This window comes from Myxocyprinus asiaticus, chromosome 29 (assembly GCF_019703515.2).
Source record: "Myxocyprinus asiaticus isolate MX2 ecotype Aquarium Trade chromosome 29, UBuf_Myxa_2, whole genome shotgun sequence".
NCBI classification, from domain to species: Eukaryota; Metazoa; Chordata; class Actinopteri; order Cypriniformes; family Catostomidae; genus Myxocyprinus; species Myxocyprinus asiaticus.
Genome location: NC_059372.1, coordinates 24,876,195 through 25,164,552, shown reverse-complemented (window position 1 = coordinate 25,164,552; position 288,358 = coordinate 24,876,195). Strand labels below are relative to the sequence as shown.

Below are 288,358 nucleotides of genomic sequence, written 5' to 3'. Positions count from 1 at the left end.
CTAAAGTGCCAACTAATTTGTGATATATCGAATGGTGTTGCAGTGGCGAGACAATAAATTAAGTGCAAAAATGTGAAACAGGAATTCCTTATATCTTCTGTGTGCATTGTATGATTTTGATGAAAATTCAGCTGTATGTTTGGTAATGGGAGATGATCACATTTATGTGGCTATTATGGGTCACGGCCATAGCGCCACCAATTGGCAGCAGGAAGAAAGGCAATTTTATCCGACTTTGAAGTAGCCCTCTTGTGCTTCGTGAATTGCTTCAAAATTCTTTCGAATAATGTCAAGACACTGCTGATGTAAAATTGTAAAGGGATATTTGATAGCTTAAATACTGTTGCCATGGTAGTTTATTGTGCAAGTGAAAGCAGTTTTTAAAGTGAAAAAAAAAAAGTTATAGAAGTTTAAGTTTATTGTAATTAAAATGTACTGCACAAACATTTTATTTTTTATATAAATAAAATATTATAAAAATATCAACCAAAATGTAAAAATAATAGAAAATCAAAGCCATATATCTAACCTAGTTCTGAGTGGCAGTTAACTTGTTCAGATGCAGTAACCAGCCAAGCTCCATTGTTGAATGATTTCCAAAATACCACATCTAAGTCCCTCCAGAATTTTGCAGATCGTGTCTAGAAGGGATCCCTGTTTCGTATGTTATGTATAGTCTAAGTATGTGTAACTACATTCTTCAGTTAACTATGTTTATCAAAAGAACGACAGATAAAGTTAAAGATCCATTTAAGATGGCTAGCAAAATAACAACGCCATGCTCATGAACTGCTTTTAATTTTAAACAATGTAAGCGTTAATTATACAGTATTAAAAAGATAGCAACATATGTGCCGCAGTGATGTACTTGAGGAATCGAGAATGGACAGCGAGAGCTCCTTGTTGTTTGCGCTCTTTTCCAGTCAAATCCCGTAGAAAAATGCAAACAAGTGTGTCCCCACTCAAGATATACATCCACTGAGGTGCGGATGCAATCTTTGTTAATTAAAATATGTAGTTTCATAGGGCATTAGAACCCTAAACCTCTTATGCACGGGGTGAATTAATTACTACTAGACCACCCAGTCAGATTCCTTTTATCAGAGCTGATTGATGTACTTTTCCACTGACTTACAATCTCATGACCAACGATAACACAAATAGAGATGAAGTTATCAATTTTATTATGTTAAATATTTATTTTAGAGCTTGGATTGATAATCAAGAATTACTTTTTATTAAAGCAGACCATTAAAAATAATCTTTTACTAGCGCTCATCGTTTCTGTGTGACTTCAAACGGCATGTATCATGAGCATGCCGTTGTTATTTTGCTAGCCATATTAAACTGATCTTTAATTTTATATGTCATTCTTTTGATAAACACAGTTAACTGATGAACACAGTTAAACATACTTAGACTATACATAACAGACTGTGCATGTGCAAGAAGTTGACGAAAGAGTGATCCTTTCTAGACATGACCAATTTTGCAATCTTGCAAATTCAACCAATCTCTGCATTATTTGTGGTAGCTTGCCATGTTTTATAATTCCCACAAAGTTTCTGGAAAAAAAAACGAAATCCGAGGGAATCCCGTTGCTTTCTTTCATGTTTGACATGCTTCAAAAGCCTGAAGCAGTCACAACATATCCAGATGCGCAGCTGCTGTTTGTATCATCTCCACAGTAACAGTGTAAGCGTCTCCTCCACATTGTGCATTCACTATTAAAATCCTTCTAAACTTTCGTGGGACCGTAGACAGCACACATACATCACAGCTAGCGTTTAATCTTCACCCTGCATGCTGCGAATGAGACACAAAAACCCGCGTTTATACAAAGAATCCCTAAAATTCACTTAAAATCCCCATTAGATGTGTAATAAAATGTGATTAGAATTTGAAGTGCTATTAATACAGGCTACGAATCTGAAAATGGCAATATATGCTGCACACTTGAATGCTGAAAGTAAATGTTCATAAATGTTTTTACTGATATAAAAGGGTCAATTATATAGATATATGCAATATAAAGTATATGACAATATGACAAAAATAAAAATGTTCATATTTGTAACATATTTTTTTAAACACTTGTGTAATTTAAATGTGTACATAAACGCTCAAATATATGAACCCTAATTGTATTTGTTTGTATATGGCCATATACTAGATTTAAATATCAGACAATGTAATAATGGCAACAGGCCTAATTATTGAATCCTCATTTGTGTTTTTAGTTTACAGATTTATTGTGTCTATTTTAAACTTAGATATGTGTTTTTGCATTGTCTGAGGCAGAACATTTTAATAGAAAAAATAACTAAGGGTATTCCAATACCCACAGGTTTCACCTAAATATATGTTTTTTTTTTTGTTTTTTTTTTGGTTGCTAACTGCATATTCAGTTATTATACACTAAAATATTTACATGTAATTGCATTTACAATATAATTAACACAATTACAGAGGTATATAATGATGATTTGTGAGTTTTCACTGCAAAACAACAGCAAAAAATTTGAGAAAATCCACAGAAAATTCAGCCATTTTGTAATCCCAGTTAGCCAAATTACATGGCCATTTCCAAACTGCACCATAATTTGATGACCAAAATGTCTTCATGGCAACGTAACTGATTACATTGTCACAACCGGAAAAATTAATTTCCTGGATTCATTGCCTCAACGTAACTTTGGAACGGTGCCAGTCCGTCATGACGACGTTGTTGCAGTGTCATGGATCAACAGATGTTTGTTGGTAACCAGTTAGTAATTTTTGCTTTTAATAATTATTCTATGGGTGGACATGCAGTATTCTAATCTATTTTATGTCCTCATTTGTACAACATTAATTTAAAGGCTATAAACAGTTGTGCGTATGAATAAAGAATGCAGACACGAAGTTAATGTACTTAATTTATTTTGACAGTGAGCAGAGTAAAAATGCAACAATAAAAGAAATTGAAACCTATTGCCACAGAATTTCAACGAAATTACAAGCCAAAATGACTTCTGTGCTCATATTAAAATCTACTTTACACCTATTGCCTTGAATTACATTTGTTATTTTAATTTAAAGCCATTTTAAGGATAAATAAAAATGGTAAATGACTTCATCTTTAGATCTGCATATTTTTCAATAAATAATTATATTAAATTATAGCAAAAATTTTAAATTAACTAGTTAGCAAAAAAAATAAAAAAAATTAGAAATGAATATAGATAGATAGATAGATAGATAGATAGATAGATAAATAGATAGATTCTTTGAATTCTCTGAACTTTTAAATACTCGTCCTAGGTGATTCATGAGACTGTCACCACATTTAGACAACATTATGCCAAGACACTGAAGATGCTAAATTGCGAACAGATTTTGAAATATCGATTGGTGTTGCAATGGCGAGGCATTAAATTAATGGTGAAAAACGGGAAACAGGAAGTGTCTCATATCTTCAGTGTGCAATATGAGATTTAGATCAAAATTGAGATGTATGTTTAGTCTTGGGGTCTAAACACATGAATGTGACTAGCAGGAAGTGTGGCTCTTACAACAGACTTTAAAATAGTCCTCTTATATTTACCCAAAATGTCAAATGCCAAATGCATGTGTCCACCTTGCATTGTTTTCCGAAAGCTAACGGGTGGAAATGGACTCATGGTGCTTGGGCCCGTCATCGCTGCTTGCAGCTACTATATATTTACTATTGCTATTTATACTGAAGGAGGGACTCAAGCTTTAATTGAGAGCCAGTAAGAACCACATAAAGCTCACCCAGAACACCAATGTGTGTTTGTATCTGCTTGTATATTCACATACTATGGTAATACTGTGAGTTTGTGTTTGTGTACATTCCCACCATCCTGGGTGCTTTAATCTAATGAGTGACGCTTAAGGCAAAACAATGCACTAATTGGTCCATTGAGAATGTTAATTACATCTTTGTTGTAAAACAAACAGTCGTTCAGTGTTATAGACAAGCTTGTGGAAAATAAAGCTAGGTTTTGTGTAATAATGTGTAGAAGACTCCCTTTTGAAGACTTTAACTACACAAAATTGTCTTTTTCCCAAAAAAAAATAAATAAATTGAACACTAGTTTATAAATGTAAAAATAGTGTGTTTTCTATGGAGTATTTTATTATTGCCATATAGCGGAGATGTGTGAGTAAAATTGCATATGTGATTTTGCCTTCTGCAAACTGTGTTATTGAGATACCAGTGGTGTATTCTTTTATGCTGAACCACCTGTAGCAGGCCTCAAGACACAGACATAAGGCTTCTGTGACATGAGGCACCAGGGTTTTACTGAGGTTCCCATGCGTTGTGTGTGAGAGGCTTGTCTTCCTTTCCCACAGTCTGTTCATTGACTGGCCACAGTGAGGAAACAAAAGAAGTGTGTCTTGTTACACATCACATTAGTCATGGTGTTTGATCCCTCTTTATTAGAAGGAGACCCTAGACATAGCAAGACCATCTGGACATGGAGAGTTTAGACACTATATAAACACTTTAGGATGTTCCCAAGATTCAGCAAGATAGAACCTCCTTCTAATTGAATTGGTTGAAAACTAAACTAGAAAATCAAAATGAGTAGTGTTAGGTGTTAATCTTCTTGTAGTGGTCTGATTAAAAAATTAATTTGTTTCTTTGTCTGAAGGGATAAAAATACTTTATGTAAGGTTTTACCATAGCATTACACAAACTCATTTTGAAAGCAATTTTGTTCATTTGTCTAATTTTAGTGAAAATCAATCTAGTCTACCCCTATTCTCGTATAGGGGTCTTATTGATCTAGGATTGTTGTTTATGTTAAAGGAAAATTCCGTATTAAATACAAGTGAAGTTAAATTGAAAGCATTTGTGGCATAATGTTGATTACTATAAAAATTATTTTCTACTTGTCCCTTCTTTTTTTTGGCTATACTTTTGAAACGGTGGGTATTCTAATGTAAGTGCCTCACAGTAAAGGTGCAGTCATATTTACCTTTTGAACAGTGAAATTCCGTGGACGAAATACAGTCATCTCAATGGGAATCCGCGTGATCAACTTCCGTTGGGGAATAATTTCCCCTCATGGATTTTGTGTAGAGTTCAAGTTTGGTGAACTTTGACAGGCGAATTCACCTCGTTGACCATTAGGAAGTTGCTTAGTTTGGCAATGTGGGCGGTATACAGCTACAATGAACATTTACCATGGAAAATGATACCATTTTAGCAGCAAATTTCTTTTTAACTTGAGCATTAAAAAGAGGTGTAGCATTAAAAAGAAGCTGCTAGGAAGTTCGTTTGTTTTTTTTCTGGTTTCACACACGTTCAATATCTGCCCACGCTTTCTTCGCCCGCTGAATTTCGCCGTGCAAAGGTAAATGTGACCAAGCCTTAACCCAGAGTTTTGCTTTTTTTAAATAAAGGAGGGACAAGTCAAAATTAATTTATGTGGTAATCAACATTATGCCACAAATGCTGTCAATTGAGCTTAACTTGTAGTGAGCTCTGGCATTTTACTTTAAACCTATAAGCACATTTTGCTTTAGCATGGAGAGTATGATGATGTATGATTGGTTAAGGCCATCAACATGCTCCAGTCGCTGATCACATCATTCAAATGTAATAAATAAAAGTGGGCTTGAGTTCATTTTACATTAGGCTCTTTAACCATCTTTACTCTCCTGTTTAAAGACGAACAGTGGCATACCTAATAAGCATAAATGTTTTGCATATTTTGTCTTATATCTTTTTATTTGATCTTAGACCATTTTAACGAGTTAACAATTTTATTTCTACAGTTGAATTTGTGAATCTTTAGAGGATGTGTACAGTTATGTAGACTGCACTTCTAAGGTAAAATGTGGGTCTGACCGTACCATCACTACTGCTGTGTTTCTACTGACAGGTATACCACTGTTTTTAATTGGCCTAGGTACAGTATGTTGCCAGGAGATAACAAAGCAAATATCGGTTTGTTATTATGTAACTGACAAAATAATCTGATGTCATTAAATAGTTAGTATCATTTTGAACTTGTTTTAGCTTAATGTTGAAAATAGCAAGTTGTTTATGTAAGAATGTACACTCAGGACCACAGCAAGAACATTCTATGTAAATAAATGTTTATTGTCTTTACAAATCCTGCTTTACAAATGTCTGCTAAATGAATATATGTAAATGATGTTCACACATCCAGCATCTTGATTCAATACTTTACAGTGTTATGTACCACCACTGTACTAGATTGTTCGATCACATCTCTCACTTGTTTAAAACACAATTACATAATAGTCTTTTATAAAAGAATCTGACAGTCAGAATTGATCATACAAAATCTACAACACCAACAAAAACATGTTCAAACAAGAACAAATTAATAGAAATTATGAGATCCATTGGATCTATTTGGAAACATAGAATATATTTATAAAATAATATTGCACCTCAGTATGAGATTTCTAATAACTGCAGTATTGCTAACATAGATTTTCAAAAGCTCTCTTTGGAGCTATAGAAGTATGATTTGCACATGGTGAAAATACAGGAAATTCCTAGAGAAGGAATACTAGTAATTGACCTCTCTTGCAAGAAGTAGGCCTAGACCTAGAATCTTTATGTACTCTAATAACGGGAGTCATGAAGAATGGCCCCTGTCTGGGACTGAGTCTGCACTTGACACTGAGACAGGAAGGTGACAGCCTCCTGCACACATCTGGAGTAGCCCTCATGAGCTGCAGTGGAGCAGGTGGAGGGATTCTACTGCTTTCGTCTCAAGAAATCAACCGTCATCTCCAGGATATCAACTTTCTCCTGTCTGGAGTCAGGCTGTTGTGTCAGGAACTCTTGGCCCAGACGAGACTTGAGCTTCCCAATGCAGCTGTTGATACGCTCTCTGCGGACCTTCTCCACGATTGGTTTTCTCAGCTGAGGAAAGATTAAAAACAAGTATTTAGAAACAGTTTTCAATCAATCATATTTTAAAATGTAAAACAACTGGACTAATGTATTCAACTATACAATTAAAAAAAAGTTTAATATTTACCTTTATTTGTCAATGAAAGGTTCTCTAGTGTAAATCAATGGTCCACTTAGGTGCCATGGCCGTGTGTCTTCTGTTAATTTCTCTTTGAGGATCAAATTTAAGCTGTGTAGAACTCACTCTCCCTCACTCCCTATTTATACTCCCAAATCTCCATTTGAATGTGTAAGTTTGGAGTTAGCTGGAGGTTCTCACAGCCTGCAGCCAATGGTTGTTCCTGAAAGACTCAAAGGACCAGAGGGTTGCCACATGCTCAGTGAGGCATTCATTGCACAAGAAACAATGAGCACATCTCTGGCAGGCAGGTGGAGAGGGATGGAGAGGAAGTTTGTGAGAAAGTTGAGATGCCATTTGAAGTCTCATCTGATGTTAAGAAACATGGGTTGAAATCAAATAAGAGAGCATGAACTATTCTTTATGAATGTACAGTAGTATTAAATGTTTAAATGAAAATAAATAAATAAATCCCAGATTTCCAATGTGATCTGTGAATTTTGAACCCCACTGTATACACTGACCAGCCACAACATTAAAACCACTGACAGGTGAAGTGAATAACATTTATTATCTCATTACAATGGCACCTGTCAAGGGGTGGGATATATTAGGCAGCAAGTGAACAGTCAGTTCTTGAATTTCATGAATTGGAAGCAGGAAAAATGGGCTAGAATAAGGAGTGAATTTGACAAGGGCCGAATTGTGATGGCTAGACGACTGGGTCAGAACATTTCCAAAATGGCAGGCATTGTGGGGTGATCCCGGTATGCAGTAGTTAGTACCTACCAAAAGTGGTCCAAAGGAGGACAACCGGTGAACTAGCAAAAGGGTCATGGGCGCCCTAGGCTCACTGATGCACGTGGGGAGCGAAGGCTAGCCCATCTGATGCACGTGGGGAGCGAAGGCTACCCCAATCCCACAGAAGAGCTACTGTACCACAAATTGCTGAAAAACTTAATGCTGGCCATGATAGAAAGGTGTCAGAACACACAGTGCATCACAGCTTGCTGCATATGGGGCTGCGTAACTGCAGACCGGTCAGAGTGCCCATGCTGACCCTTGTCCACCACTGAAAGTGCCAACAATGGGCATGTAAGCGTAAAAAAAAAAAAACATTTTATGGCTGATCTGTGTAATTTAGAGTGTTATTTTCATATACCATAAATTTCCACTTATACCTGACAAATCAGTTCAGTCTCTGTTGCAAAAGGCATATAGATTATGTTTAATTAATAGCTCCTAATAATTTTGATTTAATGAACAATATTTTAACAATTAAGATATTTATTTACAATTGAGTATTTATTTACCATAGCATATGGCTTAACATGCAGTATAAGATGTGTATTACATTGTATAAACACAAAATCCAAAATATGGCATGTAGAAGTATATAAGATTCAAAGTAGAAACTATAACGTGCAAATATGATGAGCAAGGCAATACACAAAATAGTTATAATGATCATATTTCGATAGCCAATTGCTTGATCAGTTTTAACGCAGATGGCGCTGCCTCCATGTAATTGTCCCAATTCCTCCGTTAGGATCGAAGATTACTTTCATTAGCAATGTGATAAATTGTTTGGTTTGGTGCACCACAGTCATACTTTGGAGAAGGTGTTTTTCTCCACTTATGTAGAGAATTTACAATGTAGAATACTGATTCTGTTGAGAGATACCCATATCTTTCAAGTCTTGGAGTTGGGATGTCTTCATGAATTGGAAGTTGGGGGTTGTTATGAATTTTATTATATTCTTGCAGTTAAGCCTAGGAGTCTCAACGTTTTGTGATTAAGAATACTAAGATTTATCCATCCATCTTCCATAGCCGCTTGTTCTATGTAGGGTCGCAGGTAGTGCTGGAGCCTATCCCAGCTGTCTCCGGCCAAAGGCAGGGAAACACCCTGGAGAGGTGGCCAGTCCATCACAGGGCAACACACAGAGACACACACATTCACACTCTCACACACATCTACTGGCAATTTGCTGTCTCCAATTAACTTAACCTGCGTGTCTTTGGACTGTGGGGAAAACTGGAGCACCCAGAGGAAACCCACATGAACACGGGGAGAACATACAAACTCCACACAGAAAGGCCCAGTTGAGCCGGGACTCTAACCAGGGACCTTCTTGCTGTGAGGCGACAAGAATACTAAGATGAGAATTTTTTCAGTTTTACTCTGGAGCTTATGTCTAGTGGCTATAGCTGTCTTCTGCTGCTTCTTGTGGTAGTCCTTTTATCCTATCCCAAGAGTACTTGAATGTGTATATTGCCAAGCATGTAGTTTACAAGTCTAGCAGTTGTTTGACAAGGAAATATTTTTAGCCATTTATAAATTATACCTTTCTTCCAGAATTTGTCATAGGCATTGATTAAATCAATGAAATCCACTGACGCTTTGAGTTTGTCTTGGTAGGCCGCTTCTATACAGTACACATGTAAGCACCAAAACTTGATCACAACAGCTTCTCTGAAGCATGCTTGTTCCACTGGTATATTCTGCTCGATGATGTCACTTTATACTATTATGAATTAATCTCTTTAAGACTTTGTATGTGCAGTTAAGAAGAGCTATCCCTGCTAACACACGACGTACCAGTTGCGTAATTTATTTGTCCTTTTTGGTAATTTCATGAATTACTAACAGGCAACGTAACTGCAACGTCACAGGCTCATAATTTCATTATCATTATATGACCAAAGCACAACGTCGTCCTAATGTTGCAACTTACCCATAATGGCCCAGTTACGTAATGTATTTGTAATTTTTTTTCAAATCACATTTATTGACAACATAACTGCAACATCATGGGCCCATAATTTCATTACCATTAAATAACCAATTCACAACTTCGTCTTTACATCCTCCTAATGTCCCAAGTTTACCCAGAATGGTCCAGTTACGTAATGTATTCGTAATATTTGGGTAATTCTGTGACATATTGGCAACGTAACTGCAACGTCATAGGTCTGTAATATAATTACCACTTCACCTTCCAATTCCAATTCCACTTTTTTCCATTCTCCTATGTAAAAAAACAACAACAAAAAAACAACAACAACCAAAAAACAAAAAACATAAAAAGTCTAGTCACTAAGTCTAGTCGCAACACAGGAAAATTGCATTTCTATGACAGATTTGTGTTGTAGCAGTTAAATAATTGCTATCATTCAAGTTTTGTACAACTGCATTAGGATGACTGAGAGGACAGGAATTAAATCTTACAAAATGTGTCATTATAAAACTAAATGTTTACATACTAATTAGGATTTCATGCATAATTTGTTTTGTATCTGTTTGCTTTACAATCTCAGATGATTCATTATTTGTACATTAAATATTCTGAATCCTCTACACAATGTAAGAGCCTGCATATCAAAAAAATACCAGTGATTTGATTTAGATCTGTTGGAAGCCATCCACAAACCCAAACTGGAGAAGACAGCAGCTGCACCTTCAGGTTGTAGGGCTTTACTGGTTGTTTAGATCAGTGTTACTATCAGAAATAATTAATAATTATTTCTTTAGTTATTAATTAATATTTAAATTAATTAATTTAATCTAACTCATTAAAACCTCATATGTGGCTCCAGTAAATGTAGTGTGCTACGTTTAGGAGCGGGTTTGGTTATTAGCAATAATTAATAATTATCAAAGATTATTAAAATCAATAGAACATTGATGAGAATCAATGTTAGCTTTTTTAATCCTTTAAATCAACAATTATCAAAGATAATCATTAATTGTTAACATTGATGAAACATTAATTAAAATTAACACTAGCTTACTGATCATTCAAATTCAACAATCATCAAAGATAATTAGCAATTATCAAAAATCAATAGAATATTAATAAGGACTAACATTGATGGGGCACCACCCTGAAATCAAGGACTAATAACCAGATAGTAAAACAGTCTCAATATTAGATTGTTTTATTAGGAAAATCAACATCCGAAGAATATCGATTTTCGGGAAAAAAACAATGAATGAAGGCTTGAATCCGAGCACTGACATCCCGTCAGCATGACACAGGTGTATGCAAAACAAACCAAAACACTTCTCTTTGTAATATAAACAAAGTTTATTTATGCAGTAATATCAATTAATAATTAATACAATGCAGTCAATAAACTTCTGACTTACAGCTACAAACTAAACAGTGATATGATTGATATGGAAATAAAAATAATCCTATAACACATGAGGGTGTGTGTGTGTGTGTGTGTGTGTGTGTGTGTGTGTGTGTGTGTGTGTGTGTGTGGTTAGTACGAGAGAGAGAGAGAGAATTAAGTGACGGCCATAAAGCCGATTTCGCGATCGTGGGAGAGAAAGCATCTGTTAGTTTATCACTCAGAGACGCAGTGGACGGCTCGTAAAATTCCCGCGTTCTTTGACGCGTTTTGCATCTACACACTGCAAACAAAGTTGCTGGAAGCAAATCCCGGAAGCATTTCAGAGGTATTTCAACTCCTGATGATGTCATGTTTGAGGGACGTTCTGTTGTGTGCCTCATCCAACAGGAGTTGAGAGTTCGATCCTTTAGTGAGCAAGGCTTCATGGGATTTGTAGTCTGTTTTGGACTCCCTTTGTTTGATTTTGGTGCGATTTTTATCAGTATAATTTACGACTTGGAATGTGGGGGCTTGAGTTAGGTTTTTACGACTGTGTTAGGCCTGCCTTTGTCTTCTATCTGAATACATGAGGCCCAACAAGGTCAAAGTTCAACAACCACATCAGATTGGTTAAGTAACATTATTACCTTCTAGTTGAAGTTTTGTTAATATTTTTGCATCTGTGATTATTTGGCAGCTCGTCCAAAATGTCCACTACCATTATGCCAAATGTTTATAATGGAAGTCACAGTGTATTATCCATCCAAGTCAGAAGTTTAAATTACTTAGGTTGAAGTTATTAAAACTCATTTTTTAACCACTCCACAGATTTTATATTAGCAAATTAGTTTTGGCAAGTCGTTGAGGACATCTACTTTGTGCATGACACAAGTAATTTTTCCAACAATTGTTTACAGACAGATTGTTTGACTTTTAATTGACTATATCACAATTCCAGTGGGTCAGAAGTTTACATACACTAACTTAACTGTGCCTTTAAGCAGCTTGGAAAATTCCTGAAAATTATGTCAAGCCTTTAGGCAATTAGACAATTAGCTTCTGACAGGCTAATTGGAGTCAACTGGAGGTGTACCTGTGGATGTATTTTCAGGCCTACATTCAAACTCAGTGCCTCTTTGCTTGACATCATGGGAAAATCAAAAGAAATCAGCCAAGACCCCAGGGAAAATAATGTGGACCTCCACAAGTCTGGTTCATCCTTGGGAGCAATTTCCAAACACCTGAAGGAACCATGTTCATCTGTACAAACAATAGTATGCAAGTATAAACACCATAGGATCACGCAGCCATCATACTGCTCAGGAAGGAGACGCATTCTGTCTCCTAGAGATGAACATAGTTTGGTGCGAAAAGTGCAAATCAATCCCAGAACAACAGCAAAGGACCTTGTGAAGATGCTGAAGGAAACAGGTAGACAAATATCTATATCCACAGTAAAGCGAGTCCTATATTGATATAACCTGAAAGGCTGCTCAGCAAGGAAGAAGCCACTGCTCCAAAACCACCATAAAAAAGCCAGACTACAGTTTGCAAGTGCACATGTGGACAAAGATCTTACTTTCCGGAGAAATGTCCTCTGGTCTGATGAAACAAAAATTGAACTATTTGGCCATAATGACCATCGTTATGTTTGGAGGAAAAGGGTGAGGCTTGCAGTCCGAAGAACACCATCCCAACCGTGAAGCATGGGGGTGGCAGTATCATGTTGTGAGGGTGCTTTGTTGCAGGAGGGACTGGTGCACTTCACAAAATAGATGGCATCATGAGGAAGGAAAATGTATTGGATATATTGAATGAGGTCTCAAAACATAGCCAGGAAGTTAAAGCTTGGTCACAAATGGGTCTTCCAAATGGACAATGAACCCAAGCATACATCCAAAGTTGTGGCAAAATGGCTTAAGGACAACAAAGTCAAGGTATTGGAGAGGCCTCACAAAGCTCTGACGTCAATCTGATAGAAAATTTGTGGGCAGAACTGAAAAAGCATGTGCGAGTGAGGAGGCCTACAAACCTGACTCAGTTACACCAGTTCTGTCTGGAGGAATGGGCCAAAATTTCAGCTACTTATTGTGAGAAGCTTGTGGAAGGCTACCAAAAATGTTTGACCCAAGTTAAACAATTTAAAGGCAATGCTACCAAATACTAACAAAGTGTATGCAAACTTCTGACACACTGGGAATGTGATGAAAGAAATAAAAGCTGAAAAAATCATTCTCTCTACTATTATTCTGACATTTCACATTCTTAAAATAAAGTAGTGATCCTAACTGACCTAAGACAGGTAATGTTTTCTACGATTAAATGTCAGGAATTGTGAAAAACTGAGTTTAAATGTATTTGGCTAAGGTGTATATAAACTTCTGACTTCAACTGTATATATATATATATATATATAAATATTGCTAACTGATTAATTTTAAGTTTTTTGCTATAATATAATATATAATTAATATAATTAAATATCATTATTTATTGAATAAATATGTAGATCTTCTGAAAATTATATTGTAATGAAGTCATTAACTATTTTTATATATCCTTAAAATTGCTTTAAATTAAATGAACAAATGTGTTTCAAAGCAGTAGGGATGCAATTAACGATTATTTTGATAATCGATTAATCTAACGATTATTAAAACGATGAATCATTAGCTCTTAACAGATTTTTCAGCTTGTGCCCTGATTTAAAAGGTTGTATTAAACATGCTTACTAACAATAAAGAGGACAAAATCATCTTTTAAAAATAACTCTAAATGACATTCACTGAATTAAAGGAAAAAATATATACTTTTCATTAAGTTTAATTCAGTAAAGAAATTCACTGCAAAAAAATCCTATTGTTATCAAGCATTTTTGTCTTGTTTTCCATTTAAAATTGTTTAAAAATCCTTAAAATAAGATACATTTACTTGAGAAGCAACATATAAGATATTTAGACTTGCTTTAAGAGAATGTATCTTAAATATAAGTGTATTTCGTATGTAAGTGTATTTTTTCACTTGGTTATACTTCTGTGAGCGCAGTAAATACATTATAAGTAAAGACTTATATTCAAGATCTATTCTCTAAAAGCAAGTCTAAATATATGTTATGCTGCTTCTCAGGTGAATGCATCTTTTTTAAAAGGATTTTAAGGTATTTTAAAATATTTGTATTTTTAATATTATGTTCAACATTCTCAGATAACAATTTTTTCTTCTGCAGTATAGCTGCTAAAGAAAATGCATGTTGTTTTAAAGGAGTTTTAGATATTTATAATGGAAAACAAGCCAAAACAAAAACAAACCAAAAACTTATTTTGTTGCAGTATATAATGGGGCGAAGACTACCCTCTCTCACCTTTCTGTTCACTTCAATTCATCTTTAACTCACAAAAAACAAACTCTCTCTCATTAATAAAGCAACGTATGGGCAATTTTCTCCACGATAAGAAATGCACAGTGACATATATTATGATTCAATAAGTCACGAGCCATCACGTTATAATCTAGCTGCATTAGGCATGCACGCTCGAGGGATGGGCGTCCCCGGGACAGAGTGTGCCTCAGCCGGGTGCAGTTTCAATCTCTCCCCCTTATATTGGGACATTCGCGCAACTCGTAGAAGAGGCGCTGACCGCACAGAGAAATGCCAGTTTCTGAGTTTGTAGTTATTTACATGATCTGCTTCTGTATTATTTAAACTTTAATAAAGCTATAACGCATTAATTATAACTGCATTAAAGATGTCAAGCCAGGGTGTTTCATTTAAAGACGCTCGACACACAAGTTTTGTTTCAGCGGAGCGGCAGCTCCAGTTCCACTTATTCCACAACGAGCGTGCTTCTGTATTTACTTATTTAGTATTTATACATTTGCGATCTACATAACCTGAAACTGTTTGGAAAGTTTAGAGTGCATCTGGACTGTAAACTGTGTAATTCTTCCTCTCCTCAGTCAGGCGCGAACTGCAGTGTTGCTCTTGCGCGTCATCGTTAGAGTTAAATGTGATCTCATGTTATGATATATAAGATCAAACGACTATTCGACAATTAACATTTTTGTCAAATTTTTTTTATTGTTGACGTTGTTGATAACGTCGAGTAATCGTTTCAGCCTTACAAAGCAGTAGGTGTTAAGCTTGTGTAAGTACTATTTAATATGAGCACAAAAGTCATTTAGGCTTGTAATTTCGTTGCAATTCTGTGGCCATAGGTCTTCATTTCTTTTATTGTTGCATTTTTCTCTGTTCTCTGTCAAAACAAATGAAGTACATTAACTTTGAGTCTGTGTTTGTTATTCATATACACAGCTGTTTAAATAGTCTTTAAATTAATGTTGGGAAAATGAGGACATAAATTAGGTTATACTACTGCATGTCCCTACATAGAATAATGATTAAAAGCAAAAATTACCAACTGGTTACCAACAAACAACTATTGATCATCATCATGGCACAGTTCCAAAGTTACGCTGTGGCAACGAATCCAGGAATTTCACTTTTCTGGTTGTCGCAACGTAATCAGTTACGCTGCCACAACGAATGTTTGGTCATATGATTACATTGCAGTTTACGTAATGGCCACGTAATTTGGCTAGCTAGGATTGGCCTTTAATTCTGAGGCTGATCAGCTGCTTTGCCAGGCTTTAATATGGCTGTTATTTTGGTCTTCTTAAATTCTTTTGGGAGAATATCAGTTGCCTGGACATTAGAAAGAAAATGGGCCATCAACTTCTACCCATATTTATGAGAAACTCAGGGTGGATTTGATCAAATCCTAGGGCTTTTCCAGATTTGGTGAGTTCTAGTGCTGAGTCGATTTCTTCATTAAATGTTCATGAGTACTCTAATTCTTGCAGGGGGTTTGCTTTTAAAATTTTATCTCGATTGTGCGACTCTTATCACGTGGGGATTTTGAAGTTCTGACTATCTAATTGGCAATCTGGTTGCGGAAAGATTAGCTTTTTCCCTGAGTTTGTTGTAGATCCTCTAAGCCTACTTAGCAGCCCCAAGCTTTCCTGCATTAAAGTCTACATTTTCAACAGTCTCTCCCCATCAGTGTCTTCTGGCTGCATCAAGACTGTGGGAATGGTTGTTAGCAATTTCCAGATCTCCACTTTCAAAAAACATGAAGACATTCACTTTCTTGACTCCATCATGGTATAGGCTTTTCTGAATCCCCTGGGAATGTGCTTTTTAGCTGTCGAGATTACAGCCTTCACAAAGTGGTCATAATTACTATGAATCAGGAATAAAGCAATAGTCTTAATATGATAGGCAGCAGATTTTTCTAAGCAAGCTATTTTGGAAATTCCACCTAGGTAAAGAGATGGATTTGACTAATGGTATTGTGATGCCAATCTACAATAAAAACAGGTCTATGTTGACAACGGGGAAAATCATAAATTACTCTTCTGAGTTGGAAGTGGTTTGCCATTGCTATTATAAATTACAGAGCAGAGGTTGGGATTATAATATCTTCTCCATTCAGCCGATTTAATTGTGCCTGTATCATTAGCATCAAATATTAGATATACTATAAGTTTTCTTGCTCTGCCCAGTCTACAAGTGCTTCACCACATTCATTATTTTCAGCATACTTCCACTGTACATTGTGACTGTTAAAATATATATGGATGGATAGATACATGGATGGACGGACACTGGTAAATGTTCTTATTGCCATAAGATGTTCGGTGGCTTGTGTAGGTTCACGCTACTGATTTCTCCCATTTTAACCAAACAGTATGGATGTTGTTAGCCATATTCAAAGAGTGAAGTGGCGCTTGCTCAATGTGATTGCGTACATATGTTGCAACTCTGTACACATGGTGAAAGTAGCTTCTATTAAGTCACCCATAGATTTTTCCTCTCTTTTGTAGATCTTCCTGCAACAGGGCATGAGTCTCCTGGAGAAGCACAATGTCAGTGTTATTGTCTAGCAGACATTTTGATAAGTAGTCACAATTTGACCTGCTTATTCCCTCAGTGTTCAGTTGGCACTGAACTCAAACTAAAGATCCAAATTCTTTAGTCATTTTGTTCTGAGAAGGACCATTGTTCTTGTGACTGCATGTTCAATTGTCAGGAGATCACTAAGGATAAAATGCAAATAGTTGGCAGTCAGTCTATCCTTAGTGATAGTAAATTGGTGATTGGTAAATTGGCCAAGCATAAAAGTAACTTAGTTTCTAATTGAAAGATTCACTGCAGATATGTTCATCATGGATAAACGGGGCCAGAGTTCGATAGTAAGGTGCCACAGGTTTTCTTACAGATGCTGTTAAGATGGCCTATTTTAGAATGAACTGCAGGCTGATTATATAGTCCCTGACTGGGATTTGATTTCCAGAGCTTTCCCACAGTCTGCCTATTCACACAGAGTAGAAGAGAAGTGTGCTTTACTGAAGGCAATTAGGCATGTGGTCAAGGGACTCTATAGAAACCTCACAGGGATGTTTATGGAAAGCTGTCCTTTATTGAGATGGGCATTTGTTTGTTCATTGGGCTCAGATTCACACTTTAACTCCAAATAAAAAAAAAAAAAAGCCTTTACTGTTGCCTGTTTCTTAATGGATTCTCCAGAGAATGCAGCTACTACTATATGAATACATTTCTGTTTGACATTTTTTAAAAACCACCATTAAGAAAAGTAATATTTGATACTTTTCTGCCTTATTTTAATAAAAATAATAAATGTATTTGTTATTATTATAATATTTATTTTCTTATATTATTTGAACATTTATTTCCTGTATATCTAATGAGAGATGATTTGATCTCATTAAGTCTTCTGTTTAAACAGCACGTGCTGTTATTAGTAATTAGTCCCGGTGGCAAGCAACAGGGCTGCACTGAATATAGGGTTTACACTTTCTCACACACTCTGTTTTTGTAATGCCCACCCCTCCATCTGCTCCCCAGAGATGTGCTCATTGTATTTAGAGCAATAAAGGCTTCACCAGCCATGTGGCAGCCAAACACTCCTATTGGCTGCAGACTGTGAGAACCTCCAGAAAACTCCAAACTCACACATTCATATGGAGATTTGGGGGTATAAATATAGGAGAGAGTGAAGAGAATCCAGCACAGATCAGATCTGATCCTCAAAGAGAACTGAACAGAAGAGGCACAGCCATGGTGCCTGTTATCAGTGGACCATTGATTTACATTAGAAAACAACTTCCATTTACAAATAAGGTAAATGGTTTATCTAACTTATATAAACTTTAGTCCAGATTTTATGAATTATAAAATATATGATTGATTGAAAATGTTTCTAAATATCTGTTTTTAATCTTTCCTCAGCTGAGAAAGCCAGTAGTGGAGATGGTCTGCAGAGAGCGTATCAACAGCAGCATTGAGAATCTCAAGTCTCCTCTGGGTCAAGAGTTCCTGATGCAACAGTCCTACTCCAGACAGGAGAAAGCTGATATCCTGGAGATGACGGTTGAATTCTTGAGATGAAAGCAACAGAATCCCTCCGCCTACTCCACTGCAGCTCATGAGGGCTACTCCAGATGTGTGCAGGAGACCGTCAACTTCCTGTCTCAGTGTCAAGTGCAGACTCAGTCCCATACAAGACTGCTGAAGCTTCTTCAACATGCAGCCATCCGCAGAGAAGAGCACAAGTGTCCTGCCTCAGCTCAATTCACCAGCCTGCCAGACCAGCAGCAAAGAGCAAACTCCAGTCTGCTGTGGACTCTGGAGACCCTGGTAGAGTCTCAAGGACACCTTATGATTTATGAAACAGAATTCAGCATGCCAGTCTGAGATTGGCATGGAGTGAAATTCTAATGTAGGAATTTATTTCCACTTCTGCTGCATTTGCAAAATGTTTTAACTACTTTCAGAGAAAGTATGTAATTTTTGGAAACTGTGCGACCTATAATATTTTGTCAGAATGTATAGAATAATTTGCCATCTCAAGTGATACAAAGTATTTGGTCATAGAAAAGTTAAAGTCTGATTTAGACATTTCAGCTCTTGCAAGTATTTCACCCATATTGGGTTTATCCTCTCTGCATCTAAAGGATGCTTAAACAGCTTTCATTTACTGAAAGAACATACATTTCTGTTGTTTGAAATACATCCAATCCCTCTCATATTATATGAGAAATATTTTTTTATATTGAAAATATGTTTTATTGTACATGAAAAGTGCAAATTGTTTTAATATTTGCATGCGTTTACATGAAATGGACATTTCCCCTGTAAAGGGCAGTTGTATAATACTCACTCATTGTTAGTGATTTGGATTTTGTTTGTAATAAGCAAAATCTTGCCTTCAGTGAAGGTACCTTTGTGTTTGAATTGCTTCTTAATTGAATGTTAAATGTTCGTGACATTCTTTATTCTTCGCAGTTTAAGGGAAGCACAAATATACTTGCATGATGGTAAAAACATGTATTTACATGTAGAATGTAAGCCATTATGTTACTGATGTTGCTGCTTTGTTACTCTGAGACACTTGAATGTTTGCTTGTGTTCATTATTAGATTCACTCATGTGTGAAGAACAGAAGTCATAGTACTACAAATAAATTGTACAATCAATGTCCGGGTTTATTGTGTTTTATTTATGATGTTTCTTATTACCATACACTAAATTTTTTTTTAACTATAAATGTATTTCATTTGGTAACAATAAAATTAATTAACTGGTTTGATTTATCAAAGTCAAAAATATTATTTAAAATGTATAAATCAGCTTGGATACATTAATGTACCCAAAAATAATTTTAAGGGTTAGGGCAGGTAGAAATAGCTCCCTAAGGCAACAAATGCAGATTACAACTAAAGTATCTCAGTCTCATCAAAAACTCGCTAGTAGCCTTTTAAATAACTCCCAAATGTCAGTAAGACTACCAAGAATGAGCCTGAAAACATAGTGAAAAGTGAAATCTGAGATTAGGTAAAAAAAGTAGATTTGTGGACAGAAGAGGTATGTTGTTAATTACAAACACAAGCTGAGAAATAGTAAAGTGATGTCATCATTTTCATGTGACAGTGGTTAAAAGGTAAAATTATCAGCATTTCTATGGTTGTTACAATTCAATAGTTTGCTTGATAATTAGATAAAAACATATTCTCTTCAGATATTTTAAACTTGAGATTTTGACAAGTACAGATGTTAAAATAAAATAGGTCTCACTGACTGTTTATACCGGGAATTAAGATCCTTCTTGGGTGATCCGATCACAAATGGATGCATGCGTTTCTGACTATTGTGGTTTGAATAATTGGATCACAAAACGTTTTGGACCGTGTTTACACTGGTATTTAGTGCTGTCCACTTGAAAACAGATGTTCCCACAGAATAGTCTTTTTCTGTGCATGTACTACTCCAGACTGATTACACTATGAATTCAGCAACAGTGGGTCGAAAGTTCTGCTGCTGAAATCATTCTGTGCTTACCAAAATTTAAGTTACTGCCATCAGTGGCCAAAGCCGGAAGCATTGTTGAACATATGGGCACATTTAAGCTCTAGATTCCAGATGAAATGTCCACAGAGTGGTGCCAAAAGCTAGCTGTATTTTAGTTGTAAATGAGGTCAACAGGAATGCATATTTTATTAAACCTACACCCCAACCCTAAACCTAAACGTTAGTGGAGTAAAAATTTAATTTTAGAGGGAAAATGTAACCTTCAGATTGCACTCATCATTGATTATTTGAACGCAATTTCTTCCTGGTTTCCATGGGACCAGAACCCATGTCTTATAGATTGTTCATGCCATGCGCTATCCGTAGCAGCAGAGGCTAGGTTATCACTTTTGAACAGATGCAAAAATGTTGAATGGGCAGTGGAGCTTTTCAGTAACTTGGCAGAATAGGGTCGATTTCATGGGACATGAACATTCAAAAGCAACATGTTGATTTCCCATGTAATCACATTGAAAACTCACATCTTCACATCCATCCATCCATTCATCCTCTATACCCGTTTATCCTATGTAGGTTTGCGGAGGGTCCTGGAGCCTAACCCAGCTAACTTGGGCCAAAAGCTCACATCTTCACAGTGAACAAATGTTCATGTTTATAAACAGAGATCACACAAAGTATAGTGCACAGCCCATTTTATACAAGACCTTGTCTTTGTAAGACAAAAAAATATCACATAGAAAAAAAATACTTTGGTGAAGGGACAGTAGAGTATTCTGTCTAAATAAAGCCCTGGCTGATAGAGTAGAGTTGTACTGAGACTCCATTCCCTGGAGCATTCCCACACTCTGCCTATTCATACAAAGAAAACTGAACTTCATTGTGCTTCATTAAGGGCAGTTCAGCACATGGTCCCAAGACTTCAGCAGAGCCCCCCCCCCCCCCCCCCCACAAAGAAAGATTTTAAAGGAATCTGTTGCATTATACTTAATTAAGATGTATTTAGAGTATTTGGAGATTACTGTTCAAAGGTGCACAACTAATGACAGTAGTCAACCAAACATCAAGTCTGCATAATGTATTGATACTGTCCTTAAAACTAACCAGCAAGTTATTTCATTTTTACATTTATGAAAAAAGTGACTTGATCTGTAAATCCATGCAGCAAAAAATTGAAACAGAATCGGTTAAGTGGAAACAGTCAAATACCCGTACAGTGACCAGTTTTATGGTTTAAAAATAGTGTTCAAATATATGACAAAATATTTACTATAGAAATTAATCCAAGAGGTTATCCTATGTAAAATTTAAAGTTATGGCAAAGAATAATATGATATGCTGGGATATGCATATTGCGGCCATGGGAAATTTCCAGTATGAAAGGCACGTGGTTTGTCAATAATTGACCCTAGTGTCAGACAACAAACAAAGCTTTAAATGAAGGGTCTCCACTTTCTCACACACTCTCGATCCCCAACACCCACCCCTCCACCTGCTCCCTAGAAATGTGCTCATTGTTTCCTGAGCAATAAGCATGTCATTTAGCATGTGGCGGGCCTCTGTTCCTTGTGTCTTTAGTCTTTTGCCATTGGCTGCAGACTGTGAGAACCTCCAGCAAATGCTAGACTCACACATTCATATGGAGATTTGGGAGTATAAATAGAGCAAAGAGTAAAGCGAGTCCAGCACAGCTAAAATCTGAACCTCAAAGAGAACTGAACAGAAGACACACAGCCATGGCACCTACAATCAGTGGACCATTGATTTTCACTAGAGAACAACTTTCATTGACAAATAAGGTAAATGTTTTATCTAATTTATATATACATTAATCCAGCTGTTATGAATTATCAAATATATGATTGATTGAAAAGTGTTTCTAAATATCTGTTTTCAATCTTTGTTCAGCTGAGAAAGCCAATCGTGGAGAAGATCCGCAGAGAGCGTATCAACAGCAGCATTGAGAAGCTCAAGTCTCTTCTGGGTCAAGAGTTCCTGATGCAACAGTCCTACTCCAGACAGGAGAAAGCTGATATCCTGGAGATGACGGTTGAATTCTTGAGACGAAAGCAGCAGAATCCCTCCGCCTGCTCCACTGCAGCTCATGAGGGCTACTCCAGATGTGTGCAGGAGGCCGTCAACTTCCTGTCTCAGTGTCAAGTGCAGACTCAGTCCCATACAAGACTGCTGAAGCACTTCTTCAACATGCAGCCTTCCGCGGAGAAGAGCACAATTGTCCTGCCTCAGCTCAATTCACCAGCCTGCCAGACCAGCAGCAAAGAGCAAACTCCAGTCTGCTGTGGACTCTGGAGACCCTGGTAGAGTCTCAAGGACACCTTATGATTTATGAAACAGAATTCAGCATGCCAGTCTGAGATTGGCATGGAGTGAAATTCTAATGTAGGAATTTATTTCCACTTCTGCTGCATTTGCAGAATGCTTTAATTACTTTCAGAGAAAGTATGTAATTTTTGGAAACTGTGCGACCTATAATATTTTGTCAGAATGTATAGAATAATTTGCCATCTCAAGTGATACAAAGTATTTGGTCATAGAAAAGTTAAAGTCTGATTTAAACATTTCAGCTCTTGCAAGTATTTCACCCATATTGGGTTTATCCTCTCTGCATCTAAAGGATGCTTACACAGCTTTCATTTACTGAAAGCACATACATTTCTGTTGTTTGAATGTATAGAATATTTTGCCATGCAAAATGATTATTACATTCATGAACAATATGGTACAACGTATTTGGTCATAGAAAAGTTAAAGTCTGATTCAGACATTTGAGCTCTTGTAGGCCTTTCACCCATACTGGGTTTTTACTCTCTGCATCTAAAGGATGTTTAATCTGCTTTCGTTTACTGAAAGCATTTGATACATATTTCTATTGTTTGAAATGTATCCAATGCTTGTCTTATCATATAAGAAATATTTCTTTATTTGAAAGATATTTTATTCTGTGTTAAAAAAACAAATGCTTCATTTTAGCGTTTGCATGTGTTTACATGAAATGTACTTTCTCCCTGTAAAGGGCAGTATATATACTCACTGAGTGATTTGAATTGTATCTTTTATTAGCAATGTTTGTTTATTTTGTTTGAAAAACATTATTTCTCTTATTATATAAGAAATATGTCTTCATTTGAAAGATTTTTTATTGTCTGTGAAAAGCAAAAATGTCTTTATTTTCTTTATTATGTTTGCATATATTTACATGCATGTATTGTACTTTACCCCTGTACAGGGAAGTTTTATACTCACAGTTAGTGATATAGATTTACCTGTCTGAAGGAGACTCAAGTTATCACCTTCTTTGAAGGTACACTCTATGCAATGCTTCATATTTGAAGCATAATATGAAAATAAATGTGAAAATATAAACTAAATACTGTCTTTGGATTTTTCATCAATCATATTAACATCATATTAACTCATATCATCATATATTGACAGTACTGTGCAAAAGTCTTAGGCACATAATATGCTTCACAAAAAAATGTCTTAAGATGGTTATTTATATCTTCAGCTTTAGTGTGTCAATAGGAAATATGAATTTTAGACTCCCAAATATTTCTTTTGCAAATAGAATAGAATAGAAGAACAGGGAGCCCTGTAACAGATAGCATGGCCCCCACAGAGCCCCCCAATGAACATCAAGTCAGTCTGGGATTACATGAAGAGACAGAAGCAGTTGAGACAGCCTAAACAGACAGAAGGACTGTGGTGAATTCTCCAAGAAGCTTGGAATGTCCTATCTGCCAACATCCAAAAAAAAAAAAAAACTGTGTCCAGGTGTACCTTGGAGAATTGGTGCTGTTTTGAAAGCGATGGATCTCACCATTAGACTATGAAAACACTATCACTGAAACTATATCAGACATATCTGCCTTATTACAAAGTGAAGACTTGTTGAGGGATTGGCCCAGTAGTGTTATACTGGACACTTGTTGACAGTCTTCTGTTCACATCTGGAATAACCAGATTTGCAGCAATTAAGAAGATATAGAGCAAAAGGATTCTGTAGCTGCTGCTCTCCAGGATATTTAACTTTTAGTAGCCATGAATAATTTAAGGGACTTTATTTATCCTCTGATGCATATCATTGATCCACTAGGTGCCGGATCTCTACTATTATTTGTGTGCTTGGTAAAGTACAGATCTGAGTGATGCTAGAGAGATTAATTGCTCAACAGATATTTTACATAAAATTAATAAATTAAGTCTTAATAAAAGGTCAATAATCAATTCTAATATGAATTAAGTGCAAATTAGACCTAAATACAGAGACTATAAACCTGATTATGAATCTGAATAGAAAAATGTATCTATAGGTATGTCTTCAAGTATTTGCACGCTAACAAAACTTACAACCAGTGCAAATATAAAGGTGTGAACCACATCATGATGTTCATACTGATAAAACAGCAATCAGGACGAATGCATTGTGATTTATTTTGTGAGTTCATTTGATTGATGAATTCAAAGATACTTTTCAGATTGAGTTCTTCACATTTATTTTCATGTTGTACTTCAATATGAAGTAATTAAACAGAGAAGGCACCTTCAAAAAAGGTAAGAACTTGACTGCTTATAAAACAGTGAGTGTACAACAAGCCTTTACAGGGGAAAAGTCTGAATTCATGTAAACACATGCAAACAGTAACATCAAGCATTTGTGCTTTCCACACAGAGTAAAATATCTTCAAAGAAGAAATATTTCTTATATAATAAGAGAAGCATTGGAAGTTTCAAACAATAGAAATATATATATCACATGCTTTCAGTAAACGGAAGCAGTTTAAACATCCTTCAGATGCTGAAAGTAAAAACCCAATATGGGTGAAAGGCCTGCAAGAGCTCAAACGTCTGAATCAGACTTTAACTTTTCTATGACCAAATATGTTGTACCATATTTTTCATGAATGTAATAATAATTTAACATGAAAAACTATTCTATATATTCTGACAAAATATTACCGGTCATACAGTTTAAAAAAAATTACATACTTTCTCTGAAAGTAATTAAAGCATTCTGTAAATGCAGCAGAAGTGGAAATAAATTCCTACATTACAATTTTACTCCATGCCAATCTCAGACTGGGATTTTGAATTCTGTTTCATAAATCATAAGGTGTCCTTGAGACTCTACCAGGGTCTCCAGAGTCCACAGCAGACTGGAGTTTGCTCTTTGCTGCTGGTCTGGCAGGCTGGTGAATTGAGCTGAGGCAGGACAATTGTGCTCGTCTCTGCAGAAGGCTGCATGTTGAAGAAGTGCTTCAGCAGTCTTGTATGGGACTGAGTCTGCACTTGACACTGAGACAGGAAGTTGACGGCCTCCTGCACACATCTGGAGTAGCCCTCATGAGCTGCAGTGGAGCAGGCGGAGGGATTCTGCTGCTTTCGTCTCAAGAAATCAACCGTCATCTCCAGGATATCAGCTTTCTCCTGTCTGGAGTTGGGCTGTTGCGTCAGGAACTCTTGACCCAGAAGAGACTTGAGCTTGGTACGCTCCCTGCGGATCTTCTCCACGATTGGCTTTCTCAGCTGAGGAAAGATTTAAAAATGGATATTTAGAAACACTTTTTAATCAATCAGATATGTTATATTTCATAACAGCTGGACTAATATTTATAAATTGGGTAAAAAAAAAAGTAGAATATTTACCTTATTTGTAAATGGAAGTTGTTCTCTAGTGTGAATCAGTGGTCCACTGATTACAGGCGCCATGGCTGTGTGTCTTCTGTTCAGTTCTCTGAGAGGATCAGATCTGAGCTGTGCTGGACTCACGTTACCCTTTCCTCTATTTATTCTCCCAAATCTCCATATGAATGTGTGAGTCAAGCGTTTGCAGAAGGTTCTCACAGTCTTCAACCTATGGTTGTTTGGGCTGCTACATGGCTGGTGAAGCCCTTATTGCTCTGAACACAATGGGAACATCTCTAGGGAGCAGGTGGAGGGGTGTTTTAAGAGGGATGAAAACTGATTCAGCTAGTGGCCTGTGAATGTGGGAAATTTGTGACCTCGTAAAATGATCTAAGTGACTACACAATGACAACCCACTTGAGTCTTTAAAGCATAGTTTATTGTTTTGTTTTTTCACACAAGGTCCAAAATTGTCCTGTTGTCTCTTGAGGGTTAGAAACTAGCCCCACGGTGTATACTATATGTTTTGCAAATTATTCTAATTAACAAGATGTTTTATTTGCACAAATTTATTTTTAAAATATTTTTGTTACTTAAAATGAAAGGTATTTAAGGTAACTGATGTCACATATAATTCATATAGTCGTCCTATTGGATGATACAATAAATATATAACAAAATTGTTAGTTCTTCTATACAAACTATGCTGATCAAAGAACTGCCCTGATAACAATCATCAAATCAAGTCATTTTTATTTATAAAGCATATTTAAAAACAATAGAAGTTGAGCCAAAGCACTTTACAGCTAAGATATAGGCAAATATATATAAACATAGAAAATAATACATAGAAAACATAACAGAACAATAAATAAATAATACAAATAATGGGGAAAAATCATGAAAGAAAAAACATGGATAAAAAGAAAAATGTAGCATTTATAATTCCATAATGTTTTGTTAATAATAATAATAATGATAATAATTATTATGTTCTTCAATAGTTGCTTATTAAACCATTTTATGAAGTGTAAGAGCAACACTACACTAAAAAAAAATGTAACCTAAAAAATGTGCTTCTTAACATCTACATTAACTGATTTTATTCAAGTAAAAAACATTAGTTAACATCACCGAATCAGTCGGAATACATTAGGTTATAACAACAAAACTCATTTTAAGGGAAATAGCTCTTAAAAGTAACAGCTGCAGGTTACCATTTTTTACAGTGTAGTATGTGCAGGCTCCTTGCCTTTCAGCTTTATGAGGTCTGAGCAGCACACTTTTCTCTTGGCACACATGTCATACACTCTCCTCACACACATACTTAAAATACACATAGCTGTCTTGCTTGCTGTCTGCTGGCCGGCTCTCAGTCACACGCTCCACTCTCAGCAGTGAGAACCTGGGAGCGCTGATGCGGCAAGGCTTCCCACACTTATTCATTAATGACACTGATCCAACAGATAAAAGAAGCGTGGCCCATTACACAAAGTCAAAGTGACCCTGCCTCCCATTTCCCAGCTCTCGCTGTTCTCACAGCAGCTCACAGGCAGCCAGGCCAGCCATCTGGAGGTTTCATTCAGTTACTACCCATCAACAACACCATCCCAGTTCTATTGTTGGCTACATAGGCCATATCAGATAACATGCTTTCCTGACATGTTTTTGACATAAAAACTTAAAACTTAAAGTCTTGGCAACAAAAAAGCTATTGAACATTTCCACTGTTATTGCTCAGGAAAGAAGATACGGTTCGAAGACCTGTTGAATTTGTGGCTACATGCCCCTAAAGTTAAAATCTACCTTCATTCCATAGTGTGGTTATATTGCGTTCACTTGTTTATCAAAGAAATACAGCAAAAATATGATGAAAATTTACTTTGAAGGTTAGAATTCACAAAAAATATTCTTATTTAAGAGGGTTTTGAAATAGGTGTTTCAAACCTAAATACAAAACCACTGCTAGAGAAATATAGATTTGTGTAATTGGACTTTTGGTTAAATACCTTATAATTACTAAGATATAGCATTTGTGACAACTTTACTCTGTGACAACTAGCCCCGGTCTCCTTTAAAAGACATATGAACATTTTGTGGCAAGATCAACACTTTGTCCAACATCTTATATTTGTGTTATCCAAAAGAAATTTGAATGCATTAATCTTTCAAACATTAATTTGGTTATTTCCTCCAGGTTATTATTTTGTCAACTTTTATGCAGAGTTTCTAGACCATCCTCTTGGAATGTTTTTGGACAGATGTTTAAGTGCACATTCCCACCATATATTATTGGCTGAGGACAACATGAATGAGGTCAAAGCCAGTTCAAATGCTCAATGATGTTCTTTCAGCAATGTCTCAATTCCTTCAATGACAGACAAAATAAAAACGTACTCCCTCCCACCTGCTCATTTGGTTCTCAGAGCCTTTGCATTATTTATTAAACAATCCACCCTTACACCATTGTCAAACTGTGGCTTCCTGATTGGCTAAAGAAAGTGTGAGAACTTACATCTCATGTGTATAAATTTAGAGAGGGCAGAGAAGAGTCAATGCATATCATCACTGCACACAGAGACACAACACAGTCCCTTACCATGAGAGATCTCCAGAAAACGTAAGTAAAACAGTGGCAAAAAGTTATTGTACATTCTTATAGTTTTACATTTTTCAAACATATTCTTAACATGATTCTCAAGTGAACATTCTCTTGTTTTTTAGGTGTAAAATTATGAGGTTGGACAGGAAATGCTTAGATGGTGTAGAGCAGCTTAAAGGTGTTCTGGAGCACCGGCTGCACAATGGTGTCTCTCCCACCGACCTTTGGGAAAAGACTGTCTCTTTCTTCACCCCAAGGAAAACCTTGATATTCCACAAGGGATACTCCAAGTATTCAAGGGATACCCTTCGTCTATTCCCAGCACCAGAGGAAGATGTGGCTCCTCTGTGTATTCAGCAATAATCTCTCAAAGAACCAGTGTCATTGAAGAGCTGCTGAATAGCAAAATTTGCCAAATCTAGATCTGCGAGATCTGTCTGAAGTGCTAAACTGAACTCACCCTGTGTGATTGAAATGGAGGTGTTATTCTCCTATTTTTATATTTTATTTCTTCCAGCCGCATTTTAATGTTGAAAGGTCTTTTGTAAAGACAGACTTTGAGCAGAAATTAATGGTACCCTAAGAGGAATTTTTTTGTCTGTCCAGAAATGGAAATTGTTGTAACAACAATTGCACGTAATTGCTTTAATGCAATACAGAGAAAAAAGATATTCAGCAGGTGAATGTGTGGACATGATGTTGAATGATACATTTTAAATTAAGACTAATTTCCTTTCTGAAAAGGAATATTGTGTATGCTGTTTATGCAATGCCTGTGTTAAAGTCAATGTTGATTACTTGGAATAGAGAGTGAAACACATTTATTAATCATATTGTTTTATTGTTTTATGTGAGTGAAAGAAAATAAAAAGCTTTCTTGATTTAAAGTATTTCCATTTCATGTTTATTATTTGCTTCTTGCTCATATTTTTATATTGTACACTGTAAAAAAAAAAATCCTGTTGTTAAAAAAAAAAAAAAATGGCAGCTGTGGTTGCCAGAATAATTATGTAAAAAATACAGTAAATATTGAAACAACTTTACAGAACAACCTGTAAATTTTACAGTTTAAAACTGTTGTAATTTGCATGACCACGATGGCACTGTAAAAAACAAACAACAACAAAAAAAAACATTCTGTTAAATTTACAGTAAAAAAAAGTCATAAACTTGATATTAGCCTTCTGAAACTGTAGTAATCTGCTTTTTACTTTATAAGGTATTTGTTAATCACCGTAGTAACTACAGAAGAGCACATGATGACATGAAGTTCATCAATAGTGGCCTTTCCAAGAATAATGACCAATAAACATGTAGAGACAGTGCTCAAAGTCACTCACACAAACACTATACACCATCTGGATAACACATGTAAAATTAAAATAATGCAGTAAACATTAACTAATCTACATCAAATATAAAACAGAACACCCCAATGTACGTAACTGATATTAAAAATAAGAAGAAACATAACTATTCCCATAAAATATAATTAAATATGATGGGTCACGCAGGGAATTGTGGGAACACCCGATTACTGTTTTGTACTGTAATTTTCACAATAATTTACTGTAAAAAGTACATGTTCTCTCTTGTTAAACATAATGTAAATTTTTACCATTAATTATACAGGAAAATTATACTTTTTCAATCTAAAAAATGTCATTTTTACATTTTATTGTAAAAAATACTTTATTGTCTTTTAAAATATATTAAAAAATGTTATTGTATATTTTACAGTTAATACTCGTTAATCAATTAACGTTTTATTTCTGTAGCATTTTTAGAGTCTTTTACTGTTAAAATTACAGAAATTTTTTACAGTGTATATTAGGCCTATTATACAACATAAATACAATATTAACTTCGTGGGACATAATCAACACAGACAAAACTTAATATCTCACTACCAAACACAACTTTATAGAGACCATTTTTAGCATACTTGTGGGAAAAAAAAAGTGAAAGACTCTGTTGGATATTTGCTGGCAATAATTAGTTGTGGCATGGCCATGCTGCTTGGATTTAATAATCTGCGTGTTCAGCCACAACATTAAAACCACCTGTCTAAAATCGTGTAGGTCCTCCTCGTGCTGCCAAAACAGCTCTGACCCGTCGAGGCATGGACTCCACAAGACCTCTGAAGGTGTCCTGTGGTATCTGGCACCAAGACGTTAGCAGCAGATCCTGTAAGTTGCGATGTGGGGCCTCCATGGATCATACTTGTTGGTCCAGCATATCCCATAGACAGGGTTGGGGAGTAACGAAATACATGTAATGGGAATACATTCAAAAAGTATTTTGATTACTGAAGAGATTACTTTGCATTTTATTGTCATTTGTTTCATTTAATATTTAGTCCTTTCAGATAGAAAACATTTATACATATAAATGATGCGATCCAAAGTGCATTTGAACAGCGGTGAAACACTTTCTTATGATGTGTTACATTCATACGAGCAGACAGAGAAGAACGTTTGAAGTAAGTTTGGAGCAGAAGAAATAGAAATAAACCTTGTGTAAATTGTCAGCTTTACGCTAAGCTAAAATTATATTTCTAGCCATTTTACATGCACGTTACCAGGCACGATCATATTTTTTAATCAAGAAAATTCACGTTGATCATAATTTCTTTTTTCTAGTAAGACCTTTGATATTAGGGCAAAAAATTTATTTTGTATTGTTTTCCTGTAAAAGTATCTGAAAATCCTTAAAACAAGATCAATTTGATTTGTCTTGTTTTAGAAATAACACTGCATAAGATATTTAGGTTTTTCAGAGAATGTATTTTTAACATGTGTATTTTGTCTTACTGTACTAGCAGAGTTTTTATAGTCAAAACAAGTGAAAAAATCTACTAGTGCTGAAGAAGTAATCCAAAGTATTTAGAATATGTTACTGACCTTGAGTAATCTAACAGAATATGTTACAAATTACATTTTACAGCATGTATTCTGTAATCTGTAGTGGAACACATTTCAAAAGTAACCCTCCCAACCCTGCCCATAGATGCTCAATCGGATTAAGATCTGGGGAATTTGGAGGCCAAGTCAACACCTTGAACTCTGTCATGTTCCTCAAACTATTTCTGACCAATTTTATGCAGTGTGGCAGGGCACATTATCCTGCTGAAAGATGCCACTGCCATCAGGGAATACCGTTGCTATGAAGGGGTGTACGTGGTCTGCAACAATCTTTAGGTAGGTGGTATGTGTCAAAGTAACATCCACATGAATGCCAGGACCCAAGGTTTCCCAGCAAAACATTTCCCATAGCATCATACTGCTTCTGCCGGCCTGCCTTCTTCCCATGGTGCATCCTGCTACCATCTCTTTCCCCAGTATATGACGCACACGCACCCGGCCAGCCACATGATCTAAAAGAAAACATGATTCATCAGACCAGACCACCTTCTTCCATTGCTTCATGGTCCAGTTCTGACGCTCACTTGCCCATTGTAGGCACTTTCGGTGGTGGGCAGGGGTCAGCATGGGCACTCTGACCAGTCTGCGGCTACGCAGCCCCATATGCAGCAAGCTGCGATGCACTGTGTGTTCTGACACCTTTCTATCATGGCCAGCATTAAATTTGTCAGAAATCTGTGCTACAGTAGCTCTTCTGTGGGATTGGGCCAGACGGGCTAGCCTTTGCTCTCCACATGCATCAGTGAACCTTGGGCACCCATGACCTTGTCGCCAGTTCACTGGTTGTCCTTCCTTGGACCACTTTTGGTAGGTACTAACCACTGCATACTGGGAACACCCCACAATACCTGCCGTTTTGGAGATGCTTTGACCCAGTCGTTTAGCCATCACAATTTGGCCCTTGTCAAAGTCACTCAGAGCCTTATGCTTGCCCATTTTTCCTGCTTCCAACACATGAAATTCAAGAACTGACTGTTCACTTGCTGCCTAATATATCCCACCCCTTGACAGGTGCCATTGTAACAAGATAATAAATGTTATTCACTTCACCTGTCTGTGGTTTTAATGTTGTGGCTGATCAGTGTGTGTGTATATATGTTTTAACACAAGCTGTTCTGTAGTGCCATCTAGAGGTCCCAAAAGTCAATACAATGACTTGCATCATTTGAACTGAGTTTGGGAGACCATTCATGTTATATCCAGTGGGGGGAAAAGAACTAATTTTCTACACTTAAGTAAAAGTACAGATATCACACCAATTTATAAAAGTAATCCATTAAAATACTACTTAAGTAAAAGTAACTGTTTTTAAAAATACTTAAGTATCAAGAGTAAAAGTAAATACTGCAAATTTCAATCCGTTCATCTTATAAAATGCTACCCATTCATGTTGTTATTTTTTAAAAGCCATTTAATTGAGTCTCACATAGGTAATATTTGATACAGTAAGTGATAGTTCAGTGCAATAAGTAAAGCTGGGTGCAGGTAGATAAGCACAAGACATTTTATACAGAAAATAATCTACAGTTCATGGAAATGAACATGAACAGAATATAATTAATTCAAACAATAATATCAAAAATGTATTATGTAAAAGTTTAGCATTTTTACTTATTCTCTCCCTGACCAATTCTGAGTTGATGCTACCCCCTTTTTTTTTTTAATTGTTAGATACACTACAAGCTATTCACAATAGGGTTTAACTAAAATATTAAATTATTACAAATATTTAACTATCAGTATTAAACAGCATTTGAACATACAGCAGTGTTAAAATAAATGTAAACATAACAATGTAAATAAGTGAACCAAAACAGTGGTGAACAGCAGCATTTAACTAAATATTCAGCAACAAATAAGAAGACGTGAAATAATGTGTATGGTATTCTGCGTTAAACTCAAATGAATCATCCTTTCATATGGTTTATGTACACGAATCCTCTGGGGGAGGGGACGATTTACTTAAATTATTCAAACTTCCCAATGTTTCATATGAGAGGGAGAGGACTGTTTTGCTTCATAAACATAAATCGACCAAACGAACAGATTCACTAAAATGATTCGGACTTTCTAATGATTCATATGAGAGAGTGGTTTAGGAGAGCACGTTTGATCAGTATCTTCTTCCTGAATAGTGTGCACATAAACAAATGCTCAAATGGTGAATGTGTCAGGAAAATGTTTGAATTCTGAGAAATTTTACAAATGGAATTTTATTTTTTTACAGAACAGACATCTAAAAATCGGGATGATCCTGGGAAATCATGGATGGGTGGCAACTTGACATGAGCACTCTTTACAGCACACACATATATATGCACACACGTGAGAGTTTGAAATCAGCCGACTGTAAGCCAAACAGTGCACAGGTCCCGAAATCTGACTCCCTGCCAGATTCGTACTCCCCACTACCTGATTGGTCCGTATTCCTAAAGGCTACCCTGACACCTATACGTATGAGGCACCCAGTTTTCCATTCATAATCATTCATTATTCTTGAATGAAGCAAAATCATGTGGTAAATAATTATTGTCTTATGGCCCCCAGTGATCAAGCCAAAGGTGAATGTGGCAAGGAACACAAAACTCCTTAAGATATTAGTATATGGAGAAAAATAACATTGGGACAAACCATTCTCAGCTGGGGGAGCCAGTTCCCCTCTAGCTACATATAGCATGAATATAATGCCAATTTTAGTTATTTATGTGTAGTACTGATTTATGTGAGTAAACTGAGAAGATGTTGATGGGCAATGTTTAAAACTAAAGAATACTGACTGAACTGTGAGATTAATGATTACGTGTCTTTAAAGTCCATTCCCACCGGTTGGCACAGCTGCAGTTATTAGTCATCGCTCAGTAACACACTGCGCTCTGTTCATAAGCTGCTCTCTTCTCTCTTTTAGCAAATAATAAAACAAACTTTTTGTAATTAGGGTAACGAGTAAGGTCTGCATCAGATTACAAAAGATACATTTGGCTAAAAAAATTAGCAAAGTATAAGTAAAATCTTTCAACAGTTTTAAATACTCGAGAAAGTATCAATTTTGAAAAGAAATTAAAAAAAATAAAAAAAATCCATGGATCATTCTTGTTGGTCCAGCATATCCCATAGACAGGGTTGGGGAGTAACGAAATACATGTAATGGGAATACATTCAAAAAGTATTTTGATTACTGAAGAGATTACTTTGCATTTTATGGTCATTTGTTTCATTTAATATTTAGTCCTTTCAGATGGAAAACATTTATACATATAAATGATGCGATCCAAAGTGCATTTGAACAGCGGTGAAACACTTTCTTATGATGTGTTACATTCATACGAGCAGACAGAGAAGTAAGTTTGAAGTAAGTCTGGAGCAGAAGAAATAGAAATAAACCTTTATTTCTTATTAGCTTTACGCTAAGTAAGAAAGTATCAATTAAAAATAAGAAAAAAATACTTAAATACAATAACAAAGCTTTTGTACTGAGTTACTTTACACTTTTGGTTATTTCACTTCTGTAGCCTGTGCAATAAAATGCATTGTGACTGACTGCATGAAAATTTGAAAACTTCCTGTCATAATAAAACACATAAATGACATCAGTGTTAGCTTTAACTGACTAGAAGTAAATCTCATTTTTACTTGAAATCCTTATAGTTTAATGTTCTAAGATTTGTACACTGCGACAAGCTCAACAAATCATTGTGTTCCAGGGTGTTTCAAACTTAAATTGGTACATCTCAGCAGTGTGTGATGCACTAACATTAAAAAACAGGAGAAGGACAGGGGGGTGGTTGGGAGCGGTTGATTTATTGCCTCCTTTTGTGGGGCAGCCCACCAGCATTCCCCAGGAGACATGGGCAACTAATTCCACTGCTGTTCCACTGGACCCCCAAAACCACCACCTCCACATTACTGCTGTCATCCACCAGTCACAATCTAAGCTTCTGGCCTGGTTTCTTGATGTGATCAAACCCCTGGGAGATGTACAGGGAATAAACCCCTCCCAGTTTAATCACACTTACAAGAACGCAACGGGTCAGAGCAGAACAGAAGTATGTAGTTCAGAACTATCTTGCAATGCATGGCTGCACAGTGACATTATTTGTCAGGGTCTTGCAGTGTTATAATTAACTTGCAGGAAATAAAACCTTTTGGGGGGACCGAGAGGACATAATGGCTACATTTAAACTTCACAGTTCAATGGAGAGCGTAATTTATATGTCATTATTAGACGTTTTCAATGTTAACGGTAACACTTTACCAGTGTCCACATTATTGTACTTTACTATAAATAATTAGGCCTTTTATAGGAATTTCAATCAATAATCGTAATATAGCAAGTAATGATAACACTTTAAAATAAGGTTCTATTTGTAAACATTAGTAAATGCATTTGGTATCATGAACTAACAACGAACAATTCTATTTTCATAAATTAACATTAACCAAGATTAATCAACAAGATTGTTTATTGTTAGTTCATGGTGCATTTAGTAATGTTAACGTATACAACAACATTTGATGTAATATATATATATATATATATATATATTATTAGGCTATTTGTTGAATTGACCGATATTAATAAGTGCTATAAACGTATTGTTCATTGTTAGTTCATGTTAACTATTGTAGCTGACTATCGTTAACAATTACAACCTTACTGTAACGTGTAAGTCTTCGCAAGTAATTAATACTTGTAAAATAAATGCATACAAAAATGAACAATTAATACTTGTAATGTAACACAAAATGTTTCCTAAAAATTGCAATCTAATTTCAAGCAGATAAACAAAATATATAGAGCCCATACATTCAATTTGCATACATGTAAATAATACCAGAGTGAATATTGTCTTTTTTTCCACTGGGGAAAAAATACTAAACATAAGCCAAACCATTTGACATTGTTCCTTTGAAAAGTGTCACACCTAGACCGTTCGCTCAGTGCGCTTCTTTTGTTCAGGTATGTAGGTTAGGTGACGCACGTGAGTCACAGTCATCACACTGAGCGCTCGAGACTGGTGCTGCACAGACGCGCGTGCTCTCCTCAATAACTCACACGCGCTCATTGTGGACTGCAACCAGAAAAAACGGCTCCTACAGCGAAGAATAGGTAATATACATTTACTAATTATTTTGCCATTAACTTTCGTTATGAAAGTATGTGAATGTTCTTAAGGCATTATTGAGGTGCTTCGAGAAACATGGCTATATTTGTAATAAATTTGCTGTGTTAAAACTATCAGATGAGTGTTGTTAATTCATGCTTCTTGTGTTGCTGTATTAAAGAGTTAGCTAGGCTATAATTATTATGCTTAACATAATGGTACATATTAGTGCAACAATCGTTCATATGTTTATGCAAACGAATTATATAAAATTATTTTCACATTACATCTATTAAAGTGAATAGTTTTTGTGATACATAAATAGACTATGGTCTCTTATGTAAGAAAGAACACAAGACCAGCTTCTCTGTTGAATTAATCATGTTGCTATTTATACAGAATAATGAGAGAAAAGGCTGAAGCTTGGATATTTTAAGCTACAGAGCAACAGCATTGGCGTGCACAGTATGGGGTCCTGAAATGAATGAAGATATACTAACACATGATCAGTTGCATTTGCAGAACTGGGATAATTTAGTGCGTAAAAAACGATGAGAAACTTTGGTGGATTCACTTTTATCGTAAATTAGGATTATGCTGTGTTGCATATAGATGTGTTATTGCTTTTATAACTTTTATATGCTTTTATATGCTTTGAAGCAATCAAATGTTCAGCTACTAAAGAAAAAGTGCTTATTTGTATGGTCTATTGTTTATATAAACTATTTCAACTATTTCTAATTGGCAACTTTAAAAGTGTTTCAATGCCTCTACAAGTTTGCAAAATGTAGATTGAAATCCATCAATTTCAAAAACATAAATAAATGCAATAATTTACGAAAATCTTGCATTCATGTTGGTTTTAAGCAAAAAGGCTACATCTGAAAAAGTTAAACTAAACTAAATCTCTTTCAAGACTTGTGTGTCCCATTTGCTTTATAGCATCTAAAGCATCCAACTCATAAGCTTAAATCTCCAAGTTTTGTATGGAAGTATATTAATGACAGATGTCTTTGAAACAAAAAAGCACACTGAATTGCACTAATTGCATTTTTTGTGGATGCAATTTCATACGGTTGTATATTTAATCTTTGAATATTTCAATTGAAAACATTTCACACAAAATTTCATCATTCAAAATTCAATAATAAATATTCACCTTCCAAAATTCAGTTCCAAAAAATTATGTTTTTTTTTAATATTTCATCTTTATTATTCAACAGGTAATATTCGGTTTATTATATTTCACTTTGCAAATTTTGCCTCTAATATTTCAGTGGTTAAAATTCGATTGCACCACCTCGTGGTGAAGCCTAGTAGCAGAGAGTGAAGATTGTGCATCTGCACTCTACTGCTTTTCCTGCAATGCCAGGATGTACAAGGTGGAATTTCCAAACGAATTTTAACCACAGAAAATTTAGAGACAAATTTACAAAAGGAAATATAATGGACAGAATATTACCTGTTGAATATTCAACAAAATCTGAATATTTTGAAACTGAATTTTGGAAGGTGAAAATTTATTATTGAATTTATAATGATGACTTTTTTGTGTGCAAAATGTTTTCAGTTGAAATATTCACAGCTTAAATATACAACCATATGAAATTGCATCCCCAAAAAATGCAAGCACTGTTAATGCAATGCATTTATTTTTCAATTAGTGCAATTCAACCTGTTTGTTATTTCAAAGACATTTGTCATTATATATATGTTCATGCAGCAGCGATCAGGGAATGCTGGATTTGTCACAACTTTAGTTTGTCTGTACATGAAAGCCAAGTCCACTTGATTAATTAGTCACAGTCATCTGCTCAGTGAGTGTGTAATCCATTTTATGTGAATAAAAGTCCCTTGGCTTATATCAGTTTGCTTCATCCTCATCTCTAAAGTGCTTACAAAAATTACAGCAAATGTCTGTGTCTGAATTTCTCATTGTAATAAGTCAAATACAGAATACAAAAATTCCAAATTCCCTCAAACATCATTGCTGATGCAGAAACATTGCCCAACATAGACAGACCAGTTCTATATTCAGTGCTGTCCAGTGGTGCCAAGATCAAAGACCAACTGTAGCACCTGGCACTACTCTCAAAGCTTGTTTTACAAATGTTTGCAGAAAGAAGAGCAACATAACTTGAAATGGTCTGTTAAGCTGCTTTACCTTTTTATTTCAAGAGATCATTTTTCCCTATTTGTTATGCACTACAAATAGTAGTGATGAGACCATGTAGTTTCTTAAAGATAAAGGGAAAACTCACCCAAAAATGTACATTTTGTCGTCATTTGCTCTCCCTCATGTTCCAAACCCATTAAGTACTAAATATGAAATATTTGAAAATGTGATGTAAAAATGTAGTTTAGGATTTTTTGATAGCATTTGATCTGTGGTGCTTTATTGCTTATTACTTGTATATTTTGTGTGTTTAATCTTTTCCACTCCCAGAATGACATCTTTATATTGGTATTTTTGCCCATTTCTCCTCATTGACTTGGTGACCATGACATTGAGCACTGAGACAGCGCAGAATGAAGCCAAGGAAATCTTCAGTGATAAAGCCATTATCCCTCCCAGGCCAGAGGCATCCATACATCAACACAGTCATCACAGGAAGCACAGAGGTCAAAAGGAGAGGATGGTAGCAGGTCAGCTTAGAAAGAGGCCTCACATTACTGTGATCCACACCCAAAATGAAGGGCCAGAGCTGGAGGGTCTCAGTCCCGTCCGCTTAGAGATGGAGCCAAAAGATAAAAGACGAGTGATGAGTCTGAGAAAGAGGACCTTCATGGGGTTTGATTCCTTAATTCCAGAGCAAATGAATATCTCCCCTGGTGCTGAGATCCCAGAGAAGGTAATGAGACATCCCACTGGTCACAAGAGTCTTCATAATAAAGGTAAAAAGAAACTTTTAATTTTCATAATTGAAACTCCCTTATAGCTGTCCTGCCGTTTTAATTATCTGCTTGGCAAAACTCCTTTGGGACTCCCACAGAGCCTGTATTCCTTGCAGGCACTATTGGCTCCTTCATATCCCCAGTAGCTGCTGCTGTCAGTGGGAAACCCTTCACACAGCCAACCCCCACCAGTAAACCACAGGTACAGATCATCTAGCTTCAGTCTTCAGTCCTTAGTCATGCTGATTAAAAAATATCACAGCTACTCATCTGTCAGTATCTAGAAACAGGTCTCGTAAAATGCAATTGTCACTATGCCATATTATCTGTGATAATAGGTTCATGACATCCATTCAGCTAGAAATCCTCATATAAAACAATTTCTTGTTTATTGGTTCAAAAGCTATACTGCAGATTACCACAGTTTTCCATTAAACAGCAAATTATTAACCTAACAGTTGCCAAATGTGATCTGAAGGGTTAGTTCACCCCAAAATAAAAATTCAGTCATCATTTATTCACCCTCATGTAATTCCAAACCTGTATAACTTTCTTTTGTGAAGAGAATACATGTGAAGAATGAGAGGTTTTCAGTTCCTAACTTTCTGCCAAACATCTTTTGTGTTCCAAAAGGAAAGAAGTCATATGGTTTACAACAAAATGTTTGCATTTATTATCCCACTTCACATGGAAAAATGCAACCTAGTCTCACAGAATGAACTTTACTATAAATTTGTGCAGACTGACATCTATGTGCTGCTTTTCACGTTTTGCTGCAGTTTCTTGGTGAAATGAACATTAGAGGCACTACAAAATCTTTATTTATTCACTTCTGACACAAAACACAGGTACTATCGCCGTTTATGACTTTATAAACACATATTTTTGCTCTTTTACTCACACCCTGGTATGCTATTATATCAAAACACTTTTACTGTAATGCATCATTAGAAAAACGATATATTTTAACCCTTGTATTACAGACCCACCTACATTTACACACTTATTCCTATGTGATTAACTTCCACGGTAGCTTATCTGATGGACCTGATGGAGTGTTTGAGTGTTGGACTTTGGACTCGGATGACCGAGCCTCAATCCCAGCCCAGCACACTCAAAAAACTAAAGAGAAAACTAAGCAAAATTGCCATAGCAGCAACAAAAAATAAAATGGTTGCTTCAGTAAATGTGCTTTTCATGTCGAATTTGCTTTTAAAACACTATCGGTTAAGTTTAGGTGTTGGTTAAGGGTAAGGATGTATGTTTTGTTCACCTCTCATTTATCTTTTAGGACACTACTAATTAGGTTCCGGTTCAAGTTGTAGGTTAGGGAGGTAAGTTTTACTCATTAAAACATCTATCTAAAATTCACCTTGTCTAATTACAACATAATTTCACTCGCATTTGGTGCCTTCCGCTGGACATTTCACTGTGAAAATGCAGCGAAAGTGTAATGAAGCATGTAATTTTGGTTTGCATATATATTGCCATTATCACGTTAATTTCATGAGATCAGTCTGGAAAAACGCATCATGCAAAAGCAACTTAAATTTGACTTTCAATACCACACATAATGATGAACACTAAAATTTACTGTTTTTTTACCCCAGGTCAGAAGTAATTCAGGTGGGGATGTGACATCCACTTTAAACATGGCATTCTTTGACTGGACTGATTATGGAGATATGAGGCATACACACAAACAGCAATCTTTTAAGAAGAGAGGTTGACCAATATTTCACATACAAATGTGTTTTTTAGTTTTCAACTTGCTTGTTGTTTTGAAATGGTGAACTTGTATGGGTTTTTTTTAGATATTCTGTAGAATGTGGTACATTGGTTATGAGAATGATGTTGTGTACATCTTTACATTCAGGACCACATTATCTTTTTACTTTGACAGAAGGCAAATTCCCCCTGGGTTTTCCCACAACTCAGCTATCTCATAGAAAATGTCAAATGCCCCTAAATGTGAAAATGAAATGTAGTCAAATCTACTCAAATTTGATATGTAGGTGACTGTGCATAAACAAATCGAATCAAATCAACACTGCAGTCCGGAAGTGACCGTTATGTTAGGTTTAGAGGAAGGGATTGGTGTAGGGTGTCTGTGGGACTCTAAATAAACACAATAAACACACTGCAATGATCAGAACATTTGACGCTATTTGCACTTATAGTGCAGAAAAGATGATTTTTGTTGCTATTTACACTTAGTGCAAATAGCCTCTGTCATTTATAATATACTCACTATTCAAAGTATTACACAATGTCCATATTATACACACATTATACACATATAACACAGTGTGCAAAATTACTACAAGTACTTGAACAGTCTGTTGGAGTGGCATTTGCAGGATGCTTTTCAATATACAAAGAACATATATACTGTACATATACGATATGTGCCTGGTGCAAGAAGAATCAGTGAAATAAATAAGTGACTGGTACAGTGTGAAGTACTGGAGAACGAAATCAGGCAATAAACATTCATATACTAGTGTACAATCAGACAATAAACATTCATAATATCAAAATATATATATCAGGCAATAAACATTCACATACTAGTCATAAACAGCTTTACTGTTAGTGAGTTACACTTTATTTATTAATTACACTCAAGCATCACTCTTTCTCCATTAAGCTAAGTGGAATCCATGCTCTGACATCCAGCCCACAAAGAGCACCAGCAGTGGAAATGTGACACTTTCACCAGATGAGAACTGCAAACATCACCTGGATTGTCTGCCAGGTCACTCTATCTCTTTTACTACAATGAGCACTGTATACTGTATTAGTACTCTAGTTAGCGCAAGAGTAGTTGTCAAATAAATGATCACACCATTTATTTCCTTAATTGTCTCAGGTTCCTGCTGCAATCTCAGAAATCATGTATGTGAGCTTCACAACCGTGGCCTCAATAACAAGTGCTACGACAACTGCATGTGTGAAGAAGGTGAGCGATAGTTTTCCCCCTGGGAATATTAAAGTCTGATCGTTACTCATGCTGAAAAAGTGGAAACCATCTTTTAAACTGTTCCATGCTCTTTCACAGGGCTTCGGTGTTATGCTAAATTACACAGGCATTACCGCATCACTCGCAAAAAAGGACAGTGTATTGATCCTGAGGGTGTAAAATTAAACCATGGCATGTTCATTATTGTATAATTATGGCAGAACAATTTGTTATATTTTACTCTGACAAGGCTTTCCAAAGGCATGTGATTGCATTTTGCATTATGTTTGCAAATTTTTATTTAAATTTGTATCCATGTGTTTGTTGCTTTCTTGTATATAATTGTTTCCTAAATTTGCAAATCGACAACAATAATTGGGGAATAAATAATACCGACTGCGTATTTGCAAGGGTTTTATGTAAACAGATGATGTAAACTTGCATGGCCAATGATTTCAGATGAATGAAGATTGAGCTACAGTGTTACTGTTATATGTGTGTTATGAAGGTTAAGTTACAGTGATGTGTCATTATGGACTTTCAAAATTTTTAACCAATGTATTGTAAAATTATTGCATGCAGTACCGATAATTACATTTAAGTCTTCCACTAATGTCTCTGTGTTTGTCACACTTATGTATTAAACATGTGCTGCATTGATCTATTGTTATTATCACAATGGAACATTAGCACTGTGTAAATAAGGGGACATGAGCATGCAAAGACAGTCATTTACTGAGAATGTTTTGGCTTAAACTATGTCCCCAACCTCCAAGCAGACGAGCAGCACTGGAGTGAACACACAAAGAAGAACACATGGAACATCTCCATCTCACATTATTAAACCATTAAATCTTGCTTTTGGCTCCAATCTGAAATGACTCAAAAGAGGTTTTGTGCTTAGCTGAAATAATGCTTTACATCATGCCCATTCAGAGCCATTGGTTTGTTATTATAGGAGAAATATTGTGCCACTGCATCAGTGCTCTGCTCATCTGACATTGGCAGAATGTTGTTTAGTGTTCTGCTTTGAATGAGACTCACCAGTTTACATCCCACATAATCCAGCTGTAGATTTTACAAACTGTAGATCCTACATTAAATTACAATGTCCAACCATTAATTTTTATAATCTTAATGCCTTATAAATTAATAATCAAAGTGCTTTTTGTCATATTTGTATGTAATCAGAGTATGTTAGCAATATGAGTTAGAAATGCATTTTTGAGGGAATACTAGTGGAATAATAATAATAATAAATATAGCTGCAAGCAGTGGCTTTCGGAAAACAATGCAAGGTGGACACATGCATTTGGTATTTGACATTATTCTGAACAATTTAGAAGCAATTTGGTTAAATATGAGAGGACTATTTTGAAGTCTACTGTAAGAGCCATACTTCCTGCTGCCAAGTGGATCCTATGACCGTGACCCAAAATAGTCACATCCATGTGATTAGCCCCCAAGACTAAACATACATCTAAATTTTGATCTAAATCACATATTGCACACAGAAGATATGAGACACTTCTCGTTTCCCATTTTTCACCATTAACTTAATTCCTCGCCATGGCAACACCATTCGAAGTATCAAAAATCTGTTCACAATTTAGCATCTTCAATGTCTTGGCATAATATTGTCTAAATATGGTGACAGTCTCATAAATCCCCTAGGAGGAGTATTTAAAAGTTCAGAGACTGCAATATTCAAAAAATCCAAAATGGCTGACTTCCTGTTGGGCAGAGCCAATAATTATAATTCTGAAAGTTGTCCAGCTTGATGAGAACTATATATGTACCAATTTTGGTGACTGTAGGTGAAAATGGGGGTGCTACAGAGGCTGTCTTACATGCTCATTTTAAACCTGCTAACTGTCACTTGCCAACATGTGGGCCGTTTGATTGTGGCTATAAAACAAATACTTTGTTTTATATCAAAAACTTCATCAATGTTCACAAACTTGGTATCAAATTAAAGCTTAAAAACTCAACTTTCATCTTCTGCAGTCTATTTTGCAATTAGAACATTACAGTGAAAACATTTTAAAATGTTAAAAGAGTGCATTTTTAAAACATGCAACATGTGAGCGACAGTACTTATATTTCATGTTCTCTGCTTATGATCCAATCCAATGACTGAAGAAAAAACAACATGCATTTCATTGTGAGGGTCCACTAATGAAAATGCAACAACCACATCAGATTGATTAAGTTACATTATTACCTTCTAGATGAAGTTCTGTTCATATTTTTGCATCTGTGATTATTTGGCAGCTTTGATCAGCTGAAATGTCCGCTAACATTATGCCAAATGTTTTTAATGGAAGTGTATTATACAGGATAAGCTTTTATGTAAATATGTTTGATGCTATTTGTTAAAATAAATTTATAAATAATATAAATGTGAATCTATCCATCTATCTATCTATCTATCTATATTGTTTTGATGTACACTGAAAACTGTGGCATTAAAGTCTTAAGTGGATTGTTCACCCGGCTCCCGCTTCCTCCTTCATAGGAAAGGCAGAGGTATGCCACACACACACACACACACACACACACGTGTGTGTGTGTGTGTGTGTGTGTGGAAGACCTCTGCCTTTGAATATATATATATATATATATATATATATATATATATATATATATATATATATATATATATATATATATATTCATTTTTAATTTTTAATTTTTAATTTTATTGCTGATTCATTTTACATTTTTGCTATGATTTAAAATGTTTATTGAAAAATATGTAGATCTGAAGATAACCAGTTTTATATATCCTTCAAATTGCTTTAATTTAAATTAACAAATGTAATTCAATGCATTAGGTGTTAAGTAGAGTAGGCAAGTAGAGTTTAATATGAGCACAGAAGTCATTAGCCTAGTAATTTCGATGCAATTATGTGGTAATAGGTCTCAATTTAAGAAAAGTTACATTCAAAACGACTGGCACAAAAGTAATCCCATAATGATACATGGTGTTTGAAGTTGCACAGCAATGATGAGCGCTAGTAAAAGGTTATTTTAAATGGTCTGCTTTGATAAAAAGTAATAATTTTTGATTATCAATTCAAGTTCTAAAATAAATATTTAACATAATACATTTGATAACTTCATCTCTATGTGTGCTATTTTCAGTCATGTGATACTGTAAATCAATGGAAAAGTACATCAATCAGCACTGGTAAAAAGAGTCTGACTAGGTGGTCTAATGGTAATTAATTTGCCCTGTGCTTAAGAGGTTTAGGGTTCTAATCCACCCATATGAAACTTTATATTTTAATTAACAAAGATTGCATCTGCACCTCAGTGGATGTATATCTTGAGTGGGGATACATTTGTTTGCATTTTTCTATGGGATTTGACTGGAAAAGAGCACAAACTGCAGAACTCGAAGCAACGAGGAGCGCTCACTGCCCATTCTCATTTCCTCAAGTACATCACTGTGGCACAAATGTTGCTATCTTCTTAATACTGTATAATTAATGCTTATGTTGTTTAAAATTAAAAGCAGTTCATGAGCATGCCCTTGTTATTTTGCTAGCCATCTTAAATGGATCTTTAACTTTTTGATAAACATAGTTAACTGATGAATGTAGTTACACAGACTATACATAACCTACGAAAGAGGGATCCCTTCTAGACACGACCCGCAAAATCCTGGAGGGAATGAGAAGTGGTATTTTGGGAATCATACAACAATTGAGCTTGGCCGTCCTCTTTTGGACATTTATGGTACTGCATCTGAACAAGTAAATTGCCACTCAGAACTGGGTTAGACATATGGCTTTGATTTTCTAGTATTTCTACATTTTAGTTAATATTTTTATTATATTTTATTTATATAAACAAATTAAATGTTTGTGCAGTACATTTTCATTACAATATACCTTTTTATTTAACTTTAAAAACTGCTTCACTTGCATGATAAATTGCCATGGCAACAGTATTTAAGATATCAAATATCCATTTACAATTTTACATCAGCAGTGTCTTGACATTATTCGAAAGAATTTTGAAGCAATTCATGTAAACACAAGCGGGCTATTTCAAAGTCTGATAAAATTGCCTTACTTCCTGGTGCCAGTTGGTGGCGCTATGACCATGACCCATAATAGCTGCATAAATGTGGTCAGCTCCCATTACCAAGCATAGAGCTGAATTTTTATCAAAATCATACAATGCACACAGAAGATATAAGGAACTTCCTGTTTCACATTTGTGCCCTTAATTTATTGCATTGCCATGACAACACCGTTCAATATATCAAAAATCCGTCTGCGATTTAGCATCTTCAATGTCTTGGAATAATATTGCCTAAGTTTGGTGCCAGTTACATGAATCCCCTAGGAGGAGTATTCAAAAGTTCAGGGCCTGCAATTAAAAAATAAATGCACATTCAATCCAAAATGGCTGACTTCCTGTTGGACGGAATTAATGACTGTAATTTTGAAAGTTGTCCGGCTTGATGAGAACAATATATGTAGCAAGTTTGGTGACCGTAGAAGAAACTGACCCCACCACTTTTGTCAAAAGGTGGTGCTACAGAGTTCCCCAGCCATGCCCATGTGTTAACTTTTGCCCAGGCCTAATGGCCGACAACTCTGATGTGTGTGCAAAATATCATGAAAATTCAAGCACGGCAAGTACCTCAAAAACATGTGAATATACATAAAAAGCAATAATGACATTTAATGCATTGCCATGGCAACACTGTGTAAGATATAAAATTTTTTAAATCTGCACTGTCTTGACATGCAGTTCAGGTAAATATAAGAGGGATATTTCAATGTCTGTTAAACGTGCCACACTTCCTTCCGCCAGTTGGTGGCACTACGACCGTGACCCATAATAGCCACATCAAGGTGATCAGCCCACAAGGCCAAACATACAGCTCAATTTTGATGTAAATCACACGATGCACGCAGAAGATATGAGACACTTCTTGTCTCCCATATTTTTATGTTACTTTATTGCATCACCATGGCAACAATGCTCGATATATCAGAAATCCGTTCGTGATTTAGCATCATCAATGTCTTGGCATGATGTCGCACACATTTGGTACATGTAACATGAATCCCCTAGGAGGAGTATTTCAAATTCTAGAGCATGCATTTTTCAAAAAATCAAAAATGGCCGACTTCTTGTTGGGGGAGCTTATGACTGTCAGCGTGAAAGTTGTCCAGCTTGATGAGATATATATATACACAAAGATTGGTAACTGTAACTCAAAAGGGATGTGCTACAGAGCCCCCCAAACATGCCCATCTTCTAGATGGTGCTACAGAGCCCCCTCTACACACCCATATATGAACTTTTGTCAAGCCCTAATGGCCGATATCTCTGATGCAAGTTTTTGAGCATGTTAAGTGCTCCAAAACCTTGAAAAGAGCCCCCGAAACCTTGAAAAATAATAATAAGGTCTTAAGGTACAGCACCCCCTAGCATAAAAATTAATTAAACTTGGCATGTTAACTCAGAATGTTTTCTTGTCCATGTGAACAAAGTTTTGTTAATTTTGAAAATTGCGATCACAAGATACAGGCTAATTAGTCATCACATGCCACGGCCCAAACATATTTGTTTATATCTTCAGAACGATTTGACATATCGAAATTCGAACAACTTTTTGTCAGGAGGGTCTGTAGATGATGTATAACAAGTTTCATGCGAATCGGTCAAACGGCCTAGGATGAGTTCGAAAAAGTAGGTTTTTCAAACAAATCGAAGTCATAGAAAACATTTGTTTTGGAAATGGAAATTCATGTGACCATATCATTTGGGGGCACTGATGGATTCAGAAAAGCTATCGAATTTTATTCTAGCCTATACCGTTCCAGAGATATTAGCAAAAATGCGAATTAGCTCATTATAGTGCCACCATGTGGCTAATTGTCACAATTTTTTTGTGATTTATTTTTTTTAGACCGATACCAATACTGATTTTAGAGAGGGAAATGCAGAAATATGGTGGCAGATATATTAAATTTTTGAGCTGGAATGAAAACAGACCTTTTCAATGTGGATTTTTCACCGATTTTGCAATATGACTATGCAAAGGTACTCAGAAGGCTGCTTTCTTAAACAATTATTTTTATCAAAGAATATTTGACATTATTATTATACATTGTCAACAAATTCTAGAAATGAACACTGAGAAGATAAAGAATAAATAAAAATACAATAAATAGCTTAATAAATATCAGTACTGTATGTTTAGTATAAGTCAATTGCTGACCATTAATATAAAGAAAAAATAAAATAAAATAAATAGCTAAATAAACCTCAGTACTGTATGTTTAGTATCAGTCAAATGCTGACCATTAAAATAAAGAATAAATAAAAATAAAACAAATACTTAAATAAACATCAGTGCTGTTTAGAATCAGTCAAATGCTGACCATTAAAATAAAGAATAAATAAAAATAAAATAAATAGCTAAATAAACATCAGTATTGTTTAGTATCAGTCAAATGCTGATTTTTAAATAAAGAATAAATAAAAATAAAACAAGTAGATAATTAAACATCAGTACTACTGTTTAGTATCCGTCAAATGCTGACCATTTAAATAAAGAATAAATAAAAATAAAATAAATAGTTAAATAAACATCAGTACTACTGTATATTATCAGTCAAATGCTGACCATTAAAATAAAGAATAAATAAAAATAAAATAAATTATTATTATATATTAATAATATATTATTATAATATATATATATATATATATATATATATATATATATATATATATATATATATATATATATAATATTAATAGACTATATTAATACTGCTGAGTCAAGATAAACAGCGGCAGCGGTGTTACACCATATTCTGCTATACAAGTTCAGGGGAAACTTTCAACGGTGGAAAACCAGACTTTGAAATATTACATTTTATAAATGACACGACTGGAATTGTTTGGTTGAAGGGGGTACCAAACTGTGAATCCTAAACAAAACAGTTTGGTGAATACATGTTTACACATCAGCTTCCACTCAGCTGACAACAATGAAAGTAGCTACTTGATTAGCTAGTTAGCTAGAAGCTCGTTGTCATGGAGAGTAAAAGACGGACGTTGTTTATTTTACTTGCCAGCATTGTGTCTCACCAACTAGGTAATAACATAGCATGAAATCAACATTCAACAGACACAATCCACCACCGCACCTTTGTCTGCTGAGCTGTAAAAAGATGCTCTGATGTTTATCTATCAATCTGCTACATTACTGACTGCACTGACAAACTATAGCTGGCTAACAGCAAACAGACATGAGTGACATGGTTGTCAGGGACAAGGTTAACATTATATTAGTTATATTGAAAAGGAAAAATGATGGGGTCATTGTTTATTATGTTTCCAGTATGTATTTAACAAACTAGTTAACAACTTACCGTGATGACACCGCTGAACTCCACCCTGTCTGCAGAGCCACCGTCAGCTCAGCTCTGTAAACAATGGAGTCGGAGTGCGCTCTGCTGGACAAACTACTCTATGACACTAATTCTAAAGCATTGTTTTCTGCATTATATGTTCTGAAAAAAAGTTTTCATTGCCCGACCGATATATTGGTATCGGCGTATATTTTACCGATATGCACCAATACCGATATATCGGTCGGGCACTATTCCCGATATGAGTTATAAGGTGCTGAAATTTGATTTATATTTTTTTATTTGTTGAATTGATTTTTTTAAAGAATATCTTCGCATTGAACCAAAGAAGATGCATATTTAATTTTAACTTTGTCAATCAAACGGCTGTAAAGTTACGACAGTTTTTTAGTTGTAGCGCCCCCTAGTGGCACAATTGTAAGAAACTTTGCATACATCTTCAAATTGTACTCCTGACTACTTAGACAAAGTTTGTATATTGATCAATTACTCAAATCGCAATCAAACGAAGGAACTTTTTCGCTAATATCTTTGGAACTATTTAACTTATTGAAATTATTTGAACAAATTTGTCAGGGGGGTCTGTAGATGATGTATACCAAATTCCGTGCCAATCGGACAAACGGTCTAGGAGTTCGAAAAAAAGTTTTTTAAAAAAATTCAAAATGGCAGAAAACATTTATAAACAGAAATAGATGGAAATGAATGGGAGATTTGTAGGGCCTGACTCAATGAATCAGAGGAAAAAAATATTTTGATTTTAGCCCTCACGGTTGTGGAGATATAAGCAAAAATGTTAAAGTGCTTATTACAGCGCCACCTAGAGTAGCGGTCGGGATTTGGGACCATCCTGCCAAGTTTGGTGTCTCTAGGACTTATGGTCTTTGCTGCCCATTCACTTTTAGGGCAGAAATAAATAAAGAAATAATAATAAGAAAATGCTAATGGATACAATAGGGTTCCAGCACCTTCAGTGCTTGGCCCCCTAATAATATTAATCCTTAGAAGAACAATATGGCCTCTGCACATTCAGTACTTGGGCCCTAATAATAATAATAATAATAATAGTAATAAAAATATATTATTATTATTATTATTATTATTATTATTGTTGTTGTTGATGTTGTTGTTAATTATTAGTAATCTTTACAATCATGATAATAATTATAATAGTAGTAGTAGTAATAATAATAATAATAATAATTTTTGTTGTTGTTATTAAATAATTAATTTAACAACAATAATAACCATAATAATAATAATTATCATTATTATTATAGCAATTTGTTGTTGATTTAATTTAATTTAAATACACTTTGCAGTTATAAAGTAATACCCTGCCTTCAAATAAAACTAGTCCACAGTTCTGTCTTCTACATACGTGAATAATTATCATATTGATATCAGTAACCCATGCACGCCTTGTAAAGGGAAAATAGACGAAAATCAGGATAAATACAAAAGAAAACTGTCATGCAAGTCAGCGCGAGCTGTGAAGCCACGCGAGATTTCCAGACGAGTTCTTACTGTTTTCAACATGGCAGGTAGCAAGGTGGTGCTAGAAGGGAGGATAAGTATTATAAGCTTTATCTCAGGGCTGGGCGTCATTATTATTCCCTTACTTGTAAAATTTGGCTCTCACATTGACTGGATATTCGATTACCTTACCGATGTGAACGGGAAAATAGCCATTGCTGTGTATATCACAGTTATCAATGGCTTCCTGCTAATCATATACAAGGGACCTTTATACAAGGTAAGAGCCAGAGAGGCAGACTGAAAGATGTGTGATATACTTACAAAAAGAGCATATTTGCAATTGCCACTTCACTTAACTTAACTATTTTCTAGTGTTATGTGCATTTTTTAAATAAAAAAACGAGTAGATACTTAGCTGCAAAGGCAACAGAGCTCTTTATCACTGACAATGTCTTGTGTGTAGAATAATCCTATTACTTTGCCCCTCTAATGGGATCTTGTAAGGGTTATTCTGTCATTATGAATAGCTCTCCTAGAGGACATCTTACAGTTAACCTGGCATTGGATTATCAGGGATTGGTTAACAATACCACATGCATTTTCTCTCTTTTTCCCTAATCAGGTGGCTGTTCGAGCCTGCTTTCTTGGATTTGCCTTTGGCTGTGGCCTCATTTTAAGTTTGGCAGAAACAACATGGACAAACTTTGGCTGGTAATTACTATTTTGTGAAATGGGCAATTTGAAGTTAATTTGCACACAAAATAATGCCTCAAAATAGGCCAATCCCATTGTTTACAATCACTGCAGCAGATGCGCAGTAAGTGGTGGCAGAAAGTCTGCAAACGGTTGTGACAGATTTAACAGTAGACAGCTAGCGCTAGCTTGCAGCTCTAAATATCACTAAAAGATAATATAGTATAAAATTAGCCTTCAGGTTAAAAACAAGCTAGGTTTGGGTACAATATTGCTAGTAACACAGCTAGTTATAATCATCGATTAGATGAAAATATGACACAAAGCCATAATAAATACAGAAATATTGTAAATAAGACAATTTAAAGGCATAGTTAACCCAAAAATTAAAATTCTCACATCATTTACTCTCTCATTCCATCACAGATGTGTCCAGCACAATCCAACACAAACAAAGATTTTTAGAAGAATATCTCAGCTCTGTAGGTCCATACAATGCAAGTGAATGGAAGCCAGAACTTTGAAGCAAAATCACATAAAGGCAGCATAAAAATAATTAACACGACTCAGTGGTTAAATATGTCTTCTGAAGTGATGCAATCACTTTGGGTGAGAAATAGATCGATATTTAAATCCTTTTTTTACTATAAATCTCCACTTTCACTTTCAGAATGTGAAATGAAAGTGGAAATTTATTGTAAAAAAGGACTTATATATTCATCTGTTGCTCACCCACACCTATTAAATTGCTTCAGTAGACATGGATAAATAAACCACTGGAGTCGTGTGGATTACTTTTATGCTGCCTTTATGATTTTTTTTATTTTTCTTTTAGCTTGAAAGGTGTGGTCACCATTGACTTGCATTGTATGGACCTACAGAACTGAGATATTCTTCTAAAAATTTTCATTATGTGTTTCACAAAAGAATGAAAGAAAGTCATACAGGTTTGGAACAACATGAGGGTGAGTAAATGATGAGAGAATTTTCATTTTTGGGTGAACTATTTCTTTAACAATTATGAGTTAAAGAGTTCACACAAAACTGAAAATTCTCTCATCATTTGCTCACCCTCATGTTGTTCCAAACCCATATGACTTTCTTATGTGGAACACAAAAGGATACATTAGGCAGAATGTTAAGGTATGACAGCTTTAGTCACCATTCACTGTCGTTGCATCTTTTCCATACAATGAAAGCGATATGAGTTTGGAATGGCATGTAGGCGGGAAAATGAAGACAGAATTTTTGGGTAAACTATCCCTTTACTATTACTAATTATTGATTCTGGTTTATTTTGCTTCACTAGGTATATGTGTTCACTGTCATTTTTTCACTACTCGGAGTACCTGGTTACTGCCATCATCAACCCACGCAGTCTGTCATTAGACTCCTTCCTGCTCAACCACAGTGTTGAGTACACGGTAGCAGCTGTTTCTTCCTGGGTGGAGTTCACTGTGGAAATGCTCATTGTTCCAGGTTTGTTATGATCACCTGACAGCCTATTTTAACAAAACTGAAAATTAGAGTTCTTGGAGTCATTTTTATAATGATCCTTTGTAATGATTCCTTAATAGGTTTTCAGTATTAATTGAATTTTATATTACAACAGAGCTAAAGCAGATTAACTGGCTCTGTGTGTTGGGACTGTTGATGGTGCTGTGTGGGGAGAGCCTGCGCAAAGCTGCCATGTTGACAGCAGGTTCCAACTTCAACCACATAGTCCAGAATGAGAAGGCTCAGAGCCACGTGCTGGTCACCAGTGGAGTTTACGCTCTCTTCCGACATCCTTCCTATGTGGGCTGGTTTTACTGGAGCATTGGCACTCAGGTACTTTAACCATTGTTAGACATTTACATTTAGTCGATTAGCTGGTGCTTTCATTCAAAGTGACATAGAAATGAGGAGAAACTAGGAATGCACAGATACAAAAAAAATTGTATACCAATATCCGATTATTTACAACAACATTTGCCGATACCGATAGTTTGGTGGTTCTGCATTTCTATGATGCCTTATTTCAAATCACTGATAATTACACAACTTTGGGAAAAAGAATGAAACTTTATTCTCTGTCTCTACATGCTTTCCGTGTTTCAGAGTAACTGGTCTCAGTAAGAAACAAAACACTGAAAGTAAAAGCACATTATGAACTCACATTAACATTCTTAACTCACATTAACTAAATTCTAAATGGCCTCCTCCTAGGCTCACATTAAAGTGTTAAGACTTGTTAATTGTTTGAATGTTCTTAAATCTCATTAACTGAATTCTGAATGATGAAGCTTTTCCCTGCTGTCATTGTCACCCAAGTCAAAGTAATTCCACACAAGAAATTTTTTTTCACACACAAGACGAGTTATAGGCTAATTGTCCGACACAGTTTCCACCCCCTTTTTTTCAGGAAGTAATCAGCCCTGATCATCAGCTTTTTTCTTTTTTAAACGGTTGACCAATGTACAACAGTGCAAATAACTGCTTTTATCGACCAGTACTGATGATTGGCCTATACATCTGTGCATCCCTAGGGAAAACACAAGCAATTTATCATACAGGAGCCAACAATATTAGCTGTATGGCAATAAAGAATTTCTTGAGTAAATCAGAGTAGAATTGACCCTTCGCTAAAAGCGTTTCTGCCCAATCCTGTCTAAGCAACTGTTGCTCTGCCGCAATTACTCTGATAAGCGTTTGCCCTTTTACAATGAGATCCTATGGGAGTTATGTGTGTTTGAGTTGTTTTAAATCAGATTTTATCGAAATGCTCAAAAAGATTCAATAAAAAAACGTTGTTGCTGGGTCACTTGTAATAGTGACACGAGGTACATAAAGAGGATACATGCAGAGTTTTTTCTTTCTTTTTAAAAATCTTTAAATAAATATTGAGAAGAACATGCTATGGATTAAACCGTGTCATTCCTCATTCGCATTTGAACGTGCTTCATCAGAGAACACCTACATTTGCTCCAAGGTATATTAAAGCTAATAACTTAACATTCATTAATTTAGGTATTGATTCAAATCTTAGTGCAGGTGACAGTAAATGAAGAGTTCACAGCATCAAAATGAGTGTGTTATGAGACGTTATAAGCAGTTCTGTTCACTTACACTAACATTATGTGGTTTGTAATTGCTATCAAATGACTCTTTTCAATTGAGTTTCCATCCACTTTTCATGCTGTTTTGTTATTTTAAAGTGAAAATGCGTAAAAAATGTTTGCGAAATTTGCCGTCTTCTGCCTGTTTCCATTCAAATGGCCTTTTATCAATAAAAATGGTGTGTATGATGACGTCATGCTTAAAAAAAACACTGTCGCAAAAGTTTTGGTTTATCACAAAATAAATCTGCCTTTAAGCCATTTCCATACAGAATTGAGTACCTTTTGCCTCCCAGATGTCCCAATTTATTTTCCCCCTGAAGTTTTGGTAAAATAGCGAGAGTATTGAGACAATTCATTGAAATTAGCCAGCTTAATGTCGTTTAAATTTCACAAATAAATGCAATCAGAAGACGAGGAAGTGCAATCAAAAGGGAGCTGTTGCCCTTCTGATAGGACTGTAATATTGGTCCCGATGTTGCGCTTATCGCAGGTTGCCACCGGTTCCGACCCAAAAGCGAATTGTCATTGCCCTGTACAAGATGGCAACCTGCACCAAGTAGTGGGAAACTTTCAGTCTTAGTATAAGGACCATCCATCAATGTGTATATGCTGTGTGCACAGCTATTAAAGAAAAATGTATGCGGTGCAATATCAGGGTTTATATGATACATTCCTGATATTCAATAGGCTATTTTGAACAATCATCTAATCTAACGCATTGCCATCTCAACTGCATTATGTCCCGTATATTTGTCCAGCAACTTTTAACAAACAACTGAACTTGATCTAAAATTAATTTTAGCATCATAATGCAATTTACATTTTCTGAAGAAGCTCAGCAAATGTGATTCAAGGAGAAGAGGGTTCGATTTAAAATATTTAAAAGTTTTGAAATGTTAAAAAGCTAGTTTTCTGAAAGTGAACTCCGCATTGGACAAATAGTTCTGATAGTTTATAGTCTTGAAAAAGTGTAGAACATTCTGAGAATGTCATTCAGCTGACTTTTATCGTTTACCGAACAGGGTAATTTATAAATAAAGGCTAATTTAAGTTTGTGTATAAGATTCAATTATATATCTAGGCCTAACAATATTATTTTTTCATTTAGTAATTAAAAAAAAAAAAAAAAAAAATTCATTTAATGCTTTATTCGTTTGGTAGTTTATTTAATACAGGGAATTTTGCTGGCATTTTTTCAAAAGTAAGCTAAACAATAATTTTATAGAATTGGGCTATATGTTAGTATTCCAAAAAAGCACACTGAAGCTTTTCTCCTAGTATTGTGTATTTATTTTAAATTTAAAACATCTTTGTGCACAGAAATTATATGTTTTTTGTATTGTGGCTAATTTCATGACTGCCGTCTATTATTTTGAATGTGTGGAAAAGCAACTTTAATAAATAAATGGATGGCTACTGCGATTAAATTAATCGCAAAGAGTGGCCATTCATTTGTTCTCTGTGCACTTGTCGATGACAGGTGCATGAGAGATATTTGTGTTGGCACTCATGGAAGTGTCATGACGCAGATGTGTTTGCAACATCGGATCTGTGCAGGTATGCCCTTAAGACCAATCCATAACAGTGCGAGTAATGCTTCACGTACAATAAATTGGCTTTCAAGGATGTATACCTTGTCGTCATGATTAACACAGGCTAACGATTGGAGTAAATTCTGTCATGTGACATTATTTTTGCGTTAATGCCAATTTTCTCAATAAAAAGTGTTTCCAGTTTTTCACAACATTTGAAGTATCGACATAGAGTTTATGCACTAGAGTTAAACGGAAAAATATTATGTTGACATTTGTGAAATTTTAGCAATAATTTGCGTTTCCATCAGCTATATCGGTAAATTTTTTGATATTTTTTCAGATTTTCACACAAAACTTTAACTTTGAAAAATAATAAAAAATCTTTCAAAATTAGATTTTGTGTGTTTTAGGTAGATAGTAGTTTCTTCTGGTTTCTGTTTAGTCTTCCCATTTTAGTAATTGTTTTTACATAAAGAAATTGTAATACAAAAGGATGAAGGAAATAACAGTGCACACAGTAGTCCAGCAACCACGGACGGAATGTGCACATTAGCAAACAATTTATTTATTTATTTTTACAAAAAGACTAGGCTTGGGATCTATGCCTTTTTCACACATCGATAATCGAAAGATTTTCCTGATGATTAATGATATGTCCATTTTTATTTTTTTTTATTTTTTCAGATATAAATAGGGCTGCTTATTGCACAATAGTCTTTGTGTTTTCAAATATATTTCTCAACACAACTGTGGTAAACTATGAGCGGCAGGGTTAATTTCACACCAGACACATCTGGCAGACAACATTTGAAAATTCAAAACAATTATTTATTTTCTTCAAAGGTATGAACACACCGCTAATACTCAGCGTCAACATTCTAAAGTGCCACAGTGCGCAATTCGCATAGTTTTCCATTAAATTCAACCCAAATCATTATCAAAGGACAAATATTATTTACTCTAGTCATTACTGGATGATATATTGTGTATAAGTATCTTTCATAGAGCCTACACAATGTATTTTCAGTAACAAGTGTGTCTTTTTGTTGTTTGACAGCTTGAATGAAAGAACTATTCAATGCTACATACAGAGAATTTGCATAATAAACGTCACGCAGTTACACCAGTTTCACTAACCTTATCAACGTCACTGTTCATTCTTGAAGAAGTACAAAAACCTTTGGACTGCCATCTGCCCCGCTTCAGCTCGTCCTGTGTGTGTGTTTGTGTGTGTGAGTGATTGTGACCGTGACCGCCTTCAGTAAAAGGCATATCGCCCTATTGTGGTCTCCCAACGCTATTACACCAGACTGATAAACAGAGCCCAACTGAGTGAATTGGAAAGCAAGTCTAATTTAAATGTCGGCTAATTTTAATAATTTTCAAAAATATATTGATAAAATAACATGCCAGTCAATAATCGTTAGATTGATATGTTATGACATCCCTAAAAAAGAAAAAATCGAACTAATTGTACATACAGTGCTTTTTTCAGTTGTACGACTGCTTGGAGTGTCATGGACTGACTGTCGTGTTTGACTTTTTTTATCATTAGACAAGACATGGACACGGGAGCACTTTAAACCTCATGAGCTCATATGCGTCTGTCTGATATTTGGACCGTTTAAATGAGACTGTGCTGCACACCGAACTGTTATTGTGGTAACGCGATGGCACTTACAAAAAAGTGATTGGTTATTTACATCTCTTAGGCGGCTCCTTCATGTGCAAGCAGGTGATTCTCAGGCTATTTCCGTCGCATCTTGAGAATGAATCGGCCAAATGGGAAAATTTAACGGCCGATAATTTTTAAATTCCTAATATCGGCGATATATCGGTCTACCATCATCACAAATGACTGTTAACACTGTAAAAAAAAATTCTGTTAAATTTATGTTAAAATACTAGCAGACATTTACCGGAAAAAATAAGTGTAGCCACAAGATATAAACAATATGTGTTAACATTATTTTAGTGTGATAAAATCACTTACTAACCTTGTCTGTGTAAAGTTATAGCCAGGCTTCGTTGCCATGACAATGTAATGTCAGCAATCCCTAAAACAACTGTAAAAAAATTATGATTTAAACAACTCTTAATAATATTCAGAAGAATTAATGTATGTGTTTTTATAAAATTATAAGCTTCACATGTCTGCCTTTTTAAACACTCCAAAAATGGGCCCATTCACTTCCATTGTTAGTGCCTCACTGTAACCTCGATTTTTGCTTTTTTTATAATTTTTTTTTTTATTATTCAAAATTAATTTTGTGGTAATCAATACTGTGCCACAAATACTGTCGATTGAGCTGAACTTGTATTGATCCTGGAACATTCCATTGGTTCATCAAGAGTATCATCAAAAGTGACACTTACAGGAGCAATAATTAATACACATGAATAGACAGTGCACAGTGTTACCCAAACAAACACAAAATACCATCAGCGTAACACGTGACACTAAAATAATGCAATAAGCATTAACTAAAATATAACACAGAATACCCCAATGTACATAACTGATATAAAAAATTAGAAGAAACAACTATTCACATAAAATATATTGAAATGTGATGGGTCACACAGGGACCTCTGGAAATGCCCGATTATTGTTTTTCACCATAATTTTAACAATAGTTTACCGTAAAAAGTACATGTATTCTACTTTTAAATATAATATACATTTCTACTGTTAATTATACTATAAAATTATGCTTTTTACATTTAAAAAATATATATATTGTAATGTATTTTCTTGTTAAATATTTTATAATTTTTTACCGTATATGTTAAAGGTGCACTCAGCGATTCCTGAGAAACACTGTTGATATTCGAACTCAGCTGCCAAAACAAGCACACCCCTCCCTTCAGTGCTCCTTTGGAAGTTCCGCCCCCCAAATTCATGCACACGAGACAGTTTTACGCACACCAGCTCCAGACACTCACAACTTAGAAAGTTCACATCAGCCAGATTTGTTGTCGCTCTTCTAATGAATTTCCCTCTCACTCTGCACCCACCCCCCCATCCTGTGCACGCGCAAGAACCACCCCGTTGCTGATTGACTGGAGTAGTGTTGTGTGGATCAGCATGATCCCTTTGTTTTTGTCCCATTTACAGAGCAAGGGCTGTGTACAAATACTAGATTTTTTTTCAGCCCACCCACAGAACGGACAGCTAGCAGACTGTGAGGAGATATTTGCAGAATTTGACAAAGTGTGTTGGATTAGAATAACTGGGTGCACCTTATTTTAAGGTAACTACCCGTTAACCAATTAATGTTTTTTTGTTTTGTTTTTTTACTGTAGCATTTTTTTAAATTTGTTTAAAGTTAAAATTATGGACATTTTTAACAGTGAAGGTCATGGAAAAGTCATGTAAATTAATTAGTCAAAGGAGTGGGAACCCTTAAGATATCCTATCTTGTCATATCCTTAAAAATAAATCTTAATAATGGCCAAGAAAACTTGTGACATATGGTCTTTTGATAAACACTTTGTCTTTTGATTTCATTACTTGTCTTGGTCTTAAATAGTACTATTGATTATCTGTTTCCCAGATAATACTGTGCAACCCGATATGTATATTTGGATATACGGTTGCCAGCTGGCGGTTCTTCCGAGAGCGGATTGAGGAAGAGGAGATCTCACTCATCCATTTCTTTGGAGAGGACTACATTGAATACAAAAAGAAGGTCTTCACTGGTTTGCCCTTCATCTCAGGGATCAGGGTTAACTCATAAGGCTGTGCTGCATTAAAGGGAGGAAATAGCCTGAAAGTGCACACCTGGACACCTCTGACTGGCACTGTGAGCGAGCTAGTTGCCTGGTGGCATCATAGCGCGCCCCCTGGGGGCAGCACAGATTCATGAGGTGGCAGCACAGTAAAACTGACCCGCTGATCTGCTCTGAGACACATTGGTCATCTCTGAGCAGGGTGGAGCTTCTACCCTTAACACCGTCAGAGATACACCCACACACAAACACCACATTTCTCCATATCTGTCTTTTCACCTACATTCCATAATGCTTCTGTTTTCTTACTGCTTCTGTGCTAGTAATGTCTACATACAATTCATATGTCATGTATCCTCGTATTTACAATACTGCTGTTTTGGCATTAGTCTCATGAAACCTTTGTCACATACTCTTCGCACATCACACATGTAATATCATACGCTGTTTCATTTTTGCCATCTTTAAGTCTCCTGGTTTTATGGTTAGACACCTTTGAAATGAGTTCCAGGATAGCACTTCATTACTACTCATTTACATACAAAGTTTTTTAATTTGATTTTTAAATACCTTATGGTAAAGCGTTTTTATTTAGAAAAAAGGGATAGCTCACCCGCAAATTCAAATTCTGTTGTCATATACACACTATTGTGTTGTTCCAAACCTGTATGACTTTATTTCTTCAATTGAAAACAAAAGATGATTGGCAGAATGTCAAGGACTTACAGCCTCAGTCCCCATTTACTTTTATGAAAGTGAATGGCGACTCAGGCTTTCATACCTCCTTTTGTGTTCTACAAAAGAAAGTCATACAAGTTTGGAACAACAAGAGGCTAGTACATGATGAGAAGTTTAATTTTTGGGCGAACCGTCCCTTTAATTTGGACTTGATAGTTACTGAAATTACATTCTAGAGATTGTCCTTTTGTGTAAAAATGAGTTTATCATGTGACTTTTTATTCGCTAAAGCCCTAATGCTGCCAGTTATAATAGGCCTACAAAATGTAAATGCTGATTTATGACAATCTCTAAATATCTGTGATTTCTTAATGTTGTTGGACAATTTTAATATTATGATTAGAAAAATAAATATTTCTGATAAATTACAGCATTAATTCCTCTCTTTATACTCCAATGTGGGTAGCAAGATTAGTTTTTCCTCCACTGGTCTTTACATGGCGCAAACAACGTCAACATTTGTATTTCCTGGCTCACACAATTCAAAAAGTCTGCCAGTGTCCACTCATGACCTCTTATCTAACTCCTGTGTCAGATGCATTTGTGTCTTTGTCTTCATTCCCACACTCACTCATTACCATATCCTTTTCACTTTCCTTCACGCTTGCATGATAATTCAACACAAAAACATTTCTATGAAGGTGACATTCAGAGGGCTGAATGGCAGAGGGAGACTGCAGAGCATACGCTGTATCCAAAGTCTTAATCTTTCAGATATTCTGAGAGAAATGTAACACAACTTTCCTCCTGGCATGAAGTAGTTTATATAGACATTAGGTAAAGAACAGGAATTTGTTGCACACTTTCAATGAAGAGCACTAGAAATACATACAGGTTATGGACATTTTAACACATGCAATATTACAAGCAGCACTGTACTTGTGCAATGCTATGTGTAAAATTGGACAGGAGAGGAACACCCTACCTCTTGGATGATAACTGTACTGGCTTACATTATTGACATCTTCAGCAAAATGAAAAACCTTTAAAATAAACAACACATTTAATGAAAGCTTATAATTTTTTTTATTTGACACTGACTGTGCGGGGAAGCAAGGAGTGCTCTTATAACACCTCTGTTCTCAAGCTACTGTATATTACATTTACATAAGTGCATGCATATTGTGTGTTTTCGCATTTTGGGGGTAATAAGTCAAATTAACACAAGTGGTTTCACATTGGTATCTCTTTACGATTGGATGAATCACTGGTATTCTTCTGCTTGCTTGGCCTGTAGTAATCCTTGTTCTTGGGATTGGTCTCTTCTGATAGGCTGTTTAGAGTCCAGTTGTCTTCAGTGTTACAGGACAGCTCATTACTGTTCAGACAAAGCATAGAGGACTGTTTAAATTTAAAAGCACCAAATGATGTAGATAGCATGGTTTTTCTTTAAATGCACTGGAATTTCACCAAATTTACATATTTGGGTCTTTAGAGACCCGGCACTTGGATTTACAAATGCCCAGATAGTCACATTTTCCAAATATTTTCAAGACATTTAGAAAAAAATATAATAAAATATATTTTGATATATTCTGATGTTTTATTTTTTTATGTATCAAAGAGAAAATGCAACAAATCAGGACAAATCTAGAACAGGATTCATTACTTTCACACTGAAATTTCATGAGACACAACTGACTGAGCAACACGTAAGATACACATAAGCTATACATAAGTATTTTCTCAGGCTCTTATTGAGTCTAAATTGATGCACAACCTACACCCAAATGACAATAGTCATATACTGTTCATGTGTTACACTTGCTATAGTTTACTTCCATGTTGTTCTTTATCAAATAGCAATGTCAAATGTAAATCAAGTCAATTACTGAAACAACAGCACCACCTTGAGTAAGAAATAGCATGTATAATAGGTATGTGTACACGCATATGGGGTACCATTGTCACACAGAAAATCAACGTGATATTTATTTGTATGAATATAGTACTAATTTCTCTTGTTATAAACAAAGAAATAGATATCCTGTTATAGTAAACTTATATACATTTGAATTAATCATAAAAATATAATCAATCACAGTGCAAATAAAATAAAAAATAGACACTATTACATACCTAGGGTCTCTAATGACCCTATACACTTTTGGTACTTAAACCATTATCAAAATTGATTGTTTGTTTTTTGCAATTTTGGCTTCTTTGTGTGTGTGTTACCCTATTTATAAGAGAGAGATTGAGGTGAACTTGAGGTGTGGGAACAACTCCAAAAAATGGATGAGGTACAGGGATTGGAATGAGGTGCCAGGCCACTAAAGACCCGAGGTATGCGTTTAAAGGTTAAAGACTTGATGAGAATTGATGAGCACTCACCTGGGCTGTGTGTCAGCAGTGGAGGTGCTGTCTTCATAGAGCTTCAGCATTATTTCAGTGCGATCATCTTTCAGCTCTTTGGGCTCTTTCAGCCTGTTAAAGATCAAATTAGACTAAAATTATGTAAGTAGGTGATGATATATGTGTGATAGAATGACATATGGGTCCCACTTTATATTAGGTGTCTTTAACTACTATTTACTTACATTAAAAACATCAAGCATTTTATATAATGTACTTTCTATGAGGTGTGTACATATGTGTTGCTCTGCAAACTCTTGCGAGATTTGAATTTGCTGCTACTGAGGTTGGGGTACCGGTATGGTTTAGATTTAGGATTGACAAAATAAGTACACTGTATCAAATGTTACATTTTTTAATGTATGTATATAATAGTTAAAGACACCTAATATAAGATGGGTCCAATATGAGTGTATGTTAATTAAATTTTATAAGAGGTGAAAATACATGTAGAAGGATTGTTTAGTGTTACAGCATAGTCTCATGACAACTCGTAATAAGTTGTACGAAATGGCGAAATCGTAGGGTATCACACAACTTGGAAACCAATTTGGTTACTTATTCTATATTTATTTATGCAACAGAAATGACTGATGGATGTCAAGAACATAATACACTTCGCTCGTCTCGTTCCAAACTTTCATGTTTTCTTCCAAAGTACACAAAAGTTTGAGTTCAGGGTTCAACTTAACCCCGTTTAAAACCCGTTTAAGGAGCTTAAATCATTGCACAACAGTGATTTTCCTATTAAAATCATGGTTAAGTTTAGGGCTTGGTTTGGATAGGGGTTTAACTTCGAAAAATCATGATCAGGGGGCCTGGGTAGCTCAGCGAGTACTGACACTGACTACCATTCCTGGAGTAGTGTGTTCGAATCCAGGGTGTGCTGAGTGACTCCAGCCAGGTCTCCTAAGCAGCCAAATTGGCCCGGTTGCTAGGGAGGGTACAGTCACATGGGGTAACCTCCTCATAGTCGCGATTAGTGGTTCTCGCCCTCAGTGGGGCGTGTGGTAAGTTGTGCATGTCTTTCAAAGAGTAGCATGAGCCTCCACATGCGGAGTCTCTGCGGTGTCATGCACAACGAGCCATGTGATAAAATGCACGGACTGACGGTCTCAGAAGCGGAGGCAACTGAGACTTGTCCTCCACCACCCGGATTGAGGTGAGTAACCGCGCCACCACGAGGACTTACTAAGTAGTGGGAATTGGGCATTCCAAATTGGGAGAAAAAGAAAAAAAAAATCATGATCAGTGGTTGGTTTGTTTATTTTTCTCTGTGGGAGTAAAAGTCATATGTCAGCTTGTACAATTTCGCCATCTCGTACTATAAGCACAGGCATGGGATGTAAAAAACCTCTTGTTCCTGCCGTGCATTTAGTCTCTTTTTCAAATTCTGTTGGTCATTTGAATGATACATCAAGGTCTACCTGGGCTCCAAGCGTTCTTTCACCTTTGCTATAGACCGAATGTAGGGGCCTATTTGTCGTGCGATGGTGGTCAAATAGGAGTTCTCCCGTTTTAACTGAAGAAGATCATGAAGCTGTGCTAAAAAATAATAAAGACCAAATAACAAGAATCGCAACCTACTTTAAACCAAAAAGTCAAGTGTAACTGCCAAGAAGTAAGAAGAGCATGAGCACTTACTCACCTTCATAAATCTCCTGTTCATTTGCAACCCTCTGTAACGTCTCTTCCCAGATCTAAGAACACAATTGATTGTACAGTAAGTTATCTTCTTTTTTTTTTTTTACCTCCTCCTATTGTTAGTCACATAGTTTTGGCATCTTACCTCCTCAAATATGGCTCTCATTAGCTCCACTGAGGAGTATTCTGTGGAGATCTGTCCATCCATCTGCAGAGACCTCTCCAGAATCTCACCCATGGTGTCGGTTTTTATGAGGGAATGGTGTCTGGTTAGGTCTCTATGAATCTCCTGCACATGGTCTTTGAGCCTCTGGATCTCTGTCTGCAAAGTCTGATCAGACAAACAGCCATGGAGAACATGTCAACTGCAATGCATTGCTTCTGCTGAGACATTCTGGTGTAATACACCATTATTACAATATAATAACATTTTAAGTTATCTTAAATTTGACTTTTGCTTAGATTTGACCTTCTACCACAACAACAACAGCAAAACACTTTATTTAATATTATTTGGTTAGGAAATGTCTACCAGGAAAATCAACAAAAAATATAAAAGACTAAGACTAATATGAAAGTGTAAAATGCAGTACCCTAACCACATGACAAATACTTGCCCTGTAGCTGTTCTCATAATTGCGGCAATGCTCCATAAAGGGCGTCTCTTCACCCTCCGACAGTAGAACCTTAGTGCTGATGTAACGATGTGAGGTCGGCTTGCGCACTACAGAGGAGCACAGAGACATGTCACTCATGGCTGGAGAGTGACACTGAACAGACAGAGATGACTGCATCCTGTATAGGACAGTAAAAAAACAATATATATTTTCTATCTATGCATCTTAATAATAATAAAAAATAAAACATTTGTAGTGTGCCAGAATATACTGTTTAAGTATTAACCACTAGAAAGACTTACAGTCCACTGGCATTTCCTAGCCCTAATGACACACTCCCTGTAGCAGACAATGACCGGCGTTGGCCAAGTAGCAAGAGAGGCTCCAGACAGCGGGCGAACTCAGGCCGATACTCTGTGTTTATCTGTATGGATGGATTAGATGCCATAACTGACAGGTTCGAATCCCAGGGAACACACAAACTAATCGGATGCACACCTTCAATGCACTGTTAGTTGCTTTGGGTAAAAGCTTTTATGTAAATGTGGTAAACTTACCTTACTGCTCTGTGCTGGTCTCAGTCTGTGTGGTAGTTTCACAATCTTCTTTAGTCTCTCCATTAGTTGCTGTGTAAGGTACAGAAAATAAGAAGTGAGTAGCAGTGATTCAGAAGAGAGTGGCTTACAGCCCTGAAATGATTTCATAAAAATATTGTTTTGTTTTTTACTCACGTATCCCAAGTCCAAGAACTCAAATTTGTTTGCTGAGCTCAGGAAAGCCGAACACGTAACCAGATGAAACTGGAGAGAATTAAAGGAATATTCCAGGTTCAAAACAACTTAGGCTAAATCGACAGCATTTGTGTCATAATGACACAAATTACAACATAAATAAATAAAGCAAAAATCGAGGTTACAATGAGGCACTTACAATGCAAGTGAATGGGGCCAATTTTTAGAGGGTTTAAAGGCATAAATGTAAAAGCTTTTAAAACTGGCTATAACGTTACACAGAAAAGGTTAGTAAGCAATTTGATCACACTAAAATCATGTTAACACACATATTGTGACTATACTTTTGAAATAGTGAGTATTTTAACATTAACGGATTGGCTCCATTCACTTCCATTGTAAGTGCCTAACTGGAACCCAGATTTTTTTTTTTTTTCAGTCAAAATGTATTTTTGTGGTAACCAACATTATACTACAAATGCTGTCGATTGAGCTTAACTTGTATTGAACCCAGGATTTTCCTTTAAAAAGAAAACTCTGAAAATAAACTGTGATATTTAAAAAATAAGATGCATGCAGGCAGAAGATGCTCTTACCTGAAGAGTTGGCAGGAGTGCCGCAAGATGAGATAACTGCTCTTTAAATGCTCTCTCCTTCTCCTCATGCTGACTGGAAAATAAACACATTCCTCATAGATTTATTTGACACAAAATAAAAATACGATTATTATAGAGCCCTAGCCTCACTTCCTTAACTAAAGGTAAAGGGTATTAAGAGGCAATATTGACAAAAACAGACCTTCATTATGTCTCAAAACAAAGGTGAATACACTTTAATTTACATAAATATTCATATAAATCTTACAACAAATTCAGATCCATAAATCCAGTCAATAGTAATATTCAAAGCATAATTATAATTCAGAATCATGTTGCTTTTCAATATGCATTATTCAAAATTAACCAAATTGCTTTAACAAAAATGTCCATTAAATTACATACTGTATATTATTAACATTGTTACATTTTAAAAATAGTATTCATTCTCAAACACTATGATTCTCTGCACTGTAATACATTTGTGGTCAATATATTTCTGCCATGACAACTGCTTTTGAATATATTCTTGACTATATATGTAGAATATATTAAAAAGCATTAGTAATATCTATTTTATTTACCTTTGTGCTGCCTTCAGCAGGACCTTTTTTCTCTCTTCCAGTTTTTCCTGAGGAAAAGAACATGCGTGAAGTACACATCCAATTTTATTCAAATTATCACCCTTCACATAATTGGATGGTCCTTTGAAGTTTTAATAAAAATAAAAATAGTGTTACCACAGTTCATGAGTGTATGTAATTGTGCATGGCACCTGCATGTTATTGAACAAAGTACAGATGGCACTCTCCTCCTCATCCACATTGGTCCTGACCTCTCCAATCATGGCTTTGAGTAGAACAATGGCTTCTCGTGCAGACGTCTGAAGCTCCTTAACAGCCTGAGAAAATTAAAAAGAGAATTCAATAGGAGCTCCTCATCCCCGTTATAGATGTTGTGATCCATTACATCACACTGATGAGAGTACACATCACTGCAGTTAAAATCATTGGAGAGAAACTCACTAAGACGGCTTGGTCCAGTTTTTCACAGCCTTGTATATATGCTGTCTCAATATCAATGCAGTGTGCTCTGCTCTCCCTTTGGAATAGGACAAATCCAAATGACTTTGAAATCAGTCTTGGAGGACAGCTCTGTTATGTGCTAATTACATGGTCATTAACTGAAGTTTATAACTCACACTTGCATGTCTCTGAAGCAATTGATGCAGAGCATGGATTTTTTCTCTGTTGAAAACATGATGTAGTGTTCCTCATGGAGGGCTGCAATCAGACAAAAACAGCTGTTGAGATACATACCAAAAGTCCAAAACACTGAAGTCTGATTCACCTTTATCTGACAGTATTTAACAAAAAGACTTCTACATAATGGGTAATGTACTGCCATACTGTTGCAAAATAAATGACAAGGTGATCAGGACCCCACTGCAGTTTTATACTCACCATATATATTAAAATGTATACTGAAGTCCTCCAAGGCTAAGTGCCACAAGACATTTAAAAGTAGCACTGGTATGTTGCCATGGACAACGGTCAAATATTTTAATTTCTTTTATACTAAACTGTTTGACCACTAAATGCTGCAGTTATCCAATCAGAATTAAGTATTTCAGAGAGCCTTGTAATAAAAAATCATATTTGCTGGGAAATGTTGAGAAGTAGTTGTCTGAACAAACTGAAAATAGAGTTTCACACACCACACTTTTTGTGGGCTTCTTTGGTGCGCTTTGCCAAGGAGACGATCTCATGGCGGGAGAACATCTTGGCCTTATGGGTACTTTCCCTGCAGTCTCGACACAGTGGCTGGCAACAAGTGTTGCAATAATACATTGCATCCACATCCTGGCATTTATTACAGAAGAATAATATAATTAACAGCACAATACTTAATCTTTTCAAATATTTTTGAGAAGATAATTGTGCATTATTCAACCTGGTCTCATAAAATCACGTTACAATACTTACATTTTTGCAAAATAATTGTTACTATTACTATTTTTACAATTTACTATCACTGTTTACTATTTACTCTTATTTTGGCTTTTTGTACGTATTGCGGCAGTTTCCTGGTGAAATGAACCCTTGAGGCACAACGACAACAACTTTTATTCACTTACAAATCACGAGTAAAACAGCAGATTATATAATCCTCACACAATTTTATGACATAAAACACTAGGGCTGTCAATCGATTAACATTTTTAATCGAATTAATTACATAGTATGCCGATTAATCACAAACATAAATATTTGCTTAGGAAGCCCCTCAAATAACAATTATTTAATATATAATGATTAAATAATTATAAATAGTCATTTAAATTAGGGCTGTCAATCGATTAAAGTTTTTAACCAAATTAATAACATGGAATACCAATTAATCAAATTAAACGCAAACACAAATATTTGCTTAGAAAGCCCTTCAAATAATAATTATTTAATATACAGGTGTGCTCAAAAGTTTGCATATCCTTGGAGAATTGGTAATATATGTACCATTTTTAAAGAAAACATGAGTGAGCAGGCAAAACACATTTCTTTTATTTCTTATGGGATTCATGTTCAACTGTAGGTTATAACAGAATGGCAAATCAAATCAAATCACTTTATTGTCACACAGCCATATACACAAGTGCAATGGTGTGTGAAATTCTTGGGTGCAGTTCCGATCAACATAGCAGTCGTGACAGTGATGAGACAGTACCAATTTACAATAACATCAAATTAACACAGCACAGTTGAAACATCTGATATACACATAATTACACTCAACAATATACAAATAATAACATACACTGTACAGTATACAATACACACTATATAGATACACATTATTCAATAAAGAAAAGTATATATAGTAGTATATATAGAATGTACAGTATTGTACTGTATTGACATTCAGGCTGTCGGTTGATAGTCAGTTGTTAAGAGAGAATATAATATAATAATAATATAATTTATGACAGTCCGGTGTGAGATGGCAACAAAGAAAAAAAATGAAATGACCCCTGTTCAAAAGTCTGCATACCCTTAGTTCTTAATACTGTGTATTGCCCCCTTTAGCATCAATGACAGCGTGCAGTCTTTTGTAATAGTTGTCTATGAGGCCCCAAATTCTTGCAGGTGGTATAGCTGCCCATTCGTCTTGGCAATATGCCTTCAGGTCATGCAAAGTCTTTGGTCATCTTGCATGAACCGCACGTTTGAGATCTCCCCAGAGTGGCTCGATGATATTAAGGTCAGGAGACTGTGATGGCCACTCCAGAACCTTCACCTTTTTCTGCTGTGACCACTGGAGTGTCAACTTGGCCTTGTGCTTAGGATCATTGTTGTGCTGGAAAGTCCAAGTGTGTCCCATGCGCAGCTTTCGTGCAGAAGAATGCAAATTGTCTGCCAGTATTTTCTGATATCATGCTGCATTCATCTTGCCATACATTTTTACAAGATTCCCTGTGCCTTTAGAGCTCACACACCCCCAATACATCAGTGAGCCACCACCATGCTTCACAGTGGGGATGGTATTCTTTTCATTATAGGCCTTGTTGACCTCTCTCCAAACATAGCACTAATGGTTGTGACCATAAAGCTCTATTTTGGTCTCGTCACTCCAAATTACAGTGTGCCAGAAGCTGTGAGGCATGTAAACTGGCTTTTTTGTGGCATTGGCGCAGTAAAGTCTTCTTTCTGGCAACTCGACCATGCAGCTCATTTTTGTTCAAGTATCATCGTATTGTGCTCCTTGAAACAACCACACCGTCTTTTTCCAGAGCATGTATTTCTCCTGAGGTTACCTGGGGGTTTTTCTTTGTGTCCCGAACAATTCTTCTGGCAGTTGTGGCTGAAATCTTTCTTGGTCTACCTGACCTTGGCTTGGTATCAAAAGATCCCCGAATTTTCCACTTCTTAATAAGTGATTGAACAGTACTGACTGGCATTTTCAAGGCTTTGGATATCTTTTTATATCCTTTTCCATCTTTATAAAGTTCCATTACCTTGTTACGCAGGTCTTTTGACAGTTCTTTTCTGCTCCCCATGGCTCAGTATCTACCCTGCTCAGTGCATCCATGTGAGATTTAACAAACTCATTGACTATTTATACACAGGCACTAATTGCAATTTAAAAAGCCACAGGTTTGGGAAATTAACCTTTAATTGCCATTTAAACCTGTGTGTGTCACTTTGTGTGTCTGTAACAAGGCCAAACATTCAAGGGTATGTAGACTTTTGATCAGGGCCATTTGGGAGATTTCTGTCATCATTATTATTTAAAATGAGCCAAACAACTATGTGATAATAAATGGCTTCATATGATCACTATCCTTAAATAAAAGACTTGCATGATCAGTCATATTTTCAAAATCAATGCCAAAATTTCACAATTTCTGCCAGGGTATGCAAACTTTTGAGCACAACTGTATAATGATTAAATCATTATAAATGGTTGTATTTAAATTATGAATAAAATATATATATTTTTTGAAAAAATACAGATAATTAAAATGCATTTCATTATTTTGGCACACAAGTAAACCATTCAAAAATGTAATAATAAAAGTGGCTTTAGAATGCAATATATTGTTTATTTCCATATTATTGATCATAAGCCAATCATCAGTCTACAGTCCACAACAATAAATTTTGCAATTGAATTTGTCAATCATTTGTCAAATCAGAGATTTATTATAAGGGCTGGTCTAAGGACGTGTCAACGTAGAACTGCGTCAGACAGATGCTTCTGGAGCATCTTGGTTGCGTCATGTCATAATTTTACAGTTTTTAGGTCACTGTGTCAAGTTAAATGAAGTTTGAAACTAAGAAAAACACGTCTTGAGATCTCTGTGTTCAGATTTGCGCTCCATCAAGCTGTGTTTGAATTCAAGAACAAGTTCTCATCTTGTGTTGTCTGCCCTCTGTAAGTGTGGTTTGTTCTCTGTCTAAGCTGCGCATTGCCTTTTACAGCGAGTTTCGCCAGAAACTATTTAGCAGAGACAGGCTACTTCTATTAAAATTAATGGGAGAAATTGGAACGCCCAACGGTCAGCGGATGTAGAAAGGAAGTCCCGCCTTACAGGTAAAAGAGCCAATCACCTTTTAGATACAGACATCGCCTGTCAATCAATGAGAACGTGCATTAGCTATTCAAGCCAGGAAATTTTTTTTTTTTTTTGCATAATCTGAGGTAAAGCAGCACAATTTATGACACCATTGTTGTCATATTTTACTGCTGATTTGAAATATGTTCTTTGATTGTAATCTTGACCAACCATTTTGGAGATTTCGGTCTTTCCCCATTCAAGTAGATAGGAGCTGCACTGTCATGACTGGAAATAGCTTCCCGAGAGCGTTCCAAAGACGGCCGACAGTGGACTGACTTGCAAGAAAGACTCTGGTTTCACTTACTGCCCCCTGGAAAAAACAGGTGGTACTCCAAGTTTGAATTGCTCATATAGAAGGAATATTCCTTACTACGGTCGGGGGACATGATTAATTGTGGTAATTTTTTTAATGCGTTATTTTTTGTATAATTTACCGCACCAAAATAACATGGAAATTGACAGCCCTCCAAAACATTTTTACTCTAACATATGAATTAGACGTTGGTTTTGTTGATTTTAAACACAATAAATTAATAACCTTAAAAACCTCATCTATTTTTCATCTCACATTTGATTTTTATGACACCATCAGTTGTGTTTAGGTTTAAGGTTTAGGGTAAAGAAAAGAGGTCAGTTTTATTGATTTAAAACTCGATAGAGCATTAACCTAACCTAACCTAATTAATGGGGCATTTTTGGGCTGCCACACTCAAATTTAAAAGCTCACCACTTATGCATAATATGGACTAATTACCAAAAAACATTCTCATTTTTCATAAAACCCCCCAAATAATAATAATAAAAAAAGACTCCAATTATTCATAAATAATATTGTATATGTTTTCGATCTTATGATGAATAGAAATGTTAAAATTTATTATTATTTTTGTCATAACTTTATAAGCATGTAATTCTGGTTCTGTTTACTCCATCTCCCTCCATAAAGTCTTATTTTATTCCATCAGATAGATTTTCATCTATCACCTTCCATCACAAAAAACAAAAAAAAACAAATCATCTCACATTTGCTTTTTATGACACTATTGGTTAAGTTTAGGTTTAAGGTTTGGGAGGTAGGTTTTGCTGATTTAAAACTTGACAGAGCATTAACCTTAATAACCTCTATGTGTTGGGAGTATATTTAACTCCCTTTTCTGTGCCACACAGTGGTCATTTTACCTCTGAACTGCTGCGATACGTGCAATGTACCACATAATATAATTTTGTGCAAAGGTCGCCACAGTTATCATTTTCATGAGATCAGCCTGGCATTAATTTTGTTTTATTGTGACAAGGTGACAAATTGAGACCTGTTTGTTGCACTCCAAATCACAGTTTGCACACTGTACTGTTTCTTCACTGTCTGCTGAACTGTCCACCAAGAACTTCATGAGTCGATCCTCAGGAGGAAGCGCATTTATCCCTTTCACAATGGACTGATGTCTAAAAAAAGACACACACAGACACGCAGAGTTTATTTTTATTTATTTATTTTTATTATTATTCTGTCTTTTGACCTTTTGCCTAATAATGAGTCTTGGTTATATACTATGCACTGATATGTGTTTATCTCTCCCTCATAGCAACAACGACACAAATAGCACTGTTCTGAATTCTGAGGTACAATAGAGAGCAATAGCTAAACCCTCTAGAGACAGAAATAGGCACAAACAGTGTGGTGACAATTGTCTCGGATATTCAAGCAAACATAATTCCCAAACAAAGACTACAAAAATCTGTATCAATATTTAAAGCTAAGTAGGAGATTCCAAAGCGAAGATTCCCTGCTAATTCACTTTCATGAGAAACTTCCATAGTTTTTTTTAATAACAATTTATTTAGTTGTTCCTATACTGTAAGATTTGCGTTGCTGACAAGTAACAATAAGAAACACATGCATCAAACAAAATTACATTATGTAAGATAATTAGCTGACAAGGTCACATTCAAAATATTGTGAAACTATAGCAGTAACTCAGCCATTAAATTAGCAGCACTCACTAAAGTCAAGAAAACCAGCTAAAAAACAAGCCAAGAAATGCATACTTACTCTAACATGCTGGTTTATAAAGCCCACCACAGTTTTTCCATTTTTTTCTATAAATGTCTTCAATATGCACACTATAGTTTCAAGACAGCATCTATGGTGTGTGCGATTAAGCTGCTGCTACACTTACTGTATGACAGCAGAAGGGTGAGCAGCATTTCAGCCATCTCTTAATGTAGCCAGCCCAGGACCAGTATATCCAATATCAAGTGTCAGATAGTATTATGTTTTTTATTTGATGCCACAGTGGCCTTGGCAGAATGTGCCAAGAGACTTTTTATTAAGTCTGAAACAAAGGCAGGGTTTATGTCACAGCTGTTAGCCTCTTGAAGGTAATCTGCACTACAGATGCCTCTGTGCAGCCCTGGCACCATAGATCTGACAACAATGACTGACCATTTTGGTCTGTGAGTATGATCTTAGGTTTTTATCTTTCTACATGGATTTGGTCCATTCCTACAATTGTGTCCAAAAATCACATTGAGGTCACATTTATTTATTTATTTATTGTATTTATTTATTTATTCATTTAAAAAGAAAAGTTAGAAGAATTTGAAAAATGTCAAAGAAAGAAAAGTTAATATGCAAATTGGAAGGAAGAAGGAACATGATTCTGCATTATTTCTAGGTCACTAATGTAAGCAAATTTTGACAAGGATCATTTCCATGTTTCAATTTAAGCACACAAGATGATTTTTGAAACATTCTCATATCATGCTAGGATAAAATGAATCATCAAGCTTTGCACAAATTTGTTAAGTCCATGCCAGCCTGAGAACATGCTGTCATTATAACAAAAAGTGGGACCTTTCCTCCACATTAAACAGGTGATCAATTAGGTCATCAATAATTAATCAAAGAAGTGGTATCTTACCCACAGACGGGGCAAGTCAGTCTGCCATCCTCTGCTCTACCACGCAGGCAGCTGGCACAGAAAGTGTGATAACAGTCCAGTAGGCATGGATGCTCATACTGTTCTTGGCATAAGTGGCACACTAGAGGATGGCAGTTGGCACTGTCCAGGTCATAGAGATTATCCAAAGGGGAAAATATTTCTCCGGACATCTGGAAATACAATAAAGACCTTTAGATCTTCTGCACAATATATGCGTGAGCCACATTTACACATTTGTATGCCTAAATCTATTCAAAAAATAGATATAATGTGAAAAATGTTTGCTGAGCATGCTTAGGATCCTTGGGAAGTTATTTCTGATCCAAGGTCAACAAACACTCTAAAACACTTCCTAAAGATAATTCCAAAACAACCAACAGAAACCTGTCTGTATAGGGCCATATAGTTCAAAGAAAACTTTTAATAAAGGTCAAACTCCAAACATGTACTGCAATTATTTACATATATAATTTAATTAACATATAATATCCGAATACCTCATCTAGTCCTGTTTCGTCTCTCTGGGTGGACTGAATGCCATGTGAAGGTACTGTGAGTGTCCCTAAATGCAGGACCTGACGTTAAAACAATGAATTCACACTCCTCTTCCTGCTGAATGAGGGGTGGTATGTTGGGGGCAGAATACACAGACCCTGATTGCACAAGAAAACAGATGCCATTGTCTGTCAAAAATAGACCCCCTGGTAACTAGAATTACGATTACACAGTAGGCCTAAACTAACATATTACCTAAACTAACATGTTGGTCATTTTCAACATATGGTGCTAAACATGTCCCTTGACTTTTCAGTCATGAAAAAGATTTCAAACAGTCAAGAAACCCTATTTAAAAGTCCTCATTCTTTAACCTTACCTTTTATTAAATAATACGAAATGGTTTGACTCTATGTTGTTTTACACATTTTTTAGAAAATATATTTGAATTTGTCAACTGCCTGAAAAACGCTTGTCCCCTTCATTTGGTTCACCACTTCTATGACATTTACAGTTACAGTGGCATGCAAAAGTTTGGGCACCCCTGGTCAAAATTTCTGTTGCTGTGAATAGTTAAGTGAGTAGAAGATGAATTGATCTCCAAAAGGCATAAAGTTTCAACATTTTAAGCAAGATTAGTGTATTATTTTTGCTTTGCACAATTTTAGAGTGAAAAAAAGGAAAGCAGCACCATGCAAAAGTTTGGGCACCCCTGGTCAAAGTTTCTGTTGCTGTGAATAGTTAAGTGAGTAAAAGATGATCTGATCTCCAGAAGGCATAAAGTTAAAGATGAAACATTCTTTTCAACATTTGAATCAATACTAGTGTATTATTTTTATTTTGTACAATTTTAGAGTGAAAAAAGGGAAAGGAGCACCATGCAAAAGTTTGGGCACCCCAAGAGATTTGAGCTCTCAGATAACTTTTACCAAGGTCTCAGACCTTAATTAGCTTTTAGGGCTATGGCTTGTTCACAATCATCATTTGGAAAGGCAAGGTGATGCAAATTTCAAAGTTTTATACATACTCTGACTCCTCAAATCTTGTCCCAACAATCAGCAGCCATGGGCTCCTCTAAGCAGCTGCCTAGCACTCTGAAAATTAAAATAATTGATGCCCACAAAGCAGGAGAAGGCTATAAGAAGATAGCAAAGCATTTTCAGGTAGCTGTTTCCTCAGTTCATAATGTAATTAAGAAATGGCAGTTAACAGGAACAGTGGAGTTCAAGTTGAGGTCTGGAAGACCAAGAAAACTTTCAGAGAGAACTCCTCGTAGGATTGCTAGAAAGGCAAATCAAAACACCTGTTTGACTGCAAACAGACCTTAAGGAAGATTTAGCAGACTCTGGAGTAGTGGTGCACTGTTCTACTGTGCAGCGACACCTGCACAAATATGACCTTCATGGAAGAGTCATGAGAGGAAAAACTTTCCTGCATCCTCACCACACATTTCAGCATCAAAAGTTTGCAAATGAACATCTAAACAAGCCTGATGCATTTTGGGAAAAAGTCCTGTGGACTGATGAAGTTAAAATCTAAATTTTTGGCCGCAATAAGCAACAGTATGTTTGGAGAAAAAAGGGTGCAGAATTTCATGAAAAGAACACCTCTCCAACTGTTAAGCACAGGGGGTGGATCGATCATGCTTTGGGCTTGTGTTGATGCCAGTGGCACAGGGGAACACTTCACTGGTAGATTAAAGAATGGATTAAATTAAATACCAGCAAATTCTGGAATCAAACATCACATCATCTGTAAAAAAAGTTGAAAATGTAAAGAGGATTGCTTCTACAACAGGATAATGATCCTAAACACACCTCAAAACCCACAATGGACAACCTCAAGAGGCGCAAGCTGAAGGTTTTGCCATGGCCCTCACAGTCCCCTGACCTAAACATCATCGAAGATCTGTGGATAGACCTCAAAAGAGCAGTGCATGCAAGACGGCCCAAGAATATCACAGAACTAGAAGACTTTTGCAAGGAAGAATGTGTGAAAATCCCCCAAACAAAAATTGAAAGACACTTAGCTGGCTACAAAATTAATTAATTTTAATTAATTATATTTATTTATCACACATTTGCAGTGAAATTCTTTTTTTTCCACATATCCCAGCTAAGCTGGGGTCAGAGTGCAGATAGGGTCAAGGGCCCAACAGTGGCATCTTGGTGGTGCTGGGGCTTGAACCCCCAACCTTCTGATCAGTAACCTAGAGCCTTAACCACTGAGCCACCACTGCCCCAAAAGCTTTTACAAGCTGTGATACTTGCCAGGGGGTGTTACTAAGTACTGACCATGCAGGGTGCCCAAACTTTTGCTTCAGGCCCTTTTCCTTTTTGTTATTTTGAAACTGTAAAAGATTAATATAAAAAAGTAAAATTGCTTAAAATATTAAAGAAATGTGTCATCTTTAACTTTAAGCCTTTTGGAAAGCAGGCCATCTTTTGCTCGCTTAGCTATTCACAGCAACAGAAATTTTGATCAGGTGTGCCCAAACTTTTGCATGCCACTGTATTTAGGTCAAGTGTTAGTGCAAGGCCTAACAAGTGTGCAAAAATGCAATAATTAATAATTTAAAAAGAATATTTGTCTACTGATTTCATGTCATTGGTGTTATCAATGTTAAAAACATGTATTTTGAAAATACAAAATCTTGTGGAAAATAACTTCCAAGGGCAAAGATCAGAGGAAGAAGAGGCTGCTCAAATGTGTGTATAGTGATTTTCCAACCATGTTGAAAAAGTTAATCATTTACATTTTAACTGTAATTTTTTTACATGGTTCATTTAAATATGTAATTTGTGTTACATTGTTTAATGTTCATGTTAAAGATTTTTATTGATTAAAAAAAAAAATGATTTAATGGTATAATTTATTGATTTTAGTCTAATCAGTGGTGTTTGTTTTGTGATGCTTTAGAGTTGTTCAGCCGTGACGTTAATTTGTAGGTGAACCCGGAAGTCAAATTTGCCAGGATATTCCTATGGGTTTTAAATTAAACACTTTCATACCTCATACGTGAATTTTAAAGGTTACACATGTTTGAGGCATGACTGTGTAATTTATGTTGTAGAACAAAATGTCCACATATTGTCAGATAATGTGTACAACAGACCTTATTTTACTGAAGTTGCAAAACCCCATTATAAAAACCCATAGGAAAACCCAGAGGGAGCCCATGGCAAATTCTCTTCTGGGTTTTTGGACTACAACCTGAACAGCTCGTCTGAATTAATCTTTTAAGATAATTAAAAGTAGCTCAGCGAGTCTTGACGCTGACTACCACCCCAGGAGCTGCGAGTTCGAATCCAGGGCATGCTGAGTGACTCCAGCCAGGTCTCCTAAACAACCAAATTGGCCCGGTTGCTAGGGAGTGTAGAGTCACATGGGGTAACCTCCTCATGGTCGCTATAATGTGGTTCTTACTCTCGGTGGGGCATGTGGTGAGTTGTGCGTGGATGCCGCGAAGAATAGCGCGAAGCCTCCGCATGCGCTTTGTCTCCGCGGTAACACGCTCAACAAGCCACGTGATAAGATGCATGGATTGGCACTCTCAGACGAGGAGGCAACTGAGATTCATCCTCCGCCACCCAGATTGAGGCGAGTCACGATGCCACCACGAGGACTTAGAGTGCATTGGGAATTGGGCATTCCAAATTGGGGAGAAAAAGGGGGAGAATTTTTTTTTTTTTTTTACCCTCAGTCTTCATGGTTGAAAAGTGAACTTAACTGAATTGGAAAAATTTCAATATTTTTAAGTCGGAAAGTCAACATTTTTTTTTAAGAATGAAATGTCCGATTAATGCTGTTCCTATTTTCAATGTTATTTTCATGAGTTATACAATCTGTACAGTTGAACACAAAAGCAATATTTTGAAGAAAAACAAACAAACATGAAAATGTTTATTTGGGCCTGAATGTGTTGGAAAATAGCAATCAGTTCTGAGGTATCTTTATGTTCCTGCTCTTTTGAGGATTCAATACATCGAAAAGTTGCATATCATTTTCTTTAAAAACAAAACTTGTACACCTGCTCATAGCTGAGGCAAAGAGTAAGTATTCAACCACAGACAGATCGAACACATCGACTACATCAACATTTGATTAACACAGTCTGTTACGTCACGATTGAGCGGTCTTGGTTCTCCCTTTCGACGTAATTTCACACTATGGCGCCTATCGTAAGTTTGGTCATAAGGAACTACTGGATAAAATGATAAACGTTTTCTTTCAGTTTCATAGTCACAAATAGCAGGGGATTACCTGAGAATCAATGGTGCTGTCATTAAAATAACCGAAGTACTAATCAATGGTGTAAAAAAAGATGTTATCATTAAATATGCCCCGTTAAACATTCACGTGTTTTTACAGCACCTTTAATTCAATCTTTCGGGTAGTTTATTCACTCTTGCGCTGATCGTTTCGATGTTTTTAAGTGAATGGCATGACTGTCGTAGCCACAAGACTTGAGTGTGCACATTTCAGACTGTATATTTGAATTGCAGAGGAAGCAGACGAGCTCTAAAGGTGGAAAGAAGAAGAAGAAGCAGGTTCTGAAGTTCACGCTGGACTGCACCCATCCTGTGGAAGATGGCATCATGGATGCTGCCAACTTTGTAAGTGGATCAACTTTTTATAAGCGCCTGATTATGTAAAATTATCGATATAATGTGATTATTTTAATACTGCCAGCAAAACGGCTCATGAGCGCCTCATGTTAATCTTTATGTATTAAAAACAAAATGATAGACCAGTTACTTGTAATGCTAATAAATGAAAAACAGACTTTTGTCATGCAGTATTGTTCAAACTACAGCAGAGATACAATGGGTAGAGTTATCGTTTACGTAGTTTTACTTGTAGTTGTGTTTTACTTTGCATGTGCATGTCTTGTCACAGGAGCAGTTCCTACAGGAGCGCATCAAAGTGAACGGAAAAGCAGGAAATCTGGGAGGTGGAGTTGTGTCCATTGAAAGGAGCAAGAGCAAAATCACAGTTTCTTCTGAGGTGCCCTTCTCCAAGCGGTATGTTTCTTTTGCAGCATTTGCATAGGTTAATTGTTCTGCCAGTTAATATAAAACTTTTTGTTCTTGTAATTTCTGTAGTTTTTATCCAACTAGTCATCTGTGTTGTCCTCATCTTTTTCGTAGATACCTGAAATATCTTACAAAGAAATACTTGAAAAAGAACAATCTTAGAGACTGGTTGCGTGTTGTGGCTAACACTAAGGAAAGCTATGAGCTTCGCTACTTCCAGATCAACCAGGATGAAGAAGAGGAGGAGGACGAAGATTAAATGCTTGCCTTTTTTGTACATTTGAATAAATTCACATACAAATTACAGTTTAAGATGTCCAGATGCACTTCTTTATCCAGGGTTCTTGTTATATGTTTCAGGTAATGCATACGAATTAAAAAAACATATTGATGGTTGAGTCAGTCAGAAAACAATGACTGAATTTGACATCAAGGGTATAAATAACGTATTATATACTTTCCTAACACTAGCCTTTGTCCTTTAATTAAGAATGCTGATCCTTAATCTGTTGTATCCCAGTAATCATATTTGCCTACTTTATGTAGATAAGAATGTGTTGATCAACAACACCCTCATTCCAAAACGGCATGTGCTTTTCTGTGGTTCAAGTGAGGAAATTCTCAGTTTTGCCACAACAACTTTTATAGTTTTATGACCAGGTTTATCTTTTTACATATTCAGTGCTAAATGGATGCACACCTTTATATCCATACTACTTTACCACAAACATTAGATATTTTATAAAAGGCTCAGCTGCAAAATCACTGGCAACATATAAATGTTCAGAATGCTTCACTTGTAAATTAATCAAAATTCTCTTGTCATTTACTCACCCTCATGCCATCACGGATGTGTATGACTTTTATCTGCTGAACACAAAGATTTTTAGAAGATCTCAGCTCTGTATGTCCATACTATGCAAGTGAATGGTGATCAGGTCTTTGAAGCTCCAAAAAGGAGATAAAGCCAGAATAAACAATCTATAAGACTCCAGTAGTTTAATTAATGTCTTCTGGAGCAATCCAGTTGGTTTTAGGTGAGAATAGACCAAAATGTAAGTCCATTTTCCCTGTACATATTGCCATTGTAGTCTATGGGCACAATCATGATTTCAAGCTCAATTATACTTCCTAATGCTTGACGCATGCGCAGAGCACTAGATGACGCTATAGGAAGTGTAATCGATCTTGAAACCATGATCGCCTAGGAGACTGCGATGTCAAGATGTACAGTGAGAAGTTATATTTTGGTTGTTCTCAACTAAAACCAACAGGATCACTTCAGAAGATATTGATTAAACAACTGGAGTCTTATGGATTGTTTATAATGACATTATTTTATTTTTGGAGCTTCAAAGGCCTGATCACCATTCACTTGCATTGTGTGCACTTACAGAGCTGAGGTATTCTTCTAAAAATCTTTGTTCTACAGAAGAAAATCATACACATTTTAGATATCATGAGAGAATTAAAATTTTTGAGGAGAACCTTTTAAGGATATGGTACATGGGTTAAAATACTATGAGACAACATATACCAACTTACATGAACCTTTATTTAATATTAAGAAGAAAAAAAAACATTTTACAAATCAAAATAGGAGTTGGAATTCCAGTTCCTGGACATTCACTGCCAAAACAAATGAACTTGTTTCAAGTACACAAAATTTAAAACTCTCGTTTTCATACAACATAAAACACATAAGCTTGTTGCTTGCCCACAAACTGTGGATGGAATTGAGTACAGCTTATGAAAGATAACAAATGTAACAATGTGCTCACAGTTTAAACCCAGGTGAACACAAAGTGGCAGCACAGTACTCAACATATTGTATGAAATTATGCATACTCTGTAAAGAACATTGTGGTCCCAATTGATGGGACAATCGTACACTTCTCAACATCAAGTCCATTATTTCCACATCATGCTAACATCAACACATGAGAACTGTATTTCTGTAGTTCACAATACTACAAAAGGCAAGGGCATGAAGATGATGCAATATTTAATGCTTTTCATTTAGAGAAAAGTGAGCACTGCTTAAGTTTACTACTTTTAAAAAAAATCTCACAGATGATGTCTCATTTGCACTGCGAAATTTTTAAATACTTCCTTGATTAGATTGAAAAAATAAAACAAAGAATCTTACAGATGACATGTTCTTTCAACTTCAGGAAAAAGTTGTTCTTATGTATGACAATAGTGTAGAGCTGGAAGTAATGAAAGTGATGTTTAAAAAGGTGAAGTGCCCCATAATACATGTGAGGAGTTGTCATTGGAATAACCTCACTTAAAAAGGCACAAGAATGAAGTGAGTTTATCTATTTAGTGAAACATTAGCCCATTGATAGTCAACATTAGAATGATTTAGCACCAGTTTTTGGAAGAGAGCAGACAAGGATCTCACAGTCATTGTTATGGAACAAAACAAACAAAAACAAAAATGCTTCCATTAGGAATGTAGAAGTAAAGGGGATGGATCCAGTGGAATTCCTTTCATACTTCAGTCCAATGTGGCTTGTCTTTCAAAATTTAATTTGATGCCCTAAAAAAGAAAAATTCTATCCCAACCAAACTGTGAAAACCCAGATGAGGCATTTCATTTTAAAAAGCCCTGGAGAAAATTTGAACAATTAACAGATTGTATCCAATCAGAGTGTGCGTGGGTTGTATTCAGGCAGCTTCTTGAGCTTTTCCATCTCCTGCTCCGTGTCTTGGCGAGCAATAATCAGAGAATGCGAATAGCCCATCGCCACCTGAAACAACAAAGTTGTGAGTTGCACAGCCAAACCTTTGAGTGAACAGAATTCTGTAATGATATGAGCTACATTTCTAACTGCAAAACTCACCTGTTCTGAGTACACCCCATCCAGAGTTTTAACCTCCTGAGCAGTGGTGGACGACTTGGGTTTGTTGTCACCATAGCCCTACAAAATACCAACTACTGGTTAGTCTTGACTTTGGTTATAATTATAATTATTCAATTTTAGAAGGGGGGGAAAAAAAAGAACATACCAGCTCTCCAAATGTGGGAGATGGTCCCCAGCTAATGGTGCTATCATCAGCTGCTATGATAATACTGCTCTTCCTGTGAGTGTCAGAGTAAACACTTAATGACCACATAAGATGAACATTCTGCAAACATTATAGGTGCTGCAAACAATTTTTTGTGAAATGGTATACAGAAAAAGTCCGCATTCCCTTAAATCTCTGTGACAACCCTAGGCTGTGTAAACAAACTAAACTGTGACTGCAAGTCTCAGTCAGATCAATTGCTTAGCCAATTCGAATAAAATGAAGCAAAGTCCCTTGCAAGGCAAGTCAGATCACTCGGCCATCATCTTGGGAATGCTCCCGGGCAGCTATTTTCTATGAACACAAGCTGCATAAAAGTACAGCTCCTATCTACTCAAACGGGAATTCCAAAATCTCCAAAAACAGTTGGTCAAAATTACGATCAAATAACATATTTCAAATCAGCAGTAAAATATGACAACGATGGTTTCATAAATTGTGTTTCTTTAGCTCAAGATTACGTAAAAAAAACAAACACTATTTGTCAAGCTGGTCCAGCTAATGCACAAGCACATTCTCAAGTTGACTGACAGGCGATGTCTGTATCTAGGTGACTGGCTCTTTTACTTGTAAGGCAGGACTTCCTTTTTTTACATCCGCTACACTGGGCGTTTTAATTTCTCCCATTCATTTTCATCCAAGTGCCCCGTCTCGGGCCAAATAGTCTCTGACTGAAGCACTTTCTGTCCGTCAATGGTTTTGCGCATTCACAGAGCAGCCCATATATGGAAAACAGGAAGCTGAGAGCGTAGTAGTTGCGGATCATTGAAGTCAAATTCCATATTCACCTACTTATGCAGTTGTTAGTTTGTCATGCGAGAACGCTATTTTGTTGCCATTGCTTTTGACAACACTGATATAACACACTGCTGCTCTCCTGCTCCATCTCTGATTACAAATAGCTGTTTCTCAGTGTGCGTTCTTTTGTGTTATTACATTCTCGTGGACTCGTTCGACATCATACACTGCCGAAGTTCAATTCCAATCCTCAAGAACGAGAATGCATAAAATTACCCGGATGTGTTCTTGATCAGGCCGAATATCGAGGATGCATCAGATGGAGACTTATGGGCAAGAATTTTCTTTGGAGGGTGGAGTTTTGGAGAGAGCAGCACGTGACTAATTCAGAGATTGGTGGAAGTTCCAGAATGAAAAAAAGGGCCTATACTTACCCACAGGCCAGACTGCGTATCTTCCATCCACACAGGTCCTGCACAGCTTTGGGGTACATGGTGGATTCACGAGAAGTATTTGTCACTCCCCAGAAAAACAAACCTCCTGTGAAAAGAGAAGCAGCATTGTAAACCACTGGTTATGTGTATTAGGTTATGTCCTTTTCAGTGATGAAGTACATGCTTACCTGTTTCACACACTGCAAAGGAACACTGGTAGCCACAATATATTTGGATTGCTCCACGGCCAGGAAAGTCAAAGAGCTTGACTAACCGTGGGACCATTTCATCTTTCTGTTCTGTGTGGCCTAGTCGCCCGTATCCTCCAAATCCCCAAGAAAACACACGCTTTTGGGAATCCAGCACCAGCTGCATGGGAGCAATATTTATGACACTTCATGGGAATTAAAGTACAATTATGTCTAGGGTTTTCAATCAGGGGTTTATGAAGGTACTGCAAAAGGTCCACGGAGACGATATATAAAACGTATAGATTTTTGTATTTGAAAGAACTATTTAAATGAACATTAATGTTCTGATAAGCATTAAATAATGTCATAATGTTAGCATTTTTAAAAAGAAAGTTATTATAAAGTTACCAAGAAAATAATATAAACGTATATACAATTTATATCCAAGTAGAATTTCATAGCAGGGAATTATTTTCATTGTAAGCTCTGTGAAACCTCTGCTTGGTTTCATATTTGTGCATAATTTATTCTTTTTTCACTTTTTGAAATAAGGACTTGTAATACGATCAACAGACTTGCTACTCACTGTGTGATTGCCCCCGCATGCAACATCCCGAGCTACGACGTTGGGCACAGGAAGCACCTGGCCGTCCTTGGTCTTCTCAATGAAAATGGCCACCCGTCTTGGGATCAGCTCGCAGTCAAACTCAATGCGCTGGGCACGGGCAATGAACTTTCCATCTGAGTTATGCCCTTTTGGATACAAGGTAAAAAAAAGTGAATAATCCAAACTGATATATTTGGTAAATAGAACTACAGTTGAATAGTGTTTTTGCATACCAAGCTGGCCATATTCCGGGCAACCAAAAGAATAAAGGTTCCCCTTACAGTCCACTATCATACTAAACTCTGCACCGCAGGAGACTTTAACTATTGGCTGCCCATTGTACTGGATCTGTAGGGACATAATTGCAGCAGTTTTGTGAAATGCTCAAAACACAATGTACGTGTAACAGTACAGCCCCACTGAGTGGGTGTGTTAAATAAGATTAACAGTATATCAGGGAGAGTCTTACTGTGGCTGGGCTGAGAACAGCATCTGTCTGATTGCCCTGACCGAGTTGCCCCAATTTATTTTCACCAAACGAGAACACAGTACCATTTTCTGTTAGACAAAGCATAATACAATTCTAATATTAATATCATACCTCCAATATAAGTAATTACGGCAATAATTATAGGATAGAAACTCTTCAATGCGACATATATTGCAAACAACTTCTTACCAGTTAGAGCCAAGGTGTGGTTCCGACCACAGGCAGCTGCTACAATCACTTCCTCCCCCAGTCCTTCCACTAATTTTGGAGCCTCCAATCGTTTAGTGTCCCCGTGCCCCAACTGCCCCTTTTCATTGCGACCTGAGAGACAGAAGGAAAACTATGAAGATTTAAAGCTAGTGTGTGTAAATTCTGCACCCTTCGGAACTGCAAAAATAGTTTTCAATATCCGCTTTTCCACCATTGGGCCAGTGTGAGCAAGGGCTATCAACTGGTCAACCGGAACCGCGAGACCAAAATCAATCTGCATTCCCACCACCAGGCCAATAGCCCGCAACATTGCCGTAAAACCCGCTCTTAGTTCGCCTTGGTGTTGGCGTCAAACACCCTGCCCGTTTCACAAGCAAGAGGGAAGCTCAAGCTGAGGTTTCAGACTGTGGAGACTAGCTAGCCCTTGAAATGAACACTGTGCTCTGAATACACAACTTGGTAAGTTCAGCGACAATATACTTAATTACGTCTTTTTTTCGGCAGACACAATTGATTTTCATAATGTTGCACATTTTCATCAGCCCAAATATTCAGAAGAGCCCCTATTTCGTCGACTGACCAGTATGGCCTATTCTCCATTCTCTGTTGAGGTAAGCTGGTAGCTATATATGAAAAATTGGAAAATGAGTATCATCGTGCTGAAACCTCTGACCTGACTCAGCTAAACTCTACCTTTGACACTGACCCATCTCAATCCCCAGTTGGCCTTCTTTGGCTTCAAGGATAATCGGCAGGCCAAAGGTGCTTGGCCGTTGGCCCCGAGGAAACGTGATGAAGCCCCGGAAGTAACAGAGGGAACGTAGCTGGCCCTGGCACACACTAGCATTTGTTAGCTTACAACATACCTCATTCGGCCTGATATTGGAAACGCAGTGGCCAATCAGGTTTCCCGAACACTCTCCTGTCTGTCATTAGTCCCACCCCAAACTCACGCCATTGGTTGAGCCAATGTTGCCATGTCTGGGTGGTTGGGATTCTCAAACAGAGCAATGTTTTGATAGTGCCACAGAGACACAATGTTAACACTTTTCTTGTGAGTCTACCTACCAATGTCTTACTTACAGTTGTCTCTGCATTTTAAGATGGAATCGAAAAAAGTATTTCAGCATCGAAAAATTACACACTTCACCTTTATTATTTGACCAATAAAAGCACTAGTCTAGAGTCAATTCCTATTGGTTTACCTCTTAAAAACATTGCTACATCAGCCAGGGGGAACCTGTTGTCCAGGCAAAATTATAGTGAAGTTCTACTAATTTCACATAAATTTATATGATTTATGATCACTAGTTTTAAGTTACATGAATCAGTTTACACAGACTGAAACATTGTCCATAAATTGCCAGAACATTCAGGGTCAGATTAAAGGGTTGTGGACTTTATGAAAAAAAATCTTTTCATCAATGATATGCTCAAAGAAACCTGTCAGGTGCATCAAAACCTGTATGCTAATGATGACTCCTCTTGAATGATTTACAATATCTGACAAGTTTATGGGGGCTTAATGAGAATCCTTCTGCAATATGGGAAAGTCTGCTTATGTGTGGACACTTACCCCAGCTCCAGAGTTTGCCCTCTGTAGTGATGAGGAGACTGTGGGCAGCACAGGGTCCAGACACCACACAGCTAACCTGGACATCGAGACATCCGTAGCGGTGGGGCCCCCACAAATTCTGCCCAAGGTTCCGGTAAGCAGCTGCAACAACACACACAAAACGCACAAATTTGATGTAGGATACAGTTGGTTAACTACAGTTTACACACTTCCCCTTTCTTATTTTAAGAGTAAAATCAAACTGACTGAACATTTAATTAGTTGCACCTGGTTGATGATGTGCCTCAGGTTTCCTGTGTGAGATGCTCAAACATTTCACTATTCTGAAGAATATGACCTTCATCAGCTATTACAACCTCAAAAGTTTCATTCATTATGCTCAAGGTAAACAAATGCAGTGTTTAAACTCACTGCAGAAAAGTCAGCATGCATGCACTTGTAAAAATAGTAATGTGAACTAAATTTTTACATTTTCTGAAGAAAATGAGTTGTGTTTGCTTGCTAGGTTGTTTACTGGCTCACTTCGACAGGGTACACCCACAAGTCTCCAATATTCTGGTTTGTAGATATGAATAGTAGAAACTCAAGTCTGATTGCATGATTTCAAGCATCATTCACATCCATAGCACACGAGGTGCAGGAAAGATTAAAATGAGCCAAAGTTTATTACTTACGGTGCACTCAATAATTTTTTTTCTCATTAAAAAGGTTTAACTCCTAAAGACATGAATTGTAATTTGCAATATATGCAGGAAATCATGACCACTCAAATTAAAATGAAGACTCCAGTCATATCAGTAACCTTATAAAAGCAGTTTTATTCTAAATGAAGAGGGTCCGCACATGGGGGCTCCCATGTTAGAATCACATGACCAGCCGAATACTACTCGTTCATGGATTAAAATAATCATGGCTGACTGTGAAAACTAAATTTCTAAAATGACATCTGAAACTGAAAACTACTGATCCAAACCACTATGTATCAGTGTAAGACCAAGATTAAACAAAGACAAAAGTTACTGAGTGCACCTTTAAGGTTAGGAGTTTGTTCAAAAATAATAGTTTGAGCAATAGTATTAATAATGCTTCTCTTAACAAATAGCATTAATAAATAAAAGTTGACTTGTTAGACACCTATGATTTGCCTAAACACAAGTGTTTGGATTACTTTACAGTTAAAATCTCTGTGCTTACAGTCAAACATCCTGTTTACACCTTTTATTAAAATATATTCCAGGATATTAAATCACAACAGACCTTTTTCACAATCCGGGTTTTGGAATGCGGAAGTAAACGTTTGCAGGGTAAACTTCGACAGCGGTGAATGGGAGATCACAGCAAATATTATTTTAACGTACCCATTCGCTCCAAGACCAAAAGAAAACATCCACTATTACGTTCAAGTAGAGAGCAGTGGAATAAGACCAAAAAATGGGTGAAGATGCCAAATTTACTGTCACTCTCTCAGCAGCTGCAATAGAAACCCCCTCGCAGCTGTGGTAATTCGTTTCTTAAAACTAATTCCAGGGCAATATAACACAAAGTGTAATGTTATAAATTTACACTCAATATTTATAAAATGTATCATAAAAAAAATGGCAAGATTTACACTGATAAGGCGGAAACATGTCATCACATTTTTTGAAAAAGGTCTATCGGTCAGGCAAAACATCAACATTTACACCTGGATGTTCAAATGTCTCGTGTCAGAGTGTTACTGCATCATGAATTGCAAAAAAGTGCATGGATTCTCCCAGGAAAAAAGAAAGTGATATTTTGAGTAGAATTCTTAGTTGTTATAAAGGTTTACTTGTAATGAACTAAGCTTTGGATGTGCCTTACAAGATCGGTGTTACTGCATGGGCACATTGAAGAAGTTCTGTGAAATCTTGTGAATGCATATGTATGTCCTTTTCACATTTTCAGATCACACTGTTATTTTCTTTAAAGCTGTACGTAACCGTGCAAGTTTAAAACTCTTGCTTTAGCATAGTAATTGATTGACAGATAAGTGGGTGGTGCTCCACCACTATCTACACCACTCCACTACACATCAGGTAGGATGAGTGTTTACACCTTAAAGGGTTAGTTCACCCAAAAATGAAAATTCTCTCATGATTTACTTACCTTTAAACCATCCCAGATGTGTATACATTTTCTTCTTCAGCAGAACCGAAGTGAAGATTTAAAAAAAAAACAAATTTCAGCTCAGTTTGTCCATACAATGCAAGTAAACTGGTGCCATTAGACTCCTGACTATTCGATGGTCCAAAAGGCATATTTAGGCAGCATAAAAGTAATCCACACAACTCCAGTCGCTAAATTAATGTCTTTTGAAGCAAACCGATAGGTTGGCGGAAGAAACAAATAGATAATTAAAATGTTTTTAACTTTAAATCGTTGCTTCCGGCCAGCACTGTATTGCTGTTTGAAATGACCTAACTCTCGAGTGACGTTCGTTCCTCTATTGTATACAAAGTGTGCGCTTCCAACTTCTCGCGTGAATGCGCCATTGCGCTTCTGTCACTGACGTGTCAACTGCTGGAAGCAATTTTTTTTAAAGTTAATAAAGTTTTAATTATTGACATTTTTTTTGCACAAACCTATCGATTTGCTTCAGAAGACAATAATTGATCGAGTGGAGTCGTGTGGATTACTTTTATGCTGCCTAAATATGCCTTTTGGACCGTCAAATAGCCAGCAGTCTAATGGCACCTGTTTACTTGCATTGTAACCCTTTAAATCCAATGCAGTCACATGCGTTTTGACTTCCTCCGTATGTTTTCAGTGATCCAAGCACAAAATGTTTTGGACCCGTTTACACCTGTATTTAGGGCCATCCACTTATGATCGGATCTCCCAAAATGCATCTTAATACCAGGTGTAAACAGGGTCTAAGTGTTAGTAAGTCAGTGTATACCAGTGCATACCAGTCAGGTGAGGTCATTATATCTGCATCTTAATATTAAGACCTCCTAAGGTGTGTCCCATTAACGGATTAATACAGCTAATTCAGGTGAAACTAGTTTCCTAAAATTACAGTATATTGCAACCCAAATATTTCTTGTCAAGCATGGTCATACCTTGCTGTTTTGGCACTTCTTTTCTGCCAATCAAGTCCCAGTTGGTGGCTCCAAAAACAAGCAGTTGACCTTTGACTTTGGGAACCTCAAGTTTCTGCACACCAAAAAGCAAGAATTCCATCAACAGTCCATTAACTCAATACTGTATGAAATGCTGACATTTAAAGGGAGCAATGAGAGCCATGAATGTCCTTACAATCTTCTCCTTCACATCATCAGCCACAGTGACTGGCTGCAGACCTGCTTTAGTTGCTGGCTTTCCTGATTTCTTGGTGTTTTCCTGTTCAAAGTCATCAAACTCATCATCACTGCTAAACTCTCGGTCCTTCTTCTTGCCGCCACCTCTTTTCCTTTTCACTCCACCGTTGCCAGACACATCTGTCACCTTCTTGCGTGGCATAGTAGAAAATCCTACATTTAAAACAAAAAGTAAAAAGCAAGCAGCTGTTTACGGTTCTGACTGTAATTTTACTTAAATGACAGTAAAACGAGCTAAATGAGTATCCAAACGAAGACGCCATAACAAACTAAGTAAATGACATTCAAATCTCCAGGAATATTCCCAAATATCTCGCAGCCAAAAGAATTCTTCAGAAAACAAGGCATACATTTGTATGCACGAGGCATATACCTTAAATGTTCTTATATGTTAATATATACATGTAAGGTGTTAAAGACGCAGTGCTCTTGACAGATGTCCTGTGCTATGCTAACACACTAGCAGTACTGTAACAAAAGAATCAGCAGCAGCGCGTCTGTCAGTCTCCGTTTGTTTCTTTGTTATGTTTTATAACGCAGCTGCCGGTTAGCCAACAAGCACCCCTCTTTTTTTAACCGGACCGGTAACTAAACCATTCCCTAACCCACGTGTTATACCTGCACTGTTTCATAAAAGAGTGTAAATAATTAAGCTACGCCGCACCGTGCGTAAATTAAAAAGCCACAATGTTTGTAAATGTATATGATGAACGCGCAGCTGCGTTAGCATGCTACACTGCATTTGCATCCGAAGCCGCAATCATAAACACCGAATATATTATAACTCACCGGAGAAAACTTTTTTCCCTCTTCTTAAATACGGATATCAAAGTTAACGGAATATAAATGTGCTACGTTGAGTGGCTTCGTCTGTTGTACTGGAAGATGCGATTATTATATAAGTGCCTATAGATTTCCTGATTCAGATGCTCTACTTATGTGTGTCCGTCTTCCTCGTTTTTTTTTTTTTTTTTTGATTGATTCGAAACAAAAGACTCGCAGACCTCACGATCAAACCACGTGGGTGCTGCATACACTGGGCATTACATTTCACACATCTGCATGCGCCGGTCGCCGAGTTTCCAGTATAAAATCAAAAGAAAGAAAAAAATGCATATTTGAAGTGATTTTAAAGTTATTAATTGAAAAGATGTACGGGAAAGGTTTAATCACTTTGATTAAAAAAAATGTAAGTTTACCTGTCTTTCTTTGAATGAAAGGGTTAAAAGTAGAACTCGAAAGGTCTTTTTCTCTGTATCTTTTGACAATGTTAATTTAGCTTAAGATGTTCCATTAAAACATTAATACAACTTTCATGGCAGGGGGCATGTAGTCCACAAAACAAAACCACGAGGATGGTGATCAAACTACAAATTGTGAGTCCTGTTAAGGGCGTTATATTGCGCCCTCTACTGATGTGGAGGTAATAAGTCTCGTTACTGTTATAATTCAAACATATGGAGCTAATTATCTGCCAATTTTAAACAAAGAAATGCAGCAATAACAATAACAATTAAAACCTCATTAACCATTTCGGTCCGTGGACCTTCTGGTAATTCAATTGTAATTTTAGAAAGAGAAACCAATACATGAAAAACAGTTTTTTTGTTTTTCATTTTTATCATTCAATATTCCAAAATTGAAAATTTAGAAAAAGAGTCATTTTAAGGTCACATGACGCCATGCAAGAAGCAGACGTGTGAACGACGAGCTCTGCGCACTTTGCTAAATTTTTTATTATTCTCATGTTATAAGTTGGTGAAATTCTTTACACCCAGTTACACATTTGCTCTTTGAGGTAAAACTTGGCAAAGAAGTCAAAATCATCGGGCTCTGGAGACATTAAAAGACACTTATGTGTTCAGGATGAAAGCCCCGACAGGCCTACAGTCCGGGGACTCGCTTTAGATGGCGCGGCGGGAGAGGAGATCCAGCGTCAGTTGTCCAACATGTCGGTGATGTTGACGAAGGTTCTTGCTGACTTGGAGGATCTCGCTGTAATACGTTGATCGATTACGGCGATGGAAATAAAATTCTCTGAGTTAGTTACAAGAGTGTCGGATACGAATCAGTTATTTGGAGTCTTCGGAGAGGGAATTAACCGCTAATCCGCCCGCGACCAAAGTTGATCTGGAACGTATTCTTGAAAAGCTTGAAGATCTTGAGAATAGAAACCGCAGGAATAACATCAGAATTGTTGGAATTCCTGAGCATGAGGAGGGCAGAGATATGGTGAAATTCCTAGATGAGCTCTTCCTGAGTCTGCTCGACATAACAGGCCACAAGCTGGAAATCGAGCGAGCTCACAGAGTCCCAGCTCACAGATCTGCTGAGGGAGACAGGCCCCGATCGATTCTGGCCAAATTTCTGAGGTCATCCGATAAAGATCTTGTGTTGCGCCAGGCGAGGAGCAAAGGAAAGCTTTCTTGGAGGAATCATAATATTTTCTTGTTTCCGGACTTTGCGAGTTCGACAAGAGAGAAACGCGATCGGTTCAAGGAATGCAAGAAACTCTCAAATCTCATTTGCTCTAATGTTTCCGACCAAACTGAGAATAGAAACGAAGAACGGTCGCAAAGTATTTACATGCCCCAATCAGGCAATGTCTTTTATTGAATCAATGGGTGAGTAAACCATTGGATGTTTCTCATGTGAGTGGGTCGACTCGCTGTATTTACTCTGGCTTTTGAGGAAGCTGGGCGTCATTTTGGTTTCTTTTTGCGCTGGCTCCGCCGAGCGGCTGGAGTTTGTTTTGTGAATAACACTTTCCTTAAAGAAGCTTTTGCATTGATAGAAGATTAAATTTGCATTGAAGTTCCTGGCCAGTTTGAGAGTGGACACTACGGATGACCGCAAAATATCTACATGCTCACACAAAGGATGTCTTTTATAAAGTTGACGGATTGAGTAAGTCATGGTATATACTTTTATGCGGCCTCCAAGTGAATTGACTTGACCATCCGGGGAACCGGGATGTCAGTTTAGTTTCTTTTTGTGTTGGCTCCGCCTAGCGGCTGGAACTTGTGCCGTTTACGGGACATTGGAATGATTACGTCATCCGCTGAACTCATAACAGCTGGCTCACTGAACATTTGTTTGTCTATCTGTGAAACTGAACGGTTTTATATCAGCTGAAATTTGTTTTGTGGAAGATCACACCTTTAAAACACTTCTGTGAATTAATGTACATGTTCTTTGTGTTCATTCTTCTTTTTGGCTGGGGTTTATTTTACAAAATATTTGATGTTATGTAATTTTGCTTCACAAATATGTGAGGCAAAATTGAGCAATCCGATGGCAAAGTTGTCGTGGGGGCTCGTGGGCGTTCATGAACCTTTTGAGTTTGAAGGGATTGACGCCGGTTGGCACTTTCGTGCGCAGGGTTAATGCGCACGTTTTTCTTTTTTCTGTTTGTTTTGTTCGGGGGGGAAGTTCGGGGTTTGATTGTTTCACTAATGGGAAATGTGGTCTGTATAATTTTGTTTTTGACACACAGTTTTTTTTTTTATTATTTATTATATCAATATGTCAAATGTTAATATGAGTGTACTATCTCTCTCCATATGGACTGTGAATGGGTTGGGGCACCCCATAAAAAGAAGGAAGGTTATTACTTTTCTTAAACATAAGAAATATGATATAGTGTTTCTTCAAGAAATGTATCTTTCCCCGCAGGAAGCTGAAAAACTTGGGAAGATATGGGGTGGACATGTTTTCTTTAGTGCTGGCTCAAGTAAGAGCAGGGGAGTCATTATATTGGTAAATAAACATTTACAATTCAAATGTCTCAAACAGTTTAATGATAAATTAGGAAGAGTCATTATTGTTTTAGCAGAAATTCAGGGGCAAAGGTTGATTTTGGCTAATATTTATGCACCTAACGCTGATGATCAGGGCATTTTTATAGATCTTGAAGGGATGTTGCAAGCCAATGGCACCCCTCATGATATAATTTTGGGAGGAGACTTTAATCTTTTGATGGACTCAGTCCTTGATCATAGTGAAGCAAAAGTGTGCAAGCCCCCTAGAGCAGCACTGACACTTCACAGGATGTGTAAAAATCTTGGTCTTACAGATATTTGGAGACTTTTGAACCCATCTGGTAGGGACTATACATTTTTTTCATCAGTCCATAAAATGTATTCTAGAATAGATTTTTTTTATATCCAAGTCCCTCATTTCATCTGTTTTTGATTGCTCAATTGGAAACATTTTAGTCTCAGATCATGCCCTGGTGAGTTTAGAGGTGATGCCACATACAGAGAAAAATAAATCCTATAGTTGGTGGCTTAATGTGTCCCTTTTGCACAATCCTGATTTACAACAAATGCTAAAGGCTGAAATCAATGTTTATATGGAGACCAACTGGTCCTCAGTATCCTCTGTGGGCGTGGCTTGGGAGGCACTTAAGGCAGTTCTTAGGGGTCGGATCATACAGTATGCCTCATTCATCAAAAAATCCAAAGCACGAGAACTCGTGGAGTTGGAAGGAAATATTAAAAATGCTGAAGCAGAGCTGAAGTGCCGTTTGTCATCCGATGGCCTCAGAGAATTGACCCAATTGAAATACAGATATAATACTATTTTGTCACGGAAGGTGGAGTTTTGGTTATTCAGGGGAAGACAGTCATACTTTAAGTCAGGGGACAAAGCAGGAAAACTTTTGGCTAGATATATAAAGCAGAGAGAGTCTTTTTCTACCATTCCCTCAGTGAAATCTGCTGGTGGTGAAATATTTACCTTGGCCATTGATATTAATAATGCTTTTAAAGAATTCTATCTTGATCTCTATAGTTCTACATCTTCGTCTACTGATGAAGATATTAGAAACTTTGTGGAACCATTAGAACTCCCTAAACTGACGACTGAGCAAAAAAAAATATCTTGATTCTGAGATAAACTTGGAGGAGCTTGGCGAGGTTATTAAGGCCTTACCTACAGGCAAGTCTCCGGGGCCTGATGGCTTTGCTGCTGAGTTTTTCAAATCTTATGCTACAGAACTGTCTCCACTTTTGCTAGAAGTTTATACTGAATCATTAAAGAATGGAAAGCTTCCGCCAACCATGACACAAGCCCGGATCAGTCTGATTCTTAAAAAGGACAAAGATCCAAGCAAGTGTAAAAGTTACCGTCCAATTTCCCTGATCCAGTTAGATGTAAAAATTTTGTCAAAAATTCTGGCTAATCTATTAAGTAAAGTTATGACATCACTTATACATATAGATCAGTTGGGGTTTATTTGGGGCTGTAGCTCTTCTGATAACATTAGGCATCTCATCAATATCCTGTGGTCAGTAGCGAATGAACAATCTCCGGTCGTGGCCATCTCACTTGACTCCGAAAAGGCGTTTGATATGGTAGAATGGGATTATCTTTTTAAAGTTTTGGAAATATACAGGTTCGGGAGTACGTTTATTGGATGGATTAAGTTACTTTATAGACACCCAGTAGCGGCGGTACAAACAAATGGACTAATTTCAGATTATTTTACTTTGGATAGGGGCACCCGGCAGGGTTGCCCTCTTTCTCCATTATTGTTCTGTCTTGCCCTGGAACCATTAGCAACCGCGATAAGAAAGGAGGATGATTTTCCAGGGGTGGTGGCGGGAGGTATGGCGCATAAACTCTTGCTTTACGCAGATTATATTTTATTATTTGTCTCTGACTCCAGTAGATCTATGCCTTGCCTCCACAGAATTATTAATTCCTTTTCTAAGTTTTCAGGATATAGACAGGGCACTAAGTATTTGGGTATTTTATTCCCACCAAATTAGTTCATTTTGACCCCTTAATAAAACGGTTTTCGAGCGATGTGGGCAGGTGAGCTTCATTACACTTATCTATGATTGGGAAAGTTAATGTTATTAAAATGAATTGTATTTCAAAATTCAATTGCTTACTGCAGTCTCTCCCTGTAGATGTCCCCCTCTCTTATTTCAAGCAATTTGATAGCATAGCAAAGTCTTTCATTTGGAATGGTAAGCATCCAAAATTACATTTCAATAAGTTACATAGGCCGATTGACAAAGGTGGGCTAGGCCTACCCAAGATTTTATTTTATTATTATGCATTCGGTCTCAGACATTTGGCTCATTGGTCACTTCCACCTGGGAGAGCCCCTTCCTGGTTCTGTATAGAACAGGAAGTTCTTGCCCCTATTCGCCACTGCAGAGCCTTTCTATCAAATTAATCGGAGAAGCTAAGTTACATCCCATTATCTCACACTTGAACTCTGTATGGACTAAAGTGTCCAGACTGTTTAATTCTGACATTTTTTTAAATGTTGCCTCGAGCATATAGCTGAACCCCAAACTATGCATCAACAAGTCCCCTTTTTGCTGGTCAGAGTGGATTGGGAGCGGGGTTACTACACTTGGTGACCTGTATGAGAATGGAGTGTTGAGATCCTTTCAAAATTTGGTTCAACTTTTTGGGATTCCTAGATCTCAGTTCTGTAAGTATTTACAGCTGCACCACCTGCTCTGTACTGTTTTTGGGAGTGGTTTACACCCTCCTAAAGCGGCAGACACTCTGGGAGAGGTGATTACTGCTTTTGGAAAAGGTCATGAGGCATCGGTGTATTACTCCCTATTAATTCAGAGTCTGGGAGACGGAACTTCAACTTCTCTTAAGAGATTATGGGAGAAAGATCTAAATTTGGTATTGGAGGAGGGAGAGTGGGCTGGGATTCTAAAAAATGTCAAATCTGCATCCAGAGACGCAAGGGTTCACCTCATGCAATTTAAGATTTTACATAGAGTCTATTGGACCCCTTCTAGATTGCATAGGCTTTATCTTAAAGACACGCCCACCTGCTGGCAATGTCAATTAGAAGATGGAGACACAACCCATGTCTTTTGGGGATGCGTTAAGATGCAGGAATTTTGGATGAGGATTCAGAGTTTTATGTGCGAGGTTTTGGCCTCTCAAATTTTATTTTGCCCCAGACTCTGTATCTTGGGAGATGGGGCAGTCATTAATTTGGAGAATAAGCACATGAAAAACTGGGTTCTATCTAGTGTTATGATCACCAGACAGATCACTTAGAGGAGTTGAAAGTCGGCTGGAGCGGCCCCTTTTCAGGAGTGGTGTTCAGAGATGGCCAGAGTGGCAGCTCTTGAGGAGGGGGTATCCAGAAGCCTGGGGAGTCTGGACATGTTTGCGAAGAAGTGGGGCAGATATCTGTCTTTTTTGGAGGGCTCTCGGGGAGGGACAGTTGAGAGAGAGGTGTAGGGGTTTTATGTGTGTAATTGTTTTATTTATTTTATTTTATTTTTATTTTGTATTAATTAATTAAATTCTTTTTGTTGTGTGTCTATGGTTGTGTGACCACTGGGGTGTTGTTGGGGGTCGGGTGGGGGATTGGGGGTGGATAGTGGGGGTTGTATATTGATTACGTATATGTGTGTTCTGCTATGTATATATTTAATGGTTGAATCAATAAAAAAAAATTTCATCGAAAAAGAAAAAGAGTCATTTTAACTTTTCTCCTTTGCGGCAAGGAAAAGAAAATTCACAGGAAAACAAAAACAAAATATTGCTTGATTTTTCCATGTTTTATGCTTAAACTATTACACAGAAAGTTGATACCCAAAGTTTAACTAATTTTTGCACTAATGTTTTGGCCAAATTTAAGTGCTTACAGCCATCAGATGCCGCATATTTCATATTTCAGGTGAGAACTTGACAAATTTGCGTTCTAATCTAACCTTTTTAGACCCTGTGTCCATTCTAATAAACGTCACATTTATCTGGTGTTTTTTAAACATTTTTGTCATTTGATGCCATTCAAATAACAAATAATTGTTAAATTAGATGCTGCTGGGGCCTGGGTAGCTCAGCGAGTATTGACGCTGACTACCACCCCTGGAGTCGTGAGTTCGAATCCAGGGTGTGCTGAGTAACTCCAGCCAGGTCTCCTAAGCAAACAAATTGGCCCAGTTGCTAGGGAGGGTAGAGTCACATGGGGTAACCTCCTCGTGGTCGCGATTAGTGGTTCTTGCTCTCAGTGGGGCGCTTGGTAAGTTGTGCGTGGATCGCGGAGAATAGCATGAGCCTCCACATGCTGTGAGTCTTTGCGGTGTCATGCACAGCAAGCCACGTGATAAGATGCGCAGATTGACTGTCTCAGAAGCAGAGGCAACTGAGACTTGTCCTCCGCCACCCGGATTGAGGTGAGTAACCACTCCACCACGAGGACCTAGTAAGTAGTGGGAATTAGGCATGCCAAATTGGGGAGAAAAGGGGATAAAAAAAACAAAAAAAACAATTACATGCTGCTAAGCAGGGTCCAGAATAAACATCCAATAAGCACCAAATGCGGGTAAATGTTTTATTTGGCTTTTGCGGTGTCATATGCCACTTTGGCGGGTGCTTTTTTGTTAGTTTGTGTCAGCTTGTAAAATAATGTAACATGTTCCAGTTTTGTCATCAAGGGGGTTCTGTAGGTCTTCAGTCAGTAAGGTTGCAGGTCTTTACATGGATCGGCTCTCATTAGCTAGTCCTGCTGCTTATCAAATGTCTCAGTTAGCAGTAGGGATACCGCGCTCATGTACTTGTTTGTGTGGAACTGGTGTTGTGTTGAAGCCGGCTGCTCTTACGAGCTCCGTGGCTCACACTCACACGACTCTGTTTGTAGCAGATTACCGCGAACAGAGCGCTAATTCAGTTCATTCAGACTACATATTTGTTTAATTAAATAGCAGCTGTTTGCAGTTCAATAATCATTTTGAGTTATGTAGCAACCAGCTTTTCTGTAGGTGAAAACTTCAGTTAAAACACAAAAATGGAAAGGGCTTTAAAATAAAAGCTCAATTTAAATGGAAAAAAGTACCACAGAAATATATCACTACTGTATAGTTAAGTAATATTCACTGTAATACTACTACTACTAATAATAATTATAATAAATCAATAGTAATTGTATAATATTTAAGCAACGTCTCACACCTGTGATGCTCTGCCATGCAGCACTTTATTTGACAAAAATAACTCAAATGATGTATTTTGGATTGTGCTGTGAGATTCTGAATAAAACCACCTCATTTGATAAAAATAATAGTGTTATGTTGAAAATGAATTCTTCTATTTTCTTTTTATTAAAGTTTTGATTATATTAATTTATTTAAACACATTTTTGATGATAACATTGAAATAAACTGTTGATATCGTTCTAAAAAAAATGGTATGAGGACATCCCTAGTTAGCAGTAAATCTATGAGCCGACTGTATTTAGTGAAACAAAAAGACTTATGAATCAGTTGTAGCTGACTGAATTAATTGACTCACTCCAAATAAACCAAGATCTGTATGTTATGTGTTACTCATGAGACTCATGAGAGTTACTTACTCTTCATTCATATTACAACATGTAGTTTAAAATACAAATTTAGTTTTGTTGTAATTAATAAATAATCAGAAAAATAATTATAAATGGACTATCTGGCAATTAAATATTTCATAAATAATAAAACAATATATAATTCTTTAAAAAAGCAGTTCTCTTTAAACTTGCATACTGTATTTTTTTATGTCTCTCATGTCTGTAAAATCCACTAATAATAATAATAAATATAAGAAATCTAACTGGCTGGTAAATGTTTTAATCTACAAGCCACCTTGACTGGTGGGCTAAAAAGTTAATTTCGGACCCTGCTGCTGATTCAAACTACATTGTTACTTTTTGAACCAAAAATCTCTGATTTCTGAATAATTATAATTTATGGCTGCATTTAGAGTAGAAATAAACGGTTCTATTTTTGTGTCTCAGGAATATAATCAGGGTTTGAGAGGGCTAATGCTTGCACTAGCAATTGTGCAAGTTTTAATTGTGCTGAAGCGTAACCAAATGAAAACGAGAGTGCCCACTGTCATGTGGATCTGCTTAGAGCGTTTTGACCCTGACATCTATTTTAGCTTTCATATATTATAGGCTTATTGTTTTAGCTTTCCTTTGTTATACCCAGAGTTGTCATGCCTTTTAAACTGAGGAGGTAAATTTTTTGAGCCAAGTGGATTTTTTTCTTTATTAAGATGTCTAAATTGAGTCAGTTCAATGGAGTCACACTTTCTGCTGTATGCGACTTCCTGTGGGTGCTCAGAAGCTCATACTGATGGGTAAGGATGACCAAGGTAAAGCCCGTGCTATGTTAATAACAACTAATTAATTAAGTTAAATTAACCCTCGATGTCTGCTCTCGAGGGTGCTCTTTTCGTGACACTGCGTCTAGCTTTTTTTGTTTTAGTGGCCCCTTTCTCTTTCTTTGATCCAACTGCTGTGTGGAATTCCTTGTGGAATAGCACAGTTTTTGACAGAGCGATGTCCAGTGTTAGAAAATTAGCTGATAAATTAGAAAACAAAAGCCTGCTTCCCTTTAAAAAGTGTGATGCAACCATATGATGAAGACAACAAGATTATCATGGACCCAAAGCAAAACTGTAAAGTGCTCTTTCCGTTGAGGAGTGCTTTTCTCTGCTCTGGGAGCATGAGGACATATTTGGACTTTTATATGACATTGCATCCAATTAACAGATGTCTCAAGAGCACGCTAAACATTATTAATTAAAAAGTGTGGGTGTAGGTGACACATGCGTGTTTTGCCTACAGCGGTCTAGTACGCATAACACATTGAAAAATCAAAACGTTTCTGTTTTTGTTTTTCTGTGATTTTTATTTTCCTTGCCTCAATTTTTAATACTGAAAGATAATCAAAACACCATTTGTTTTTAATTTATTGGTTCATCTTTCTAAAATTAAAATGTAATTGCTAGAAGGTTCAAAGATCAAAATGCTTTGGAATATTTTTTTCACTTTTGCCTGTTAATTTTAATATTGGCAGTCTTGCCTCAAGTTTGCAGTAAAAATGGAATGTCAAATCATCAATTGCATTTTAGTTTTTAATTAAACTGAAAATGAAAATAAAATAAAATTTGAATTATATTATTTTATTTTTAATTTTGACATATTTTGCAGAAACTTCGTAGAAATGAAATGGTTAATTATTTCACTGCATTTATTTATTTAAAATTGGCAGATTATAAGTTTCATAAAAACCCATTATTTTTGCAATCCTAGATAATATTTCTGCCTCAATAGTAGGACAAAAGTTGCTATCCCAGTTTATTGGTGGGCAAGGCTTTGAGTCTCATATTTTTATGGTCTCCAGCTTTTCACAGATTTTAGGCTGGTCAAAAAATTGCTTTTTCAGCAAAAAGATAGTGTTATATTTTTAATGAACCATGTTTTTTATTTGTATTATTTTAAATATGTAGCCAGCTTCTGTCAATCACCAGGAAGAAAATTATTGTCACTGTCTACATAGGTTGTCAGATTTAAATAGGATATAATATTTATGTTGGTTCTAAGGCATATTTCAGTGGAGATTGCTTTGTAAATGTGTCTGTATTGCAGATATCTGACGCGGTTACAGTTTCTATTTCCACTGTGGTGCTACAAAATCAAGTTTAGAATGGACTGAGCAAATGGCCAATCGTTTGTCGCCACATCACTAAAGATGTTCCACCAGAACAATTTTCTGTCCTGAGTACGGTTAGCTAACCGTGCTAAGAAATCCAGGCCGGGAACAATTTGCAATCGCACCGAACCATGCTCAAGTGGAAATGCTACTGATACCGTTACTCACCGTGTTCAGCATCGTTCGGCCATGGAAAAGCTCTATAAAAGTAGGCTTAAAGATCCAAGTGTATTCCAATTATGTTCCAATTTCTACATAATTTTTAATAGGTTTTTTGAGTAGGTTCCATGGCCCTGAAATCAAAGTAGATTCTTAGATCCCAGTCCCAAGTTCTAAAGGAGGTTCCAATATCGAAGTAGGTTTGCATTTGGCTCCAAGTTATAAGTATAGCTATATTCTAAATATGTCCTACAGTAGGTACGGCTTAGATGGGTTCCAAGTTATATGTAGGTTCTATGATCAAAAGTAGGGTTTAATTTGGGTCTAAATAGATTAGAAGATTTAAGCAGGTTCTAAGGCACATTTTAGCGCAGATTGCTTTGTGAACATGTCACAATGCATGCTTTTACAGCCCAGTTTCTCATTTTTCATCCAAAGAGGTTAACCAGTCATAACAAAGGTCTTAAAGATAAAGTTGCAAAAACAGCCTGTTTTATATAGTGGGTCAGGGTGCACGAGGGAAAGGAAAATGCTCATGTTTTTGGTGCAAGAAACCAACATTACAAATCACTTAAGGGGAAAAATTAAATAATAAAAAATGTCTAATATGATCTATAAGGAATATTTATTACATTACTTTCAATATAATTTTGAGGAAATCTGAATATTTCACCTTCACATTACATAGAATAACTTCTATGGGAAAGGAAAACTCCCTTTTGTATAATTTAAAAAATAAGGCTAATTTTTATAAAAACAAAAGGGTTGTCTCTTATTCTACAGTGTGAGAAACACAGATATTGTATCTACTTTCAACAGCTGTTTGATTCACATTTCCTGTTTGTGGGGAAAAGACCTGAACAAGCACCAGAGCGTCTAAGTTTTGAGTACTTCACACAATTGGTGACAGTGTGAACTTATATATTTGTTGGGACATCATTGCAATATAGCATAGGCTAAGAAGAGGGAGTTTTTTTTTAGTGCTGGCAGCATATTGGGCACCTCAAGATGAGCATATTAATGTCCCTGACGTCTTTTCCTTGAAAGCTGTGCCTACCCCCAACAGCATGGAACTATTGAAAGAGTTGCTGTTTTGTGATTGGTGGGGTTGCTGGCTTGAACATCTGCCATTGGCTGGTTGGATCTGTGAGTATTTGCATGCTGCATGGAGGCTTTCTCCTGATGTACAGCAGGGGGAAGAAGGGAGTGCAAAGAAAGGAAAAAGGGAGGGACTCAGGAAAATAATAGAGGAGAATAGTTTGATATCTGTAGGAGAATCCTTGTCAGTTCATGCACTGGGTGTCTCAGAACTTGTTCCTCAGTTAAAGAAAACAATTGCAATGAGCTCTTTATAATTTCTGTGCTTTTTGAAGAAGAAATAGTGCTGTCATCAGCAGCAGATTCACAGATGGCTGCACTGCGCAAAGATGGGAGCACACATGATGACTATGGACTTACATTGATTGCCTGTGATCAATAAGGACAATATCAGAGGGTGACATTTAAGGTAAACCAGGTTACTGAGTAAGTCTTTCTTTGGAACAAGAGGTAAAAATATAGCGCTGCTTATGTTGTTTAACATGAAAATATGACAATGCAATATAAGCTCATTGGGGGGCAAGTGAGGGTGATGGAATTACACATTTATAATATATTAAAAATGAGGCAAATTTTAGTATGCATAGTCAGTCTGGTCATTATAACTGTCTGATGAATGTATTGGGCTCATATTAAAGAACATTTTCCAAATTCAGTTATGGAGAAAGTGTATTTTATACTTTTGCAATATGCATATTCCTAAATAGTGCTGATCTTATATGAATAATATTCTGGTCTCTTATGAGACAACAATAGTGCAGTTTTGAGAGATAGTATATATCCTGATTGACTACCTGTCATGTTAAATAAAAAGCCTAAATAAGGATAGATAAAAAGACAGACATAAATAGGGTTTCATGATCACAGAGAAAAACTTAGTGGGGTGGATAAAAACAAACAAAGCCATATTTCACCTGACAGTAACAGTGGATGACTTTCTCTGTGTTTCATTTGTGACATGAAAAATGTTTGAACAGGTAATCAGACATGTAAATATCAGCCCAATCTCATGTCCTGTCCATGATATTTCAGACTGTATCAGCAGTACACAGTTAACCATTTTGAATCAAATCGCTCCTGTAGGTCATTTTTCTAATGAGGCTCCTTCTGCCACTATCGCCAATACTTTATATGAAACGCTGGTCTTTCTTCATGTCATCTGCTGTCTAGTGTATTGATTAATGGGTTAAATAGTGACTCAAACAGGAAGTGGAGGGAGATAACAGTGTTTAAGAGGGAAAATGACTGTAAGCTGAGTGTGCATGGAGAGTTAATACTGTATGTGTGGAAATCTAGATGCTTCTGTCATTGTTCCTGTGTCCAAGGTGATGCCTGTGTTATTTGTTTGAAAGGTGGCTTGGTGTTGGTGGGAGCCGTGGCATTCATTGTAGTCCATGTAGGGACCTGAAGTACACAGTTTTTACTGTGTGCTTTACTCTCAACCATTCAGTCTTGTGGTGCTCTCTCAGAGTGAATTGGGACAGATTCTATTTGTCTTTGTCTATTCAGGCAAGTACTTTATGTTAAATACATCTTATTAAGACATTGCAAAAACTGTACTATAATGCATATGTTGGTTGACTGAGCTGAAAAGATCAGCTTGAATTTTCTTGCTGGTCCATGCAGATTAATTGCTGGTTTGGTGCTGGACCAGCACAGCCATGTTGTTCACCATGAAACTTGAGTCTGGCCAACTTGCATGGCCTTTCATGTGGAGCTGCTTGACCAAGGTAGTCTGTTGGTTAAGCTTGTTAAAGTCCCCTGAAGTGCCTTGATGAGCGCAGTTCAATTTGGCGTTTTGATGTATTTCCTACTAAAACAGGAAGTGGGGGCTGTACATGTTGAAAGACTCGTCCCATTTTTAAAAATAGCCAACAGGCTTTTAGTTTACAGCCACAGACACACCCCTTTCCACCTCAATATTGGCCGGCTTTTCCAGAGAACCGAACGATGATCTAACTGACAATATTAATCCATAACCAGCCCACAAATGCACACTGCACATTGCGGTCTTCACTTAGGATGAGGCTGGAGCCATTGTGCAAGTATAATGCAGATGAATGAGAAACAAGCGATTAAAAGATAATATATCCATGTTCTGAATCACAATACACTGAACATAAAGAATGAAGAACACATACTCGAGCTGTACATCCCAAGAAATCTCCGGATGCACAAAAAAAACATAAATAAACGTAAGCAACTTTCCTCTCCTCTAACTTCCGTGTTGGCGCATCCCATTCCAAAGTGATCATTCCTATGCCCTATTCCCTTCTAAGACAATAACCCTCCACTATGAGAGCTTCAGATTCTTGTTCTAGAAGGGGTTAGGGTTATTTGTTCAGAAGAGGTTTCTCAACCTCTTTGTGACATCATGGATGTTCCTGAGTCTTTTTAGCCGGAAGAGACTGCAGATTTGAAATGCTTTTATCTTCTGAAAACAAATTTTGTCAGTGTTTAGAAGTACACTGGCACAGTGGTTCTCAACCAGGGGGTCGGGACCCACTAGGGGGCCTCAGCACACTTCCAGGGGGGCCTTAAGATCTCTTAAAATTATTTAAAATAAGGTAGATTATTATAATTTTTATATAATTATTATAATTAAACTTAATGAAAATACAAAAAAAAAAAAGTTTTTTTAATAACTCCCTTTAACAGATTGATTTTTATGAAGAACGTACAGTTCTAGACATTTCTGGAATCACAACATTTATCATGATTAATTGTTTTAATCTATTTACACTAGTAGTTTCTTACATTAAAAAACTTTGAAAAACAAGCTTTGTCATTTCAGTAGAAGTATCTGAGGAAATATCTTATAATATTAACATCTAATAGCCTACCTTGGGGGCCTTGGAATCAAAAAGCTTGAGAACTACTGCACTAGCAAATAGATGAACTTAAAGCTAATAGATATAATCTATAAGCAGCAAAACTTTAATCGTGATTTTACAGGGTCTTTAAGATGACTGGTGGGTATACAAGTATGCCAACATCCCAACTACAAATCAGCTATGCTGGTCTTCTATCATCATTTACTCACCCTCATGTTGTTCCAAACCTGTATGACTTTATTTCTTTCATGAAACATAAACAGAGATATGAAGCAATATGTTAGTCTCAGTCGCCATCCTCTTTAATTGCATACTTCTGTTCCATACAATGAAACTGAATGGTGACTGAGACTAATATTCTGCCACCTTTTTGTGTTCCATGGAAGAAAGAAAGTCATACAAATTTGGAATAATATGAGGGTGAGTAAATTATGACAGAATATTTATTTTTTTTGTAAACTATTGCTTTTAAATAAACCTGTTCTAAAGTTTCTTCAGAACATTTCTCAATATCACCTTTCAGTCATTCCTCATAGTTGAGTTGTGTTGTTCTGATACATGCCGGGAGCCTTTCCCTGTAAATGTGGGAGGAGTGGTTGTGTGAGGATTCAGCTGGTAAGGCAAGCCTTGATCTGCCACACACTATTAAGGAATGTAACATTTTCACTCAGCTGCCATTAGTAAACTTGAATTTCCCTGGACAGTTTAAAGTCAACATGAAATCAGTGCTGAGCCTATTTACAGTACCTTATTAATACATGTTCCTGCTTATTGTGAGTAATTTGTTGGTGAAAATTATTCCAAAGTTGAAAAATGTTTGTCTTTATAATCTATTGTATTTTTGCTTTCAATATTCTGTTTCACAAATATGTCACAAAATTACAGAAGTAAAATGGGTTGCGAACAATGCTTCATGTTGACTTTAAAGCTGATGTGTGAAATTGTATCAGTGTTCAAATTATTTTTTTCTATCCTGGCATCTATAATGTGCAACTATAAGTGAACTGTAAGTTATTCATAGGTTGATTTCACCCAAAAGTGTAACACTGCATGTGGCTCAATGTCGCTATTGAACATTCATTGGTTTAAGCATCCTGACCAAACTGATTAAGAAACAATGGTTCAACCAATGGTGTGAGTTTGCAGGATTATCTGTTTGTACAACCAATGGAAGAAAGGGGGATAGTTCACCCAAAAATGAAAATTCTCTCATCATTTACTCACCCTCATGCCATCCCAGATGTGTATGACTTTCTTTCTTCTGCTGAACATAAACAAAGTTTTTTAGAAGACTATCTCAGCTCTGTAGGTCCATACAATGCAAGTGAATGGTGACCAGAATTCAAAAATCTCCAAAAAGCAAATAAAGGCAGCATAAAATAAATCCATAAGACTCCAGTGGTTTAATCAATGTCTTGTGAAGCGATCCAGTTGGTTTTGAGTGAGAACAAACCAAAATGTAACTCCCTTTTCACTTTACATCTTGACAGCAGCCTCCTTGGTGATCATGATTTCAAGCTCGATTACACTTCCTATAGCGCCATCTAGCACTCTGCGCATGTGTTAAGTTCTAGGAAGTGTACTCGAGCTTGAAATCATGATCATGTCTAGAGACTGCAATGAGAAGATATACAGTGAAAAAGGAGTTACATTTTGGACTCTGCTCTCACCCAAAACCAACTGAATCACTTCAGAAGACATTGATTAAACCACTGGAGTTGTATGGATTACTTTTATGCTCTCCTTTTTGGAGCTTTTGGAGTTCTGGTCACCATGCACTTGCATTGTAAGGACCTACAGAGCTTAGATATTCCAAAAATCCTTGTGTTCAGCAGAAGAAAGTGATACACATCTGGAATGGCATGAGGGTGAGTAAATGATGAGAAAATTTTAATTTGTGGTTGAACCAAAAACCTTTAAAGCTGAAGTGAGTAATTTCTGCATCACTAGCGCCACCAAACGGAATTGCAAAAATAAACATTGTTTTCAAACAGCTCTCCAAATGCGCCCCGCATCTTCCATTGATCGAACAAACAGATTGTCCCATCCCCAACTCAAGACATTGGTTGAGTCAGTGTTCTTTTTTTTTCTTTTTTTTTCTGATTAACACTTTTTATTGATTCAAACACATGAAACAGAAAAGCAAACATATATACACCAAATCAACTTTTAACCCCCATTATTCCCTTTCGCCTTCCCAATCCTTAACCCCACCCTGACCCTCAACAAATATCCCTGTGGTCCAACTTGAGAATACACAGAGAAAAAAAAAAAAGAAAAACAAAATATAAAATATATATATATATATATATATATATATATATATATATATATATATATATATATATATATACACACACACACACAGACACAATCCCGGTCAAAAGTTTTGAAACACTTACTCATTCTTTATTATAATTGTTTTCTTCTTCACATTTTAGTATAATAGTAAAGTCATGAAAACTATGGAATAACATAAATGGAACTATGGGAATTATGTTGTGACTAAAAAAATCCAAAATAAATCAAAACTGTGTTATATTTTAGCATCTTCAAAGTAGTCACCCTTTGCCTAGAATTTGCAGACATGTACTCTTGACATTTTCTCAACCAACTTCTTGAGGTATCACCCTGGGATGCTTTTTAAACAGTATTGAAGGAGTTCCCATCTATGTTGGGCACTTACTGGCTGCTTTTCTTTATTATTTGGTCCAAGTCATCAATTTCAAAAATGTTTTTTTAAATTTTTATTTTTTTTTTTTATAAAATTTTAGTTTTATAATGAAATAAATTAATATGGTGGCACAATTATATTTTTGTCTACAAAACTAATTTCAAACATTTAAGCATACGCCTTCAGATCAAAATATTTTTAAGATCATGAGAAACATTTCAGTCAAGTGTTTCAAAAGTTTTGACCGGTAGTGTGTATATATATATATATATATATATATATATATATATATATATATATATATATATATAAATAAAAAATTAAATCACACACATTTAAAACTACACATCTCTCTCCACTTCCCCTCCCCGAGAGCCTTCCAAAAATGACAAATAGCTGCTCCATTTTTTATTAAATAACTCCAAATTTCCCTGCCTTCTATATGACATTTCTTCGAAAGCTGCCACCCTGCCCATCTCTATGCACCACTACTAAAATGAGGGCACACCAGCCGACTTCCATCCCCTAAGGATGATCTGCCTGCCGATCATAACACTGGCCAGGAGCCAATTTTTTTATGTATTTATCCCCTATATTAATGACCGCCCATCGCCTAAAATACAGAGTCTGGAGCAAATTGAAATTTTAGTGTCCAATACGTCACACATAAAACTCTGAACCCTCAACCAAAAATCTTGGATCTTAACACACCACCAAAAAAACATGGGTTGTGTCCCCATCTTCTGATTGGCATCACCAGCAGGTGGTTGTGTCTTTAAGACCAAGCCTATACAATCTAGAGGGGGTCCAATAGAATCTATGTAAAATCTTAAACTGCATAAGGCGCACCCTTGCATCTCTAGATGTAGACTTGAAATTTTTTAGAATCCTAGCCCACACTCCCTCCTCCAATACCAAGTTTAAATCTTTCTCCCATAATCTCTTGAGAGAATTTGAAACTCCATCCCCCAGACTCTGAATTAGAAGGGAGTAATACACTGATGCCTCATGGCCTTTTCCAAAAGCAGTAATCACCACTTCCAGAGTATCTGCCGCTTTAGGGGGGTGTATGCTACTCCCAAAAATAGCACAAAGCAGGTGGCACAGCTGTAAATACCTAAATAATTGAGACCTGGGGATCCCAAAATGTTGAACCATATTTTCAAAGGATCTCAACACTCCACTCTCATATAAGTCACCGAGTGTATTAACCTCCCTCACAATCCACAGCAAAAAGGGGACTTATTAATACATAATTTTGGGTTCAGCTATATGCTCGAAGCAACATTTAAACAAATGTCTGAATTAAACACTCTGGACACATTTGTCCATACCGCATACAAATGCTAGATAACGGGGTGTAACTTAAATTCTTCGGTTAGTTTGATAGAAAGGCTTTGCAATGGCAAAATAGGGGCAAGGAATTTCTGTTCAATACAAAACCAGGGAGGGACTCTCTCAGGTGAAAGTGACCAATGAGCCAAAAGTCTGATACTGAATGCATAATAATAAAACAAAATCTTGGGTAGGCCTAGCCCACCTTTGTCAATCGGCCTATGCAACTTAATGAAATGTAATCTGGGACGTTTACCATTCCAAATGAAGGACTTCACTATGCTATCAAATTGCTTGAAATAAGAGAGGGGGGACATCTACAGGAAGAGACTGTATCAGGTAGTTGAATTTTGGAATACAGTTCATTACAATACAATAACATTAACCTTCCCAATCATAGCTAAATGTAGTGAAGCCCACCTACCCTCATCGCTCGAAAACCTTTTTATTAAAGGGTCAAAATTAACTCTAACTAAATCACACAAATTTGCTGGGAATAAAATGCCCAAATACTTAATGCCCTGTTTGGGCCACTGGAAGGCACCTGGCTGAAAAGCCGTTACTGGGCAGTACGCTGTCAGAGCCAAAGCTTCGGATTTAGACCAATTGACTCTATATCCTGAAAACCTAGAAAAGGAGTTAATAATTCTGTGGAGGCAAGGCATAGATCTAGTAGGGTTGGAGACGAATAATAAAATATCAACCCTGCCGAGTGCCCCTATCCAGAGTAAAATAATCTGAAATTAATCCATTTGTTTGTACCGCTGCTACAGGGTGTCTATAAAGTAACTTAATCCAACCAATAAATGTACTCCCGAACCCATACATTTCCAAAATCTTAAAAGGATAATCCCATTCTACCATATCAAACGCCTTTTCGGCGTCAAGTGAGATGGCAGCGACCAGAGTTTGATCATTCGCTACTGACTACATGATATTGATGAGACGCCTAATGTTATCAGAAGAGCTGCGGCCCCGAATAAACCCCACCTGATCTATAAGTATAAGAGGTGTCATAACCTTACTTAATCGGTTAGCCAAAATTTTTGACAACATTTTTACATCTAGTTGGATCAGGGAGATTGAACGGTAACTTTTACACTCGCTTGGATCTTTGTCCTTTTTAAGAATCAGACTGATCCGAGCTTGGGTTATGGTTGGAGGAATCTTTCCATTCTTTAATGATTCAGTATAAACTTCTAACAAAAGTAGAGCATAGGATCTAAAAAATTCTGCGGCAAAACCATCTGGCCCCGGAGCCTTGCCAGTAGGTAGGGACTTAATTACCTCGTCAAGCTCCTCCAAGTTTATCTCAGAATCAAGAGAGTTTTTTTGCTAAGTCTTCAGTTTAGGAAGATCTAATGGTTCCACAAAGTCTCTAATATCTTCATCAGTAGACGAAGATGTGGAACTGTAAAGATCAAGATAGAAATCTTTAAAGGCATTATTAATAAAATTTCACCACCAGCAGATTTCACTGAGGGAATGATAGAAAGAGACTCTCTCTAGCCAAAAGCTTCCCTGCTTTGTCCCCCGACTCAAAGTATGACTGTCTTGCCCTGAATAACCAAAACTCCACTTTCCGCGACAAAATAGTATTATATCTATATTTCAATTGGGTCAATTCTCTGAGGCTATCAGCTGACATACGGCGCTTCAGCTCTGCCTCTGCACTTTTAATATTCTCTTCCAACTCTACGAGTTCTCGTGCTTTGGATTTTTTAATGAATGAGGCATACTGTATGATCCGACCCCTAAGAATCACCTTAAGTGCCTCCCAAGCCACACCCACAGAGGACACCGAGGACCAGTTGGTCTCCATATAAACACTGATTTCAGTCTTTAACATTTGTTGGAAATCAGTATTTTGCAAAAGGGATACATTAAGGCGCCAACTATATGATTTCTTTTTCTCTATATGTGGCAACACCTCTAAACTCACCAGGGTGTGATCCGAGACTAAAATGTCATTTCAACAGATGAAATGAAAAAAATCTATTCTAGAATAAATCTTATGGACTGATGAAAAAAATGTATAGTCTCTACCAGATGGGTTCAAAAGTCTCCAAATATCCATCAAAAGATTAAAGTCTCCTCCCAAAATTATATCATGAGGGGTGCCAGCAGCTTGTAACATCCCTTCAAGATCTATGAAAAAGCCCTGATCATCAGTGTTAGGTGCGTAAATATTAGCCAAAATCAGACTTTGCCCTGAATTTCTGCTAAAACAATAATGACTTCCTAATTTATCATTAAATTGTTTGAGACATTTTAATTGTAAATGTTTATTTACCAATATAATGACTCCCCTGCTCTTACTTGAGCCAACACTAAAGAAAATATGTCCACCCCATATCTTCCCAAATTTTTCAGCTTCCTGCGGAGAAAGATGTATTTCTTGAAGAAACACTATATCATATTTCTTATGCTTAAGAAAATAAATAACATTCCTTCTTTTTATGGGGTGCCCCAACCCATTTACATCCATGTGGAGAGAGATAGTACACTCATATTAACATTTGACATTTTGATATAATAGAAAAAATAAATTGTGTGCCAAAATTATGAAGACCACATTTCAACATTAATGCAACAATAAAACCCCGAACTTCCCCCCCAAACAAAACAAACAGAAAAAAGAAAAACGTGCGCATTAACCCCACGCACGAAAGCGCCAACCGCCGTCAATCCATCTAAACTCAAAGAGTCCATGTACGCCTGCAGGAGCCCCCGCGACAACTTTGCCATCGGATTGCTCAATTTTGCCTCACAAATTTGTAAGGCAAAATTACATAACATCAAATATTTTGTAAAACAAACCCCAGCCAATAGGCAGAATAAACACAGAGAACGTGTAGACGCATTCACAGAACTGTCTCGAAGGTGTGTTCCTTCACAAAGCCGATATAAATCCTTTCATTTTCCTTGGACAGACAAACGAATCTTCAGTGAGCCAGCTGATGAGTGCAGCAGATGAAATAATCATTCCAATGTCCCACGAAAATACTCCACAAATCATACTGCAGCCGACAGGAGGCATAAGCACAAGGAACTGACAGATTCATCCATAACTGTCCCAAGTAGTGTTATTTAACTAAACAAGCTCCAACCGCTAGGCGGAACCAGCACAAAAGGAAACTAAACACGCATCCGGTTCCTCGGATGGTCAAGAGTAAGTTCACTCGGAGGCCGCATAAAAGTATATCCCATGATTTACACAGTCCGCCAGCTTTATAAAAGACATCCATGTGGGCATGTAGATATTTTGCGGTCATCCGTAGTGTCTATTCTCAATCTGCCCGGGAACTTCATTGTAAAAGTGATCTTCCGTCAATGCAAAAGTTTCTTTAAGGAAAAGTGTTAATCCACAAAACAAAACAAACTCCAGCCGCTCGGCAGAGCCAACACAAAAAGAAACAAAAATGGCGCCCAGCTTCCTCCGAAAGCCAGAGTATGTACAGTGAGTCAATCCACTTACAAGAAAAACATCCAATGGTTACTCACCCATTGTTTCAATAAAAGACATTGCCTGATTGGGACATGTAAATACTTTGCTGCCGTCCTTGGTGTTTATTCTCAGTCTGGCCGGCTGCAAAATTGATATTCCGCTGATGTAAGAGTTTCTTGCATTCCTTAAACCGATTGCGTTTCTCTCTTGTCAAATTCGCAAAGTCCGGGAACAAGAAAATATTGTAATTCTTCCAAGAAAGCTTTCCTTTGCTCCTCGCCTGGCGCAACACAAGATCTTTATCGGGTGATCTCAAAAATTTGGCCAGAATCGATCGGGGTCTGTCTTCCTTAGCAGATCTGTGAGCCAGGACTCTGTGAGCTCGCTCGACCTCCAGTTTATGGCCTGTTATGTCGAGCGGACGTGGAAAAAGCTCATCTAGGAATTTCACCATATCTCTGCCCTCCTCATGCTCAAGAATCGAACATTATTCCTGCGGCTTCTATTCTCAGGATCTTCAAGCTTTTCAAGAACACGTTCCAAATCAATTTTGGTCGCGGGCGGATTAGCGGCTAAATCCCTCTCTGATGACTCCAAGTAATCGATTTGTCTTTAAAACATCTGTCACTCTTGTGACTAACTCAGATAATTTTTTCTCCATCGCCGTAACGATCGATGTATTACAGCGAGATCCTCCAAGTCCGCAAGTACCTTCGTCAACATCACCGACATGTTGGACAGTTGACGCTGGATTCCTTCTCCCGCCGCGCCATCTAAATCGAGTCCCAGGATTGTCTGGGCTTTCATCTTGAACCCGTAAGTGTCTTTTAATGTCTCCAGAGCCCATGGATTTTGACTTCTTTGCCATGTTTACCTCAAACAGCAAATGTGTAACTATGTGTATCGAATTACACCGGATTATATCATGAAAATAATCAAAAAAATTAGCAAAGTGCACAGAGCTGTCTCTTACATATCTGCCCTTCGCATGGCGTCACCCCATTATTGTAATAGTCCTTTTAAAATATAATTACCTGTGTTAAAAATGTGGTAACACAAGACTTTTCTCTTTTACAGGAGTGCAGACATGAATACCGTCTAACATCATGGCATCTCCACAGTCTCTTAACCCTCCTCAACAAGGTTAGTACCTACAGTATTATGAAGCTACAAATTATTACATATTATTCAAACCTACCAAGCCCAGTGGTGCTTAGTCATGCCATGAATTGGTAGTGTTGTCAAGTTGTTTGAGCAGGTACATGTGACATCACATTGTTCACAACACTCTGGTATAAACAAGGCCCAAACAATGGGCATGATACAAAAGGGTGGTTCTCTTTTCAAACAAAGTGAAATATAATCACAGTGTTAGAGCTGATAATGACCCCACACATCACCTGTATGGGTATACTGCAGAACACAATATGTAAACTGTAAAGCACAGTTGTGGATAAGACTCTTGTGTACCTGGTTGAGGGAATACGGCATGACCTTTTTAATCTCCTGAGAGCTTGGGAAACTGCTTGGGGGCTAGGCAGTGCTCAAGGTAACTGACCATATGCTTTGTCAGAGCAATTCTTCCACGGCACCATATGCCACCTCCCCTTGACACACATCCACCCTGCAGCCATGGAGACCACTTGCACGAGACAGTCCCTTAAATGTATAATGTCACCTAAAATCCACCTGGTAGGGCATAAGGGGTTCTCATACTTTTGCTGGAGAGAGGGTGATGAGGAGAAGAGGCAAGGTAAAGAATTGTTTCACTCTCTAACCTGTTGTTCTGCTGTGGAAGAAAATGGGATGATAGTAGTTGAGCACTGTGTTATTATTGACCTTTAGAGCCATTTTCAAGTCATGTGAGTTTATATGGACTTGAGTAACTGATTGATGTCATTTTGTAAGGAAAATTTGCAATGAACATTTTGAAAAGCACACTGTAAGAAATTTCAGCCCCCTAAAATTGAAAACCTGCATTAAAATGTTGCTTAAATCTTGTAGTAAAATTAAAGTAGTGCAACCTGATAAGTTTATTTAACTTATTTTAAACTTATTGCACTTATTTGAAACTCTGAAAATGCATTAAATCAAGTAAAAATGATAGAAATTAGAAATGACAGGTTACAGTAAATGCATGGACACAAAGTTATAACAATGATGAAAACATTTTTACAGTGTGTTGCATATTAGTATTTGTAATGTATTGATTATCTCAAACATAGAAATGTTATGTCCCTGATTTGCACAACCCACTTTCATAGTTACAAAGTGAAAACAAAGTGAAAACATTTACTAGAACAAAATGCTTTCAGTTGAGTATTCTCTCGAGAGACCATATGGTCACATGTGTAAACCTGCTGATCACATGGTCTGTTTTCTCAGTCCAGTGCAGAGGAGTCAGTAATCCATATCCCTGTGCTTTTGGCTTCTCAGTGTTCCAACAACAACATGTAAAACTGTTTGAAATTCCATAAAAGTGATGTGATGTTTTATTTGACTCTGTAGTTTATAACCAATGGTGGATATACTGTATGCTGTCGTCATTACACACAAGGACTTTGAAGTCAGCTCACAACGCACTGTGGACTTTTTGGTTGAAACTCTGGACTTGAATTTTTTAAGAATGTGACAGATTGTTTCCATCATTATGATAAATAATGTTGTCTATGTGTTTAATGTCTTTGTTGTGCTATGAGAGTGAAGGAGTCATGGCGTTTAGCCCGTGTAGATTGTGAAAGTATTCTGATGATGGGGTGGATGGCCAAATCTGAGTTTTGTGTGCTTTTCTGAACAAATCTGATGACTCATTGGGGGGCTGGGTTTTGGCTCCAGTGTTATGGTCAAAACATATTTTGAGCCTCTTTGAATCAATCTCTGGCTTCATAGTGGAATACAAATGCAGTTGCTTAGATACAGAGAGTGCAATGAATCCTAATCACTTTTACTTTTGCTCATATACTTAAAGGGATAGTTCTCCCAAAAATGACAATTCTCTCATCATTTACTTACCCTCATGCCATCCCAGATGTGTATGACTTTCTTTCTTCTGCAAAACACAAACATAGATTTTTAGAAGAATATCTCAGCTCTGTAGGTCCATGTAATGCAAGTGAATGGTGGCCAGAACTTTGAATCTTCAAAAAGCACATAAGGGCAGTATAAAAGTAATCCATAAGACTCCAGTTGTTAAATCCATGTCTTCAGAAGTGATATAATAGGTGTGGGTGCAAAACAGATCAATATTTAAGTCCTTTTTTTCTTTAAATCGCCACCTTTGTCCAGCCCCAACCAGTAGGTGGCAATATGCACGAAGAATGCAAATGTAAAGAAGGAGAATGTAAAAGTGAATATTTATAATAAAAAAGGAAATAAATATTGATGTGGTTCTCACCCACACCTATCATATCTCTTCTGAAGATGTGAATTTAACCACTGGAGTCAAATTAATTACTTTTATACTGATTTATGTGATTTTTGGAGATTTAAATTTCTGGTCACCGTTCACTTGCATTGTATGGACCTGGAGCTGAGATATTCTTCAAAAATGTTTTGTTTGTGTTCTGCAGAAGAAAGAAAGTCATAAACATCTGGGATGGCATGTGGGTGAGTAAATGAAGAGAGAATTTTCATTTTTGGGTGAACTATCCCTTTAAGTTTTGAACAAACCCCTAATCCTAAATTTAATAAACTTGAATTTGGTATGGCGAATAATAAAACATGTGAAAAACTAACATTTGAAGGGTGAGTTACATTTAAGGCTTACTTATCTATTTATCAGAAAATCATAGGGACTTGGAAGTGGGCTCTTTTGACCACCTAGCAATGACACAGTACACTCTAGCAACCGCATAGCAATAAACTTGAAACCACTCCAAATACCTTAGCAACAGCATAGGGATACCCTAGCAACCACCCAAAACACCTTTAGCTTCGCAGTGGTGAATTTGAACTATAAAGCACCACTCATATTTTCTCAAATTTAGTTTTTATTGTTCTTGATGCCAGGAAAATTACATTTTGAATGTTTTTTCAGAGTCAGTGATCACTGGTGTGACTCAGACACCCCAGCAGCAGGAAGAGGAGGACAATGAAGATGAAGAAATTGGTGAGAAGTTTGAGTTCGATGATAGTGAAGATGAACATGACACAGGAGAGAACTCTGAACAGAAGAGAGAGTCGAAATCTTCTCATGTAGAAGCTGAGCATTCAGAGCGTACTAAAGGGAGCATGGCCTCAAATGCACTTTATTGTCAAGCTATAAAGCGGGTCACACACAGTTTCCAGCAGGCGGTAAATGGAGAGGTCCAAGACATCAACACAAATCAACACACAGCATACCCAGGTTAGTTTGTAGTATGTGTTAGTCAGTAATATGTGTGTACGTCTTTTCCCTCAGTGGAAGATTTACTGTCATACGTTTATCTAGGATGCCTAATATACAGGTGCATCTCAATAAATTAGAATGTCGTGGAAAAGTTCATTTATTTCAGTAATTCAACTCAAATTGTGAAACTCGTGTATTAAATAAATTCAATGCACACAGACTGAAGTAGTTTAAGTCTTTGGTTCTTTTAAAAGTGATGATTTTGGCTCACATTTAACAAAAACCCACCAATTCACTATCTCAAAAAATTAGAATATGGTGACATACCAATCAGCTAATCAACTCAAAACACCTGCAAAGGTTTCCTGAGCCTTCAAAATGGTCTCTCAGTTTGGTTCACTAGGCTACACAATCATGGGGAAGACTGCTGATCTGACAGTTGTCCAGAAGACAATCATTGACACCCTTCACAAGGAGGGTAAGCCACAAACATTCATTGCCAAAGAAGCTGGCTGTTCACAGAGTGCTGTATCCAAGCATGTTAACAGAAAGTTGAGTGGAAGGAAAAAGTGTGGAAGAAAAAGATGCACAACCAACCAAGAGAACTGCAGCCTTATGATTGTCAAGCAAAATCGATCCAAGAATTTGGGTGAACTTCACAAGGAATGGACTGGGGCTGGGGTCAAGGCATCAAGAGCCACCACACACAGACATGTCAAGGAATTTGGCTACAGTTGTCGTATTCCTCTTGTTAAGCCACTCCTGAACCACAGACAACGTCAGAGGCGTCTTACCTGGGCTAAGGAGAAGAAGAACTGGACTGTTGCCCAGTGGTCCAAAGTCCTCTTTTCAGATGAGAGCAAGTTTTGTATTTCATTTAGAAACCAAGGTCCTAGAGTCTGGAGGAAGGGTGGAGAAGCTCATAGCCCAAGTTGCTTGAAGTCCAGTGTTAAGTTTCCACAGTCTGTGATGATTTGGTGTGTAATGTCATCTGCTGGTGTTGGTCCATTGTGTTTTTTGAAAACCAAAGTCACTGCACCCGTTTACCAAGAAATTTTGGAGCACTTCATGCTTCCTTCTGCTGACCAGCTTTTTAAAGATGCTGATTTCATTTTCCAGCAGGATTTGGCACCTGCCCACACTGCCAAAAGCACCAAAAGTTGGTTAAATGACCATGGTGTTGGTGTGCTTGACTGGCCAGCAAACTCACCAGACCTGAACCCCATAGAGAATCTATGGGGTATTGTCAAGAGGAAAATGAGAAACAAGAGACCAAAAAAAGCAGATGAGCTGAAGGCCACCGTCAAAGAAACCTGGGCTTCCATACCACCTCAGCAGTGCCACAAACTGATCACCTCCATGCCACGCCGAATTGAGGCAGTAATTAAAGCAAAAGGAGCCCCTACCAAGTATTGAGTACATATACAGTAAATGAACATACTTTCCAGAAGGCCAACAATTCACTAAAAATGTTTTTTTTATTGGTCTTATGATGTATTCTAATTTTTTGAGATAGTGAATTGGTGGGTTTTTGTTAAATGTGAGCCAAAATCATCACAATTAAAAGAACCAAAGACTTAAACTACCTCAGTCTGTGTGTATTGAATTTATTTAATACACGAGTTTCACAATTTGAGTTGAATTACTGAAATAAATTAACTTTTCTACGACATTCTAATTTATTGAGATGCACCTGTATATATTTTTTTACATATATGGAATATTCCCTGCATTTAGACACCAAAGCGAAAATGTGATAAGCTAAATCATGTCATGTCTTCATGTTTTTGTGAGAGATACAGACTAGCTCGTATATGATTCTGAGAGCGATCCAATGACCTGCAATTTTTGTCACTAATATTCAAGAAAAATAGTTACTGTAAATAATCTCATTGTCAAACAGACATCTTGTAAGTTTTGTCAGAGGTGAGGTCCACTTTCTAAGACTTTGAAATCCCCTGGTGTAGTGTATATAAAACATTCCACCTATTTTCTGTTTTCCCTGCAGACATGGTGGCCAGACAATCTCCTGATGGGTAAGAAGGATTGTTTTTGTAAATGCACACAGCTGATTTTATGACAGATGTATTGCCTAATGTGTTCACTTGAACATATTCAACTGAACGTCTTGATTCGTATTATTCCAACAGGAATTTCATAGAGACACTATAAATCCTAATATGCATACAGTATAAAGTGTTGTTTTTTTCTTCTTGTATTAATGTTCTGTCTTAGTTCTGTAAAAATCTGTAGTCTCAGCCTAGGGTGGATTATTTTACCTGTAATGTTAACATAGTAGTTATTCAACAACTTGCTCTGGGTCTAGTGTCATCTAGTGGTCATGTGATGTGCCCAAACGCAAACAGTGTCTAATTAGAGTAAACACTGAGGGACAGTATTCAAATAATTCAACATTCTTGTGATGTTTCAGGAGTTCTGTATCTGCCGAGCCTCGAATGACTGATGAACCTGCAAGCACTTGGAAGAAAAATAACATTTATGAAGGTACTACACTGTAGAACTCTGTCACTTTTATGGAATTGACTCTAAACTTGTTAAATGCCATTGACAGTTTTGTGTTGTGTTCAGTGGACATTAAGGTTACTTGTGGTTATAAATAGTTTTTTTTTTTTAATGAATCTACCTACTTATTTTTTATTACTATGATAAAAGAACAATAAAGTTATTAAAACTATAAAATAACACAAATGGACATATGAGAATGTAGTGACCACAAATCTTTAAAGTAGCTACACTTCGATTATAGCTTTCTGGGCATTCTCTCAACCAACTTCATAAGGTGCTACCTAAGGGGTTCATGTGTATTCTGGGCACTTTTTGGCTGTTTTTCATTTATTTTCTGGTCCACCTGATCCATTTAAAAAAGAATAATACAATTTTGGGTAACACTTTACAATAAGGTTGCATTCGTTAACAATAGTTAATGCATTAGGTATCATGAACAAACAATTAACAGTATAATTTTTTACAGCATTTTCTTTTTTATTATTTATTTTTTATTTTTTTACTGTTAAATAAAATACAAGTGTTCATTGTTAGTTCATAGTGCATTAACTAACGTTAACTAGTATTACTGTATTTTAAAATTAAAGCTGAAGTATGTAACTTTTTAGTGTTCAAATATTTTCTCCTATCCCAGCTTCGTATGCATAGACAACTATAAGTAAGCCAATCATAGGTTTATTTTCTGGACAACTGTAAACACAGTGGGGCAAATTTACTAAAGAGTTGCACAACTTTTGCACATGGTATTTCAGCGCAAAAACCTACGTCGTATTCACTAACCACCCGCAATCTATTTTAAACAGGTGCAATCAACACTGAAATTGCGCTGCATCTTGAATATTTAAATGAAGTCGTTGTCATTTCTTTCCATGCAAATATGACTATTTTCTATGTAAATTAGGCTTCTTGTAGATTGTGCTTCATTCACAAAAAATGCCTGGGACAAGTAAGATTGCGCTATTACCGCGAATGAAGTAGGCGGAAAAATTAATTTTATTTAAAGGTGCACTCAGTCATTTTTTCCTCATTAAAAAACTTTTACTCAAAGGAATGTATTGTAATTTTGAAACATATGCATAAAATCATGAATACTCACACGAGATGAGGACTGTAGTCATATCAGTAACCTTAAAAAGCTGTTTAAATCTACATGGAGAAGGTCCCATCATGGGGACTGCCATGTTAGAATCACATGACCAGCCGAATACTACTTACTTAATCTCAGTAACCATCCTGTTATAGGACACTTTCACTCATTGATTAAAGTAATCATGGCTGACTGTGAATACTAAATTTTTACAATGTCATCTGAAACTAAAAACTATTGATTTTGAATGATGCTGCATCCAAGCCGCTAGGTGTCAGTGTAAGTCCAAGATGACACAAACACAAAAGTTACTGAGAGCACCTTTAAAAGAGACGTTTGTGAACATTTTCAACCGATTGTATCAGCAGTAATTCATTAAATAATGATCAAATGATGGAGAAGAGTGTAAAAATTGGCATACAGTATATCCAGATCTGCGGTGCAGTCAAGTGCACTTTCGGTATGTTTAAGACATGATTTAGGTGTCTGAATCACAGTGAAGCTGGACAGTCCTGGCAGAGTGTGTCAGATAAGGTGGTCTGTGGCATCCTTTGCTATATAGCACTCAGAATCGGCTGCAAGATCAGAATTGAATGTGCAAACTGAGTGTGCAAACTGCTTTCAGCAGCAATTTTGTGGGCACATTTGCGCCGTTGCCTGATCTGCATAAATCCTTTAATGAATCGGACTCTAGAATGAAGACAGCAATGCAAAAAAACACTACTTTTACCGGGCGCAATTCATTCGTGTCTATAAAATTCCTGTGTTTGTTTTGAGCAACCCACTTAGACCCACCCATACAATGTTACTCAACCAGTGAGTTGGGGGCGGGACTATCAAATGTTTTAAAAACAGCAGATGAGGGGCGTATTCTGAAAGCTGTTTTGAAATCATTGCTTATTTCTGCAATTCCGTTCGGTGGTGCTAGTGTTGTAGAAATTATATACTTCAGCTTTAACATTAACTAAGATTAATAAATGCTGTAAAAGTATTGTTCATTGTTAGTTCATTTTAAGTAATATTGTTAACTAATGTTAACAAATGGAACCTTATTGTAAAGTGTTACCAAATGTTGTTGTGTTTTGTAAAGAAATTCATACTTAAGCACGCATTTTTTAGTATACAAAACAATTTCAAGCATTTAAGCATAAGCCTTTAGATTAAAAGGTCTGTAAGAGCATGAGACACATAAATTCAATGTATAAGGTAGGTCCAAACTTTTGACTGGTAGTGTATTTTAAACAGTTTAGCTACCTTGCTGAATCACCAAAACATATCACTCCCAGTGTACATAAAGACAGTTTATTGCAACGCCTAAATCTGACAGATGTGTTTGACAATATAATCTCCAGGTTCACATTTTGTGCCTGAGTGCCTCTACACATCTATACCGCAGTCTGTCCACAGACATGCTCAGACAGGTTGGTGGCTCTGGGATGGGTCTGTGTCATACATTTACCTTCCTTTAAATCCACACTAATTTAACGTGCACAGATTAGCATACAAACTTGAGATCTGAAAAAAAAGCAATGCCTAATCAAATCCACACACACAGGAATCTTACAAGAAAGAAAGCAACATAACCAAGCCAAATATCCACACTTGATTCAGCACTAAATCAGGAAGATTTTCCTAAACATTTTGTTCGCCATGTGCAGCACCAATCAAACAATAAAAAACAATCAACAAGTGATCATAAAATCAAAATGCCACAATGAATATAATATAAACATTAATTTCAAATTCAAGGGTATATGCATTAATTATTTTTCTTAAAGGGATAGTTCACCCAAAAATCGTCACCCTCGTATTGTTCCAAACAGGGCCATAGCAATGAATTCTGGGCCCCCTGACTGTAGTACTCTGGGCCCCTTTCATATTAAAAAATGCAGTTTAATATTTGGTGTGGGCCCCCCTGGACCTGTGGTAGAATCGTTACCACCTTTCATGTCAGTAGCTACGGCCCTGGTTCCAAACAAGTATGACTTTCTTTCTTCTATGGAACACAACAGCCTCGGTCACAATTCACTTTCTTTGCATTTTTTTTCCCATACAAAGAAAGTTCAAGCTGACTGAGGCTAACATTCTGCCTAACATCTCTTTTTGTGTTTCATGAAAGAAACGAAGTCATTCAAGTTTGGAATGGCATTAGGGTTTTAATTTTTTGGTGAACTATCCCTTTAAATTGTGCAATCTGCAATGGAAACAGTTGTGCATGCTCTAAATACTTTATGTAACAATCACTTGACATCATTTTGAGAGGTCTTAATAACTTAAGCCAAGAAATGATCAGCAATTTATCATCAGTCATAACGAAAGTAACTTCAAGATGTGTCCCTTGGCTGTTAAGCAGCAGATGTTTCTGCTATGTGTGTGCAGCACCGGTTCATTCTCGGGAATGGTTCAGTGTGGTTTCAGAGCTCACTCTGCGACTGCATAAAGGTACACTTCCCCTGGACAGTAGGAATAGCTGTGTAGCCATGTGCTAAATTTGTATTTGGCTTTGATCATAGCTGATATTCTTTGTTATTGAACATAGTTAGAGCTTCCAACCCTATTCTGTATTTCCTGCAGAAATGATTGACAACCCTATCAGGTTTTTCTTTTAGACTGTCGGAATAATTTAGCATCCAGGGACTAGTGCCTAAGGCTATAGATAGATAGACTTATTGTACACTGTTAAAAATGTTCCTGTAAAAAAAAACAGTAAAGGACTGGCAGCAGGGTTGCCAGCAAGTTACTGTAAAATTAACAGTATCTTGCTGTAGCTGAAATTTACAGTTTGCTACTGTTTTTGCAAATACAGCATAAAGCTGTTATTTTACTACCTTTACAGTAAAATACGGACAAAAGGATTAGCAGTTAATTACTGTTTATTTGCACTTTTCACAAGAGGTATATTTGCAGGATTTTACTGTAAACTACAGTAAAAATACACTATATGCTACTGTATAAGCTATTGAGTAATGGACTGCTAGCAAAAAGGACTGCAGTGTGTTTACTTTTTTCTAAACCTTGTGATTTAATAAATTATTCCTTAGTCTTGCAATAAAAAATACCATGTTTTAATAGTGTATAAATGTAGACTTTGAAGCTTCAAAGTGTCTTTTCAAAACGTCTCTCTCTTTATTTGCAAAACAGCATTCTTGCAAAACATCTGTACAAAATTATAAGGCAATTGGTAAAACAAAGCCCAAAGCTGATTTGGGTAAATAAACTTACATTTCAGCCATATAAATAATAAATACGTATTATAACAAATAATATCAAATCTCTGTCTGTCCAAACACTGAACTCTGGACACAAACACTCAGTAAATAACTGAGAAAGTGGCTGAATGAATGACTAAAACAGTGTGTCTGAGAAAGCGTTTGTGTGAGTTTGTGTGAGTGTCTGAGAAAGTGTTTGTGTGAGTTTGTGTGTGTGTGAGTGTTTGTGTGTGTGTGTGTGAGTGTTTGTGTGAATTTGTGTGTATTGAGTGTGTGTGTGTGTGTGTGTGAGAGAGAGTGTGTGTGTGTGTGTGTGAGAGAGTGTTTGTGTGAGTTTGTGTGTGTTGAGTGTGTGTGTGTGTGTGTGTGTGTGTGTGTGTGAGAGTGTTTGTGTGAGTTTGTGTGTGTTGAGTGTGTGTGTGTGTGTGTGTGTGAGAGAGAGTGTTTGTGTGAGTTTGTGTGTGTTGAGTGTGTGTGTGAGAGAGAGAGTGTTTGTGTGAGTTTGTGAGAGTGTTTGTGTGTGTGTGTGAGAGTGTTTGTGTGAGTTTGTGTGTATTGAGTGTGTGTTTGTGTGTGAGAGACTGTTTGTGTGTGTGTGTGTGTGTGAGAGAAAGTGCTTGTGTGAGTTTGTGTGTGTTGAGTGTGTGTGAGAGTGTTTGTGTATGTGTGAGAGTGTGTGTGTGAGAGAGTGTTTGTGTGAGTTTGTGTGTATTGAGTGTGTGTGAGTTTGTGTGTACTGAGTGTGTGTGAGAGTGTTTGTGTGTGTGAGAGTGTTTGTGTGAGTTTGTGTGTATTGAGTGTGTGTGTGAGAGTGTTTGTGTGTGTGTGAGAGAGTGTTTGTGTGAGTTTGTGTGTGTTGAGTGTGTGTTTCAGAAATCCAGCTGCACTCGGTGTCACAGTTACAGTTGGTTTCCCACTGAAACAAGTGTTTAAAAAGTTAGATACAATTCCAGTATCACCAATGTTTTCAGATTAAAAGAGAAGGAATATCATGCATCCCTGGATAAAACGTAACAATATCAGCTGTACAGTTGCGTTTCCCAAAAGCGTTGTATACTTCGACTTCGTCGTAAATAGATTGTAGAAAGTATTGTCACCAATGGTTTCCGCAACCTATTTAAGCTTACAATGCTTTTGCGATTTGCAGCCCAGATCTGAACGTTAAAGTTGTTAACGTTATTTGACCACACTGACCGCTTGAGTGAGGTGTTTCTGCACTGTTTTGTGTGTCAGCTCAGACTCCAATCTCAAATCTGACATGCAAATTAACAAATTAACCCAAATCCAGTGCATTATTCAATCTGACAACAAATCACTTGAAGAAAACTATTTTAGTAAAAGAAACAAAGATCTTGGGCTTAAAGACAGAAATATAACGTTACAAACAGCTTATTTAGTTGATATTGGGATCTGATGGCAGGTAGGCTACCAAAATCATTATCACAGCACAATATGAGTTGAACATATGTAATGTAATGTTTTATGGCTATGCTAAAAAGCTAATCAAAAGGGTACTCACCTATTAATTCAGAAGATGAAGATGGGTGAAAAAATCACCCCTTAAACACGTGTGGGCTCACTGTAGTCTTGTGTTCCCAAAATGCAATGCAAAAAATACTGTAAAGTACTGTTTTCTTTCCTTTGAGCAATCAATACTGTAAAATACCGTACTATTACGTCCACGTCATTTAACCAACCAAAATTAACAGTAATGTACTGCATTTAAAAATAACAAGATTATACTGTTGATATTTTGAAGTAAATTAACAGCAATTTTTAAGAGTGTAGTCAGAGCACTGTATTGATTCTGTAAATACAGTCTCTTCTTGTCATGCCATGACTGGTAATGAATATTCTCCCTGTCAGTGCTACACCATTTTAGATCTTTGTGTGTTTTCTTCAGGGTAACAAAATATGCATATAAACATTTACAGTACATACGTGCAAAATCACACTGCCAGACAATCACTGTCATCTACAAAGCAGCATTAAAAAATATTCCAGGTTAAAGGGATAGTTGACCCAATAACAAAATTTTAATCACCCTCATTTTGTTCCAAACCTGTATGACTGACTGACTTCTGTGGAACACAAAAGGAGATGTTATGCAGAATATTAGTCTCAGTCACCATTCACTTTAATTCAGTGATTGGTGAAAAATAGATTCAATGAAGGTGAATGGTGACTAAGGATGACATTGTGCCTAAAATCTTTTGTATTTCATTTAAAAAAAAAAAAAAGACAATTTGGATCAACATGAGGATGAGAGAATGACAGAATTTTGGGGTGAACTGTCCCTTTAAATACAAGTTAAGCTCTATCATCAGCATTTGTGGCATGCTGTCAGTTACCACAGAAAATAACTGTACTGATTTGTACCTCAGTTTGTAAAAGAAAAAACAGAAATGCATCCGTTGCCCCATAGATTTAAATTTTATGTGGTAATTAACTGCATACTATAGATGCTGTTGATAGAGCTTAACATATTAAATGTATTTAACCAATTTAACCCATTTAACCTGAAATATTCCTTTAAGTCACAGGAAAGATATTTTATTATACTGCCACTCCTAATTAATGTGTTTTCCGAATTTAAAATGATCTCTCTCTGACATCCCAGACAGCAGTGTAGGGATAACCTTCAGATATGTAGGGGCTTAAACAGTTTAAAGAACATTTCACTTTGAGGTATTTTAAGTTCCCGCAGGGAAGACACAGTAGGCAACATCATTAGGTAAAAAGAGCCTGTCAACAAATCTGTACACACTGTCACAATAGAAAAAATGATATGTACTGTCAATCCACCATTCCTGTGTAGGAGTGAGTTTGTTATTTTGTGCTACTGTTGTCAGAATCTGCAAGTTCAAATCTGTGCCAAAAGGATTATTAATATGCTTTCCTTTGCTAATCAGTAATAATTCCATGTGCATTCATTTTCTCAACCTGTATAGAGCTTAAAGGGATAGTTCACCCAAAAATGGAAATTCTCTCATAATTTACTCGCCCTCATGCCATCCCAGATGTTTGTGACTTTCTTTCTTTCTTCTACTGAACACAAACAAAGATTTTTAGAAGAATATCTCAGCTCTGTAGGTCCATACAATGCAAGTGAATGGTGGCCAGATATTTAAGTCCTTTTTTAGTATGAATCTCCATTTTCACTTTCAGAATGTGAAAATGAAAGTGAAAGTGAAAGTTGAGATTTATAATAAAAAAGGACTGATCTGTGTCTCACCCACACCTATTATATCACTTTGATGACATTGATTTAACCACTGGAGGAGTCATATGGATTACTTTTGTACTGCCTTTATGTACTTTTGGAGCCTGAAAGGTCTGGTCACCATTCACTTGCATTGTATGGACCTACAGAGCTGAGATATTCTTCTAAAAAGCTTTGTTTGTGTTCAGTAGAAGAAAGAAAGTCATACACAGCTGAGATGGCATGAGGGTGAGTAAAGGAGATAATTGTCACTTTTGGGTGAACTATCCCTTTAATACAGTTACATTTTATGTTTATGGCAGACACTTTTATCCAAAGGTACAATTTTTTTTTTTAGTTCCCAGGAAATCAAACCCATGATGACCTTGGCATTGCTAGTGCCATGCTCCACCATTTGAGCTACAGAAATGAACTTTAAGTTCTGAATGATTAACGAATTCAATTTGTAATGATCAAACCGGTGCTTCAAGATTTCAAACCCAAATGTCCTGCCCAGTAAGTAGGATCCCACCCCCTTTTTGTGCTTAGAAAATGCTCAAAATATCTAGTGAACAGTTCCATTAAGCCCCTCTAATAAGAGTCATGTTATTCTTTATGTGAAAGAGCTTATCTGTCTATAGAACACAATTATTGTCTGTAAGTATATGAATGACCCTCTAGGTCTCTGTTCTCTAGAAAAGGCTGTCTCTGTGTCCGAGGGAGAACAGCTGAGGTTGAATCCAGCTTCTGCTCACTCAGAGGTCATCTACGATGATGTCCCTAGTGAGAACATCACCCCTCCAGATGCAGGTCAGTGTTCCAATATGGGCATCATGTTCCAGCCATCTCTGGATCAATAATGTCTCCAATCTACAGTAGGTAGAATGTGCCATTGAATGTACATAGCAAGCAATGACTTATGATCACTCTATAATTACCAGCCTATATTAGTTAATTCTTAGATGCACCTCTTATCACCTCCTACCTAACATACTTTGTATTATTGTTCAGAGGATGACGTGATCTATGAGGAGGTGCAGAGGTCTGGCGAGTCAGCACTGATAGACAATGGCTGGGGTTCCAGTGAGTTTGAGAGTTATGACGAGCAGTCAGACAGCGAGACCAAGCAGCCCACCCGTAATAAGGTACAAATACTTAAGCAGTATCATGCAAGTAATCTTGCTGTTGTACTAAAAATCAGCACGACAGTGATTCAGTTATAGGACGAGGCTGATATTAAGTACAACAGCATGATTGTGACTGTGATATTTCTTTTATACATCAGTTCTACAAACAAGAAGTTAATTTCAAGTAATTTGGCCAGTTATTTTGTCTGTTTTATTCTGAGTCAACCATTGTTTGTTGCTGTGCAACGCACAGACAGACAACCTGTCTGCAAGTTAACATACAAGTTAATACAAGTTATGCTCGATCGACAGCAGTTGTGGCATAATGTGGATTACCACAAACAATAATTTTGACTCGTCCCTTGTTTATTTCCAAAAAGAAAAAATTGCGTTCACAGTAATTCACAGAAGTGAATGAGGCTAGTCCATAAATATTACAATACACACTTTCAAAAGCATAACCACAAGACATAAATATTTTACATGTTAAAGGGATATTCACCCAAAATTCACTTCAAGATTCAAGTAATCACTTGCCCTCATGTTGTTACAAACCTGTTTGACTTTCTTTCTTCTGCTGAACACAAACAAAGATTTTAGAAGAATATTTCAGCTCTGTAGGTCCTTACAATGTAAGTGAATGGCGACCAGAACTTTGAAGCTCAAAAAAGCGCACATAGGCAGCATAAAAGTAACCCATATGACTCCAGTGGTTTAAACCATATCTTCAGAAGTGATATGACAGGTGTGGGTGAGAAAAAGATCAATATTTAAGTTCCTTTTCACTATAAATTCTTCTCTCTGCCAGTAGGTGGCGATATGCACGAAGAATGTGAATCACCAAAAACAAAAGAAGAAGAATGTGGATGTGAAAGTTGAGACATATATATAGTAAAAAAAGGACTTAAATATTGATCTGTTTCTCACCCACACCTATCATATCGCTTCAGAAGACATGGATTGAACCACTGGAGTCTTATGGATTACTTTAATGGTGCCTTTATATGCTTTTTGGATCTTCAAAGTTCTGGCCACCATTCACTTGCATTGTAAGTGCCTTGCTGTAAATGACATTTTTTTTTTTATTTTTTTTTTTTATTATTTTTGTGGTTATCAATATTATGTCACAAATGCTGCCTATTGAGCTTAACTTGTATTGACCCCTGGAATATTCCTTTATTTTTGGTGTCTTGTATCAAGAAATACAGTAAAATTAATTGCTATACTTTGTCAAAAGGTGGCAATGCATGTCCATTGGCAAACCACCACGTTTCTGTAATAGTAAAAGCCCTTACAATATTTCAGAGTCATTACACATGACCCATCATCATCACACACAAAAAAGGATCTGTAAAAGATGGCTTTTTATAAAGTTGTGAGTTTACTTTCAGTTCTCTTTCCTTGGTGGGTTTACCCTGTTCCTGTTGTAGTTAAGTTCTATTGATGCATGCAGAGGATCAGGTCTTAATGCACAGATGTGGCACGTCATGCATGAAAACAGGTACAGAAAGCCTTTACTAGACTAACTAGAGCATACAGACTGGGCCTTATTCAATCAGAACACGTGTACTTTTGTTTAAGGGCTATTGTGTGAGTAGAAGGGCTGTTAAAGTTAATGTCAGATTACCGTAAAAACAGACAGACACTATGTGAGGCTATATCTCTCGTCTTGCTGTCTTGTTCACTCTGTTATGTCTGCCTCAGTTCCCTCTCTTGTTGGCCTTGATGTTATCACTATCTGCTTGTGTTTCTCACACCCCTCAATCGTTCTCTCTGTCTTAACTCATTGTTTTCCTCCTCCTCTCCTTTTTTCCCATCTTTCTTTATGCACTGTTTCAATCTGACCCCCAATACTGCCTGTGGCCATGGCTTTGTGGTATATAGATTTCTCCAGATGTGCGGCGTCTGAAGCAACGCTGTGTCCAGACCAGGCACGAGCTAGCCATGCGGTTAGGGGCGTCAGATGTCGGCCAACTTAAACAAAACTATGATATTAAGGTACATTTTTGCAGCAGCAGATGTGTAGTTTTCACTGATTCTTGAGACATGCAACAAAACCACAGTTTATAAGTGGTTGTGCCACAACCATGATATGTTCACTCCGTTACACAAATTGTACAATTTTTAGATAATTTCATTATTTTTAATTTGGTTCATTTAGTAGCTAGTAACAAAATTGCTACTGCATTTAATATAATAATATAATGCAAAATATGGTTATTTGGTCAGCACCGTAAACTGACGGCCTGACAGTGGTGCTAACTCAAAAAATCAGTTTTAAACCATTTTGTCAATATTTATCCTAAATATTTTTATACATATTTTGATAGTATTGACACATATTGAGTGAAAAACACAATGTTTTTGCAACCAAATGCAGGGGAATAACTTTAAACATGTTAAACAAATGGATCCAGAATACTTCCAGATACATACACTTTATTTTTTTTTTTTTTTTTTTTTGGTTCTGTAGCCTGTTTTGTTCCAGTTCTTAAGAATCAGTGTTATTCTACACATTAGACTAAATCTTAGTTATGTATTTAGTCACATCCATAATTTCCACAATGTTCACCAAAACCCACATGCAGCTTGTAGGTAAGTAACCCCTCATGCTCATTTGTTTTTTTTTTTTCTGTACACACCCTGCAAGTGTGTTGCCGTTGAGCAGAAAGTGACCTTAAGGGTTTGCCTTGACCCACAAACAGGATTTTTCTGCCCTATCTTCTCCCTTTCAGTTCTGCTGATTCATTCTCCTTCACACTGTCTTTTTTTTGTTTTTGTTTATTTACTTTTTCATTCTCTTTTCCTAGGTTCAACAGCTCATGAAGGCTGCTAGGAATGGCACAAAAGATGGATTGGAAAAGACAAAAATAGCCATGATGCGCAAAGTGTCCTTCCTGAGTAAAAAAGACTGTACAGGTTTGACTTGTGATTCTCATTTCCTCTTGTTCATGTCTGCTGTTTTCTGTCACCTGGTAGGGAACAGTACAGAAACAAATAACAGAGACTCAGTGCCTGAATTTTGAATAATTCTGATCTAAGATGTGTTAAATAGCAACTGGACTGTGTAGCTCTCAGCAAGCATTGGATGGCCTATGTGAGCATCACAGGATATTTAATAACAGAGTTGCAAGAGAGAGTTGACCTACAGGGAGGAGCTAAGCCAAGATGGAAGATGCTGGAATAGTCTGTGAAGTCGATGGGGATCAGGAGTTTAACTGTGCTTTTCACTGTCAATATGCAGATGACACAGAGGACGATTCTGGATATCTGGATGTGACTCTGTCTGAACTGAAGCATCCACCACCTCAACTTTCTCCCATGCCAGAGGGGCTCACTAGCCAACAGGTGCATATCTGTGTGTTTATGCACGTATATGTGTGAGAATCTCCACTTTTGTCAAAATTAGCCTGGTGATGTGTGCTAGTTTTGCATATTTTAATGATAAATATTAAGCCTAAAGTTTGACTTACTGCAAGTTAAAGGCATAGTTCACCCAAAAATGAAAATGATCTTATAATTTTCTCACCCTTTTGCCATCCCAGTTGTGCATGACTTACTTTCTTCTGCTTAGCACTAATGGAAATTTTTAGAAAAAATATCAGCGCTGTAGGTAGTTAAGCGAATGTTGGATTTTGAAGATCCAAAAAGCATATAAAGGCAGCATAAAAGTAATCCATAGAACTCCAGTGGTTTAATCCATGTCTTCAGAAGCGATTTGACAGGTGTGGGTGAGAAACAGATCAATATTTAAGTCCTTTTTTACTATAAATCTCCACTTTCACTTGCACTTCCACATTTCACTTCTTTTGTTTTTGGTGATTCACATTCTTTGTCCATATCACCACCTACTGGCAGGGAGGAGAATTTATAGTGAAAAAGGACTTAAATGTTGATCTGTTTCTCACCCACACCTGTCATATCACTTCTGAAGACATGGATTAAACCACTGGAGTCATATTGATTACTTTTATGCTGCCTTTATGTGCTTTTATGAGCTTCAGAATTCTGGTCACCATTCACTTGCATTGTATGGACCCACAGAGCTGAGATATTCTTCTAAAAATTTTAGTTTGTGTTCAGCAGAAGAAAGAAAGTCAAACACATCTAAGATGGCATGTGGGTGAGTAAATGATGTGAGAATTTTCATTTTTGGGAGAACTCAGTTTAACATATTTTAATTCATATTCCTTATTTGTATTTTCAATGTTGTGTTGTATGTCCCAGATTGTCAGGCGTCATATTCTTGGCTCTATCATCCAGAGTGAAAGAAGCTATTTAGACTCACTCAAGAGGATCCTGCTGGTCAGTGACATAGTAAAGACAACTGACAGACAATGTACTAGATTTAGCAAACATTATTTTTGTTACACTGTTTTCTGGAAATATTGGCTCTGATAGACAATTGCACCATTTTGCATTCAAAAGTTTATTTGATTGAATATTTGAAATAGTAAATAACTGTTCATTAATAAGTTCATCATTCTAAAATCTTCGCTTTGCGTTGAGGTCCTGATCACCCTGTCTGGGTTTATTTTGCAATGATGACAGGCTGACTGATCATTATGCATTACATAATGCACACATCTTTTCTATAACTGAAACATTGCTTCATTTAGTTTCATTTTCTTTAAACATGTTATTTATGAAGCAGCAAAGCGGTTAATAAATTGGAAACAATAGCAATATTTCACAAATGAGAGAGGCAAATACAAAATAGATTCTTACACCTTCTTGAATATTATGAATGAATATTAATTTGTAACAACAGGAATAGTTATTTAAAATGATAAATAAATTGATAGTAAGTTCTTTTTTGTCACCACAACAAAATCTGAACATAAAAGTGACCCATGCTGACTACCTCAATTGTATTTCAGGAGTATAAGAAGACGCTAATGGAGGCGGAGCCACGGATATTAAGTGTAAAGAAGATCCAGCCCATTTTCTACAGGCTGAAGGAGATCCTGCAGTGTCACTCCATATTTCAGATTGCGCTGGCCTCTCGTGTAGCTGAATGGGACAGTACTGAGAAAATTGGAGACCTCTTTGTAGCTTCTGTACGTCTCCTGTTGTTCTACTGAAACATTCCCTTTCTGATGTGTTGTAAAGCTTCAGGTCCTTGTCACTTTGAACTTGTCAGAAGAATTATTTGCAAGTATTAGGTTAACAAACAGTAATTTTGAACACATTTTAATATTTAAAAGAAGCAGGTTGTTTGCACTGATTATAAAGATATCGTCCTGTTTGGGGGCGCTAAATTGGCACCAAAATGACACACTTCAGCTCAAAGTCAATCTAAGTGACAGGTCAGTTGAGCTGTGTAATGGTCTATATTTAGTCCAACATGACTTGCTTTCTTTTACTTTTGTGCTGAAGTATCGTCCTTTGCATATGGAAAAAAAACAGGAGATTGCATAGTCAGCAGTTCTATTTAAACTCAACTTATTTCCTCTGCTTCTCCCAGGCTGTGCCCTGCAGCTGAGCACATTGTGTTTTAGATAGGATGACGAGTTAAATCCAGAGCAACAGTCCAAGTAGTCTTTCCATAACTATTGAAGCTAGGAATGCAAGGATAGTCAAAGATTTGACCATAACAGGGCTTTAGAACTTAAAGGACATGGATCTTATATTATTTTGTATGTGTATGCCACTGAATGGAGCATTATTTTAATCTCTTTCAGTTTTCCAAGTCAATGGTGCTTGATGTGTACAGTGACTATGTCAACAACTTCACTAATGCAATGGCTCTCATCAAGAAAGCTTGTATGTCCAAGCCAGCGTTCCTGGAGTTTCTCAAGGTGAATTAATCATTCTACTCCTAATAGTCATTGTCCCTCCTCAGTGTAAATCTTAATTTGTGGTGCTTGCTAATGCAAACATCACTTTTGCTATTGCATATACTTTGGGTTAGGGATCACAAAAACTAAAACAAAACTTAACCCTAGTTATCTCAAATTGTCTCACTTGCTAAGGACATGCATGTAATTCCTTTTTATGTCATTGGACTAATAATTTTCATCTGCAAATGATAAAGAAGGTGAAAATGCTGATATTGGGTTCTTGTCATTGCTGACATGTTCTTGTGTTGTGTTGTACTGGATTGTAGAAGAAGCAGGCATCCAGTGCGGACAGAATCACTCTTTATGGGCTGATGGTCAAACCAATCCAACGCTTCCCTCAGTTCATTCTTCTGCTTCAGGTTAGTACTGTGAAAGCTTTAAAGGAATAATTTACCCAAAAAGGAAAATTATGTCATTTACTCACCCCCATTTCACTCCAAATCTGTATTTACAAAATTTGTAGAATTTTTTTTTCTATGCAATTATAAAGAAGGGGGACTGGAGATTCCAAGCTTCAAAAAGTCTCCAAATGCACCATAAAAACAGCATAAAAGTAGTCCATACAGTTATACATATAAGTATCCTAAAGTCAGTGAGGTCTGTTCCTTTCACAAAAGCTGTTGTATGGCTTCAGAATACTTATTACACCCAAGTCATATGGACTAATTTAAAGAAATAGTTCACCCAAAAATTCTCTCATCGTTTCCTCACCCTCATGCCATCCCAGATGCGTATGACTTTCTTTCTTCAGCAGAACACAAATTAAGGTTTATAGAAAATATCTCAGCTCTGTAGGTCCATACAGTGCAAGTGAATGGTGGCCAAAATATGAAGCTCAAAAAAGCACATAAAAACAGCATAAAATTAATCCATAAGACTCCAGTGGTTTAATCCTTGTCTTTTGAAGTGATCTAATCAATTTTGGATGAGAACAGACCACTGTACATCTTGCTTTTGCAGCCTCTAGGCATGTTCATGATTTCAAGCTTGATTACACTTCTTAGTGCTTGACACATGCGCAGAGTGCAGAGAAGACTGCTGATATATACAATGAAGAATATATAAAGAAAACATATATTTTTTATAATGAAAAGTTTTAGTCTGTTCTCACTCAATTTCGATCACTTCAGAAGACATAGATTAAACCACTGGATTCTTATGAATTACTTTTTGCTGCCTTTATATGCTTTTTGGAGCTTCAAAGTTTGGTCACCATTCACATTCACTACAGAGCTGAGATATTCTTCTAAAAATCTTCATTTGTGTTCTGCAGAAAAAAGAAAGCCATACACATCTGGGATTGCATGAGGGTGAGTAAATGATGAGAGAATTTTCATTTTTGGGTGAACTATCCCTTTAATAATACTTTTTATTGCACTTTTGCATCCTAATTTGAAACTGCATGAAAAAATAAAAATAAAAAACAGTCTCCAACATTTCTGGAACAGGAATTAATAAGGGTGAGTAAATGGTGACAGAATTGTTATTTTTGGACTTTCACTGCTCTCTTAAACGCACACAAAACAAATGACCCAAAGAAATGTAACTTTCAGGGGAACTTTAAATATGGTGGAATTTCCTCAGAATGTTCTTTGTGGGGAAGTGAAAGACAAAGTGCTAGTAAAGCACATTAATCCCACACATGACGTGCTTACAATCAAAACCATGATATGATATGACATGACTGCATAGGCAGCATGTTCAAATGTGGAAACCTGAGCACTAGTGATAGCCCTCTCCCGCAATGCCTCTGACTTGCATGCTAATTACTTATAAAGGTCTCTGCTATATTCCTACAGCAGCAAAAGCCCAGTTCTGTCAAGATTATTTTTCATTAGATCGTTCCTACATTCAGTGACTTCATTTGCATATTGTCTCTTGGGTGCTATTACTGTAGGCTGTTGATCAGGGACATACTGCATGAGTGTATATAGGGAGTGTTATATGGCAGTAAAGTGCCCTAGTTTTTTAAGACTTGCTTAAGACTACAGTTGAAAATTTTATTAAACAGCTAAACTTGTTTATTTATGTTTAAATAAACTAAATTTACCTTCTGGAGCCAGGCTATTGGAGTGAAGGTGTTGAAAAGTAATCTACTGAGTACTGGATTATATATCACACTGTTTTGTATATTGCACATTGTATGGTATTGTATATTGTACTATATTGTTTGTAAAGTGCATGCTGTAAATTGTATTGTTTAGTGTAAATGATATTGCACACAGTATGCATACTTGCACATTCACACACTTAGTATGTCTTTAAACTGTACCTGCAACAAGTTCCACTGGTCCAGACTCATGGACAGTTCTATTCTATTCTATTCTATTCTAAATGACTAAATTAAATAGTAATTAGTGAATAAATACAAATATATATGTTGTTTGTGTTCCTCAGGACATGCTGAAGAACACTCCTGTGGGGCATCAGGACAGACTGCCACTGCAGCTGGCCCTCACTGAACTTGAGACTCTCGCTGAGAAGCTGAATGAGCAAAAACGGCTAGCAGAGCAGGTCGCTGAGATCCAACAGCTCACTCGCAGCATTAGTGACCGCAACCTCAGCAAGGTCAGAGTTCACCACATAACAAACGCACACCAGAGCACTTCAAAGCAAGCAAACAACATAATACTTTGGCTTTACAAGCTAATCTGGCAGGACATGAGCTGTCAGTATGATTACTGCTATTTTCACATTTCCTCTTTTCAGCTTTGACAAAGAGATTTCCTTGCCAGGATGGTCAGGTTGATAGTTCAAAGTAATTTTAGTGGCACCTATTAAATCAAAATTGAAATAAGAATTGGAGTTTTGGGACTTTTAGTCCATGTCCTTTAGCTTTGAGGCCATGTACTATATATGCTAGTTCCTAAACGTTTGTCAACTTTTAGGAACACTAGCATAAATATGTATAGCATATATAGATAGATATAGATGAAGAGAGCAGATGTATTCTTTTAAATGTAACTGGTAAACCAAAAAAATGGATGACTCATCACACACCTATGGGCGTGTCCAATTTTTTTGTCCAATAAAAAATGCTCTCTAGAATGAGAACATCCCTTCTTCCTCATACCACTTGCCTCTGATTAGCAAGTAGCAAATCATGGTTCACGACGTAATGTAAACTAAAGCCTATTGGCTGTTAAAACCCTTTGAAATGTCATGCACAAAGTTTTAATTGGAAATATGTCAACACAGGAAAGAAAACTGCACTCGTCAAGCGATTCCATTAGGTTTTTAACATTCATGAAGAAAATGTATACACTTAGAATTGTTAATCTTAGTATTTGAATGATTCCATGTTATTGTGGTGATGTAAAACCTCTAAAGCTTCAGCTATGTTACCATTGCTCCCTGATTTCCTGTTGAAATGGTGACAGCAGTGGTGTCTTCTCTTAAATGGCTATGCCGTTATTGGGCTTTATGAGCTGTCAAGTTTGATTATCTGGTTTACGCACCGCTGACGTTCTGTCTGAACTCTTGCACATATAATTTTTTTATACCTTCTATTCCCACTAGAGTGCTCCCACCTCTCTGCATTGCAAACAGATAACACTCACATTAAACTGCAAATAAGCAACTGTTTACCTGTTCAAATTCCCAAGGTTACATCACTCAAACCTCTGTAGATTTATTCAGAGATGCAAGTGATATTTTAAAGGATACTTTCCAGACTTTCAAGTCTGAAATAATTCATATTATTTAAAGGAAGATTATTAAACATTCTCAAAGTCTCCTAAACTCAAGAGCTATACATACAGAGGTGATGCAAATGTTGAGTCATGATGTATTCATTTACTTTTTAAAAATGTTATTTTTTTTTTAACAGCAGCTGAACTCAGATCAGAAGCAGTTGATTATGTGCGAGACATTGACTGAGACTGTCTATGGTGAGAAGGGTCAAGTCCTCAAATCTAAAGAGCGCAAAGTCTTCCTCCTGAATGATATGGTTGTCTGTGCAAATATCAATTTAAAGTAAGTTCTCTCCATATGTCTAGCAATGTAGAAATCACAATAGAGCGCAACATTCTGGTTCTGGAAATAAAACTCCCACTCGTTTTTTTCCATAGGGCAATTGACTATTAATAATAACTTATATACCTTTAAAGACAGACCCACCGTGAGGTTAATCAATGGTATGTTCTTCTGCTGAAGCCATCAGTCTGCGTTATTTCAACTTCATTTAAAAAAAAAAATTGTGTTTAATACCAGAATTCCTGTTGAAGTATTACACTATCTATGATTCTGAGGGGAAAAATCTGCCAATCAGGTAATCACGGCAGACAAAGTTTGGCAACAAAACTGTGTTGTGTTGTAAATTACGCAATCGAGTCAGTCTCCCTACACTCTCAAACTATTTATATACAGTATTTGTGTATTATATATATATATATATATATATACACAGTACTGTGCAAAAGCCTTAAGTACATAAGATGCTTCACAAAAGCATTTGTCTTAAGATGGTTATTTATATTTTCAGCTTTCTTTTCAGCTTTCATTTCTTTTGCAAATAGAGTAGAATAGAAGAACAGGGAGCCCTGCAACAGATGGCATGGCCCCCACAAAGCCCCCCACTGAGATTACATGAATAGACAGAAGTAATAGAGACAGCCTAACTAGATAGAAGAACTGTGGTGAATTCTCCAAGAAGCTTGGTACATCCTATCTGCTAACAACCAAGAAAAACTGTGTCCAGGTGTACCTAGGAGAATTGGTGCTGTTTTGAAGACAAAGGTGTCCAAACCAAATATTGATTTAGCTTTTTTATGTTTACTGGACTTTGTATGACGTTACTTGATAAATGAAAACTATTTATGGCACTATTTTTGAAGACATCCTCACTATGCAACATTTTTCCCAAGTGTCTAAAACTTTTGCACAGTACTGTGTGTGTGTGTGTGTGTGTGTGTGTGTGTGTGTGTGTGTGTGTATATATATATATATATATATATATATATATATATATATATATATATATATATATATATATATATATATGAATATTTAGAAAGAAAATTAAAATATGTTGATTCTTTACTTTATAAGCAACAACTTTAAATCAATAGTTTTATGTTGTTCTTTTCTTTTTGATTGTCATTTACAATGCTTCATGAGATTGTAGTTCATTCCCTCATGAAAGACATTAAAGGGATAATTCACACAAAAATTTAAATGATCTCATCATTTATTCACTCTCATGTCATCCCAGCTGTGTATGACTTTCTTTCTTCTGCAGAACACACAAAAAAAATATATTTTTAGAAAAATATTTCAGCCCTGTAGGTCCTCATAATGCAAGTGAATGGTGATCAGTCCTTTCAAACTCCAAAAATCACATAAAGACAACATAAAAGTAATCCTTATGACTTCAGTGGTTAATTATATGTCTTCAGAAGCAATATGATAAGTGTGGGTGAGAAACAGATTAATACTTAAGTCCTTTTTTACTATAAATCTCCACTTTCACTTTCAATTTCACATTCTGAAAGTGAAAGTGGATATTTATTGTAAAAAAGGATTTAAATATGAATCTGTTTCTCACCCAAAGTGATTGCATCGCTTTAGAAGACATATATTAAACCACTGAAGTCATATGGATTATATATATATATATATATATATATATATTATTGGACATTCTTCTTACTCTTAGTGACTCTTGGTTTAGTTAGTCAGATTCACTCTGATTTGGTGATCACAAGCAACCATGGGTATACCTCAAACCATCAGATTAATCCATGCAAAAGTGCCCCTACTTCTGTAGTACACCTTTAATCTTACTTGTTTATTTGCCCTATTGTTAGTTTATTTCACATTGCACATATTCTCATTTTACGCAGCTGTGCTGAAAATGCACTGCCGATGCTAATGCAATGAAAATTGAATAGGGCTAATGCAGTTACATTGTATTAAGTTCATTGCTCCAGTAACACCAATTCACTTGCTTGTACATGTTTTATTGATTAAGGTTGGCATCTCCTTTTTATTTCCCTCTCAATGGATGATATATAGATACATTGAAACAGGCATTGATAACATCTTTGAGGAGCCAAGGTAACATTCTTAAGTTCTTAAGATAACTTTTTTCATTAATGACCACTGGGTCATGCACTTTTCAAAGACACTGGATCAATATGATTTCACATCGGCTTCAAAGTTCTCCTGCACTCCTCAAATTTCATCGAAGCATTCTCCATGCAGATCATGCATAACTGAGGAATATATGAATAATAATTTCCCAAATTCACATTGGAGGGTGAAAGGCTCCCTAGAATGCCTCTGATCACAAAGCCTCTAATTGGCTGTCTGATTCCTCGAGCTCCATCACTATCTTTCAGAGGTCCTCTGATTATGTATTATTAGTAGTAATTGCAAGTTGACTATTTTTGTGCAGTTTTAAAGCAGTTCTTTTGTGTTTAATCAGGGGCCCCTCAGATATCAGCAGTCTGGTCCCTGTGGGGCCTAAATACACAGTTAAGTGGAGCGCCCCCCTACTGCAGGTTCAAGTTGTGGAGGTGGGCCAGGAGACCCCCCAGCGCAAAGAAAGCATCTACCAGCAAAGTGGCAGCAAACGCCTGAGCTCCACCAACTCGCAAGGTTGGTATTTGTAATGTCAACATGAATTCAAAATTGACCCTATTTACTTGATTAATGCAGGCTCCTGGTCTTATTTTGAACTATTTATCTGTATGCTTTGTATCAACTAAAAAAAATGGTCTTTGCAATCTTTAGTCAAAATGCGATAACTTGCTGTTCCTCTTTAAATAATTTCCTTTACCACTAATGGTACTCAGATCGTACAGTTTATTTGATAATGTTAACCAATAGAAAAATGTTAGGCATCATTGTTGCAAACTCATTCAGGCCTGGCCCCATTCTGGAATGAAACACCCACATTACATGATCCAATCAATTCCTGATGGTTGGAAGTCCTGCCCTATGTTAAATAATATTTAATTATAAAATAATATTTTAAGAAAGAAATTAGTTATTTGCTGAAGTCAGTAAAGCTGGTTCATATAGTATTACCATTCAATCTCCTTATAAATCCTATGTATATATTTGCAACCGATCTCTAACCTTGGTAAACAAAATTCCAGTTTCCCAATGTTACGCCAGCTTTACCTTAACAAATCAGAACAAATATTTTAGCACAGGCCTCCTGCTACATTCATCTTGTTCAGAAGACCTCTGGTTTCTGTGGGGCTCAATGCAATAATCCCAGCTCATACTCTCTGGCAGCGGAAATACACTCTCACTGTCAGAGGGCACAATAGAGGGTCTAATTCCAGGATAAGATGTACCGAATGTCCTTGGATGACTTTTTCTCGTTTTTGCATCAGCAACTTCAACGTTCTTCTTTTTTTTTTTCTTGCAGTGGTTGAGCTTTCAGTGGGATGCAAATACTGCACAGAAATGTCAGTTGAACCATCCCACTACAAGAGTTTGCTCTGGATACAGGGGTGATATTAGGACTTGAGTCTTCTTGCTTTTAAATGCAAATTGTCGAGAGGTTGAATCTTACTCAACCTTGACTTTTTAATATATAAACAAATACAAATTGTGTATGTCTGTCAGAAGATGTACTGTATATCTGTAACATTGGTATATTTAATTGTGTATTACTTTATGATTTCATTGGAACAGAGAACATTCAAATTAAAGAAATGGAGTGCACGTTTGTGACAGCTGTTTGCTCAGGGGGCAAACAGTCAAGTTAATCACATATTTTTAGGGGGACTGGGGTAAAAGACAGGGGACTAAAGCTAATATGGTCTAGCAAAGCCTATGTATAGAGGCATTATTTTAAACCCAAATGCTTTATAGTAAATACAATTAATGATTATGGTGGAAATGCTGTTTGTTCAGGAAAGCTGTTTCTGGGACCACCACGACTGTATCAGGAATTGCAGGAGTTGCAGCATGATCTGGAAGTGGTGGAGGAAGTCACGTTGTTGGTGGGCACCCTACAGGGGTCTTACCAGGTAAAATCCCTAATCATCCACAGCACTACTTAAAGAAATAGTTCACTCAAAAATGAAAATTCTGTCATTATTTACTCATTTTAAGACTAGATAATGCAAAAGGTTAATTTTTGAATATTATGGTCACCCTTTTCCATATAATAAATTGAATGAGGACTCCAAAATGACTAAAAAGCAGCATAAAAGTAGCATGGAAGTGGTCAAGACAACTTGTGCGCTATATTCCAAGTCTTTTGAAGTCATATGATAGCTTTGTGTAAGGAACAGACAGAAATTTAAGATGTTGTTCACTGAAAATCTTAAGGCATGTTCATGAGAGAAATAACATAAATGAACTGTTCTTTAGAGTCTGATCTTATTAATGAATTAGTCGATCCATTTCATAAAACCAGTCTGAATGATTTAGTCACAAAACTGACAGAAACAGTTCTAGAGTTAAACTCACTGATTCAATTATTTGGTCACGGCACACTGGAGGGGAAGATTCAGTAACAACATGATCATACAGGAAGTCAGCACGTTATTTCCGTGAGTTCCAGTGCCCTAGGATCAGACACGTTATGCCGATTCACTGACAATCTCCCATCAGACATGTTTGCATCGGCTCCAGCATGTTTACCTTCACTTATGGCGTGACCGGAAGCACATTGCATCAGCAGTGTGGAAGACCCAGGTTTGGATCCCGCATTAAAAATCAGGAAGTACTCACGTTCGCATAATCAGTGACGAGCACAATTCAGAGGTTGCATTTTCCCTCTAACATTACATTTTTACTCCACTTATGGTTAGATTTATGCTTGGGATTGGGTGGGGGGTTTAGTTTATAAAATGTGCATTCCTCTTCACTGTATTACAGCCTGTAGAGCTGAAAGCAACTCGCTTCACAACTCACTTTTGGCACCCCTCCGTGGACATTTCACCCAGAAAATGGAGCTCACATGTGCCCATACGCCCAACAACACTTACCGCTTTGACCACTGGGGACAGTGTTTGAATTTTAGTAAGCACAGACCAATTTTAACTAAAGAAAACTCAGATTTCACTGTGGGATCAGTCGGAACAACTTGAATTTGGTCTGTACCTCACATTCAGAAAAATGGTTTCAGAAGACCTGGAATATAGCACACCAGTTGTTTGCACTACTTTAATGGTGGAGCACTTCTACTTCACTTTAATTATGTGCAAAAGAGTGACCAGGATATTCTTCAAAAATTCACCTTTTGTTTTCTATGGAAGAAGAAAAAAGGTATAAGGGTTGGGAACTACTTGAGGGTGAGTAAATGATGACAGAATTTTCATTTTTCATTCACCTCATCTATTTCTGTCTCTCGTCAGCAAATGATTCTCTGTTGTGTCACTCTCTTGCCCTCCAACCTCTTCTGCACTAATTATGTGCTTAATGTCAAAAAGCAGGGCACTAAGTGTGGTAACCGGTAGTTAGTCAATCTGACAGCTGTCTCCCTTGAATGTGCCTCTGTGCATGTACAGAATCTTAACACTACAGTGGGGCAGGATTGGTGCATGGCTCTTCAGAGGCTCATCCGCATCAAAGAAGACCAGATCCAGTGTGCCAACAAATGCCGTCTACGACTGATGGTCCCTGGCAAGCCTGATAAGTGAGTGTTGGCTACCCACTGATGCCAGTAGGCACAGACTAGACAAAAAATAGCGGTGTACTAAATACCCCTCATATGTAGGTGGATATGACAGTTATACTAACTGAAACATATTCATCCATTTCATCAGACTTGTACCAGAAGGGTTTACATTTCTGGATTTGTCTTAGACCAGCTTTTTGCAACACTTTTAGGCAGCTTTTAGGGCAGCTGGTCACATACTCTAATGTGCCATCACAGAGAATGGTGGTTTGAGCTGAATTGCCACCTACTTTAACTCTCTAATAGAATAGTTCACCCAAAAATGAAAATCATGTCACTATTTACTTACAGGGTTCCCATGGTCATGGAAAAATCTGAAAATATAACAGAATTGTAAGGTTCTGTTTTCTAAAGTCATGGAAATGTATTATACACTCAAACGTATTTTAGCCTATTTTTAAGATTTATGCATTTCAGTTTCAAATTGAATTGTGTAATGTTTAATAAAATTAAATGAACAAAACTTACATTTTTTTTTTTTTTTTTTTTTTTTTTTTGTTAATTGGTAAAAATGGTTCATAAATCAGTCTGAATGATTCATTAGCATATCATTCTTTAAAATGATTTTTTAAAAACATTTCCCAGTAATTACAAACAATTAGAAAAGAAAAGGGGAACTCTGTACTTCCAAATCTGTATGCTGTTATATTTTCCATGGAACACAAAATTTTAAGGAATTCTTATGCAGCTCTTGCCATAAAGCAACAGTTCATTAACTTTCTGAGACACAGCAAAAAAAAAAAAAAAAAAAAGTTTTTGCAATTTCATGTTGTTTAATGTCAATACAGTGTTTGGTGCATAAGAAACATGACAATATTCATTAATGTTTTTGAAGAAAGCATTTTTTTTTTAATTATTATTATTGTTCTCTGAAGAGGATGTCAGGACCCAGGTACTATGATAATTAAGGACATTTTTTTACATTCAAAAATCATGTTTTAGGTTTCTTTTTTAACATACTCTTTGCAACATTGCTTTTATGAAAATTAAAAAATATATATGTATATAAAAGATGTTTATAGCTTGTATTTTTTGCATGCACTCTAGTATACATACAGTTGAAGTCAGAAGTATACATACACTTATGTTAAAATCATTTAAAGTCATTTTTTAACCACTCCACAGATTTCATATTAGCAAACTATAGTTTTGGCAAGTCATTTAGGACATCTACTTTGTGCATGACATGAGTAATTTTTCCAACAATAGTTTACAGACAGATTCTTTCACTTTTATTTGACTATATCACAATTCCAGTGGGTCAGAATTTTACATACACTAAGTTAACTGTGCCTTTAAGCAGCTTGGAAAATTCCAGAAAATGATGTCAAGTCTTTAGACAATTAGCCAATTATCTTCTGATAGGCTAATTGGAGTCAATTGGAGGTGTACCTGTGGATGTATTTTAAGGCCTACCTTCAAACTCAGTGCCTCTTTGCTTGACATCATGGGAAAATCAAAAGAAATCAGCCAAGACCTCAGAAAAAAAATTGTGGACCTCCACAAGTCTGGTTCATCCTCGGGAGCAATTTCTAAATGCCTGAAGGTACCACGTTCATCTGTACAAACAATAGTACGCAAGTATAAACACCATGGGACCACGCAGCCATCATACCGCTCAGGAAGGAGACACATTCCGTCTCCTAGAGATGAATGTAGTTTGGTGTGAAAAGTGCAAATCAATCCCAGAACAACAGCAAAGGACCTTGTGAAGATGCTGAAGGAAACAGGTAGGCAAGTATCTATATCCACAGTAAAATGAGTCCTATATCGACATAACCTGAAAGGCTGCTCAGCAAGGAAGAAGCCACTGCTCCGAAACTGCCATAAAAAAGCCAGACTACAATTTGCAAGTGCAAATGGGGACAAAGATTTTACTTTTTGGAGAAAAGTCCTCTGGTCTGATGAAACAAAAATTTAACTGTTTGGCCATAATGACCATTGTTATGTTTGGAGGAAAAAGGGTGAGGCTTGCAAGCCGAAGAACACCATCCCAACCGTGAAGCTTGGGAGTGGCAGCATCATGTTGTGGGGGTGCTTTGCTGCAGGAGGGACTGGTGCACTTCACAAAATAGATGGCATCATAAGGAAGGAAAAAATTTGGATATATTGAAGCAACATATCAAGACATCAGCCAGGAAGTTAAAGCTCGGTCGCAAATGGGTCTTCCAAATGGACAATGACCCCAAGCATACCTCCAAAGTTGTGGCAAAATGGCTTAAGGACAACAAAGTCAAGGTATTGGAGTGGCCATCACAAAGCCCTGACCTCCATCTGATAGAAAATTTGTGGGCAGAGCTGAAAAAGTGTGTGCGAGCAAGGAGGCCTACAACCCTGACTCAGGTACACCAGTTCTGTCTGGAGGAATGGGCCAAAATTCCAGCAACTTATTGTGAGAAGCTTGTGGAAGGCTACCCAAAACATTTGACCCAAGTTAAACAATTTAAAGGCAATGCTACCAAATACTAACAAAGTGTATGTAAACTTCTGTCCCACTGGGAATGTGATGAAAGATATAAAAGCTGAAATAAATCATTCTCTCTACTATTATTCTGACATTTCACATTCTTAAAATAAAGTAGTGATCCTAACTGACCTAAGACAGGGAAAGTTTTCTACGATTAAATGCCAGGAATTGTGAAAAACTAAGTTTACATTTTATTTGGCTAAGGTGTATGTAAACTTCTGACTTCAACTGTATTAATTAGCAGTGCCTGCATTTAATTGGTGTTCAATTATAATGAGTGTTTGTTAGCACTCTGAAACAGAAATCTCATTTCATAGGAATATCTCATATTTCATAGAAATGTGGTTATTTTTATACCCTATTCACCTGTAGTATTACCCAATAGATAAAAACACATGTCCCTACAGAGGACATTGAAGAAATTAATGTTTTTCTTGTTAAATAAAATCATATTCTGCTTTGGAAACTTTTTTTTTTTTTTAAATGTTTATTTACAAGAAAGAAATTGAAAATCATTTATTAAAGGTGTTGTTCACCTCAAAATGAAAGTTATCTAATCATTTACTCACCCTCATGCCATCCCAGATATGTATGACTTTCTTTCTTCTGCTGAACCCAAACAAAGATTTTTAGAAAATATCTTAGCTATGTTGGTCCATACAATGCAAATGATGGTAAATAAAATTTTAAGATCCATAAAAGCACAAAAAGTCAGCATAAAGTAATCAATATGACTATAAATAAAAACAAGACTTGCTTTGTGCATATTGCCACCCAATGGGCAGAGAGGAGAATTTATAGTTAAAAGGACTTAAATATTGATCTGTGGTTTAACCACTGGAGTCTTATGGATTACTTTTATGCTGCCTTTATGTGATTTTTGGACCTTCAAAGTTCTGGTCACCATTCACTTGCATTGTATGGACCTTCAGAGCTGAAATATTGTTCTAAAAATCTTTTTTTGTGTTCAGCAGAAGGAAGAAAGTCTTACACATCTGGGATGGCATGAGGGTGAGTAAATGATGAGAGAACTATCCCTTTAATAATAAATACAAAATAATACATCAAATGTTTATCTTTTCATAAAATATGCTGAATTGTGATATTAGACATTTTTAAAGACCAGTGAGCCAAAACTCCAAAACATGTCCAGGGTGTTCACTTTAAGATATACTAAGATTAACCACTATTGTGTGTATAGTCTCAGAGAAATAAGGTATAAAACCAAAATGTCCTAAAAGTACCATAAAATTAGCCCATACAACTCATGCACTATATTCCAAGTCTTCTAAAGCCATACAATAGGTTTTTGTGAGGAACAGACTGAAATTTTAGTAATTATTCACTGGTAATCTTTCATTGCGTCTGCATCACGTTGACATTATTGACACCAAAACGGCATTGGTTCTCGCATGTATTGTTAACAAAGGGGAGGGCAATATTATAAGTAAATAATGACTTAAATTTTGTGTTTTTATCTATTTTGGGGCTTGACAGTTGTGGTCACTATGAACTGTAGTTGTATTGCAATAGCTGCGTAAAAATCCTTCAAAAAAATATTTCCTTTTGTGTTCCATAAAAGCAAAAGACTGCATATGGGTTTGGAATGACATGAGGGTGAGTAAATGATTAAATTTCATTTTTGAGTGAACTATTCCACTCATACACTTTTGAGTCTTGGCACACAGTGTGCTATACATACTAATTTAAGTCATGCATGAAACTGAAAGAGGATTTGTTTCACTTGGATTTCAATTGTGTTAAATCCCTCTCAGATTGTTGCCGTTTGTGTAAGTATGTGCATGTTCTTTTACAGGTCTGGACGTCCAGTTACCTTCACAGTGGTCTTTAGTACACCCAGCCCAATTAGCAAAATCTCCTGGGTCAATCGCCTGCATCTGGCCAAAATTGCCCTCAGTAAGTGTGACCTGACGGAAATTAGTTGTTGACATGAATCTTTCACTTATTATTTTCATGGCTTCATTTTCAAGTGTATAAATGTGCTAGTTTTACTTTGAGTTACAGTGACAGCACAGTGCCTCTGGCTAAGCTTATTACTGTTCGTGTAGGAGAGGAGAACTTGCCTGGCTGGGTGTGTGTAGAGGATGATGAAAAGACTAAGCCTCCATTCTGGTGCCCATTACTGGCTTGCCAGGTGCCTGTTTTTACCCCAAAAGCACAAGATCTGAAGGTAAGCGAGAGGATGGAGCACTTGTTTTTTTTTTAACGAGCCACTCATTGAATCTGTTAGCATTTCTGTACACTTAAGAGAAGAACACTGATTTAGATCACAATATTCAGCTAATTACAGAAGTCATTTTATGTATTTGGTTTTTTCACTTTCATCCGATTTGATTGGTATGCACAGAGACCTTCTACATGTGGTTCACTTCTTGCTTGGCCAACTTTTTATCTGTCGTGTCTGTACTGCACAACATGGTGAATTAGGCCACGTCTCTGACATAGTATTTGCAATTAGATAGGTGTCTGAATTAAAAAGGAGCCTCATGGTGTAGTACTTTCTACAGTATCTTGCATATTCAGTCCAAATCTTCAGCTGGTACCATCTTGATTCTCAATCAGTTCTGGTGTTCGCTTTTTCAGTTTTCAATCACAGTAGAGTTAAATGCTATCACAGTATTTTCTGAACTAATCATATTCAAACTGTCTGCTGAATATCAACTGTAGACTGTTTATTATCTTGTCCACTTGAGGTTGGATTGTCATATTCATACTTACTGAGGTCACTAATGTTGTACTCATAATTACACTATAAACTAGGGATGTCCCGATACCGATACTGGTATCATATTCGGGTCCGATACTGTGCTCACGTACTCGTACTTGTGCTTGTAAAAATGCTCTGATAACAAAAACCAATACCATTAGAAGTAAGAACGTCATAGAGCTGTTCAGCTTGTAGTCAAAAACCCGGAAGACAATTTGCCATGGGTTCCTTCTGTCTTTTCCTATGGGTTTTTATAATGGGGTTTTTGAACTTATGTGAAAAATAAGGTCTGTGGTAAACATTACTTGACGATACGTGGACGTTTTGTTCATAACAGGTTAAACGTAACAGCTTCAGGAGCACCGTGGCCTTCTTTGTGCCAGACTCTCTCACCCTCTCTGCTGGTGGTGTGGCTGCTTATATGCCACTCTCCCCATGCTCTCTGGAATTAGAGACAGGTGTACACATAATCTAGCTCAAGTGCAAGCGCCCTTACCGCTTTCTTTCTCTTCGGACGGACGCTCGACCACGCCCCCGCTGCCACAAACATAAATCACACACAGTCATACCTCAAACATTAATTTTATTTTGAACGCACGGCGGCTTCAAAATTCATGTTTGAGGTATGAAAGTGTGCAATTTATGTTGTAGAACAAAACATCCGTGTATTGGCAAGTGATGTTTACCACAGACCATATTTTACACATAAGTTCAAAAACCCCATTATAAAATCCCGAGGGAACCCATGGCGAATTAGACTCCCGGGTTTGCCTACAAACTGACGTAAACATTCAGTGCACAAATTAAATCCACGATTTGTCCTGGTGTGATTATTAAACAGCAAATGCTGCAATTTACTGAAATAAATATATAGTCTGCATGTGCACATTTAAAATCATGCACATTAAAAAAAGTGTTTAAAATCACACTGGGTCACACAACGACCTGCTCTTCCCGAGGTGTGAAGTTTCTGTCTCAAACCAGCTTCAACCGGTATTGCGCCAAAATAAAAGCTTCATTTAAATGGACAAAAATACTAAATAAAAATATCACTACTGTATAATATAATATGCATTGTTATAATAATAATAACATAATGACTGTATTATATTTAAGCACAACCTCACATCTGTGATGCTTGTGCAGCACTTTATTTTGACCAAAATAACTTTAGTGTTGTATTTTGAGGATCTGTATAAAAGCACTTCATATGATAAAAAGAATGCAGTGTTATGCTAAAGATTACTGGGAATTGTTCTATTTTCATTTGATTAAAGTTTTATTGAATTCGTATATTTAGACACCCTTTGATGATAAAATTGAATTAAACTGTTGAATATGGAATTTGTGAAATAAATTTGGATTTCATAGGGCCATTCATGTTAACATGCAGAGATGCTTCTGTTCATGATAAGAATCGCTCCCTTAAATTTGCAAAAGAATCCTTATTGATAGACAGCCTTTACATCTTGGATTTAATTTGAGTAACAGTTGCTGAAACTAATAAGTCAGCTGGTCAGCTCTCTTGGTTTTGTTTATAGTGATTTATTTTTATAAATATTTTTTTCTGAGAAATTTTATACAGTATAGTAATTTAACAGTATTGTATTTGAAAACTGCAACATAAAAAAAATAAATAAAAAAAAGGCATCGGTATTGGCGAGTACTGAAAAGGAAGTATCGGTACTTGTACTCATTCTCAAGAAATTTATATCGGGATATCCCTACTATAAACCTAAGACAAATTACACCTATACAGCATTATAAATGCACAATAATAATCATAATTTAAAAAAAGATACTTATTTCCATTATTTATGGAAATAAATAATAAATTTTTTATCAAAATCCAGGTTTTAGGTTAAAATGTACATATTTTTATAATGGAAAGAATATGTTTTTGCTGTAACATTTCTTTTAAGTACTGTATGTTACCTCTTTTAATAAACTTTTTGACTTCACTAGTTCATTTCATTGAGACAAATTCATTTTCAAAAGTACAAAATTAATATAGTCTCTCTGTTTAATAAGTTTTAGATGGAGTTTAGCGTGTCACACCTAAAGAGGACACTATGTCGCATTGATCAAGTTAAGCCTGAGTTTTTTTTTTTAAATTTTTTTTATAGTATGAAAGGCAAAAACATAGCCTTTTACAGACAGTTCTTCTTAAGATTGTCCTTGATGTCTTGGCTTAGGTCTCAACTTTGAAGACAATTTGAAATGAATTACCATATGTATTTTTTTCTGAATCATAATTAGATCAGTGTCATTTTAAGAAAATAGACCCCCATTATATTGTATTATGCCAGATGATTTTTCAGTCGATTTAAACAAAATAATTATTTATTTATTGAGATTCTTATTTGCTGTTCAACACTGGGGACATTCTAGGGAAAGCTGTATTTCCATATTCCACTCAAAATTGCATGATGAAATTCAGACATTTGAATTAAAGTTGATAATTGATCTGAATGATTGAAAAAAAATTCCAGATGTAGTTATATTTATAAATATTTGAAAATCTTTCATGAAGGAACAGTAAAAACATTGTCACGTCAACTGCCCATATACATGACAACATGTGTTTTCTAATAGGAATCTAATAGAAATAAAGGAAAAATGAAATAACAAATAATTCACAACTCGTTTGCTGTAGGTGCATATGCTTTACAGTTCTCAAAATGCCCTTTTAATGATTGCATTCCATACATCTATTGACTGCGGATCTGTGGCTGAGGAACCTTCCACCTTTCTGTTGGTTACTGCTTTGTGTGTCGCACTTACAGCTACAAATTGCACATGCTCATCTGATCCTGATGTTAGTGTCTCTTGTGTTTTGATGTCTTTCCTAACAGCCTTGACGGTCTATGTTATGTTTGCTGGGGATGTGTAATACTTTGAAGGCTTACAGCTACAGCCTTAGGACCCCTCTTTCTATGCAGGAGTAAAGACTATATATAGTCTCTAGTATAGTTTTAGCCTGTGATCACATCAGACTTTCTGCCACAAGCTAAGGCATACACTTGAATACAGTGCCTGCCTACATTTGCATTCAGTCAGGTTGCAATTCACATGGCATTTATTCATCTTTGCTCTTTGTTGTTCAACAAATACTCCTCTTAACCTGCAGAACATGTATGTGTTTTCATGTTTCATGTTTTCTCATATTCGTTCTTTGGTAAAGTCCTTTTTAGAAGTGTTGCTGTAGCCCGCAGGTCCCAAAAGTAAGTCCCCTCATTGCTCACACGCTCTCTGCATTTGGTTAGAATCCTTCCTCGGATAACAGAATTCCCATTAGGATCCGTATACTCCAGGGTTACTCAACATTTTTGATCTGGGACCCATTTTTTAGGTTCCAAATTTCTATACATTAAGCTATTAGAATTAAGCTATACTTGAGATCTCACTGGTGTAATTGCATAGCTGACAAATTACCTTCTTAAGAATACGCATTTTCCGTTTTAGTCAGTTTTATTGTTATTTACAAGAAATATGAAAAAAAAAAAATATATATATATATATATATATATATATATATATATATATATATATATATATATATATATATATATATATATTTATATTTGGGCACTGATTCTTTGGCACCCACTCTAATGATAGGGCTGGGCTTGTGTGTCACACTGCAGCTTGTCAAAGTCTGGCATATGGTAGCTGAAAGCGTGCATCTTATCTCTGCTGTTATTTCCAGATTGGGTCATTATTTGGTCTTGATGCAAACAGTAATGCTGAATCCTGATGTGCATAAATAAGTGCTTGCAAATGGTAGCAGCAGTTTTAGGATGCTTAGTGACACTTCATTTACCTTTTGCTGTAAATTTCACTTGTGTGTCTTGGTAACGTTTTAGCCTACATTTCAGATAATATTTTAAGCACAAGAGAAGCTGCTTATTTTATATATAGGTGTAGCTTCTGGCTATAAAAATGTGCTAGAATGAAATACAATAATATCATGAAATATTTGTGTTTTATAAGCCTATCAATGAAATAAACTTTTTTTTTTTTTTTTTTTAAGAATATACAGGTACTTTTGGGAAAGGTAGATTTTGCCAGCATCATGATGTAATTATGGCATCTACCAGCATGGGCTAACTCCAGAAACTAATTAGCCAAACCCTGACCCTTTGCTGTGTACAGTTTTCTCCAAATGCATGGCAGGCAAAGCTGTGAGAAAAGCTATTAAATATGTCTTAAATAATTTATAACATACCTGTTTGCCATAGAGACTCCCAAGCTTCGCAAGGGAGACTTCTACATGCAGTATGCATAGGAAGGGGGTAGTGAATATGCCTCTATATTTGTACATATACAAATATATGTTTGTGATGGAGTAGATCAGAGGACATTTTTTAAATATTAAACTCGTTAAACTTGATCTATCCCTTAGTGGAAAAACTTCAGCTTTTGTAGAGAATGTTCAAATGCCTTCGTTACTGCAGATTAAAGAAATGCAGAAACGGTGCCTGGTAGAGAAGATGCAGGAATAGACAAGCGAATGCTTATCTAATGTGAAGTGTAATCTTTGTTCTGTAGGAACACCCATGAGACAAATGTGTTTGTGTCTTAACTCTGTCTTTTCATATAACCACTTGCCACCCCTATATTTTGACAGCAAAAAAAGTAACGATGAGCTGACAAGAAGAAAGATGGAATGAGGAATATTAAAAATCCAAATATCTGTTGTCAGGTTATTAAGAAACTTCTCCTGTTTTAAGAGATGTCTTTTAAAGCAATAGTTCACCCAATATGAACATTCTTTCATCATTCACTCACCCTCATGTTATTCCAAACCATTATGACTTTCTTGCTTCCTTAGTACATAAAAGGAGAAATTTTGAGGGCTAGTCGCTCTTTTCCATGCAATTACAATGAATGAGAACTGGAGCTTTCCAGCTTCAAAAAGGATGCAAAAACACAATAAAAGTATTATAAAGGGGTTCAGACACAATTTATGCTCTATATTCCAAGGTTTTTGAAGTATTTGACAGAATTGTGTGAGGAAAAAGGATCTGTTCTTTGCAAAAGGCTATCATATGGCTTCAGAAGTATTGGAATATAGCACAGAAGTCATATGGCCCACATTTATGATACTTTTGTGATGTTTTTGTGTCGTTTTTGAAGTTTGAAATCTCCAGTCCCCATTAATTTTAATAGAATGGAAAAGAGTGACCAGTACATTCTTCACAACTTCTCTTTTTGTGTTCCATGGATGAAAGAAAGTAATGCGGGTGTGGAACAACATGAGGGTGACAGAATTTTCATTTTCAGGTGAACTGTTTCTTTATTTCAGTTTCAAGGATTCCGTCTTTCAAGCTGCTGAAGCAACATTTCAGCACATTTTGATGGAATAGAATGACAAGCTTGACACAGAACCTTGTATAAATAATTCCAGTGGGCTAATTCATGTGCATAATAAATATTCTGCCTGCTTTTTTTCATGGAGTGTGAATAAAAGCCCTGGCCCCAGTAGATTGCTTAAGATGAAAAGGGGCTTCATTCCCACTGTACATATCCAGCAAGCGAGAGTTTGCAGCAAGTTTTGCACATCGGAGTGCTGAGCGTAAGGCTCACAGCAGGAGAGGGACAGCGGCAGCCTGCTATTCCCACGCAACAGCCTCCTCAAACACACTGTGGACTGTTTCATCTAAACAGGTCGTCCTCTAACCATGGAACTGTGTTAAAGGCTAATCTGTCATGTACATTTAATGAATTCTCATTGCATTAGAGATAAACTGCCCATTGGCCCCTTTTGTATGTGTTCTTGTAGCCTTTTAGTGAAGCTATATTCCATGTCCCCTTGTACACCTATAAGTGCTAAATGACAACAATGGAACAGAACACAGCGGACTCAAGACTGTTTTGAACTACGTTTACCTTGAGACTGCATATTAAAAACAGACTTCTCATAGTGCGACACCATAAGAAAAACAGCAAGACGTGACGCAACTAAAAAAGATGTCTGTTTGATGCATATGTACATAGACCAAACATAAAAAATAGCATTATAAAAATGTGAGATAAGCGTTCTGTGTGAACGGACAGATTGATAAATGGATTGCTGTGTACTGTAGATCAATGTAGGGATTACTGTATGTTCAATGATATAGAAATAACACAAACAATATATTGACTTCTAAAGCCACTTTGTAATGTCAATTCAATGCTTTACCACAATGTTTTACCACAATAATGTCTTAACATTTTCTCAGAAAATATGATATATGCAATTATTTGTGATTAATTTAATTACATATTCTAATCGATTGACAGTCCTAGAAAATAAATATAAATATTTCGCCGTATATGTAATAAAATGTTATAAATGTATGACATTTTTAAAGCGTATTTAAGCTAAATCTGGAAACTTTGGCCGGTCATTTATAGCTGTATTTTAATGCCATCACTGAGGATAATTCTCTATTCACCATTGAGATGGTGTCATCTACTGAAAAGTTTGAGATGCAATCAAAGAAAATCACATGATGGTGTGCAAAAAAATTTACAGCTAAAGGCTGGTCTATTTAAGCTGCTTGAAAAGAAAATAAGAAAAGAAAAAAACAGAAGTTGCTCACCGACACTACCAATAATAAACTCAATATTAATGACATCTATGTCAGTATTTTAAGACTTCCTTAAAAGACACAAGCTAAGACAGCAACCCAGAACAAAGTTCATTTGATGTGTATTTTAAGTCGTGTGACATCTATACTGCTTTAGAATCTATTTAGAAAAATAACTACAGTGTATTGAATGTTTTCATTATGGAATAGGTTCAAATTTGAATCCTTACATAAAGATACATCATTATCCAACATTATGTTGGACAAAACCCCTTAAAATCATACATCCACAATATTGGACAAAACCCTTTAAGCATTTTTTATTAAAATGTTGTGTACTAACCATGAGCTGTAAGCATGAATCTGTTATAATCAAACATAAAATACTGTACGTTTTGATCGGTGTGTTTTCTTGTTGTGGCAAACAGTGTACTCCTTAATTAAGATTTAATCAGTGTTGGCAGGCATGGTTTGTCACCAGACATATGGGCTGCTGATGATTAAACCTAAAATAATAGCTTGGCTGGTGTGTGCATAAATTATATTTGGATGTTTAATAAACTTATGTTTGTCTAATTTGAGCCAAAATGCCCTGCAGTCAATTAACTTCCTTTACTTCTCTTTCTAAGCCAGCTGCTTCCTGTGGTCACCAGCCCTTTTAAATATGCAGTAACTCAGCATGTATCAAAGTCCCCACAGTTGCCAGAACACAGAAAATAAAGCTGAATACAATCACAGTTTTAATGGGAGAATTCACTAACTGTGCTCTAATGGTATCTCAACATAAAACCCTGCATCTTAGTTATTTACTAACCAATCGCAATCTAGTTTAATCGGGTGCTAAATGTGCTAAAATAGCGCTGCACTGTGAGTATTTATATTAAGTAATTGTTATACTTTTAAGGGCAAACATGCCACCTTTTTGTGTAAATTATGCTTACTGTGGACTGCACCTGCACTCACAAAACTTACTATTTACCTGCTGCCATTACCATCCACGGAAAGCAGAGAAATGGAATTTTGCTCAAAAGAGATGTTTCTGTACCTTTAATATTGATCATGACAGCAGTTATTCATTAAATGATGATCACATGATGGAGAAGAGCATTATAAAGTGTAGTAGAGCACACTTTTGGCATTTTATAGAGCTGATTCACGTGCCTGGATAGAAGTGGTGGAGACATGTTGTACAGTACCTGTGAAGAGTGCCAGATTGCAGTATTCTGCTGCATCTTCCACAACCTAGCAATTTGAACCGACCCGCTAGATCTAAAATTACGATTTGCTAATTGTGTTCAGCGCTAATTTTTTTTGCAGTGTTATCTGATTTGCATTATGTCTTTAGTGAATCAGGTACTAAAAACAATGCAGACAGCACAAGCAAATAAATGCTGCTATCAGCGGGCACCGTTAAGATAATTCATGTGTCCCAATACTGAAATAAAATGAAATTAAATGCAGGGATCTGTAATGCAATACTTTTTGTCTCTTGGGTGGGGGGGGAATGAAAAGATGAGCATCATAGTTATGATGCCCCAAATAAAGCCTTTGCGATCTAAAATAAATAAATAAAAGTGTAATGCTGGCCTCCTTTGCCAATCAGTTGTCTTTTCTTTTTGACCCCACTGTTTGAGTAGTTTAAATGATAACGTTTAAAGCAAAATTATGTTTACTGTGCATACATTCTTTACATTTAGCGGAGATAGGAGAAGTTTAAGTGTTATTTAAATGTTCTATTCAACATGTAATTTGCATAATACTGCTAAGAGATGCATGTTATAGAATGCTGTATTTACCGTAATGCATGAAAAGCTAGATCGGTAGGAGCTGAACGAATCTCTGTCTTGTTTTTGCAGTTGCAAGCTGCTCTGTATAACCCCGTCCAGTGTGCTCTTCTTGGTTTCTCTGCTGCCAGCACATCCTTGCCTCAGGGATACCTCTGGGTAGGTTCTTTTTCACACAATGAGAACATATATTCTTCAATCTTCCCTCAGGACAGGAACATTATAATATCTCTATATACAGTGGCAAGAAAAATTATGTGAACCCTTTGGAATTAGCTGGTTTTCTGCATTAATTGGTCATAAAATTTGATCTCATCTTCATCAAAGTCACAAGTATAGACAAAGCACAATGTGCTTAAGCTAACAACACACAAACAATTATAATCTTTCATGTCTTTATTGGACACATCCCATTAAACATTCACAGTACTGTGGAAAAAGTAAGTGAACCCAATGATTTATTAACTGGCCAATGCTCCTTTGGCAGCAATAACCTCAACTAAGCATTTCCGGTAGCTGCGGATTAGATCTGCACAATGTTCAGAAGGAATTTTGGACCTCTATTCCTTACAGAAATGCTACAGCTCAGCCATATTCTTAGAATGCCTGGTGTGAGCGGCTCTCTTGAGGTCATTTCACAGCATTTCTTTTTTTTTTCCTCTCCTCTTTTTCTCCCCAATTTGGAATGCCCAATTCCCAGTGTGCTCTAAGTCCTCGTGGTGGCTAGTAACTCGCCTCAATCCGGGTGGCGGAGGTCTCAGTTGCTTCCACGACTGAGACCGTCAACCCACGCATTTTATCACGTGGCTTTTTGAGTGCGTGTGGAGGCTTCATGCTATTCTCCGTGGCATCCACGCACAACTCACCTATCGCCCCACCGAGAGCTAACCACATTATAGCGACCACGAGGAGGTTACCCCATGTGACTCTACCCTCCCTAGCAACCGGGCCAATTTGGTTGCTTAGGAGACCTGGCTGGAGTCACTCGGCATGCCCTGGATTCGAACTCGCAGCTCCAGGGGTGGTAGTTGGCGTCTTTACTCACACAGAATTTCTATAGGGTTAAGGTCTGGGCTCTGACTGGGCCACTTCAAAAGGGTGGATTTTCTTTTTTTGAAGCCATTCTGTATTGGAATTACTTCAGAGTTTAGGGTCATTGTCCTGCTGCATCACCCAACTTCTACTGAGCTTCAGCTGGCACACAGCCACCCTGACATTAACCTGTAGGATACCTTGATAAACTTGGGAATTAATTTTTCCCTTGATGATGGCAAGCGGTCCAGGCCCCGAACCAGCAAAGCAGCCCCAAATCATGATGCTCCCTCCATTGTCCTTCTCCGTTGGGATGATATTTTCATGTTGATACGCAGTGCCCTTTTACAGCATACGTAATGCTGCGTGTTCTTTATCAGTCCACACATTTTTTTTTCAATAACATCCCAGTAGCGTTGTGAATTGTCAAGGTGGTCTTTGGCAAACTTCAGGCTCACAACAAGGTTTTTGTTAGAAAGCAGCAGTTTCCTTCGTGGTGTCCTGCCATGTTAATTTTTTCTGTATAGTAGACTCATGAACAGAGATGTTAACCAGTTCTAATGATTCCTTCAATTCTTCAGCTGTCACTCTTGGGTTATTTTTTATTTTTTACCTCATTGAGCATTCAGCGGTGTGCCCTTTGATTCATCTTGGCTGGTTGGCCACTTCTAGGGAAAGTAGCCACAGTACTAAATCGTCTCCATTTATAGAAAATGTGTCTAACTGTGGACAGATGAGATAACTTTGTAACCCTTTCCAGCTTTATGCATAGCAACAATTCTTGATCGTAGGTCTTCGGAGATCTCTTTTTTGCGAGGCATTGTCCACGTCAGCAGATGCTTCTTGTGAATAGCAAACTCAAAATGTTTGAGTGCTTTTTATAAGTCAGAGTAGCTCTAATTCACTCCTCTAATCTCGTTTCTTTAATTGGATGCCAGGTTTGCCAACTCCTGACTCTAATTAACTTTTTTGTTGTCTTTAGCCTAGGGATTCACTTACGTTTTCCACAGCACTGTTAATTTTTAATGGAATGAGTTCAATAAAACATGAAAGATTATAATTGTTTGTGTGTTGTTAGCTTACGCACATTGTGCCTTGTCCATAATTATGAATTTAATGAAGATGAGATAACATTTTATGAGCAATCCAGCTAATTTCAAAGGGTTCACATAATTTTCTTGCCACTGTATCTCTGAAGCTACAGTTGTGGACATGAGCTACTTGCATGTGGTATTAAGAGGAGGCACATTCTCATTCTATAGAACATTTGACTGGACAAAATGTTGTATATGCCCATAAGTGCATGACTTATTACAAGGACAAATGCCTTGCTCAAGGGCATAATGATGATAGTTTATGGATCACTCCTTGCATGGGTTGGACCAAAAACCTGTTCATTACCAGCCCGGATCTTTAACCACTACAGCACAGCATAATAAGCATAATTTCCCTGCAATATAGTGCCTTGCAAAACTATTCAGACTATGCAGTTCTCTAAAATTAAAGTATTTTCCAAACACCTGAAGAAAGTGATTGTAGCAGGAGCTTAAAGTTTTGAAAAAAAAAAAAAAAAAAACGCTGTTAATATTGTTTGGTCGGATTAGAAGTTTCTGGAAAGGCATTTGAACAGCTCTAGAAACAAACACATCAGTACTCCACATCAAAAGATATTTCTATAAATCATTTATCTCATGGCTGTGCCTCTACTGTGTTTTTTTTTCCTTCTTGCTTCTCCCACAGCCCCTCAGAGGGACATGCCAATGAGTTCAGGCACTGGATGTCCTCCTTATGGTTGTTTTCTTCTTTGTTGTTTTTTTCGACTCAACAGGTGGCTAGTGGGGGTGATGGTTCCCACGGGCAGGTGGAGATTTTCTCCCTTAACAGACCCACTCCACGTTCTGTTAAGAGTTTCTCTCTTGGTTCCCCAGTGCTTTGTCTAGAGTATATCACAGAGCCCAGCACTGATGAGGAACAGGAGGTACAGGCCACTGAAGTTCCTTTTAAAATTGGCAACACCATCTGTGTGGGATTACAGGATGGCAAGTGAGTTCATTTGAATATGTACCTGTAGATTGGTCGAGAATTATTGTAATCATTACGTTGTTGATTTTATGCAGAAAGCCAGAATGAATCTGCTCCTTTCCTTTTTGTGGGGAGAAGTTGACAAACTTGTGTGTGTTTCTTCAGCATACTAGTTTACGGCAGTGTGGACACTGCTGCCCAGTGTCTCCTAACATTCTGTAACCCAGAGGTCTGTCCAGTTTTGTGCCTGAAACACTCTGCCAACTTTCTCTTTGCTGGACTCAGTAATGGAAAGGTTGCAGTTTACAACAGAAAGAGTGGAGGTAAAATGATTTCTTATCATTTAAATATGAAGTGTGTATTTGTGCACCGTTTGCATCATTTAATGGAATTGGAAAAATGACTGTTTTCAAACAGGTTCTCAAACCGGCCCAAATGCATGGCATTGGTTGCTGTGTCATGCTTGTTGGAATACTCAAACAAACAAAGCAATGTGTTGAAAGCATCACAGAATTACACATTTTGGGGTGTGAAATGCTACGAAATGTTACTTATAGTTGTCTTCATATTAAGTTGGGATTGCATAAAGTATTTTACATTGAAAAATTACAGTGCCTTTCCACTTTTTCAGCCATTTTTGCTCCAGAAATACTTTTCCCATTTATTTTTTACCAAAGGGATTTCAAAAATTCTTCTTAAAAGCGATATAAGCCATGAACTAAATCAACCAGCTTTGAGGTGAATCACAACCTTACAAACTTTGATTTTAAGCAGAGAAATATTTGAAAATCAGACAAAAAGTCAAAGTTTCAAGAATGTGTACTTAATGTCTTTCATCAGGCCATGAACTACAATGCCATGAATCATTGCGAATGAAGTAATCAAAATAAAAACAAATGAAAGTGATTGTTTATAAGTATAGAAACAATATATAAAAATTTTATGGCAAAATATTGTGATAAATACAATTACTGTATATAAGTAGTTTGAGAGCGTAGGGAGACCGACTTGATTGCGCCATTTGCTGTGCGTCATGGGAGTAGGCAGTCACTGCAGAGCTCTTTTGCAGCGGTTTGTTAGCCACAATTCTCTGATTGGTGGATCTTTGCTTGTAATAGCACAGTTGGAATAATGCACACATTAAGGCTTCAGCAGAAACATATCGATTAACAACCTCAGAGCTCACAATAGGTATGTATTTAAAGGTTTCTAAGTTAAGTTAGGTTTGTAAGTTAGCTTTATAAAGGAAGTTAGGTTTGTAAGTTAGCTTTATAAATGATTTTGTCTATGGGGAAAAGTTATGGGATTTTTACTTCCGGAACCAGACTGTGGCGCTCTATTGCATTTTATAATTTTTTTCTTTTACCCTTTAAATAGAAACAAGTAATAGAAGGAAATTATCTTCTGAATTTCTATACTCTATAAATATGTTGGTATGTTATCAAAGATGTGTAAATATTAGCAACAGTAAATAGCACCTGTCCAATATTTAAAATAGCACCTTTAAATTCAGCATGGTCCATTTTGCGGTTACAGAGGGACTGTGGGATCCAGACTCCTGCAGACATGTGGTTATTGGATATGCACCCGTCCTAAAACTCCTCCGAATAGACGAGTGTGTGTGGGCCAGCTGTGCCAACCAAGTCTCTGTGATTGAGGGCTCCACTCTCAGGACTCAGGTACACAATAACATCTGATTAGACCCCTTTTCCTCTGAGAAATTTGCTGGTGAAATTGAAATGTGTTGAATGTGATTCCCTGTCTTCATAATGAAGACATACAATGCACACCTGCCTTTCATAAGACTTGTTAAAAGAGTGAACTGTCACATCACCAGTCAAAGCCTGAGCTTCTTTCCGGAACAGTGGTTGGTATCAAAAGCTTGAAATGGTTCTTTTAAGCTTGAATTGTTCAAATGTTAAGGAAAATCCCTTATTATGGAATTTTCATACAGTCAAGTAAAGTAATTTTTATTTGTATATCGCTTTTCACAACACATATCATTTCAAAGAAGCTTTTCAGAAAATCATGTTTTAACAGAAAATGAAACTGTAATATCTATTGTGTAGATTGAACATGATTGTAAATTGTGTATAAAAAATAAATAATTAAATAATAAATGTTACTTCGAACCCCAGAGAGCAAGCCGAAGGCGACTGTGGCAAGGAACACAAAACTGTTGGTTAATGGAGAAAAATAACCTTGGGAGAAACCAGATTCACTGTGGGGGCCAGTTCCCTCTGGTTAACCAGCATGAAAATAATGCCAATATTAGTTATTTGTGTGCAGTGCATGGTTTAAAATTTGTAAACTAAGTAAGTTGTAAGGGCCAGTGTTTAAAAAAAGATTTTGTATGAACTGTAAGATTAATGACTAATGTCTTTGAAGTCCATCCTGGATTAACTGCAGAAGTTCACATAGATGCATTGTCCTTTGTTAGTTGGCCGATGAAGGCTTTTGTTGGCAATTAATTAATAGTCTGTGTATTCCATTCCAAGAGAGTAATTTTTTTTCCCCTGAAGTTTTGGTCAAATGGGGAGAGTATTGAGACAATTCATTGAAATTATCCAGTTTACTGTCATTTAAATTTCACCAATAAATGCAATCAGTAGATGAGGAATTGCAATCAAAAGGGAGCTGTTGCCCTTCTGATAGGACTGTAATATTGGTCCTGATGTTAAGCCTATTGCAGGTTGCCACCGGTTCCGACCCGAAAGCAAATCATCATGGCCCTGTTCAAGCTGGCAACCTGCACCAAGTAGTGGGGAAAATTTCAGTTTTAGTATAAGGACCATCCATCGATGTGTATACAGTATATACTATTTCTTTGTAGAAATAAACATAGTTGGGAGGACACTACCTTTTCTAGTATTTTCGACATAAATGGGAGATTTGAAATCGGTCTATAATTAGCCAGTTCTTCAGGATCAAGCTGTGGCTTCTTAAGCAGTTTGATAACTGCCATTTTAAGTTTAATAGCTCTACATGACCTATCACAGTGAAGGATTGAAGTTGCTCATGAGGAAAATTATGAGACACTGTTTTCTGAGGTGCTGTGACAGTTGATTGCATAATTCCACATTTATTTCTGCCGATTTCTATTTTATCAGTAAAGAAATTCATGAAGTCATTACTCTTGTGCTGCGACGGAATATCTCATTCAGTCGAGGCTTTATTCCTAACCAATTTAGCCACAGTACTGAACAAACACCTAGGATTGTTGTGGTTATTTTCTATGAGTTTGTTAAAATATGCTGACCTGGCAGTTTTTAGTGTCTGTCTGTAGCTACAGACACTATCCTTCCATGGACCGTGAAATACCTCTAATTTTGTATTCATCCACTTGTGCTCCATTTTCCTAGCTGCTCTCTTGAGAGCATGAGTGTGATCATTATAACATGGTGCGGGGCTTTTTTCTTTAATTTTCAAGGGGGGGCGACAATATTAAGAGTGCTAGAGAAGACTGTATTTATATTTTCTGTTGTTACATCAAGTTCTTCAAGACTTTTTGGCTTACTGAGTATGTGAGATAATTCTGGAAGATTAATAGTGAAGATGTCTTTAGTGGTCGAAAGAATAGTTCTGCCTGAATGATAGCGTGGTGTAGATTGAGTGACATTAGCTGATTGCAGCAAACAAGAGACAAGAGACTGAGATGTCATCGTTAGAGGTGACTGATAGTGGATTCTTCCGATACCAAAAAATAAGCTGGGCAGTATCTGCCAATAACCAATTAATCAACCGATAATTTTTAAAATTGATACTTAATGAAAAAATAACACTCAAAGTAAAATAGTACTGACTGAACCATGAAAATGTATTGTACATTTTAAATGAAATAAATATATAAATATTAATATATATTAACTAATATTAGAATTTTAAAGTCAGCTGATTTTTAAATTGACGTTGATTCCTTAGTCCACAAGAGGGCACAATAAATACATAAACAATTCAGCACCATTATATTATAGCATAGAACGTTCCTATCCTGGCTGTTAGAAAAGTGCATTTCATTTTCAACTAATGTGCATAAAATAAATAAATAAAAAGTTTTAGTCGGTCCTTGTTGAGCGCTTTACCACGGAGACCTAACACATGTAGAGGCTCACGCTATTCTCCGCGGCATCCGCATACAACAACTCTCCTCGCGCCCCACCGAGAGTGAGAACCACATTATAGTAACCACGAGGAGGTTAACCCAACGTGACTCTACCCACCCTAGCAACCGGGCCAATCGGTTGCTTAGGAAGCCTGACTGGAGTCACTCAGCACACCCTGGATTCGAACTTGCGACTCCAGGTGTGGTAGTCAGCGTCTTTACTTGCTGAGCTACCCAGGCCCCCTAGAGCGCTGTTTTTTAGATGTTGTGTCTAATTAAAAAGAACTTTAAAAAGCATCTTGAGGCACTTGCTTTCTGTTAAACTGTATTTGTTGCACTGTTTCTAGCCTTTTTTAGTGCAAGAATGTGATTGATCTGAAGTCATCGTATTACAGTGAGGATACAAAAATTTAATTGAAATTATGCGTTTCTGATTTGCTTATACGTTTCTCTCGGCTGCATGAAGATATTAATTTGCTTTCTCTCATCACTAGCTTTAAATATGTAACTTAACTGGCTAACGAATGCATAAAGGTGACCAACTGTATATAAACTAACGCAAATAGATGGTAATAGATGGTAAAAATCGTGACATTTAAACATTTGGGTAGGACTTACATATATTTTTGTCACATTGTTCAAACCGCTTGAGGTTAGGTTTAATGTTAGTGTCCTCTCAGCCTTGTCGGCAAACATACTGCTGTCCTCGATTAATGCAGCATCTAGTCAACAAATGTATTAATTTATAATGATATGACAACGTGTCCTGTAGTGTACTGTATACATACCTTTTCATTGTTGATGTTTTAAATCCACATCTGAAGTGTTCCACTCCATGCAGAGTGTAGTCTCACTTGTCAAAACAAACACCACAAGGCATCAGTGAAGTGATAGGTTTTATTTTGCCTCTAAAGGCCACTCTCATACTGTATGACGACAGCGAGCCCTTCCCAGTCCCTCCAGCACCGGACGCAACGGGGGAAAACTATCGGTGTGGATTTTTGTAGATAACCGATAGTTCCAGAAATCTGTTATCAGTGCTGATTAATTGGAGAAAAAAAAATATATCGGTTAACCTCTAGTCATCGCTGTGCAATAGAATTTCACTCCATAAGACAGAATTAAATCTAACATATAATTATGGCGATGAGTTTGTCCTGTCACATTTTATCTGACTCCAAGAGAGTTGAGAATATCGATAAATGCTAATCTCAGTGGGTCATTTTCATTATCTGTGTGAATGTTGAAGTCTCCAGCAATTAAAGCTCTTCCTACAGAAACTACTAGATCTGATAGAAAATGTGCAAATTCACCAAGGAAATCAGAATACGGCCCAGGTGATCTATATATTGTAGCAAGGGCAAAAGACGACAGAGATTTTTTTATTTATATCTGACGGTGTCTCATTAAACGTTATTAATTCAAAAGACTTAAATTTATATCCTGTCCTCTGAGTAACACCAAAAACTTCACTGTAAATTGTAGCAACACCTCCTCCTTGAACCTTCAGACGAGGCTCATGTTTATAACAATAACCTGGGGGAGTAGATTCATTTAAACTAATATATGCATCCAGTTTAAGCCAGGTTTCAGTCATGCAGAGTGCATCCAAACTATGATCTGTAATAATTTCATTTACAATTAGTGCTTTGCTTGAAAGACATCTAATGTTTAGTAGCCCTACCTTTATATGATGTTTATCTTCAGATTTTTAGTTTCTTTTTTTTTTTTCTTTTTTTTCAAGTTTGACCTTAATCAGTTTCTTTCTAAATGATTTAATGAGGGTTTTGTGTTTGGTAGTTCGAGGAACAGACACAGTCTCTATATGATATCTAGGTGATACAGTCTCTATGTGTTGTAGTTTATGTGACCTGTGTGACGTCTGAAAGCAGTTAGCAGACGTTCAGATTAACTAGTTTGTCTGCTTCCTTACCAGGGCCCCTGTTATGGCACTTTTCCACTGCACGTTGTGGTTCGACTCGACTCGACTGCTCGCTTTACTTTCCTGAGCTTGCTTTTCCACTGCAGTTTAGTGCCGCCTCAGCGTGGGTGGGATTATAGGCTGATCGTCATAGTTGCGCCGCCTCTACTGCCATCACATCATCTTAAACGTGACACAAACGTTACTGACCATAAACAATAACACGACCGCTAGCTGTTAGCTACTAGCTCATTGTGCTGCATAAAGCAGTTGTTGCATGGTGATTTTACACGTGTAACAGTTAAATTAGCCTGGTTGTTTTAGAAGCAAGCTTTCCAGTAGCTGATCAACTAAATAAAGTGAAGCTTTCAAGCAGAATATAGAGTTAACATAACAAAATGTACCATCCTCCATCGTGGACTCCAACAAATCGGAGTCCAGGGCACTCTCCCTCCCATTGCTCACCGCTCTATTGCCATAGATTGCGTCCATTTGGTCGAACCACTTCCACTTTCTTCTGTTTGATGGTTCTGTAGTCACTTTTAAGTTTTTTTTAACTTTTCCCTACACTGTTGGTAGGTCCGGTGGTAGCCGTGTGCGCCCAACAGCTGAGACACTTACTGAAAGACTTTCCGTTTCGCGTCATTTCATTCGTCACTAACGAGAGGAATGTGTGCATCTCGTTTATTGACCACGGCATGGTTTTGCACCCAGCCATTTCTTTTTACAATTCGAAAGTCACGTGAACAAATGATATTGCTGTCACTGTTACTAACTTTAAAACTAGCGGGTTGATGTCCCGTGTCACAAATCCAGTGACGCTGGTAGTGACGATTTTCTCTGACCAATCAGTGATCTGCAGGGTTTTGACGTCACATTTAGTATCGGCTCGGCTCGCTTGGAACCTCGACCGAGGTGGTACTAAAAAAGTATCAGGTACCAGGTACTATCCACAGTGGAAAACTCCCAAAAAGCGAGCAGAGTCGAGTCGAGTTGAGCTGTACCGTGCAGTTGAAAAGCCCCATTAGTCAAATGCTCTCACTATTAAGACTGTGAGCCAAATTATTAGAGAGCAGAGTGGCACCTTCCCTGGAGGGATGGAGTCTGTCTCTCTTTAGCAGGTCAGGTCTATCCCAAAAACTCTTCCAATTGTCTATAAATCCTATGCTATTCTCCGGACACCACTCAGACATCCAGCCATTCAGTGATACTAATCTACTATAAACCTTGTCACCGCAATGAACAGGGAGGGGGTCAGAGCATATTACAGTGTCTGACTTCGTTTTTGCAAGTTCACACACCTCTTTAACATTATCTTTAGTGATCTCCAACTGGCAAGCTGGACATTGTTAGTGCCGACATGAATAACAATTTGAGAAACTCTATGTTTAGCATTAGCCAGTACTTGTAAATTTGATCTGGTGTCAGACGCCCGAGCCCCCGAGATGCATTTAATAATAGTGGCTGGAGTCTCTATTTCCACTTTCCTTACAATACAGGTCAGGGAACATGATTAAAATGATTTATTGTAGATATACCAGAATGAATTGTTCTGAATTAACCAACTAAAGAAACAGTGCACTCTTTCACATCAATTAACTTTCACATCAACAATCAAAGCCTGAGCTTTTTTCCATTAAAATGGTAACTAGGGAAGCTTAAAATGGCTCTTTTATTTCAGAGTTTTATGTTTGAATCTGTTGTAAAGATGGCTTCCCTTGCTGGATGCATTATGAGCGAGCATCTTAAGCCACACATAAAAGGTATCCTCCCTGTAGAAGCCCAAAAGCATGTTAGGGTGCTAGCCTTTGATCACTTCTGACAGCTGAGCCAACCTCTCTATTTTGCCGCAAGGAGCACACCCTCCCTCTTGCCTCCCTGATGCTTAATATCAGGATTGAATTCAGATCTGGAAGTTGGAAATTCAGTTCAACTAAGATAAAAGAGTACACATATGGATATGTCAACCGATTTACATTTGCAAGTCAGTTAATGTTTACTACTGATATATACAGTATGTCTAACATAGAGAGAATGTATCTGTCAGAATGTATTTGTCTTATGCAAAGGCATGTAGTTTAATCTTAGAAGGGGGGTGCAGAAAGTGCATGCATACACTTTAAATGCATGGGAATTTCACCAAACACTCTTACACATTTGGGTCTTTAGAGAGCCGGCATGCATTTCTATCAAAAATGGATCTACAAAATGCCCAGATAGTGTAACATTTTCAAAATATTTTTAAGACAATTAGAAAATAATAAAATAAAATATATTTTGATGTTTAATTTTTCATATATCAAAGAGAAAATGCAACAAATCAGGACAAATCTAGAACAGGATTCATTACTTTCACACTGAAATTTCATGAGACGCAACTGACTGTCAAACACATATTGAGCTACACATAACATAAGATACACATAGGATACACATAAGTATTTTCTCAGGCACTTTTTGAGTCTAAATAGATGTACAACTTACATAATTTCAGTAGTACACCCAAAAAACAATATTCATATCATACTGTTCATGTGTTACACTTGCTATAGTTTACTTCCATGTTGTTTCTTTACCAAATAGCAATGTCAAATGTAAATCACTGAAACAACAGCGCCACCTTGAGTAAGAAATATCATGTTTAATATTTACACTGGCAGCTAAAAGTTTGGAATAATGTATAGATTTTGCTCTTATAGAAAGAAATTGGTACTTTTATTCACCAAAGTGGCATTCAGCTGATCACAATGTATAGTCAGGATATTAATAACATGCAAAAATTACTATTACAATTTGAATTTAACTAAAACTACTTCAAAGAGTTCTCATCAAAAAATCCTCCACGTGCAGCAATGACAGCTTTGCAGATCCTTGGCATTCTTGCTGTCAGGTTGCCCAGACACTCAGGTGACATTTCACCCCCACACTTCCTGTAGCTCTTGCCATAGATGTGGCTGTCTTGCTGGGCACTTCTCACGCCCCTTATAGTTTAGCTGATCCCACAAAAGCTCAATGGGATTAAGATCCATAACAATCTTTTCCAATTATCTGTTGTCCAATGTCTGTGTTTCTTTGCCCACTCTAACCTTTTCTTTTTGTTTTTCTGTTTCAAAAGTGGCTTTTTCTTTGCAATTCTTCCCATAAGGACTGTACCCCTGAATCTTCTCTTTACTGTTGTACATGAAACTGGTGTTGTATGGGTAGAATTCAATGAAGCTTTCAGCTGAGGACATGTGAGGCGTCTATTTCTCAAACTAGAGACTCTGATGTACTTATCGTCTTGTTTAGTTGTACATCTGGCCTTCCACATCTCTTTCTGTCCTTGTTAGAGCCAGTTGTCCTTTGTCTTTGAAGACTGTAGTGCACACCTTTGTATGAAATTTGCAATTTCAAGCATTGTATAACCTTCACTCCTCAAAACAATGATTGACTGATGAGTTTCTAGTGAAAGCTGGTTTCTTTTTTGCCATTTTTGACCTAATATTGACCTTAAGACATGCCAGTCTATTGCATACTGTGGCAACTCAAAAACAAACACAAAGACAATGTTAAACTTAATTTAATGAACCAAATAGCTTTCAGCTGTGTTTGATATAATGGTAAGTGATTTTCTAGTACCAAATTAGCAATTTAGCATGATTACTCAAGGATAAGGTGCTGGAGTGATGGCTGCTGAAAATGCCTGTCTAGATTTGATCAAAAATACTTTTTTCAAATAGTGATGGTGCTGTTTTTTACATCAGTAATGTCCTGACTATACTTTGTGATCAGTTGAATGCCAATTTGGTGAATTAAAGTACCAATTTTCTTCCGAAACAGCAAAATCTCTACATTATTCCAAACTTTTGGCCGCCAGTGTATGTGTACATGCATATGGAATACTGGTAATTCACCATTGTTGATAATTCATTGTTGCACAGATAATCAACATGATATAGTATGTATTTGTATGAATCTAGTACTAATTTCTCTTGTAATAAATAAAGAAATAGGTATCCTGTGATAGTAAACTTATATACGTAGATATTAAATAATAATCATAAACAATATAATTTATGGAATTGCAAAAAATTTAACAGACACTATTACACATACCTAGGGTCTCTAATGACCCTATACACTTTTGGTACTTAAACATCAAGTAATGCAGTTTTGGCTTTTTTGTGTGTGCGCATGTGTTACACTATTTATAAGACATAGATTGAGGAATACTAAAGAGGTCTGGGCACAACTCCAAAAAATGGATGAGGTACAGGGAGTGAAATGCGGTCCCGGGTCTTTAAAGACCCGAGGTATGCTTTTAAGGGTTAACTATAGACTGATATACAGTGAAATGTATTAAATGATTTGCAGATCAATTACTGTAATTTTAATGAGTCGCGTATATCAATATTTCTAAGAAAAGGCCATAAAGAAGATCATTTATTACATTTTTGTGGCAGACACATCAATTATTTGGCATTACAAAAAATTGCTTTAAAAGTCAATATAAAGTTTTATTTCCATATCATTGAAAATAAGCCTAGAAATGGGCTACAGTACACAGCAATTAATTTTTCAGTCTATAGACACGTGTCCGACGGACGTCTTTGGTCGTTGCTTCACATCTAGCTATTTTCAGCGGCATGCGCCATTAGCAACACATTTTTAAGATGCCGTTTCAAGGTAAAATTAATTTTATAAAACCCTGCGGTCTGTTCCATTCTGCTGAGGAAATTTTGTATAATGTATACTTTAATATATAATATATTTAACCTTTTTCATTATTTTTTTATAACTTTAACAAAACAAAATTTGCTTTGAATCTTGAACTAAATTCTGAACTTCATTTTGCTGTTTTAATCTTTCATATTGCCTCTTAGTTTTATAATTATGATCGGATTGCTCTTTTGAATTATTCATTTCAGAAACATTCCTGATTGGTTTATAGTTGAAATCACTAATGTATAAATTGGAATATTTGCTAATTTAAGCTGTCATGTTTTTCCATAAAAGTTGACATTCTGGCCTTTGATTTTCAACAACGTTGTCTGAATCTTGTGATGTTTTTTCTCTTTTTCCCCCCCAAGTCTAATTTCTTCTTGCGCTTCCTTGTTTAAATGCATTTTCATCATTATTTTGTATGTTTCTTCTTTTGTTTTAAATCCCAGAGTTTTGAAGCTCACCCAGACCCTATGGTTAGTGTGACGCACATGGTACGTGCTGGAGGAGGGGTGTGGATGGCGTTTTCAGAGGGATCATCCCTCCGTCTGTTTCACACAGAAACAATGGAACACCTCCAAGAGATCAACATTTCAACACACTCTGCATATTTCAGCCCTGGCAAGTGCAAGATATGTTTGTGGTGCAGAATATCATTTCCTTTGATCCAATCCAGATGATGTTTTGGCACATAGGCCTTAAAAACTGGAACAAGTGTCATAGTTTTATTTTATGGATTCACAGAAATGTTTACAGCTGTAAAGAACTTGAAATTGTTGGTTTGTAAAAATGTTTAGCAAAGCAGTGACACTGTGTGATATTCTCTTTCTCCACAGGACAAAAAACTGTGTGTGTAACTAGCTTGCTCATCTGCCAGGGACTGTTATGGGTGGGAACAGCTCAGGGCGTTATTGTCACCCTGCCAGTGCCCAGACTAGAGGGTATCCCCAAAATAACAGGTGAGCCACAATAAAAAACAAAAAAACAAAGCATTGTACCTGAGCCTTCTCGGTATAAAAAATATTCTTGAGGAACCTCAAATGCCACACTGGTGGAACCCTCTGGAGAACCTCTAGGCAAACTTTCAGCTCTCTGAAAAGCTTACTCTTAGTTCCAGCAAGACCACTAAAGACTCTTTCCTGCGTTGATATTGACAGTATTTATTTTATTTTTTCCTCCTTGAAAGAGGTTTTAGGAAGCCTCAGATAATAAAAATCCAGATTTTTAAACGTATTTTGTTTGGGGGTGAATTTTGTGTGACTTTTTGTAGAAAACTGCAGGGCCATTTCTGAGCATATGGGGGCCCTATAAGCGAAATTCTAATTTGCGGGGCCCCCTGATGGCCCTAAGCGGCCGCTTGTACCACTTGTAGCTAGAAACAGCCCTGGTAGACTGTGACATTCAATGCACAAATCTTGATTTTTAAGCATAATTTGCTTTGGTGTGAATTTTGTTTGACTTGAGCAAGCTGTGACATTCAAATAAAAAAAAATTATAAAAAGATAGGTATTATATAGGTCACTTCCACACTAATATGTTTACGTTTGAAAATGCATATATGGTTTACACCTCTCACCCACACTATAAAGGCGTTTTCCTTCACCAAATATAGAATGTTTCGCAAACGCTTTCCATTAAAGCATACACTGGCAGCCAAACGTTTGGAATAATGTACAGATTTAGCTGTTTCAGAAGGAAATTGGTACTTTAATTCATCAAAGTGGCATTCAACTGATCACAAAGTACAGTCAGGACATTACTGATGTAAAAAACAGCACCATCACTATTTGAAAAAAAAGTCATTTTTGATCAAATCTAGACAGGCCCCATTTCCAGCAGCCAGCACTCCAACACCTTATCCTTGAGTAATCATGCTAAATTGCTAATGTGGTACAAAAAGAAAATCAGTTGCCATTATATCAAACACAGTTGAAATCTATTTGGTTTGTTAAATGAAGCTTAACATTGTCTTTGTGTTTGTTTTTGAGTTGCCACAGTATGCAATCGACTGGCATGTCTTAAGGTCAATATTAGGTCAAAAATGGCAAAAAAGAAACAGCTTTCTCTAGAAACCATCAGTCAATCATTGTTTTGCGGAATGAAGGCTGTACAATGCTTGAAATTGTCAAAAAACTGATGATTTCATACAAAGGTGTACACTGCAGTCTTCAAAGACAAAGGACAACTGGCTCTAACAAGGACAGAAAGAGATGTGGAAGGCCAGATGTACAACTAAACAAGAGGATAAGTACATCAGAGTCTCTAGTTTGAGAAATAGACGCCTCACATGTCCTCAGCTGACAGCTTCATTGAATTCTACCTGCTCAACACCAGTTTCATGTGCAACAGTAAAGAGAAGACTCAGGGGTGCAGGCCTTATGGGAAGAATTGCAAAGAAAAAGCCACTTTTGAAACAAAAAAAAACAAAAAGAAAAGGTTAGAATGGGCAAAGAAACACAGACATTGGACAACAGATAATTGGAAAAGATTGTTTGGATCTTAACCCCATTGAGATTTTGTGGGATCAGTTAGACTGTAAGGTGCGTGAGAAGTGCCCGACAAGACAGCCACATCTATGGCAAGAGCTACAGGAAGTGTGGGGTGAAATGTCACCTGAGTATCTGGACAAACTGACAGCTAGAATGCCAAGGATCTGCAAAGCTGTCATTGCTGCAAGTGGAGGATTTTTTGATGAGAACTCTTTGAAGTAGTTTTAGTTAAATTCAAATTGTAATAGTAATTTTTCACATTATTAATGTCCTGACTATACATTGTGATCAGTTGAATGCCACTTTGGTGAATAAAAGTACCAATTTATTTCCATAAGTGCAAAATCTGTACATTATTCCAAACTTTTGGCTGCCAGTGTACTTTGGAAAACGATGCCATTAGAAAACTGAGTTTTCAAACAAAAATTGACTAGTTTGGATGTGGCCTTAATAGAGCACAACAGTCTGGTTCTGGATGTAAAAATCATATTCAATTATCAATAACTTATAAACCTTTAAAGACAGACCTACTGTGAGCTCCAAGGTTGTTTATCGATGGTATATGCTTCCGTTGAAGCCTTCCGTTTGCATTATTTCAACTTCATTGTTTAAAAATCATGTTTGATAGCAGAATTCATTAAAAACAACTACACTACCCATGGACCAGCAGAGAAAAATTCACCAATCAAACCGCGGCCAACGAAACCAGCGAAACGTGCCTCGGAGCTACCACCCACTACCATGACGCACTGTGAATTACGTAATTGAGTCGGTCTCCCTTCACCCTTAAACTACTTATATATTTGTACATATCGGAATATTTCACAATAAATGTAAAATATATTGTTTCTATACTTATCAACAACAACCTAAAATCAATAGTTTAATATATTCCTATCGTTTTTTATTTAGTCGCAATGCTTCATGTGATAGAAGTTTGTGCCCTCATGAAAGACGGTAAGTACACAACCTTGTACCTTTGCCTTTATGTCCGATTTTCAAATAAATGTTTGCCTCAAAACAAAGTTCGTGATGTTGTGATTCACCTCAGAGCTGGTTGGTTTGGTTCATGGCTTACAACTCTTTATGAAGGATTTTACAAAAAGTCTATGGAAGAAATGAATGGTAGAAATACTTCCTGAAGCCAGACAGCTGAAAAAGTGGGCGGGAACTGTTGCACTCTATTGCTTTATACAAACGATGTAATTCTGCTACAGTGGGTCTCTGAGGGTTAAAGGTTGTCTAGAGGAACTCCCGAGGCTTTTGCCATCTGAGGAACCCCAAATGGTGCCTCAAGTATCTTTTTATTTTTTACAGTGAATTGTGATACAAAAAACAAACTTTCTTTCCCAACAGGTAAAGCAATGACCTCACTCAACGCTCACAATGGTCCCGTTGAATTCTTGGTAGCCACCTCCAGCATTTTATCTCAAGCAATCCTAAAGCGGGATTCTGCTGTGGAGGGTGTGGATTCAAATAGTGGAGAGGAGGATAAGGAGGTGACAAATTCGTCTCAGGAGTCCCTCCAGCAGGCAGATGGCGCTTCACATGGAGAAGCCAAATCTAAAGGAGTGCTGCTGCAGTACCACCTGCGGTCTACCTCTCAACTCCCAGGTAAGCTCCTGACTGCTCGGCCTGAAGAAGCACACTCCGACTCGACACGGGACTCTCTGGAGCACAGCCTGGAGGACGGTTCCATCTATGAGCTGAGTGATGACCCAGAGATTTGGGTCAGGGGCCCGGGACCATCTTCTAAGGAAGCAGCACGGAGGGAGAAGGTGACATCAGCTGCTGTTATATCGGGTGGAAAAGGTTTCCGTCGGCTCACTAACTCTTCTAAGTCCACTGAATCTAATGAGAATGCACTCATCGTCTGGCAGTTGCCCATTACAGTGTGAGGCAGTAATACATTTTCCTCCCATTGGCTTTCATCATGTGTTTTTGAAGTGATGGGTTGTCGGCTCACCGAAGGACAAATAGACTATAAGCCTGTATTTGTATGGCTTATGCTGAATTATTAATTCCACGTTTCTTCCGGAAGGTTTTAGGTTGATGACCAACTGTGCCATTCAATATTCATTCTTCGTAATAATAGCATGTGTTTGGTATATAATGCACCACAGCTAAATATAACAGTAATTTCACCTCTTGAAAAAATGACTGATATCACCAAAATATCAAATTTGATTTTAGCCCATATGCATGCAAGGAATCAGGCTTAGCGTTTTTTTTTTTCTCAGATGTAATACAGAAAATAATCCTTAGTATGGATCTGAAAGGGCTGTGACCTAATTCTTTCTTTTGTAAATGATAAAATATATTTTTTTTATGCAACCACCATAGGTGTACACAGTAAAAGTGAGGTGATAGAATATGTGCTGTAATTCTATTTAAATGTGTTTTAATGTTATTGTAGTGTGAAATGTGAATAGCCAAATAATGAGCAAAAGGAAGCCTTTGGCATAGGTACTTGTTTCTGATGGTTCTTATTTTACTCAGTGTTACTTTGTCAAAAAATAAATCATATTTGCTATGATAGACGTTTCTTCATCTGCAATTTTTCCATTACTATTTCATTTTTTATTTAAGTGCATTTAATATTAAATGTAGTTAACATTAAATGGTTTTGAAATGACACTGTGTGCAAAGACTTGCAGTAAATTAATATTGCAGAGTAATATTATATGTTGAATCTGAGAATATTTTTATGCTTTTATCTCTGGGCAGCCACTGCCTGCTCTCACAGTAAACATATCAGCAAACGCAGTATGGCGCAGCTCAGGCAGTTTAATATATGCAAGTTGTGAAACCAGTAGTACGTGAAGAGGATGCTAAATCACATTTCTGGCTGACACGGAGTAAAACTGACCTGTCAGGATTTTAAAGAGCTGTCTAAAAGTCACTCATCGTTCTATGTGGAAATTGATGGTTAAGGGACGTGGCTCATTTCATCTATTAATTTGTTTAAATTTATTTCTATTAAATTGCACTACAAAAATAACTATCAAATAAATGTCAAGATGTATTTGTTTATGCTCAAATAAAATGAATCAAGCTAGTCCATTATTGAATATTAAAGCTATTAGGTTTGCAGAAGAGAATCTCGTTTACTTTTCTGCAACCCAGTTTGCTTTACTTTAAGGATGATATTTTTGTCTATGTAAGTAAGTTTCTTTTGTGGTGTGGTAAGATAATATAAAGAGCCCAATTTAGACTAAGGGGCTGTAAAGTATACTTACATCAAAGGCTCCTAATCAGAGATGTTTGATTTGCTTTGTGTCTAGTGGGAAATCAAGACACTCATTATGGTTAATTGATGGACTTGATCAGGATAATGCCCCTCCTTTTGTAATGCTTAAATACAAGAACAATGTTGATATACCTCTCTATGGAGAATTTTGCAATAACAGTGAAATGACGTGAGTTGCTTTAGATGGGTTGTGCTGCCCATTTGTTTTTTGTTTTTTTCTGAATTCATTTTTCTCAGCAGTGCAAAAATGACAAAAGAAAACAAAAACCATCCACCTGCATGTTTTCCCCATACCAAGCTGAGAGAGATGAAAAAATAAATCAAGTTGAGTGTAAGCAATTTTTATTAAAGATATCATGTCTGACCTGATCTAGTGTGATCATAATAGACTGAGGTGTTTCTAAATGTCATGTGCGGTGTACCTGTTTAAATGTGTGTGTTTGTTTGTGTGGATGGGTGCCTGAAAGTGAGAATTCATCCATTTGGCTAGCTGTACCTACTGTGCATTAGTAATACAGTATGTACAATACAAAATAAAAAAGCATTGCTAAATTTAGCAAAAAACACAAACTACCATTTTCACAACAACCCTAGTAAATACTGTAAGTAAATAACATGTACAAACAAGTGTTTTGTCCTTCACTCTCAATTCATCAGTGCTTGTTGGAGGTTATATAGGTTTATTTTTGAAAGGCAATTCTTTATTGGCATATACCTTAAATTTTTTGCTACAGAAAGCAATTTTGCCATTTGTGGCAACATGCACCAATATCAAACCATCGCATTATTTTTGTATTTTTTTTTATTTTTTTTTTTGGCCTACAAATATTGTAATTTAATAAATTGTATACATTTATTTAACATTTAAAACACATGTGACAACTTGCTCCAAACCGAGATTTATGAAAAATACATTTGTGCTGAGATTTTATTTAAAATCTACCTTCATTATATAGTTGACCCATACCTGAATGTATGCTAGCATTGTTGTATTGTATTCAATTGTTTACCCAACAGGCTGTTGTAAAAATTAGACGATACTGGAATTTTAGATTTTTATGGGCAGAATTCCCAAAAAACTATTTCAATTTAAAGGTGCACTCATTAATGTTTTGTTTATATTCTTGAACATTAACGTACACGCACAGCATGGCTGCAGCATCATTAAAACCCAATAGTTTTCAGTTTCTGATGCCATTGTAGAAATGCACTTTTCACTTTTCTGCCATGATTAATTTAATCCATGAGTTAAAGTGTCCAATAACAGGGCAGTTACTGAAATTAAGCAAGTAGTATTTGGCTGGTCATGTTATCCTAACATGGTAGCTCCCATGAGCGGACCCTCTCCATGTAAAATAAAACATGAACCTTTTGTAAGGTTACTGATATGACTGGAGTATTCATTTGATGTGAGTGCTCATGATTTTATACATGTTTCAAAAGTACAATTCATTCTTTTTAGGAGTAACATTTTTTAATGAGGAAAACATTATTGAGTGCACCTAAAGGGATAAAATGAATCGTCATTTATTCACCCTCATGCCATCCTTGATGTGTATGACATTCTTTCTTTTTCAAAACAGAAATGAAGATTTAAAAAAAAAAAAAATCAGTTCTGTAGGTCCGTACAATGCACGTGAATGGTGACCAGATCTTTCAAGCTCCAAAAAGCACATAAAGGCAGCATAAAAGTAATCCATATGACTCCAGTAGTTAAATCCATGTCTTCAGAAACGATATGATAAGTGTGGGTGAGAAACAGGTCAATATTTAAGTCCTTTTTTTTATTATTTATTATAAATCTCCACTTTCACATTCTGAAAGTAAAAGAGGACTTAAATATTGATCTGTTTCTCACCCAAAGTGACTGCATCGCTTCAAAATACATATATTAAACCACTGGAGTATGGATGACATTTATATTGCTTTTTTATTGTGAGTTTTGGAGCTTGAAAGTTCTGGTCACCATTCACTTGCATTGTATGGACCTACAGAGCTGAGATAATCTTCCAAAAATCTTCGTTTGTGTTCAGCAGAAGAAAAAAAGTCATACATATCTGGGATGGCATGACGGTGAGTAAATGATGAGAATTGTAATTTTTTGGGTGAACTTTCACTTTAAAGAGGTGTTTGGAGAAGGTGTTTTAAACCAACATACAAAACAACTTCTAGATAAAACATATTCCAGTAATTGGACCTGAAAACCTTTTAGTTACTGAGATATAGCTCTTGAGACAACTTCCCCGTGTGACAACTAGCCCCGGTCTCCCCTCTCAGTGTGTGTGTGCATATGAGTGCGCGCTCATGGAGGGCGCGCGCGTGCAAGAGAGAATGAATTCATTCAAATCTGTTGCTTTGATAATCTCCGCCCGACGGAACCCACAGCGACGCTGATGCTGCTACGCCGTTAGAAGAACACGATGAGAAATTACCGAGAGAATTGCGAAGAGTTCCCCAGTATCTCAGCTTTGTACGGAGGATGACATTTCCATAACAAAAAAAAAAAGGAATAGTGACATTCTTGTGCTTTTGACTGATATTAAAATTAGCAAATAAAAGAGATGAGTGTAATCACTTTATCTTTGCTCCTGTGTGCTGATCTCCTGGATTTCGTCATAGGTAAGTTTTACTTAAATTTCTGTTTGTCGTCATGTACACGAGAATGCTCAGAGACAGCAGGTAGAGACAGACACCTGTATGGAGATTAACAGCTCTTTAGAGAATAGAGAATTTGTTCAGAGAATAGCTCTAAATGGGATCAATTAATACCGTGTTTACGCATTTGCTGTGAGGCAAGAAACACTTTGCATTCTCTTCATCTATGTCCTTAACTTTATTTTAGTATCCATAAACCACCTAAGGCACATCTTCATCATTTACTCCTAATGTCTGTGTGCATGCATAAACCAGTCTCTAATAAGTTACATTATTCTCCATGTCACTATTCTTACAACCATCTGGAGTACTGAATTGCTGTACTGTATATTGACTACATGGTTTCTGTGCTGATGTATCTTGCCTGCTAAACTCAGGTACACTTGTTTAATGATTTTGATGGGTGGTTATTTTGTGGATGAAGCTTAATCTTTTGTCCTGACCCACTTTTTGGGGGGTTATCTGCACTCTAAAATAATTAAAGGTTAATCATTGCTAAATAATAAAGCAAACATATCTAGTATCTACAGTATACAGCAAACAAATGTATGATGTTATGTAAAGTATGTTTGTGTGTTTTGTAAGTGTTTGTGGGTATGTAGAGTTTTTTTTTTTTCTTTTCGTTCATGCCTGTACATCAGAGAGAGGGATAGAGAGTGCTTGTGTTGGAAATTAATCAGTAATTACAGCTATCAAATTTATTACTGTAGTAGTAATTAAATAATGCTGGCTGGCATCATGTCATTTCTCCTTCCCTTGAAAATATGGGAAGGACTTAATGTCAAGTGGTCAGATCATATTAGAAGTACATAGGAATTAGGAAAATGCATGTGTGTTAGCACTATTTCTTTATATATAACCAGGGTTAGGGAGTAATGGAATATATGTTATGGGATTACGTATTTGAAATACAAAATATAAGTAACTGTATTCCACTACAGTTACAATTTAAATCATTGGTAATTACAATACAGTTACATTCAAAAAGTATTTTGATTACTGAAGAGATTACTTTGCATTTTATTGTCATTTGTTTCATTTAATATTTAGTCCTTTCAGATAGAAAACATTTATACATATAAATGATGCGATCCAAAGTGCATTTGAACAGCGGTGAAACACTTTCTTATGAAGTGTTACATTCATACGAGCAGACAGAGAAGTAAGTTTGAAGCAAGTTTGGAGCAGAAGAAATAGAAATAAACCTTGTGTAAATTGTCAGCTTTACGCTAAGCTAAAATTATATTTCTATCCATTTTACATGCACATGTTACCAGACAAGATCATATTTTTTTATCAAGAAAATTTACGTTGGATCATAATTTCATTTTTCAAGACCTTTGATATTAGGGCAAAACTCATATTCTTGATAATAATTTTTGTATTGTTTTCCTGTAAAAATATAAAAAACAAGATCAGTTTGATTGATCTTGTTTTAGAAACAACACTGCATAAAATATTTAGGTTTTTCAGAGAATGTATTTTTAACATGTGTATTTTGTCTTACTGTACTGGCAGAGTTTTTATAGTCAAAACAAAAAAATCTACCAGTGCTGAAGAAGTAATCCAAAGTATTTAGAATATGTTACTGACCTTGAGTAATCTAACGGAATACATTACAAATTACATTTTACAGCATGTAATCTGTAGTGGAATACATTTAAAAAGTAACCCTCCCAACCCTGTTTATAACATATAATATAATATAATATAATATAATATAATACTTATAGCAGTTTGGGACAAAGTGCATTTCCCAAAAGTCAGCTGTGTTTACCTAAGGTCATCTATTTATTTATTTATTTATTTATTTATTTTGACAAGTGGATGAAATTTCTCAGGTAACTCCTCGGGAGGTTTCATAATTGTTTGAATTACGCATCATGGCTTGATCTCGATCTTGATTCTTCATAGATACAGGGTTTCCAACAGTCGTGGAAAACCTGGAAATGTCAGGACATTTTACAATTACAATTTCCAGGCCTGGAAAACACATAAAAATGAATAAGACCTCAACTTAAGTCTTAGAAAAGTCATGGAAATGAGTTAACATGAACTAACAATGAACAATACTTTTACAGCATTTATTCATCTTGGTTAATGTTAATTTCAACATACAGTACATTTTTAAAATAAAAATGTGTACTAATATATAATATTAGTTCATGCATTATGAACTAACAATGAACAATTGTATTTTTATTAACTAACATTAACAAAGATTAATAAATGCTGTAAAAATATATTGTCAATTGCTTGTTTATGATACTTAATGCAGTGACTAATGTTAACGAATGGAACCTTGTTGTAAAGTGTTACCTAATTTCTATAGTGAATATACATTTTTCTAGTTATGCTCAGCTCTAAAATATTTCATTGACTAGAAATTGCTCTTTTGAATACAATCTCTATTAAATGAAAAATATATATATATTATCCAGTAATCATGAATGACTGGAAAAAGCATGGCAAAGTCATGAAAATGAATTGGTCAAAAGTTCAGAAGCTCTGTAGATAACAAATTGTGGCCTTTCTTGTTAGCCCACACACATTTTTTTATTACATTGTATTCTTTTATATGCTTTTACCAGTGTTTGTATAATAATCAAATAGATTACTGAATACATCTAAGTGACCCAAATAATCCTGGCACATCACCTTTTAAATGCATTAACTCCCTCTGCTAAATCTGACATTTGACCAGAGATTGATTTTCCATGATTTCCAAGATTATTGCAGTCTATGAAATGTGCTTAAGTTGTCTGGGTCTGTCATAAACCCTGTATTTCAAAAATACACATGGTCTCCACATAAGCTTCCTAAAGGATACTCTGTGGCATTTTCTCAGTAAATGATGGCATGAAGAACTAAGTGCCTGAGGGTCACAGGACATTCCACTGCCCTGCACTGCACGTAGGGTGACCTGCAGAATCACTTGGTTGATAGGGGAAAAAAAATACCATGGATTAGGCAAAGAAAAAAAAGTGGAAAAAATAATCCATTCGCTGCCGTCACACTTAAAAAGCCAGTACGGTGAAGCAGCGGGATTTTGTAGTGAATTTGTGACAGATTATAGCACGATTGCCTCCCACAATGATGCCTGCTCGGTACATGGTGACAGTTCAATGGAAAAGCAGTGCTCAGCAAGACATGGCTGCTTTCATGTGATGTTCTGAATACAGAGGCATTTGATTTAACAGTGTTTTCTGTCAGATGCTGGTCAAATCTGAGTAAATTAAGACTTCACCCAAAAATGAAAACTCTCTCATCATTTACTCACCCTCATGTCTTCCCAGATGTGTATGACTTTCTTTCTTCGGCAGAACACAAACAAAGATTTTTAGAAAAATATTTCAGCTTTGTAGGTCCATACAATGCAAGTGAATAGGTACCAACATTTTGAAGGTCTGAAAAGCATATAAAGGCAGCATAAAAAATAATCCATAAAACTACAGAGGTTAAATCAATGTCTTCAGAAGCTAAATGACAGGTGTGGGTGAGAAACAAATCAATATTTAAGTCTTTTGTTACTATAAATTCTCTTCATTGCCCAGTAGGTGGCGATATGCACAAAGCATGCTAATTGCCAAAAACAAAAGAAGAATGTGAAAGTGAAAGTGGGGATTGATCATAAAAAAAAGTCTTAAAGACTTAAATATTGATCTAATTCTCACCCATGCATATCAGATTTGTTTCTTCAGACATGGATTTAACCACTGGAGTCTTACGAATTACTTTTATGCTGCCTTTATGTGCTTTTTGGTCCTTCAAACTTTAGGTGTCCATTCACTTGCATTGTGAGGACCAACAGAGCTGAAATATTTTTCTAAAAATTTTCATTTGTGTTCAGCAGATGAAAGAAAGTCATACACATCTGGCATGGCATGGGTGAGTAAATGATGAGAGAATTTTCATCTTTGGGTGAACTAACCCTTTAAATAGAATAGGGGAACAGCTCTGGCACCATTGATAAATGAAAGTCATGGAAGAGATGACATGTAGCTCTGTCTTTAGGCATCAAACTACACACAAAATCCATTCCTGTAACAGCCATTATGTAATACTGTAACATGTTGAAGAATATGTGTGTGCAACATCTTTTCAAATGCATGAGAACAGATGGGTGTTCAATTTATAGTGTACCACTAAGTCACTTGTGTAGCACTATTTTGTGGTTTGTTTTTGATGAGAGTGAAACAATGTACTGGAAACATTGTGTGCAATATACTGTAGACATTATTGTTCTGCACTGATGTTGTCACAAGTTAAAAAAAAATAAATAAATAATGGGCAATCAGGAATGCCTGTCAGGTATGCAGTGATGAAAGTCAGTGAAAATATTAAAAGTTCATGAAACTTGAGAACGGAGACATTTTTGGACTTCTCGAAATCATCCATTTATATTCATTTGGATCTGAAATATCTACTACTTGGAATAAGTCCTCATTATCTGCTATAATATCACTGTCAGTCATTGCAGTATGACCTTTCTTTGATGAGGTTTATATTGGGTTCTTCAAAGCACCGTTTCACTAACATATAACTTAATGGTATTAGAAATGAGGAGAGCATAGTAATTTTGCTGGAGCTCAGTGCTCATAATTTGGATGGGATTGTAAGGGCGGCCTGTACAATTTGAGTATGCAATAAAGCATTCTGCAAGTGACTGCTCTTTTTCCAGGTTATTTAACAGTCACCATTGAGCCTCTCCCTCCTGTGGTTATGGGGGACACAGTGACTTTGAAGTGCAATTTCAGGACTGATGGCAACCTTCGAGAGATAGTGTGGTTTCGGGTAAGTGGGCTCAGAGCTTTGCAACTTTGCGTGCCGCATCTTTTATATCAGGATCCTGTAAATATAGATCACTTGATATCCGTATACTAGTTATGTGTTGTGTCAAACTCTTTCCGTTGTTGTTTTGTTGGCAAACTGACGTGAGAACAGAAGCTGTCAAAAATATAAAAATATATTCTGGATTAAGTGTGCATGGCTCAGTGATTTTAGGACAAGCTGTTTTTATCTTCTTGTCACACAGAGGCATGTGTATGTCAGGCCTGATGGGATACCAGATACAACATTCAATTTAACATGATCAGGATGCCAAACAATTTACATGACACAAATTTCTGTCACATCATTTACAGTGTATCGGTGTGCATGTGATTATTTGATTACTGAGAAAATTATAAGTATAAATTATCAGCTTCACTGCTTCTTTACACCTCACAGGAAATTGTTCAAAAGTTACATACTATAATACATGTAATAAACCCCTCATATCATAGAGCAGTGTTTCTCAACTGGTTTTGCTTCAGGACCCAGATTTTACATTGGACATCAAGTGGCAACCCAACACAGTACCAAAACTGTTTACAGTAAAAAAGTAACAGAATTGTCCTTAAAATCAAATGTTACATTATTATCATTGCCATGAACTGCATAGACTCAGGGTCAGGGAATTAGGGTCAGAATTTAACCAGGGCTCAAGGCATAAATACCCCCAAAAGTGACAAAAATGTCCCAGATACATGTGTGGTTAAAAAATATGTAATCTAACCTTTGAATAATTCTGTTCTATTCTATTCTATTCTATTCTATTCTATTCTAGGCCTATCATAAAGGTAAAAATGTGCCTGAAAATATATTTCAGGTTGTAAAGGTGGCTGAATATTAAAACTGACAATTCTGTAAATGAACAAACAGCAGCAGAAGTATCATTTGCAAGCCTAACTTATGGAACAGACTCTGGGCCAAATATTGCATTAGTATAGTATTAGCTATATTACCAAGTGACACCAAATTTGCACCAAAATTCTGTTTGATTTGAATCACTTAAAAGAAATGGGAAGCTTTTTCTTCTCTCTTTTTAAGTTGATAAGCCTATTTATTTTACTATAACTGAGTCTATACTCACTGTATCAGTAGGATTTTTTTTTACATTTAGCATTGTTTTTCCTGCTATTCGTGACTGTATCAGAATAGACCTGCGAACAATTTTTGGGTCACGACCCACCAGATGAGAACCTCTGTCATAGAGGGCAGTTATATATTTACTAAATTTCCCTATATCTAAGGTGATACTCAGGGCATATTATAACAAAACATCAAAGATTTAATTAGAAAATATCTTCATAATTGTATGAATTATTTCTTTCAAATCAATTTTGCCCTTAAAGGGATAGTTCACCCAAAAATGAAAATTTTCTCATTATTTACTCACCCTCATGCCATCCCAGATGTGTATGACTTTCTTCTGCTGAACACAAATATTTTTAAAAGAATATCTCAGCTCTTTTGGTCCATAAATGGAAGTGAGTGGTGGCCAGAAATCAAAATCCAAAAAGCAGATAAAAGCAGCATTAAAGAAATTAATAAGACTCCAGAGGTTAAATTAATATCTTCAAAAGCGATATGATAGGAGTGGGTGAGAAACAGATCAATATTTAAGGCCTTTTTCACTAAAAAAATCTCCAGTTTCAATTTCAGATGTGAAAGTGAAACTAAACAGTTGCCACGTGTGACTTTCAGATGTGCAAGTAGAAATTGGAGATTTATAGTAAGAAAGGACTTACATATTGATCTGATTCTCACCCACCTTATCATATCATTTTTGAAGATATGGATTTAACCACTGGAGTCTTATGGATTACTTTTATGCTGCTTTTATCTGCTTTTTGGACCTTTAGATTTCTGGACACCTTTCATTTGCATTGAAAGGACCAACAGAGCTGAGATATTCTTCTAGAAATCTTCATTTGTGTTCAGCAGAAGAAAGTCAAACACGAGTAAATGAGTAAATGATGAGAGAATTTTCATTTTTGAGCGAACTATCCCTTTAAAAATACATTGTTAAGTGCATAGTTGTACATTGTTCATGTTTTTGCAGGTGACAGAGGGTGGTACCTCAAAACAGAAAATATTTACTTATGATGCCATGTACAACACCAATTTTTCTCACATGGAGGACTTTCGCAGAAGAGAGGACCTTGTTTACCAGTCTACTGTCAGGTGATAGTTATATCCAGAAGACTTCAGCTTGGAGTGGATATTATCTGGCTTTTCTCTCAGCATGCACCATGCTATTTTTATGGCTGCTGTTATGTGTTTAGACAGATTGTTCCTTAATGTTCCCAGGCTCCCTGAGGTTCAAATGGAAGATGACGGACCATATGAATGTCACGTGGGGATCTATGACAGAGCGTCTAGAGAGAAGGTGGTCCTGGCATCTGGGAGTATCACACTTAATGTTATGTGTAGGTTCTAGTTGTATATCTATAAACCATTCATCACCCATAGTTACTGTCGAAACTGGAACACTGATGCATAGTGCAGACAAGCAATACAGTGATGTGCTCTCAACCTTTTTGACTGTAAGGCCAACCATTGTCCAAGACAATTTTCAAAGGCCCCCATCTTATTAGAATAAAATACTTAATCGTAATTTATTTCATGACTATAAATATTTCAGGAACAATCAGTTTAAATGTAGGCCTACATCTTGAGTTAAGCTGTAAAGTCATATTGTTGCCTCCTTGGAAGTTTGCTGAGGCCCCCAAGTAGGACCCGGCCCCCTAGTTGAGAACCACCGCTCTAGTGTCTGGTTGCATTAACACAAAACCATTATATCTGTTAGCGGTTGCCTTTTATTTTAGCCGTTAAATTTCAATTATTGAAACAAAAATCAAGTGAGAACTTGGGTTCCAAAGAGGATAAAATGTAATAATGATAATGGGAAATTCACGATTAACTACTAGAAGAGATCTGCTTACTCTGATTTAATGGATTTTTAGTTTTATGGGGATACCTTAAAGGTGGGTAGGCCTACATCTTGTAAATGTGGTCAACCAAGACCAAGACAAAATTTCAAATGAATCTGGTAGTTAATAAAAATGATAAAACAGATTGTTGTGACAACAAATGCACACCTTTGACCGTGTATTCTACAGTAAAGTACCAAAAGATTGCTTTGTTACTTGGCAACTGCAAAAAGTTAGGATAATGAACTCTATTACTTGTTGGAAGAAGTGTTTAGTAATAAATGTAACTATTATTGAACATTGGTGTCTTTTATCACATTGCAGTTGCCACCGCTTTATAAGAGTTTTGCCTGTGCCTAAGAACACCCCTTGCCTGTGGTAAAATCACTTACTGGTTTAATCCAAACAAATAGTTGTTTTTATTTCCCTGTGCATGTACCCACATGTCCATATGTCCATAACAGTCTGGGGATATTCAGCAGGGTATTGAAATGAATTTCTTCTGCTTGCACTGGTAAATTAATAAAAAACTCCCAGTGGATATAATTTGCCATGACGTGTGAGTGAGATAGAAGTGAGAGTTCACTTATTGGAATGACATCAGTGAGATTTCACAGGGATTAATAAGCCACTGTGCTATTGTGATATAGATCTTGCTTAACTAATGCACTTGTTTGCTTATAAATTGAAAGCTCATTAAATGAGTTTCTTCTGGTCTGAGACACAAATGTTCCCTTGAGGGGAAGATACTAATAATCACTGTGAATGCTGCACTGTCATCTTTCCATATTCCTTTGAAATGCTGCAGTGAAGCTATACATTTATAATGAGTTTTCATTGTCTTTGTTTTCGTAGCTCCACCAAAATCTATAGCTGTCATTGCTGCAAATCAGCCAGCTCGATTCAATCGCTACGAGGCTCAAAACTTCACGCTTGTTTGCATTGTTACTGGAGGAAAACCTGCCCCTGTGGTTAGTAGATTCAAACATTCAAGCTCAAATTAAAACTTCAATAAAGGCAGATATACTCAATGCAAAGGTTATATGAATAAAAATGTGTCTTTTGTCTCAGCACCTTTGTTACTTATTCTGTTGCCTGTGTTGTCTCCAAACTCAGGTGTACTTTAAGAGGGATGGAGAACTAATTGAAGTGCATACTTCCACATCTTCTGAGAAAGTAGAAAGCAGAGGCTTGCTGGCAGCCAAAGATAACCAGCCACTTATCAGCCGAGAACTGGATGATACAAAAGTGCAGAAGTCCCAGTCTTTCCTGGGCCCTTACAGCGAACCGGTGCGTCTGGACAAGGACAGACCCCAACGCAGCTACACTTCTAGAGCCCCTGGTGAGGAGGAACCTAGCCCCACCACTGAGGTCATCCCAGAGACTGTGATCAGTAGAGAATTCCCTCGCTGGGTGCTCAGCTCGAGCCCGTTGTACTTTTTCAGCCATACTCAGTATGAACTACATGACGGTACTCTGGAGGTCCAAGCAATGCTCACCTGGCACCTGAACCCACAACTGGACAATGAGGCTCTGTTCAGCTGTGAAGTCAAGCACCCAGCCCTTTCCATGCCCATGAAGGCAGAAGTTACACTCTGTGAGTGTCAGATTAGATTCAGATCTTGTTTATGTATATTGAATGTATATCTATTTATATATGTAAATATTCAGTCGGGTATAAGTCAAAAGTCCACTTGAGAAACTTTTTCTCAAATTGAATAGTTTATTTTTTTTTATTTTTTATTTTTTTTGCATAACAAGTTACATTAAACTCATTAATTTAGTACAATTAATTAAATAAAAAAACAAAAAAAAAAAATATATATATATATATATATATATATATATATATATATATATATATATATTTTGACGCCCTCAGACCCGAACGGAAATTCCGTAATAAAAATATGCGTCCAAAATTGCGTATTGTCAGAATATGGACTGTATTTGATGAAGGCTGCACTTCTCGGCCTGTAAAACAGTACATTCTTTAGGTACAGTATGCATGTGAGCAGTATGAATAGATTCCGGACATACTTTATCCGGGGACATGGGTATTGACCCGTTACTCGAATATATGATGTAATAACAACAATGGCTAAAATAATCTACTCTGGTTTTGTTAAACAAGCATCATTTAAGCACAAGGAACAACTTTTTTGGTATATATTTCACTTACAGATGAAAAGAGCCGTCGACTCAGGGTCTAACGCCATTCTTTTAAATCCAGCATTTTCAACGTGACGTTTGAACGTCTGCTCAACTCCCGAGGGATTATGGGATTGCAGAGTGTCTAGTCGATCCACATTTCAGGAAATAGTTGGTCATCTGGGTATTTCTTGGTTACGGTTTATAAATACTGAGGATTCTGACATACTACTCCATTGGCATGCCATTTTTGGAATAATATATAGTAGGGAAGCATGGATATTCGGACACAGTATACATGTTAATTCGTGTTTTTACAAGCCACGTCAGAAGGGGGCAGTCAGTGCACCTCATCAAACTTCACAAACAGCACAGCCACAGAATTAGAGCCGGTCACACAGAATGCAACTGAATGCAAGGATCTCGAGCCACAATTCAAGTTTCAACTACTTTTAACTTGCCACAGCATCCTAAAAACGTGGCATTTATGATGCTGAAAACCAGTGAGACACTCCAATAGCATCTATCTGATGCATATGTACAGTACGTAGACCAACAATTAAAAGTAGCGCAGAAGGATCACAAGAACACGCCACATGAGAACAGAACAGATTGACCAACTGAAATTGCAAAATGTATTGCTGTCGACTGTTGGCTTGTTCAGTGATATGGGAATAAATCAAAAAATATTTTGACTTCTAAAGCCACTTTTTGTATTGTCTCTTTAATGTTTTACTTGTCTGCCACAATAATAAAATAGTCTAAATCATTATATTTATTATATATACTGTATTTATATATAATTATTTAAATGAGTGCTCAGTCGATTAAAATTTGTAATCGTGAATAATTGCATAATTTTTTTTATAGTAAATCACAATTAATCGCTGGTTTTGAAAGTGGTGAAATATGACTCTAATTATACTTCTTTTCCTGTCAAAATGCACTTATTTCCTTCTAAGGAAAGCAAAGAAAACAATATGTAACAATAATGTTTTATTAAAATTTTCCAAACAAAGCCCTCCACAGTATAAAGATAAAAATGCACTAAATTCGCACCAATTTAAGAAGCAATGTTAAATGTTACCCAAAGTCTAAGTGGGAGTGTGACTAATTGGTTGCATATTCATTGCAATGGACATTAAATCTCTTGTCCTCCACAATATTAATCATCCGGCAGACTGTGGCTATCTGTTTTGCTACAGCAATTGTGCAGCCACATTCACAATTCACGTCAGGGCATCAGTGTCAGCATCAAGCACAGCTTTAAACTCCACATGAATGCGTTTGCAGACAACGTCTCGGTCTGCATTTTTGCGATAGTCAAGACTTTACGTGCCTTACAGAGGCTGTAAAGTACTTTATTTATACAACAAGTCCCATCTGGGCTTGTTTTGTACAACAAATACCGTTAAGAGGTCCTTTCTCCATTATTTGATCACTGACATGGAATTACTGTTTTGTTTGTGTGTGTGTGTGTGTGTGTGTGTGTGTGTGTGTGGTGGGTGCGTCAGTGTAATGACTCCGCTCTTCTCTGACCAGTGTTTATGCTGGTTTATGCTTTATTAACGGTAAATGTGTTAATTGCGATTAAGAAAAATTAACATGTTAAACATTTTTTTTAATTAATGGCATGCGTTAACATGTTAACTTTGACAGCTCTAATTTAAATATCATGTATTAGTTATATACTGAATTATCTTTATTTGGGGGCCCTCCTCAGCAAATATTGATATATGCGATTTATCATTTCGATTAATTAATTAGCATGTCATGTAATTCATTTGATTAAAAAAAATGTTATCGATTGACACTCCAACAAATTATATTATCAGCATTACAATTTAAGTGAAAAACTGAATTCAAAAATTAACATGAATTTCAAAGTTTATTTGTATTTAGCATGCTTATGTCTTTAATGACAACATGCTCTCAAGCTGGCATGGACATTTATTGTGCAAAACCTGATGATCCATGTTATCCCAGCATGATTTGAGAATGTTTCAAAGAGTATCTTGTGCGCTTTAGTGGAAGCAAGAAAAACTCACTTTGTATACAGGTGTTTACATGGTCAGTTTCTCACATTTGCATATTTAATTAGTGACCAAGAATCTTAAATGTTGAATTATTTGACATTGTAACATTTCTTTGTTTTAGATTTTTCAAAACCCTTAAACTTTCAGTTTATTTCCAAGCTTAAATTTAATTATTAATTCCTTATTTTCAAAGTGGACTGTTGAACCCCACTGGATGTATATTAAAGTATGATGCAGTTATGTAATAAAATCATTGAATACCTTGACTAACAGTCCTCCTATGACATAAATGACAACACTTTCTCATTGTGTTTAAAAGCTGCTCCAAAAGGCCCAAAAATCTCTGTTACACCAAGCAGAGCGAAAGTGGCAGACACAGTCCGCATCAAAGTGGAAGGATTCCAAATGGGACCCAAAGCGGTACAATCATCAAAGTCAATACTGGCTAAAATATGAAGGGGTGCAGTGACAGTGTGCAGATTTGCAGCTTAACAGTACCAGTGATTCATGTTTTTGTTTCAGTAAAATAGGATAACTCTAATTTGAGTGCATGGCATGCTGTTTTATGTCTTTTGCAAAGGCTGATGTTTAACCATTTAGCTATAATATTATAATACCCAGAAATATATTTTAGAAATGTTGTTGAACAAAAATAATTACACTTCTTCTGATGTTTTAAGTGTGAGTATTAGACCTTAAATGTCCTGGAGAGTTTCTTTTGAAAATTTGCTTTGAGGATAAAATGTGTGCAAATGAATTCTGCCAATGGTGTTTATTAAGAAGAGGTCTTCCTGGCAACTCATAAATATTTTAGGTTTGTCTGTGATTTGAATATTTACTCTGCAAGTCAGGCTGGGCATAACAAGCCATATTATGCTTGTTGCATAGTGTCTGAAGTGTTTGAATATTTCATTTTTCTCTGCATGTTACAGAATGAAGTGTTTCCAGAGCCTCTGTTCATATGGACACGCGTGGGAGGACCCCTGCTGGATGGCAGTGCGGAGAGATTTGGGAAAGTACTGGTTCTGGAGAGAGTCCCAGCTGAGCTCAATGGCTCAATGTACCGCTGCACAGTGCAAAACCCTTTGGGATCAACCAACATGCACACCCGCCTCATAGTGTTTGGTAAGTACCAGAAACTTCACATGCAATTTCAGGTGGTTTGTAGATAACACTCAGATGCCTCATAGTGTTTGGTCTCTATCCAATCGCCTCGATATAGCTGACATTCATCTCACACAGGGTTTTGTCTGTATGTACCCAGCATACACATGCCCCAAAATGTTCAGATTATTCCCAACATCCACATTTCTCACAGTCTTTAATAATAAAATGCCTCATCCTGTTCAGACATCAACATGTATGATTTGTAGATGAAAAATCATGGAGCACTCATAGTGTTTGGTCAGTTTAATACCAACATGCACATTTATTGTTTGTGACTGAAATGTAGAACGCAACACCTATCAATTAAAATTGGTTACTGAAGGGTTCTGATCTTGCTCATGTGTATTAAATATACAGTATGTTAATATATTTAGTGGCCCAAAAAATTATTTGGACTCTTAAGTCATGCTTAAAAGTGTATGAAACTCTTTGCATTACATAACAAAATATCAAACCAAGTGGCATTTTTTTAAAGGGGTCATCATGACATGAGGAATAAAATTTTCATTGATCTTTTAACATTTATTAGGTTATTGTACTATGAAAAAATACTGTAAGTTTCAGAACTCAAAACTTCCTCCTTACTGCAAAAAGAGAATTTGTTGAAACCAAGCTGCCAAAATGACTCGCTCTCTATATTTGACTACGCTTCATACTGACTACGTTTACATGGATACCAGAAAGTGGCGTATTGCAAGAAAGTAGCATTCCCGTTTACATGCACTTTTTAAGTGGCATACTCTTTACTCCCGGCTTGGTCAGTAAGCAGCTTTTTCCACAGCAACATAATTTCCCCACAACGCTTGTGTAAATAACAAACAAGGTATCCAAGGAAGACTTCACTATTTTTATTTTTTTTTTTTCACTTTATTTCCAGATATTCCAGAATGGTTGCTGTGTTTGTTTTCGTAACTTCCTATCGTGACCTGCAGTGGAATTGCCCTGCAATAGTGGGTTTAGACTCTTACGTCAAACTCTGGGATTCCCCCAATGTAAAAGCGCATATACAGTACGCGAACATGAGGGATCGTCGATATTTTACTTTGGTTTGCATAAATGTATATAGTTTATAGTGTATTTGCTTTTCCCACTGTACTCTCAGAAATGTTGAATTCTTTCCGCTGTGTTGACTTGTTGTTGGGCTCCATCCTGTGATGTTTGTTATCTGGTCTGTTCACATGCGCACTCTTCAAAAACCAGTAAGAATGCCACTTATGCGTTTACATGACCACATAATCCGTGTTTTCCGGGAGTAACCTGGGTGTGTTAAATCTCTTTCTCTTAATCCCCTAAATGGCGTAAGGAAATCTGCTTTCTTATTTGCATGACATTTCAGACGCCGCTTACTGCAAAAACCCTGGAATAATCCGTTTTCTTAAATGCATGTAAATGTGGTCATTGTAATGTCACACTGTGGTAGCAATTGCATCTGATCGCCTACACAACAACACATCAATGCCTACTTTACCTTTAATTACTTCCGTAGCCCGTCCAGTAGCCCTGAGCAGTGAGATGGCAAGGAGAGAGAGCAGGTCAGTCAAGGGCAGAGAGCCAATCTTAACAGTGGGCGTTTACTGTCAAGTCTTAAAGGAGAAGCAGCACCAAAATTGAGTGTTTCTGAAAAATATATGACTGTTTTTTGTGCAAAAACCTGTACTAATATTATAAGTGAACCTTAAGGAACATATTAAAATAATAATAATAATAATAAAAAGGCATGTTATGTTATGACCCCTTTAAAAACATATAGCACAAACACACTTTTCAAGAAAAACATTCTACAAAAAGAAATTTGTTAGGTTTCAAATGATTAAAATAATAATTAAAATAATAATACAAAAATGTACTGAAATATACTAAAATAGATATACTGTTAAAAATTAGGAAATAAAGTGGACACTTTTTGGTTGTCAAACTTTGTGGAACATGTCCACAGTTAATGTGATGAACACCTGTCAATTCAAATTTGTTACTGAAGAGTTCTGTTTGGCTATGTTCTTGTTCATGTAGATTAAATAATAGTTTCACCCAAATATAAAAATTCTAATAACAATAATAATAATAATTTACTCATCCTCATGCCATCCCAGATGTGTGTGAGTTTCTTTCTTCTGCTGAACACAAATGAAGATTTTTAGAAGAATATTTCAGCTCTGGAGGTCCATACAATTCAAGTGAATGGTGATCAGGCCTTTGAAGCTCCAAAAAGCAGATAAAGTCAACATAAAATAATCTATGCCACTCCAGTGGTTTAATCAATGTCTTCTGAAGTGATCCAGTTGGTTTTGGGTGAGAACAGACCAAAATGTAACATCTTTTTCACTGTACGACTTGTCATTGCAATCTCTAGGCACGATCATGATTTCAAGCTTGATTACACTTCCTAGTGCTTGATGCATGTGCAGAGTGCTAGATGGCGCTATAGGAAGTGTAATCGAGCTTGAAATCATGATCACCAAGGAGATTGTAGATGTCAGGGTATATAGTAGGTCTGTTCTCACCCAAAACCAACTGGATCACTTCAGAAGACATTGATTAAACCACTAGAGTCCGATTGATTATGTTTATGCTGACTTTATCTCCTTTTTGGAGCTTTTGGAATTCTGATCACCATTCACTTGCATTGTATGGACCTACAGAGCTTAAATATTCTTCTAAAAATCGTTGTGTTCAGCAGAAAAAAGAAAGTCATACACATCTGGGATGGCATGAGAGTGAGTAAATGATGAGAGAATTTTCATTTTTGGGTGAACTAACCCTTTAAATAGGCCTGTATGTATGTACATATATGTATTGGCCCCATAAAGTATTCTGACACTTAAGGCACACTTAAAAATGTATGTATTTGCATTAAATAACAAAATATCAAACCAAGTGGCATTTTATTTTAAAGAAATATAGCAAACACTTTCACAAAAAGAAGCTTGCTTGGTTTCAAATGATTAAAAAATATTTTTGTAATACAAAAATAGAAAAATTTACTGAAATATAGTAAAATTGATATACTGTTAAAAATTGAGAAACAAAGCGGACACTTTCTGGTTGTCAAACTTTGTGGAACATGTCTATAGTTACAGTAATGGGATTAAATTTGTTACATTTTTCTTAATTTACTATCTTTTTTTATTTTATGCAGGTTAGTTTTTTAATCTTAAAATCTGTCTGTTTGAATAGAAAATCCAAGGATCAAGAAGGCTACACATCTAAACCGTAAGACCATTTCACACGAAATCACAATATTTTTTATACAATGTCTTGCAATATTCTAGATAACCTCTCACAATGACTGTTTAATTGATTTTCAGTTGGTGATTCTGGTGGAGCCATGCTCGGACCCTCGCTGATGCTGCTGCTGTTGTCATTGACTCTGGAGTTAACATGAGCACTATGGGACACACTTTCAATTAAAACCCTCTATGATACTCTTGTCAGCTCCATAATCCAGGACTGAGAATGCATCAGAAAATGTGTGCTCAGAATGAGAGCACAAGCCTCAGTCTACCCCGACCACCCTCATCATGTGACTACAGTTCAGTTCCATTTGTTCCACACCTGTTTTGTCACAATACAGTGACATATTCATGCTTTGCCTTCATTTTCTACATTTTATTTGTGCACAGCTGTGTTGCAGGAGAGGATTAGAGTGTGGTGGAATGGGTCGGCCCACATTCAGATAATACATTACAGCTTTCATTATACTAAACAGCTTATTGTAATGTAATTTCATTAATGTTGTTCCTTAATACAGTCCAGCAGCTGAGTGCAAAGTCACTCAGTGGCTTTCAGAGCTGAACTTGATGTTGAAAGATCAGAATAAGCTTCACCTACTACATGTAACCTCTAGATGACAGTGTAGATCTTCAAACCACACACATATAAAAAAAAAAAAAACCTCAGTTATGTAATGCTTTTAAAGCGAAATATCATTATTTCTACAGAGAAAAAGGAATAATTAAAGACAAGGTTTTCAAATGGCCTCACTATGTTTTCTTTTCTAGTGAAATTAGCGTGAATTCTGACGAAAGGAAAAAGTTGTGAAAGTTTACACCTGAGAAAGTTTGAGAGAGGGGAACGTCGCTGTTTGGTGAACAACGTCCTCTAAATGAGTTACGTATTAATTTTGATACCCTGTTTGTGTGATTTTAAGAAATTCACACACTTTTCCCGCAAATAAATGTCGCTTCTTGCCCACAACGCCTAAACATGTTTGGAGGAAATGGGTGATTGTTTTCTTAAATGGATCAACATCGGTCATTTTGGCGCTAAAATAAATAAATAAATAAATAAATAAAATGTAGACGCAGCGCAACGCATATAACAGAACGCGTGTCTCGAAAAGTTGAAGTTCTTTATAACACGGCGTCTAAGGGGCCGTTCACACCAAACTCATTTTTGTGCAAAAAGCTAAACGCAGCGCAACGCATGTAATAGAATGCATGTCTCGAGACGCGTTTTAAAAAGTTGAAGTAGGCTACTTCAACTTGACACGGCGTCTTAGGGGCTGTTCACACCTAACGTGTTCTTGGGCAAAATGATAGACGCAGCGCAAGGCATATAATAGAATGCATAGTGTCTCGAGACGCATTTTTAAAAGTTGACGTTGTTTATAACTTGAAACGGCGTCTAAGAGAACGTTCACAACGAACACGTTCTTGTGCAAAAAGCTATACCCAGCGCAACGAAAAGAACAGAACACGTGTCTCGAGACGCGTTTTTAAAAATTGAGCTACTTTATAACTTAACGGGGCGTCTAAAGGGCCGTTCACACCGAACGCGTTCTTGCGCAAAAAGCTAGACGCAGCGCAACACACAGAACGCATGACACATAAAAGTTTGTTACTTTTATATATATATGTATATATATATATATTTATATATATATACCTGAGACGGCGTATAAAAAAGGCGGCACACCTGCGCGAGACGCAGCGCAATGGTCAAAAACAGTCAGTCTAGGCAAGGCAAGTTTATTTAGTCTAGCCTATGTTAAAACCAAATAAGAACAAGAAACGAGAATAAAAAGTAATAAAATAATTTTTTTTAAAAAGCGCATGTTTACACACACACACACATATATATATATATATATATATATATATATATATATATATATATATATATATATATATATATATATATATATTTGCTTCGCAGTTATCTCTCTCAATCTTTGTACAACACTTGCAAGAGCCCCGTCCCGCCTCTTGAGCACCCATAAGGCTCACTGTCTCTAATATAGTAGCGTTCTCCAATGCTTTTGAGTGAGAGGGCTTGAGAGAGAGAGTGAGAAACAGAGAGACATATCACTTGTCTCAGTTCTCTCAGTTCCTAGGTAGGTAACACACGAGGCACTTGGCATGCCGATGGACCTCCTCTGTTAAATGCGCGCACATTAAGGGACCGCATCTCACTGTATTGCTCCAGACCAGTAGAGCAGGACGCATTTCCAGTCAAAGCCATTTCAAGTTTGTCAGGGAACTCCAACGTGCCTCCTTGAAAATTGACTAGTGACAAACACACTACCACCTCACGAGCTTATTTTTCAACTTATTTATTCCACAAACTTGGGACTGTCTGAGAGTCACGATGGAGATGAAGGTGCTGGGATGCGCGATGCTTTTCCCTCTCCAGATCTTCTTGTGCGTATTGAGGGCGATCGTGCGCTTCTTCACGCGCCAGCAGCGCAGAGATCTGGGCGCTGATGTGGTGCTCATCACAGGAGGTGGAAGAGGAATCGGCCGTCACCTGGCAAAAGAGTTTGCCAAACAAGGAGCAAGAAAGGTAACACAGCTTCTACCTGCTGCGTTATCACTGTTAAGATCAGCAATGTAATTTATTACGCTGTTGAATAAACGGGACTTTCGTATGTGTTTATTATGTCCATAACTTCAAAATTAATTTTGCGATGGGTAATTTAAATATTTCTTATTTGGTGTATATTTCCGATTTCACTCTTGATCTCAAGATCAGAATCAGAATAGATTGCTATTTGCCAGGTTAGATTGTACTTGTGAAGAATTTGACAATTAAAGTTGCTGAACAGACATGAAAATATGGAAAGAAATGGACAGCACCCCTCAAATAGCCTACATAAAAACAAATAAATACAAATAAGAGAAGGAGAAATAGAGATGTGTGTGCATATGTATAGTTGCATTAGTGTATGCATATGCAGTGTAGTAATCAGATGAATCTTACATTAAACTTCTCTGGAATAGTCTTTATGTGATTAACATTTTTTGGGTATATTCCTTTTACCCTGTGCATATATTTATTTATTTTTTATTACCAACTGTTTATTGGGGGAAGTTCATGTACAGCAAAGGAATCATCCTTTCAGACTGGTATATCTACAAGAAAGTGACAAAAAAGTGCTCAAAGTTATGCTTTTATGTCAGTAGGGCATCTTATGAGACAAAGTGATCAATCTGGTTAAAGTGTCAGATGTAATACTATCAAACAGGACTTTACCAGGTCTAGCAAGGTTCATCAGGGTTGTGTATACTTGATTTTTTCATACAACAGGGACCTTTCTAGCTATGTAAATATACTTTGAATTCATCGAGTGTATCTAATCGAGGTATAGTGTGGTTTCCCAGTAAGTGCATTCAGTTAACAGACGGTATACTGACCTGTCGCTGCCCTCGTCTGCAGGCTTTAGTTCTGTTTTTTGTATTCTCCTCACTGGGTACACAAACACAGGTGTTTCCTAACCCTTTATGCCTTTACAAATGCCCAACAATGGACTACTGACATGCAAGGCTAACTGTTTTGTTGAACTCAAATCATGTGTGACTCTTTAACCTTCAAGGGAAGTTCAGACCAGCTATTGCTGTGATTTATTTGCAATGAATGTAAAACTGACTCTAAACTTTAATACTGCACCAAATTAAATGTCTTTATGGTCCAGAAACAGAAAGCATGGGCCAAAACAATCACTAAATTGTCAGGTGACAGGAATAGCTGCTTTACTTTAGTAAAGAGAGAGAGAGAGAGAGAGAGAGAGAGAAGGTAATGTATTCCTGTGTGCTCCCCCCCACATGTAAAGGTGTGTGAATGGATCAATTGCAAGGGGGTGTAGTAGGGAGAGAAGCACCTTGCAGATTGGTTACCACAACCAAGTTCATTGGCAGGTCAGCCAGCATTTGCAGAGCAGGGCTGATGATGTCATTTGTGTTATTGTATTGGGCTGCTTACAGCTGACTCCCAGCAAAAAACATTGAACGGAAAGCCAAAGGAGCTGAGACTCATGCAGACACAAGTTAGGAATAGCCCCTCACTTATAATATCATAAAAATCTATTATTATTTAAAAAAAAAAAAAATCCTTTGTGAAGGGATTGAATTAGGCTAAAAATTTGAAAAACAGATGAATGAATTTTATGTAGTTATCATGGGAAAACGGTCTTAATCTTCTCCTGGAAATCTATTTAATTAGTCTATGTGTTTATAAACAGTACAAAGAATAGCAGTTTGTCAAAATATTGTATATACAATGACAAAGGGTTAATGAGGAAGGGCTACAAAGTAAATAGATGACAGAAGCATGAGGTATAAAGGTGAGAAGGTAAAGGTGAATAGAGGCTAGCCCTCCATACACCCAGCTGGGCTTTGTCCCATGCCTGACCCCAGTGAAACAGCACTAATGAGGGGGAGTGTGGTTGCCCCTGCCTATGTCTCCCGGTGGCTCTGTTGCTTGAACTTTTACTGATAACGGGACACTCACCATGTGCTGTTTGTGACATTGGCGGGGTATGAGTCAGGCGGTATGTCACTCAGCACATGAGAAGGCACATCTGTTGCTTGCTTGCCCTAGTTCACACTGGTAAACTAGTATTTTCTCTTTCAAAAAAATAAAAATCATATTTAAGATAAAAATGAAGCATATTTTTGGGACCATTAAGATTTTTTGCATTGTAACATTTTCATGAGAGTTAAGTACATTTCACCCCCAAATTCTCATTAGTGTAATGCATTTTTGTGATTCTGATTATTCTCAACAATCTTTTTCATTAGATTCTTATTATTAATTTCTACTGTATTATGGCAAACTATAATACAATTATTATTAAAGGAATGTTCCAGGTTCAATATAAGTTAAGCTCAATCGACAGTATTTGTAGCATTATTTTGACTACCACAGAAAATGTTTTCAACGTGTTCCTTGTTTATAAAATTTTTTTTTTTTAAATTGCAGTTACAGTAAGACACTTACAATGGAAGTGAATGGGGCCAGTCCAAAACCATTAAAATTCACATTGTTTCACTGTATCACACTAAAATCATGTTAACCTTATAATGTTTACATCTTGTGGCTATACTTTAAAAACAATGTATTTACCATTTATGGACTGGCCCATTTACTTCCATTTTAAGCACCTTACTTTAACAGTAAGAAATAGTCGAAAATAGTTTTTGTGGTTTTCAACATTATGCCACAAATGCTGTCAGTTGAGCTAAACTTTTATTGACATTCCCTTAAAATCAGCATAAATTAAACGCAGTTTGACAAATACAACAATGATGTATAAATACTTTACCTTTGAACTATTATAGGATGAATTTACTAAACAGTTGCACCACATTTGAGCGTGGTATTTCAGCGCAAAAACCTGCATCTTATTCACTAACCACCCTCAGTCTAGTTTAACCAATGCAATCAGCGCTGAAATTGTGCTGCGTCTTGAGTATTTCAATTAAGTCATTCATTTCCACAAAAACATGCCTCCTTTCTATGTAAATTAAGCTCATTATAGATTACGTTTCATTTACAAAAAATGCCTGGCGCAATTTAGATCACGCTATTAAAATATTGTTTATTTAAAAGAGTTGTTAGTGTACAATTTCTATTGATCATATCAGCAGTAATTCAAAAAATAATGATCAAATAATGGAGAAGAGTGTTATAACCTGACATAATTTCTTTAGCGAATCGGGCTCTAAACCAGTGCAGACAGCACTTTTATAGGGCACAATAGAGCGCTACAGTCTGGTTTTTTCCATAGACTAACTGATTTTCAATGATAACTTATAAACCTTTAAAGACAGACCTATAGGTATAGACCTACTGTGAGCTCCAAGGATGTTCATTGATGCTATGTGCCTTTGTTGAAGCCATCAGTCCGCATTATTTCAACTTCATTGTTTAAAAATCGTGTTTTATAGCGGAATTCCTGGTGAACAACTACACTACCCATGATCCAGCAGAAAAAGATCCACCGATCAGAGAACCGTGGCCAACAAAGCCTGCCAAACAAGTCCAGCAGGGAGGCCTGGGTAGCCCAGCGAGTATTGACACTGACTACCACCCCTGGATTCGCGAGATTGAATCCAGGGTGTGCTGAGAGACTCCAGCCAGGTCTCCTAAGCAACTAAATTGGCCCAGTTGCTAGGGAGGGTAGAGTCACATGGGGTAACCTCCTCGTGGTAACGATTAGTGATTCTCACTTTCAGTGGGGCGCGTGGTAAGTTGTGTGTGGATCGCGGAGAGTAGCATGAGTCTCCACATGCTGGGAGTCTCCGCGGTGACATGCACAACGAGCCACGTGATAAGATGCGTGGATTGACTGTCTCAGACGCAGAGGCAACTGGGACTTGTCCTCCGCCACCCGGATTGAGGTGAGTAACTGCACCACCACAAGGACCTACTAATTTGGCGTTCCAAATTGGGGAGAAAAGGGGATAAAATAAATAAATAACATAAGTCCAGCAGCGATCGCCCACTTCCATGACTCATTGTAACTGATGCAGTCGAGTTAGTCTCCTTAAATCCTGAAACGACATTTATATTTGTATATATTTGAATATTTTGCCGTTAACTTAATATATATTGTTTCTATACTGTAATCAACAACCTAAAATCAACAGTTTTTTATATTTCCATAGTTTTTTATATGATTACGTCATTCACAATTCTTCATGGGATTGTAGTTCGTGCCCTTATGAAAGACGGTAAATACACAATCTTGTACCTTTATCTTTTTGTCCAATTTTCAAAAAAATTTGTGTTGCTTCAAATCAAAGTTTGTAATGTTGTGATTCACTTCTGAGCTGGTTTGTTTGGTTCATGGCTCAGCACAACTCTTTTATGAAGGATTTTATGAAAAGCCTATGACAAAAAAAATAAATAAAAAAAAATAAAAAAGAATGGGAAAAATATTTCCGAAACTCATATGGCTGAATAGGTGGGCGGATACTGTTGTGCTCTTTTCATTCTTAGTGAATTGCCCCCTTTATCTTTTTCCCCCATTACAGTAATAAGAATAATATTTTCTCTGATTATAAAATTGGGGCAGCGTGGATGGGGTGGGGAAATAATTGATAATTGTTAAAAATAGGCTTCATTTTCTTTAAGAAACAATTATTTTTTTTACTCATTTTTTCTTTAGATTTTGGATTGAAATATAACCTAGACATATTGTTGATAGTTAGTGTGAGATTTGCCCATACACTTATACACTCCCTATCTGAATGCAGCACATCCTTGAGAAGCCTTGAAAATTGCCATAAAAATGAAGGGTTCCTCAGAGGCCATGCAGAGCATTTGGCTGTTTTATGTGTGTATGTTTGTTTATGAGGTAAATGGAGATTGACAGGATGGGGAGGGCTAGGGCTGCTTGTGTTCATTACCTCTTGCTGACCTTGTTGAGTGATGGATCTAATAGCCGGAGAGTTAACCAACCTACAGCCTGACCCTGTCCTCAATCACTCTCACTCGCTCCCCCAAAAACCTTGTACAATGATAAGGAAATACTTTATTCACTAAACTCCTTAAAGAACTCAACCTAACCAGTGTGTAGCAATCATACCAACAGACCAGCCAATTATAATACATCATAAACTTGGATAACATTGTTCCACAGCTCACAGTGTAAAAATTCATCCAGTCTTGAAAAGTGTAAATTATGTTCTGCATTTGTTCTTTACCAGTTATGTCTTTTCTACCTCAGGTGATTTTATGGGGCCGTACAGAGACATGTTTAAAAGAGACATGTGAGGAGATTTCTATGACTGGAACAGAGTGCCATTACTTTGTGTGTGATGTGGGCAACAGAGAGGAGGTGTACCAGCAGGCGAAAGTGCTCAGGGAAAAGGTAGGCACATTATATATTTAATTTTTAATTTGCAGAGTGAAAAAGTGCAAAGTGCAAGTGAATTAAAAGCCAGACCAAGAAGAGCAGATGTTTCAGCACATCGCTTTCATCAGTACTCACAACTGTTCACCCATTCACCCATTTTATAGGTACTTAAAGATTATGACCAGCTGGATTAATGAGTTGACAAAAATCTCTTAAAGTGGCAGAGTTTTAAAAAGAGACACAATAGCAAAATGACAAAAACGTATTAGTTAACCCTAATTCAACCCACACCATCATGGCTCCTCTAAATGGATGCAATGTGTTCTCACAGGTTGGGGACGTCACCATTCTTGTAAATAATGCAGCTGTTGTCCATGGGAAAAGTCTAATGAACAGCGATGATGATGCCCTCCTGAAAACTCAACACATAAACACGCTTGGACAGTTCTGGGTAAGAGACAAACTAATCAATACCTTGAGTTACTAGATGCTTTCAGTCTGTTTATTATAGCTGTACTATACCTGCGCTTTGAACCTAACAAGAACTAAAAACACTGAGTTACTTAATGTTTCATGTCATTTGGCATGCTGTAATACTTGGACGCTTTCCTTATCATTTATACATGTTTTTGCCAAGAGAGAAAAAAAGTAACGGTATGTTCCACTGAACATCGAACAGTCATAGACAAAGACTCATAAACAAACTCTTCAAAGAACTTCTCAAAGCTAAATTCTAGGGAATAATGAAAGTTACATTTAATGTAAAACAGACTGTCCGGAAATCTAGGCACTTTAGACAAGTTTTTTTTTTTTTAAACACATTTACAGTCAGGGTGATCATCTGATGCTTTTGCACAAGTAGCCCGCACTGGGGATTGCTTTGATCTGATTTTCAAACACATACACAGTCCTGCCAGACACAGCTGATGTCAACCACACCTCTTTTACTCAAACTGCTTCTCATGGGAATGAGTTTTGACATGTTCAGCTTGCACCGACTGAAATTCTATGGGTGTAGCACCACTTAGTGGTTTAGAGCAGCAAATGCATAATTGCCGAGTCAACTGTGGCGGTAAAATGGCCATTCCGGTTGAGTACCAACTGTAAAATTTCTGAATACCAACCCTGCTGAAAAAGAAAAAACAGCCTAAACCAGCCTAAAGTGGTAAATTGGTATCCCAGCCTGGCCAAGCTGGTTTGGTTGGTTTTAGAGAGATCAGCTAAATCAGCTTAGACCAGGAAGCAACCTTTTAAGGAGTTTGCAGAGAAATGTTCTGATTAATAGGCATGTACAGAGAACTGAAACAAAAATAAAGGGCCATAGTCATGTGACTTAAGATCAAGCACTGAATGTGGGCTCAAATATCTGCTGAGCCAGTCAAATATGCTTGTTGATTTTCACCTAAGGTATTCCAGAAAATCCTAGACTATTAGCACATTCTTGATCCCTAATTGCTGAAGCTTTGTTATTGTTGGATTTTCCAGGAGATAGTTAGGAATAACAGAGAGAACAATGTGTAACTGTGTCTCCCCCACAGACCACAAAAGCATTTCTGCCTCGTATGCTGGAGCTGTGCAATGGCCACGTGGTGTGCATTAACTCCATTCTTTCCCTTGCCTCCATCCCTGGAGCCATCGACTACTGCACGTCCAAGGCCTCATCTTATGCCTTCATGGAAAGTCTAACGTTAGGCCTATTGGACTGCCCTGGAGTGGGCTGCACAACAGTGCTACCCTTCCACACTGACACAGAGATGTTCCAGGGAATGAGAGTTAGGTAATGGGACTATAATGCTCTGAGTAGCAGGTGTTGATTAGTTGGAAGTGATGCAATCTATCTTTCATGAAAAACACGCATTTTTGAATTTCAGGTTCCCAAAGCTGTTTCCTCCTCTGAATCCTGAGATGGTGGCCCAGCATACTGTTGATGCTGTTAGGACCAACACTGCCTTTGTTGTGCTGCCATGGACCATGCACTTTCTTGTCATACTTAAAAGGTGAGATTATCACTCCTGTAGGAATTAGAACAGAATAACAGCTTTACTTATGCAACAACCCACGAACAAGAGTTCAGTTTTCCAGAATATCAGTATGTCTGTAATTCCACCACAGTTAGATTTTACATTTCTACGCCACCAGTGAAAATATTTCCAAAAGAAGCCAAAGCATCAAGCACAACTCCAATCTCTGCATTGCTCTCATACTCTGGTTTCAAACTAGTGGTTTTTAATTCATAAATCTGTTTTTGAATGTATCCTTTAAGGCCACATCCACACTAATACTTTTTAGTTTGAAAAGGCGGTTTTACACGGGACGTGGTGGGCGGTAGGCTTTGCTTGTGATCTTGCCACTTCTTGTTTGTACAGGCGTTTTCCAATCACATGAGAAGTGGTGCGAAACACACCAGTAGAAGTGCAATAATGCCCCCCATTTCTTCTGCTCAGATACTGGGTCTATGAGGCGATTACTGTAAATATTGTTATTGTAATATATGTAAGTGATTGCACTTAAATAAAATGCCACTTTTTTTCCATAAAAAGTGTTATAACTATAAATATTGTAATAAGCTTTTTTTTATATTAATGTAAAATGATAGTATCAAGGCTAAACTAAGGCATTTTTTTAAAGACTAAAGAAACAGACTGCAAGTTATTTCATATTTTTATTGGCAAATTGATATAGTATAACATCACATCAATAACATCACATCAATAATTAAAATGGGAGGACAACAAATGAATATTCAAAATTCACAAAACACCCTGCCAATAACCTGCCTGGGCAAGTGTATTTTGTTTATCTAAAGTTGAAGTTTCAGACACCTGATGCAGAAGAGAAAATTAAAGTATGGTCCATGACCCATTTGTATACATCGCACAGTCGTCTATTTTCCAAACATAAGCTATACATGTTTCCGTAGTCTGTTTTCACCTGGTACATCGACTTGTCCACTCACAGCTTCCCATGAGGCTCTTTTCCTTTTCCTAAAATATCACTACACTTGGATTGTCGCTTAGTCAATCAAATTCGAGGACTGGAACTAACTGTTGTATAACAAATATTATTACCCAGCTCTCTGGAATACTTGATTCTGATTGGTTAATCGCAACAATAATGACAGATATTTATATATGACAGTTGTCCCTGGCAATCAATCTCCTACACTGTGTCAGTTTCATATCTCTCTAGCACTTCACATTTATTTGTTCTCACATAATGAAACTAGATGGGTAAAGTTTGTCAAGACAAACTTTGATATGGGCTTGACAAAGCCTGGCATAAAAGTTTAAAGAAAAATGTAAAGCTTGAGGTTTAAAAGTTGTACAGACCTTACAGTAAGACAAACAGCCAGCTGGATCGATGGATGGCTGGATGGATGGATAGATAGATAGAAAGGCCAAGAATGGAAAAGATAAAAAAGGAGAAAAACAAGAAAAAGAGAGTGAGAGAGCTACAAAAAGCAGATTAAAGGGATTGTGTTTGTTTGTTTACATTTGAATTTTTTGACAGTTGGAGTTTGAATAGTCTTGGCTCGTTTAAACATTCCTTCAGTGTAAGTCTATGGGATTTTTTAATCATCGCTGTCCGATCAGATAGAAAGATATAGCATAAAATTTAGAACTGCCTGAAGCTCTGGACCAAGTTTGGTGGATTTAGCTTGAAAAGAAGTTAAAGTTGATAATTTTGGTCTTTGTTTAGGGATTAAAAAAAAAAAACTAAACTAAACCAAGCCTGTAGAATAACAGTACTTTGTCAAGCCAACATAATCATTGCACCTCAAATCAACATTTCATGTCCATTTATTTACTTATTTGGTAAGTAGCCATGTAATAAGAAGGATAATTAACAATCATCGCAAAACAAACCCTGACAGGGTGATCAGGATCTGACTCGAAGCAGATGCGAAACTAACAATACATTATCCCTTACTTGCATAACTCTAGAATGTCATGTTTTCATTGGCAACAGATCACTTAACAGAATTGTCTTGATTATCTTTCTTTAGCCTTCTGCCCCAGTCTGCCCTGGAAGAGATCCATAAGTTCTCAGGAAGCTACACCTGTATGAGCACATTCAAAGGACGGACTTAAACAGAAAAAAGAACTTGAATGTGAAAAATCCTCAAAACACGTTTTTCATGCAGAGTAAGCTCTACGTCCAGGAACATCCAACAAACTGTTGCTTTGTGGAGGTAAAAAAAAAAAGCCAATGAAAGAGACATTGGGATCAACCTATCAAGATCGCCTGTATTCCCAAGCACTATTATGTCTCAGAGTCTTACGTGGATCTTTTATTTGGATGCCCTATACTGGACAACAAATAGGCATATATTTCAATGTGCTCCTTGGACAATGTGATAAAAAGTTTGGAGCACAGACATCTGAGGTTTTCAGTTGGGTTCTTTTACCCTCATAAGTTTGCCCTGGGTTTACGTTTGATAGATATTCACTTATTTTTACGGACATTTTGTAACACAAGTAAATGCAAGTTGATTCTACAACTTGTTTTAAGTAATTCCAGCATGTCTATCTTCATATTAATGCCAACTTTAAATAAACAATATTTGATCTTAAAAGAACCAGTGAGTGTTATTGTGTGGGTATTCATGTGGTTTAGAAAACAAGGAAGTTTCTGTCCCTGGCAGTGTGCTTGTTCTGTCACTGCCAAAACTCACAGGCATTTCATGGTCAGCATTCCACTGCTGCAGGCCAGCCAATCGTGAGCTCATTGTGCACTAGGCAGGGTTGTCATAACATTAACTCCGCTTAACAGGAAAGCACACTGGAGAAGGGTCAGCCACTGGAAGGCTAATAGACAAATTATAGTTTCGGTACACTAGAACTGGTGTCATTTTATTCAGCTTTGTCACTCACCTTGCCGAACTACTTATGTTCAGTGTCAAAACAGCTGTATCTTGCCAAACAGATGGGTAGATAATACAATGTCTGTGGACAATTCTTTTGTATCCCTCTATTTGCCAATTTGGATGCAAGATCTAAGACTGTGTAACCTCATAAAATCGAATCTACAGTTAGATTACAGGCAGCTGTTGTTCTCTATCTCTCAATAAAATTCTTTCCATGCAGTGAATCCCTGCTGCAGTGCAAGAAGACAACAGAGTTTATTGAAGGACACTTGGGACTTAAACTGACATAAAACAGGCACAAAGCAGCTATTGCAATTACGTGATTACCGATTCACTTCACATCCCATTCTTTGGACAGCTGTTACATTGTGGTTGGATGAAAACCTGCTTTCTTATAAACTTAATGAAATAAATTAATGTAGAATAGGGGGTTGGAGGAATAACCATGGAAAACAAATGCATTTTTTGTAATACAAATGACAAAAACTGAACAATGAGTCTTGGCATGTCTAACAGTAATGATGGAGACTGTTGAGAGTGGGATCAAGACATGAAACTGTGTCATGGAGTGCATGAGTGTTGGAGAAGTCAGCTCAAATCTCAGGGGGTGAGTTCAGAGCAAGGTTAGCCAAATAGTAGATAAATCTGAGTAGGCTGTTGGACAGACAGCTAACCCTGTGATGAACCCTTTGCCCAGGGAAAAGAACAGCATTGTGTGACCCAGCACAGGTGGAAAAGAAGTAGGACTGCATTGGGCATTAAGTGCAATGGCAGGGCACACAGTGCCTCATCCCTATTAAATAACGTCAGTAACGTTGAATGTACTGTGTCTTTCGCTTTCACAGATCTTTGTGTGACTTAGATCATACTGTATGTGGACCAGAATTCTTCTTTGTTGTATTGTAATGTTTCCTTGAACCTACGTACCAAGTTTTTTCTTATGACAGCAACTCATTTGCAACTAATTATAATGCTGATTAATCAAAGGACAGATTTTCGACAAAATCAACATGGTCCAGTAGAGTTGCAATGCTTTTGTATGTGTAAATGCAAAATGTCGATCAGCTGATATGTTTCTTGTATGCATACATCTTTAATTATTTCTTTAGAATACAAGGCTCAAATACGCTGATAAAAACACTGCAAACAGAAATTCTGTGATCCTAGCCTTACACTTGTCTAAACAGCATAGGGTTGTGAGCTGTGTATAGGCACTGTGCACATCCATCATTAACTAATGAGTGTGACGCCCTTAAGGGAGAGACCCTTCATTTGACACACACTGTCAGTCAAGAAGAAGAATGTAGACTAAGTGTTTTTAAATGTAGCCCTGTTTAATTTAAAGATGTCAGTACCTTACCACAACCTCTGCCTTAAATCTGCAAGAACATAAAAAAGACAATTTTATTATTGGCAACAGCAAGTTGTTTCAGTCCTGGATGCTGACTATTTTCATTTTATAACAAGGCCTACGACTTTCCTAACATAACATAATATAATAATATAATATAATATAATACAGTTTGCAGAACAAACTGTTTGTTAATGGCGGAAAATGTATCTAATAACAAATGTACCTCTTTGACATACTGTAGACTACTTGATGTCTTACTGATCAAATAAAAATTTCCAAAACTAGTTGTGTGTTTCAGTCTCAAAGGCTGCCATGAGCACTAAATTAACTCTCGCGATGACACCCACTCGCGACTGTTTTTTTAAATTGGCGCCAAATAACCGTTAAACGCATGACGGTAACGAATTTAACGGTCACTCACAAAAACAAACACTTGAAAATGAACAGGCTCCCCGAAGAGATGAGCTAACATCGTCAAAGATTAGAAACCCAGAGCAGTTTACCAGTTAAAATGACCTCCATTACCCTCAAATTCGATGTAATTCGTGCAAACATTCATCTTAGTGAAGGTAAGCAGCAATAATCTCTCTCTCTCTCTCTCTCTTTTTTTTTTTTTTTTTTGCCTGAAATGTCCTTTGATACAAAACGCGAACATGTTCATCAGTGTATCTTCCGTTCCCTATCAGTTTTGAAATAAAAAACCGAAAAAAACACTGTCTTTTTATTTAGCAATTATTTGCTTTGGTAAATTATTCACTAAAACAGGTTTTTTCCCTTTAAAAATGGATTATGCATTTGGAAAATTACGTTTTAGAAAATTGACCTTAATACTGATTTTGTAAATTCGATTTTCCAATTTTCTGTAACTCATCTGTTTGCTGTTATTTCCCGAAATGACCACGGAAGTTGGCGTCAAGGCTAACGAGGATTGACACTTTTAACCTACTTTATGTTCTGCTGTTCCCGTGAGGATCATAGATGATGGATCTTAGTTTTATATGCGAATTGGTCATGCCAGTAAGTTTTCCGGACTGCACGTTCACGCGCCGATTACGATAATAACAAAGGCTATTTTAACTTCTATAAAGCGCCTGGTAAATAAATAACCTCTGGTTATAATCCCGTGCAAACTGACGTGCTGGTAAAAATCAATGAACCCCGCCTTTAAGTTTCGTTGTTTCTCAAGTTATTCAAGTGTCTGAAGTGGATGTTTGTCAAGAGAAGACACCAGAAATTATAAAACGCGCTTCACTTCAGATGGACTGCAGATAACGCTGGCTGTTGCTTTTTGACTGATGCATGTTTTTCCTCAAACATTTTATGCTGTTGAGTGTTTATTGAGCCATGAATAATGTTTTTTTTTCGCTTTTCGTTTTTTTTTTTTTTTTGGTAAAGAAAACGAGAAAAGTAGATACACAAGCACGCCCCCCCCCCCCCATATTTTTTATTCAAGAGTGTAATATACAGTACCACCCCTGGAGTCGCAAGTTTGAATCCAGGGTGTGCTGAGTGACTCCAGCCAGGTCTCCTAAGCAACCAAATTGGCCCAGTTGCTAGGGAGGGTAGAGTCACATGGGGTAACCCCCTCGAGGTCAGGGTTAGTGGTTCTCACTCTCAATGGGGCACGTGGTAAGTTGTGTGTGGATCGCGGAGAGTAGCATGAGACTCCACATGCTGAGAGTCTCCACAGTGTCATGCACAACAAGCCACATGATAAGATACGCGGATTGACTGTCTCAGAAGCGGAGGCAACTGAGACTTGTCCTCTGCTACCTGGATTGAGGTGAGTAACCGCGCCACCACGAGGACCTACTAAGTAGTGGGAATTGGGCATTCCAAATTGGGGAGAAAAGGGGATAATAATAATAATAATAATAATAATAAATAATAAATGAGTGTAATATAGGATTTCAAACTTTGTAGTATCACCAGTATTTCTGCAAAATATTCCAATCAATTTCTTCTAATAATCCCAGATGCAGAATATGTTTAATATTTCCTGCAGAATTAATCAGCACTGCCATACATTTTCTGATAGGTCAGTTACATGGCGACAGTGTGTAAATGCAGAAGACTCACCCATCTCTGTGATTTCTGTAGACATCGCTTAAGTCCTATGCAAATGTAAATTTACAGACATCTGCAGTAATAACATACAGACATCCGGTAAACTAATCCTGTCCGAATAGGGCTTTCTTTCCCCCTTAAAAGTCAATTTACTGTATATTCCTTAAAATCAACATGATAATAGTTTTTCCACAAAATGCCATATTTACTTTATTATTTTTTATCATCTGAATAGTCACATCCACTTACCCCACGTAAAATATATATTAGGTCTCTTATCTTTACTCCCCCTGCTGGTGACTTTTTTAAGTGTTGATGAGAAAATGTATGTAAATTAATAATAGGAGTTTTTTTAATTTTCGGTTTTCTACTCTTCAGTTTTAGTTTTGAGAAGGGAGAATGAGAAACAAAAAATAGAAAAAGGTTAGAATTCTACTTTTTAAAAAATGAATCAATTTATGTTTGTTTTTTACTTTTGCAGAAAAAAGAAAACACCTGTTTTTTCGTTATCTGTTTTTAAAATTTATTTCAAAATGGAAATTAAATGAACGGAAGATATAGGGATTCAGGTTTTTGTCCAAGAAGCATTTGGTTATTATGGATTCAAAGATTATTTTGTAGCCATTGCCATTTTTAGGTGAGTTATGGAGATAGGGGTGCTTGACAAAAGACGAGGATGGGGTGTGCAAAAATTGAGTAATCACTGCAATAACATATAATAGCAACCACGATAACTTTTTCATTTACTGCAATATTTTGGTTCCTTGTGCTGTAACTTAACAGTGGTAGACATCAGAAATATTTCTTTTTTTAAATTTTCTTTAGAACGGGACTAAAACCATAATATGACACACTGGGTAATAGATAACATGTAGTCTTGTGTAGTTTAGTGGGATTGCAGCCCTAGCTTTGATATCACTGATTTCTTGACTGATACAATAAAATAAAGCTTTTTGACACTGCTTTATTTTGTTACTATGTGAAAACAACTTAATGAACTTTTTTTTTTTCTCATAATAAAGGGATAGTTCACTCAAATATTAAAAGTTTCTTATCATTTACTCTGAACACAAACAAAGATTTTTAGAAGAATATTTCAGCTCTGTAGGTCCTCACAATGCAAGTGAATGGGTACCAAAATTTTGAAGGTCCAAAAATCACATAAAGGCAGCGTAAAAGTAATTCATAAGTCCAGTGGTTGAATATGGATCTTCAGAAGCGATTTGACAGGTGTGGGTGAGAGACAGATCAAAATGTAAGTCCTTTTTTACTATAAATTCTTCTCCCTGCCCAGTGGGTGGCAATATGCATGAAGAATTTGAATCACCAAAAACAAAAGAAGATAGTGAAAGTGGAGATTGATAGTAAAAAAAGGACTTAAATATTGATCTGTTTCTCACCCACACCTATCATATTGCTTCTGAAGTTATGGATTATACCACTGGAGTCATGTGGATTACGTTTATGCTGCCTTTATATGCTTTTGGAGTTAAAGTTGTGGTACCCATTCACATGCATTGTGAGGACCTACAGAGCTGAGGGTGAGTAAATGATGATAGAATTTAAATTTCTGGGTGAACTATTTATTTTTTTATTAGCTTCTGCAATGAAAAGGACAAATGTGGCCATGTGAGCAGCAAACTCACTACAATAAATAAGGAACTTTTAGTGTTGAAACCATAATTTTATTATTATTCTTTATACATTTGCATATTACAACAAAAATGTTCACACTATATTTTACTTTGCATATTTGTGCAGTTGTATCTTAATTAGGAGACACCTGTTTGTATGTTCGTGTATTCAACATATCCATATTTAAATTACAGACAACTTAGAAAACACATTACTGTAGGTGTATTGTTTATGTTATCCTAAATTATACTGACCAACATTCTTGGAGGAACTGTCTCAGAAATTAAACATTTGCTTCAATAAATGGGTTTGATAGACCAGTAGATGAACGGATAAATAAGATACAAATCAAGCAAAGAAGTGGAAAGGTTGTTGTTCCTTTTTAAAAGAGAGAGAGAGATAAAATTAGTAATGTCTGATCTTTGGTTGTCCGTAAGAAAGATGCAGGAGGAAATGTAACGAATAGCTCAAAAAAAGGAATCTATAAAAGGCAGATAATTGTAAGCTTAAGCACTGCAAAACACCAACATTATATGTTGCAATATATGTTGAATGTGTTTCAGATGTTAAACTTAGAGATATAAAGCAACACAAAATTTTTCAGTCCTAATTTCATTACTTCCATTAAATGAGTTACAGAAGAGGCAAGCAAAGTTAAACTAAGAGGGAAAAAATGCCAGACCAGTTTTAGAGGGTGGACTGCATGTGAAGAAGTGAAAAGTGCAGTGATGCAGTATTTACTATTCTCTTTCTCTGTATTTTGTGTAGATGTGCATATCAGTCAAACGTTTTGAAACACTTGACTGAAATGTTTCTCATGATCTTAAAAATCTTTTGATCTGAAGGCGTATGCTTAAATGTTTGAAATTAGTTTTGTAGACAAAAACATAATTGTGCTGCCATATTAATTTATTTCATTTGAAACTAAAATGTAATAAAACAAAAATAAAAAAAAAGGTTTTTGAAATTGATGACTTGGACCAAATAATAAAGAAAAGCAGCCAATAAGTTCCCAACATAGATGGGAACTCCAACTCCTGTTTAAAAAGCATCCCAGAGTGATACCTCAAGAAGTTGGTTGAGAAAATGTCAAGAGTACATTTCTGCAAATTCTAGGCAAAGGGTGACTACTTTGAAGATGCTAAAATATAACACAGTTTTGATTTATTTTGGATTTTTATAGTCACAACATAATTCCCATAGTTCCATTTATGTTATTCCATAGTTTTGATGACTTTACTATTATTCTCAAATGTGAAGAAAAAAAATATATAATAAAGAATGTGTTTCAAACTTTTGACCAGTAGTGTACGTATTTACGTGTTACTGATGGTTCACCGGTGAATGATGAGAGCAGCTGCAGTTCCTGTAATTTATATCAGTGCAATTCATTTATAATGGACAATCACTTTAAACTCTCATTCAGAAATGAACTTTCATTTAAAGGCAGTTTTGTACAGCAATCCAAGATGCATTCCATCCCATATAATTACATTTCAACATTTTATATACATGGCAGATAATGTCCTATCGGTATGTGCCTATTTATATACATAGAGGATCTATACACAAACATATACAGTGTCAGACTAGCTGTGTACATCTAGCAACAACCACAAGTAATTGTATAAGCAATTATAAAAAAAACAAAAAAAAAAACATTATTAATCTAAATATATTCAAGTTAAATCTGTGCTTGCCGAGGTTTATAGCAGCCCCTCTAGACTAGCTTGTATCATTGAACAAACCACATGCTGTGAGCATGTCCCGTCGACTGGCCTAAGTGGGTGATCACACTCTGCTGATTTATTACTATCCTTCCACAGAAACAGAAAAAAAGGAAATAGCAGTTGAAAAATTAGCACAAAACGCCGACCACCCTGTGGGTCAGTTTGGTTAAGAATCTAATAATAATATGTCCTCATTTTCGCTGGGAGGCAGCATCAGCTGTTGTTCATAGTAAAGGCTCTTGGCATAGTTGATTTCTTGTGAAATCTTGATAGCAAGGCTCTCATTTTTCACATGGACCTATGGAGAAGCAACAAACAGATATAAGCTGCTCGGTTATTGAATTGCACTGCTAGATATTCATCAGATGGAATTTGTGAAATCAGTACTCCTGTACTGGTTCAGTATGTTTTCAATTCACTAAAAAGCATGGGGATACAGTAGTTGCGCTGTATGTTTTGCCTTGTAGATTAAAAATAATCGGCTCATAAGAGTCATTCATACAGCGATCGGGCTACACTAGTTGCGCTGTGTTTCACGTTGTGGATTCAAAAGAACTGGTTCATAAGAATCATTTGTTCAGGAATCGGGCTACACTGGTTTTGCCATATGTTTTGCGCTGTAGATTAAAAAGAACCGTTTCACAAGAATAATTCAATCGGGAATCGGGCTACACTGGTTGCACTTTATGTTTTGCTCTATACAGTACATTCAAAAGAACCAGTTCATAAGAGCCATTCGTTCGTGAGGACTCCAATGGTCGTGCCACATGTTTCACACTGTAGATTAAAAAGAACCGGTTCATAAGAATTATTTGTTCGGCAATCGGGCTACACTGGTCACGCTGTATGTTTCACACTGTACATTCAAAAGAACCGGCTCATAAGAGCCATTCTTTCATGAGGACTCCACTGGTTGTGCCATATGTTTCACGTTGTAGATTCAAAAGAACCGGTTCATACGAATAATTTGTTCGGCAATCGGGCTACACTGGTCGCACCTTATGTTTGCTCTATACAGTATATTCAAAAGAACCGGTTCATAAGAGTCATTCGTTCATGAGGACTCCACTGGTCGTGCCACATGTTTCATGTTGTAGATTAAAAAGAACCGGTTCATAAGAATAATTTGTTCGGCAATCGGGCTACACTGGTCACGCTGTATGTTTCGCACTGTACATTCAAAAGAACCGGCTCATAAAAGCCATTCGTTCCTGAGGACTCCACTGGTTGTGCCATATGTTTCATGTTGTAGATTAAAAAGAACCAGTTCATAAGAATAATTTGTTCGGCAATCGGGCTACACTGGTCACGCTGTATGTTTCGCACTGTACATTCAAAAGAACCGGCTCATAAGCGTCATTCGTTTGGGAATCGGGCTATACTGGTTGCACCATATGTTTTGCGCTATTCACCTTATTCAGTCCCGCTTCTTTTCAGTGCTCCGCGCTTCCGTGTTTTGTCTCTTACCTTCTGGTTTGCATTGAAACTACTGAGAAGAGTCGATCAAAATGGATTATATTTGGGAGCACAACATTTTTTCACCAAGAGTTGATGGTGAGTTCACAGCACCCCTTTATTACGTGAAAATGCTAGTGAGGTGTTTTTTGTTTTTTTTGTCACTTTAAATGTTAGTTTTTTCATCACACATGGAGGTAAATTGGATCTGGCAGATCACATTCAGACAGCTATTTCACACTGCACTTTTTCATGTTACAAGTGTTTTATTGATGTGTAATTATGCTTAATTTTTTAGGTTTCAACTTGTTAATAATTTGTGTTACAATGTGTATTTGACATGAAATTTCAAACATTGACGGCTCGTATTATTTCACATGCAAGTTCATAACATTAAAGGAAGTTACATTTGTACTTTTTAAAATTAAATTTTCACCCCATATTTTTAAAAGGCTTAAATGTGATTAAAACTGTTGTAAATGGAATATAAAACTTTTGGCAAATCTATTACCTGTAAATCCACTTCACTAGCTAATTACACATTGACATCAACACTATAGATTTCTATATAGCAACCACTAGACCGGAAGTTTGAAGACAAAATTTTCAAGATGGCTGCGTGCTATTTTCTCTGGCGCATAAGGTGAATAAAGTATATTCAAAAGAACCAGCTCATAAGAGCCATTCATTCGTGAGGACTCCACTGGTTGTGCCATATGTTTCACACTGTAGATTCAAAAGAACCCGTTCATAAGAATAATTTGTTCAGGAATCAGACTACACTGGTTGTGCTGTATGTTTCACGCTGCAGATTCAAAAAAACAGGTTCATAAGAATAACTTGTTCAGGAATCGGTCTACACTGGTCTCGCTGTATGTTTTGCACTGTAGATTCAAAAGAACCAGTTCATTAGAATCATTTGTTTGGGATTCAGGCTACACTGGTTATGCTGTATGTTTCACGCTGCAGATTCAAAAGAACCGGTTCATAAGAATAATTTGTTTGGGAATCGGGCTTCACTAGTCGTGCCATATGTTTTGCGCTGTAGATTCAAAAGAACCGGTTCATTAGAATCATTTGTTCGGGAATCAGGCTACACTGGTTGTGCTGTATGTTTCACGCTGTAGATTCAAAAGAACCGGTTCATTAGAATCATTTGTTCAGGAATCGGGCTACACTGGTTGTGCTGTATGTTTCACGCTGCAGATTCAAAAGAACCGATTCATAAGAATAATTTTTTTCAGGATTTGGGTTACACTGGTCACGCTGTATGTTTTGCGCTATAGATTCAAAAGAACCGGCTCATAAGAGTCATTCATTCGGGAGTCGGGCAACACTAGTTGTGCTGTATGTTTTATGCTGTAGCAGCACACAGCTTCTTTTCCTGCTCACACAGTAAACACTGTCAGAGTATTTTAGCACATTGTCCCATCCACATCGGCAGAAGAGTGTACATCTAAGAACTGTTAACGGAAGCAAAAGTCATGAAAGTCATTCGGTATCAGTGTGTGTACAGAACCGAACTAACCAACTAGTTGTTAATGATGTGATCAATAAAATCACACAAATAGAGTTATGTGTCTTCACTCATTCATATATTCCCCTGTAGTTTCTTTCATCAGCTCTGCACTCTCGGGGTAACCTGTACATTACAGTCCAGACAAAACACACATGCTGTTTAACTGCAGCCGCTTAGACGCGCATAAACAAAACATGGCAACAGCAGCTAACTAAACATTGCCGTATGATAATATGTTTCTGGTGGATAATTTCTTTGCTCAAAAATAACGGGTTAAACTGGTGGCATTTATGTTTCTTGTTCTCAGGCGCGAGACGCTGCAGCATTGCTATGGTTATCACTTGTCGATCATCACAATTGCAAAGTAACTCCTGTATTCTTTACACACATGGAATGAAAATTTAGGTGATCCACTCCCGCATTAAAATGCGGGTGTCACACTTGAAACTTTGAAGTTTGTACGTGGCCTTCGTGAACACTGAGGGTCAATCTCTTACCATAGGTTTCTGGTGTGATGGACCTGGAATGGCCACTCCACTACTGGTGCTTTCAGCTTTCTTGGTAAGCTGTACATACACTTTTCCATGGTCTTTGGACACCAGACAATGATAGAGGTCATCATATTTGACTTCTAAAAATATTGCTTCACGATCCACGTATTCCCCAGGCTTGAGAAAATACACCACTTTGGAGGAGATCAGCACACAGTACGTGTCTATAGGCTCCACTGCAATGAAACTATGGAGGGGGAAAAACAGGCTTAGTAACTATGAGCTGCTTGCAGCTAAGATTTCATTGTATGAGCATTACTTTGCATGGGTGTCCCTTTACAAAGAGCAGAAGTGGTGCTTTGTCCTGTTAAAATCTGGGTTAAGTCAAATTAAATTGCATTACAGCACAGCAGAGATTCTATTCTGAGGAAATTCACCCACGGATTCCAACGCAAATTTGTGAAATTATGAACTCAATACTCCTCTCGCATAAGAAAGATTAAGTCAAGCATGGTACTTAGTGTAAAGATTGTTTTCAAAGAAGAGATTATCACACCAAATCAAACACTAAGACACGCAGTAGTGCTGTGTAAAAGACTGCAGACGGCAGTGTGCAGACTGCAGCTGAGCAGAGTAATGGCCAGTGTGGCACCTCTGAGGAGAGAGGTCAGGTGGGCCAGCAGGCATCTGCTGATCTGGATGGATTAGCCTCTTAGGTGATAAATTTGTTTCACTTTGAACAAGAAACAAGTCCTTGGGTTTCAAACCAATGTAGAAACTATCTGAATCGATTGATCAATCAGTCGGTCTAAAAATAACATCTCTACAGAAAAGCAGTTTTCTGTTTGCTTTTAATCCTATATTCAATATTGGCACAGAACAGAATAACCGTCAGGCTGGATACTCACTATTCAGAGTGGATACTGTCTGTCAAGTGAAAGAGCTGTTCTTGTGCATCTGCTTGTAGGGAGGAGAATCGAGGCAGCAGCCCCTGAGGGCCAGTACAGCAACGTGGCTTTCTCAACCGCTGCACACTCAGCCTGAAACAGATACACAAAACACACAGGGATCATTACTTACAAAACCAACAGCCTTAAGAGGGTTAACGCTGGTGATTCCAAGTTGAAATGAACATTTTACTGGAAAGACTGAACCTTTTTTCTCTTTCCCCCCTATTTCCCGTTAAAGTGTAGAACAGAGTCTCTTGAAATAACACCTGTTGTGCCACAATCCAAAAAACCCACATACTCAGACTCCTGCTATGCCTGTTAAGGTGATATCCAGCCAACATATCATGTGTTGAACTGTGTTTCACACTCAAGCACACCATATTGGTTTTAGGTGTGCAGTTCAACAGGCTCAGTGGACAGGGTCATGATAGCTTAGAGTTCTGGTGGTCTAGGCCAGTCAACAGCCTGTAGTGCCAATGCAAAGCCTGGGTCTCACTTCTCCTGCAAACAACTCCTCTTCTCTTTGGCTGCCACTGGTGGGCCAAGTGGAATTACTACATCTGGCTTGAATCTGGGCCAGCAGGCATTTGATTAGAGCTGATGGTTTCCAGTTGATTCACAAAGAAGGCAGTGTACTGCATCTCTCTGTTCTGTTTAAACTGAAGCCGAATGCAGCTGCCGCTGTTCATCAAGAGCTGAACTCTGAATGCGAGATGTTAAGGAGAGAGGATACCCAAGGATGGACAACCCTGGAGTCTGAGTGGGTCTGGATCAAGTTCTGATTTTTTTTTTTTATTGCAACAACTTCTGCATTTTCTATAAAATTGAGACCTATACACTATGCGACTTCAGAAGGGTTTATGGCAAGTTCATGTCATGCAATGAAAAACAGCAACTAGATTAAAAGGTAAATTTTAGCATTAAATAACTGTTGTAAGCAATTACAACTAAATCAAATATCAAATATATTGAAGCCACTGGTTACTTCATTATGACATATCAAAGAAACCGTAAAAAAAAAATCTGTAAAAAAAACAAAAAACAACAGGAATTCCACATGGACTTGGCTCTCATGACAGCAAGCCATGGTTCATAATCATAACCGTAAGTCATGAGATCTGGCCCTATGCATGACAGGACTGTAATAGACCCAGGGAGACTCCTAACCTCTCTCTCCAGCCTCACCCACTGCTCTGGAGGCGATTGAGCACAATGCCCGCACCCGATTGTGGGACTGGGACAATAGGGTTCAACTCTAGGTCAGGCACAGGGCTTGGAGCCCAGCCAGTCAGTCGTCAATGGGTGCAAACAAACAGCTCTTACTTCTTGCTCCTTTCCGAGAAAGATCATGAGCAAAAGGGGTTAAGGGCGGATTTACTGTGGAAGGCTGCTGTACGTAGGTGTTTAAAAAAAATCTAAAAACATGCCTGCAGGATTATAAGCAAATTTCCATCTCTCTGGTCCAAAAGCAAGACCTGTTGCAGTCACATGTGGCGAGACATTTGCTTGGCTGACTAACATTTGTTTATCTTTCTAATCTTTTTATCTTTGGCTCACTGTCTGGGTCAATTCTGGTTCAACTGTGTACCCTTTTAACCTATTTGTATGCTGCAAACAAGTTAGAGTTGCAGGTACATTAGCCCTTCTCTTTTGTGTCTAAAAAGATAGAGGAGAGTACAGTAGATATTCAGCACAGCTCTCTTTTGATCATAAACATGCACATTGCCATAGGCTTGTTTTTCACACTGAACACATGGTTTTATAGTAGCATTTCATCTGGAAAGAGCACCACCTATATGTCAGTGGTGGTTCTATTCTTTTACAGTAGATACACAGTACACCTTTCATTTAGAGTGAAAAAAGCTGAGAAATGGATTACTTACACATTGTATCTGTAAAGAAGTACAGAATCATGGTTTATATGTTTGCTCGGCAGACAAAAAATGAGCTAAAAATCCCATAGACTTCCACTAAAAAGGTCCCCAGTCCCCACACATATCTAGAGATCTTTTTTGACTTGGGCCAGTAAGCAGCCATCTTGCAACCATTTAGTAATGCCCTAGCAATGTCCTAGTAATCACCCAAAACACCCTGACATTCCAAAAATATAAACAAGTGTCATAAAAATGTCATGGATGTTTTTTGTACTTCATCTATTTATTAATTGTTGTGGAGAATCTAAAGGCATTTTTACCGAACAAAAGATTAAGATTAGTTTAACATTTTCACTGTTTTAATTCTTAAACAGTTAAGAAAGGAGGGTTAACCTATTTGTATGCTGATTACCAAACCAGTTAAAAGTTACAGATACTTTTAGATTATAAGAATGCACAAGCTGCTTGTTTATAACAGGTGGAAAACACATAACCGTTGAGGTGTACAATGTTGTTGTCTTGATCAAATGCCACAAAAGTATTGCAAACTTTTACTGTTGAGGAATTTAACAACAACAAAAAAACATCCTTGATGCCTTTCCCAAAACTGACAGTCAAATGCAAGTCAACAGGCAAACCACATGAGGGAATTTCATATAAAGCCCGGGGTAATAGAAAATGCATGCTTTTCAAACTGAACTGACAGCTAAGGTGGGGAGCAGGGTGCTTATTCAGTCAAAGTCTGAGCCTCTACTGCTGCCCTCACCAACCCCCAGCAATTCTTTGCCTTTGTTTTGGGATTGTAATTGAGCTGCCTCTGGAAGGCTGCCTGGATTGCATAGTGCAGTTCGGAATGGTGCGCGTGTATGTGTGTGTGTGTGGGGGTTGGGGGGGTTTGGGTGGGTCTGGGGTCCGGGGAACTGATGTGGGAGGGTGAGTTCACTAGCGGGGCAGGAGAGCAAAAAGATTGTGCGGACACTTACACCATTCCTGAACTCGCTACAGTCTGCTTCTCATTTACTTGTTTATTTCCTGTTTGTGATCTAACAGGGCACGTATGTCACAAACTCCTGACCATCAAGAGAAAAACATCACTCCATAAATCTACAGTGTCATTAATTACCTTGTTTGCTAGAAAACTGTAAAAAATGGGAAACGTCATCCATGTTTCAGATGTGAAGGGAAGGAAACTGCACTGGGAATCACCATGCCCAGTTGTTGATAAGTAGAAATGTTGATTGCATTGCTACCTGCGAGTGTGTTATTGAGAATGTGTAATAACCGGGTCAGACAGTGTCCGCTGTGACCCATAAATCCTGCACATTTTCGGTGTGAACTCTGGCTGAACTCCTGGCTGCACTGTGGCAGGCACGCTCCAAGTGTCTCTCCCTTAAACTCCCCCAGCTCTTCCTTGCACAGTTCACCAGCAGGTCCCTTCTCTGCACAGACATACACACACACACACACACACACACACCTCCTCTCTCTATTCACTGGGAATGGTGAGAGGACAGGAAACTCATTCCTCCTCCAGTTGGAGCAGTAAAACCACAAACACGCTGTGCCGCACAAATACATAGGCAAATGAAGAACAAATGGCTTTACATACCAGACAGCCTGTGTAATATAACCTGCTTTTGGGCCCCCTCGTAAAACCTCAGGTAGTGCTGCTAGCTTTAGATGATGAGGTGGAGGTGAGACCCCGAAGGCTGGTCTTAAAACAGTGGGCAAGTTCTACAGAGCAGTTCTGGACTGTGGTTTGGATCATTAGCAGGTGTTCATTAGTGTAGAGCTCTACTAGCCACAAGCTAAACTCATCAAAAGGCAGGTGGGATTTATGGGAATCTACAGAGAGGTTACGCAGGCTCTGCAAAGTTTTAAGCACTATAAATACTGAACCATAGAGGGTTTTCTGAACACAGGGAGAGTAAGCCATGCACAAACCCTTGGCCAAACTATTCCCTTCAAGTTTCATGTGGAAATATCAGTGTTTAACAGTGCAAACTTGAGTTTAAAGAAGTTGAGCAGAAAAATACCTGTTGCTTAGGCTGGCCATGTCTCGGACAGTTTGCGCTGTTTCAGAGGCAAAGTCCAGAGCTCCTGCCACAGGTTTGGTAACCGTGCCAACCAATCCCTTCCCCAGACCAGAGAAAAATCCGCTGACACCCCCCTCAGTCTTCACTCCCTCCACAGTTGATGTGATGACACTGGTCAGACCACCAATGATGCCTAAGAGCATAGGATAAAATACCAAGTAGAGCAGGCTTTGTATAAGGACAAGGCACAGTAACAATAAACTGATAAAAATTAAGAATATTGAGTATTGGGGGCCTGGGTAGCTCAGCGAGTATTGATGCTGACTACCACACCTGGAGTCGCGAGTTCGAATCCAGGGTGTGCTGAGTGACTCCAAGCAGGTCTCCTGAGCAACCAAATTGGCCCGGTTGCTAGGGAGGGTAGAGTCACATGGGGTAACCTCCTCGTGGTCGTGATTACTGGTTCTCGCTTTCAATGGGGCGCGTGGTAAGTTGTGCGTAGACTAGCATGAGCCTCCACATGTGGAGTCTCCGTGGTGTCATGCACAACGAGCCACGAGATAAGATGCGCGGATTGACTGTCTCAGAAGCAGAGGCAACTGAGACTTGTCCTCCGCCACCCGGATTGAGGTCAGTAACCGCGCCACCACGAGGACCTACTAAGTAGTGGGAATTGGGCGTTCCAAATTGTGAGAAAAGGGAAAAAAATATTGAGTATTAAATGTTCTTGTGTACCATGAGCAAGACCATGGATCCCTGCAACAAGATGCTCTCCGCTGGTAGCTCCATGATAGCGAATGTACTCTCGTTCTGTCTGGTGGCGGTTGTCCATTGTCTTGCCCAATCCATCAGATAAGGTACCTGCAAACTGCACCGGCAGATAAACATAACAGTTAAAAAAGTAATCTACAACTACCATGATGAGAAATGCTTATTGTATACCAGATAGGAGAACTATATTATCAAATCTTTGAATCTGTGATTCAGACAGTCAGTACATTTACATGTGCAGTTACAGTATAATCGGGCTACAGCAAGTTTTTGCACACAGCAGGCACTTTATTAAGCAGCACATAACCCTTTCAAAAGAACAATGTTTCTGATTATTTTATTTAAAATTCAAGTATCTGTCTACCTGAATTGCACTTTGTCTGCAATAAAGAAAACAAACATCATGTAATCTTCAGTGACTGGTGTAGGTTCAGCACAAGACAGGAAGCACAAAAGCGTCCAGATTGACGGCTCTATTTCGGTAAATCGAGATGCAGTTCAAGTCAAACAGAACTAATATGTTTAAAGCAACTTACCTGAATAACACAATTTTGAAGGTAACTCTATTGCCCCCTTAAGATATGAAGTAGGGATGTCCCAATACCATTTTTCTGAGAACGAGTACAAGTACTGATACTTTCTTTCTGATACTCGCCAATACCAAGTCCAATACCTGTTTTTTTTTTTTTTTTTTTTTCTGAACTCCATATCAACAGATTATTTCAAATCATCAAAATGGTGTTAAAATAAATAAGTTAATTACAACTTTAATCAAATGAAAATGTAACAATTAATTTTTTATCAAATTAAGTACTTATATACAGAACCTCACAGCACAATCCAAAATACAGTATTGGAGTTATATTTTGTCAAATAAATTGCTGCATAACAGAGCATCACAGATGTAAGGTGTTACATAAATATAATACAAATACCATTGATTTATTACTATTATTAGTAGTAGCAGTAGTAATACAGTGAATATTACATAACTTTACACTAGTGAAATATTTCTGTCATCCTTTTTTTTTTTTCATTTAAATTTATCTTTTATTTTGACTGAGCTTTTATTTTGAAGTGTTTCTGTGTGATGACGGTGGCTTTTCAGTCTGAAAAAGCCGGGCGCTACATGACTCAAAGTGATTATTAAACTGCAAAAGCCTACTATTTAATTAAATAAATACGCACTCTGTATGTGCCTCATGCTATAAATGAATTTGCGCTCTGTTCGCTGTCATCTGCTACAAACAGAGTGCTTGATGCTCATGGCGGTGTTTTTCCTGTATGAGCCAAGGAGGAGCTTTAAAAGGTATGTGCAGTTCAGCCGGCATCAGCACAACACTGTCTCCACACATTCACTAGTGCTCTGCTCACAATAGAGGCACACTGCACATGCTTTTGCTGTTAAATAATCTCACTAGGACATAATGTGATTAGAATTTGTGCGCTGATTGTTTACGTAATGACATTCTTTTGTCAGATTGTATCGTTTTTTTGGTATCGAAGCATTTTTACCAGCACGAGTACGAGTATATGAGTGTGGTTTCAGACCTGATTCCTGTACCAGTATCGGGATATCCCTAGTACTGAGGTTTGTCACCACCACAGTAATGCAAGAATGCATGTTAAGCAAGTTCAACCATACAGCACGTTGCCAGTGTGTTGACCAAGTGGTCGAATCTGTGTATGTGTACTTGCATGAAGTATGTTTCTGGCATTTTAAGACAACGTATTAGTCTGACAGTGTTTTAGTCTGACTGAAATCCACTACTGACTGTTAAAACGTCAGGCAATTGACCAGTGAAAAGCCTCCCCACAGAATAGAGGATAGCTAAGGAGTTACCCTAAGGAGTGGACTGTCTACTTTTGGACACATCAGTGACTTATTGCAGACCTATGTGTGGTGTGACTGATTTATGTCCGATGTAGTTTGTGGTGCTAATTTAAATTTTAATTATTTAAAAGGTACCATGTTCCAGGCAATTGCAATGGTTCTCATTGTACAAACCTTTCCATTGCTGAACAATGAGGACACATTCTGAGTTTACACACCGTCTCACTATAACTGAGTTTACACACCGTCTCATCCAGCTGTCAAATATATCAGGCTGTAATTTGTCAAATGGGGTGGCTTTCCCCCCTCTTGGCACAGTTGACCTGACTTTGCCCATAGTGGCCCCCCTCAGGTCCCCTGCAGGTGCCTCCTGGAAGTGAGTTTTGTATTACAGGCCCAGCAAGCTCCCTACTGGAGCTCGAACACTGTATAAACACAGGCACATTCTGTAGAACTCAAGCAAGAGTCAGGCATGAACTTGGGACGACCCCTCCAAGCAAAGTCCCTTGTGAGTTCATCTGAAGGCCAGCTCAGATTCTCTGCTCCTCCTCCCTCCCTTCGTTTTCTCTCTTTATAAAAAAAAAAAAAAAAAAAAAAAAGCCTGGCTGTGAAATTATACCAATACATTTACCAGATATGAGTCTGGGAGAGGGAGAGGAGGATCAGAACACTTTCAAGTTTATGGCCCCCCCACGCCTCCTCTGCTTGAGCCATTAGCCCATCCTATCTGAACGCAGGGCCCCTAGAGGTGTGCGAGAATGTGTTTGAGTATGTGTGAGAAAGACAGAAAGAGATGTAGAGAAATAAAACCCATGGTGTGCTTGTTATAAAGTGGGTGAGTGTGCTCTGACAGAGGAGAAAACTATAAGAGCTGGTAATAAAAATGAAATCCTGCTCTAAAGAGAACAACGCTCCACTGCAGCGAGGGTCAGAGGTTGTCTTAAAGCAACCAACAGAAAGATGATATATCATGGTTTAAGACTCTCCGAGACATGCTGCTCAGAGATCATGTAGAATTCACTAATGGAAAAATAAGTGTTATGCAGTAGTGATGTATGTTACTCGACAATATACTCATGTATTGAAATATGAATACAAATGTGGCATATAATAAAACATAATGGCACTATTAAAACCCATGGGAGAATGTCCAAGGTACACACACTTTGCAGTCAATGGAGTATGCTTAACTGAAATATCTATTAAAAATGTTCTGGCCCCCATAAAGGTAAAACTAACAACAAAGAATTCCAGAGGGCTGCACACAATCCAAAATCAATTCTGGGTGTCCATTGACATAAGTTAAAAAACAAATTGTAATCTGAGCAAATACAATAAACATCACGATTTCTAGGCAGCAAACCGAAAGCTCTCAAATGCCTTAAATATCTTTCATTAAAGTTTTCCCCCAAGCAGCATGACAAGGACTATTATACAGTTGGTGGTTGATTCTGGCAACGTGTTTTTATTCAAGTTGCTGGAAGCTCTCCAGGGGGAGTAATAATTTGTTTATACTCATGAAATTGAGTTAGTGGCAACAGAAGCAGCCAACAGGCAGAGGATTTTCTTATTTTTCCAGAAATCCTAAGCATTTCTTCAGCAGCTCACCAGGTAATTTGAAATGAACTGAAAAGCTATTACTACCAAAGATGTGCTGAAGACAAGGAAATGGACTTCAGCTCCATCTGGCCTTTATTTCCAAATTTAATTTACAGAGGTGGCCAAAAATATCGGCACCCTTGGTAAATATGAGCAAAGAAGGCTGTGAAAAGAAATCTGCATTGTTTATCCTTTTGATCTTTCATAAAAAAAATTAAAAAAAAATCACAAAAATCTAACCTTTAATTGAAGTTAATACAATTGAAACGGGAAATATCTCATTATTAAATAAATATTTTTCTCCAAAACGCATTGGCCATAATTATTGGCACCTTTTTGCAGCCTCCCTTTGCCAAGATAACAGCTCTGAGTCTTCTCTTATAATGTCTAATGAGGTTGGAGAACACCTGGCAAGGGATCTGAGACCATTCCTCCATACAGAATCTCTACAGATCCTTCAAATTCAGAGGTTCATGTTGGTGGACTCTCCTCTTCAGTTCACCCCACACATTTTCTATGGGGTTCAGGTCTGGGGACTGGGATGGCCATAGCAGAACCTTGATTTTGTGGTCAGTGAACCATTTTTGTGTTGATTTTGATGTTTGTTTTGGATCATTGTCCTGCTGGAAGATCCAACCAGGGCCCATTGTAAGCTTTCTGGCAGAGGCAGCCAGGTTTAGATTTTCTATCTGTGGGTATTTGATAGAGTCTGTGATGCCATGTATCCAAACAAGATGCCCAGGACCTCTGGCATAAAAACAGTCCCACAAAATTAAAAATCCAGCACCACATTTAACCGTGGGCATTGGGTACTACTTCATCTCTGTGGGTGCTAAACCCATCTCTAGTATTTGCTGCTTAAAAGCTATATTTTTGTTTGTCTGACCATAGAACCCGGTCACATTTGAAGTTTCAGTAGTGTCTGGTAAACTGAAGACACTTGAGTTTGTTGTTGAATGAGAGCAGAGGCTTTTTTTCTTGAAACCCTCACAAACAACTTGTGGTGATGCCTAATATATTTTTATTTTATTTTATTTATTTTTTAGAATTTCTGACCCCAAGACCCAACAAATTTCTGCAATTCTCCTGCTGTGATCCTTGGAGATTCTTTGGCCACTTGAACCATCCTCCTCACTGTGTGTGGAGACAATATAGACACACGTCCTTTTCCAGGCCGATTCTTAAGATCTCCAGTTGATTGGAACTTGTTAATTATTGCGCTGATGGTGGAAATGGGCATTTTCAATGCTTTGGCTATTTTCTTATAGCCACTTCCCATTTTGTGAAGCTCAACAACCTTTTGCAGCACATCAGAACTTTATTCTTTAGTCTAACCCACTGTTATTGATGATTAAGGAAATTTGGACTGTGTGTTACCTCATATTTATACCCCTGTGAAACAGGAAGTCATGGCTGCACAATTTCATGTTACTAGTCACCCAGGTGCACTAAAAAATTAAAAATATGATTGGGAATATACTTCAGATATATTTTACTCATAAGAATTTCTAGGGGTGCCAATAATTGTGGCCAACATGTTTTGGAGAAAAATATTTAATGAGATATTTCCCCTCTTGTTTTACTTCAATTAAAGGTTCGATTTTTGAGAATTTTTTTAATGAAAGGTCAAAAGGATAAACAATGCAGTCACAGCCTTCTTTGCTCATATTTACCAAGGGTGCCAAAATTTTTGGCCACCACTGTAAAAATAACTGAACACTGAGAACTTCACTAGCAAGTCAGTCCACTGTCGGCCATCTTTGGAACACGCTAAAAGATCGAAATCTCAAAAATGGTTGGTCAAGATTACGATTAAAGAACATATTTCAAATCAGTAATAAAATCTGACAACACTGGAATCATAAATTGTGCTTCTTTACCTCAGATAACGTAAAAAACCCCACAATTTTCTCGGTTTGTATAGCGAATACGCACACGCGTTCTCGAGTTGATTGACAGGTGATGTCTATATCTAAAAGGTGATTGATTCTTTGACCTGTAAGGTGGAACTTCCTTTCTACATCTGTTGACCGTAGGGCATTCTAATTTCTCCCATTCATTTTAAAAGAAGTGGCCTGTCTCTCGTAAATAATCTCTGGCTCAGCTTGCTTTATCCAAGTGAGCTTTAAAGCGATAGTTTACACACACACAAAAAAAAAACAAACACACAAAAAAAAAAAAAACACGGAAATTGGTGATTTTCACAAAACCAGTCAAGAAAATGTCCTGGTCATATTTAACCCCAAATCAATTCATAGAAATATGAAAATATATTTTGCGTAAAGAAAATAAAGCCAATATTTAGGACCATCAATATTTTTTGCACTGTGCCATAATTTTCAGGTCATTTAAACACATTTTACCCCTCAGTTTTCTTTACCGCAATGTGTCTGAATGTTTAACTTTTACTATTCCCATTGTTTCAATGATGACTCTCATTACTGTAATACAGTAATTTTTTACTCTATTACAGGGGGGAAAAAAATAATGTTTTAACAATGATTTTTAAATTCAAATCAGTGAAAAAGAAAGGCAGTACCAAGGGTGTACAGCTACGATGTTCAGTATAAATCCTTAACAGTTTAAAGAATATATAATTTTTTCACAGTGTGGTTATGAGAATATCATAATGACTATCTTTTTTCGCATTGCGGTAATAAGAATTGTATGTCCATACATGGTCATGGTATGTCATTCTGCCTAACATCTCCTTTTGTGTTCCACAGAAGAAAGTCATACTAAAAAACATGAGGTTGAGTAAATGATGACAGAATTTAAATTTTTGGGTAAACTATCCCTTTAATCATGAGTGTGTTAAATCAGCTCCACTTCCCTTGACTAAAAACAACACCCTAAGTGAAGCAGTGAGAGACCTCAAAAGCAAAAGGTCTAAGGAAATGAGAAATGGTCAAGTGTTACTGGTAAGTCTTGCTGATTGGAACCTGTTGGGGTCCCCTGGCATGAGTGTTTATGGCATGAGCATGGCCAGTGCAGCTAGAAGGAAAGTAAATGAGAGCGGACAGAGGGAAAAACACACAATGGGCTGGCTGAAAGCAAGCTGGCTGCCACTGATGTGCCATGGTGTGATGGTCTGTCAGACAGACATACTAAGAGCTGACTGCAGGACATGAAGAGGAGGTTGGGGTAAAATCTTAGTCCATCTGCTCAACTTCAACACTGAGATCTGCACAAACTTCTTAAGACCATCATAGGAACATTGCAGGGATCATTTTCAACTTATGCTGACTAAAAGTAAACAACTAAACACCAGTATTCTGTTTGCACAATGTTGTAAACATGCAGAAACCAGCTTTTACACAGAGAGACCAAAACTAATAAACACTCTGAAACTTTTCACCTCTTCAATGCATATTAGAATAAAAATCACACCAGATTGCTCTGCTGTTTAACATCATATGCATCTGACCTTCAAAGCTGTTACCATTCTTTTCCTGGAAATCATCACCAAATGACATGTGGCTCATTCTAGTGCTCTGCTTGGATGGTTCTTCAAAAACGTATTCAATAATAAGTCTGTGAAATAAACAACTTCAGCTTCTAATTTACATTTGAACAGACCTCATCACAGAGGACAGTACATTCTCATTTTTTCTCATTATGACTTGGCCTTCCACTAAATGAATCCCTTTCTTGTGGTTATTGCTGTGGTACTTTGCAGCTGAACAGATGGACTTATTCATACTCAGACTGATTTGGGAATAATTTGTCAAATATCTCTGAGATACTGCAGCGATGGAGAATTATGCATTGTGAGACATGGATCTGTGATATTCATCAGTAAAAAAGTGAATTTTGCTACCTTGGCAGCAGAGTTGGAAACGCCATGTGTGACACTGCGGATGAGTCCTCCAACATTGCCGTACTTGATGAGTTCATTCATACCCTCTGTGACGTCATTCAATAGGCCCATGGGGTTGCCCAGAAAGTCCACTGAACCCAGGATCTGAGCTGCCTGACTGATTAGCTCCTAAATGGACATACAAAGAAGAAGATTCAAACAGCCGGGCCTGAGGTCAAGAGTTAATGAAATCACACAGTGGTGATGAAGACATTGACAACTTACACTTCAAAATACAAGAAAATCTAATGAAAATATAACTGAGGAATGTTTCCTACCTCTCTAAAGTGCTTAAGGATGTCATTGATGATCATCTCCTGCGTCTCATAGGGGTGGACCCGAGTGTAGGGGTACATGTTAATGACTGCATCTTCAAACCGAATGAGTGGGAACCCCAGGGTTCCTTTCAAAGCCTGTGCAGAATGCAAATGACACTCAATTACATTACAGACCAACATATAATAACAGATTCATTTGGAAAACTTAAGATGACAGGATTTCAATACAGTATTTTTTAAGTCTATAAAACTAACTGCAACCAATGGACACTTTTCACAAACTGTGATGACACGTTTCTGCCTCTTTTAAAAAAAATAAAAATAAATTAAATTCGGGTACGTTTCTAACATTATTATTTTACCCTGGCCTTAATAAAAAGAAGTCACCACAGATGCAATGGGGTTTCAAATACAGTTTATGAAGGAGTGACAGTCTCTCTCTCTTCTGACTGCCGTAATCCATCTCGCTCTACTTTTTTCCTCTTTTGGAAAGTCGTGGAAACTTGAGCAAATGGGAATGCAAAAATAAAATTTGCTGTGGTCTCTCATTTACATCTCCAGAAATGTACCCTGCTATAAATTACTTCCACATTCCAAACCCTGAAACTGTTAAAGGGTCCATTAAGCACCGTTAGCACTGCAGTTGTTTCTACTGTGGCTCTCGTACCTTGAGGTCAGGGGGCAACTTATGAGAGGTGAAGACACTCAGCTTGACCTGAGGAAGACTAATCTTCAAGTTCTCAAAATAATAGCGTTTTGGTGTTCCAGCATCTTCACTGGCTTTCTCGTAGAGGTTCTCATCCAGCTTCTCAACCTCTGAAACACAAAATAATTTACTTGTCAGTGTACCATGAATTACATTTCCCATTATGCACACCAGAGGGATACCAGCTACACACCTCCCTCTGTCTGCCCATAGCCAAAGAATGTGAGTAGCTTCAACAAGAGCTTTTCCTCAATGATGACAGTATAGCGGCGAGCTGTGACCATCAGGTGCTGTAGGGTAGAGAGTGCAATCTATAATCAAACTCCTGTAGTCAAAGCACTCTGCTGAGGAGGAGACAATGGTTCAATGGTGGTTTTACCTTAAAAAGGTCTGTGAGCATAAGGCTGCTGGGCACTTTAACAGCGTTGACCTGCAGAGCAGGGCCTGAGTCCACTGCATTGATTTCAATGGAGCCTGGAGTCACACACAGCATAACAGGGTGAGTGGTACCCAGGAGCTGGTTATCCACCTGAGATAGAGGAGAGAGTAAAGACACATCTGTCAGAATTGTTAAATTTATCTGAGAATTAGAACGCAGTGGAAATGGTATAGGACTGTATACTATTTATAGGGGTACAGGGTGATCTGCTTTTGCTGATGACCAACACTTTTGCCAATATTACTTACATTTACATTTATTAATTTGGCAGATGCTTTTATCCAAAGCGACTTATAAAAGAGGAAAAACATAAGCGAATCATCTTAAGGAGACAGTGGTACGAAAAGCGCCATATTACAAAGTTTCACTAGCATCAGAATAGCATTCAAAACAGATTAAAGTGCTCATGGAAAAGATGTGTTTTTAGCCGTTTTTTTGAAGACAGAAAGTGAGTCAGCTTCACGGATGGAGTTGGGAAGGTCATTCCACCAATGTGGTATGATGAAGCCGAAAGTCCGGTAAAAGTGTTTTGGTGCCTCTTTGTGTTGGTACAGCAAGGCGACAGTCCTTAGCCGACCGCAGGCTGCTAGTGGGCGCGTAGCTCTGCAGAAATGATTTTAGGTATGCTGGAGCAGACCCAGTGACTGTTTTGTATGCCACTCAAGAGCCTTGAACTTGATACGTGCATCAACTGGCAGCCAGTGAAGAGAGACAAGGAGTGGTGTAACATGCGCTGTCTTTGGTTCATTAAAGACCAGATGTGCTGCTGCATTCTGAATCATTTGCAGGGGTCTAATTGCACATGCAGGGAGGCCTGCAATGAGAGCATTACAGTAGTCCAGTCTAGTTATGACAAGTGACTGAACAAGAAGTTGTGTGGCATTTTCAGAGAGGAAGGGTCTTATCTTCCTGATATTGTAGAGTGTAAATCTACATGATCTTGCGGTCTTTGAGATGTGGTCTGTGAAATTTAGTTTGTTATCGATGGTTACCCCTAGATTTCTGACCGTTGTGGAAGGCGTTACTGTAGTTGCACCCAGCTGCATGGCGACGTTGTGTTAAATGTTGCCGGTTGTACTTGCAAAGGTTGGTAATTTTTCACACATTCGATGATTGTGATTGGAGTGTGTTTAAGCCAAGCACACACACACATTACATGGATCGAGCTTGTCACCTTTAATGTTGAAGACTAATCTGCAACAAGCCTCAGATTCCAGCACATGACCATCGCCGACGGTCTTGTAGTGTGCGCACTCCTGAGGCAGGCTACGTCTAGTCCCAGATGCTACAACCAGTTTGTTTGGAGTGTGTGTTTGAAATCTATTTGTGTTCAAAATCTGGCTGGTAAATCGTCAGGTGTGTGCACTGTCACCCCGAACAATAATTTAAAAACATGTTTGTTGACGTGTTATTACGAATAAACTCTCCCATTGCACCGACTTTCAGTCTTGTAGTGTGCAATTGGCTGTACAGTTATGCTTTCTTGTTGCTTACCTGAATGTCTTTCACTGTAAGTTCCAGCACCTGGCTGGTAGCAGTGTGGGTGAAGTGCACATCAATGCCAGACAGGGTGGCAAACACCAACTCTTCAGGGAGTTTATTGACCAATGACAGGCCCACTCCCTCATCCAGGTTCACCAACACCTACACACAAGGGCAGAATTAGGAGGTTATCTTCTTCAGACAAATAACCCATTTGATTAGGATACACTAAGCACTACGATTATGATAAGCAATACTTGTTGTAAACACAATTGCAATTACAACTTGTTCAGTGTTTTCAACCATGTGTTAGATTTGGTTTTTATAAAATTCTACATAAAATGATGCTGGATGAACAAAAACATTGTTTTTACCTCCAGCTCCTCATCTGGAACTTTCATCTGAACAGGTTCTTTATTCAGGTCGTCCTCTGTGCTGGGAGAGGGTCTATTAATGCGCCGGTTGTTGAAGTCACTGATCTGAAATGAGGTATGTAGCTTCTCATATTAGAAAGTGTAAAAGAAAATAGGAAATGATTCCATTTCAGATGTCATACCATCCTACTCATGTGTGGGTATAATTGTTCAATAACAATGAAACAGGAGGGGTGTCTTACCTGTAGTACTCGTGTGGGCCCATCAGGCAGTACCTGCACAGACAGTACCCCTGAGCCAGGTCTCATTTTCTGGTTGATAAACTGTTGCTCTGGTGCCGGTTCCAAAACACCAGAGTCTGGACCCAGTACCACCTGGGCACCATCATGCAGCCCAGATACTCCACCCCTCACCTAAAACAACACATACCACAACTATTTAAAGAGCCACAGATACTTTAAAACTGAAAATAGAAATTGAAGAGTGGAAAAAAAAAACTGATGAAAGATGATAGAAAGACCTGAACGACTAGTCTGGGTAAACCACAGGTCAACATGCCAGAGCTGAAGTGCCATGTCTGGGTGGTGCTGCGGCGGTTGTCTGGCCGTCTTAACATCAGAGGCTCATAGCTAAAAAAAAAAATTTAAAAAAATGCAAGAGGTGAGAAATTACACCCATACACCATAGTAATGTCTTCTCTCTATGGGGATAAGAAGCTTCAATTAGAAAGGACAAGTTGTCCTCTGTTGTTCCATGGAGTGTTTAGATAACCTGTTGTCTGTTACTGCGGCCAGTCCAGCAATGTCAAGCACTAAAGATGAACTGAGGGGTCTCGGCTGGGAAGGTTTACTCTGAGGAGGAGATGAGCCCTCATGACATAGAATTCCTGCTCCTGTCATCCGCCACAGCTGGGAGCGCTTGCCAGGCTCCTAAACAGATAAGGGAATGTGATGAGCTTTCAGAATAAACAATAATATTCACCCGATTAAATTCTATGACAATTTATTACCCCAGTACTATGCTTAAAGGAATAGTTCACCCAAAAATGAAAAATCTGTAATTTACAGACCTTCATTTTGTTCTATACCAGCATGCCTTTTTCTTTTTTTTCCTTTCATGCAAGAGATGCAAACAAGATGCAATGAAACTGAATGGTGATTGAGGCTAACATTCTGCCTACCATCTCCTGTGTTTCACAGAGAAATTCATATGGGGTTGGAATGACATGGGGAAAATAAATGATGGAAGAATTTTAATTTTTGGGTGCACAAACCCTTTAATTGTTATCCTTGAAACTGGCAGATTCAATGCTAAAACATGTAAGCAGACCTTTTTCTTCAGTATGACTCTCTGAGTTTTTGTCTCCACATCCAGAACCAGTTCAGAAAAGTTGACCGCCCGCTTCTTCCCCACTGGTCTCTTTCCTGCATCTCTGTTATCAAATTAAAATGTCAGCCTCAAGTGTCTCTTTACTCATATTTATAAACACAGCAGCTTGAAGAGGCAATATGTAAGTGTGGCAGCTAATGAAAAGATTCACATTCAGTTTAACATTAGTCAAATTACTTTGAGTTAACAGAATGTGTCACAAATTTTCTGAACAGATTTCACAAAATTAGTGAACTACAGATTTTCAGCATAAGATGGTATGGAGAGGGCTGGTGGAGAACTTACTCAGAGAATGTGAAGGATGCAGCAATGTAGATGAAGTTCTCATAGTAGAGCTTGTTGTATTCTCTGAAGAAGTTCATGTCAGCAGTGACCTCCGAGGATCCGGCTCCTTTCACAATGAGAGTGAGGTATGGGGGCAGGATGGGTTCATCACAGGCATAGTCCAGCACTGCACCAGCTTTTACCTCAGTGCGCAGCATGATATCGGCCACCCCATGTTGCCAGAACTGGATAGGCACCTGCAGTAGAGAGGACAATGAGAAAATGAGCAAATGCTACAATTAGATCACATATGAGGTCATATAAAATTATTGCTTATCTGTCACAGTAATTTTTTTATATTTACAATTATTTTACCAGTTCAGACCCATTAAGACCTGCACTTTGTATGTCAGTGATGTTCTATATACAAAATGACATGTCGCCGTCCCACATCAATTATGTCCTCCTCAAGCCCTTGATAGATCTTTGTGGATACACAGAGTATCCCCTTAAAGTGGTGTCACACATGCAGACTGTTTTGCTGAGATCTTGCTCTCTTCAGTCGGAGGTATGACACACTTGCCAATACAAAATGGTGGAGGGGTGACACACATACCAACTCACCGCAACACTCTCTCTGATTCCCTGTCACGTGGAGCTTGCCGAAATAACAACAGGAGTACAACGTGAGCATAAACAATTGTAATAGAGTGATTTAGAATGTGTTTCATGGAGTAACATACAGTGTCAAGAAAAAAGTATGTTAACCCTTTGGAATTAGCTAGTTTTCTGCATTAATTGGTCATGAAATGTGATCTCATCTTCATCAAAGTCAAAAGTATAGTCACAGTGTGCCTAAGCTAACAACACAAACAATTACAGTCTTTCATGTCTCTATTGAACACATCCCAATAAACATTCACAGTGCAGTGGAAAAATCAATTTAATAACTGGTCGATCCTCCTTTGGCAGCAATAACCTCAACCAAGTGTTTCCGGTAGCTCAAATTAAACATGCACAACGTTCGGAAGGAATTTTGGACTATTCTTTACAAACTTTTTCCAACCAACCTGTGAATGTTTGAATAATGTATTCAATATGTACAATAATTTGTGTGTTATTAGTTAAAACAGATTGTGTTTGTTCATTATTGTAACTTAGATGAAGATCAAACCAAACCAAACCAAATATATACACAAATGCAGGTAATTCCAAAGGGTTCGCATACTTTTTCTTGCTACTGTGCCTAATGAAAGTATTTGATTGTGTATTTATACCCCCGAGGCTTGCCATAGAATGCATGTCAATATACAGCTTTCAGTGAGTAAAGAAATTACGTTCAATAAAAACAGACAGTGGTGCATCCGCATCTCTCATTTCATTTGTCATTTATGCAAGAAAAATGCAGGAAAACACACGTGGTGACAGAATCACTATGGATTACAATCAGTATTTGTGATGATATGCAGCTGAGTGCAATTGCAGATGAAAACATTGAGATCAGCTGAAATTAAAGAAGAAGCTCATTGTTCACTTAAGGAGAACACAAGAACTTGCCCTGGTGACAGAACGATTTTTTTGTCATGTTGGATCCTTTTTTCCCATTACTGGAACCATTTACTCAGCAGAAAGTCCCGACAGTCAAGTGACTAACGACCTCCTGCTGGCAAACGCTAATGCGTGCATCGTCTCTCCCCACCTGGCTGGCGATTGTGTAAATGAAGCTCACACCTGAAAAACACTGAAGAAATCGGCTAGTATGATGCCGGCTTTAGCCAAGCAAAAGAACCCTCGTGCACACCTTAAGCTGCTGCCCAATGGCTCTGGGGAAAGGCCAATATCACTGTTGGCATTATCAGGGGCTGTATTACAGAAACATCCTAACTCTAGAATCCTATGTTATTTGTAAGTAATCATGGTGATTTTTCAGTTAGAATCCAAATAATTTCTATTCAACTTGTCAGACCTTAACTTTAGGCTTACAATGTATGGAAAGTACAGAAATATGGACCCAGGTCTTTAAGACCATCACAGGGACAATCTGCTCTGTCATCATAAGCTACCAGAAGTCAAAACCCTCAATGCTACCCATTAGCTTGATTTAGCCAATTGTAACAGCCACAATAGTAGTGGGGTTCTCAACAAAGCACATGACTGACAGCTGAGCTAGGCAAACACCTAGTCTTCACCAATAATGTATGTTGAAAAAACACACATGACACCTCACCTCACACCTGAAATTTTGGTGTCAGAGACTGCATAGTATATGCTAGAGTCATGTTGGAGCTCACAGTGCCTTGGGAAGAATGCATGGAAGAGTGGAAGAGGAAAAGATGTGGATATGCCAAAGATAAGGCTGGAAAGTGAGGTGCTGCCAGTCTGGGGCAGTTCAACTGTAAAACTTACACTGCACTCCACAGAATCACCAAGACTGCAGAAAAAGCCTACAGGTGGATCAACAAAGTGGATTTGTGTGATAAGCTTTCTAGGGTTTGATCAACCTCTGCTGGGTATCCAGGACAAGGGTGTCTCATGTTGAAAGACCTGAAACACCTGAGGACTCAGAGCTGAACTGAGAAAGAAAAACCACCTGCAGCAGAGCTGTCAGGTGTAAATTCAATGCTTGACAGATGAATTGACTGATAAAGTCATGCCAGGGGGAGTAAAAGAGCCATTTTGTACAACAAAAGCTTTATTTCCACCTTTTGTAATAGCTATAATGGTGTCTCGCTAAGTAAATTTAAAACCACAGATGGATCGTATGACAGGAAAACTGGCTTAGGGGTCGAAGAAAGGTGACAAACCACATCAAACCCCAAATGATGGTAATATGGTTTACAGGTAAACTTTGTATGTAGAATGTACTTTATTTTGCTTGGCCAATTCTTGTATTAACTCAACAGGCGGTCCGTGAACCACTTTTTGTGGCCTGTGTGACGTTTTCATGATAAGAATCAATTTTCTAGATAATGGACGGTAATACTCAGTATCTCTATTACTGTATAGTCATAGAGAAAAAATAAATAAATGGATGTAAAGAATGAATTGAACCCAAAGACACTTTATAAATGTGATTATTGGCTACTTTATGTTACATGAGTGCTGCGTCAGTTTGTGTGCGCTCAGTCAAACATACGCTCTCCAAGTCTCTCTTCCACACCCACTCATCACTGCCCCAGTGCGTGCTTGCAGGTGTCGGGTGACAAACCCATTTAAAGAACTCAAGAGAGATGCCTGTCGTGAACAGGAATAACAGAAAAAGGTTTATCTTGAATTATGGCGTTGAGACGTATTCTCCCAAATTCTTCATTTTTTTGTGATTTGTTTACTTATGATAAAAATAAATAAAAAAAACTAAAAGAGGTTAATCATGGATAGTAATGATTTCTCATTGAAGCACTTTTGGAGCTAGTACATCTCTAGTGTATTTTTGTGTGTGTGTACCGAATTGTGTGTGTTTACACTAGGTAGCCATTGAGTCATGATGATCTTTGACAGTGACAACAGAATCATATGACAGCAAATTATATTGGCTTTCTATTTATGGCAATAAATGTTGACATTTCACAAAATTACATTTTTTGTCATTTTTAGTGTGGGGCATTCTGCTGCAGTATATGGCCTATTTATAAAAGTGTGGATCTTTGAACAACAACAGCAACAAACATACAGCATATGATTATTTATTCATAAATACAGTGCCTTGAAAAAGGTACTAGGTCCCTGGAGCAGTTTAAACAATTGTTTGTGTCAGATTCAAAATGTAGGATAAATTAAAGTATGACCTTTTTTCCCCAGCTGGTACACAGTATTGTATACCATGACAATGATTATTATTATTATAAATCTCTTAAAACAAAAGTGTAAAACAAAAATGTTGAGAATAAAAAAATAAATAAATCTAGAAGCCTTTGTCAAAAAAAAAAAAAAAAAAAAGGCCATGCTTGCCTGTAAAGACTTTGCAATACTTCACTTGGGAGATACTGCAAAGATGTGGCAGAAGGTTTTATGGTCTGATGAGACTAAAGTGGAACTTTTAGGTTTAAAAACTAAACAGTATGTGTGGTGCAAAGCCAACACTGCACATCTGCCACGTAACACCATCCCTACAGTGAAACATGCTGGGTGTTGCATCATGTTATGTGGGTGCTTTAAAGCAGCAGGGTTTGGCAATCTTGTGAAGATTGATGGGATAATTAATGCTGCAAAATACACAGGGATTTTGGATAAGAACCAACTCCCCTCTACCAGAAAGTGTAGAATTGAGAGGAATAACTATCTCAGGTGGTGCAAATCATTTGTGTGAAATAACGGTTGGGGGACCAAGTACTTTTTCAAGGCACTGTATACACACACACACATACATATATACATACACACCAAGCCTTGGTGGATTCAGGTTGTAACCAAACCTCTATTCATCAATGCTTGGTTGAAAATGGGGCACTGGGTTCAAATAATCGGGTTAAGGTGAGGTGTGTGCACATGGATATTTATGATTATCCTGCAGTGATCATCACTATTCTATTTCGGGGTCAAAAGCATAATACTGAGGCCGTAGTTAGTTCCCGCCTAACCCATCCACTAATTTTGGGTACTAATTGGCCGGCTTTTCCCAAATTGTTAAAGGGGTTATGTGTGGATGGATCCTGTAATACAGTGGGACGGTATGGGGTGTGCAATGCGCTGATGGGGGAGGCGGAGCCGGGGCCGTCTACGTCAGCTCCGTGTCAGGATGACGTAAGGGAGGGGGAAGCCTTGGCTTGTGTGGCGTGTTAGACGTCATGAAGGAAAACTGGGAGGATGGACCTTCACAATGCAAAAATTAAATTAAATTCATTCTTGACCTGAGAGCAAAACTCCACACTCAGGGGCGTTTATCACAGGAGAATTTGCTACAGGCACAAGAACATCAGTCCCGACTGTATAACAGGGGAGCTCGGCTACAGGAATTTGCACCGGGAGATAAAGTACTTGTATTACTGCCCACATCGAGCTCTAAATTACTCGCAAAGTGGCAAGGGCCCTTTGAGGTCACACAGCGAGTTGGGTAAGTCGATTATGAGGTAGTGCGTACAGATAGGGGCGGGCTCGTCAAATTTATCACCTCAATCTACTAAAACCATGGCGATTGTAGTTCCGGAAAGGGAGGAGCTCGGCCTGGAGGGGAGTCTAAAAGCCAATCAGTTCACCCCCCACTTGCGGAGATCACCTCTCGGCGTCACAACGTACAGAGGTTGCCAGATTGCAAAATAATTTCTCTGACATGTTCTCGCCTCTCCCTGGCCACACTAATTTCATAAAACACCACATCGAGACAACCCCAGGAGTAGTGGTACGTAGTCGTCCCTACCGCTTACCCGAACACAAGAAAAAAGTAGTACGAGAAGAATTAAAGGCCATACTCGATATGGATGTAATAGAAGAATCCCACAGTGATTGGGCCAGCATGGTGGTTCTGGTACCTAAAAGCAATGTCTCTGTCCGGTTCTGTGTGGATTATAGAAAGGTCAGTGCGGTGTCAAAATTTGATGCTTATCCAATGCCTCGTATTGACGAACTGCTCGATCGGTTGGGCTCGGCTCGCTTTTATTAGACACTGGATTTGACAAAGGGATATTGGCAGATCCCCTTAACGTCGATGTCCCATAAGAAAACAGCCTTCTCCACACTGTTTGGATTACACCAATTTGTGACCCTTCCGTTCATTTTGTTTGGGGCCCCAGCTACGTTTCAGCATCTTATGGACCGAGTCCTCAGACCGCATGATGCGTATGCCGCTGCTTATTTGGATGATATCATTATTTACAGTAATGATTGGCAGCGGCATATGTAGCATCTGAGGGCGGTTCTGAGGTCACTGCGACAAGCGGGGCTCACAGCAAACACGAAGAATTGTGCAATTGGATGGGTGGAGGTATGGTATCTGGGGTTCCACTTGGGTCATGGGCAGGTGCGACCTCAAATTGATAAAACCACAGCGATCGTGACCTGCCCGAGACCCAAGACCAAAAGGAAGTGAGACAGTTTCTGGGGCTGGCCGGCTACTATTGAAGGTTTGTGGCTAATTTTTATGACGTCACCAGCCCGCTGACTGATCTCACTAAAAATGGAGCCCCAGACCCGGTCCAGTGGACGGAGTCATGCCAACAAGCTTTCACGCAGGTAAAAGCTGCACTTTGTGCGGGCCGCTTCTGCATTCCCATGATTTCTCTCTACCTTTTATTTTACAGATGGATGCATCGGACGGGGGGCTGAGTGCTGTTCTGTCCCAAGAGATGGAGGGGGAGGAGTGCCCGGTGCTGTACATTAGTCGAAAGCTTTCTATAAGAGAGACAAAGTACAGCACCATAGAGGAGGAGTGTTTAGCCATCAAGTGGGTGGTCCTCACTCTCCACTACTATTTGTTGGGACGAGCATTCACCCTCTGTTCAGACCACCCCACACTCCAATGGCTCCACCGCATGAAGGATGCCAACGCCTGGATCACCCGTTGGTATCTGGCACTCCAGCCATTTAAGTTCGAAATGGTCCACAGATGGCTGTCGCGGACTTACTCTCCAGAAAGGGGGGGGGGTCTGGACGGTTCCCCCGGCCTGAGTCGGGCGGTGGGGGTATGTGGAGGTGAGGGTGTGGTCGAGCGCCCGTCTGGGTAGAGAGAAAGCGGTAAGGACATCCACCTGAGATGAATTGTGACTAATTACCATCGCTATGTTCACAGTGAGAGTTGGGGGAGATAAAAAGATGGCCACAGAAAAAAAGGGTTCACAGAGGGAGGAGAGAGAAGACCAGAGTCTTCATGTCTGTCCCTTAAGAGAGAGAAAGAGCCTTGTGTTGTGTGAAGCTGAAAAGCAGACTGTTTATTTGAGTGACGCTGAAAAGCCGTCTTGTATTTTGAGTGAAACTGTACAGCGATTGATGGTTATTTGTTAATAAAACAGACTCACATGATTTGTTTAAACCAGTTCCCGCTTCCTCCTTTATCTGCCCAACCTGAACCTTTGTCACACAAAGTAAGTTTTTAATACACATTTGAGTGATTTTGAGAAAAAAAGGAGTTTGGTTTACCCAAATTTTTAAATAAAAAATAACTAATTCTCTCCACAAATGTCATGTCAAAAATATTCAACCCCCAAAGTCAGTCATTTGTGGAGCATCCTTTACCCTTAATAACATCAAATAAATGTTACAGGTAAGTGTTCTCAGGCTTCAGACACCTCTCTATTGGAATCTTTACACATTTCTCATGAGCAAAAGCTTTCAGCTCATTGACATTCTTTGGTTTCTGTGCTGCCACTGCTTCCTTCAAATCCCAACAAAGATTTTCAATGGGATTTTAATGATGGACTGAAAGGGCCATTCCATCAAGGACATTCCACAACCATTCCCTGAATCAGATTTTGGATAACTTGGATGTATCCTTGGTGTTATTGTCTTGCTGGAAAGTCCAGTGATCAACGAGCTTCAATTCACACACTGAAGGCATCACATTTTTGCCAAAATGGCCTGATACCATAAAGAATCCATGGTGTCAGTCACATAGTCAGGATAGCCATTCCTGCAGCTGCAAAACACCCCCATAACAGGACTGACCCACCTCCATGCTTTACCGTGGGGATGGTGTTGTTCTTGTCATTACCTTGTCATCTTACTCCAGACATACTGCTGACCCATGGGTCTAAAACTCATTTTCAGTTTAGTGTCACATGTCTATAACACCTTCCAGGACTCCACAGGCCTTTCCAAATTCCTTCTTGTATATTCTAGTCAACATTTCCCTTGGTGAAGTTTTGCTTTCTTCCACACCCAAGAAGGTTGCTGTTGTACCATATTATAAATATGTATGAATGATGCTGCCAACTTTGTCTATTGGAAATTGAAGTGCCTTGGAAATGTACTTTTAGCCATGACCTTTCTTGTGTAATGAAATAATCTCCTCTATTAGCTTTTTTGACAGCACATTTTTAATTGCATTTGTTTCATAGAAATGCATTTTTGCTTACAACACTAAATTTACATTTTAAAACTTAAATAAGTATCATTGTAGTGTGATGGTTTCATTTTGTTTTAAAACAATTACTTGTGTAGCCTTACCGCAGAGACATAGCGTGTGTGGAGGCTTCACGCTATTTTCCGTGGCATCCACGCACAACTCACCACACGCCCCACCAAGAGCAAGAACCACATTATAGCAACCACGAGGAGATTAACCCAGCGCGGCTCTACCCATCCTAGCAACCAGGCCAATTGGTTGCTCAGGAAGCCTGACTAGATTCACTCAGCACGCCCTGAAATCGAGCTTTCGACTCCAGGTGTGGTAGTCAGCGTCTTTACTTGCCGAGCTACCCAGGCTCCCGACATGGCTGTATTTAAAAAAAAATCCTGCCATTTAGAAATATTAGGTTATATATTCACACTACTGATATAGATGTAATCTTTAAAAATTCTGGGTCATCAGAAAAGCTTACCTTTGTAAATCCTTACTGTCTTGGGGGGGTTGAATAAATTTGGTTGCAATTTTATATATACACACACACACACAGTATGTTTTTTACTTTTCAAAGAACTACACTTTTACAAGAATTAAGTTATATATCTATACATAATGTGTTTATTTTATTTTTATTCTTTTTAATTACATTTCCATACTGTACACTACCGGTCAAAAGTTTTGAAACACTCATTCGTTATTATATTTTTTTTTCTTCACATTTTTGAATAATAGTAAAGTCAGCAAAACTATGGAATAACATAAATGGAACTATGGGAATTATGTTGTGCCTAAACAAAATCCAAAATAAATCAAAACTGTGTTATATTTTAGCATCTTCAAAGTAGTCACCCTTTGCCTAGAATTTGCAGAAATGTACTCTTGACATTTTCTCAACCAACTTCTTGAGGTATCACCCTGGGATGCTTTTTAAACAGTATTGAAGGAGTTCCCATCTATGTTGGGAACTTATTGGCTGCTTTTCTTTATTATTTGGTCCAAGTCATCAATTTCAAAAACTTTTCTGCTTTTTTAAGTCCTCATGGTCACGTAGTGGTTCGCCTCAGTCTGGGTGGCGGAGGACGAATCCCAGTCGCCTCCGCGTCTGAGACATCAACCCGCGCATCTTATCACGTGGCTTGTTGAGCGCGTTGCCACGGAGACAGCGCGTGGAGGCTTCACGCCATCCACCGCGGCAACCACGCTCAACTCACCACGCGCCCCACCGAGAATGAACTACATTATAGTGACCGCGAGAAAGTTACCCCATGTGACTCTACCCTCCCTAGCAACCGGGCCAATTTGGTTGCTAAGGAGACCTGGCTGGAGTCACTCAGCATGCCCTGGGATTCGAACTAGCGAACTCCAGGGGTGATAGCCAGCGTATTTGACCAATGAGCTACCCAGGCCCCCTTTGTAGAGATACTCTTAATCTTAAATGTTCTGAACTGTTCTACAATATTTAATGTGTGCCCTCTTACCTCAGAGATATTATCTATGCGGAAGGGTGGAGGCAGCTGGTCAGTGTCACTGAATGAGATTTGATGTGTTGCACCTTTCAAAGCAATCTCAGCACGCAGGAAGAAGCAGTTTCCCAACGTGTCCCTATGGAAGAAAAAAATGCATCTATAAAATTAAGAACTTCTCCTTTAGTCATATTCTTCTCTATTCAAATCTAGAGATTTGTGCATTTGGTGGCACTGGTTACCTCATGTTGATGTGGAAAGATTTGGGCTTGTTGACCTCAAAACCTCCAGACCAGGTACAGTTGGGTACATCCATGAGACGGACACAGAGAAGCTGATCATAGTCATTTCTGGGCCAGTGAAATACAACACTGGAGCCTGGCAGAGTGGAGATATAGCCCTCTGGATTTGCTATGCCCTACAGCATACCAAAGCACAAACATGTTATAACAAACTGGCAGCAAAGAGAGACCAAAAAACCCTGAATATTTTTGTTTTAAGGTTCATTGGAAATATCTAAAACATAAGTGGCATCAGATACAAAGACAAGCACATTGAAATTATTGGGTCTCACCTTTCCTCTGGCAAATTCCCTCTGAGAGAAAGCTAACTTGTGAGACGATCGATTGTCAAGCAAATACCGCGGGGCAAAGGTCACAATGTGGGTGTCAAGATAACGCCCCTTTCCTTTTCTCACATTTATTCCTATAATCAGATATTACATTTCATGTTAGCAAATACAACAGTGCAATAGATGCGATCTAGAATATGTGAGATCCATTCCTTATTACCTATATTATAGATGAGTCCTGGTCTGTTGCCATGCTGTATTACTTTGACTGCTCTCACTCCACTACCACCATCCAGAGAGAAACCCTGGCACCATCCTGGAACACCATCTGGGTGAATCCCTTTACCAATCCGCATTGTGCACCTGATTAACAGAGAACAAGACTTTTGAGCAGTCTATTGAATAAGAGTTATTCAAGTAGTGAAATTACATTACTGCAGTGTTAGTTAATGAATAAATGTCTCTGGTGATGGTAATTAAATGAGATGTATTTAATAAGCATCTGATCAGGGGGAATAGTGGTTTTGCCATCCCCTGCACTCACATATTGGGCTGCTCTTTGTCGGTGTAGCAAAAGAGTAAAGGGCTCAGACTCCTGGCTAACTCATGCTCTTCGAACTGCCCAGCGGCATCTGTTTTTCCATTGTCCTGACGGAAGATCAGAGGTAGCCCTGCAAGTGTGACACAATAACCAATGAAAATATTACAGCTCTGATGTAGTACAACAGTGTTTTCTGTTTAGATCATCAATCTATGGTCAATGTATTTAGAGATAAAGCCTACCGGTCTTGTTGACGAGCCAGTAGGGAGCAGAGATGAGGATTTTTAGTGCTCCATGGGCTCTGAGAATAATCCGTATGGTTAGGCAGAGCAGCCGTTTGTTTACATCATATAGCCGCATACGCACAACATAGTTCTGTGTTCCGGAAGGAATGAGCAGCTCCTTACACTCAGGAAAGTTCTCTAGGAGCACACCTGAGAACGAATACCACACCCATGAAGCTTTCTAAACCATGCCACTTGTAACTCTTTAAGGGGCCGTTCAGACCGAACATGCACTTGTGCAAAAAAAATTTAAAAATTAAAATTATATATATATATATATATATATATATATATATATATATATATATATATATATATATAATACTGTGCAAAAGTTTTAGGCATTTAAGATGTTTCACAAAAACATTTGTCTTAAGATGGTTATTTATATCTTCAGCTTTAGTGTGTCAATAGGAAAAATACATTTTAGACTCCCAAACATTCATTTTTCAAATAGAACAGAAGAACAGGCCACTCTGCAAGAGATGGCATTGCCCCCACAGAGCCCCCCACTGAACATAGAGTCAGTCTGGGATTACATGAAGAGACAGAAGCAAGAACTGTAGTGAATTCTCCAAGAAGCTTGGTACATCCTATCTGCCAAGAAAAACTGTGTCCAGGTGTACCTAGGAGAATTGGTGCTGTTATAAAGGCAAAGGTGCCCACACCAAATATTGATTTAGCTTTTTTATGTTTACTGGACTCTGAATGATGTTAATTAATAAATGAAAACTATTTAAGGCACTATTTTTGAAGACATCCTCACTTTGCAACATTTTTCACAAGTGCCTAAAACTTTTGCACAGTACTGTGGGTATATATATATATATATATATATATATATATATATATATATATATATATATATATATATATACATACAGTACTGTGCAAAAGCCTTAGGCACATAAGAAGTTTCACAAAAACATTTGTGTTAAGATGGTTATTTATATCTTCAGCTTTAGTGTGTCAATAGGAAATATACATTTTAGACTCCCAAACACTACTTTTGTAAATAAAATAGAATAGAAGAACAGGGAGCCCTGCAACAGATGGCACTGCCCCCACAAAGCCCCCCACTAAACAATGTGTCAGTCTAGGATTACATGAAGAGACAGAAGTAATAGAGACAGCCTAAACAGATAGAAGAACTGTGGTGAATTCTCCAAGAAGCTTGGAACATCCTATCTGCCAACAACCATGAAAAACTGTGTCCAGGTGTACCTTGGTGAATTGGTGCTGTTTTAAAGGCAAAGGTGGCCACACCAAATATTGATTTAGCTTTTTTATGTTTACTGGACTTTGAATTATGTTAATTAATAAATGAAAACTATTTCAGCCAAAAATTAACTTTTTGCTTCATTTTTCTGATTTGACATTAAATATAGGTCTAAATGGAGTCTAAAACGTTTTGTGATGGGATCACAAAAACCACATACAAATGTGTTCAAAAACGCATGTGATCAGATCGCATTTGAGGTGTAAACGCTAATCCATCCTGTATGCATCCTGGCAGCAGTAAGGCACCGGCCCCTGTCAATCAACTGCTGCGCTTAATCAAGAGTTTAAACTTTGCCGTTTACGAGTAGCTTTAAAAGGAATATTAAAAAGCGGATATATAAACAATCACGGGAGATTCACAGATCTTCTTTAGTGTGTCTGATATTGACACAGATGAGAAGCACAAACACCGAGCTTAAAGCGTTAACCTGACAAGCTATGAAAAAATGATAAAAATGCTATGAACTGCCCCAATGCACTTGTTTTAAGAAAAATAGATTTGAAAAATGTGTATGTACTCTAGTTCACCTAATTCTATGTTTTGCGATGTGTCTGCTGCATGCAGCACTGCCTCCTTGCTCGGTTTCATGGTTCCCTTGATCGAGGTCCCTTTGATGTAGTAGTTGAGGTCGCATGGCAGAAGGTTGGCCAGCACCAGGGTGGGCAGCAGATAGATGGTGTGACCCGGCTGGCGGTAGATCTGATTTGTACCTCCTGCCACAGTTTTGGCAGGCTGCTGTTCGGGGTAGTTCTCTTTCTTAATGACAACACAAAACCTATAAAGGAACAAAACTATTTACAACTGAAGAAAATACCTTGCCTGGGTACCTTCATACCTGATATATTTTCTATGTCATCAACCCGTTTTTACCTGAAGCTACGTTTGAGCTGGTCATCAAAGTCTACTGACTGGCACTCCCTCATGCTGCTGCTGACCTCGCCAGGCCGTTCCACAGTGGTCCAATGGATGGGTACTTTACAGAAGAACAATCCCAAGCCTTTAGGTCTCGCCTGCAGCCTCCAAGAGGTCAGATGGAGAGGGATGGGCAAGGCCTCTCCAGGCAGGATGGGTGGTAGGACAACAGGTTCTACAGGAGGTAGACAAGTTGATGAATAGACAACTTTCAATGACAAGTTGATGAATAGAAAAATACAGGTCAATACAAGTGAAAACAGTAATCAAAACCACTTACTGTCTGGTGCAGAGGGGCTATCTAGTCGCACTTCCATGGGAACCTCAAGGCGATTCTTCACTGTGAGAGCAGACTGGACTGTAATTACTTTCCGTGCACTACCCTCCATGGTAATGGAGAAAACCACTCTGACAGGCGGCAAAGCTGAGAACTGAACACAGAGATTACAGACTGTATATACACACCACAAGCTGGAATTATTTAAAGTGCAATTATCTGAATGTCATGAGATATAAACACTTACATATACATGAGGGTGTATGATGTTGGTTCTGCTGATTGGGCTGCCAACCTAGAAAAACCACATACATTTTTTAATGAAAACTACTAAAAGATACTGAATTTCAAAATAATAAAATAATGAAGTAGAAAAAAATCATTACGTTTAGAAACCCAATAGAGAAGACTTCAAAAATAATTTTATGAATTATTAAGTAATTAAAATATTCTACACACAGAATAAATCCTCGGAATTTACACAGATTATAAATTGTGTGACGCATTAACACTCACAGTGCTCGAGGGGTTGTTTCGATCAGGGGCAGCGTAGCGGAAGAACACTCCAACCTTGTCAACTGATACTGGCTTCACCTGCTCCCAGCCCACCACACGCACCAGCAGCTGGTGCAGTTTCAGCTCATGGGTATGTCTTTGTTCAAAGCACATTATTAGTAAAGAAGTATGAAGTACTCATATCATTGTATCAAAAGCATTGAAGTGTTTGTTAAAGCAAACCGAACAGTAAATAAATAAGCCTTTAAAGATTTAATCCAGATTACAGGTTTTTAAGCAGGATTGCGGAAAAGCTAGTGTAGAAAACAGAGAGTGGGGCAACTCATTTGAAGGGTACAGGACAGGTGACCCAAAAACTTGTTTGCTTGTAATTTAGCAGATGCGGTTCATGCAAAATGACAGAACACGGTAACAGGTCCCTGGAGCAACCTGGGGTAAGTGCTTTGCTTAAGGGTACAATGTCGACTGAGCAGGACTCAATGAAGGATTTCTGTATTTCTCTAGTTTCTGGGTCACCCCTGCCGGGGTTCAAATCTGTAACCGCAAACATTCATCACCTCTAGGCTATGAACAATCCCAGAGTTGGAGAGCTGCTGTAGTTACAATCCAATCCTATTATAATTGTGCCCCTGAGCATGGCACTAAAACCCACGTTTCTCCAGAGACTCTCTCTGCAGCTTTTGTCCTACAAGCTACTTTGGACATAAAGATCTGCTTAATATTATTTCATGACATTTCAGGTGTTGCTTTTATAGACAATTCTGTCAACGCAGCACATTTCATGGCTTTTCAAAATACAATGTCAAAATTCAGTGCTTGATTAGTTTAATGAACAGTGGGTTCTCACTGCGAACTCTCACTGGTCCAAAATCAAGCTTCTCATAACAGCACATAAAATATCAAAAATGTTCTGATTGGCTGTGGTTGTGCCACCTCGCACAGTATAATTAATTTCAGTGTGGAGAGACCAGTGGCCTGCTGCTAAAAGTCTGGTTAGGATACGGTGTAAGGGTACCTACACCCTAAGGTTTACACTGGGTCAGAGGACACTACGATTCCACTATGTTTGCAGAAACTGATACTCCGTCATGCGACAAAAAGTTTCAACACACAGGGATCAGTTGACCAATAAGAATTTTGCAGAGAGTTGTGATTTCGGAAATCCAATTTGCTGTATTCCCTCTTGAATTCCAACTGACCTGGCTCTGTCTTCATCTTCAAAAAGCATCTTGCGCATTCCTATCAGTTTAAAGTTACGTCACAGCCTTCTGTGCTGTGTAGGTGCCCTAATGTGTTATGATCTATTTTATTCAGATGTCTTAGATAAAAACCCTCTTCTACCTGTGTCTCAGTTTCTCCCGGGCCTCAAACTCAAAAGGGATCTCCTCTCCTGGCAGCACTTCTCTCCACTGGCTGATGTTGTGTGTATCGTCTGTCCCAGACCCATGCACATCAGATATGGAGTCAGCGCTACTGCTGTGAGACAGTGCCACTCTGTGGACATAGCATTGTGTATTTTCCCAAACTAAAAAATTTAGTTCACATGTTGATTATCTTACTGTTTCAATTATAACATGATATGGAAGCTCCTCTGACCTGGTTGGTGTGGTAGTGAGGGTAGCAAACAACATAGTACAGCCAGTGTGGTTGCGTAAGGCATAGGGGACAAATGGTTGCCTCCTCTTGGAGAGCTTCACATCCGCTGAAATGTGGCATGAACAAAAATTAGCTACAAGTTTCACTCAAGATAATGGGCGATCCCAGCTATATTGGATATTGTGCACCAAATGCTGATTTTACTAAAGAAAAACAGAAGCAAACTTGAATATGATGGACACAAAATGTTTTGTATGCAAATGAACAGGAACTACATTATAGTTATAAATGACATTTTCAGTAACAATATATCGTGACACAATAATCACAAAAAAACTCTGTAAAAAAGCATGGTTTAAATGAAAAGATGAAAAGAGAAAAAAAAAGTCAGCACACCACAGCTATAAAAATAGAAACATTTATTATAGTGTTCTCGCCTAAGGTAACGTTTCGAGCCCACAGCTCTTCATCAGACAATAAAAACATTCAACGGTCAGCCCTTATATACCCCAGAACAATCAATCAATATACATCACATGATTAACAAGAGATTAACAAGTTTGATTGTTTATTCTCTTTTTGCACGTTGAGGCATCATAACATTTTTTATCTCTGGTTAATCGTGATGTATATTGACTGATTGTTCTGGGGTATATAAGGGTTGAACTTTGAATGTTTTTATTGTCTGATGAAGAGCCGTGGGCTCGAAACATCACAATTGGTGAGAACATTAATAAACATTAATACATTTTTCTATTTTTGGAGCTGTGGTGTGCCAACTTTTTTTCTCTTTTTGTCTGATGCCTATTTGGTCGGGCACCCACACTGAGATTTTTTTGCCGTTGGATGTGCGTGCTTTTGTTAATTTCTTCTTAAATGAAAAGATGGCCTCATAAACTGCTACTGAACACAAACATGTTTAAATTATAGGGTTAGGGGTTAGGGTCAGGGTTAAATTAGGTGTTAGGTTTAGAACAAAAGTCCAGAACTGAGAGAAAGAGGAGTGAAGTTCTATATCCTACACTGTACAACACCAAATAAAATGATCTTCTGTCTTCATTAAAGTTCCTCTACCCATCTATGAACTGTACCTCGTGCATGAATCTGCTGCTCAAGACAAGTCAAGCTGGTAGAGCTTCTAGTTCTAAGGTAGGCAAGAGGAAGACCTGACAGTGGAGAGAAAGGGTTAGGGAAAAGAGAGAGACATGCTAGGAGGCTGTGGGAAGAGGAGTGGAGACGCATATGGTCAAAGAGTAGGGTAGAATGAGACACACACACATTATGGTAGTATAGTCTGTGATCTTATCTTTAAGTATACTTTGAAAACTATTGATTGATCTGCATTTGAACTAAAGATTAGTCACTAAATCAACATGATATGAAAACTTCTGTTGATATTAGTTGCTCAAAGGCATTTTCTGGATATCAACAAAGAATCGACCCCAATTTAAACTTTGTGACTAAATTTAAAATACATTATTTGAAGGATTTACTAAGGGTTTTTCTCAAACTGTTCAACAGTTACCTAATCACAGTGGCAAGAATTTTTCCAGTAAATAATTGGAATTAGCTGGTTTTCAGTATTAATTTGTCATAAAATGTGATAACCTCTTCATCAAAGTCACAGGTATAGACAAACACAATGTGCTTAAGCTAACAACACACAAACAATTATAATCTTTCATGTCTTTATTGAACACATCCCATTAAACATTCACAGTGCTGTGAAAAAAGTAACTGAACCCTTGGACCTAATAACTGGTCGATCCTCCTTTGGCAGCAATAACCTCAACCAAGCTTTTCCAGTAGCTGTGGATTAGATCTGCACAATGTTCAGAAGGAATTTTGGACCTTTCTTCCTTACAGAAATGTTACAGCTCAGCCATATTCTTAGAATGCCTGGTGTGAATGGCTCTCGAGGTTATTTCACAGCATCTCTATTGGGTTAAGGTCTGGGCTCTCACTGGGCCACTCCAAAAGGTGAATTCTCTTTTTTTGAAGCCATTCTCTAGTGGATTTACTTCTCTGTTTAGGGTCATTGTCCTGCTGCATCACCCACCCTGATATTATCCTTTAGGATATCTTGATAAATTTGGGAATTTTTTTTCCCCTCTATGATGGCAAGTTCCAGGCCCCGAAGGAGAAAAGCAGCCCCAAGTCATGATGCTCCCTCCACCGTACTTTACCGTTGGGATGATGTTTTCATGTTGGTATGCTGTGCCCTTTTTACGCCATATGTAGTGCTGCATGTTCTTCCCAAAAAAATTCAACCTTAGATTCATCAGTCCACAAATAATTTTCCCAGTTGGGGTGCAGAGGGTCAAGGTGGTCTTTGAAAAACTTTGAAAGCAGTGACTTCCTTCGTGGTGTCCTGCAAAGCGACCATTTATGATCGTAGGTCTTCGGAGATCTCTTTTTGCAAGGCAAGGTCCACGTCAGCAGATGCTTCTTGTGAATTGCAAACTTAAAATGTTTGAGTGCTTTTTATAAGTCAAAGTAGCTCGAACCCACACCTCCAATCTTGTTTCATTAATTGGATCCCAGGTTTCCCAGCTCCTGACTCTACTTAGTTATTGTTGCCGTCATTAGCATAGGGGTTCACATACTTTTTCCAACCTACACTGCGAATTTTTGAATGATGTATTTAATGTGTACAATAACAATAAAATAATCTGTGTGTTATTAGTTAAAACAGATTGTGTTTGTTCATTATTGTAATTTAGATGAAGATCAAACCACATTTTAAGACAAATTTATAAATAAATGCAGGGTTCACATACATTTTCTTGCCACTGTATATGTTTAAAATTAAGCATAAGATATATAGTGAGGTCCAAAAGTCTGAGACAACATTGAAATTAGGGATTTTATCATTTAAACCTGAAAATAAAAAGAAAGTTTTCAGACTTTTTACAAATTAAAAAGTTATGATGTAAAATGAATAAGAAAATTCTGACAACATGGATCAGGTTTTGCACAAATTTAGCCAACTTGACTGCATGTTGCCATAACAGCAAAAGGGGGACATAACACATTCTAAAAAAATTAAAAAAAAATACATTACTTTTTTTCAATTAAACTTTTACTCAACCTTATAATGAAAATTTTATTAATTCAGAAATTAATGTAAAAGTATTTTCACTAGTGGTCTCATACATTTGGAGCCAGCTGTATAAACCTCTAATGTCGACAAGTATGTAACATACAGTGCTGCAGTGCAGTTATTCTTTTAGAGTCCGGGCTAAGCAGATGGCTGTTACTCACTCTGGCCAAAGGATGGGGGATCCACTGACGATCCCATCCAGGAAAGGGCAGGGGAGGACTGTGGCGACTGCTCGTCTTTTTTGCAGTAATCTGCTAACCACGAAGTCTTGGTGGTGCTGTACTGCTCTGTGTCAGAACGACAGGCCCACAGCAGGGTGTTAGAATTAACACACCACTCATCAATATGGAAGCAAACATCTAGAGAAAAGCATGGAGCCCTATGAGTGTACTTGACCCAGAGTAAATACCCAGTAAAACAGAGGTGATGTTGACATCCAGCCTCTGCTTGGCTCGAACTCCAATCTTAAGACGTGGAGGATGGAGCCGGCCTGCCGCCTGCCGCTGCCAATCCAGAAAACACGGCCAGGGCTCGATGAACGGCTCCCAGCCTGTACACACAAGAGTATGTATGTGTGTTAATGTAGGTAGGTACATAGACAGACATCGATTGGACACTTAGTTCACTACTCAATACTTGAAAATGTATCCAAATCAGTGCAACTCCAAACCAACAAGATAAATGTTATTTGAACTGAACAAAGGTCTGAACAGCTTTTGAGACAATACTAAGATGCAAGGGTGTAGGCAGGATTCAAGTTTGTAGTTTGGGTTGGTGTACAAAACACAAGGCCTACAGGCTAATTTAAAATCTGCCACACTGATATTCCTATTATACAAAATGTTGCACTATGAAGAGTGTGCATGAGTGCCAAGTGGGTGGGGCTGGACCTACCCCAGCCCACACATATGCTATGCTATTTTTTTTTTTTTTTTATGTGTTATGCACATGCTGAGATCTCACCTGAAAGTTCTCTGTTGTAATAATCTGCAGACAGAGTGAAACTAGCCTTGCCTTCTTGCATTGATCCAATTCTCTGGAGAACACAAAGACCTACAATGGAAGGGAAAAGCTGTTATGTGAGTTTTTACTGCCTGCTTACAATATGCGTGTTTGAGTGTTACTGTATGCAGTCATCCTCACGTGAGAAGGTGAGCTCTGCCAGTGGGACGTCACAGTCCAGGCAGTCATCGATGAAGCAGAAGCACACACTCTCAGCCTTCACCTCCACTCCGGAGAGGGGAGGAACCGAGTGGCTACTTGAATCCGAGTCAGCTCTGCTACGGCCAGACATGCTCTCTGCGTTCTCCCACAGCCATGTGGCAGCTTGGTCCAACTGACCTGTAATTCACACACACATATACCATTCTTAAATTCACATTTGTAATCATTCCATTAAAGAAAAATTATCTGGTTCCACGTAGACAAGAGCACTGCTGTACCTTTACAGTGAATGAGGGCCCGCCTGCAGTCTTCCTTTCTGAAACCAAGGTCCTGTAACCGCTTAAGCTGACCTTCTAAAATCACATATTTAAAAAATATTAGCACAGCTGTTACCTAAAACCTTTAGATGTTTAAAGGGATAGTTCACCCAAAAATGAAAATTCTGTCATTATTTACTAACCCTCATTACTCACCTTTACTCATCACCCATGTTGTTCAAAACCCATATGTTTTTCTTTCTTCCAAGGAACACAAAAGGAGATGTTAGGCAAAATGTTGTCCTCAGTCGCCATTCGCTTTCATTGCCATTTTTTTTTTTTCATAAAATGAAAGTGAATGGTGACTGAGGCTAACATCTTGCCTAACATCTCCTTGGAAGAAAGAAAAACATATAGGTTTGGAACAACATGAGGGTGAGTAAATAATGACAGAATTTTTATTTTTGGGTGAACTATCAATTTAAGATATTTGAAGGACATGTTCTTTCTCAGTGAACAAACCCAGTAAGGCCTCTGTCTTGTGTCTGAAGCTGTCTTTTGGTTTGGATGGAGTGTCTGTGCTGGCAGTGGATGCTGTATTCTCAGCTTCTGCGGCAGTGTCTGAAGGGCCAGGAGACCCTGTGGTGGGGATGGACTTAGCTATTGCCAGGAAAAGCTGCACATCGTTGTAGGAGAGACGGATGTCAAGAGCAGGGAACTGTATCTGTGGAGTGGAGGGAAACAAGATTGAACCATGTATTTAACATATTTTACAGGTGAAGAAATTTTTTTTTAAAGACTTTTCATCCTTGACCTGTTTCAACTGTATACTGACCTCCAGGAGTGGTGGAAAGTCCTCTATGTTGAAGGCATCCAGAAGTCCTGAGCTGCTCTGGTACGTTGGGCTTCCACAGAGCTCCACCTGTACATTGACAGGATCAATGATAGACAAAGCGGTTTCCTGCTCACTGCCCAGTCGACAAGAGAACACCTAAACGGATGTGGAACAGAGACAAAAGCAGATATAAAATGTCAGCATGGATTGATAATTTTTATTTTCTGTCATGGATATGGTGGAATAATTGGTGTCCAGGGCATCACCTCAACGCCAGCTAGGCTGCCAGAAAAAGGCCTGTCCAGAAGTCGAGGCTTGTATGTAAGCACAGTGGTGCCTTTCAGGATGATAGCATTGGTATCCAAACATGAAGAATCCTCGACAACCACAAACTCCGTCCCTTGGAAAAAGTCAGCAGACTTCAGTCAACCCCATTTAAGTGAGAGTGTGATAGTAAATACCACAATATTGATAATGTGTTACCTGTCACATTGATCTTGACCTCCAGGTATTTATCTTGAGTGACTGGCACAGTGGATCGCTTAGTGACCACGCCACTCTTGACAGTTTTGGGCATGACAGCCCCTGTGCTGCCTATGTCACTGCTGCCACTGGGCCAGTGCTGGTGGGAAAGTGCGGCCCCTTTCTCCACAGGCATTCGCAGAAAGTCCTTCACCAGCTGCAGCCAATCAAAGATAAGGAAGACTCGCAGATTGTTTAAAACCACAGTGAAGCTTGAGGAGTCCCGCGTAGATCTGTTAGACAGAGAATATGAAAGGAATAAAACAAACGTTTACTCTTCAGATGCATTTAAAATAGATTCAGGAGCAGGCTTACCTGTAATGCAGCTCCAGCTGCAGGGAGGCTCGGTTGGTGCCAGTCCTGGAGGGCTGCAGAATGCAATCAAACACATTGTGTTTGCCTTCTGTGGGACCACTACAGCCAGTAAATCGAGTGTCATGGGCCAGAAGTGAATGAGACACCAGGTTCACAGACTTGGAACCATTGGAGAAACTCTCAAACAGGAGCTTAGATTTCATGAAGTCAAATCTAAAAGAGCAAGAAATAATTACCCATTTGTTGCACTGCTTACGAAACAGGAAAGTGCAAAGCAATAAAATATTCTCAACTCATCAAGTACCTAGCCAAGGAGTGGTTCTGACCGGTGGATTTGTGGTTGTTTAGTAACTCCAGACTGACATCTTTCATGTCCACCAGAAGAGAGAGGCATGTGTACACATCACCACTTAACACGGTCTGCAGTGACAAACACAGAGGTCAATGATTCACATTTACACAGCCTTTAAATAAATCATGACAAGCTGTCACTTCACTGTAAAATGTTTAAAACAGGGCTGTCAATAAATTAAAATAATATAAGGGATAGTTCACCCAAAAATGAAAATTCTCTATCATTTACTCATCCTTATGCCATCCCTGATGTGTATGACTTTCTTTCTTCTGCTGAACATAAACGAAGATTTTTAGAAGAATATTTCAGCTCTGTTGGTCAATACAATGCAAGTAAATGGGTACCAAAATTTTGAAGCTCTGAAAAGCATATAATGGCAGCACAAAAGTAATCCACGTGACTTCAGTGGTTAAATCCATATCTGCAGAAGCGATATGATCGATGTGGGTGAGAAACAGATCAATATTTAAGTCCTTTTTTTACTATAAATTATCCTCCCTGCCCAGTAGGTGACAATATACACGAAGAATGCAAATCGCCAAAAACAAAAGAAAGTGAAGATCGATAGTAAAAAAGAACTTAAATATTGATGAGAAAATTCTCATTTTTGAGTGAACTATCCCTTTAAGCATGATTAATCTCATGACTTTCATGACGTTAACATGATTAATCTCAAATTCTGTATTTGCTGACACTTGCCCCTATATTTTATTCATTTACAAATGTAGTGCATTCAGTTTTAATGCATATGAGGTATGCAGAAAATAAAGTAATCACATTTGTGCCACTAAACAGCAGCAGTCCACATATCTTCTTATTTAACATTCATATCATCTACCGTGTGTTTCACTTGCAACAAGTAAAATGTAATACTCATTGAGTTTCAATTATAATTACACTCCACCAAACAAAGCCTGCAAATGACTTTGTTTTGTTAAAAGTCCCATTTGCATTTGATTTATAAACAAATCAGTCATAGACCTGAAGAAGACCGGTCTTCATAATTTATATAGCAAAAGAAAAATTGATAAGCGAAAGCCCATTATAATTAGAAGCATCATAATTTTTCATAATACATAAACATAGTATATAGGCAGGCTGCAGTAAAAGGCTTACATAGGTGCTTGGGTCCTGGAGGTTGTAAGGTCTGAGGAACTCCTCTACGGGCTCTCCCAGGTTGTGCTCAAGGAGGCCACGGATCAGCTGATACCTCTCCAGGTCCAGGGAGCAGTGGACAGAAGACAGACTGCCATGGATGGACATATCTGGGACAGCATGACTCAACTCCCTGAGACAAGTGTAGATGAAAGAACATGGCAAAACAAAATTGAAACTAAGACTCCTATTTTTTCTAAAATGGTAGTATGGTCGAACAGGAATTTAGAGGCTCACTGCTGTTTCACAAATGTGTCAATATGTTGTACGGTATTCTAAAGTTTACCTTGGCCTATAAGAGAAGACTATAAGGTGCCTTACTTGTCAAGGTTTCGCTCCACTTTCAGCTTTAGATGGCAGCGCTCTTTCAGCAGGCTGTCTCCGCTCCTTTGCACTGAGTAGGATGGGAAGATCAAGTCTGTATCCAGATGCTTCCCGACACTGTCCCATGGCTCACAGGGTAACCGCTCTGCTGCAAATATGTCCATCTCTTGCAGGTCCAGAGCAATGCAGTCCAGCAGACACACATGGTCTTCTGTAACACAAGCACACTTCAATTACCACAAGCCTTTGGGGTACTACATACATAAATATTGGAACAGACAGATTTAAAATTGATTTAGAGAGATTTTAAAATGATTAGAGAAATGGTTCAAATATAGTTATCATTGATATCATTATTTTTGAAAATAGGATGCTAAAAATACTCGACACTGAAGAGTTTAGATTACTTTCACTTGCTATGTTAAGCTATTGGTCTTAAAGGGATAGTTCACCCAAAAATGTGAGTTCTCTCATCATTTACTCACGCTCATGCAATTAGATGTGATACATCGAAGATTTGTTGAAGAATATCTCAGCTCTGTAGGTCTAAACTATGCAAGTGAATGGTGTCCAGAACTTTGAAGGTCCAAAAAGCATTTAAAGGCAGCATAAAAGTAATCCATAAGACTCCAGTGGTTTAATCCATATCTTCAGAATGATATGATAGTTGTGGGTGAAAAACAGATCCATTTTTAGTCTTTTTGTTTTACTATAAATCTCCACTTTCACATTCTTCTTTTATTTTTGGCAATTTACATTCTTTGTGCATATCGCCACCTACTGGGCAGAGAGGATAATTTATAGTAATAGCCATCATATTGCTTCTGAAGATATGGATTAAAACACTGGAGTTTTATGATTACTTTTATGCTGCCTTTATAAGCTTTTTGTACCTTCAAAGTTCTGGTCACCATTCACTTGCATTGTATGGAACCTACAAAGCTGAGATATTGTTCTAAAAATCTTCATTTGTGTTCTGCAGAAGAAAGAAAGTCATACACATCTGGATGGCATGAGGGTGATGAGAGAATTTTCATTTTTGTGTGAACTATCCCTTTAAAGTTAGGGTAAACTTCAGGATTACAACACTTTGTAGGAGGGGTTGGATCTCCTTTGAGATTTATTGTCCACCATTTGTTTCCACTGTGAAATGCATCTCAGATTCTGAATGCTGACCTGGACTAGATGGCACATCTGCTTCAGGGATGCATCCGAGGCTGGTCTGTGGTCTGCCCAGGATAAATCCTGAGCTTGTGCTGGAGCTTGGAGCTTTGGTCTTTTTAACAGACTTTTTCTCACTAGTCTTCCCAGCTCCAGAGGCAGACTGGGCATCCTTCACTCGATCCTTCGAAAAGATTGCAGTGTTAACATACAACCAATGGGAGCTATCATTGAGTTTCCTATAAATGCATCTAAAACATTTATCTTTTTGAATCTGTAAAGAATTTTGAATTGGAAATAAGAAAAAGAAATAAAAAGATCCAGCTCACTTGAAACAAAACCATTTAACTGTAATAATTTTTATATGTAAAATAATCTGACAAAAGTGTAAGAGCGTGCACTGCAGCCTAAATAGTTAAATCAGAACTCAGTCATGCATGGCATCAATTCCACCTCATTTTAGTCCTCTTAAGGTTATTAATTTAAACTCTTCAATACTTTGCTAATCTTCAAAGACATGCATGAATCAATTTTATTATGAATTAAATTTAATTGCTTTCCTTGCAGACTATTTTAAAATGGAATTGAAATCCTGGTTACAGTAAAGAGAGAGGAGATACCATCATATTCCAGTACCAAACAAGAAACACTTCAGTCCAGCACACCCTGATACCTTATAATGGGAGGGATCCTTGTATGAATTAGCATGCAAAATCAAATTCTTCAACAACAAATGACAGGATAAATGTTAAAGTTAATGAACTGATAATGCTAATGTAGGTTTGATATCCACAAAAACTGTAGGCAACCACACAGGTGTTAAATTACATGTGAATACATACCAATATAAAATTTTCTGTGATGCTCTAGTGATCATGCACACTAAGAAGTGGGACTACATCCATGAAGCACTTTCCTCATAGCTTGTTTAAGAGATTTCTTTTATGATATCCACTCCTTTGGGCTTTTAACACTTGAAACTGTTAACTCAGGGTAATTTTTAAACCTGAGTTAACTTAAACCTGGGTAATCTTATTCCATGTTTCACATTGTTCATACTTAACCCTGGGTTAGTAATTCACACCGTATACGTATGGCAATTCGGATTCATAACCCAGGCTAAAAAAGTGACGCTAAGCCTCTTTCAATTATATAAATGTGAAACATTGCTTAAAGGGATAGTTCACCCAAAAATGCTGTTCCAAATCCTTATGACATTCTTTCTTCAGTCGAAAACAGTTAGGCCAGATGTTAGCCTCAATCACCATTCACTATCATTGCATCTTTTTTCCATACTATGAAAGTAATATCTCCTTTTGTGTTCTTTGGAAGAAAGAAAGTCATATGGGTTTGGAAAAACATGTGGGTAAGTAAAATGTAAATTATGCCAGAATTTTCATTTTTGGGGGAAAGGGCATACTGTGAAAAGTCTTTTTATGTTGTGTCCCCCAAGTTGTTTCACATCGTGAAATCGGCATTCTCCAGCTGACCCAAACAAACAATAAAATGCTCCTTAAATGCATCCCACAGGTGCAGAGCGGAAGAATAGTGTGTATATGAGGATGGCAGGACTCACCAGAGAGGGAAAAAAGGTATGTGCCATGGTAAGTTTCTCTACCTTATCTCTGAGAGAGAAGGTGCCATGAGTGCCAGCGGGCAGGAAGCTGTTACGCACTCTGAGTTGGCCCAGGTTGGCCACTATGAGGCGTTTGGAGCGGGAGCTCTCTGGGATCAAGAGGACAGGAGCACCAGCCTCGATGTCCAGCAGCACACGAGCAGCTCGCTGTGGGCGCTCACGCACCTGTAGGTTAGGAACAGAATTAAAACAATCCCCTTTAAAGGTCACTACAGTGACAAGACGGCCTAGAAATAAATGACACCTCACATGGAGACAAAGCCTAACAAGTAATTGCATATTCAACCTTCTAATGTATGTTTGTCTTTCTCAATGCCAATTTAGAGATAATATATCAATGGATGCTTCATAACATGTGGCTCTTTATATTGTCCACTGTTGATGATGCTTAGTCAAATTCATTGCAGAACCACTAGATTATTTACTTTTTCTCTTTGGTACATTTGCTTGAGTCTAAACACAAATATGGTTTGAAGCCCTTGCCAACACTGGTCTGCTTTCATACTGTGTAATGCTGTTCTGAACCTTGGTACGTTAGCAAAATGCTTTCGTCAGGAGCTGTTTACCACTGTTTCACATGCAGCAAATCTTGAAATCCTCAAGTTAGAAATGGAGAACAGAGTTCAACAACACAAAATATACATAGCCATTCTGACCAATGAATTTCCATTATATTTCCAGTCATTTGTGATTTCTGGAAACGTATTTTGAAAAATTATTTTGATTCAGACTGATTCACTAATGAAACATTCAGGCCAATCTGTGAACCATTTAGAACAATGACCTGAAAAGAACCAACTCAAAAGTAGTATTCGCTCAAAAACCAGAAATCACTATGGTTTGCTTGCATGTTCTACTCTATATAAGCTCTAAATATGAACAATATTTAGCTGGTGAAATATTTGAGATCAGAGCTTAACTAGAAAATGTTCATTCACTATATACATTTCCATGACTTTTCCAGGCCTAAAAACACCATTTTAAAATTCCCTGATATTTCCAGATTTTCCATAACATAGAAACCCTGTACATAATCAAAAGCAGTTCAACCGTGAATTGTACCACAGTTCACAATAGCCAAACAACAGACCCCTTTCTTTAACAGACTCAAGTGTAGATCCTTGGTGCAAGCTACAGATCGGAAGATGGCCTTCAAACTACTTTTAGTCAATTTAACCTGGGTCCACACTAAAAGTGTAAAAGCAACATAATTTTCATTGAACCCAGAGATCTGGCCACTTGGAAATCTCTAATTAACAAACCCAACCCATATCAACATATTGCACCATAAAGCCTACTGCATGTAGGCTTAATTAATCAAATCAACATAAACCTGTGAAAAACATGGATTACTGGTGCTTTTGCCACCGTTACATTTAGGATAGAAGACTGAGCAAGAGCAAGACATGAGAGGGCAAGTGAGCTAATGAGTAACTGCTGATCTCTGGCCTGAGGCATGTGAGAGGGGATTAGATCCTGGATAGACAGCTCAGTGTCCAGCCTCATCACCAGTGTCTCCAGTCTGAAAAAAATGGGAGCTGACAACTCTAAGTAATTTTATCTTGTCTCTGCAGGGAAGGATTGAGGGCAACCAGCTGATCACTCAAACGCCAAGCTGTTGTCTGAGCAGCACTGACCGGCCTGTTTTCCCTGGGATATATGCATCATTTACTCTGGCTTGTGGAAAAGTACATGAGGAAGGGTCAAATAAATATTTAAGGATTCAATCTTAACATTTAAACTTATTCTGTCCAAAGGTTAACTTTAAAGAAACAGTGTTAAAACAGCTCACTTACAGCCTGACCCTCACTGGCTGCTCTCTGCCTGCCCAAGACATCCTGTAGCTGCGTGAAGTGTTGGATGAAGGCCACCACCTCAGCCTGGAAGCGCTGGGTATGGACATACTGTACTGAGGCCATCTGGACAGACACCATCATATCATATTCCCGCTGCAGGTAGGGGTCAGGCTCTCCATACCTGGAGATAAGAAAGTCAATATTAAAACGAAATCATCGACAAACTGGCCGATGTCATACCAATCAACTTATGATTGGCAATTGCAAATGCATGACTATATCAAAATGAGGAAGCAGCTGATAGGTGAGAACATACTTGTGTATGTTGTAGACAAGGGCCTCTCCACCACGTGTTGTGAAACGCTCTCTGTATAGATCACCGTGAGGCGTCAAATCACTCAGTGACAGACTTCCCAGTTTCCCTTGCAATGCCAGATCTCCATCTGAATGATTGGCACACAGTATTTAAATATAGCATGTGTCAATTTTTAGAATGAATCTATTTCCCAAAATATATCAAATACAAGTGTTACATCATTCAATGAAGCGCTCTTGAAATTTGACTGTTATAAATTTCATTAGACCCATACGCACCAATCATTTCCACATGTGTAAACAATTTAGAGACACTAGCTTTAGCGAGCTCACTGGTCTTCTTTCTCAATACCAAAGATAAAGAATGAACCTGTGGAGAAAAAGTACAAAAATAATTTAAACAAATATATTATACTGTCCATAATTCACATATTTAGATTGCTGGGGAATTTACAACCCCATTTACATATGGTATTAAGATGTGTTTCAGGTGATCAGATCACAAATTAACAGAAATACAGGTGTAAACAGGGTCCATAACGTTTTGTGGTCACATCACAAAAACCACATAAGGAGGCAGTCAAAAACACATGTGACCACATAACATTTGAGGTGTAAGCGCCAATCCGTTCTGATGCTTCCCGGACAGCAGTGAAGCCCCATCAATGTGGAGAAATAGTGTGCTGTTTTATTGTACTTTCTCTGTTTTATTTTTATTTTTTTTGCGCTTTATTATCGGAGACCCTCCTCTCTTATATAAACACAAGTGGTCACAGGAGATGCATTTCAGATGCATTTTAATATTAGGTGTAAATGGCAGTGTCTCATCTGACCACTTGTGACTGGATTACCTGAGATGCATCCTAAAACCAGGTTTAAACAGGGTCTCAATCATTATATCTACCACTTTCTCACATTATTTTTGTTACAGTACCTTTAAATCTAGCTTAGTGTTGACCCTTTCCTCAAATTCTGGATACAGATCTCCAAGATCATTGAGGGAAGTGTTGTGTAGTGAGTGCTCAGGTGTAGGCTGTGGCATGTTAGTGGTAGGCACTTTCACAGCATGGTTATTAGCAGTAGAGCCAATGCCAAAGAAGTCCAGAATCATAACCCAGGTTTGCAATGTGATGAGAATATCGAGGCAGTTGAAGTCTACATCCACACTACGCCCGATACTGCCATACCGTGTCTTAAACTCAGGGTGCCGCCTATCTACCATGAGCACATTGATATGTACCAAAGAGTCGTCAAAGTCTGATCGTGGGTGCGGAGATGGAGTCTGGCGGGATGGGGATGGGGGAGGGGTGCTGGGGCACTCTGCATCCTTCTTGCTTTTCCGACTGGATGCAGATGGAGTACTGGGATGCCTCTGATAGAACTGGAAGACATTCTGTGTCTCTTCAAAATGTGCTGGAAGTGAGCGTGGCATTTCTGGGCATAAAATGTTGGACGATATCGGGCAAGAATTTGACAAGTACTCTTTAGGACTGAAGGTAGATGGCTTTGGAGCACCTCTGGACACCATGAGGTGTTTGTACTTTGATTCAGAGTTTGGCTCTAGTAAGTCTTCCATTAACAGGGAGTGAAGGGCTAGTTGGATGGACATTGAATGGGGATGATCTTTGGTAAAATCTCCCTCCAGGTCTTGGAAGCGCAAGCTAACCAGGCCTTGAGAGCCCTGGCTGAGATCTCCACTCAATTGCACATGCAGCTCTGAGACCCTAAAGATGGCCCTCACTTGGGTGAAAGAGGGAGGCTGGAGAGGGGGGCTGTCACTCTGCAACGGAAGTGTTGCTGAAAGGCAAGATGACAATGAGGAGTAAGAGAGGCCAACATGAGGAGGGTCCCGGGCAAACAGCCCACCCTGTGGATCAGGAAAGCGGTGTGGTTTATTAGAGGAGGGTGTGGGGGGTGGTGGTGTGGGGGGCTGACTGGGCGTTACTCGCTCATCTTCGATAAAGGAGAGATTATCGAGAGTTTGAAGAACCTGCTCATACACAGGCTTGCAGAGACACACCTGAGAGAAAACATTATATCATTAAAATCTGGAATTTAGATACAAAAAACAATTAATTAACAGTTAGGTCTAATATTCTGTACAGCTTTACCTGGACAGCATTAACAAATCTGCCTTCCACTCTCAGTAGCCCAGTGCTCTGATAAGGCTCTTCACAAGACAAAAAGATAAACTGCGAGTTTTTATCAACAGGAACTTTCTCGACAGTCAGCTGGATGGTGGTATCTTTTAGAATATGAAAAGCTGGAAGAGGGAGAATACAGATGTTTAAACAAGAAAATATGCCTTGGAATGGATATAAAGATGTTTTAAGAGAAATTAAGAGTTTTGCAAACCCCTGTGGCAAACATGCTGCACTTTTGCCACTCATTATTTTCACATAAACAAAGTTTTCTGCCAGACTCTTCATTGTTGCCACAGATTTGCTGCAGGTTCACCAATATCAGTAAAGAGCTGCAAATTTCTGGCAATAATTTGTGGCAAATAGCAATAATGAGGGGCAAAATCACAGCATGTTTTCCAAAACTCTAGATTTTTGTAAATGATAGAGATCATATAGAACTTTTAATAAATTTAAGACTGACCTTTTCCTCGGCTCAGGTAGTCAAAGAAGTCATGGCGTGTAAATTGTGGCTCATTCACAATAATGCTGCCATTATGAGAAGGAGATGGACCAGAAGTGGAGCTACTGTTATGTCGAGATCCTTTCCTCAACACCAGGTTACTTGTATTGACTGAATACAGTCTTATATCCTTTACCTTAACCTGCAGTTTCTCCCCTTCTGAGTCCTGCCCTGCAATAAAGTTTTGAATACTTATGCTCCCCAGGTGTCCAACCAGGAGCTCAGGGTGACCAGGCTTTCTAGGAATAGACACAACAGGGGATTCTATACTGACATCAAGAGTTAGTTTGACCAGAAAGGAATCCAAGCCTTGTTCCTTTTCAGGGACGGAGAAATCCTCATCCTCAAAAGGGTCAATCTTCCAGTTACACTGGCTTTTCCTCCTGGATCTTCTACACGGGGTCTCAAAGAGAGACACCATACCACTGTACTCTGCTGTTTTTGTGGCCAATACAATAGAGACTTTTGTAGCTGCATCCTTCAGCATAGAACGGAAGTTGTCCTCTACCTCATTTGCTGATAAACTGAGTTCTTTTAGGAACTTTGCTGAGTGGTTATAGTGTAGAGATGCCATTTGAAGTTGAAGAGAGCATTCTCCCTGAGACTTTTCTAAAAAGCGAAAACTCAAAGCTTCAGAAGGAGCCATTGCAGTACTGGGAAAAAATGCCACACCATCTGTGGAGGAACTGTCTTCCACACTTCCAATACTGACCACAAACTGACTTCTGCCACCTTCCTGAGTCAAGTCTACAAGCTGGATACATCCTAGAGAGCCATTGACAACCAATCGTCTTCCCATGGAAACGTTGACTTTTGTCCCATTAATACTGGCTGTAGCAATTTTCATGCCTTTCTTCTCACCTCCCAAAACAGTTCCAGTGGCAACAGTTCGCAAAAGCAGCAAATTTAACCTGTGGATTTCTACAGTTAACTTCTTATTCTGGTCATAAGTGGACTGATAGGTCTCCTCGTGGTCTTCTCCATTAGGAAAAGGAGCTAGCTGTTGTGTTGGAGTGTTTTCTTCTTTGGGAAAAGACTGCTGGAGGAATTTCAGAAGCTCTACGATGGTTTCAGGGTTGAGAATGATATCAAGGTTGTTGACCTGCAAGGAGGTGTCCTGAAAAGAGCTGTCCAAGTTCATGGAGGGGCAGTCTGAGCTAACAAACTGATATTCCAATTTAATTAGAGCCTCAAGGTCTCTCAGGGGAGAGCCGTCTGGAGACGTTTTGTCAAAGGCAAGATCTGAGGAGTTCCTGTTTAGACCTAGCAGATCCGGAGATTTACCATCTGAGGAGACAGGTGAGGTGGGCTGGCTCTCTCGAAGACTCCCAGTAGGTACATCAAAACTTAGGTGTTTATGAGATGCAACAAGTAGATCAAAGTCAGAGCCATATGTTTGCAATGTGTCCACAAGGTAAAGCCCGTGGACTGTGAGGGAAACCATAGCATCATAAGGCCGCTTTACAAAATGCGCATTTGTTCCGAACACTTTCAGAACCGAAATATAACGACCTCCACTTTCAACACCAAGCTGCATGTAATTGATATTAAACTCTACAAGAAGAAGTCTGGATTCCACAAGCACCTCTCGAGTATGTTGCTCAAGCGTCATCACACTCTTGGTAAGAGTTTTATCAGAACCCTGGAGCCACTCACTATCTTCCCTTTGAAAAATCTTCTCGTGACGAAGCGTCAGAGGGTCAGGAGATCTGAGATTCTCTCCCTTCTTGTCACCCTTAACTTCATCTGCCCCTGAGCTACCTAGTCTAGCCAAGCAGCTCCTGAGGGCAGTCATTTTCTCCAGGTTGATGTGCACTTTGAGGTCTGGTAGGGTTCCTGAGAGAACAGCCCCTGGAAAATGAGGGTCTGACGTGTATCTCAGTCTTTGCTCTAGCTGCAGTAGCACATTAAATTTCTCAACTACATGAGTGGGGCCCACTTCACTCTCCTGTAGATGTTTCCAGTTGTCTTTATAGTGACCAACCATGATCTGAAGGTCATTGAAAGATAGAGAGTACTTCTCATATAGGTTCCTGCAGACAATTTGGGCACCTTCTGGTGACTTAAGGCTGGTAATATCATGGGACCACTCCAGTCCTTTGACATCCACCTCTTCTGGAGGTGGAGACCCAGGAGGTGTTGCTAGTGGAGTCTGGAACTCTTCATCACTCTCTCCTTCTGTCTGAGAGGTTTTAGGATTTGTTTTATGATCCTCTGTGGGAAAGAAATAAAATTGTCACCAGTGGCAATAAACTGCAATAAATTCAGAATGCATGGAAGGCAACCTCAGAAATTTTTATTTGACTAGAACAAGTTACCATGGGAATTAGTAAGAAGAATACGTCCAAGATCGACCACCACTAGCATGGGGTCTTCAGACTGAAAATCATCTGGGAATATGACTTGAGGGGCACATATATCCAATTTCATAGTCCAGTGCTTACTGTTCTCCTGTGAAAGTAAACCACATCAGAGGTATGACTGAACATCTAATTGAGACTGTGATTTATTTTAATTAAATAAAGCTGTCTCCTTACAATGAACTCTCCAACTAGTAGCTGATCAATGGTTTGTCTGATTTCTGCTTTGGTTTGCATCTTCAGCTTGTTGTATTGCCTCCTGGCTGCTTCAGCCACCCTCAGTTCTAACTCAGATTGATATCCAAACCCTTGAAGAAGTCATATAAACCATGATCTACTGATATTTCACAAAAGCAACCCAAACTTATTTAAACAGGATGCTTTTTCTTAATACACACCTGAGGTGTGGACCCTTCCTTTGTAGAAAAACTCAGCCACTTTCTTGATAGCCTGAGGGTTATAAATAATATTGAGAGGGCTGGTATTGACCTCCAGTCTCCTCTCAACTTTGCTCCTTATTGGATTACGTTCATAAATCATCTCAAAAAGAGGTGATGATGACTCCACATCAGAGGCTGAAAAAATGTTAAATAAAAAGTTACTATATTGTTATTGTTTCTTAGCAGTCAGACATTTATTTATAACTTTGTTTAAGGAAATCATATAACGGTATTACTCACCCAGACTGCTCATTTCTGTGGTGTTAATTTGGCCAAAAGGTTGACTGATAGCAACAACAACTTTATCCTTAGATGAAGAGAAGTAACAAAAAATGCATCGAAACATTTATATTTTTGTCAAAGATATTTTGCAGCACATGCAGATTATTGCACTAACTTTTTATGTGTCAATGGGCAAAATCTAACCGGTTTTGGTGAGACAAGGACAGGAAAGATAGAGCCCTGGGTAGTGAGGTCACGGAGAAACAGCCCACCAAGTTTCACTGTGAGTAAAGAGGACTCAGAGCGAGGAAGAGACTCAACCCCAATGTTTACACCTGTAAAGCAATATAAAGAATATACCATAAAAGTCAAAACAAAAATTTTTACTTTCATTGTAAAAAGAAGTACAATTTAACAAACAAAGGCTGTCTGCACCTGAAAACTCCAGCTGAATGACACCACTCTCACTCAAAAGAGGTTTCTTTTTGTCTTGATGGTAGAGGGTGACAGCTGCTTTCTCAAGTAAAAAGTCCAGCCGTGCAAAGAGATGATCCCTTCTTGTAAAGGTATTCAGTGTTTGTGAATCCTCCAAAGGATCAAAGAGATCATCTGTCTCAGCTGTTTGGAAGACAGGGTTGTCTTATTTGTTGTACATAATGCTGTAGAACTGGTCTACATCAAATGTAATTTGATAAAGATTAACAATAACATTTCCATGAGAAAATAATACAATGAAAAACTTTTCATTCATCATCATAAACCCATGTCCCAAATCCCATCATAAATGGAATACTCACCAAGAATTTCCCACTGTGCAGTGCCTGGTAAAAGGTCATCTGAAACTGGCTGTCCATCTGGCCCTCTTTCAGCACCCCCATACCAACCACCCCAGCCTGGGAACCAAGATTGCAGGTACTGGATCATCCCTGAACTCCCACTTTTAGGGATGGAACCAGTGGGAGAGGAGACAGGGGTCTCGTTTAAGGGCTCTCGCAGACTCTAAATGAATGTGAGGGATATTTAAAGTACATCATTAATTAGAATGATATGGGAATGTTATTTTGATTTTAACAAATTTGCACTATATTTTTCAACTGTCTGACTCCTAAATCATACCGTCTATATGTTTTGGATTTAGTTTGTTTATTTTATTTTTGATTTTCATTGTCTTTGCTCTGTTTTGTGATTTCTGTCTATGCCATGTAAAGCATCTTTGGGTCCTTGAAAGGCGCTATATAAATACAAATTATTATTAAATTCATAAGCTTATGTTGTTACAATTTGAAACATTTCTTCAGTACTAGGAAATGTGATATTACATATCAGGCATGACTTCTCGTTGAACTCTCAAAATGTAATAATATTTGAGCTCTAATGTAAGGCATCTGAGCTTGCCTCAGCAATTTCCTCCTGCTTGCGGAAAGAGACATAAACAGTTTCCCTGAGAATCAGCAGCTCCTCTAGTGTCTGTTCATCCTCAATCCTTTCAATATCACTCTAGACATGCGAAAGAGACAGATTATAAATTAGCATGATTTCAAAACAATGTTCAAGCTCAACAAGCACTCAAAGCTGTGAGCTACTAGAGTGAGAATTTTGAATTGTTGTGTATACTGTTCAATCCAGTAAGTCCATAATTCTTACCTCCTCCTGTGAACTCAAAGTAACTCCCTTAAGCTTCTGGCCATACAAGCTAGTATAGCGTTTGGCATCACACGCCCTGTGCAGTGCAAAATCCCATCTTTCCCGTCTGCGCTGTTCCCTGATCTCATACAGGTTGGCATTAATGGCAAACATCCACCACTGCCGACAGCTTCAACAATAGGGAGACATTATTCTAGTATACAATACTATTGTGAAACAAAGATTTCCAAATTCAGGTTTAACAACAATATGACCATTTAAGAGGATTTAATCTGATTTTGGTTCATATTTTGGTTTCTTTGCAATGGAACTGAAGGGTGAAAATAAATCGTATTACTTTTCATGAATAGAAAGTTTAGGTCTCCATTTTCGAAAAAGCATCTCCCTCTCTCGCCGGTCCAGCTCTTTAAGGAACGCCATGATCTGCTGATACTGAACCTGTAATCAAAGAGAATTTAATTTAGAAATGTTGTTCAGATAAAGTATTTAACAGTCAAAGGCAGTACACATGCAAATGTTTTGTAAAGGAAAAGTCCACATTTGAGATCTCAACAGAATTATCTGAATGTTTTAGATAAAGACAGAAAAATCAGGTAGATAGGTCCCTCCTTGGACATACTACATTGTGCCGTATGTTACCTGTGACAGGCGAATTGAGAGGGGTTCCAGTTGTACTTGGCCCTCAATGCGAGGTGTCTGTCGAGATCTTAACGGCTCCTTGGAGGCATTTCTCCTCACCAACACAGAGGCACACACTGGCTCAAATATATATTGATGCTCACGGCTCTGCATACATTTACTCATCAACTCCTGTAACAGACAAGATTACAGGAAGATGTCAGTATAAGGAGACCACTAGCTTTTGGGCTTTTGAGCGACATTATCATAAATCTACCTGTACTTCTGCTGAGGGAAGATCTCCAAGCATGGTGCACTCTGTGTCCCAGTAGACACTAAATTCACTGATTTCCAGCTCCTTTTGCCGAATAAGCTTCTGAGCCTGTGAGTGACAAGATTCCCTTCCATGTTACAATATGTAAATGCAGAGTCATTTCATGAAGATACAAACACAATAACTCACTGGTTCTTTGGAGCAGTTCTGTGCAGATACATTCTTGATACAAACACCAAAGGCATAGGGTTTCTCAGGGTTGGAAAAATCATCTTCAAATCGCAAATGGACACCTTGAATTTTCAGCTTTTAAAATAAAAAGAAGCATGCGGAATATACATTTTTGCAATTAAAAAATAATACCAGATGAATGCAAGGCAAATGTGAGAATAGAGAAAGAATTGAAATTAGTAAATCAGTCAAATTACCTCAATATTCTCAACAATTCTAGTGACAACAGAGGCTGTGACAGAATACCAGTAAGATTCTCCCTTCTGCTCACATTCACTCTGATGAAGAAAATAAATAGATTGTACACATTTCACAACTTTAAATTGTCCCCACAATGCAGCCATTTTCTAAAACAAATTACTATTACAAGCTAAATTTACATGTGTACTATTTAAAATAGTGTGAGCAAGGATGTAACCAATTATTTAACATTGGGTTGGGGATCAATGGTAACATTTTAAGAATGAGTCATTGAAAAAAAACAGTTTTCCTGGACCACTAAATTAGTCCTCAGTATAAGTTTACAGATGATTTCAACACTCTTTTTTTTTTACCTTCCATTTGTCCTCTAGTGCTTTGAGCAGCTGTTTCTTCTGCTCTCTCTCAGCTTCCCTTTCTCGCACCTCATCATATTCCTGTGTATGGGCCAGGCCAATAATCAGATTCAGCTGCGACATGCAGATGACCCATGGGTCGCTGTGTGGTCGGTAAAATGGAATCTGAAGGGTAATCTTCCCAATGACGCCTGGAAAAAATATTTTTAAAGTATAATACTGTATTTACATTCTAAATATTTATGAATAGCATTAAGCCATATTATAATGGCTGAGAATGTGCACTGGCATATTAATACTTGGAGTTAACTGATTGATTGCAGTATTTAACTCCAAGTATTAATATATGCTCATTACAAACTGTAACACGGCAGCTGTCAACTACAGGAGTAACTGGACAAAGGCTTCTGAGGATAAAAGAAGTGGCACCAAGTATGCACATTCTAGGTACCATCAGATCACTGCTCAAGAATATCCCGATCTTCCTGTTTTGACATACCTTTTCTGTGAAAGAGCTCCCTTAAAGAGATAATTCATCAAACCTGTTTAGGGCTCGATATTAACGCTTGTCTATGACTAGTGGAGTTTAAAAGGGGCAAGTGAAAGAGAATTTAACTTGCCCAGCCGGACAAGTAGCCTGATTAAAGGGGTCATGAAGTGCTTATAATTTTATTATCTTCCTTGAGGTCCAATGATATTGTTATAAATGTTTTTTTTTTTTTTGCAACAAAACAGTCACAATTTAGTAATATATGATAATTTTCCACCCTGTTTTTGGCCCTCTGTCTGAAACGCTCGGTTTTGGCCTAAATGCCTCCTTAAAACTTCAATGTAAACACCCACTGTTATGGTTGGCTAACATCGTGCAGCCCCTCAAATTCAGTAAACTAAATCGGAAGAGAATGAACAAGCCCCTCAACATTATAAAACAAAATTTCAGGCTTTACACACAACACACATCCAACACATTGCATTCAAATATATTAAACTGTTCACCTCAAGCACAACTGTTAACTGTTATGGTGTTAGCACCATAAACCATCAAACAGTCAAGACATTTGAAATATTCATGAATGAAATGGTTTACCTATATTTTTTATCTGGTCCATGTGTTTTTTAACTGCCCCATCCTTCAATAACAGTTCGTTTGCAAAGCTTGAATCGTATTATGACTGCTTCACAAACAATCCATGCTTAATGAGCCGAAAAAATGAACACATAAAGTCTAAACACAGTTAAATGATGCACACACATACTGAAGGCGCACTAAGGTGCACATCGCCGGAAACACATCGAAACGGTAAAAGATGTCCATCTATGTTTACATACACCAACAATTAAAAATATCGCAGATGTGCGAAAGAACGTGTCCATGATACGTTTGTGTTCAAAGCAACAAGAAACAGCAGCTGAATGAAAGAGAATTGCTTCTCCCTTTCAGAGTTGCAACTTCACACGCGTCTTTTAAAAGCGGCAAGATACACGGCAGCGGTCAAAGAGTCTGTACAGTTCATGTTCATATACAAAATAATTCAAATAGTCCAGATGGGTCCTCTTTGGTGTTATGTTAAGAAAAGTTAGCCATCTAGTAAAACGTAAGTGTGAAGTGTTGTAAGTGTAAATGTAACCTCATAGACCTGCTGTTGTCTAGTGTGTCGTTAATATTAATCAAACAACCATAACAAGAAAACGAGAAAAATCTCACTGCTCTTGGCTGGATAACTTTAGTAGCTTTAAAAAGTATTAATGTATTAGAATCATACAGTGAAGACCAGTAGTAGTTTTATGTTGCATTTTATTCTGACTGTTTACTTGAATACTTGATACTGCTGATTAAAAAAAAGCACTGTTTTCTTAATTTGTATTTTTTTTTCTATTATTTTTAATTTATTTCTATTCATTGCTGTTTTTGTATTACTGACTGTTTACTAGTCTTAAATAATTACTTGAGAACTTGAAACATTTCTTATATAAATAACAAATTAGTTCATGTTATTATTTGTGGTATTGAAGCTGGTATCGAGAATTGTCAAATTTCATTTCTGACAACTGAAATGTTGGTATTGTGACAGTGAATATGTTGTGCATGGTAGATCTTCCTGTAATAACATGATGAAAAAGTAGAACTGTGATTGAACTGTGAGCACCCCTGCTGTAAATGATGGCAATGCTGGCTTTTCTTTATTTGACTATTGTACTTAACATAATATAACTACCATATGACAATAGCCTTCTCCCCTACCCAGCACGGTTTACATTTCCGTCGCAGAGAACCAAGTCAATTGCATAAAATTAGATTGGGCATCTGTCGTAATTTTAGAAAACAAACAACAGAAACTTTGACATGTTACTTGAGCATGTAACTGTAATTACTTAAAAGTCCTTTTTTCTCCCTGGAAAAGTAACATTGATAATTGCACAAGTGAATGACCAATTTACTTGACTGAAGTACAAACAGATGACAATACTTAATGTCGATCCCTGTGTTTGCCTTTCTTTTGTATGTGGACCACAAAAGGACATGTTAGGCAGAATGTTAGTCACTATTCGATTTCTTTCCATCTTTTTTCCATACAATGAAAGTCAGTGGTGACTGAGGCTGTCATTCTGCTGAACATTTTTGTTCCAAAGAAGACAGAAAGGCCTACGGGTTTGGAACCACATGAGGGTTAATAAATAATGACAATTTTCATTTTTGGGTGAACTATCCCTTTAATGACACAATAAAGATCACGACAAAAATTCAAGACAGAGCTGACATTAAGATTGATGTGTATAATATGCCATGTGCAAAACACTAACCTGCTTTGACCTCAAAGGGCAGATCAAATCCTCTTAGTGCATCTTTTCTTAGTGGGAGATTCTCCAACTCTACTGCACCTGGATCATAACAAAATGATACGCAACACAGAAGTGTAAGCACTGGTTAGCACAGATAGTAAGTAACACTTAACAATAAGGTTCCATTAGTTCTTGCATTAGGTATCATGAAATAACAATGAACAATAAACACTCACTGAGCACTTTATTAGGAACACCTGTACACCTACTTATTCATGTGATTATCTAATAAGCCAATCGTGATTTTTCCAGTCATTCATGATTACTGGATACTGATTTTTTTTAATAATTTAATAGAGATTACACTTAAAAGAGCTATTTCTAGTCAATGAAATATTTTAAAGCTGAGCATAACTAGAAAAAAGCGCACACACCACTTTATTAGGGACACCTGTACACCTACTTATTCATTAGGGTTGCCACGGTGTACGGTGTTACCAGTTTTACTCGGTACAAGGGACAACACTGGTGTGAAATTTTATATCAGGTAAAAGGGGGAAACATTATGAATGGAACTTCTGATATCAACACAATAGCCTAACGAATAGAATAGCCTTAAATAAAGAATAGTTGCCTAACGAAGAGTTTGCGACCCATGATAAATGAACCTAAATAGCGCATTGAAAGCCAGATGTTCTTTACCAACGTATTCAATTAAACAGGCAGCAAAGTACGCGCACTGACAGAAGACGTTTAATTGCAGGTAGCGAATATAATGTGCATGGTGACTAATTGTAAGACTTCTTGAATTCAGAATGACACAAGAAATGCTATTAGACACGCAGACACGTGCTTGAAGAAACACACTTAATTATATTTTTAAGAACAGATAACAGAAAAGCCGTCTATACACACGTCTGATGCGCTGTTTGTTCGGAGATGCGCAGTCCCGTGGAACACGCGTATGTAAAGGGTTCTCACTCTTTCTTTGTTTCAGTCTTCTGAAATGTTTTTGCAAGAACAGTATTGTCTATGAGAATGTTGCAAATGACAGCTCAGGAGGTGCTCTGAGTTCAGTTTGCTTTATTTCCACAGAGCAGTTCATTGTGAGCGCAACTCTATAGGGTCACTTTATATATACACTACACATCTGTGATTAAATGAAACACGTTCATCTCGAACCATGATTTATATTTCAGTGATTATCATCATCATTAAAATTATTATGTTTACATTTATAATTGTTTTTAGATCTTAATACGTACTTAATAGTTAATATTTTTCTGCCTGTTGTCATAGACTGATAGTTGCCTGACAGTAAATGGAAAGGTAGTTATATATGATTTTTTTTTTTTTTTACCACTTCGTTATTTTAATTGCTTTTTCATTTCATTTGAAGTGCCATTTGAATTTAGAAATGTCTTTGGTTTAAGTTTTTCGTTTTTTAAATAAATGAATTTGATTTTCAATGCAAAATCATTAAAGCAAGAATATTCACCAATCCCTCAGCCGAGGGGTTGACGATGTAATTGGATATTGTGATATATAGTGGGAACACGAAAATTACCCCATAGTAACTGCTGATCTCCTGGGATTTTCACGCAAAACAGTCTCTATAGTTTACTCAGAATGGTGCCAAAACCAAAATAACATCCAGTAAGCAGCAGTTCCGTGGACGGAAACAGCCTGTTGATGAGAGCGGTCAACAGAGAATGGCAAGACTGTTTCGAGCTGACAGAAAGGCTACGGCAGCCCTCTACATTGCAAGTAAATCACTCGCATATGCGAGTAAATTTCGCACTGTGCGACCAAAAAACATCTGATATTAGCCACTGGCAAGTAAATATTAACATTTAACTCACCAGTGATAGAGTTGTGTAGTGTCGAAGCACCGAGGCCCTTTTACTGAATAAAAAGCAGTTGATTAAGAAGCTGGATTCAGCCACGTCTTTCCCTGCATGCTGTCTCATGAGCGTGCAGGAAAAAGCACTTGTGTCTCATTTAGTTGAACTCCGAGCATCTCAGAGAACCGCACCGCTTGATGAACCACTTCTCAAGTGCTCTGATGTGCACGGCGTCTACAGAGGCTTGTGCCAAACTCCCGTGAAAATATAAACAAGGTATAAACGTATTAATTTTGTGAACGCAAAGAGCTCCAGTTTCACTTAAAGGCCATATAATGGCAAATGTCCATGGTCATTGTGGGTTTATTCACACAGTGTTAATAACATGCAGTGAGACAGAGGAGATGCCCTGCTCTATTTCTGTGGAGATGATAAAATGCAAGAAACAGAATCTCAAAGTCTTCCTTCATGAGAAATAAGGGCTTGTGAATTAATCAGAGAGCCTTAAAATAATGTGTGAAAGTGAAGAATTTAAAGCAGAAATATTTTACTATTGCATAATATAATATAATATAATATAATATAATATAATATAATATAATGTAATATAATATAATATAATAGCTATACAGGTTGGCTGGGTTACAAAAGAAGCAAAAGAAAACAAAACACTGAAAAAGTAAGAGAGATATATTTGAGTTATTTAGTATATAGTATATTTTTATAATTAAAATATTATTTTAATTATTTTACATTTGATACTTTTATATGTGACTGTCATTCATATGTTTTTGAAGCCTGAAAAGGAAATCATATACCCTTATTTTATTATCTGACCCAAGCTAAATTTGTATAAATGACTTTTGTATGCATGAAGCACACATAGTGAGTTTGTATGGTAATTAATCGTCATATTCATGAAACACCTAAAACAGACAATTAATCATCATAATCGCAATTATTTGTTTGACAATTAATTGTCTGCCAAATTTCACAATCGTGACCCCTAATTTTCATTATTAGGTTCCTGCCTTGTGAATTTTGTTAAAATTGTGTACGAAATTTCAAACAGTGACAACAGCTTGTATCATTATTAAAAATGTGATTTCATGACATCAAATAAATTGACAATGTGAAATTTGTAAATTTTTAAAAAGCTAAAATGTGATTAAAATCATAAAGCAAAATCGAAAAAAAAATTACAATATTCTATATTGCGTGAATATATATGAAGAGGCCCCCTCTCTCAGTTTGCTTAATATATTTTTTAGCTACGTTATGCTTACATGTCGTCAAAAGTCTGGCGAGTAAAAATAAAAATTTACTAGCCAATGACGATTCTTTCTCCAACATGATTGTAGAGGGTTGTAAGGTAACTCAGATAACCACTCTGTAAAATTGTAGTGAGCAGAATATCAAACCTTGAGGCGGATGAGCTACAACTGCAGACCACGTCAGACACTTTATTAGGACCATAGTGTTCCTAATAAAGTGCTCAGTGAGTGTCATTTTATAGCATTTATTAAACTTTGCTCATGTTAATTAAAATACAATTGATAATTGTTAGTTCATAATGCATTAACTACTATTAACATATACAACTTTGGATCTTAAAAATGTATAAATTGAAATTATCATTAACTAAGATTAACAAATGCTGTAAAAGTATAGTTCATTGTTAGTTCATGTTAACTAATGTAGTTAAGTTAACAAATGGAACCTTATTGTAAAGTGTTACCACACAGACCAAAAAAGGTCTCTCCTTTTTCTTTTTCTTTTTTCTTTTTTTTACAAACTATTACAACAAATCCATCCAAATACCTTTAAGAAGAGCAATGGAGAGCTGGTCTGTGTTTAGGTTGCTCACATATTTGCCCAGGTATGTGTTGAGCACCCAGGCAACAAGTCCCTCCAACATTATAGAAAGGGAATCATGCACTGGGACTAGTAAATTGAAGTAAATCTTTGTGGGCAATGAACTTCACAGTTAGTGCTCACTCCAGTCATTTGAAGTCTGGGAAATCAAAGAAAGACAAACATAAATTCCAAAAACTGCAACAAAGTTTTGCAGCTTTACTTTTAAACACATCTGACATGTCAAAACAAAGATGAAAGACCACATGCAATCACTTGAAATAAACAGACTGCAACCCAAAGTACAATATCAGTTTTATCAGACTGTTTTACGTATCTGCTAGTCTATTTCTATGCAGTTCTTTCAAGTATAATCTGAAAAAGTAGCAATGGTGCTGGAGCATATTTAAAACAGTATATTACATTTTATCAGAGAGTCTATATAACAACTGTCACAGTCAGTACTTTTGCTCTGACTATGACTTTGACATACACTAACTCTATGATAGACTGCTTCTAGTTTTGTTTATCTAGATAACTTTCATTACCCTCGACTTAAATTTGGCAAAACAAGCAGATAACGGTGGCCTTATGGTCAATTCCGATTCAGTTGTAGCAGTACTGTTTAAACTCATTAAGAGCATGACACATGAAACTCATTTAAGGGGAATGTCTTAGCCCACACCACTGTAGTGATCAACTTACCATTGTCATGAGACCTCCAGTGCTCTGTTCCTAGGTCAGCCGCAGTCTATGATCATTTCAGTCCGTGTAAAGTGAAGACCTCACTTTCCCCGTCCTTTTCTCAGAAGCGAAACTGTCCTTGCTGCACAAAAAAGCATTTAAAATATCCTTTGGCTTTTAGCGACCGTTACATAACACACCTCAACTGACACCACCGGTGTGACTGGATAAAAACAAAGCAAAGTCAGGCGAGAACAAAACAACACAGATCTCTCTGGCTCAAAGGCAGTGACACAGCTCTGTTAGCCCGAGCGCTCGTCCTTCAGCTCGTCCACTGCCTGTTAACTTTACAACATGACGAACTACAGGACAGAGCTGCCAGTCACAGTTCGTAGTTGTCTCAGTATTTGTCTTTTAGACTTTGTCTTTACACTGCGAAATGCGCCCTGATCTCAAAGCACCATTTGTTGTGGGTCCTCTGCGCTCATCTCTAAACTTCCATCATGTCAAACTGAAATTATCCGACGCTTCCGGTCACGTGCCAAAACAAAACGATTACGAACGTTTCTACGCCATTGAAGCGACGTGATCTTCATGTGACACCTAGCGTTTGGAGGTCGATTGTCTATTAATGTTTGTCTTGTTATAAATATTAGCTCAGTTGTTTATTTTATTTTTTTTTTATTTTTTTTTTAGCAAAGTTATACAATAAATCGCCATACGATATCAGATCAAGTTATTATTGTGTAAGCGTATGTGTCACGTCAGTTTGTGGAGGTGCAGTTCCAGTTTTGCACATTTGGCGGCAGATTTCCACAAACAGCTCTGGAAAAAAATTAAGAGACCACTGCAAAATTATCCGTTTCTCTGGATTTACTATTATAGGTATGTGTTGGAGTAAAATGAACATTTTTGTTTTATTCTATGAAGTACTGACAACATTTCTCACAAATTCCAAATAAAAATATAGTCATTTACAGCATTTATTTGCAGAACATGACATCTGTTTAAAATAACAAAAAAGATGCATAGTTCATATTCATTTTTAAACAACACAATACTAATGTTTTAACTTAGGAAGAGTTCAGAAATCAATATTTGGTGGAAAAACCCAGATTTTCAATCACAGCTTTCATGTGTCTTGGCATGCTCTATACCAGTCTTTCACATTACTGTTGGGTGACTTTATGCCACTCCTGATGCAAAAATTCAAGCAGCTCGACTTTGTTTGATGGCTTGTGGTCATCCATCTTCCTCTTGATCACATTCCAGAGGTTTTCAATGGGGTTCAGGTCTGGAGATTGGGCTGGTCATGACAGGGTCTTGAGCCGGTGGTCTTCCATCCACACTTTGATTGACCTGGCTGTGTGGCAAGGAGCATTGTCCTGCTGGCAAAACCAATCCTCAGAGTTGGAGAACATTGTCAGAACAGAAGGAAGCAAGTTTTCTTCCAGGATAACCTTGTAAGTGGCTTGATTCATGCGTCCTTCACAAAATGAATCTGCCTGATTCCAGCCTTGCTGAAGCAACCCCAGATCATCACCGATCCTCCACCAAATTTCACAGTGGATGTGAGACACTGTGGCTTGAAGGCCTCACCAGGTCTCCATCTAACCATTAGATGACCAGGTGGAGGATCCAGAGTTGTGAGTGTTGGCATCTATAGGGGTGTTTTTCCCAAAATATTGGTGAAGGGAGAAGTTTAATTTTCATATATTAACAGACCAAAGACTTACTTTATGGACTACCTTTATTTTAAAAGTAAATCTGAAGTGTTTCCCCCTCGACCACATGTGGATTTCCTTTTACAAAACTAAACCTAGTACGTAAAATAACTCTGGTGCACAGTGTTGTAGTCGAGACCAGCTCATCCGAGTCCAGTCCAAGACCAGTACCATGTATCACAAAAAAGTTTTTGTTTTTAACTAGTGATCTTATAAACATGAATATTAATGCATCTCATAATCTTCGAAGTGGAAACAAATAATTATATTAGGCGAATTGTTGCATGGCAATGGAACTATTTTTTCTTCCGCTCATCATGACGTGCCAGAATTGCTAAAATACACTAGCAGTCACAGACAGCACTCACCCTTTCAGGCTGTGTCTGGTTTGGAAGGCTGCGTGCTAGGTAGGACGCGTCCTTTGAAGGCTGCAGTATACCGAGTGTTCTCCTTTAAACAAGTTTCGTTTAAACGAGACGGCCTTCGTAGGACAAACGGAAACGAAACGTAACATGGTTGCTATGACAGCACGCCACTCTTTAACAAGCGCGAGCGCTTTGAGTGAGAAGGGAACAAAGTCCCTTTAGAAGGGAATGTATGAGGTACATTTTAGGAGAGTTATAATGATGTAAAGAGAAAATAAAATAGAATTTACAGGTGTAGTTTTAGCCTAATACTTTATTTTAATTATATATTAATATAATTATACATATTATATACTCTGCACCCATCTACTGAGGTACTTCAACTTGGGAATTAACATTCCTTGCGTTTGAACATCATATTTACGGGCAAATTGGCGTTATTTTTTTTAGACATTTCCATTGAAGCAAAGAATTGTGGGTTGTGAGTGCCCAGAAAGATACACCCCATGCATCCTTCGAATTCCCGAGAAATAAGGTTGCATTCGAAGTGTCCTATTGGCTTTTATGAAAACTCGATGACGTATGCGGCAGAGAAATGCGACCTCCAGAGGACGCATCCTTCCAAACGAGACAGCCTCAGTCACAGCGCTCGTTCAAAGAGGGAGCAGTGCTTTCCTGATGTAATGACAGAAAAACTGCATCTGGAGTTATTCACAACAAGTAATGACAAACCTAGACATGACATTTATAATAATGGTCTTGTGTGACAATTTTTACAGGCTTATTTAAATTCAGAGGTGGTAAAACATTGATAATGATCTGTAATTCTCGTTGATAAATGATACCCTTATGAAAACTACCCATGGATTTACTGTAGTAATACTGTATTAACCATGACTAGTAACCACGACTGTAGTAACCATGTTTTTGTTTTTTTGGCAGTAACAAAGGTTTTGATACAGTTAACCATGGTTTTACTACAGCATTACTGTAGTATCCATATAGTAACTTATATGATAATATCTATGGTTAATTTTTTGGTTTTATATGTGGCTTATACTTACAGATTTTTAAAGGGTAAACAAAGCAGCCAATTTAAGTTACTCATTTTATCTAAAGAATTAATCAAAATTCAATTTAAAAGAGGTACCGGTATTGGTATCGATATCAGCAATATTGGCCTAAAAGTACTTGGTATCAGATCGAAAAGAAAATTAGTGGTATCGCCCATCCCTACCAGCCAGGTCTCCTAAGCAACCAAATTGGCCTGTTTGCTAGGGAGGGTAGAGTCACATGGGGTAACCTCCTTGTGGTTACTATAATGTGGTTCGCTCTCGGTGGGGTGCGGTGAGTTGTGCGTGGATGCAGCGGTGGATGGCGTGAAGCCTCCACACGCGCTGTCTCCACAGTAACACGCTCAACAAGCCACGTGATAAGATGCGTGGGTTGACGGTCTCAGACGCGGAGGCGACTGAGATTCGTCCTCCGCCACCCGGACTGAGGCGGGTCACTATGCCACCACGAGGACTTAGAGTGCATTGGGAATTGGACATTCCAAATTGGGGAGAAAAAGGGGAGAAAATAAGAAAAAAATTAATAAACCTCATTTATTATTTTCTTAAGCATATGTTGGTTAAAACATATTGCAAGTTGAGCAGGGGCGTGTCCAGGATTTGTTTGCCAGGGGTGGCAAAGGGGTGGCAAGAAGCGAGTAAGGGGTTGCATCCAGTAAGTTCGTCTGACAAACAAGGGGTTGTGCATGGGGCCAATTTTTGGAGGGTTTAAAGGCAGAAATGTGAAGCTTGTAATTTTATAAAAGTGCTTACAGTTGGAGTCAGAAGTTTACATACACTTAGGTTGAAGTCATTAAAACTAATTTTTTAACCACTCCACAGATTTAATATTAGCAAACTATAGTTTTGGCAATTTGTTTAGGACATCTCCTTTGTGCATGACATGAGTAATTTTTCCAACAATTGTTTACAGACAGATTGTTTCACTTTAAATTGACTATATCACAATTCCAGTGGGTCAGAAGTTTACATATACTAAGTTAAATGTGCCTTTAAACAGCTTGGAAAATTCCAGAAGATGACGTCAAGCCTTTAGGCAGTTAGCCAATTATCTTCTGATAGGAGGTGTACTGAATTGGAGGTGTACCTGTGGATGTATTTTAGGGCCTACCTTCAAACTCAGTGCATCTTTGCTTGACATCATGGGAAAATCAAAAGAAATCAGCCAAAGACCTCAGAAAAATATTGTGGACCTCCACAAGTCTGGTTCATCCTTGGGAGCAATTTCCAAATGCCTGAAGGTACCACGTTCATCTGTACAAACAATAGTACGCAAGTATAAACACCATGGGACCACGCAGCCATCATACCGCTCAGGAAGGAGACACATTCTGTCTCCTAGAGATGAATGTAGTTTGGTGCGAAAAGTGCAAATCAATCCCAGAACAACAGCAAAGGAACTTGTGAAGATGCTGGAGGAAACAGGTAGACAAGTATCTATATCCACAGTATAACGAGTCCTATATCTACATAACCTGAAAGGCTGCTCAGCAAGGAAGCTGTAAAAAAGCCAGATTACAGTTTGCAAGATCTTACTTTTTGGAGAAATGTCCACTGGTCTGATGAAACAAAAATGTAACTGTTTGTCTATAATGACCATCGTTATGTTTGGAGGAAAAAGGGTGAGGCTTGCAAGCTGAAGATCACCATCGCAACCGTGAAGCATTGGGGTGGCAGCATAATGTTGTGGGGGTGCTTTGCTGCAGGAGGGACTGGTGCACTTCACAAAATAGATGGCATCATGAGGAAGGAAAATTATGTGGATATATTGAAGCAACATCTCAAGACATGCAAATGGGTCTTCCAAATGGACAATGACCCCAAGCATACCTCCAAAGTTGTGGCAAAATGGCTTAAGGACAACAAAGTCAAGGTATTGGAGTGGCCATCACAAAGCACTGACCTCAATCTGATTGAAAATTTGTTGGCAGAACTGAAAAAGCATGTGCGAGCAAGGAGGCCTACAAACCTGACTCAGATACACCAGTTCTGTTTGGAGGAATGGGCCAAAATTCCAGCAACTTATATTGAGAAGCTTGTGGAAGGCTACCCAAAACGTTTGACCCAAGTTAAACAATTTAAAGGCAATGCTACCAAATACTAACAAAGTGTATGTAAACTTCTGACCCACTGAGAATGTGATGAAAGAAATAAAAGCTGAAATAAATCCTTCTCTCTACTATTATTCTGACATTTCACATTCTTAAAATAGTGATCCTAACTGACCTAAGACAGGGAATATTTTCTA

The 288,358-nt window shown here is 37.4% G+C and overlaps 11 protein-coding genes and 1 pseudogene across 20 annotated transcripts; 8 read left to right on the top strand and 4 right to left on the bottom strand.

The window, feature by feature from the left end:
- The first annotated feature begins 18,250 nt into the window (after positions 1-18,250).
- Positions 18,251-19,691, top strand: LOC127420159 (transcription factor HES-5-like; annotated as a pseudogene).
- Positions 19,692-22,234: 2,543 nt separating this feature from the next.
- On the top strand, positions 22,235-23,921 carry LOC127420158 (transcription factor HES-5-like). The gene is made up of 2 exons (XM_051662207.1): positions 22,235-22,331; positions 22,441-23,921. The coding sequence occupies exons 1-2, from the start codon at positions 22,269-22,271 to the stop codon at positions 22,852-22,854; spliced, it is 477 nt and encodes a 158-aa protein (XP_051518167.1). The 5' UTR covers positions 22,235-22,268; the 3' UTR covers positions 22,855-23,921.
- A 1,243-nt stretch (positions 23,922-25,164) lies between these two features.
- On the bottom strand, positions 25,165-26,294 carry LOC127420167 (transcription factor HES-5-like). Its single transcript, XM_051662218.1, has 2 exons — positions 26,200-26,294; positions 25,165-26,079 (listed from the first exon to the last, which is right to left on the bottom strand). Exons 1-2 carry the CDS (start codon positions 26,260-26,262, stop codon positions 25,681-25,683), a joined length of 462 nt encoding a protein of 153 aa, XP_051518178.1. The 5' UTR covers positions 26,263-26,294; the 3' UTR covers positions 25,165-25,680.
- A 12,959-nt stretch (positions 26,295-39,253) lies between these two features.
- On the top strand, positions 39,254-45,070 carry LOC127420221 (draxin-B-like). Its single transcript, XM_051662272.1, has 6 exons — positions 39,254-39,701; positions 39,800-39,903; positions 41,312-41,426; positions 42,352-42,459; positions 42,574-42,663; positions 42,763-45,070. The coding sequence occupies exons 1-6, from the start codon at positions 39,254-39,256 to the stop codon at positions 42,873-42,875; spliced, it is 978 nt and encodes a 325-aa protein (XP_051518232.1). The 3' UTR covers positions 42,876-45,070.
- A 6,536-nt stretch (positions 45,071-51,606) lies between these two features.
- On the top strand, positions 51,607-61,723 carry LOC127420250 (protein-S-isoprenylcysteine O-methyltransferase-like). The gene is made up of 5 exons (XM_051662327.1): positions 51,607-51,831; positions 52,177-52,265; positions 53,557-53,726; positions 53,860-54,077; positions 60,441-61,723. The coding sequence occupies exons 1-5, from the start codon at positions 51,613-51,615 to the stop codon at positions 60,621-60,623; spliced, it is 879 nt and encodes a 292-aa protein (XP_051518287.1). The 5' UTR covers positions 51,607-51,612; the 3' UTR covers positions 60,624-61,723.
- A 779-nt stretch (positions 61,724-62,502) lies between these two features.
- LOC127420249 (RING finger protein 207) lies at positions 62,503-75,964 on the bottom strand. 5 transcript variants are annotated; one of them, XM_051662324.1, is made up of 18 exons: positions 75,852-75,964; positions 75,334-75,524; positions 73,723-73,855; positions 69,014-69,158; positions 68,498-68,579; positions 68,322-68,397; positions 68,072-68,197; positions 67,881-67,927; positions 67,297-67,369; positions 66,701-66,769; positions 66,527-66,595; positions 66,272-66,393; positions 65,970-66,147; positions 65,498-65,683; positions 65,357-65,408; positions 65,136-65,253; positions 63,688-63,780; positions 62,503-62,671 (listed from the first exon to the last, which is right to left on the bottom strand). In XM_051662324.1, exons 2-18 carry the CDS (start codon positions 75,522-75,524, stop codon positions 62,527-62,529), a joined length of 1,905 nt encoding a protein of 634 aa, XP_051518284.1. In that variant the 5' UTR covers positions 75,852-75,964; the 3' UTR covers positions 62,503-62,526. The 5 variants fall into 5 exon arrangements, 3 of the variants coding, with proteins under 3 accessions (XP_051518284.1, XP_051518286.1, XP_051518285.1); XR_007893780.1 differs by having other exon boundaries at positions 62,524-62,671; positions 65,159-65,253; XM_051662326.1 differs by lacking the exons at positions 75,334-75,524; positions 75,852-75,964 and adding an exon at positions 74,590-74,761.
- Positions 75,965-79,973: 4,009 nt separating this feature from the next.
- On the top strand, positions 79,974-81,189 carry LOC127420105 (60S ribosomal protein L22-like). Its single transcript, XM_051662101.1, has 4 exons — positions 79,974-80,030; positions 80,355-80,465; positions 80,749-80,873; positions 81,000-81,189. Exons 1-4 carry the CDS (start codon positions 80,019-80,021, stop codon positions 81,142-81,144), a joined length of 393 nt encoding a protein of 130 aa, XP_051518061.1. The 5' UTR covers positions 79,974-80,018; the 3' UTR covers positions 81,145-81,189.
- Positions 81,190-82,203: 1,014 nt separating this feature from the next.
- Positions 82,204-92,528, bottom strand: LOC127420359 (protein RCC2 homolog). Of its 2 annotated transcripts, none has more exons than XM_051662576.1 (13): positions 92,337-92,528; positions 91,486-91,700; positions 91,290-91,383; positions 88,207-88,347; positions 86,610-86,741; positions 86,400-86,488; positions 86,164-86,278; positions 85,910-86,076; positions 85,321-85,501; positions 85,133-85,238; positions 83,901-83,973; positions 83,735-83,812; positions 82,204-83,641 (listed from the first exon to the last, which is right to left on the bottom strand). In XM_051662576.1, exons 2-13 carry the CDS (start codon positions 91,687-91,689, stop codon positions 83,537-83,539), a joined length of 1,485 nt encoding a protein of 494 aa, XP_051518536.1. In that variant the 5' UTR covers positions 91,690-91,700; positions 92,337-92,528; the 3' UTR covers positions 82,204-83,536. The 2 variants fall into 2 exon arrangements, with proteins under 2 accessions (XP_051518536.1, XP_051518537.1); XM_051662577.1 differs by lacking the exon at positions 92,337-92,528 and adding an exon at positions 91,921-92,053.
- An 11,890-nt stretch (positions 92,529-104,418) lies between these two features.
- On the top strand, positions 104,419-178,979 carry LOC127420262 (rho guanine nucleotide exchange factor 10-like protein). Of its 2 annotated transcripts, XM_051662344.1 has the most exons (31): positions 104,419-104,687; positions 115,647-115,712; positions 118,606-118,914; positions 120,905-120,932; positions 121,328-121,401; positions 123,862-123,930; positions 124,889-124,951; positions 129,617-129,730; positions 129,932-130,065; positions 131,932-132,045; positions 132,858-132,966; positions 133,292-133,395; positions 134,275-134,352; positions 134,928-135,107; positions 135,732-135,848; positions 136,157-136,249; positions 138,288-138,458; positions 139,720-139,865; positions 141,906-141,947; positions 142,318-142,490; positions 143,763-143,878; positions 145,367-145,494; positions 149,820-149,920; positions 150,073-150,194; positions 159,166-159,252; positions 161,954-162,168; positions 162,313-162,470; positions 163,684-163,826; positions 173,321-173,492; positions 173,708-173,830; positions 176,717-178,979. In XM_051662344.1, the coding sequence occupies exons 2-31, from the start codon at positions 115,676-115,678 to the stop codon at positions 177,256-177,258; spliced, it is 4,062 nt and encodes a 1,353-aa protein (XP_051518304.1). In that variant the 5' UTR covers positions 104,419-104,687; positions 115,647-115,675; the 3' UTR covers positions 177,259-178,979. The 2 variants fall into 2 exon arrangements, with proteins under 2 accessions (XP_051518304.1, XP_051518305.1); XM_051662345.1 differs by lacking the exon at positions 131,932-132,045.
- Positions 178,980-180,990: 2,011 nt separating this feature from the next.
- On the top strand, positions 180,991-198,332 carry LOC127420160 (immunoglobulin superfamily member 21-like). Its single transcript, XM_051662209.1, has 10 exons — positions 180,991-181,229; positions 185,947-186,059; positions 188,152-188,273; positions 188,400-188,518; positions 189,878-189,993; positions 190,139-190,619; positions 193,529-193,629; positions 194,142-194,334; positions 197,551-197,586; positions 197,682-198,332. The coding sequence occupies exons 1-10, from the start codon at positions 181,172-181,174 to the stop codon at positions 197,756-197,758; spliced, it is 1,416 nt and encodes a 471-aa protein (XP_051518169.1). The 5' UTR covers positions 180,991-181,171; the 3' UTR covers positions 197,759-198,332.
- A 1,295-nt stretch (positions 198,333-199,627) lies between these two features.
- Positions 199,628-210,038, top strand: LOC127420467 (short-chain dehydrogenase/reductase 3-like). Its single transcript, XM_051662786.1, has 6 exons — positions 199,628-200,157; positions 205,325-205,468; positions 205,785-205,904; positions 206,992-207,230; positions 207,325-207,450; positions 209,460-210,038. The coding sequence occupies exons 1-6, from the start codon at positions 199,963-199,965 to the stop codon at positions 209,542-209,544; spliced, it is 909 nt and encodes a 302-aa protein (XP_051518746.1). The 5' UTR covers positions 199,628-199,962; the 3' UTR covers positions 209,545-210,038.
- Positions 210,039-215,341: 5,303 nt separating this feature from the next.
- On the bottom strand, positions 215,342-285,058 carry LOC127419935 (intermembrane lipid transfer protein VPS13D-like). Of its 4 annotated transcripts, XM_051661759.1 has the most exons (71): positions 285,041-285,058; positions 282,970-283,090; positions 282,232-282,424; positions 278,588-278,665; positions 275,786-275,976; positions 275,429-275,509; positions 275,190-275,306; positions 275,004-275,108; positions 274,748-274,918; positions 274,446-274,546; positions 274,109-274,277; positions 273,860-273,961; positions 273,262-273,463; positions 272,900-273,082; positions 272,669-272,799; positions 272,483-272,549; positions 272,201-272,377; positions 271,980-272,110; positions 271,761-271,893; positions 269,404-271,656; positions 268,911-269,062; positions 267,734-268,819; positions 267,079-267,169; positions 266,801-266,927; positions 266,485-266,665; positions 264,629-264,853; positions 263,068-263,236; positions 261,889-262,102; positions 261,529-261,700; positions 260,362-260,477; positions 260,058-260,270; positions 259,704-259,975; positions 259,487-259,620; positions 259,221-259,376; positions 258,908-259,109; positions 258,407-258,481; positions 258,108-258,305; positions 257,928-258,017; positions 257,374-257,514; positions 257,126-257,251; positions 254,953-255,027; positions 253,862-253,967; positions 253,607-253,759; positions 252,266-252,401; positions 251,997-252,044; positions 251,753-251,903; positions 251,431-251,647; positions 251,088-251,335; positions 249,237-249,428; positions 248,998-249,124; positions 248,674-248,816; positions 248,457-248,587; positions 248,125-248,300; positions 247,898-248,021; positions 238,448-238,683; positions 238,103-238,205; positions 237,545-237,702; positions 237,294-237,402; positions 237,016-237,186; positions 236,774-236,878; positions 236,412-236,561; positions 234,858-235,007; positions 234,672-234,768; positions 234,440-234,588; positions 233,773-233,907; positions 233,456-233,623; positions 226,167-226,299; positions 225,432-225,624; positions 221,480-221,611; positions 220,578-220,818; positions 215,342-217,404 (listed from the first exon to the last, which is right to left on the bottom strand). In XM_051661759.1, the coding sequence occupies exons 3-71, from the start codon at positions 282,326-282,328 to the stop codon at positions 217,273-217,275; spliced, it is 13,218 nt and encodes a 4,405-aa protein (XP_051517719.1). In that variant the 5' UTR covers positions 282,329-282,424; positions 282,970-283,090; positions 285,041-285,058; the 3' UTR covers positions 215,342-217,272. The 4 variants fall into 4 exon arrangements, with proteins under 4 accessions (XP_051517719.1, XP_051517718.1, XP_051517720.1 ...); XM_051661758.1 differs by lacking the exon at positions 285,041-285,058 and having other exon boundaries at positions 282,970-283,459; XM_051661760.1 differs by lacking the exon at positions 285,041-285,058 and having other exon boundaries at positions 215,343-217,404; positions 264,671-264,853; positions 282,970-283,459.
- Between the last annotated feature and the right edge of the window lie 3,300 nt (positions 285,059-288,358).

Bases quoted from the DNA above. Each gene is read 5' to 3' on its own strand.
- LOC127419935 (XM_051661759.1), bottom strand. From the start codon at position 282,328: ATGTTGGAGGGACTTGTTGCCTGGGTGCTCAACACATACCTGGGCAAA. The intron at 264,854-266,484 runs GTAAGTGAGCTG...CCTAACCTACAG, and splicing joins CAGCCAGTGAGGGTCAGGCT to GTGCGTGAGCGCCCACAGCG. The intron at 258,306-258,406 runs GTACAGCAGTGC...TGTGAATTACAG, and splicing joins GGCCCTCATTCACTGTAAAG to GTCAGTTGGACCAAGCTGCC.
- LOC127420467 (XM_051662786.1), top strand. From the start codon at position 199,963: ATGGAGATGAAGGTGCTGGGATGCGCGATGCTTTTCCCTCTCCAGATC. The intron at 200,158-205,324 runs GTAACACAGCTT...TTTCTACCTCAG, and splicing joins CCAAACAAGGAGCAAGAAAG to GTGATTTTATGGGGCCGTAC. The intron at 207,451-209,459 runs GTGAGATTATCA...ATCTTTCTTTAG, and splicing joins TTTCTTGTCATACTTAAAAG to CCTTCTGCCCCAGTCTGCCC.
- LOC127420167 (XM_051662218.1), bottom strand. From the start codon at position 26,262: ATGGCGCCTGTAATCAGTGGACCACTGATTCACACTAGAGAACAACTT. The intron at 26,080-26,199 runs GTAAATATTCTA...ATCTTTCCTCAG, and splicing joins AACTTCCATTTACAAATAAG to CTGAGAAAGCCAATCGTGGA.
- LOC127420105 (XM_051662101.1), top strand. The intron at 80,466-80,748 runs GTAAGTGGATCA...GTCTTGTCACAG, and splicing joins TCATGGATGCTGCCAACTTT to GAGCAGTTCCTACAGGAGCG. The intron at 80,874-80,999 runs GTATGTTTCTTT...TCTTTTTCGTAG, and splicing joins GAGGTGCCCTTCTCCAAGCG to ATACCTGAAATATCTTACAA.
- LOC127420221 (XM_051662272.1), top strand. From the start codon at position 39,254: ATGACATCTTTATATTGGTATTTTTGCCCATTTCTCCTCATTGACTTG. The intron at 39,904-41,311 runs GTACAGATCATC...TTTTTACCCCAG, and splicing joins CCCCCACCAGTAAACCACAG to GTCAGAAGTAATTCAGGTGG. The intron at 42,664-42,762 runs GTGAGCGATAGT...GCTCTTTCACAG, and splicing joins CAACTGCATGTGTGAAGAAG to GGCTTCGGTGTTATGCTAAA.
- LOC127420359 (XM_051662576.1), bottom strand. From the start codon at position 91,689: ATGCCACGCAAGAAGGTGACAGATGTGTCTGGCAACGGTGGAGTGAAA. The intron at 86,742-88,206 runs GTAAGTGTCCAC...TCTGTCTCTCAG, and splicing joins GGGCAAACTCTGGAGCTGGG to GTCGCAATGAAAAGGGGCAG. The intron at 85,502-85,909 runs GTGAGTAGCAAG...GCTCCCATGCAG, and splicing joins CATGCGGGGGCAATCACACA to CTGGTGCTGGATTCCCAAAA.
- LOC127420262 (XM_051662344.1), top strand. From the start codon at position 115,676: ATGGCATCTCCACAGTCTCTTAACCCTCCTCAACAAG. The intron at 115,713-118,605 runs GTTAGTACCTAC...ATGTTTTTTCAG, and splicing joins TCTTAACCCTCCTCAACAAG to AGTCAGTGATCACTGGTGTG. The intron at 143,879-145,366 runs GTAAAATCCCTA...GTGCATGTACAG, and splicing joins CCCTACAGGGGTCTTACCAG to AATCTTAACACTACAGTGGG.
- LOC127420158 (XM_051662207.1), top strand. From the start codon at position 22,269: ATGGCACCTACAATCAGTGGACCATTGATTTTCACTAGAGAACAACTT. The intron at 22,332-22,440 runs GTAAATGTTTTA...ATCTTTGTTCAG, and splicing joins AACTTTCATTGACAAATAAG to CTGAGAAAGCCAATCGTGGA.
- LOC127420160 (XM_051662209.1), top strand. From the start codon at position 181,172: ATGAGTGTAATCACTTTATCTTTGCTCCTGTGTGCTGATCTCCTGGAT. The intron at 186,060-188,151 runs GTAAGTGGGCTC...ATGTTTTTGCAG, and splicing joins GAGAGATAGTGTGGTTTCGG to GTGACAGAGGGTGGTACCTC. The intron at 197,587-197,681 runs GTAAGACCATTT...ATTGATTTTCAG, and splicing joins GAAGGCTACACATCTAAACC to TTGGTGATTCTGGTGGAGCC.
- LOC127420249 (XM_051662324.1), bottom strand. From the start codon at position 75,524: ATGTCCGGAGAAATATTTTCCCCTTTGGATAATCTCTATGACCTGGAC. The intron at 73,856-75,333 runs GTAAGATACCAC...GTCTTTTTTTAG, and splicing joins CTGACTTGCCCCGTCTGTGG to ACATCAGTCCATTGTGAAAG. The intron at 69,159-73,722 runs GTCTCAATTTGT...AATAAATGCCAG, and splicing joins ATTTGGAGTGCAACAAACAG to GATGTGGATGCAATGTATTA.
- LOC127420250 (XM_051662327.1), top strand. From the start codon at position 51,613: ATGGCAGGTAGCAAGGTGGTGCTAGAAGGGAGGATAAGTATTATAAGC. The intron at 51,832-52,176 runs GTAAGAGCCAGA...TTCCCTAATCAG, and splicing joins ACAAGGGACCTTTATACAAG to GTGGCTGTTCGAGCCTGCTT. The intron at 54,078-60,440 runs GTACTTTAACCA...TCTGTTTCCCAG, and splicing joins ACTGGAGCATTGGCACTCAG to ATAATACTGTGCAACCCGAT.